This window comes from Rhipicephalus microplus, chromosome 3 (genome assembly GCF_043290135.1).
Source record: "Rhipicephalus microplus isolate Deutch F79 chromosome 3, USDA_Rmic, whole genome shotgun sequence".
Lineage (NCBI taxonomy): Eukaryota > Metazoa > Arthropoda > Arachnida > Ixodida > Ixodidae > Rhipicephalus > Rhipicephalus microplus.
Genome location: NC_134702.1, coordinates 102,865,220 through 103,153,577, shown reverse-complemented (window position 1 = coordinate 103,153,577; position 288,358 = coordinate 102,865,220). Strand labels below are relative to the sequence as shown.

General features: G+C 46.8%; 2 protein-coding genes and 2 long non-coding RNA genes across 5 annotated transcripts; 2 read left to right on the top strand and 2 right to left on the bottom strand.

Annotated features, from left to right (window-relative positions):
- Window positions 1-4,173: 4,173 nt before the first annotated feature.
- On the bottom strand, window positions 4,174-23,769 carry LOC142803272 (uncharacterized). Its single transcript, XR_012894037.1, has 3 exons — window positions 23,559-23,769; window positions 8,333-8,473; window positions 4,174-4,300 (listed from the first exon to the last, which is right to left on the bottom strand). It is a non-coding gene; the product is annotated as an uncharacterized LOC142803272 (long non-coding RNA).
- On the bottom strand, window positions 22,575-23,480 carry LOC142802640 (uncharacterized). Its single transcript, XM_075887625.1, has one exon. It carries the CDS (start codon window positions 23,478-23,480, stop codon window positions 22,575-22,577), a length of 906 nt encoding a protein of 301 aa, XP_075743740.1.
- A 55,165-nt stretch (window positions 23,770-78,934) lies between the features above and the next one.
- Window positions 78,935-118,548, top strand: LOC142803271 (uncharacterized). The gene is made up of 4 exons (XM_075888398.1): window positions 78,935-79,023; window positions 81,436-81,506; window positions 102,394-102,471; window positions 118,399-118,548. The coding sequence occupies exons 1-4, from the start codon at window positions 78,960-78,962 to the stop codon at window positions 118,501-118,503; spliced, it is 318 nt and encodes a 105-aa protein (XP_075744513.1). The 5' UTR covers window positions 78,935-78,959; the 3' UTR covers window positions 118,504-118,548.
- A 19,258-nt stretch (window positions 118,549-137,806) lies between these two features.
- LOC142803855 (uncharacterized) lies at window positions 137,807-279,048 on the top strand. Of its 2 annotated transcripts, none has more exons than XR_012894332.1 (5): window positions 137,807-137,897; window positions 147,474-147,570; window positions 168,200-168,270; window positions 246,820-246,897; window positions 278,780-279,048. It is a non-coding gene; the product is annotated as an uncharacterized LOC142803855 (long non-coding RNA). The 2 variants fall into 2 exon arrangements; XR_012894331.1 differs by having other exon boundaries at window positions 137,876-137,956.
- Window positions 279,049-288,358: the final 9,310 nt, after the last annotated feature.

The window sequence follows — 288,358 nt, the reverse complement described above, 5'->3', positions numbered from 1 at the left end:
GTGAATCCTCACATCTGTTCAGCTGTGGCCCAACCGCATGGTGTGTTCGCGCACGCTGTTTTGAGACAGCGCGCGTTGCGAAAACGCGGAGGTAGCCGATAACCTTTCGTCCCGATCCAGCTTAGCTCCGGTAGCTCTCGGAAGCGGGTGGGCTCGCGACACGTGATAGCGTGGCTGATGTCTTAGTAATCGGATGTCCGGTGGGCGATTTGGTTCGTATAGTCGCATTGACATGTTTTCGACTGCTCTCGCGTCAATCCTTGCAAATGATCTCATAAAGAGAACCGCGTGCGGTTAGCGAGTGGTTCCTCTGACAGTACACTAGAGACTGGCTGTTTATTGCCCCGTCGTCAAGAAGTTGGCGTGTTACAGAGAATTCGTTCCCATGGCCGCAAACCCCTGTACGTGTAGCTCTAAGTGTAGATAATTGTGTGACGCTGAGCTAGCCCATGTCTTTATGACTTTTTATGATTTTCTTGTATTCACATTTTGGTTGTTGTGTTATTTCGAGAGAGCGAGTAAGCCCTCACGTGAACAAAGGTGGCGTCTTTGTGGTGCGTTTTTGATTGACCAAGTGTACTGTCCTATCAGAGAGCAAACAGGCGACAATTTGCCGAGAGTTTTGTCAGGGCGGAGCACCGGGAGAATAAGAAGAGGCCTCGGAGTTTCGCCAAGCGTTCTGAACCAAGCTTAAAGTGTTCGGCACCGTCAGCTCTGTCGAATCCTGTAGGGTCGCCCTACAGAAGACGGTTCATTACCAAAGTGTTTTTTTTGTAAGTTTGATGTCTGTACTAAAGTAACTTCTGTACAGTCTGTAAATAAAAGTTTTTCTCAGCTTGCTAGAACTTCTCTAGCAATTCTGCTTCATTTTCAAGCGACCAGCGAATCAACCGCCGCTATTTACATGACGGCGCTACGTTGCTCCCCCACTTTGCTGTAACACCTCGGGTGGCACATCGCGAGCACCGGTTGGTGAGAGTCGGTTTCTAGAACATCCAAAGAACCTGAATTTTACTCACAGCTTACGCAGAGTGCTGAGATCAGTCTGTAAATACTCTTCAGTGCTTCGTTTATTGGTCCAATGTACTTGTAAAAACCGTCTCCGAGTCCCCTTTATAAAATTGCATTCTAGGACATTGAAATATAGGTGATAAGAGTCTTATTGGATCAGCAAAAATATTCGTATTATCCGAAACTTTTATCACGAGAAATTATAAAAAAGTATGACTGGGATGTAGTATAGAAAATTGGCTTACAAAGAACAAGCTGGCCTATGTTTTGTTTCATTATGCACATATCTGAGTGAGTACCAGTGAAGTTTTTAGGCGTCAGTGATTATACTTACACTCTTGAATCTACGGCCTATACACATGTCAATTATTTAACCAGGTGTGTTTTGAACTCTGACAGCTAGTAGCCGCTTCCCAACCCTATTACGCTTTTTCGCTTGACAGAAAGGCTCTGCAGTGAAACTAATCTAAGGAGAGTTTGCGCGTGATAGATGAAATCGAAAAGATTTTAGAACTGCTGTCCTTCGTTGTCAGAATTCCAGAAGCTTTTTGGCCAAGCTTCGTATGCTCAGGTCATGTCCCTTGGCGTGTACGCTAGCTATCGAAGTGAATGCGAGCGTTTCTGGCACGTTGTATTTCTCATACCCGGCAAATCGGTGAGTGCAAAGCTCCGCGCAGCTAGTGGTCAAGAACACATTAGAAGCGAAGGCAGCAGCAAGGAGAGCTCACAAGGTGGCTCCAGTGCAGGCCCGCCCACAAGACACCGCGGTGAGAAATCGAGAGAGTGAAGATAGACGGTAGCGTGAGCAGCAGTCGCAAACTAGCACCAGCATCGATTCAGAGGCAGCAACAACAGCGACGGCTCACGCAGCCCAATCAAAGCAGGTTCGTTGATAAGCAGACCGGCAATACAAAACCCGCAAACCAAGGATAGCACGTAAGTGATGGCAGGATAACCTTGAATCTGAGGGGGCACAGGAAGCAGCGGTCAAGCGGCAAAAGTGGTCGCTACTTGACGTTAGTGGCGTTAACGTACGCTTCAAGCGCAACTTCTTCGACTGCTCATTTGGTCACGGCTGTCAAGTATGCGACCACTCGTAATTTGACAACAACCTCACCACCATCGTCCACATCCGCATTGACCAGACTAATACTATCGCCATGCTGCAACGAGTTTCCTGACTTGTGCTGCCTGCAGTGGAATGTGCAAGATGACGACGCCTTCTACGTACACATCAAGCGCCGGCTAGTTAAGAAGCCATCCTACAAAAAGGACCTCACTAAAGGGATTAAAGCGTTTTCACGATATGTTTCAAGCAAGTTACTTTATCATCATTCACTTTGTTAAGATGACATAATTTTATTATGGTGTTGTTGGGAATGTCTTTCGGGAGAATCACAGCGGCACCCGCACATCGGAGAGTTGGCTGGTGCATTCGTACTCAGTAGACGTTCACGTTGATGCTTTGAGGAAAAGCTCCTTCGCACAGCCGTCTGAGTTCTGTAGACTAAAGGTGTTTTAGCCGGCAGGGTGGAGCAAACAAAATGTTTAAAGAGTGGAGCAAACAAAATGTTTAAGAATTCAAAGAAGGTAAAAAAAGCTATGTGGGTCATCTGATGGGAGGCTTCGCATCCCACCAGATGACTTATATTTTTTTCCCCTCACCATCCTCATACACGGAAGGCTGCACCAAATGACGTCATGCTCGTAACGTAGAAAAACCGCCTCACCACGGCCCGATCTTTCCTTGTTCGAAAATGACGTGCCTGTGTTCCCAGCTTTTCAGAAGAGGTGATCATGGTGGCTGGAATTCTACAAGGCGTGGCTACAATATTCTAAAACTGAGTGGTACAAGTCTGATCTGATTAAAAGTTTGTGAAGTTAGTTTACTTTTTGGACAATCGCTTTTCTCGAACTCGACGTCAACGTCAACAGCTGGCTGCAAAGCTTTAACAACACATTCTCTTCGATCCATCCCATCAGATGACCCATATGGGGCGCGAAACCATGATGAATGCGAAACCCTGACTCATATGGGAAGCCCTGATTTGATGCGAAGCAGCAGTGGTGCGCACGGCGTTGACTCGGTTGAAATGGGCGTCGACGCGTGTGCTTTGAAGCAAAACTTGGTGTAGCGTTTACTCTATACGTTAGTATACATTTGTTTGAAATGCAGACCGGGTTGGCAGGTTGGGTTTCGTGCAAGTTTCATCAATAAACAAGTGCGAAGAGTATTTACAAGCGACGTGCAGTGGAGCGCTGTGGGCGGTGGAGAGGGTGAAGCGAGAGAAAAGTGTGTTGCAAGCATGCGAATGAGGTGACAGCTTTGGGTGCGACGGCAAGCGTTGTGCGGGTGAGGAAGAGAGTGACGCGAGCACGCACCAGCGAGGGAAGTGTGTTAGGGGAGCGGGGCGTCAACGCATAGCTGTAGCGGGACATACTGGGCACCGCTCCAACACCTGCGGTGAGGGGAATGCGTTGTAGGGCGTTCGTACGGACCCACGTAGGCGCGGCATTACATGTGTGAGTCATAGAGCGGCAACGCATTTAGAACGTCAATGTTAGGCGAACGTTCACTTCGGGACACCATCCTTGAGCTCTCCTCTCACTCTCACAGAATTCTCTTCTTACTTGAATGAATATTCAAGATTTCTCTTTAGGGGCGAAGCTACCAAAGCCGCAGGTCTGCACAGGCTTGTCTCTCTTGGTATGTGACCGCCTAGTTCTATGACTCACTCAGCAGGTGGCGACAGACAGACAGACAGACAGACAGACAGACAGACAGACAGACAGACAGACAGACAGACAGACAGATGGATGGACCAATGAATGGACAGACAGACGTATGGACAGATGGACGGGTGGACAGACAGACAATTTGATGGAGGTTTCACGGTTTACCGACAAAACCCTCGCAAGCTTCACCGCAGTCATCATCATTCACTTCATAGATATGCTGTGATTTTTTTTAGTCCTTGTCCACTATTCCAGAGTGTGATGCTTGAAGACATGACTTGCATCGTTGTGGCAGGCACGTGTGAACATAGCAGAACGACAGCAGGACACGTCGATGCGTTGAAAAGAAGAGCGTGAAGTCCACGCTTATGTTAACTAACGCAAATGCACAGGAAGGTGCATCAAGCACGGTGAGATCTCAGAGCCTACGAGGCACCACTAAATCTTTATTCCGACGAGCTGGCTTGCAATGAGTGTGCCCATCCTGGGGTTCCGGCACCTAGGAGTGCTAGTCACGTCTTCGGGAGACAGCATGGGCAGCACTTTTTCGCACCTGCGTAGTGGCATAAGTTCAAATAAAATGCCGTGGGCCTAAATCGATTCGCAGCAACCATACTCTATTTATTTGCAGGCCAACAGGCCTCTGTCGGGACCAATGAAAAATCACGCATATCCATAGAGTGAATGAGAATGAGAGGGGCGAGGCGTCGGAGGGTTTTATCAGTAAGCTGTGAATTGTCCGTTCGTGCGTCTGTCTGTCTGTCTGTCTGCTTGTCTGTCTGTCTTTATTTCCGTCCGTTAGTGTGTCCCTAATGCATAGTGAGTCATAGAACTAGGCGGTCACGAAACACGATGAGCTAGAAAAGACAGAGCCACAAGTTTAAAAGCTTCGCTCCTGAAAAAATTACACCATCTCCCACTAAAAGAAACCATCAGTAGCATGTGAAGTAGCTCATGGGTACACTTAAACTTCCGTTCATTTTGGGCACCTTGCCCGAAGTTAACATGTCCTTGCAAGTGGAGCACACCATGATTTATGTAGTTTTTATAGGCAAAGCTCCTTATGGCTTGGCTTGTGCGTCCCCATTGTAGGTATCCGCCCCTCGTTAATTCTTGAAATGGCTATAGAAGGCGGTATAGGTACTATACGCTGAAGAATGGAATGAGTACGACACTAGAGGGCGTTACGTACGGATGGAGAGACGAACGCACAGCTACGGTCGCGTGATCTTTGGCGGTGTCGTACACCAGGGGGCGCTCTACAGTACAACAAAACAAATTGAGAAAGTAATAAAAGAACAAACAATAAAAGAAATGGAGAACGTAATCGCTGAGGATAATAAAACAGTTTGGATATACACGAATTTAATTAAACTGAGCTAGAGCTTGCTAAGGCACTTGACAAGTCACCCCGAAAAAGAAGACACAAACCCAAAATTTGGTGGGATGAGGAAGTTAAGAGAGCCATAGCAAAACGTCAGGAAGCCTTTAGGGAACACAGACAGGCTAAGCAGCGGGGTGAACTGAGAGATAATGTTGATAGAAAATGGAAAATCTTTCTAAGCTGTACAATGAATGCATCCCTTCTGATCAATGAAAAGATTAGAAGAAAGGGAGCCCAGTGGCTGGCAGAAGTACATAAAAAAGATAGAAAGGCAACTGCGAAATTTTGGAAACATCTAAACTCCATAAGAAATGAGACGAGCCTAGAGCAGAGGTTTATAACTACAACTCAAGGTGCTAGGCTAAAATGGGACGAAGCTATTGAATATATAAGAACAAGGGTGACAGAAAATTTCAACAAAGAAGTGCTATATGCACCACAATAGACAAGGATGAATCAAGTGGCGCAATGGCTCCATTTTTACAACGAGAGTGGAAAGGGCTGAGAAGAGGGTTCCTTGTAGTACATCAACAGGCCCAGATGGCATTCTAATTAGGCTGATAAGGACATTAGGTCCGAAGTCTAAGCAGGCTTTGAGAGAGGCAATGAGCAAAACAATAATCGATGGTGAAGTCCCCGATAGGTTGAAACTTAGCCGGATGAGCATGATATATAAAGGAAAGGGGGACAAAGCTGACATTAACATTTACCGTCCTATAACAGTGACATCAGTGAACTACAGGCTGGCGATGCAGATTATAAAGGAAAACTGCAGGCATAGATAGAGGATGAGGGGGTGTTGGGGGAACTGCAGAATGGGCTTCGGAAACACAGGAGGTTGGAAAACAATCTCTTCTCACTGACGCAGTGCATCGAAATAGCAGAAAAAGAACACAGGCGTCTGTGGCTAGCATTTTTGAATATCAAGGGAGCGTACGTTAGCGTGGTTCAAGATGAATTGTGGGGAATACTGGACACATTAGGCGTAGAAGATGGAGCCACTAATTTTTTAAAGGATATCTATGAAGGTAACAAGGTAGTTATAAAGTAGGAAAAACAGGTATCCAAGCCTGTAGAGGTAAAACAGGGGCTTAAGCAGGGGTGTCCTTTGTCACCCTTATTATTCATAATGTAACTAGAAGGATTAGAGGCCAAAATAGAGGGAAGTGGACTGGGCTTCAACCTCTCTTTCCCCAAACAAGGAAAACCATTGAACAGGCCCTAGCAGCATAGATGTACGCAGATGATGAAGTGCAATTGGCCGACAACAAGGAAGATTTGCACAGATTGATGGACATCTGCGGTAATGAGGGAGATAGGTTAGATTTCAGATTCAGTAAGGATAAAACCGCAGTCATGATTTTAGTGACAATGAAGGTAGTGAGCTTAGAATACAGGAGGTCACGCTAGAGATGACAGAAAAATACAAATATCTGGGCGCATGGATAAGCGATGGGGCCGAGTACCTAAGGGAACACGAAATATACGTGACGACAAAAGGTAACAGGAATGCAGCGGTGATGAAAAACAGGGCACTGTGGAATTACAATAGGTATGATGTGAGAGGAATATGGAAAGGGGTCATGGTTCCTGGTCTGACGTTCGGCAATGCGGTCTTGTGCATGAGATCGGAAGTTCAAGCAGAATTAGAAACTAAGCAACGTGGAGTAGGTAGGCTTGCCTTAGGAGCTCACGGGTATTCACCAAATCAGGGAGTACAAAGTGATATAAGATGGACATCATTTGATGGCAGCGAAGCTAGCAGCAAGATAAAATTTGAGAAGCGATTGAGAGAAATGGGGGAGGAGCGTTAGGCTAGGAAGGTATTCAGCTACTTGTACATGAATAATGTCGATACAAAAAGGAGGAAGCGAACCAGAAAATTGACTGGTAAATACTTAGAAAACAGCAAAGGGCCAAATCAAAAAGAATTATCGATGAAGAAGAAAGTGATGGAAGCTGATACTGATATGTGGAGAATCGGCATGATTAAGAAGTCCGCACTAGAGATCTATCAAACGAGTAGGCAGGAAATTGCCAAGGAAAGGATCTATGATAATACTCGAGGTAGTTCTTTACTGTTTGAGGCCAGGACGGGAGTATTGCGAACCAAGACATATCGGGCCAAATACGAAGGCGTAGACATGGTATGCAGTGCGTGTGGAGAGGAAGGGGAAAGCGCCGAACACTTGATAATGTTCTGTAAAGGGCTTCACCCTATAGTTCATGATGATGGCGCAGAGTTTTTCAAAGCATACGGGTTTAGGGACAGAGAAGGCAAAATATACTTTAGGCGGGTAGAATAACCTTAAAGTAGGCTATCTTATTGGCGGCTAAAGTCAAGGCACGAGCGAAAATTAAACCTTTCACTGCAAAGTACGAATTCTAAACCTCACTACTTAAAGAAAAAAATAAATCTAGTTTTTGGCTCGTTGGGTATCACGGCTTGGTGGCGCTAGCCAACGCCCGATCTATAGGGTACAGCCATATCCATCCATCCATCCCTCCAAAGTGCCGTTCTGATGCCCGATGGGGCATGGACATGGCTGCTGAGCGGTGTGCGTGCAGGGCGGCTGCGGCTCGCCCTCGAAGAAGGGACCCCGACGTGCGGGCGCGAGAAGCAGAAGCACGCCGCGAAGGTACGCGGCGGGGCCGCGAGGACCCTACAGTACGTCAACGTGAGGCCAAAGTGGCGTGACAGCTGCGGGTGGACCCACCTTCCCCCAATCTTCATCATTCAACCCGTGAATATGCTGTCATTTTTGTTGCTGTTATTCGTCCCGAGCTCTTGTTAGAGCAGGACACGCAATTGAATCATGACACCACGTGGCAGCACATGGGTTCATCACGCATCTGCAGAATCTCATTCTCCGACGCCATCACATGATCGCTGAGAGAGAGTAAGGGGAAGAGGCCGCAGCTTCTTACTCAGCCACTTAGACAGGCCCACATACGCTGGCGTGTTCGCGTCTGCGTTTCCTAGAGGAGAGAGAAGGGGAGCGCAGAAGAGAAGACAGAGGGAGCGTAAGCGTATGCGCAGTAGGGGTTGTCAAGACGCACACCAAAGTGAACTCCACTTGAGCTGCTTCTCATATAAAATTCGTATCACATTGAAATTCATACGAGCGCTGATAGTATCAATCAGGATTCACTGTACATTCACACTCGAAACTATACAGCATGAGGTACGTTGAGACGCACACATAAACCAACTGTTGCTGATACTCCATGCACGATAGTCTCGGTGCGTAGCCTTATAGTGCATCTTTGCTTGTGTTTTCAGTTTTCGGCGTTCGGTGCACCTCCGCATCAACCATATGAGTGTGCCGTTGGAGTCTGCACCTATGGAGAATGCGAATACAAGTACATCAGCAACTGCTCTACTAGCTGACAAAGAAAAAAACAAGCACCAAACAAAGATGTGCGCAAGCAGTTGCAATTAATTAGCTCAATAAAGTTACTGATGGTTTTACTATCATGAGGCTGCTTCATGAAGATATTTTGATTGAATTAAAAATGTCACTATTATGTAATACAAAAATATACGAGCACATTTATGAGAAAAAGCAAGGCAGTTGTTGCGAAATAAAACAAATTCTACTACTAAAAATGCCAACAGTATTATTATTATTATTATTATTATTATTATTATTATTATTATTAATATTAATATTAATATTGTTAATATTAATAATACTATTATTACTATTATTATAATATAAACGTGTCGAAAGCACCATGTGAATATGAGAAATGCCGTAGCACAGGGCTCAGTAAATTTTGACCCCCTGTGGTGCTTCAACGTGCACCTGAATCTAAGTACAACGGCCTCGACGATTTTGGCCTCCATCGAAAATGTAGCCACAGTGGCCAGGATTTGATCCCACCTAAAAATTTAGGGGAACATTTGCCAAACAAATAATATATCTATTTTCGAATAACTATGGGTGCGACCATAGCGGAATGTTTGATTCATATGCGCATGACGTTTAGAAAAGAACTTCGTTGCGTGTCCAGGAACCACCTTTATTTCTCTGTGGAAAAAAATATTTTCCTACATCACAAAAACCAAGGCCACAAAATCGCTAGGGCTCTAAGACCAGTGTTAGTTCTGTCTTATTTAAAAAAATTCAAAAGTCTCCGTCGCTCAAAACTTCAGTTCACAAATTCCACGGAAATAGAGCTTGGACTAAATTGCATAAAATGAGTTTTATACACGTAAGTGTCAGAATTTCACTTCAGACGCTATGAGTAGCGTACGTTTACGATGTGGTAATATTGTGTTTTTTGTGCTCATACTTTAAGAAAAAAAATGTCCAATATCACGTTATACTCAATAGTGCTCTAATTTCATAATTTTTGACCCAGGACTATCAGACGCAATTATCAAAGTTTCCCAAAGTGTTGTATAAAGATTTGTGCAACATTCGCTCGGCAAGCATGACGTCATACAGCAACAAAAATGGTTGCGCTGCCTTCACGCAGAGGCTGTTAACGCGTCATTTTCAGCAAATAACTGTGACATATTTAATCATATGAGGCAGTGGGATAGTACAAAGGTCTACCTTGTCAAGGGGGAGTGACCATCGTGCACTAGCCCCTCACGAGTTGTGCTGCAGGAGGAGAGACGCAAGCTTAGCGCGGTGAGCATTTGTGTGTTAAATGTTTTTACGCCGATTTATTTTGGTATTACCTGGTTTTACTATGCTTTAAATGTTTTTTCTTTATTAAAACATTGAAGTCTAGTAGCGTACCGTCATGTGTTTTCCTTTTTTACGTGTGTTGTGTATTTCACGCAACCTTCAGTAATCATGAATCACCATCAACTCATCCAACTTCTTTCTGCAAAATGTCTTCTTTGTTCCACAGTAATCGCACTGCAGCCGCAAGGCTTAAATAGCCAATGCGGCTATTTCCAGATAACCACAAGATGCACACCTCATTTTAATGATCGCGTGAATATAGGCAGCTAATATGTGTGGCTGTGATTTGCAAAGTGTCAAATGCTGCCAAAGACTTGTCATTATTCAGCACCACATGCGCATATTTACTTCCTATGATTTGAGGTCTATAGGCAGGAGGCAACAGGTGCTGGTTGATTCATTGATATGTGGGGTTTATCATCCCCATACCCCTATATGATTTGAGACATGCTGTAGTGGAGGGCTTCAGAAATTTTGCCTACTTACGTGCACACAAATCTGAGCCCACGAGTCTACAGAATTTTAGTCTTCATTGAAAATGTAGCCGCCGCAGCCGGGATTCAATCCCGCGACCTGCGAGTCAGCAGCCGAACACCTTAGCCACAAGACCACCCCGGCGGGGCGAGGCAACAGGTGTGCGACTTGCAGTGTGGCTCTGGTTAACCATGTTCATGCACGAGAAGTCATACAATATTTATTTAATTATCTATAATTTATTTACCGGTTTATTACATACTGCGGGCAGAAAACTGAACAAGAAGGGTAAATTGAATTAGACCAACTGAAAAACAGGGCATTTGCTGGAACAGCTAGAAATATCACTTGCAAACTGTGTTTTGTAAGATGTCACTTGACAAAAAACTTGCAGCACAAGGTGATGTCAGCTTTTTTTTTAAACAGCAGGTGCAATTTCTTTGTAGTTCTTCGCACTGCTGCCACTCACGCTTCTCCTTCATCTTGTCCAACCAAGAGGAATCTAGTGCAGAGCCACTTGTTGACTGGGCGAATGGCACTGATGACTTTCCCATTATAACTGGTGAGGGGATAGAGCCTCACCACCTTTCCTTTTTCTGTTTCTATCCGAGTGTCGGCGTCAGAAAATAAAAGGCGAGAGAAAAGATACGAAATTTCGCAAGGCAATAACTAACACACGCAGACCAAATATTAACACGAAAGAGAGTTCTGCCGGGGTCCAAACTTCGGGACGTATTTCCGTCACAGATATGATGTTGTAAAATATTTACCAACCGATTACAAAGCAAATACGAAGGAGAAAGAAAAGTTCCGCAACGGGACATCGAACAAGTGACCTCGCACATCTCAGCGCATGACGCTATCCACTAAGCCACCGAGCAACCGTTCTCCAGATTGCTAACTGCAAGCCATTCATATGCACCATGCACAGCTGACGGTCTTCAGATATGGGTCTTTCAGTGCCTTTTCGTCATCAGTAGTGAGATGGCACGACGAGCTCACGTTGTGCTCGTCGTTGTGCCGCGAACTCCACACGTCAATATGCTCGCGTGACTCCACATGACGTGGTCAAACTGTGCATAGATGTCATCTAGCGCGGTGGCTAGCTCACGCGCACTTATTTTGGGATCCGAGCGCTCTTTACCTCTTGTGCGGCACAACAAGTTTGCTTCGAAGTGGCAGTGAGTAAAGAGAGCACGCAAGCCATTTCGCACGCTGCCACGACCACGTTTGCGAAAGGGGCCACGCTGCCCACACACGAAGAATTAAATGTTGTGACCGTTGTTTGCAGTACTACGGGTGTATACTTGTGCGTTCGTTTCGTACGTTTGCCTTTCTGTTTGAGCAGCGTGCTTTAAGTGTCGAGGTGTAACACTTCATTCACGCTCGTCTTGTGGATGCCCCTTTCATGCGTGCTTTCTACTTGAGGTGTGCTCTGCAAGTTCAGAGCTGCTTGCCGTTCTTCGCGTGAGATTATAGCTTTTCACATCTCCCTCAATTACTTCGATGTCGTGGTGGAACAATTCTCAATAAATGCCCAGGTACTTCTTCGAGGACACGTTTCACTTTCGTGATACACCAATTTCCAAAAACGGGAATGAACCTTGTTTTTGGATTTAAGGTTACTCTTGGTGCTGTAAATTTCTACACACCGATAACGCAATTGAAACGCTTCTCGCGAAAAGAAAGCCGGCACACCTCGTAGTGCAGTGGCACAAGCCAAGCACAAATAAAAACCCTTATTGTTTGAAGAATTACTTCCCCATTGGCTCAAAGGATGTGTAGAGCAATGCACTGGTAAATTCCTGCAAGCAGCGCATTTTGGAAAAGTCAGGCGCACGACGCGGATGATTATTGGTCGCTTTTTTTGCAGATATAGTCTGCAGATTTATTTTGTAGATTTATTAATCAGTTCACCCACTACTATAGGCTCACGTTGTCCGTGTGTAGAGTACTAAATATCGGTTGGGTCGTGATCCAGGCTCCACCTTGCGCACCTTTTGTACCTGTACTGCGAAGCTCGACTGTGAAGAAGCTGCCCGGGTTCAGGATCAGGCGGCAGTATCCTTATTGCTCTTTGAGAGTTCGCTATTTTCGGTAACTGTATCGGTCTTTTTCAGCTGAAGCGAGTCATTGGATTTTCATGTCATTTTCATCTCCCGGCCAAGGGCACTCCCCTTGGTTAGTTTCCACTCCCGCAGGATTGGCCGATTGACTATTTGTTACACAGTGGGGTGAGCAGTGTCCGTGTGGCTCTGGTACCTACAGATGGGGGCAGTATTCCGATGAAGGACCCAAAGGCGATTCAAGTGGAGCTTCGAAAAGCCACTTAGCATTTCTAGGAGATCACTGAGGTCTACCAGTTTGGTCACGGAGGCATCCTGTTCTGTTCCGCAGGTCGAGATTGCATTCGTGAGCTCTTGCAATGTTCCGAATTCGCAGCGCACCTGGTGAACCCGTTTATTCCGGCACACCTCGCATGCTCTGAAGGATTAGTCCGCGGAGTAGACACAAGGCTGACACCTGCAGAAGTGCTCAATTTATTTTCGACGGCGGGTGTAATTTCAGTGTACAGGTGCACCCGTACGATTGACAAAAGAAAATCCCCAATAGAATCGGTGATAGTGACCTTTTTAGGAACAGTCCAACCTTCCGAATTAAGGCACGGCCACTTATCTATAAGGTAGAGTCACTTTCTCCCAAACCCTTGCAGTGTTTGAAATGTTGGCGATATGGACATAGTGTCAGAGGGTGCCGATCAGTTCTTAGATGCCGTCAGTTTGGTGAAAATTAGGACAGCCGCAAGTGCAGCTCTGAGAAAGAGCGATGCTGCTTATGTAAAGGAGCGCACCCTCCAGACTCTGCAGACTGTGCAGCAAATAAAACGGCAGCTTGCTATATTGGATATTGTAAAATGCAAGTGGTGCTCTCGGAGAGAAGCCGTAGTAGAAATGCAGGAGAGCTCCAAAGGATATGCAGGTGTTGCAGCACGTAATACCACTGTCATGGATGCATCTCTCGCAACATCCATCACAGATTCCATAGAGAAGGCTACGAAAAAGGCAATAAAACGCCTCGCAAACAACCTTCTTGAAAGATTGGCACAATTGGTTTCCAATCAACTGTCTCAAATTCTTGGTGTAGCATATGCGAATGATCGGGATCCTCAGACATAAGTGGTATCGCAGCGTAACGGAGATAGACAGTGCGACACCACGTCAATGATTGGTTTCTCCTGAGACAGGGACTTCCAAAACAACAGAAGAGGGTGATCTGACATGATTCGGAAGCATGTGCAGATATGTATACAGACTCTCAAAAGGCTCTGAAGTGAACCCAATCTCCCCAATTAAAAAGTTCTTCACATAATTTGAAATCAAAAAAAGTATCTGTCCAAAAAAGAATTCTTTGAGAACATGTCTAAGAAAGACTTTTTGCAGAAGGACCAAGAAGTTTCTGCTACGGTTCTGTCATCAAAATAGGTTCACTAACCATATTACAATGAAATTGCAGATCTATTTTTCTGGAGCCACAGACCTATCATACCTTTATTCAAAACTTTGTCCAGATATTATATCACTGCAAGAAACCTGGCTTTCAACCGGCCAGAAGTTTTACTTAGATATATTGGCTATTTCAATCGGATTGACCTTGCAGAGGTGGTGGAATTGCTGTCTTGATAGCAACTAAGTTTAGTTACAAAGCTATAAAATCTCTTATCGGTGTATGACTCCAGATTGTTAAAATTTGATACTAGACATAATATTACCCGACGGTTCTCTCTGCTTGTTTGTAAATGCATATTTCTCAGCCGGAGTGCAAGACACACGAAGTCTAGACGATACGTTTTCTGCCCGCAGAAATCAAAATCACTGGAGGCTTCAATTCACATCACGTGGCTTGGGGTTTCAAAACAGATTTAAGCGGAAAACGCTTGTGGGAATAGCCTACTGACAAGAATTTATCTTGTTTAAATTCACACTCTGGCACTATTGTACGAGGTCTCTCTAAATCTGTAATTGACTTGACATCTTCACGCTCATCTCTTTATATATGTTCGTGGCAAACTTTAGACTGTGCTATTAACAGTGACCACTTGCCTATCAGTTTTTGTACTCAACTTTCAGAGAATACTTGTCGCCGAAAAAGTTGGCTCGTTCCTCAACTATAAAAAAATGAGAAAAACACTTGAGGGCTATTTTTGATGGCCGCAAGGACATGAAAGGTGAGATAAGGGCTATTAGTCTATGTGCAGTGTTAAAACGATCAGTAAAAGACATAACTTTTAATATAAACTCGGCCACAAGAGGTTCTTTCAGTCCTTGGTGGACTGAAGAGTGCATGAGGAGCTATAGAAAACGTAAAGGCGCATGGAAACAACTGCTGGTCAAGCTGTGTCCAAAATATTGGTGTGATTATAAACTCACAGCAGCAGACTTCAAACGTACAGTAAGTACAGAAAAATATGGCTATAACATGAAACGATATGATTATCTCTCTAGGGCTAAAAACAAAAAGCGCTCTTCAGATTTTTAAGATTGCAAAAGATGTTACCACCTGCTGAAAATATTGACTCTTCCATTCTTTCCCTCCGTGAACTCTCCGATTTAGTGAAAATTATGGCGAAAAGGGCTCCAAGATAGACTTATGTCACCTATACCACTGCACACTGTGAACGCAATGGCGGGCGAGGATTTCGAGAAGGTTACTTTAGATAAGCTCGCAGTGATAATAAGGCACTTATCTCCTTCAGCACCTGGACCGGACGGGGTAACATATGCAATGATAAAAGTAATATTCGAGATTTCTCCAACTGAAGTACTTTACCTGGTGAATTTTTATTTGACAAAAGCTTGGATACCTGCGGAATGGAAGCTGCCTAAAGTGATTTCACTTCTTAAAAAGCCGGAATGAAAATTTCCTTTAGACAATGTAAAACCGATATCACTCACGTCTTATCTGGTTAAGCTAATTGAAAGAGTTTTGAATGCTCAAGTAATAAAATATATTGATAATAATGCAATCTTAAACCCCAGTAAAATTGCTTTTAGATCTGGTTGCTCAATATGGTGTGCGAATGTTGATTTAGAGAGCCAAATACAACTGGATAGGCGTCGGCACCAATACTGTACATTAGTTACTCTAGATTTGGCTAGAGCGCACGGTAAGATTGAGCATTTATTTTATTAAAACAGGTGGAATATCACTTTCCCAAATACATAACTGCGTGGGTTTCGGAGTTTTTAGGGGTAGAGAACATTACTGCTTTAAAGATGGGTACTCATCGAATCGATATAAGCAGACACGTGGCGTACCACAGGGGGCTTCCCAGTCGCCAGTTGCCCTGTCGCCAGTTTTACTTAACATCTTCTTAAGCTCCATTTTATCAACTAAGTATAGTCAGTTATTCAGAACGCGGACGATAATTCTTTTTCTGCAAGTAATACCGATCCTAAATCCCTATACCAGAGTCTACAAAATTATCCCAATATATGATCTAAAGATGGCTCAAAAGCATTCATATTACGCTGGACGTAAAGAAAGCGCGCTTCTTGCATTCTCTTTTCTGTAGTCTATCAACATCTCGTTAATATATTGTAATGAGCTAAATCTGCAGGCAAATTCCCTTAAATATTTGGGCATCCTATATAATAATACATGATATTGGAAAAGCCACATTGATGATGTGTACTTCAAAGCAACACACGCCAAGGGTGGCTACGGAAGCTCGCAAATCAAAAAGCGGGTTTAGGAACAGATGCGCTAATATTGATATATAAACTTTATTTGCGGCCTATTATGGAAATCAGATGTGTATTATTTTCTGGCAGTGCAGCTTATAAAATGAGACCTCTAATACTGATGCAAAGAGAAGCATTGCGTTTGCGTCTGGGTCTCCCAAAGTTTGTTGCAAACAACGTGTTGTATATGGAAGCTCGCGTATACCTTCTCTGCTAAATAGGCTTGAAATCCTTACTGTGCAAGTATTCCTAAAGATATACAGTTCACACCAAAGACGCTCATTCAGTTTTCCAGCGTTTTCCAGCAATAAAGAACCAACTTTATTTTTTGAAACACATTGGTCCCGAGAACACACCCCGCAAATAATATTTACACTAGTGATTCTACAGCAACTGAATGTAAAAATGAAAAATATTGGTCCAATACACAACATAAAGTCAATGCTTAGCATACAATATGATGACATATTTCCTCATAACGCGAAACCATTGGCACATATGTTGTTAGATTACCAATTAGCAGCTTATATAGCTCACCTAGAGATAAACAATATCATTGCGACTGATGCATTTGTGCCAAAACAAAAGGCTGGAGTTGGCATCTTCGCTCTTTGTTTTGACTCGTCATTTTCGATTCAACTTCCAGAATACCCCTTTATTCATTGCAGAACTATTGGTCATTGTTCTTGCCCTACGCAAATTGCCCTCAAGCGAATCGTCAGCAGTTATCATTACAGATTCGTTATCAGTATGTAATGCACTTTTTGTGGCAGCAAATGCAAAGCTAATGATTACATTTCGGCATTTAGTGCTAAAAAACGTAAAAAAAATGCATTTTCTATGGGTACCTGGCCACCGCGGATTATATTTGAACAAAATGGTGGACTCTTTAGCAGTAGTATCTCTGAGTGGGCGGCTTGTTTGCAATCAGGAATAGGTAATTTGGATAAATTTAAAGATTTCGAGCATTAAAACTTTGCTGGAATAAACAGTGGTGTGTATCTCGCCAGTTAGAGGCCACTTATACCAGATTACCCTGTACAGTTCCACAACTAAATTGAGACATTGACAAAGCTCGACTCAAGGCATCCCCGCTGTGCATTTTTTAACGAAATTGAAACAATTGAATATTTCTATTTATTCTGTCGTCGTTACTCTTACCAGAGAAAAAGATTTTTAGCAGCCCCATTACAAAAGCTAGGAATACAAGTAAATCTACCAGTAATTTCATCTCTTGGTGGCACTTCATTTGGTTACTTCCACAGGGATATATGCTCCACTGTTTTTGACTACATCAATGCAACCAAAAGATTACCGTGCTAATGAACCCTAACCCTTTCAGATGTTTAGATTATAATTCGTAGTTGTGTCTGTCAGGAACAAGAGATGCATTGGCCGCTTGCTCAACAAACATTTTTGTTTATTGGCAGTATTATCTCTAAATTAGTTTTTTAGATTGGCTTTATTTTCATTTTAGTTTCATTTAGGTATCCTGCCACCCGGTTCTTGGCCCATCCCCCTCTGTGAGTGAGCGCCATCCATCTGAGGTCATCATCATCAGCATCAGCTGCTGACCTGGCTGGACGCTGCAGCTGCGACTCAGCCTACGCTCGTGTCCCAAACAAAGTTGTGCCTTCGGCACGGACTCATCATCACCGTCTCGTCTCTCGTACCTCAACAGTGTCATGGGTACTTCGGACTTGTTGGCGTAGGCCCAGGCATTAAATTAATAAATGCGCGTAGCAGAACATTTTTCAAGCAGGCGTTTTTCCTTCCGCATCAGTAAACATTTAGACACTGGCGATTGGTGTCGCGGACTTCTATTCCTCTGTTCACTTGGTTGATAAAAATCGAAAGAATGTTGTTACATTACTTAGTGCATCAGTTGTATGCATAGTATTTTCTTGCCGGTGTTCATATCATGCTATTGTGGTAAGCACCTGAGTCTAAAATGTTTACTTGACATTTAGACACGTGTAAATACTTACGGTAAAGCGCTTTCCTAATTGGTTTTCAGGTGTGTAATCTCTACTTCAACCTTGAATAATTAGGAACCACTAGCAAAACTATACCGATCCAAGAACCGCCAGTGCAGTAGAAGCACCCACGGGGGCTACGCAGTTTCATATAAACCTAGTACTCACAGTTTTCCCAGGTCCTAATGTGTATGACCGACTACGCACCAATGCGAGAGGGGCCAGAGAAAAAGAGGAAACGCTGCTTCTTGTGTCGGTCACACGACAGTTTTGTGAAACACAAAGTTTTGTTTTTTGTTGCGATGGTCATCCCTCTGATACTGTACTGATACGATACTTGCGGCATCAGCACACAACCACCTCAATCACTACGTGCCTAAGAAGACAGATGTTAGAAATAGCACAAGTGAAACTGCAGAAACTTTGCAAATGAGTTGGGAACAGTTTTTTTGCATGCTCTAGATTGTGTGTGTGTGTGTGTGTGTGTGTGTGTGTGTGTGTAAGTAAACAGGAACGCAATTAAGTTTCCCGTATTTCATTTTTCAATCTGTTGGTTCATCAAATTTTGCTTCTATAGTCCGATCACACGTTTGATAGCGTCAATTTTTGGCTTTTTCGTTGATGAAATGGCGCACAGGTGAGCCTCCAAATGCTTTAAAGCGCAATACATTGCATAAACCAATGCTTTTTTTTTTGACCCAGGAGGCAAAATAAAGTTGGTAATCATGTAAAACTTGCCACGAACACTTTATTTTTTAACTTGAGTCGATTGTGGCAATGAATTTGCAGACTCCAATAGGCGCGCTCACTTGGACAAAATGAGTGACGTCACGGTGGTAGTGAACAGGCCTGATAACCTTCTAGGTGGCATTGGTTGAGCGTGTTTTGTGGGCATACAATATCTGTCCCTGTTTTCAACTTGGCTCTGTCGTACGGCGCTGACGTACAAAAATTTGGCACTCGCGCACAATAAGCCAAAATTTGACCAGCTGTACAAATCGTTCCCATCGAGAGAAAAACGCACGCGCATCGTAGCGCACGAAGCGGCAGTCTTTCAAGCGCGCCCAAGTCCGTGGCGCCATCTCGTTAGTGAAGAGTGAACAGTGAACAGTGAACTTTATTGACATCATGTACGTAGTACACAATGCCGGAGGCCGGCAGAAAAAGGCATCGCAAGGATAGCTTGACGAAGCTGCGGGCCCCCGTTTTGGCACCAGCGTACAACGGTGTTCTTAGTACATAAACAGACAACAACAACAACAACAACAAGAGAAGGAAAAAAAAGAAGAAAAAAAGAAAAAAAATTATGTACTGAACAGATAAATCACTTAGTACAGGGCCCGAAGGAAAAATGTGAGCCCACTACAAATAACCACGTCTTGCGTACAAACCATACACAAAAGAAAATATACACCAACGGATGTACTAAATAGCTCAGTACATATAGATTACCTTCATATTACATGCATACAGATTAACATAACTTTGTAATTTACATATAGTACACTATAGATATATAATTGCACAAATCATTCAATACACGACCGAAAAAAAAATATGAGAAAATATGAGAAAATATGAGGTGGTTACAAATCGCCATGCCTAGCGTACACCGACATATTCTCTGTAGCTGACACTCATAGGCATGCGCGAGATATTATATAGTGTCAATGTAATTATTTGCAAGAATGGAACGTATTGCATTGAAAGTGTTGCTTTCCAGCTGAAAGTTAAATTTATATAAAGCATTTAGTAGCCTCGGAAGTCTGTTTCCTAACGTATGTCGCCCATATGTTGTTCTACAAGTTTTAACAGTCCAAATTTCGCAGTTTCGCGTTTTATAAGGCTGACAATTTCTTTTAAGGTTGGCAAGTTCAGTCAAGAATACATGTTTCCCCTTTAATTCTTGTTTATAGGCTTTCGTTAATCTAAAGTTGTACATCTTCTCAAAAGGCATTACATTATACTTTTCAAACAACGGGTAGGTGTGAAGATGTGAAGGCACGTCCTCTACAGCACGTAGAAATTTTTTTTGTAGACAATACAATTTTTGTATGTTTTCTTGACTAGTGGATGCCCAAACTAGATGGCAATAGTTAATTCTTGAGGAAAATAAAGAGTTGTAAATTAATATCATTACATGTCTCGGAAGGATCAGGCGATTCCGGTAGACTAGTCCCACTATTTGAGATAACTTACTTGATATTGTGTCGATGTGTTCGTTCCAAGAAAGGTTTTCCTGGGAGACCACTCCTAGTGTTTTAATGTTGGGTACAATATCAACCGGGGTCGAATTCAGCAGTATTTGTTGCGTCAATGTTACCTTCTTATTTTTACTTCTGAATATTACAGATTTGGTTTTGCTCGTGTTTATTTTAAGATGGTTTTTCTCAGTCCAGCTATTTAGGTTTTCCAATACAAAATTTGCTTCGCCAACTAATTTGTCCGCCGAATTTCCTTGTAAAAATATGCTGGTGTCATCAGCATAAATAATAAATTCAGTGCTAGGGCTAATGCTGACCACGTCATTAATATAGATATTAAAGAGAAATGGTCCCAAGATGCTCCCCTGTGGTACACCAGAAGATTAAGGCAATGATCGGAAAAACAGTCGTCGATATGAACCCTTTGTTTCCGATGTTCCAGATAAGACGTAATTAGGTGCGCGGCATTCCCTCGAAAACCGTAGCGGTCAAGCTTTTTAATTAGAATTTGGTGATTTATGTGATCGAAAGCCTTAGAGTAATCAATAAAGAGCCAAAGAACCAATTCTCCTTGTTCTAGCGCTGCCAAAAGTGACTCTTTTTGTTTTAGCAATGCGAACTCCGTACTAAGTCCTTTGCGGAAGCCAAACTGTGAGCTGTTTAAGAGACTGTGCTTCTCTTCAAAATCTGTAAGACGATTTAAAATAACTTTTTCTAACACCTTTGACATGACCGGCAGTATAGACAGGGGACGGTAATTTGCCATATCGTTTTTGTTTCCTTTTTTGTGTAAGGCTGTTACACGGGCTACTTGCATTTTACAGGGGAAAACAGCCTGGCACAAACATAGGTTAAAAATGTCGGTAAGTATGGGTGCTAGCAAATTGGAGGTGTACTTTATGGGTTTAATTTGGAAGCCATCGATATCTTTAGCCGTACTGGTTTTTAAGTTATGAATTATATTTACTACTTCAGCCTCAATAACTGGTTTCAGGAAAATAGAGCTGCTGTTATGCGCAATATTTTCAACGTCATTCTGCACTGTAGCAGGCTGTGAAACCCCTACAAAGTATTGATTAAACGCGTCTGCCAGAGACTTCCCTGTCAGCTGTACGTCGTTCACGATCACTTTGCTCACTTTATCAGATGGGATGTTACGTTTTAAGATGGAATTTAATCTTTTCCAGATAAGATGGGCGCGCCCGTCAGCAGATTCAAATTGGTTAGAGTAATAGTCACACCTCGCTTTTTTTAAGTCCTTGTCGAGGCAGTTACGAATTTTTTTGAAGTCTCAAAATAAGTCTGGGTCTTTGTATTTAATGAATTGCCTGTAGAGCTTGTTTTTTTCTCGTATTCTTTTCATAAGCTCAAGGCTAACCCATGGTTTCCGTATGTTTTTACGTCTTTTAAAATGTACATAAGGAAAGCAAGATTCATAGATAGAGCTCAAAATGGCAAGAAATGTTTCATAAAAACTGTTTGCGTCATTACAAGACAACACATCATACCAATCCACTAACTCCATTCTCTCCCGAAACGTCAGCAAGGCATGTTCCGACATTTTTTGCACTTTTTGTATTGGCTGCCGTATCTTCCGCACGTTTTGTTTACAGCAAATGAATATCGGCAAGTGATCGCTGAGGTCACACGTCAATACAACGGCTTTGATCTTATCGATGTCTAAATTGGTAAAAAACATATCAATAAGGGATGATGACTCAGTGGTAACTCTTGTGGGTACATCTATTACGTTTATAAGACCGTAAACCTTCAACAGTACATTCAGCTTGCATGCCGTGGCATCATTTTTCAGTGTATCTATATTTAGGTCACCACCACAGATAAAAGAGAGGCGATTTCGAGTAGAAAATTCAAAACATTGTTCTAGCTTATCGAGAAAATTTGACACCGAGCCACCTGGAGGACGATAGCAGACTGTTATAACAGTGTTTTCTACTTTTATCGCCATTATTTCACAATCGTTTGTACAAGCAGACAGCTCTTGTAGTAATTCGCAAGTATATTCTTTTTTTACCAAAATGCATATGCCACCACCTCGGCTTTTGGAGCGGTTTAAGTAGAAAGTGTTATACAACGGAATGCGAAAAACGGTAGTCTCATCAGTGGACCAGGTTTCGGTTACCAATATTGCATCGAATGATTGTTTCATTTGTTCAAGGTATAATGACAGATCTGATTCCTTATTTCCTACTGATCGTATGTTCAAGTGGAAACATTTGAAGGATTTTATGAATTCCTTTCCTATGCGTTTTTCAAAGGCACGTGGTAGTACATATGATTTGGTATTTTTATGGTTCATGTTTATGGCTTGGCCGTTGCAGTGTTTAGCTTAGTTTATCTAGGTCGCTTATACATGTGACAACAACAGCCTTGTCCTTATCGTCTTTACGAACAAGAACTCGCCCGTTGTTGTGCCATGCGCGCTTGAAGTTAACATCCTTTGCCCAGCTTTTTGTTTCTTGAAGCAAAGCACGAGTTCGTTTAGTTAGGTTCTCGAGTATGTACACGTGATCATCACGGCCGCGAAGTTTATTCCTGTTTTTCCACCACTTTTCCCTATCTGCCTGCCTTGCGAAACGGCAAATTATGCCCGATATTTTTCCTTTCTTGGATGGAAGACGATGAATTGCTACCACGGCATCGTCTGGAAGGGGCCGAAGCTCAACGTCAGGCGCCAGCGCATTTACTTTGTTCAGCAAGTCCTCGTTTTCCGTAGGCATGATGCCATGGAATTCTAGATTAAGACGCCGGCTTCTCCATTCCAGATTGTCGATTTCAGCTTCCATTTCACTCACATTACTGTTCTGGGTCTCAAGCTTTTCTGTACGGCGCCTGAGTTCTTTGATATGATGCTCATTCTGCTCGACCCGGCGTAGCAAGTGATCATACTGCTCGCTCCAGAACTGCAATGAGTCCTCAATACCTTCCACTACATCTCTCAAAGGCAGAAGTTGGTCATGTTTGTCGTTAATTGCAACTAACAAAAGACTGACGTCTTGTGTTTCAAGTTCTTCGTTTGGTTTCTTAACTGGGTCGCGTAGTTTGTTTCTCCTGCTAGTGGGACACCGCCAAGCTAGACGGTATGCCTCTCCCTTCGTTTTGATTATTTTTTCCGATACTCCCGAACATACTCCCGTATGGTATTTGCAAGAACAATCACTGCACTGAATTATACACTCGGGAGCAGACAAGCACTTGTGGCATGCGTCGCATTGCCCATGAGATGACATAATAACACGTTGGCAGTAGCAGAGGTAGCGAAAACATCAACAGTTATGAAAAAAAACTTGCTCAGCAACAAAACTAACCTGTGTAAAACACAGAAGACGAGCGTGAGTCCGTGCACGATGGGTGCTGCCGCTGCTGCCAAAAAGTGAGGGGCCGCTCCTGGTGGAACCACTTATAGGCTGTATCGGCGACAGTAGCGCCTATCAGCTGACAGTGGCCGTGGTGCGGTTGTGGCAGCTCATCCGGGGCGCAAAGTAGTCGAATACACGGACATGCGCTGTGGGAATCCGGGCCGGGAACCAATTTCGGGGCTGTCTCTGGGTTATCTGCGTAAAACACAGAAGACGAGCGTGAGTCCGTGCACAATGGGTGCTGCCGCTGCTGCCAAAAAGGCAGTAGCGGCCGCACCCTGATGACGGAAGCACGATAAAGCAAACCAGCTCCGAGTACAACCAATCGCAAATGGTGTATATCATAGCTTGCCGTGCTTAGGAACGTCTCCTTTGCAACGGAGCCACTTCACAGTGCGCACGCAGGAGTGATATGGGTCGTATGTTCTACTTCTGGAGGCGAAATTTTATATACGAAGCGTCTTACAGTCGAGCTCAATCCCGTGTGCGGCATGACCACCCTTACTGCGCCTGCATACCCCCCTCTGTCCTCTCCTCCGCTCCCCCTCTCTCACCTCACAACGCCGACGCAGGCGGCGTCCGCAAGTCTACGCTCGCTCCCCCTCTCTTTCTTCTAGGCATTCTTCTCCATGGCGTATACATCCCCATTCCACATGTGCGCATCCTCCCTTTTATCCGCCATGCTCTTCCTCTCTCACTACAAAATGCCGATCCAGGCAGTGTCTGCTACCGAAATTCTTGATTAAAATAAATTTACTTCAAGCGGTTACATACTGCTCTCTCGAGCTAGTAACGGAGCCACAGTTTCCCACGCGTATCCGCACTTCAGTGTCACGAGACAGCTCTCCAGATGTTACGTTAGCCAACATAGTAAGCAAAAAATCTTGGCAGTAACCGCTTTATTGGGGAAAGTGCTATTGAAATCAAGGCAACTTCTCGTAGAGCGTTCAGCGTAGCGGATGCCTTCTGTAAACACCAGTTAGAGGACTCAGATGAGTATGGGTCTGTCGCCGACCTCATCATATATATATATATATATATATATATATATATATATATATATATATATATATGTGTGTGTGTGTGTGTGTGTGTGCGTGTGTGTGTGTGTGTGTGTGTGTGTGTGTGACGTATGAAGCGTTGGTTAGGAGAAGTAGAGAAGGAAGAAGTGCGAGAATAGAATAAACATGGCGTATGAGCCAGGCCACGTCACCCAGTCTTCGTAGCGTCACACGAGTCAACAGGATGAAGACCTCGCAACCACTTCATCGCCCGGCCATCATCATCGAAGACATCAGCGAGACGCAGTGGCCGAACACGGACCCCAGAAGAACGCGGACCATCAAGACCACCAAGCATCATGACCGCAGCATCAGACGACCTTGACATCCCTAAGTACACCGGATCAGCGGACGACGGACCCGTACATGACTGGTTCAACCTGTTCGAGCTACATGCCACCGCTGCATCATGGTCGAAACGGGAAATGATTACCAACTTCATTGACTACATCTCCGGTGAGGCATTTAAGTTTTACCTGATACACATATTCGAAAACGACGAATCATGGCAAAAGATCAGAGAAGAGAAGATTGCCTATTTTAACGACTATGACAAGGACTTTCTCATTACCGGCTATATGAATACAACCACACGCGGCCGTCACAGTTCACGCTTATTTCCCAAGGAACGTAGCTTTCCACAAGGTTTCCCTTCACGAAAGCCGGTATTTTCAAAGTCGTTGCTCCTGCACATGACACGAGACGTTGCTTACCCACCTCATGCACTTTATTTTTCGTCTCGAATACGTGGTCCACCACCCCGTTTTCCATCACGCGGGTCTTCTAGCGTTCTTGACGCTCACTGTTTGCCTTATAAGGACACCATGTTCACGATAGACGAGTTGACACACCGAGAAAATACCCAGTTGAGCCATGCTCCTTTCACACGGGTTCATGCATCACCGTCCGGTGCATACACACTCGGCAGTCGAAGAAACACCGAAGGGTCAGGCGCATCGAACGTCACACACTGCCATGCGCAAGAGCCTCTCGTAGTGAACAGCGCAGAAAAAGCTTCTGAAGAACTTTCCATCAACTCTGAAGCATCATCTTCATTGCCTGAATTGCATGACAACAGCTCACAGTCTACCAGCGGCCGACTGGAGACCCCATCAGGTTGTCATGAAAACCAGCATGATATTCGAGAAGGGCTTCCACCGCAATACGGTCCTCAGCAACGTCAGCAACGCCAGCAAAAGCAAGTCCGTGAACCGCAGACACTCCAACGGACACAGCAACAAGGACGACGACGCAAAGCAAGCCTCTTAAAACCAATTCAAGAAGCGAGGCAACTTCGCATAAGTGATCAGCGCCAGAGACGCATTTGGCACAAAATATCAAGAATGTGCCTAGGATTACAGCTCGATACCTCAGGAAACACCAAACAAGACAAAAAGTCACCAGTTCTGCCACGCAAATATTCAGTCAACATCTCATTAGTTTGCGACTACTGAGCCAACGCCACAGAAAAGTACGAAAGAGACTGAACGTTATAATTTGTACAACGCACGAACATAGACATGATTCTTTGGACTTCAGTTCTTGTACACGCAGGTTGCAAGCACTAATTCTGTCTCAGCCGCGACACAGAATACAGCGCGTACGACACAGGATTCGGTGTCTGTGACATTCGACCTTCAAATGCTCCAAGGACTTCCAACCTTGTTCGTTCCTCGCAGGTGCTCAAGTCATGTCATGGTCAGTGCAGTTTTGCAAGACGCGGTTACCTTCTCCAGAACGCCACAGCCAACCTCGCCCACCAGAACTCCCCCATTCAAGGGACTGTTGCACTCTTCTGAAGTTTTGCGAGTTTACGGAACACCACATGGACATAAAACCAATTGTGCATTTTGACATTTGTGACTTCTCAACCTTGCCTTGTTTACTTTTTCTTGTTCGTAATCCATGCCTTCTTTCGGGGGGAGGGGGAATCATGTGACATATGAAGCGTTCGTTAGAAGAAGTAGAGAAGGAAGAAGTGCGAGAATGGAATAAACATGGCGTATGAGCCAGGCCACGTCACCCAGTCATGTCACCGTAGCGTCACACACACACACACACACACACACACACACACACACACACACACACACACACACACACACACACACACACCTATATATATTAAAATAGAGGTGTTGTACGTCGAAAAAGGTTCAGACGCAGCTTGGCAAAATGTGCTTTATCAGGCAGGTCCGGCTAATGGCGAGAGGCGAGCGCGAGCTACTACAACAGCCACTGATCATCATCGTCTTCTTCGATCATCATTGTCGTCTGAAAAGACGACAATGTCATCTAAATAAGAAAGGCAAACGTTCCATTTGAGGCCTCGTAGGATCGAGTCCATCATTCGCTCGAAAGTAGCTGGCGCGTTGCAGAGGCCGAAGGGCATGATTGTAAATTCGTAAAGCCCGTCGGGCGTGATGAAAGCTGTTTTCTCGCGATCGGCCTCTGCCATAGGTACCTGCCAGTATCCAGAGCGCCGATCTAAAGAAGAGAAAAACTCGGCCCCCTGTAGGCAGTCCAAGGCATCATCAATGCGTGGCAGCGGATAGACATCCTTGCGCGTGATTCGGTTGAGACGTCGGTTGTCCACGCAAAACCTGATGGATCCGTCCTTCTCCTTCACCAACACATCTGGAGAGGCCCAGGGACTGCTTGACGGTTCGATGATGCCACGTGTCAGCATGTCGTCAACCTGTTCATTGATGGCACGGCGTTCGGTAGTTGACACACGATATGGACGCTGCCGTAATGGCGTCTCTTGACCGGTATCTATACGGTGAACAACAGATGACGCTCGACCTAAGGAAGGCTGATTGTGGTCAAACGAGGCTCGAAAACGCTGTAGGAGCTTGATCAGCCGTTCCTGCTGCCCAGGCGTGAGGTTGCAATCAATGGACTTGCGGAATACATCCATAGATTCATTAGCGTCAGTTGCGGGTGTAACGGCACAAGTCGGTAAAAATGGCTTGTCTGAATAGATCGGGTCTTCGAAAATAGAATTTAAGGTCTCGAGGCTTCCCAGACACTCGCCGCGTAGCAGGATGTACGGGCAAGCAGAAACGTTGCACGCATAAAGTACCGCCGAACCATTGGAAAAGTTGATGACGGCATACGTGAGGACGATGGTTCGGTGTTGCACACTAGCTATAGTTGGTTGGAACAGGAGTGTCGAGTTAGTGGCAGCAGGGGAAAACACAGGCACTAGGATGGTGGACAACGGCGCGATGCGGACGTCGGCTGCGGCAAACACTTTCGAGGGACTGTGGTGGTCGATATCAAGGCACGGATTCGTCAACGTAAGTTCAGCACGAGCGCAGACGACGAGGGCCTGATGGGTAGAAAGGAAATCCCATCCTAGTATGGCGTCGTAAGATGAACGTGGGAGAACAACAAAGTTGACGGCGAACCAAACATCTTGAATAAGAACGCGTGCTGTGCACTGAGCTGTCGGAGCGATGAAATGGAAGGTGGCTGTACGCAGAGCAAGATTCCGAAGAGGCGTTGTAACTTTTCTCAAATCGCCCCGCCGCGGTGGTCTAGTGGCTAAGGCACTCGGCTGCTGACCCGCAGGGCGCGGGTTCGAATCCCGGCTGCGGCGGCTGCATTTCCAATGGAGGCGGAAATGTTGTAGGCCCGTGTGCTCAGATTTGGGTGCACGTTAAAGAACCCCAGGTGGTCTAAATTTCCGGAGCCCTCCACTACGGCGTCTCTCATAATCATATAGTGGTTTTGGGACGTTAAACCCCACATATCATCATCAACTTTTCTCAAATCGCGAGATAGTTTTTCACTAATTACAGAAACAACGGCGCCTGTGTCGACAAGTGCACGTACAGCAACACCTTCTACTTGCACATCAATATCGTTGGTCGGACAAAGAGGAGGTCTTAGAAATTTCGACGACGACGCAGTTCTTGCCTCCGGAACTGCGGCTGTCAGTTTTCTTCTCGAGTGGGGCTCGTGCGCCGAAGCGTCGGGGAGACAGATCAGCGACGGGGTGGTAATGACCGGCGAGAATCGACAGGGCGTCGTGGGGACAATGAGTCGGTGATGGGAGAAGATGGTCGCTGGGGATTCTGGGCAGCCTGGTATTTTGCAGAATTCCCATGGTTTGGAGGCTGGAAGTTGCAGCGGCGACAGTAGCGTGCTATATGTCCCACGAAACCGCATGCGAAACAGATGGGTCGATTATCCAAGGTGCGCCATGGGTTAATGACAGAAGGTGCTGGGGGCGAAACGGGATGGGGTGCCGTGTATGTAGGCAGCGTCGTAGGGTAGGAGGACCCGTTGCCCCGGTATGCGCCAGAGACAGAGGCGGGGCTGGGGGTCTAGGAATGACGGCAGCGTAGGTCAGCGGCATAGGGACAGATGACGATGGAGGCAGTGCCTGCGTGACCTGTGTCTCAATGACCTGGCGTAGACGTGGGTCTAACGAGGTCACTGACGCGGATGCTTCGGTCACAAGAAAAAGATGACGCGCAACTTCTTCACGAATGAATTGTTTGATGTGGGGCAGTAAGACGGTTCCGCGCGAAGCCGGCGTACGGCGGGACGACCGAAGACCGTGGCGATGGTGGTCTTGAAGGCGGACCAGTTGGTGATTTCGCCTTCGTGGTTCTTGAACCAGAGGCTGGCCACATCAGCGAGGTAAAAGCGCACGTTTGTGAGCTGGTCGCAGGCGTTCCACTTGTTGGAAGCACTTACGATTTCGTACTCGACGAGCCAGTCCTCGACGTCTTGTTCGTCATTGCCGCGAAAAATTGGTGGGTCGCGTTGCCGAGGCACGCCAGTACAGTAGACTGTCGTTCGTAAGGGAGCTTGAGAAGGGCCAGGAGCAGTCATGGGGAACAGGGAGGGTAGCGTCCGATTACGAAGTTCCAGGTTGATGGGAACCCCAGCACCTCCACCACTTAAAATAGAGGTGTTGTACGTCGAAAAAGGTTCAGACGCGGCTTGGCAAAATGTGCTTTATCAGGCAGGTCTGGCTAATGGCGAGCGGCGTGTGCGAGCTACTACAACAGCCACAGATCATCATCGTCTTCTTCATTGCCAGCAGAGCGTCCGTTATTCAGATTCATTAATTCATCACAATATATATATATATATATATATATATATATATATATATATATATATATATATATATATATATATATATATATATATATATATATATATATATATATATATATATATATATATATAGTAGATGCGCTTTCACATAACAACTGTTTATTGTGCCGACGTTTCGACAGGAACCCTGTCTTTTTCAAGGCATAATACTATTTACACATATTCCGTGCCTTTTTATATCCTGTCGAGACAGGAGGGGAGGGGTCAAATGAGAAAGAGAGAGAAAAAAAAAAGAAGGAAGAAACAGCGAAACGGGAGGACAAACAATAAATAAAATATAGAAAATCTAGGAGAAGAAGCAAGATCGACATGGCGTAATTAGAAAGGGGCAGCATTTCAACAGAGTAGGGCAGAGGTAGATGAGGAGTGTCATCATTGTCAACAATACCTCCCCCGCACCCACACTTCCCCAAGTGGGCAGGGAGCCGCCGTTTTTGTATTTCACCTTTCCGTGTAGTCCGCTGGCGGCTCGTTCCTCTTTGAAGTGTATGACAAGTTAATGGGGAGGGCTTAAGCGCTTTAAGTGCATGCTGGTGGCATCGGGAGTAGCGAAAAAGCCGGTGAATGAGGCACTGCCATCGATATTCGTTATATGCATTGGTTCCTTGTCAGTGAAGGAACAGAATGTGCGTTAAAGGATTATCGAAGGAAAAAAAAAAGAAGAAGAACAGGGGGGGGGGGGGGAGACTGTACCACTCCGGGACAGTCACCACACAGTTGAGGCGCACTGGCAAGATATGCGCGCATGTAGGAAAAAGTTAACGAAACCACCTAGCTGTCAGCTCCTTGTCAGTGAAGGAAAAGAATGTGCGTTGAAGCTTGACGAAGAAAAAAAAAAGGGGGGGGGGGGACCGTACAACCTCTGGGACCACTTATCTGTGCGTTCCGGCTGTGCTTGATGAGGCAAATCGTTTCTTTGTTGTCAGATGCATAGGCCAAAAGCCTCGTTAGCGGGTAATATTATTGTCGTAATGAAACCGGACTGATTAGAGAGAAGCGTTTGCGTCTTTTAGTTGTCGTAACGCAGACAGAGTGCCTGGGTGTTCATTTATTCCGTATTTTATCGTGTTAAATTTGTAGATAAAATAAGATTCCCGTTGTTCCCGTTCTCTGATTGTTCGAAATTTGTTTTCTAGTAGTGTAACCCTGATGTCATCAAAGCTGTGGTCTTTTAATGTGCAGTGTTTTGAAAGTGGAAGGCCTGGCAGAGATCGTACATGTGCCCGATGGTTGTTGAATCTAATTCTAAATGGAGTGTCTGTCTGGCCCACGTATTGCTTGTTACATACCCCACATTCCAGGAGGTATATGACGTTGTCGGAGTCACAGTCTAGTGCACCTCTTATCCTGTGCTTAAAATCCGAGTGGGTGCTTTTCGCCACTGTCGTTGTCTGCATGTGTTTGCATACCCTGCATCTGCTTTTTCCGCAAGGGTGACACCCAATTTGAGATTTCACACCTATCTTTGAATTTATTAAATGATCCTTTATATTTTTCGGCCTTCTGTATACAACACAAGGAGGAGAAGTGAAAATTTTGGATAGTCGCACGCTCTGTTCCAATATGTTGAAGTGTTTTCTTAGGACCTTGTTTATGTTCGGTGGGTTGCTCGTGAAAGTTAATAGCAAGTTTTTGTTGCGGTGTTGGTCGGCGTTTCTCTGGTGGTTGAGAAGAATCTGGCGGTCCAGATTTTCAGCTTTTTTGATGGCGTCATCGATGATAGCTGGCGGGTATTCTTGATTAAGGAGTACTTCGCGCATATGTGTGCTGTTTTTGTGGAAGTCCTCGGTGCGGGAGCAAATTCGTCGAAATCTGTGTGCTTGGGAATAGGGAATGCTGGTCTTGCAATGTCGCGGGTGGCAGCTTTTGAAGTGCAGGTATTGTTGCCTGTCTGTAGGTTTTCTGTATACGTTAGTTACCAACGCACCATCGTCAACTCGAATGAGTACATCAAGAAAGTTTATTTCAGTGTTAGAGTAGGTGTGTGTAAAATAAATGCTGGGGTGTACCTGGTTGAAAGCCTGTATGAATTTGAGGAGCTCGTTTTCCGAATGTGTCCAAATTATGAATATATCATCTAGGTACCGTTTATAGAGTAATGGTTTGATAATACAAGATGAAAGAAAATTGGACTCTATGTGGTGCATGAATATGTTAGCGTAGTTTGGGGCCATTCTTGTACCCATTGCCGTACCGCTGATTTGAAGATAGTACTGGTTGTTAAATTCAAAGCTGTTCAAATCGAGTACAAGTCTTGTGAAGATTTCAATTACTTTTTTGCTTGGATAAGCGACAGGGTTGTGTGTGCCATACGATTCAACAAGTGCCCTTACACCATCGTCATGTGGGATATTTGTGTAGAGTGAGCTAACATCCAATGTTACGAGAAATGCACCGTCTGGAATTTTCACGTCTGCTATTTTCACTTCTCCTCCTTGTGTTGTATACAGAAGGCCGAAAAATATAAAGGATCATTTAATAAATTCAAAGATAGGTGTGAAATCTCAAATTGGGTGTCACCCTTGCGGAAAAAGCAGATGCAGGGTATGCAAACACATGCAGACAACGACAGTGGCGAAAAGCACCCACTCGGATTTTAAGCACAGGATAAGAGGTGCACTAGACTGTGACTCCGACAACGTCATATACCTCCTGGAATGTGGGGTATGTAACAAGCAATACGTGGGCCAGACAGACACTCCATTTAGAATTAGATTCAACAACCATCGGGCACATGTACGATCTCTGCCAGGCCTTCCACTTTCAAAACACTGCACATTAAAAGACCACAGCTTTGATGACATCAGGGTTACACTACTAGAAAACAAATTTCGAACAATCAGAGAACGGGAACAACGGGAATCTTATTTTATCTACAAATTTAACACGATAAAATACGGAATAAATGAACACCCAGGCACTCTGTCTGCGTTACGACAACTAAAAGACGCAAACGCTTCTCTCTAATCAGTCCGGTTTCATTACGACAATAATATTACCCGCTAACGAGGCTTTTGGCCTATGCATCTGACAACAAAGAAACGATTTGCCTCATCAAGCACAGCCGGAACGCACAGATAAGTGGTCCCGGAGGTCGTACGGTCCCCCCACCCCCCCTTTTTTTTTTCTTCGTCAAGCTTCAACGCGTATTCTTTTCCTTCACTGACAAGGAGCTGACAGCTAGGTGGTTTCGTTAACTTTTTCCTACATGCGCGCATATCTTGCCAGTGCGCCTCAACTGTGTGGTGACTGTCCCGGAGTGGTACAGTCTCTCCCCCCCCCCCCTGTTCTTCTTCTTTTTTTTTCCTTCGATAATCCTTTAACGCACATTCTGTTCCTTCACTGACAAGGAACCAATGCATATAACGAATATCGATGGCAGTGCCTCATTCACCGGCTTTTTCGCTACTCCCGATGCCACCAGCATGCACTTAAAGCCCTTAAGCCCTCCCCATTAACTTGTCATACACTTCAAAGAGGAACGAGCCGCCAGCGGACTACAGGGAAAGGTGAAATACAAAAACGGCGGCTCCCTGCCCACTTGGGGAAGTGTGGGTGCGGGGGAGGTATTGTTGACAATGATGACACTCCTCATCTACCTCTGCCCTACTCTGTTGAAATGCTGCCCCTTTCTAATTACGCCATGTCGATCTTGCTTCTTCTCCTAGATTTTCTATATTTTATTTATTGTTTGTCCTCCCGTTTCGCTGTTTCTTCCTTCTTTTTTTTTCTCTCTCTTTCTCATTTGACCCCTCCCCTCCTGTCTCGACAGGATATAAAAAGGCACGGAATATGTGTAAATAGTATTATGCCTTGAAAAAGACAGGGTTCCTGTCGAAACGTCGGCACAATAAACAGTTGTTATGTGAAAGCGCATCTACTTTCATATTTATAACCTTGCGGCAACCGAAGTTATTCTTCTGCATATATATATATATATATATATATTGTCACCAATCTTGTCACCAATCTTGTCTTACTCAAGGAAACCTTCCGCAGAACTGCTCGTCAAGCTAGGAAAAACAAAAGCGGCCCCAGTCCCAACTTCTTCGTCCTCTTCCACACGAAAACCACGCGAATTCATGCGGCATTAGTCCCCCCTTTTAAAAAGCATCGACTCGATGCTTCTAAATAAAAGAAGAAGAAAAAAAAACCCATAATTAGAACACGCGTTGACGCAGAGAATCACAAAGTGAGTGCCAGGGAAAACAAAGAGGGCGCACAAGCACTTGGACCATGCGCGAACACAACAGCACCAGTGGAAGAGTCAAGAAGAAAAAAAAACACCACATGAGATCACTGTCACGTTTGCGAAGTAACTCGCAAGCACAGAGACTATTGTGTGTAGTACGGCTTGAGTCGTACGACATGCACAGTTTCGGGCCGATGTTGTCGACGTGACGACACTGTGCCGTCCGGAAGTACTTCGTATGTAAGGTCACTCACACGTCGGATAACCTTGTATGGTCCGAAATAACGGCTCAGAAGCTTTTCAGACAAGCCTGGTCGTCGGACAGGAGTCCACACCCACACTCGTTCACCCGGGTGGTATGCGACGTTTCGACGGCGAAGGTTGTAACGTCGTGCATCTGCGTCTTGTTGGTGACCGATGTTCACGCGAGCCAGTTGACGAGCCTCTTCGGCGTACTGCGTGTATTGCTCGGCTTCTGGAGAAAGAGCATCGCTATTATCGTACGGCAGCATAGCGTCAAGCATCGTTTGTACGTTGCGTCCATAAACAAGGTGGAAAGGTGAAAATCGGGTTGTTTCCTGCATTGCCGTATTGTATGCGAACGTGACGTATGGGAGGATATCGTCCCAGGTTTTGTGCTGCACGTCCACGTACATTGACAGCATGTCCGCTATGGTCTTGTTGAGCCTTTCCGTCAGTCCATTACTTTGTGGGTGGTAAGCCGTTGTTTTTCGGTGACTCGTGCAGCTCAGTCTGAAAATGTCCTCTAGCATTTGTGCCGTAAATGATGTTCCTCTATCCGTAATCACACATGACGGCGCGCCGTGCCGGAGGACGATGTGCTGCACGAAGAACTTCGCCACTTCAGACGCCGTGCCGCGGGGTAATGCCTTTGTCTCAGCATACCGGGTCAAGTAATCGGTTGCCACTATAATCCATTTGTTACCAGTGGCCGACAAAGGGAAGGGTCCTAGAAGGTCCATTCCCACGAGGTCGAAAGGTGTCCGTGGTGGTGTAATAGGGTGGAGAAGGCCCGCAGGTTTCACGGGTGGCGTCTTGCGACGCTGGCACTCGCGGCAGCCTTGCACGTAGCGGTGTACACTGGTCGAAAGTCGTGGCCAATAGTACTGCTGGCGCACTCTGGCGAGAGTCCGCGAGTAGCCCAAGTGTCCCGACGTGGGCTCGTCGTGGCACGCGAGTAGGATGTCATCCCGCATGTCGGCTGGTACAACGAGGAGGAAGGCTTTGTTGCTACCTCGAGCATTTTTCTTGTAAAGAATGCCCCTCCTTAGACAAAAGGACGACAATTCGCGAGCGATGCGCCGAGGAGTGTGAGAATTTCGGCCTTCTAAGGAATCAATAATAGGGCGCAATTCCTGATCGGCTCTCTGTCTAGACATAAAGTCAGAATCACTGAGGGCTCCGAGAAAACCATCAGCATATTCCGAGTCCATATCAGGATGTCCCACGGGTGCTCGAGAAAGTGCGTCGGCATCTTCGTGCTTGCGCCCAGACCTATACACAATCATGATGTCGAACTCTTGTAAGCGTAAACTCCACCGAGCGAGACGACCAGACGGATCACGGAGATTGGCCAGCCAACACAGCGAATGGTGATCGGTCACCACCTTGAAGGAACGGCCGTAGAGGTAAGGTCGAAACTTTGCCGTTGCCCACACGACTGCGAGGCATTCCTTCTCTGAAGTGGAGTAGTTGGCCTCGGCTCGAGAGAGAGTGCGACTGGCGTAAGCTATGACATGTTCTACGCCGTTGTGCCGTTGTACAAGGACAGCGCCAAGTCCGACGTTGCTTGCATCCGTGTGAACTTCGGTATCAGCGTCCTCATCAAAATGCGCAAGAACAGGTGCCTCTTGCATTCGCTGCCGTAACTCTGTGAAAGCTGCTTCTTGCTCTGTAGTCCAGGCAAACGGTACATCATCTCGGGTGAGTCGCGTGAGCGGTTCGGCTATCGTCGAGAAGTTGGTAATGAATCGGCGATAATAAGCACACAAGCCGAGAAAACGCCGCACCGCTTTTTTGTCTGACGGCACAGGAAAGGTGGCGACTGCTGCAGTTTTTTCTGGGTCAGGCCGCACTCCATCCGCACTCACAACATGTCCCAAAAATTTCAGCTCATCGTAGCCGAAATGGCACTTCTGGGGTTTTAGCGTGAGTTCGGCCGAACGAATAGCTTCCAGAACCATTCTTAGACGCTTCAGATGTTCTTCGAAACTCTCGGCAAAGATGACCACATCATCAAGGTATACAAGGCAGCTTTGCCACTTCAAGCCAGCGAGAACGGTATCCATCATTCGCTGGAATGTTGCGGGAGCCGAACAGAGGCCGAAAGGAAGAACTCTGAATTCATAAAGCCCATCGGGAGTTACAAACGCTGTCTTCTCTCTGTCTCGCTCATCGACCTCTATCTGCCAATAGCCGCTCTTCAAATCTATCGATGAAAAATACTTCGCGTGTCGTAGCCTGTCGAGAGAATCATCAACCCGTGGGAGCGGGTAGACGTCTTTTTTTGTGACGCTATTGAGTTTCCTGTAGTCAACACAGAATCGCAGCGTTCCGTCTTTCTTCTTTACTAGAACGACTGGCGAGGACCACGGGCTGCTCGACGGTTGTATCACCCCGTCGTCAAGCATCTCCTTTACCTGCGTCTGTATAGTCTCGCGTTCTTTAGCCGAAACACGGTAAGGTTGCTGGCGGATTGGGCGAACATCATCGTCGGTAATAATTCGGTGCTTTATGAGGGGTGTTTGACCGACTCTAGATGAAGAGGCGAAGCAAGATTTAAATTCCTTCAGCAGGGTATGCAGTGCGGCCTTCTTCTCGTCCGAAAGCTTCGAACTGACGTCGATGTGGTCCAGAAACTTATCTCCATCAACCATTTCCTCGGATGCGAAGCACTCGGTGACATCCGCTACACGGTCTCCGAAGGCCACGGTGGTGCCGCGGAAAAGATGTCGGTGCTCGAAGTTAAAATTTGTGACGAGTATCTGCGACCGTCCGTCACGCACACGCAGAATGCTTCGCACTGCACACACACCTTGAAGCAGTAAAAGGGATACGTTGCTCTCGGCGACCACGTCACCGTCTTGGAGGTCTTCACAGGTGACTTCTACGAAAGCAGTCGCTCGGGGAGGCAACGTCACGCTTTCGTCGGCAACACGCAGCGCAGGTCTACGACAGCTATCAGCGCCTCGATCGGTTGCAAGTTGCGTCGAGAAAGTCACCATTCGCTCGCGGAGATTTATGATCGCGCCATTCTCTCGAAGGAAGTCCATTCCAAGGATGAGCTGACGAGAACAGTCGCGTAGTACGAGGCAGGTTACCACAAACGTTGACTCGCGTATTTCCACTCTTGCGGTACAGCGACCCAATGGAGTAATAACGTGGCCTCCAGCAGTGCGAATACGCGTCCCATTCCAAGGTGTCATCACTTTCTTAAGACTGGTTGCCAATTTTCCGCTCATAATAGAATAATCTGCACCTGTGTCCACCAATGCGCTAACCTGAAGACCGTCTATCAGCACGGGAATGTCGAGTGAGACTCGGCCACTGGGTTCAGACGCACAATCCGGCATTTCTCTCGCACTGCACTCAGACGTCAATTCAATGTCTGCAGCGTTTTGTGGAAGCGTCGATAGGAGGTCTTCCGCACTTTTAGTCCCAGCGACCTCGCCCCCGAAGGTCGCTGCCTTCAGTTTTCCCGACGAGGGCTTGGGGAACGTCCCCGTGCCATCGTACTGAGACGTGGTCCAATAGCTGCGGGTCGTCGTGGAGATGGAGACCGCGATTGACGCCGTGAGAAAGGCAGGCGTTGCTGCGCGAGGTAGTCCTCAATTTCTCTTGGCCTCTGACCAACTAGGGGACGAGGCGAATGAATAGAGAAACCGCGCAGTCCAAGTTGTCGGTATGGACATTCCCGGTAAATGTGACCGGCTTCACCGCAATGGAAGCAGAGGGGTCTTCTATCCGACGTACGCCAAATATCGGACTTCCGCGGAGGGGCACGGCGACCGTCGATGTCCAAACCAGCATGCGCAGATTGAATTGAAACTGGCGGCATCGTCTGGATTGGGACTGCAGGGCTTGAGACCGGCATGGAAGTGCGCAGAGCTTCGGCATATGTGCGGTTCCCAACATCAGTGGACGCAGGAGGTGGTTCTAGATTTGTAACCGTTGGTTGAGGGCGACGGCTGTGAAGCACCTGCTGGACCTCGTCCCGAATAATATTGGTGATGCTGCTTACCTCCGGCTGTCTCGCCCCGTGTAGTTTCGCGATTTCCTCGCGGACGACGGAGCGGACGATTTCGCGAATCCACTCAATGCTGTTGCTCCCGAAGCTGGCGGAAAATTCAGTAGGTGATGCAGAATTCACTTGCCGGTTGAGTAGGGCTGACCGCTGATGAAGTACCCTCTCCATCGTAGTGGCTTCGGTCAGGAATTCTGCTACACTCTTCGGAGGACTCCGCACTAGACCAGCAAAAAGCTGCTCCTTCACGCCTCGCATCAGATAGCGTAGCTTTTTTTCTTCTGGCATTGCCGGATCCGCTCGCCTGAAAAGCTGCGTCATGTCCTCCACGTACATGGTGACGGTCTCATTAGGCATCTGGATGCGTGAATGCAATGCACGTTCAGCACGATCGCGGCGGTCGGGGCTCCGATAGGTCTCCAAGAGGCGATGCTGGAACTCGCGCCAGGATGTCAAGACATCACTTCTGTTCATGAACCACGTTCGGGCGCCGTCTTTCAAACACGCGTAGACGTTGCGGAGTTTGGCGGCTTCGTCCCAGTAGTTGATCGCTGCGACGTGTTCGAACTCGCTCAGCCAGTCGTCCACATCCTCAAACAGCTCTCCGTGAAAGGGACTAGGCATCAGCGGGTTCTGGACAGTGCAATAAATTGGTGCCGACGACGTAGGAGTTTCCATGACGCCTTGAGGCGAAGTCATAGTCGCTCTATGGATAAGCTGTGCCGGTGTCTCTGGTGGTAGGCCTCGTTGGCGGCGGCTTGTTCTGTGAACTGGCGTGTCCACGGGCACAGGGCTTGTGTTCCGGCTCCTGGGCGGGCTCTTGTGCATGGGGTGCGTCGTCAGTTGTCGTACCCAGCACCTCCACCAATCTTGTCACCAATCTTGTCACCAATCTTGTCTTACTCAAGGAAACCTTCCGCAGAACTGCTCGTCAAGCTAGGAAAAACAAAAGCGGCCCCAGTCCCAACTTCTTCGTCCTCTTCCACACGAAAACCACGCGAATTCATGCGGCAATATATATATATATATATATATATATATATATATATATATATATATATATATATATATATATATATATATTTACGCGTGTGTACTGGTGCACCAAAACGACAATAAGGGGATTTGGCGGACACCAGGTAGTGGAGCTCTGGCTGATTAAAGATAAAGAAGGCGATCTTGCTGTTCGGCTGCTGAGAGTCGCTCTGTCAACGTTCATCTGCCCTTGGTTCGCGGTGCACCGCGACACTGGTGGAAGTGCTCGGACGGAACCCTACCTAATGCTCCATACTCCCACTGGGAGCTGTTCATTTAGCTCAGACGCATTGTCACCCATTGCAACTCCCGTGCACCGGTTCAGTCGGCGGCTGATAGGCCTCGCTCCAGAGTTCACGCCTTCTACGGAACCTCGCAAGTGCCGACTACCTCTCCAAATGGCCAACGCCAGTCCGCAACCGGCGCCCCAAGGCCCCCCGCCAACACAGTCTTCACAGGTAACCATCTTTCAACCGCTGGTTCCCTATCACTTTAGTGGCGGCGCCCATGAGGACGTGGACGACTGGCTTGAGCACTATGAGCGTGTCGCCAAGATTAATCTGTGGCCTGAACAAGAAAAGCTCTCGCGCGCCTATTTCTACCTTGACAGCGGTGCGAAAATTTGGTATAAGAACAGAGAAGCCAGTCTGTTAACTTGGGGCAACTTCCGACAACAGCTTGTCGATACGTTCACCAATATCAATCGACGCGACCGTGCGCAGCAGCTGTTGGAGCTACGGGTTCAAAAACCCAACGAAAGCGTTACTATGTTTGCTGAAGATATGACTCGTCTTTTTCGTCGAGCTGACCCGAACATGAGTGAAGATAGGAAGTTGAGCTACCTCATGCGTGGCGTTAAGGAGCAACTTTTCGTTGGACTACTGCGCCACCCTCCAAGTACCGTAGTTGACTTCATCAAGGAGGCTACGGCTATCGAGCGGGCGCTCCATCAACAATGCAGGCAGTATCATCGAATGTCTAGCAGCGCCCCAATCAATGCTGCCGCCATACTTGAGGATCAAAGCTCCCTGCGAGACCTCATTAGGGAGATAGTTCGCGAAGAACTTCAAAAGTTCCGGAATCCAGTTGCTCAAACCCCCGTTGCGTCCGTCGCTGAACTGGTACGCGACGAAATCCGCCACGCCTTTTCTACCGCTGGTCCTGGTGACGAGCACCGCCCCATGAGCTATGCCGATGCTCTGCGACGTTCACCATCTGGTACATCGCCGCCATATCACCCAGTGCCGACGGCCCCTTGGTCACCGCGGCAAGAGCAGACCCTGAGCCGACCGCCAAGCCAACCGACGTACCACCAGGCGTCCACAGCAGCACCATGGACATCGTCGCAAGAAGGGAGGCTCAGACGTCCACCGCTCCGAAGAACAGAAGCATGGCGCACAATCGATCGACGTCCACTATGCTTTAACTGCGGAGGTGCAGGTCATATTGCCCGTCATTGCTGGCACTGCAATGATTCGTTCCGCCCGCTTCGAACATGGTCTGACGATCAACGTGCGAACGAAGAATACACACCACGCCGGGAGGACGCCTCTTTCCATGGAGCCCGTTCGTCGACCGAAGTAAGCGACATGGCCGTCACTTACTTCGACGATATCACAGACGCAGAAGGCTGCTTGGCAGTAGTCGACGAGGCGCCAAAACTTGATTCGACACCAGTTCTTGACGTTAGCACTACTTTGCCTAAGAACGAGCGAAAGAGGCTTCTTGAGCTACTGGCCGAATTCAAAGACTGCTTTTCGACAACATCAAGAGTTGGCCGCACACCTCTAACCAAGCATCGGATAATTACCGAGGACATGGCGAGACCAATTCACCAAAACCCCTATCGCGTGGCGGCAAGAGAACGCGAAGTGATACAAGAGCAAGTCGACAAAATGCCAGAAGATGACGTCATTTAGCCCTCAAAAAGCCCCTGGGCGTCACCTGTAGTCCTCGTTAAAAAAAAGATGGCAGCCTGCGCTTCTGTGTAGATTACCGAAAACTCAATCAGGTGACAAAGAGAGATGTGTATCCACTTCCTCGTATAGATGACTCTCGCGACAGACTTCGACATGCTCGTTACTTTTCATCGATGGACTTGAGGAGTGGGTATTGGCAAATCAAAGTAGACCCAAGAGACCGCGAGAAGACTGCTTTTGTGACACCAGATGGCTTATATGAATTTAAAGTCTTGCCCTTTGGTTTATGTTCAGCGCCTGCTACTTTTCAAAGACTTATGGATACCGTACTTTCTGGGTTGAAGTGGAAAACCTGCTTGGTCTACCTTGATGATGTCGTAGTTTTTGCCGCAACAATTGACCAGCACATTAAAAGACTTGAGGCAGTTTTACAAGCCATACGGTCTGCGGGCTTGACGTTGAAGCCTGAAAAATGCCACTTTCGCTATGAAGAGCTGCAATTTCTTGGCCACGTTGTCAGTCACGCAGGCGTTCGTCCTGATCCTGAAAAGATCGCAGCTGTTGCACAGTTCCGGTGCCGACTGATAAGAAGGCTGTCCGACGATTCCTCGGACTATGTGCGTATTATAGGCGATTCATCGCGGACTTCGCACGCATCGCATCACCGTTGACCCGCCTCACGAGAGAAGACGTTGCTTTCCAATGGAGCAACAAAGAGGAAGCTGCTTTTAAGAACCTCCGCCAGCGACTACAGACGCCTCCAGTGCTTGCCCACTTTGATGAGAAAGCCCCAACGATGCTACACACGGATGCCAGCAATATTGGTTTGGGAGCTGTGCTTGTGCAGCTGCAAGAGGACACAGAAAGAGTAATCGCCTATGCAAGCCGAACACTAACACGCGCCGAGACTAATTACTCCACGACTGAGAAGGAATGCCTCGCCGTGGTATGGGCGGTCACAAAATTTCGCCCGTATTTATACGGCCGCCCTTTCAAAGTCATCAGTGACCACCACTCACTTTGTTGGTTGACAAATCTTAAAGATCCTACCGGGAGATTAGCGCGTTGGAGTCTCAGGCTGCAGGAGTACGACATGACTGTCGTACACAAGTCAGGAAAGCGCCACATGGACGCCGACTGTCTATCCCGCTCACCCATTGAGTCGGCAACTCTATTCGATGAGGAGAAAACAGCATTTCTCGGTGTGCTTGACTCAACCGCTATTGCAAAGCAACAACGTGGCGACCCTGAGTTACTTGCCTTAATTAATTACCTGGAGGGAAGATCTCAGAAGGCACCAACTGTTTTCGTAAAAGCGCTGTCATCATTTTGCTTACGGAGCGGAGTGCTATACAAAAGAAACTTCTCTTCGACAGGATCTGCGTATTTGCTCGTCATCCCAGCAGCCCTTCGCTCCGAAGTACTCGAAGCATGCCACAACGAGGTGACTTCAGGCCACTTAGGTTACACAAGAACGTTGGCCAGAGTACGGCAGCGCTACTTCTGGCCAAGACTGACCGTAGCCGTAAAACACCATGTTCGTACTTGCCTCGACTGCCAGCGAGGAAAGTCACCGCCGACTAAACAAGCTGGCCTTCTGCAGCCCTTGCAGGTCCCAAGAACACCATTCGACCAGATTGGCATGGATATTTTGGGCCCACTTCCTACTTCTACTGCTGGGAACCGCTGGGTTATTGTCGCGACTGATTACCTTACCCGTTATGCTGAGACAAAGGCTATCCAGAGAGGTACAGCAGCGGAGGTGGCACAATTTTTCATCGAGAACGTTGTCCTGCGGCATGTTGCACCAAGCGTCGTAATCACAGACAGAGGAACCGCATTTACGGCAGCTCTTTTGGAACAAGTCCTCATGCTGAGTGGAACAACCCATCGCAAGACCACCGCCTACCACCCGCAAACGAACGGGCTTACAGAGCGTCTGAACAAAACAATTGAAGACATGCTTTCAATGTACGTAAACATCGAACACAAAACTTGGTTCGAAATCTTGCCATATATCACGTTTGCATACAACATTGCCAAGCGAGAAATACCCAGATGACCACGTTCAGCCTAATTCACGGAAGGGAAGTACGAACCATGTTAGATGCGATGCTAGCGCACGAATGGGACGACATCGAACCGGACGCCGAGATGTTTACAGAACGAGCGGAAGAAGCAAGGCAACTAGCACGCCGGCGAATCCAGCAACAACAAGAGTACGACGCGAGCAGCTACAATTCTCGCCGCAGAACAGTCGTTTACCAGACCGGCGACAGAGTATGGGTTTGGACGCCCATACGGAAACGAGGACTCTCTGAAAAGCTCCTGAGGAGATACTTTGGGCCATATCTAGTACTGCGACGACTGAGTAATGTTACCTACGAGGTCGTCCCCAACAGTTCATATAGTACGAGTCTTCGCCAGCACCGTCCTGAACTAGTTCACGTTGTGCGCATGAAGCCTTATGAAAGGTAGTGACTGCGCAAGACACTTCTTAAAGAACAGACAAAAAAAACTGCACTACTGGTTTAGCATCGGGGCGATGCTCATTAAGAGGGGGGGGGGGGGGGCAAATGACGCGTGTGTACTGGTGGACCAAAACGACAATAAGGGGATTTGGCGGACACCAGGTAGTGGAGCTCTGGCTGATTAAAGATAAAGAAGGCGATCTTGCTGTTCAGCTGCTGAGAGTCGCTCTGTCAACGTTCATCTGCCCTTGGTTCGCGCTGCACCGCGACAATATATATATATATATATATATATATATATATATATATATATATATATATATATATATATATATATATATATATATATATATATATATATATATATATATATATATATATATATATATATATATGTTTATATATATATATAATAAGCAAAACAATCCAGAAAAGGACTCCGGCACGCGGAATCCCACCATAAACCTTTCGCTCGTGAGCGCACGGCGTTAGCTACTATCACGTAGAGGCACCTCCCTCAACATTAATTGATTGACATCTTGGGTTTAACGTCTCAATACACCTCATGTATATGAGAAACGCTGTAGTGGAAGGCTCCGGAAAAAAAATATATATACATATATACATTACATATATATATATATGTATATATATATATATATATATATATATATATATGTGTGTGTGTGTGTGTGTGTGTGTGTGGGAAAGAAGTCTATACTTAAGGCTTCGTTTTTAAGTAATTTCACACAATCCTAATGAGATCTAACAGACAATAATGCCAAGGAATGTATAGGAAAAAGATATTCGAAACCACGTAATGTAAATAAGAACAAACAAAAGTGGGTGTAGAATAACTTGCTGCGAGCAGGAATCGAACCTACGACAATCGAATAACGGGTACGACGCTTTAACCACTAAGCTATCACAGCGGCTATTAATCCCACCCCCATAGTCACTTTATTGGGTATATATGTGAATTTAAATGTAGAAGTGTCAGTCAGCGCCATCTGCAGCCATAGCGGCCAGTGTAAAACACCATTTTATGAGCCTGTGTGGCGTCACGTAGCACGTGAACTTATTACGAGTGGGCAGCTGACCAATAGTCCCTCGTATATAACCTAACGGCACTAAGTATGCCAGTACGAGACCCTCGTTAATTAATAAGGGAAAGAAGTGCATGCGTAAGGGCTTGTTTTTACGTGTTTTGACACAATGATAATGACATCTAATGAACAATATTGCCAAGAATTGTATAGGGGAAGTTATTAGAACTAATGTAATGTAAATAAGAAAAAAGAAAAGTCGGTGAAAAAATAATATTTCCTCTTAATTGCAATACATTGGTTCTAATACCTTCCCCTATACATTCCTTGGCACTATTGTCTGTTAAATCTCATTATATTGTTACGTGGAAAATAACAGTTGTCGGTCCGCAGACACAACGCAGCTCACTCACAACGTCCACTTCTTTTCTCCCAGTCCGAGGCACCTTCCTCGGGTATGCCCCACTATGCCCTCTTTCAGTCAGACTAAATCACGTAACACGACCCCCGGCGGCAAAAGCGCCGACCCGGCGAGTTTACGGGGCCACAGCAGGAGCAGTGTGGTAACGCTTGAGCCTTGATACGTGGACGATGTCCCTTGACAGCAGAGCGGAAGAGGTTGATGGACTATCAGGGACAATTTCATATGTAGTGTCGGTCACTCGTCTAAGCACGCGGTATGGGCCCGTGAAACGAGAGAGAAGTTTTTCTGACAGGCCTGCATGTCGCGTAGGGGACCAAAGAAGAACGAGGGAGCCTGTTGGAAAGTGTTCGTCGCGATGCCGCTCGTCGTAACGATGCTTCTGCGAGTCTTGGGACGCCATTAATCTGCTGCGGGCAAGCTGACGAGCATGGTCAGCTCGGGTAATAGCGTCGCGTGCATATTCAGAAGTATACTGCGCAGCGGCTGGCAGGAAGGTATCCAACGGCAATGTTGGTTCGCGTCCAAACAGAAGGTAAAATGGCGAGTACCCGGCAGTGTCATGCCGGGAGGAATTGTATGCGAACGTCACGTAGGGTAGTGCAAGGTCCCAATCACGATGGTCGGCCGCGACGTATTTCGATAGCATGTCTGTCAAGGTGCGGTTTAAACGTTCTGTAAGCCCGTTTGTCTGGGGGTGGTACGATGTCGTGAGCTTATGTTGGGTAGAGCAGGAACGCAGGATATCGTCAACCACTTTCGAAAGGAACGTACGGCCTCGGTCTGTCAGCAGTTGACGAGGGGCTCCATACACTAATATGAGATCGCGTAGTAGAAAATCAGCGACGTCTGTAGCGCAGCTTGTTGGCATGGCTCGCGTAACTGCATAACGGGTCGCGTAATCCGTAGCCACCGCGACCCACTTGTTTCCGGAGGCGGATGTTGGGAAGGGACCGAGAAGGTCCAAACCAACACGGAAGAATGGCTCCGATGGGATGTCGATGGGCTGAAGATATCCGGAAGGTAGTCTCGACGGCTTTTTGCGACGCTGGCAAATTTCACAAGCATTGACATAACGACGTACAGAACGTGAAAGGCCAGGCCAGTAGAAGCGGCGGCGTACACGGTCATATGTGCGAGAGACACCAAGGTGACCCGCGGTTGGCGCGTCATGGAGCTCGCGTAAGACTGTAGAACGCAGGTGCTTTGGTATGACCAGAAGTAGGTCGTGACCATGGGGCGATAAATTACGCCGATATAAGGTGTGGTCCTTTAAGGTAAACATGCGAACGGAAGCGTCTTGCGGTGAAGATTCGAGCTGTTGTATTAGGCGGCTGATATCCGGATCGCGACGCTGCTCGTCCCCGAGATGAAGCAGCTGGGAGGTGGAGAGGACGCAGCCCACAGAATCAGTGCTCGTAGGATCGCAGTCGGCCACAGGGTAGCGTGACAGACAATCCACATCTTTGTGCAGTTTTCCTGATTTGTACACTACGGTGTAAGAATACTCCTGGAGGCGGAGTGCCCAGCGGGCGAGACGACCTGTGGGATCTTTGAGGGAGGCGAGCCAGCAGAGAGCGTGGTGGTCGGTAAGAACTATAAATGGTCGGCCGTATAAGTAAGGGCGAAATTTCGCGACTGCCCACACCAGCGCTAGGCATTCGCGCTCTGTGATGGAATAATTACGCTCCGAGGTGGACAGCAGCCTGCTGGCATAAACTATCACGCGATGCTGCCCATGTTGTCGCTGAGCCAACACAGCGCCTATTCCGTAACCACTGGCATCGGTGCGCACTTCCGTCGGTGCCGTAGGGTCGAAGTGAGCCAGCACAGGAGAAGAAGTGAGCCAAGTGGTCAGGTCGGAAAATGCTGCTGCTTGCGAGGGACCCCAGATAAACGTCTCATCCGGTTTGAGTAAATCTGTTAGGGGCCGAGTGATTTCCGCGAAGTTCTTGATGAACCGCCGAAAATAGGAGCAGAGCCCCACAAAGCTGCGGACATCTTTGGCGGTTTTCGGCACAGGAAAGTCCTTCACAGCTCGAACTTTTTCTGGGTCAGGCTGTACACCGTAAGCGTCAACAATATGTCCAAGTATTGTAATGCGACGGCGACCAAACCGGCACTTAGATGAATTCAGCTGAAGGCCGGCGAGACGGAATACATCAAGAATTTTTGACAGTCTCTCAAGGTGCGCTTCAAAAGTGGGAGCAAACACAATCACGTCATCCAGATAACAAAGACACGTAGACCACTTGAATCCATGGAGCAGGGAGTCCATCATTCGTTCAAAGGTGGCGGGGGCATTACATAAGCCGAAAGGCATGACTTTGAATTGGTAGAGGCCATCGGGTGTCACAAAAGCCGTCTTCTCTCGGTCCATGGGGTCCACGGCAATCTGCCAATAACCAGAACGAAGATCGATGGAAGAAAAGTAGGCGGCACCATGGAGGCAATCAAGGGCGTCATCAATGCGGGGCAGAGGGTATGCGTCTTTCTTGGTGATGTTGTTAAGGTGGCGATAGTCCACACAAAATCGCCACGATCCGTCCTTCTTTTTAACTAATACCACCGGGGATGCCCAGGGACTGGAGGATGGTTCAATAATGTCCTTCGCTAGCATCTTGTTCACCTCCTTCTGAATTATGCTCCGCTCAAAAGCAGACACTCTGTAGGGACGGCGGTGAACAGGGTTGGCATCACCTGTGTGTATGCGATGCTGGACAAAAGACGTCTGCCCAAGAGGTCGGTCGCCAAAATCGAAAATATCCTGGTAGGCCTCGAGAAGATGTTGTAGGGCTTCAACTTGCGGAGGCGGAAGATCTGTGGCGATCATGTCTACAATTTGACGGCTGCCCGAATGTGTTGCGAGTGATGTGCGCTGCGGTGAAGCAAGTGTGTCTTAGGCAAGCACTTCATTTTGTGAATCGAGCAACGGACACAGGTGGGCCACAGAAATGCCTTGTGGAAGCACATGATTCATGTAGCCGAAATTGACAAGAGGTAGACAAGTTTTGTTATCTGTGATGCTGAGCACCGTATAGGGCACTGCAACATTGTGCGCAAGGAGTACGTCGGTGAGAGGCGTAGCGTAATTGTCACCGTCGGGCACAGCTGGTGAGCACAGAAAATCGACGTACGTCACAGTTTTCGAGGGCAGGCGAACAAAATCGCTGCATTGTAATCGGCATGTAGGTTGGTACGGGGCGGCACTGATTTGTGGCAGTTCAAGGCGGAGCACACCAGCGGAGCAATCAATCAGAGCAGAATTGGCGGCAAGAAAATCGAGGCCTAGTATGAGGTCGTGGGGACATGTTTCAAGCACGGTAAAAAGGACGACCACTTGATGACCGGCTACGGTAAGTTGAGCTGTGCACATACCGATGACAGGGACTTTTGCACCATCTGCAACTTGGACAACACTGGTCAAGGGGGGCGTGAGGACCTTCTTCATGCGACGACGAAAACGCGAACTCATAATACAGACGTGAGCGCCCGTATCTATCAAAGCTTCAACAGGTGTACCATCAACATATACTTCTAGGGTGTTCCGGTTCAAACGTAAGGGCAACAGAGGATTTTTGGGTAAGGTCGACAGGGCAGCTTCACCTCCAGAAGCTGCGCAGCCTAGTTTTCCGGGGACGCGCGGTGGTTGAACGATGGCGAGGGAGAGCGGCGACGCGTGGTTGAACGAGAAGGGCGGCTTTGAGGCGGTGGCGACGACGGGGCACGGTGGCCGTAGTCCTCAGGGGCAGTAAATGCTGTAGACTCGGTGCAGGTCGGATAACGGTGGTTTGGTGGACGGAATGAGTTACTGTAAGCGGAGTACGAGCCAGAAGACATAGATGGCCATTGGCTGCGGCAGTAACGAGCGATGTGTCCTGCGCGACCACAGCGGAAGCAAATTGGCTTATCATCAGCTGTTCGCCATTCAGACGGGTTCCTGGTTCGGATAGAGTACGGACGGCGACGTCTCATGTCCACAGAAGCTATCGAGGGGCCAGTATTATCCAGTGTGGATGCAGTGGACAGGATACCAAGGTTAGCAAATTCCTGGCGGACAACAGCCTGGATCAAGGCGACAGCTGGCGTTGAGTCGTCGGGCAACGTCGGTTTGTTGGCAGCCGGGTAAGCGGCCTCGAGTTCACGTCGGACGATGCGCGTCACGTCGTCGGTTGTAGATGGATGACAAGGAGTGGCTTCGCAAGACGACGTTGCCGCGGTGTTGGGTAGGCGCTGAAACTGCTGCAAAATGCGTCGACTCTTCGCCTGCTCGAGACGGCGGCACTCTTTGATCACGGCGTCCATGGTCGTTACGTTGGTGAATACAAGTAGACTGAACGCATCGTCGGCGATTCCTTTTAACACGTGCGAAATCTTGTCGGCCTCAGTCATGTTGGGATCGGCCCTTTGACACAACGCTAAGACGTCTTGAATATAAGTCAAGTAGGGCTCAGTGGACGTCTGTGTACGGACAGCCAATTGCTTTCGGGCATCAAGTTGTTGACCAAACGGGTTGCCAAAAAGGTCGCGGAGCTGTTGTTTAAACATTTCCCAGCTTGTCATTTCGTGCTCGTGGGTCTCAAACCAGGTGCGAGGGGTCTTGTCAAGATAGAAAATGACATTCGCAAGCATAACGGTTGGGTCCCAGCCATATTGCGTGCTGATGCGCTCGTACATGCTAAGCCATTTGTCCACATTCACGTTGTCCTCTCCAGTAAAGGTACCGGGATCACGGGGTTGCGTTAGGGCGACGTACCGGGTTGCTGTCGTTGCTGAGGTAGGTGGCGAAGCCGTATCCTCACCCGGAGCCATGGTAGCAGACTTAAGGAGGCGTCCACTGCGTAGCTCCGTTGTCAGAAGAGCACCCAGCACCTCCACCAAAAATGTTACGTGGAAAATAACAGTTGTCGGTCCGCAGACACAACGCAGCTCACTCACAACGTCCACTTCTTTTCTCCCAGTCCGAGGCACCTTCCTCGGGTATGCCCCACTATGCCCTCTTTCAGTCAGACTAAATCACGTAACAATATATATATATATATATATTTATATATATATATATATATATATATACATATACATATATATATATATGTACATACAGATACATATATATATATATATATATATATATATATGTGACGCTACGAAGAATGGGAGACGTGGCGTGGCTCATACGCCATGTTTATTCTACTGTGCACTTCTTCCTTCTCTACTTCTCCTAACCATCCCTGCCTTCTTACGTCACAGGATTCCCCCTCCCCCCGAAAGATGGCACCGGTTACAAGCTACAACAAATTGCAGAGAATAAACAAAATAATGGCCAAATTCACAGTTTGACGTCCCGACAGAGTTTCACAATCTCACTAAATATTCAAGGCCGAGGGAGCAGTCCGGTGATTTTTATGACGACTCTGGTGGACGAGCTTGACTGTTGCGTTCCGGACAGAGCGGGCTACACATGGATACTGACAATACTGCTTGAACTGTTCTGGGGACTAAGCAAGGTTGGAACGCATCGTTGCATCGGCGTCGTCGTCGGGGTTGTATTTTTCGTCGTGAATGGTGCAATTCCGGTGCTTCTTGCTTTCGTGCTTTTTGACCGACTGTGACGAAGTGCCTGAGTGCTTGCGGTGTGCAAGCAGTGCTTTTGCGTCTTTCTCGGCGTTTTTTGTGGTGGTGCAGTCGGTGTAATAGCAGGTGCAGGGAGTGTTTCTGGTGACTTTTCTTTGTGCGAAATTGCCTGACGTCTTGAATCGGTCTTTGGTTTAGAGATCTTATTTTCCGATGTTCTTTTATTGGTGAGTGCGCTTCCGTGGAATTTCGCGTTCGTCGATGCCCTCGTTGCAGTTTCTCTCGTTGTAGCATGGGTTTATGAACTTGGCTTTGCTTGCTTTGCTGAGGCTGCTCAAGAGATGGCTGTAGTGGCACCCGTTCCGGAATGAGGCATTCATTTCCTTCTGTGTTTGATGCGTCCTGTAGACAGCTGATGAATGGTGAACTAGTGTCTTGCTTGTCGGGCATAGTTGGCAATGCGTCATCATTGCTAGCATGCTCTTCGGAGGCTTCGGTGACGGGGTTCATTAAGGGCGCTTCCGAAAAACAACTGTGTACGAGGTTTGATGTATCATGCACTTCCGAATTTGATCGATTCATGAATTGGTGAGCTCTGCATGGGGGCACCACAGGTGTCATGGCATTACTAGGTTTAAACTGCAGATTTTGGCAAGTCTGCGGTGCCGTAGAAATGACACGAAGCTCTTCAGGGGCTTCTTTTTCACTGTTCACTGCGAGTAGTTCTTGCGCCTGGTAGCGTGCGACGTTCGATGCGTCTGAGCGTTCTGTTTTGTTTGGACTGTGGAGGGTGTGTGCACCGGACGGTGATGCATGAAACCGTACGGAAGAAGAATGGCTTGACAGGGTATTTTCTCGATGCGCCAGGTCATCTACCATGAATACGGCGTCCTTATAAGGCAAGTTGTGAGCGTTAGGAGTGCTTGAAGAACAGCGTGATGGAAAACCGGATGGTGGGCCACGTATACGAGACGAAAAATGAAGTGCATGAGGTGGGTAAGCAACGCCTCGTGTCGTGTGCTGGAGCGACGACTTTGAAAATACCGGCTTTCGTGAAGGGTAACCTGGTGGAAAGCTACGTTCCTTCAGAAATAAGCGTGGACTGTGACGGCCGCGTGTAGTTGCATGCAGATGGCCGGTAATGAGGAAGTCCTTGTTGCAGTCGTTAAAACGAGCAATCATCTCTTCTCTGATCTTTTGCCATGATTCGTCGTTTTCGAATATGTGTATCAGGTAAAACTTAAATGCCTCACCGGTGACGTAGTCGCTGAAGTTCGTAACCATCTCCCGTTCCGACCAAGATGCAGCGGTAGCGTGGAGCTCGTACAGGTAGAACCAGTCCTGCACGGGTCCATCGTCCGATGCCCCGGTGTACTTAGGAATGGGAAGGTCATCTGATGCTGCTGTCATGATGCTTGGTGGTCTTGGTGGTCCGCGTTCGGTCACTGCGTCTCGCTGAGGTCTTCGATGATGATGGCCGGGCGATGAAGTGGTTGCGAGGTCTTCATCCTGTCGACTCGTGTGACGCTACGAAGAATGGGAGACGTGGCGTGGCTCATACGCCATGTTTATTCTACTGTGCACTTCTTCCTTCTCTACTTCTCCTAACCATCCCTGCCTTCTTACGTCACACATATATATATATATATATATATATATATATATATATATATATATATATATATATATATATATATATATATATATATATATATATATATATTTGCGGACGACTGCGTAGTGTACACATCCATAAATAACCAAGAAGACCAAATTAAACTTAACGATGCCTTGCGCTCAATTAACGAATGGTGTATAAGGTGGGGACTAAAAATAAATCGTTCAAAAACAAATTCCGTTACGTTTACCAACAAAACGGTACCCCTTCATTTCACATACTTCATAGGAAATGCTGCAATCACGAGAGCTGATCGGGTTAAATATCTGGGAGTTACACTTACCAGTAACCTCAGTTGGGAAACGCACGTTGAAAATGTGTGTTCGGGTGCACTTAAGAAATTATCCTTTTTGAAAAGAAAACTGTGTAACACTCCTCCCACGTTAAAACTAAAAGCGTATAAAGCACTCGTGCGACCAAAATTGGAGTATGCCGACATTATTTGGAGCCCTTGGCAACAATATTTGATTAAGAAAATAGAAAGGGTCCAAAATTTAGCTCTGCGCTTTATATATTCCGCTTACTCCCGACACATAGTGTAACTAATTTACGTAATAGGGCAAGCCTACAAATACTAGAACAGCGCAGGATAATATTCAGATTAAAATTCGTCTACCAACTTGATTACGGGGACTTTAAATTATCACGGGAACGATACCTTCAGCAGCCTTCTAAACTTTCAGCTAGGACAAATCACAACAAAACGTTTAGGCGGCCACCCAGCCACATTAATGCCCACAAGTTCACTCTCTTTACTCGCGCAATTTTTCATTGGAACGCATTACCTGCAGAAGTAGTGGATGCTGCCTTGACGGCTTCATTCACTCAACAGATAGAAAAGATTAATTTCACCATATAAGTGATGTATGCTGAAAATAGTGTCATTTGAGTGCAATTCATCCGGCTACAAATGTTGAAAATATTCTTAGTTGAGCGCAGTCTGTTGAACAGCGAGAAAATATATTTGACCTTTCTGTACTTGATAGTTATGTATTCTTTCATTTATTCCCTGTACTCCAGTGTATTACTAGTTATTGCTTGAATGTATTGTTTGTATCCCACTCCTGCATGGGCCCGGGTAGGGCCTGCTGTACTGTAAATAAATAAATATATAATATATATATATATATATATATATATATATATATATATATGCGTGTGTGTGTGTGTGTGTGGGTAGGTGGGTGTGTGTTCGTGCTTCCCCGCGTGCCCTTCAATGAGTCTGTCTGTCCAACTCTCCGTCCATGCTTCCTTCTGTCTATCCATGCGTCCATCAGTCCATCTGTGCTACTATGCGTCCGTGGCTCTGGCCATCCGGACACACGAATGGACGCTTCACCCCACTCATCATCATTCACTCCGTTGATATGCTGTGATTTTTTTTTATTGCAAACGCAACACCACGAAAAAAATCACTAATACTATCGAGTTATATTATTCCCAAGGACATGTATAAACAATGCCAATCACTGAGCAAGTCATGAACTAGAGGTGGCTAGGTATACTATTATTACAACCACACTGAGCAGAGAACGACCCACGGCCGAAGAAGCTTTTCCGCTAAGACTATTTACACTGCACAACTGTTCACTGGCCTCCCAGTATAAAGGCACTTCATCTTGACCTAGAAGGTAGTGGCGGTGAGAGAATTACCCTGTGTGCTGTTAAAGAATAAAAAATCACAGCACGCACATTAACAATAAACAGACTGCGGGTCTTTGCGTCCAATCGGAGTCTTCTGTTCCTCATTGCCCGCCCACCAGCCGTGATTGGCATGTTCAAGTTAAAAAAAAAACACCGGTCCGTCACTGCGTGCTTTTCACCTCCCCAGGTTTCTCTCCTAATCGATTGATTGATATGTGGGATTTAAAGTCCCAAATCCACTATATGATTATGAGAGACGCCGTAGTGGTGAGCTTCCGCTAATTTTGATGACCTGGGGTTCTTTAACTTGCACCGAAATCTGTGTACACGGGCGTACAACATTTCCACCTTCATCGGAAATGCAGCCGCTGCAGCCGGGATTTCATCCCAAGACCTGCGGATCGACAGGTTTCTCTCCTAGGCAACGCCCCGGTGAGCGCCAGTGTCGACGCCACCGCCAGTGTTAGCGTTAGTGTGCGTGGCTTCGCATCTACACTTGGCTTGCTTTACCTGAGATGGTTTAATTTTTTTCTTCTAGTTTTATTTGACATCTCTTAGCGTGTAATTTGCAATGTCATATCCCCGACGGAAACATAGCTTTAGAGCCTTGGGGGACGGCAGTATAAAACACTTTCGTGTCAAAAAACACCTTTACGAATGTAATATAGCACACAAGTCTGCTCAACACGCGTAATATTGTGGAGCAGAACACTCTTAGAAAAAGTTAGTAATCAGTTAGTAAACGCGTGGGTTTACTAGTTTGCGGAGTATATTACTATCTTCGCGGCACACTTTTACTAGCTACCAAGTTGTAGAGCTAGTAACTTTAGCCGTTAATAACCAGGAAACCTTTTTTTGTGTTCCATACTAAGCAACTACTAAGCCACCTGCGTGGCCAGATCTTTCGTAGGTGCCACAGTACTTTGCGCCGTAATGGTGACATCGTAAGCAATATTTAGGCAAGCTTTAATTTTATGGCTATCTTGAAATATAGGTTTCGCGCTACGTAATAGTACACACATAATCAAATAAAAGGGGACATGATGCGCAGAAAACAACAATTATCTTATAAATTCGGTGACTGCTAACCAGTACGCGGTGTGCGATCCCAAAGCAGGGGTATACAGGGTGCCCCACGTAATTTTAGTCAGAGTTAAAAAATATGCCGGAACACGTAATTACGACGCAACCAAATGCGTGTTGCTCACCGTTGCCTGGAGTTATTCCGACTATTCTTTGTGTTCTCAAATATAGTTTAATTAGGTCTGCTTAATTAACCAACTTTCCAAGAACAAAATACATGACAAATTTTAATGGAAAAGTTGTAAGTCAGTTTAAAAATCATCCGAAAAGAGAGTTTTAAACTTTATATCTGTAAGTATTAGTGTTTTTCTGATAATTACAAATGCTCACAAAATACAAGAAAATACCATGTGGCAAACCCGCTCCCACGTCAGTGCGCACGATGATTCTAGTGCTCCCTAACGTTCCGCGTACGAACTACTCCCTTCCATCACACTGGTTCATGACAGCGATAAGCAGCCACAGCGGTGATCGTTTTTGCGGCCGGTAGCAAAACGTGTTCTTCGTAAAGCCACTACCATCATTGCGGCCCTGCCGAGACAGTACAGTGGGGCAAATGCTATGGTCGTTCGTACGTGGAACGTTAGGGAGCACTAGAATCATTGTGCGCACTGGCGCACGAGCGGGTTTGTGACATGTATTTATTTGTAATTCACGGGCATTTGTAATTAGCAGAAAAACACTAGTACTTAGAAGATATAAAGTTCGAAAATGCTTAATCAAACGTTTTGGAAACCGATCTACAACTTTCTCATTGAAATTTTGTTCATGTTTGTTTCTTCAAAAGTTAGTTATATAAACATATAATTAGGCAGTATTTGAGAACCCAAAAAATACTGTAACTTCAGGCAACGATGAGCAACATGCATTTGGTCGCGACATAATTACGCGTTCCGGCATATTTTTAAACTGGGCTATTGTTACGTGGGTCACCCTGTATACGTATAGCCTTCAAGCTGCTACTATAGTAGAAATCTGCTATTTCCACGCGCTAAAGTTTACTCGTCCATGTGTTTACATGCGTGTTTTCGTGATCCGTTCATATGAGTTCTCATACTCATAAGAGCATATAATCATGTGAGTATGGGAACTCATATGACCATATTGTTATTACATCTGTAATTTAGGTATGTACACCTGCGTAGCGGGGAATAGGGTTGTGGCAGAAGAAGAGGACGTTCGATTGGTGGCAAAGGCTCGCGTCGACGCGGGCGACCGTTGTCACATTTGCCAGCCTACCAAATTTTGGGGTAATGCGACGAGTCTTCAGTTTTTCAAACGTGCGGCAGTGATGTTGGACGTCGGAGACAGAGGTGAGGTCATCGCTGCCTATCAGAAAATTGTAAACGTCTTCCGCTTTGGCTTTCAAGAGGTGTCCGACCCTGTCTTCTTCATAAATCTGGGGGTTTATAATATTGCAAAGCTTAAGAACGTCCTCTGTATAAGCAGTGAACGTTTCTCCAGGAGTCTGAGCTCTTCCAGCCAGAGTCCGCTCCATGCTTTTCTTCTTTGAGTCGGAGTCGCCAAAACGCTTCTTCAGTTCTTGAGCAAAAAGAGCATATGTTGTCAAGGACTCTTCTTGGTTTTTATACCACATTAGAGCAGCGTCCGTGAGAAACAGCGCTACGTTATCCAGCTGATCGATGGAGTTCCAGTGCTTGTACTAGCTCACCCTTTTGTAATGCGTCAGCCATGCGTCCACATCTTTTCCTGCCATTCCCGGGAACGGGAGGGGTTTCATGTAGTGTTGCCTAGGTGTAGCCAGCGTAGACCTGCGCGAAGTCAATGCAGTTGATTCCCGACCTTCGCTATCGGCCAAGACGGCTGTTGTCGGTGGCAGTCCGGCAAGACGACGGCTCCGGCGAATTCCAAACAGCTGTGGCTCCGTGGTACGTCGACGTGCCGTACCCAGCGCTTCCACCACTCTGTTATTTCTACGAGAGGGGTTTGTTCAGAACCGACGTAACGGTCGACTGGACGGCATACAGCAGTGAACGCGCACCAGCGAGCCCTTGCCACCAACCGAACGTCCTCTTCTGCCACCAGCCTGTTGCCCGCTACACAGGTACACATACCTAAATTACATATGTGGTAACAGAATGTTACCACCTATGTTTTTAGGTATGTGTACCTGTGTAGCGGGAAACAGGCTGGTGGCAGAAGAGGACGTTCGGTTGGTGGCAAGGGCTCCGTGGTGCGCGTTCACTGCTGCATACTACCAGTCGACCATTACGTCGGCTCTGAATAAACCCCTCTCGTAGACGTAACAATATCATATGCTCCTATGAAGCCATATGAGCATATGAGATTCACATATGTAGGATCATATGTGAATCTGACTCGATCATGTGATCATGTCAATTTTCTATAAGCATGTCGCTGTGATGTGCATTTACCACAGCGAAGTTACATGACGCATTTGTAAACCATTACTTAATTTACGACGGCCATGCCAATTCCTATAATTTTGTAATAGAACTATTTTGATATAGCCACAGACGTGAGTGGGCAGAACAGCGGTGACGCCGGAACGATGCCTAATCACTGCTTGTTCTTCGTGCAGCTTCTCGAATTTCCCATGGCTTCTTCTGCGACGGCGCTGCCTCATCGTCCATGGTGCCTTTTTCTGTGACACGTGGAACCTGCCGATAGAGTGCCTCTGGACTGCCCTGTCACTCGTCTCAGTGATGGCCATGGCGTGTTCTGCGGCTTTTCGAACGGCCTGCCACGTGCTGAAATATTGATTGAGGCCATTGTTGTTCAGCCAATTACCGGTCACCTGCGGACAGCGACGTCTACATGGGAGACTATAAAGGACATCCCGTCAGCACATTCTTTCAGTGGGCAAAACATCGATGACGCCGGAACGATGCCTAATCACTGCTTGTTCTTCGTGCAGCTCCTCGAATTTTTCCATGGCTTCTTCGGCGACGGCGCTGCCTCATCGTCCATGGTGCCTTTTTTGCGACACGTGCAACCGGCCGATAGAGTGCCTCTGGACTGCCCTGCCACTGGTCTCGGTGATGGCCATGGCGTGTTCTGCGGCTTTTCGAACGGCCTGCCACGTGCTGAAATATTGATTGAGGCCATTGTTGTTCAGCCAATTACCGGTCACCTGCGGACAGCGACGTCTACATGGGAGACTATAAAGGACATCCCGTCAGCACATTTCTTCAGTGGGCAGAACAGCGGTGACGCCGGAACGATGCCTAATCACTGCTTGTTCTTCGTGCAGGTATCGTACATCGTAATGGCTATAGTTATTGATCAGATGACCGATTTTTGTTACTGCTGTTCTGCCCGAGCAGTCTTGTTGATTTCTGTTTTCGTATGTTGCATTGCTACGATGACCTTCTCTTGAATGGGGACGTTGAGCTTAACCCTGGGCCTCGGGTGGTGCCTTCAAGAAATACATCAAAGGCACAGAGGGCTAATGCCAATAATACGAGTGTCAATCACTGCTCAGTCAGTCCCACTCCAGAAACGGCTAATTTCCTCGCGCATTTGTTGGCTGGTCAAAAGCGAATTGCTAGTGACATTGCAGATATAAAGGAGTCTTTTAATTCTCGCTTTGATGCCCTTGAAGCGCGCGTATCTTCACTGGAATCTTCTACAGCTGTTGTTGACTGCAGTGCAGTGTACGACAAGCTTAACTCTGGAATTGTCTCTCTTAGGCAATCGGTCTGTTAACTCGCTTCGAAATCCGACGACTTAGAAAACCGTTCGCGCCAGAACAACATCCTTTTGCATGGTTTACCAGAAACTCACGACGAAAATACTGGCTCTTTATTGCATACTGTTTCGCAAATACTAACAGAGCATATTAAACTAACATGTCCAGATATTGAGCGCTGTCACCATGTGGGCCGACCACGGGATGAGAGACCGCGTCCTGTTATACGGTAAATTTTTGACTTCAGGGAAAAAATGCGGGTTATGAAAAACGTTAGGAAATTGAAAGGTTTTGGTTTTCATATCACTGAGGACTTATCACAAAACGTGTGCGCCTTACGTAAGAAACCGTGGGACGCTACGGGAAGTTTTCGTGATAAGGGGTGCAGAGTTTAATTACGCTACGATTGATGATGTACGCTACATGTGGGACACTGATACAGACACGCTGAAGCGCGTTACCAACAAAATTCCTAAAAACACTTATACTTCTACGGCCGGAGCAAGTTCTCGTTGACTGCAGCCATGTAACAGCAGTATAGGTTTCTTGTGTTTGAATGCAAGAAGCATTGTGAACAAGTTTATACCTTTACTCGCTCTTCACCTTATATTCACCTTATGTAATTGCGATAACAGAGACTTGGTTACAAAGCGACGTGACCGACTCCAAATTTACACCCCCAGGCTATGTGGCAATACGGAACGACCAATCTTGTGGTAAAAGGGGTAATATCGCTCTTCTTCTTCGTTTATAGAATTTCGACATAAAATTTTTTGTGCTCCCTGATACGCCTAATGTCGAAGTTACTTGGTGTAAGCTATGTTTAAAAGGGCTGTCTATGATTGCTGGGGTGTGCTATAGAGCACCTGGTTCTCCAATAAAAACTTTAGAAAAGCTTAGCTTGTTCATGCACGAACAGGACTTCGGCACCTCAGAGATTGTGTTCATGGGGGATTTCAATGCTCCGGGTATTGATTGGCGAACTCTATGTTGCACCGCCCATGATCTGGTGATTTGTAGGGAACATTTATCTCTTCCATTATCCCTTGGTCTTACTCAAATCGTGCAAACACCTACCCCAAACACATCTGTCCTTGATCTGGTCTTCTTAAGTTCTCATCTAGTTGAAACTGGTTTTCAGTACAAAGTAATCGATGGCATTTCTGACCACAAAGCTGTGTTCATTTCAATCCCCTCTCCAATGACTAAAGTGCAGCCCAATATTACTCATTTTCCTGACTTTTCTCGTGCTGATGACGCGTCAATAACGGACACCCTTGCATTTAATTTTGATTATTTTCAAGCGCTTGGTGTCCGCGAAGACGAAAACGCTGATAAACTGGTTGAAGAATTTGAGCGCGTCGTTGAACTATGCATTAATAACTTTGTCCCCCTTAAGGCAAACAAAGAAATCCCAAAGTCCCTTGGATGAATCTCACTCTACTGCAAACATCACGTTGCGTTCGTCGTTTGCGGCGCCAAAAAAAGACGCAAGATCATGACAGTATCGTTCGATTTAATAGTACCGTGCTGAAACTACGTACCGAATTGCAAAAAGCTAAAGACTTTCATTTTCAAGTTGAGCTTCCAAGATTACTTCAATCCAACCCACGCCAATTTCGGACTTCCATATCACCAACTAAAACTAATACCATATCGTTTTTGCTAGATGGTAAGTCTATTTCAGACCCACTTGAAATAGCTAACGATTTCAATGTCTACTTTCAGTCTGTATTCACGCATGACAACAGTTCTCTCTCAGTATTCAGAAGCCCTAATCCTGAGCTCGCTATTGATGATGTGTTGATTAACAAGAACGGCATCCTTATCGTGATACTTAAGTTAGACACAAAAACGTGCACTGGTCCCGACGACATTCCAAACAGCTTTCTCGTACGATACTCTCTGTGGTGTGCACGTTATTTGTCTATCGTTTTTCGAAAATCTGTATTTTCAAGCACTGTCCTCCAGTCCTGGAAACTAGCCAAAGTCTTGCCCTTGCATAAGTCTAGTAACAAACAACTCCTGTCCAACTACAGACCGATATTACTTACTTCAAATTCCGGTAAACTGCTTGAGCATGTCATTCACAATCATAAAACGGAATATCTTGAGTCAAATAACCTACTCTCGAACATTCAACATGGCTTTCGTCATGGTTTCAGCACACTAACGCAACTGGTCGAATTTGCGCATGACATATCTAGCAATCTTGACATTGGCAATCAGATTGACGCGTTATTCATAGACTTTTCCAAGGCCTTCGACACCGTTATACATAATAAGCTGCTAAGTAAAATTGATGCTATTTTAAACAACCCTCGATAAACCAACTGGGTAGCTAGCTTTCTCTAATCTCGATCTCAATATGTGTCAATCTACTCCACTTCGTCCTCAACTGTCAATGTAACTTTGGGTGTTCCACAGGGATCCGTTCTAGAACCTTTATTATTTTTAATATTTATAAATGACCTTCCGAACAATTGGAAGTCTCAGGTCCGTCTTTATGCCGACGACTGCGTCTTATATCCAGTAATTTCTTCTTCTAGGGGTCATGCCTTACTTCAGGATTCCTTCATCAGCTTTTGCACATGGTGCAGGCTTTGGCAGATGCGCATTAACTTTCAGAAAACTGTAGTGGTATCATTCACTAACAGCCGTTCTCCGTTGCTCCATGATTACACTGCCGAGAACACAATGATTCCCCGGGCACAAGAGTATAAATACGTTGGGGTTATCTTATCACACAGCTTACATTGGTCGCGGCATATTGATTACATTCCATCCAAAGCACTGAAAAAATTAGGTTACCTGCGTCGTACGTCATCTTAATCTCCGAAATGCACCAAATTACTGTTGTATAAAACGCTCATACGCCCTATACTAGAATATGCTTCATGTGTCTGGAACCCGTATAAAACATGCGACGTCAACAAAATTGAATCTGTTCAAAGGAAGGCGGTTCGTTTCATTTGCCATCGCTACGATCATAACTTTTCACCTTCATCAGCAATGACTTCCTTGAAGCTCCCTCTCCTATCCACCAGACAGGATACCGATTATTTTGAAGCTATTGCATTTATTTCTTCACTCATCTTGTCGACTATCTTCAGATGATTACATCTCATATGCTGATACTCTTTCAACTAGACGTTACCACAGCCTCAACTTAAAGCCTTTCTTTACACACACGAACATTTTCAAGAACAGTTTTTTCCTAGAGTTATTGAAATGTGGAATGACTTACCCGGTAGTATTCGGGAATTATCGTTGTCAGAATTTGTAGACGCACTGTTATAATAAATCTTTTTTTTATGTCAACCTTGTAATCAGTCTATTTTGTTCTTGTAAATGTACCACACTCCTGCAATAGTCCTGTATTGGGCTGCAGTATTTGAAAATAAATAAATAATTAAATAAATAAATAAGACATGAACAATTACTATAATAGGCGTAAACCCCTATTTGCGGGGGTTACTAACAATTTAATAACGGAATAACCACTCGAGTAGTCACTATTCACTTACTAACTTGGTATTAATTTTCAGTAACCTGCATTTCACCACCTTTCCATACTAGGAGGCTTGTGCTTTATGTCACAAATGAATGGTTAGTACTTAGTGAATATTCTGAACTTTGTTTTTAGGAGTGAAGCATGAAAACATGTAGACTGCAGAACGAGCGAGAGGTTTAAAGAACAACCCATTACAAAGCTCAGTGATATTTAGGCGTCCACGTACGTAAAAACTGCATCAAAGTTAGCAGAACCTTAGGTGCGCCTCTTGCATTGCGGACATGCAGCAGCTATTTGTCTAAGGCCCGGTATAAAGGATTTTCAAACAGTACGCACTTCACCATGTTCTTGGAGTAAGAATTCTCTAACATACCTTTAAACGGTCACTCTATCAAGTGTTTCCTTTACATGAAGCTCGGTTGAAGTGTCTATCTAAAACGAAGCTTACTGCACAAAAAGAATAAACTTCTTTTCACACGGAACATAAAAAACACAATTTTCATGTCCTATTTTACTTTACAGCTGCAAACTTGACGGCAGCCACTGAGGCACTGCTTCTCGTATTAAGTAAATGACTTCATAGCGCTTCTTATGAGATTAACAAATAGGCGCATAAAATTTACACACCAAATGCAAAATCAGAAGTCCCATTAGGTATTTGTGACGCCTTGCTGTTCTTCCTGACCATGTTATGTGGCAATGCGCCTTGTTTCAGGGTTCGACACGTACGTTTCCGGTCTGCTGTAAGACGGCTGAATAATATCCTTCGCACCTAATGAGCTCATTTTTGCAATACCCTTGATTGGGACCTTAAATTTTGATTACAATTGCCTACACCTACGTTTTTCTTTAATTGTTTTAGCGGGTAAGCGTTAGAATGTCACGTTCTACAAGTGTTTGATATAAATAACTGTCTCAATGTTCAAAACTAAAGAGATAAATAGACAAAGTTTATAGCAAAGCCCTTAAATCTGGTAGTAAGACGTATGTTAACAAACCCACTTCCCCGCCGAAGAGTTGCCACCACCAAACTATGTCCGCTGCAACCTGCACAGCTGCAGGGGCACATTATTGGCACAAAACATCCCGTGGCGGCATCCCAGCCGTCGCTGCTGACACTCGCCAAGCAGTGGCAGACTGTCGACATTGCCCGAGTGAGAGTCACGTGATAAAAGTGTCTTTTTCGAGCCACTGTCACCCGCCAGCACATGGCTTTCTCTCAAGAGACAGAAAATGGTGGCGCAGGAGAGAATCATGTCCGGTTGCTGTGATTGACGGCTGTGTTAAGAATAGGAGGGGAAGCAGAATTTGTTAGCTTCATCTTGCTCTGAACATGGTTGTAACGTATGCGTTGAAAGCGTTGAACACATATATTCTTACGAGTCGCATACCAATTGTCATTTGCCATGCTGCAACGAAAAAAGCGTTTAGTGATAATTAGCAAGAGCCGTGCCGTGCTTGCGTAGTGACAAACTTTAAAGTAGACCCACAGCACTTTGCTAAATGAACATCAACTGGTTTTATTAAAAAGCCGCATTTACTTACACATGAACTGCCGCGAAAATGTTCAATCTGTTTCAAGTACTTGAGTCACAGAGTTTGGCCGCAAGCTTCACGCTCTTGCTGTCTTTTCTTTCCAGGGAGCATGCTGATACAACGCAGAAGCAGTGGGGAGGGAGGGGTTGCTTACATAGAGGCTATAGAAAATGCGCTGTTTCGACAGCGGGCTTCAGGACCTTCAACATTTCCTTCTTTCAATCCCATGGCCTACATTCGGTATGATCACGTGTGCACGTGCTGACGCCGTGGAAATCTGCAGAGGCAGCAGTACTCATTTACAGGGATCAAATTAACCAATTGCCATAAAACTTGGCTTTATGGCGCCGTCACTAATATTCGTGGTATTATTTATTGAAAGAACAATGAACACTCTAAAATAGACAGGGCGTGCAAACACAGACACAAGAAGGAACTCAAGGCACTAGAAATGCTTAATAACAACTAAAAGCCCACAATTGCAGAAAAATCCGAAAATTCACCTGCACATGCTCATGAAATAAAAGAATGAACTCATCAATCTAGCACGCGTAGTGGTCTATGTGAAAGACAGCATTTGAGGCATTGGATTTTCTTTTTATTCAAGTTACTCAATGATTGGCTCAATTATGTTCTGCTACTAATATTGATATGCCATTTCCAATGATGCTGGCACAAAACTGAGCCTTTATCAAATTCTGGTGTGCAAATACACTCGTAACAATGTGAAAAAAGCATTAGAAGGTGAGCCTCTGGTTAGCCATCTCTGAAGTTTCATTCATCTCTGGTTAATGCAGCCGCACGGCTGACTTACGTAGAAGCGGCCACAGTTTAAAGAGTCCTTATACGCAACACTTGTACGAAAATCAGTAAATTTGCTAGTGTGTTTTACGAAACAAATATCTGTTTGATTCTTGTCCCTTTCTCACCCATTCTGTCTCTGCACAGCCACAAAAATTTTACCTAGCCTATTGGTAACCGTAAAAAAACATTAACGCCGTATCTGATTCGTACTTCCTTTTGCGTGTGAGATAGGCTGTGAATGTGGGGTATACTTGCTTCACGCTTCCTCTAATCTATTTCTGGAACCATGCTTGCACCTAGCTAAGTATCAGATCATTATGAAGAGCTCAGAGTATTACAAATATTTGTTAGAATTACAAAGCTAGTTCACACGTACTCAATTTAAAAGAGACAGGGCATGCAAGCACGAACACAGTATACATTTCCCTTTTAAAATGAACACGCACCGACTAGCTCAGTTCTCTTCAATGCGACTAAAGAGCGATTTTCGGGTGAGATCGAAAATTATCTGTATATTCAAGACCGCGTGGTACGCTGTAGGTTGTCGTCATTTGTGTTCAGGGGCCTCGGCTACAGATAAGCAGCTTTTTTCTGAAAAATTTGTTGTAGGGTTTTTTTTTGTAGACTTCAGAATCCTGCATGGTTTTCGCGATGGCACAATGATTATTTTATTCATGTTATGCCCTGTACACTTTTCACGGCCCACGATACTTTTTTGTGCATTATTGTAACTTACAGTTATTCAGCGGAACATTTCGAGAATGCATGAGATTTACTGTTTTCCGGCTTGTAATTCCTTTTAAAAGAAATGTGGCCTATTGTTTTTTTCTGCTTTCCTTCAGTGGTCTAAGCGTTTCACAAGGAAAATGACGTAGGTAGATATCTGTTAAAGTTAACTTTTCAAAGACGTTAGGCACGCTCGGTCGACAGTTCACGTAAGATTGAACAGCCAGCCAGTCGTTCCAAAAGCCTTCATAAATGAATGCAACGGGTTATCAAGTATACACAAATTAGTATGGCTTATCTCAGAAGTCGTTGCTGCGTTTGTGTGGGACTCCACAGCCTAAACCCAGCAAAGCGATATTGTAGTTGAGCCAGGTGTTCAATGCTGTAAACGTAAATGTCGATATTGCTCTGGTGAGTTCAGATGTATATGGACATGGGATATAGCTGCCTGCTTAATGAGCCAAAGCCGCTGTATGACCCAGATGGTAGAGTGAAATTTTTTACTTCCTCTTTTTTTTTCTTGTGCGATTTCTCCAACAATAGTCGAGAGACGCGTACATTTTTTTTTTGCATAGGTTCACCCCTATCACCTGCATCTGCATTCTCTTCGGGTACCATATTTAGGCTCAGGAGAGGATCCATTTGCTCATGTTATTGGCGTGCGAACTAAGTGCATTGTTTCCAGAAAATGCTTTGTTCATTGTTCGCTTTCTGAATGCACAAGTTTTCTCCTTGACAACGCACAATAGTTTCACGTTATTTTTTCACTTTTTTTGAAAGAAATACTTATATTTAGGAAATGCTACTATGCAGTCCGAATGGGGATCTTTTTGCTTTGTCGATTGGCCACAAAAACGAGGGAATACTCGCCTGGTTCATGGCACCGTTATCACACGTGTAAATTGAAAAAGCAAATATTGTGAGCGTAATAATGTTCCTCTGAATTCTAAAAAAAGGTGCTCTTTGTATTTGCCAATTGGTAATGCACTGCTTACGTACGCGAGGGCCTCTGCGAGGACGTGAATACACAGTGCGTAAGTCGCTGCTGCTTTGCAGTTCTCGCGTGAGCCATGCCAATATTAGGAATTGTCTTTAAAGTTTGTTGTACTGTGTTTTTGTGTGGTTGAAGCTAATGATGCTTCATGGTAATTATGCGTTAGTTCTCCTAGGCCAAAGAAGTAAAAAACACTTGTGATATATAGCAAATTTATGGTAAGTTACTCTATTCCTACATGCAGAAAAGTTTTCATTGCATATCCAAACGATTAGTTGAAGAACAAAGCATTGTCAACAACTTATAAAACACTTCGTTTTAGCCAACAAAGACAAACTTTGTGAAGGTGAATGCTCTAAAAAATGAGAGATTATTCAACGGGTCATGTGGCTGAAGTCAACGTCATGACTAGATTATTGGTATTGGCCAGGCCAGCAAAAGCCACAACAAGCAGTGGTTTTAAGTGCTTTTTACCCTGAGGCGTGTTTAGTCTAAACTTGGCAGTGCTGTTGTACGCTCCTTGCTGAGTGCGCATATAGACGCAAAAAATTAAAACAAAACTATTTTTGCGTTTGGTGCATGGTCCCGAATTTTATTCCTCTTAAAGGTCCAATTCTCCTGGAGACAAAAAAAAAAAAAGGTGCGCTTTGGCATTTCACGCCGTTAGCGACGTCAATGCTAGGCTACAACTGCTGCAATGCTCTTACCGTTATATACCGTGAGTTTCATGTTGTGCGAGCCTTGTGGCATATTGTATTAGTTTTTGAATCTTCGCACTTGGAACAAAAAGCTTTTTGCAACGTCTTACGCAGCCTTGACTATGACTCTGGTTGACCCCCTTACATGGGACGCACAGTCATCTGCATAGACCACTCCTGGCTCTTATAGAAGAAAGTGAACTCTTTTTTTTTGCTCAGCTACCGCTGCTGGGCATATTCGCACCAACAAAAGGCTGAGGAGGTTGAACAATGCTTAATAGGTTCAGTGCACGATACAATACTCTAGCTGAAAGCATATCAGTCTTGGAAATGACTCGGGGCATCCAACTTATCAAAACGCCTGCCGAATGCGGTCACTGCAAGAGAGTGAAATGTCCCTTCGGGTCACAAAAAATGAGCTGTAAGTCGCTGTGGTGTAAAAAGCAATTCTTTTTGTTGTTAAAATAAATTATGACAGCTTTGTTTATGGCGTTGTCATTTGCGCAACCATATAGGTGCATTCCACAATATTGATGGAAAGGATAATAGCCACACGCTTACTGTGTGCCTAGGGCTCATTTCAAGCGCAGCGTCGAAAGTTGAGAACGAGCAGCATACTTGCATAAAGAAAAATCGAAACAATCAGAAGTGATAGGCTATTTGAAATGAATGTGTTAGCGTGACAAGCACAGAGTAGCCATGATGCCATGCAGATGCGCATATATCCTGAAGTCTCTTGCGACAGTTTGCATTAAAAAATCTTGGGTTATTTCTAACACACTCTTCAAAATTGAGTAAACCACACGGATCGCTACGGCATCGATAGCCTAGACTTTTTTCATTGATTTCACAATTTGTTATTAGTAAAATTAAGCCCACTCAATTTTATATATTAGCTTTGTTCGAAATTCCTTCCAACTTTAGTTTCCTACTTGCACGTTCGCATGTAAAATCAATGATATAAGTAAGCTGCTTGAACTATGTATTTCAAAGTACGTATTCAAGGCACATTGTTGCGAGAGTTTACTAAATATGTCAAGGGTGAATTCTCATTTTGTGCGGTGTGTTAAAGTGAGACTGCATGACAGCGAAGAAGTCTTAAGATTTATACACCTAACTGCTGCAATCGGGCTGCTTCACTAAATGCTCGAACTGCTACAGACCAAATGAAGCCATATCGAAGGTCTACACGGTGATAAAAGTGTAAGTGCGTGTGCGGTGGAAGACGGTGAGAGACGACTTGACACACAGAGAAAATGTATCACCAACCCTTCGTAATAGACGCGGATCCAAACGCCAGCGCCTGCGGCACCTCTGTGTCCGTGGGGTTGCTAGATCGTCTACAGTCTACAGCACAAGATGAATACACACTTGCGTAAAATTAGGCCACGAGGCCAATCTTGAATGTTCCCCACCCAAGGAATGCAAAATGATGCACGCTGATGGGTCTGATGCTGAATGTCCTTTGTAACCGTCGGGAGCAATAAAAGAACGAGCACATCCTGGGCTACAACTTCAAAGGATGCTCATAACCAAAACGCCAGGCCTGCGCGTAAGGTGCAGGACAGTGACTGCGAAAGCTACAACACTGGTCTTTCAGAGCCTATTCTAAACACTCATTGGATAACTACAGTAGGCAAACTTGCTTGATACTTCCTACGACATTATTAATAAAAATATATTTGGTAGTAGGCCGGGATTTGCTATGCTATTTTTCATCATTTTGTGAAAAGTGTGCTGACCGCTGAACAGTTGCAAGAAATTTTGTGGCAATTGTTTGTGGAGCGGCTGACGACAATGAGGAATTATGGCTGAAGTGGGTATGCGCCACACTTAATGGGTGAACAATAACAAGCTTTTGTACTGGGTTGGAGCAACGGACGACCCACTCCTTACGCTATTTGCGTTGTGCGACGACTGGTTGTTATTTCACTGTTTTAAAACGCTTTATAAGTCATATCAATGCGATTGCTTTCTGGAGATCAAGCATGCCTAAGGCAAATTTGCAAAAAAATCTCAAGCACCGCCATGTCTTAGTGGTAGAATACTGGGCTGGCACACAGCGGACGCGGTTTTGGGACTCACGGTGTCATTAGATCTAGGAATTTTTTTCTAATTTCGTGCAATGCGGTTACCGACACCAACGGCCCCAGTGGTGGCGACGGCGGTGGACAACTACGTTGGCGCGTGACCCGAGGTATGATCTCATAACAGCTTTCATTGTAATGGGCAAGGATTCAGGAAGACAGATAGTACACTGAAAAACCTGCTGACATCTATTCCCTGCGAAGTACAGACGCCGGGCGCGAAAGTTACGCTGCACGTTCTGAACGTGCTAGAATCGCTCAAGGTGGCGATTGCATAGGACAATATGGCAAAATCAGTCCAAGAGCGAATACGTGGCTCTGCTTACGCCTAGCGTCTATAATGGACCCACTGACAGTCACACAGCGACCTGGCTATTTAGGCGCTACTAGTCGTCTAGGGCGAGATAATTTCTATTGTAGGCTCATGTAATTCAATTGAACATAAAGACATAATGTGCCTTGGGCCAGCGCCTCCTAGAATTTGCAAGGCCCCTTCATTCCCTTCGTTTCCATGTCTGACGTCAGCACACCTAGCCCGACGAACTGGTGGGCATTGTGAGGACCGGTTGGGGAATGCAGGCTCAGTGACTCCCTTCGTTAGGGCGAGCCTGTTAGAACTTGTTTAACCCTGGCAAAGCGAGGTACTACGCTGCACAAGAATTTTGAAATAGTGCTGGTGGACGTTCTTCGGAGATATGTGCAAGTTTTGGCCCTGGCTGTGTTATTTGGAGTCCAAGCAGTGAAGTTTGTTCGCGTGAAATTACCAGGAAGTTCACAGGATAGGCCGCGGCTGCGTGCCGAACTGTCGTGGAAATTATGACGGCGGACCGAAGGTCCGCTTGTTCTCCTTCCCTAAAGACGACCGCAGGATAAAATGGAAACGCGCTATTCGTCGCGAGGACGTCGACATCAACACTCTGCGTGATCCGAAGGTAAGCATTTAATATTTTTACGGATAAACCTTCACATAAAGTGAATTTTGTGTCACAGATCTGTGCTAGTGCAGTGCATTACGGAGCAGCGTCACTCTAGATTTCAATCCTTGCTAATTATAACGTTCTAGAATGTAATCAGGCAGAAAAACATATATAAAATGTTGCTAAAATACTGTAAAACATTCTTTTTGCTTTTGCATATCGCAGGTCTGCGAAATTCATTTCAAAGCAGAGTATTTGAGGACTACCACCACTTACACGGATAGCAACGGAAAGACTATAAAAGTTCCGATGAGCCTTACTCGACTAACCGAAGATGCAGTGCCGACGATGTTTCCGAACAGCCCCGCTTATCTATCCGACTATGCTCCCGGTCGCAAGGAGGCTGACGCAAAACGGAAGCACCGTGAGGCAGACCAGCTACAAAAGGGCCTTCAGATGTCGCTTGTTTCGCACGAAGAGGACGAACGCAAGAATAGAGTGGCATCTTTCGAGCAGCTCGTGTCACAACTCTCACAACTTATGTTGTCCGACTATTGGATAGTGAGCAGCACGGAAGCTGCAGTTATGTTTCTGCATATTCAGAGCAACACACTACCTCCAGAGGTGGAACGTTCTGTGGTTGTTTCCGATGAATTGCACATTTCTGCCTACTGGAAAAAGATGAAGCTGCACATTGCTGATGTTCCTATTCCTGAAAAACTAGAAGACATTCGGAGCTTGTATACTATTCTTGAAAGTGTGGAGCATTTCAATGCTCCAGACGTCTGCGAAAAAAAAAAGAAAAATTGAAAGCCTGCTTCCACATTATTTTTTCTATTCTTGATGACCTGTCTGATGGTGACCTCCTAGCAGAAGAGAAAGTAGAAGCGTTCGAGTTTCTGATAGAACAGTTGCGCCTTCTCCTTAAGGAGCGAGGAGCTGTGAGATATTCTTCAGATATTCTTATATTAGCTAGCATTTTTCATACGATCTCTCCTCACGCATACAAATTTGTTCGCAACACTGGGAAATTAATGTTACCTCATCCTTCCACAATATTAAGGCTGTGCAGTAAGTACAATGCAAGTCATGCAAACGAACAAAGCGGTGAAGGTTTTTTGCAGTACATTACAAAAAAGTGAGCCTTCTAAGCCACACGAAAGAGTCGTAACGCTCATGTTAGATGAAATCCACATCCAGCAATATTTTGAGTTTAAGGGTGGCTCATTAACAGGGACGGCATCGAATTCCTCTGAAGCGGCAAAAACAGCACACGTGTTTATGACAAATTCATTGCTTTCTGCGCACAAAGTTGTGGTACACATCCTTCCTGTTTTCAGCATTGAAGCCAGCCATTTACACGACATCCTGAAAAAAGTAATTTTGGGTCTTGAAAAAGCGGGACTTACAGTAATTGCCGTTATCACTGATAACAACGCTGTGAACCGAAAAGTAATGTCATTTTTTTCAAAAAAGAACACAATAGACATTGTTTACCCACATCCAGCAGACAATTCAAGGCCGCTATTTTTTGTTGTCTATACCGTGCGTTTATTAAAGTGCATCCGTAACAACTTGTTGAACCAGAAAAATGAAGGCTGTTCCATTTTTTATCCCGAATTTTCAAGTACGACATCACAGGTGCAAGTGAAGAAAGCAACATTTGAGACACTTCGTGAACTGTACGCTTCCGAGCAACACAATCTCTCGAAGCTTGGATACGCACTTACTTATAAGGCTTTGAACCCCTCTAACATCGAAAGACAAAACGTGAAGCTAGCACTGAAAGTGATCAGTCCATTTATTGCAGAAGCACTAAAAACTTATGGTGCAAAGCTTGGTTTGAGTTGTGCCCGAGAAACTGCTGAATTTATTGAATTAATACACAAGTGGTGGTGTGTTGTGAACACTAAGACACCATCGAAAGGCAAGCACCTAAGAAATCCTTTTCAAGCACCCGTAAGAAGTATGGAGGACATGCAGCTGCAGTTTCGTTATGCATTTGTGGCCTGGCTTGACACTTGGGAAAACTTGAAGATTGGCCCTGGCCGTGCAGGACTGTTAACCACGGAGACGCACTCGGCGCTACGTCTCACGTCGTACTCCTTGATTGAAGTCAGTCGGTATTGCCTGGAGGAGCTAGGTTTTCAATATGTCTTGCTTGCAAAGTTTCAGACAGACAGCCTCGAGGAGAGGTTTGGTCGTTACCGTCAGCTATGTGGATCCAACTACCATATTTCCGTCCAACAAATATTTGAATCAGAAGCAAAACTGAGGCTTCAGAACTCGTTGGTTTTTCCAGATATGAAAGAACTGTTCCAACCTAGCAGTATTGTGTTTGATGCAGCGAAGGTAATAGAAGAATATGGCATCAAGTTGACTGAAGAGGACGTGAAATCAAAAAAGGAAAGCTTGCCTGCAATAGTGTATATTGCAGGTCACTGCGCCCACGCCGCTCTCAGGAAAATTCCCTGTGAAGATTGTGCGGCCAACATCACGAGACAAGATAGGGATATACCAATGGTTGATGATATGCTAATCGAAGGCCTCACAAGAGGGGCCCTAAAATTTCCCCAACCAGTAGTAATAAGTGCTGTTCTGCACACACAAATTGTGCTTGAAAAGCTGACCTCGAAAGAGAACACCGCCCGGTTTCATGCAGCATGGTACCAAAGGCAGCTTCTTTTCAGTGTGGTGAAGCACCTTTTAATTGACAATGAAGATTTGGACCTTTGTTGCAAAGGACACCATCCGGATACAGTGCTTCACAACATCTTGTGAGAAGCCACCAGCACCTTACTGAAAAACTACGTCCAAATTAAAACCGACAAGTTAACGGCGGCAAAGAAGGGCGCAGCACTGAAGAGGAAACTGAAAACGCTCAATTAAGCTACCTTTACCGTCTTGAAGATTCACGTTAGAATAAATAAATGATGTCATCTCCATAAAATATATTGGATCGTAGTTTATTTCTTTTTATTAAAAAAATCGAAATGCGCCATACCATATTCTGGCACACTTCTAACGCTACGGCTTTCGGGCACAATAATCAAAGCTTCTTTTAGCATGTCTTAGTTTGACATAACTTGCCCTCAAATTTATATCTGCACGCTTGGCAGAAAAGTACATATATGTGATCAGCACTCTGCGACTTCTGGAAGGCAACCCCACATACATCTAGTGAATGGAAGTGAGTAGAGCCTGGATGGCTAGCAGACAAACTTTTTCGCGAGGCGTGGTCGACTCGGGCAAGGTGCGTGACGACACGCAGGGAGTGCGCAGGCCTTAACCTGTTCTAGGTGGCTTTGCTTGGGCCCGCTAGAGACAACCTTCAACCTGCATGCAGGTGAGGAGTGGGTGTTAATGTCGAAATCAGCAGTCTGGATTTTCTGGCGTTTGCTCTGTCACGACTCCATAAGCATTGTTCGCAGCTTCGCTAAGAGCTCTAGTGGAGCACCTGAATTATCATGTATTGTGAAATGCTACTTTTTGGTGTTTTTCAGCTCTAGTAGATTTCTTTTGGTTTGCTTTTTAAAGACATTATGCTCAAAAGATAGAAAACCAGAGGCCCCTAATTCGAACAAATCACTGTGGATTCGAAAGGTTTTTTTGACATAGAGGGTACCATAATCTTGGAAGGAGGTCAACATCACTATAATAAGTAAGAAAGGGGACGTCAAAGAGTTTGAATATCACAACCTGGTCAAGTGAAAGAGCATCAACTATAAGCCTTTCATAAAAATGATAGCTTATAAAACTAAGAGCCATTAGATTCAATCAACCGCAGACGAAGTATTATTTCACACATGCTACTCAACAATGGGTCATATTGGTACAATCAAACCGGCGATAGCAAAATTTGTGAAATCGAATCAACCTCTATAAAAAACCACCATGATTCACGAGAAAGCGTTTAATTGAGTCGACATATCAGCAGTGATGCAGGCACTGCGAAATCAGGACATCGATAAAGTTTATATGAACATACTGAAAGAAATCTACAGTGGATCCACAGTCATCACAGTTCTCCATAAAAAAAAACAACAAAATCCCAATGAAGAAGAGTGTAAGGCAGAGAGACATGATCTCTTCCGTGCTATTCACCACGTGCTTACGGGAGCTTGCCTGGCCCATAGATTGGAAAAGTTATGAATAAGGTTAATGGAGAGAATTGGTAAAGGTATTGTGTAACAGTCAGCAAAGGTATTGTGTAACAGTGCAGCGAAAGGCGCTTCGCAAGAGGTGGTGAGGCATCGTAAGTTTTAAAGTAATATGTCTACTTAGAACAGGTAGTATTTGCGGAACTGAACCATGAGAGCAAAATAACAAGATTAATAAAGATTTTTCTGTTTATTTTGCTAAATAACATTATGAAACCCATTCAGCAAGCATTCTGAAGTCGTGAGTCATAGTCTACCACTACCTCCCTAGAGGAAAGTATATAACAAAGTATATAACAGCTCCATCTGACAGACCTATGGAGCAGAAACATGGAGGCTAACCAAAGGGGGTTCAAACCTAAATTCACAATGGCAGAGCGAGCAATAGAAAGGAAAGTAATACGTGAACCGTGAAAGGAAAGTAATACGTTAAGAGGCAGGAATATAACAGAGTGGGTCAGGGAACAAACGGGGGGTAGGATTAACATGATTACAGAGTTTGAGAATTAGGGTTGAGAATGCCCAAGCTGTGCTGTGTAGGTTGCTCTAGCGTTTGGAGGATAAGAAGAGTTTGAGAATTGGCTCAAACGCAGGCTGCGGTTGCGACAAATTCATGAGGCGCCAGTCGTGGAGAAATTAAAATTATATGAGACGCAGTTCATACAGCACCATGGCTTGCGCTGCGTCTTTTTTATCTCGCTGTTGACCCCAGACGCCTTGGGGCCCACGCTAGTTCAGAATTCTTGGGCCTTGGGTCAACACGAATGCAAGAGTCCAAGATATGCTTAGATTCTGTGTATGCTCCCTGGCGGGTCACAAACTTCTTGGGTCTCGAAGCTCCTCAGGGCGGCAATTCCCAAACTCGCTCTTGAAATTAAGAATAATGAATGGACATGGGCCATGCACATAGCGCGTAGACAAGATAACCGCTGGTCATTAGAGGAAATGAAAAAAAAAAAACGATCAAGCAGACCGACACAAGAGGACAGGGCGCGCTGTCCTCTAGTGCCGGTCTGCTTGTTCATTTTTTTTCCTTTGCAGCAATGCGGTAAAACAGTTCAAGTACGAGGAACCAACTCGTCTTATATATAATACTTGTGGTCATGAATGGTACCTGAATGGATCGCAAGAGCAGATAATGCATGAGAGAATACAGACAATTAGGTAGGCAGATGAGAATAAGAAGTTTGCAGCTTTAGCGTGGTTTCAGAAAGCACAAGCCTGCATTAAATGGAAAAACATGGGAGAGGCCTTTACACTGCAGTGGGCGTAATCAGGCTGCTGCTAATAATGATGACACATATGCATTCAAGTTTTAGGCAGTTTCTTTTCTATAAAAATAACGAGGGTGGTCCCGGAACCAGGAATTCTGTTTGAATCAACCGTCAGTTGAAATTAAGAAGGTATTACTATAAAGTGTGACTCTTATGCGAAAACGCAACGTGGGTTTTCTGGCACTCAATCCTCCACTAAAATCAATTTTGGGTGCTTGAGCCTCCTGTATCTGACACTATTAATTCTGCTAATACATGCGGAGAGGCTGAGTGCTCGCAGTGATGCGCAAGGATACGTTACACTTATCATACTAATGGTGATGTTGCGATGTGCGACCAATCCAGATAGACATTCGCGCCTATTTAGTAACAATAATAAATAGCTCTAGGAGGATGTTCACTAGTACGCGTTGTGGCGTACCGGTATATGCTGGTCAATGAAACGAGACCAATATTTACAGTTGTAAATTTTGGCATGAAACATTTTCAGAGATCGCCCAGATTCTTCACTAAGGTCATAGATTTACTGCAGATATTTGCAATACTGAGTTGGAAGGAACTTACTTTCTTTTTGAGGTCTTTAAAGACGTTGTAAGCGTTTGAACTGAAACCCTTGCTGTGCGTCACGCTACTTCTAACAAGATGTGTTGGGCATTACTGCCCTTTATCCTCTGTATGTGATCGTGAGGCTGCGCTGAACCAGTCGAGCTGAACGGATGTGGTAGCTAATGTGGTAGCTAATGCTGGGATGCGTCCTACAGCGATTCAAACTCTGTACTACTGTAGGGCTATTACACGGGCTGCCTGCAAACAAAAAAAAAGAGGAGAGAAAAGTAAGTAAAGCGTGACAAACAAAGTATCACAGACATGTACTCTCATAGCGTGAATTATGAGTGGCATTATGAATACGTTTCCTAAGCGCCCTAATTATTGTGTAGTGCAGGAGCGCGCGTTTCCTGCGGCATGCCGACGGAGAATCCGTGTGACGGAAGGCACGTCGAGAGCGACACGTGGACGGGCTTCTTTCTGTCAGACTGACGAGAGACGGGTCTCTGGCGTTTATCGCAAGTGGTATTAAAGGGTAAATCTGGTGCTTCCTCGACCACATTGACATAATGCTGTTCTTAACTAGTAGTAACAGCCCTGCATTAGCTGATATAGTTGATTTTTCTGATATTCCCGTCAATAAACTTGAATAAGCAATGAACAATGTGTCAAAACCGAAATCAAAACAGGGAGCTGTCCATGCTGGATATGTGATGACGTCACAAAACCACGACTGGTCAAAGTGGAAACATAACAACGAGCTTCTTCGGTCGCGTGAAACGCAAGCCGGTGATGTTCCCAATGCGGAGCCAAGCTGTGCTATCCCATATGAACTTGCCAGTGACTAGTTCGGAGATTATTGTAGCCAGTATACTCGAGAGCGGAAACATCACCATTTTTATTTCAACGTGCCAGCGCGTGACGCAGCTGACTTGCCCCGCATTGATTTTCTCGTTGCTCAATATCAATGTAAGGTCAGATGCCAACGACGACTAACACGCTATGCTGGTGACGAAACCGAACTGTTCTCGCGTTGCCGTCGCCTCGTAGAAGAAAGCGTGCATTGTCTGCGGTGAGAGGCTGGATAGAATGACAGAGGCAGGTTGTGCCACGAACACACTGATGCCTAGTTCGCACTGAAACATCCGCTTTCTACAGCGACCGAAATTCCCCTGCCACCGAAACGCAGCGTCATTCGCACTGGACGCGCCCCGCACCGCGGAATATGCCATCTACCACGGGCCGAGCGCGGGATGGATGCGCTGTCACCCGGTTGTTGTCGCGGCTTGCAAACGCCACTACGCTATCCGGTGGTGTATACTTCGACGATTATCGTACGCAAGAAGCAAGATAAGACAGTACTGCTTACGTTGATGGCAAGTGGCTGTTTTGTAATGCACGAAGAGCCGAAAAACCACCGACGCCAGCGGCGTTTGTGGGTTTGTTTTGCTCTGCAAGAGCGCAACAAGCTCGGTCACGCCAACACCAACCTCGGTCACTTCTTTCACGAAATACGGAGGCGAAGTAGGCACAGAGTAGGTTAAACTCCCGTTGGTTTCAACCTTCAGTTACGTGCACTGCGGCATAACAAGTGAGAAGGGCTTAGCCACCATTTTTCAAACTTCCTTGATTAGCGCTCCTATTGGTCTGCGGTGACTGATTCGGCGGCAGACGCCGCAAAAGTCGGTCCGAGAGCGATCGGCGCGGAGAGGGCCCTTTCGGCGGATCTCGCCGCCGCCGAACCAGATTCGGAGCACTTTCGGCGGCCGGAATGCTCAGTGCGAACGCGGCCTGAGGCTGCGTTTACAAACGAGAATCCGCAATTGGCTACCAACTCTAAAATTCATCTTCTAAAAAAGCTCAAGAAGTTGCGGTTGTATACTTTAGCGCATATATCAGAGCACTTAAAAGAATATGTGCTGATTGTTTTATCAAATTCAGAGGAAATAAAAAATCGCTGTACAACCACGGAAATGGTGATAATGAGTGGGGCGAAGCACCCGTCCATGCGTCCGTTCGTCCACCCGTGCCTAAATTTGTCTGTCTGTCTGTCTGTCTGTCTGTCTGTCCACCTGCCTGCCTGCCTGCCTGCCTGCCTGCCTGCCTGCCTGCCTGCCTGTCTGTCTGTCTGTCTGTCTGTCTGTCTGTCTGTCTGTCTGTCTGTCTGTCTGTCTGTCTGGCGACGAGCATGAGCCACCAAGGCTCGTGGTTGTCGCCAATAATCTGACTCGTACGGCGACGGTTCAGAAGACTGAGAGAGCCACTCATTTCCCGCGCACCCAGACACAACCCGCGCAGCAGGCAATGGGTGAGTAGTGGTACAATGCGATCTAGAAAATCCCTTCTCAACGGCTGTTTGTATGTACTTCAATGAGACCGCGCCATCTATTATACTGTTAAAGAGATACTGCTCGTTACGCTTGACGCGGGACAAGGTGAAAATAGGAGGAGATTTGCTCCTAAAATGGCGTGCGTACGGTGAGCGGTACAGGTCACGTACGTTAAGGTACATATGCACTTCAATTCCACTATCCAGGTAAGCCCGATATCCCGCTAAGCCTAGGAATATATATCTCTTTAATGAAGGTGGCTGCAAATGGTGAACATTGGGTGTTCTTATACGAATAAGTGAGCAACTAGGTTTCTAGCATGAAAATTTCTCAATTCTGAAGAAAGAATCACTGTTTTCAGTTTGACAAAAATATACCAACATTTATTTTTACCAGTTGGTCAAGAGGATGAAAGCCCTTTTGTTATGAATTCAATGGGCAGAAAGACGAAATAAACTAAGGGCTTTGTACACTTATATATATAACACATGTTCCCAACAGCAAGATAAATTAAACCATGGAAATATTTGCAGAGCTTTACAGATCCATTGGAAGTTGTGTGTAATGAAGCATAGCCGTCAGCAAGTCATCTTCCTGGTTTTAGCATCTACTTGCTGCTATGCATATGGTAAGCTTCCAATTTTAGATTATAAAGCACTTATTATGACTCATCTGCCTGCAAGTTTATTACATGTTGCTTCTAGTAGAACAAGAAATACATTAATAAAGCTATACTTCTTTCTTGGAAGTTCTCCTTATAGTAAAGGTGTCTCAACTCGTCAGGCAGCAAGCTGTTACCACGGAATTTATTCCCTAAAGGGCAGGTGAGAGAAGAAAGCAGCAGCGAAAAGAAAGGGATGGGATAAGGTTGTTTGTTTGAATGTATTTTCAGTAAACCCTACCATTTTCATACCAAAAAAAGAAAGCTTGTAAAATCTCATATTTAACTCACAAATACACCGATTAAGAAAATAGAAAAGAAAAGAAAACAAATAAACAAAGAGCGTATGTGCGGTCAGAATGTTTGAGACCCCTGTTGCTGTATATAGTTCTACATTTGACACACAGAGAAAACTCACTATCTTTAGTACTTTTCTTTTCAAAGAACACTTTTTTTGGCAACTTCTGCATTTCTATAATTTAAGCAACCTAATCACGATGTCCCCAAAGTTTTTGCAAGAACAGTGTTGCTTAGAATAGTTCATCAATATTACGGCGTGCTCAGAGCACCATGGTGGCTTAGTGCACATATTCATACGAACTTACCACCCAACCGTCACAGTTATCACCTATGAATAGTGAAATCAGTTCTTTATTGCAGTTTTACGTCAATCACACTTAAGTGTTGCTGCCGAAGGGAATTCGAACGTTTATGTTTTGTAGTGTTTACTGGGACAGTCAATGAAAAGCCATGTAGCGAGGCGGTAGCGTTAAATAGGCCGGGCATAGCTTCCTAGATTTCCCTTGCCTGCCGAATGAGCACTAAACGCCCGTCATCTATGTTGGCGCTGCCGACGTAGTGGTAAAGGTCTTTGTACATAGCCTTTAAGATCGGCAATTTTGGCGTTTGCTACTAATTTCAGAGGCTATGGCTTGCATTGAAGGAGTTGCCTGCTGAATGACGGCGTCACTTACGTAGGGTTAATTATAATTACGTTTACGCCTTTTAAAAACTTTTTACGTTATTTTCGTAGCATATAAGCTCCAAAAACATAAAAATTTATTTAAAGAACTATGGTGGAACTATGGTGGTTTTGCCACTTAGGTGACCATAGATAACCCGGCAGAGAAGAGAAATCTAGGAGGTCACAACTCTGGTGTTGGTTTCGGTGAAGCTGTCCGTGAATAACTAGTCACAATGCATGTGGAAACTAACAGACCAATTGAAACAAGAATATTTGCGTGGCAGCAATTTTTTATATGGTATTGTCGCGACAGTTGTTATAATTGCTTCGGAAAAAAAGCCTATGAATGCGTCGTGCAATGAAGGCGTCTGGCTTTCGCCACTGTGCTGCAGCAGTTCGGTTTTCCGCTGCTCACCAGAAAGTCAATGGTTCGATAGCGGCCATAGCAGCGACAATTTTACAGCTGGAAAATGATCGAGGACCTGTATTTTGATTTAGCTGCATGTGAAATAACGCCAAATGGTCGAAGAAAAGTTCTGGAAAGTTCCGCAGGCCTCCACTTTGGTGTGTATTGGCACGTACATTTCACTTTGACTCTAAGTATCTTTATTGTGGACAATATAAAATTGTTAGAGGTAGACGTCCTAAAGCCACAACGCGAATATTGGGGATGCCACCATGCAGGGTTCTGGAAATTTGGGCAACTTCCTGTTCTTTAGGTGAACTGAAGTCTAAGAACTCAGTTCTGCCGCACTTGCTCTGCATCAAAATGTGGCCATCCTGGCCAAGATATTATTTAGGAGCTTTTGGTTTAGCTCATAAATTCTGTTTAGCTAATAAATTGGAAAGATTTGTTCATAAATGAAGTACTGTGCAACAGCCGTGCATATTAACAACCGGCTTCACGCAATGCGTGTTCCTTAACGAGTTATTGGCTTAAAGCTAACCACCTCTAAACAGGATTCCGGTTAACTAATTATCTATCACCCGCAAGGTAATAAACAAGGTGTACTGCTACGTAGATGTGTGTATTGCCTTACAAATGTAAAGTGGGCATTTCGTTACACGCAATATAAATAGCACACCATGTCGCTCAGTTTTATGGCATAAAAGGTAGTTCGTAATTTCGCAGCTGTATGTGCCATAGGAGAATTTGCCACGGCCAATACGAAGCGCACACACGTGCGTGCCTTCACAGTATGAAGACAATGTTCACCGACAAGAAAAGCATGGCAACCAAAAACAGAAGGCGCTGTGAGTAGAGCTCAGAAAATGAACGCGTTTCACTCTAATTGTTAAGCTCCAGCGTCCTCAGCTTCTTGGCGCTGTGATGCATAGCCATTGTGAAATGAATTTCGAGAGAAATCATTTCACAATGGCTATTTACTTTTCAGCTTTATATATTTACTTTTCAGTTTTGAAGAAGTGGAGCAGGGCAGAACCAAAAATTGTCAGTGAAAGGTCAGCACCTGGAGGAAGACCCCCGGTAAGAAAATAAGGAATGGTTTTGACTACGTGCTGCGAACAACGCTTTTGCCTACTTCAAGGCAAATAGCGTAGTTTTATTTTCAGTGCATACAAGTTCGCCCTTTTTTTTGTCTCTTTTGGCGCAGTCATTACTTTCTTAAAACACTAGCGTCCGACTAAACGTTGGTTTCTTACCAGGGTGCTTACGCTGTGCAGATATAAAAAGCAGAAATCAACAGATGCAGCCCTGTCATAGCGAGTGACCATCATTTTTATTAGGACCTCAATGGTGTTAGAAGAGCGGACGAAGTACCGTTTCTGTGAAAAACTAGTAGCTAGTAAGTAGTGTAATAGACACATTTACACTGTTAACTATATTGTTCACGCAAACACTGTTAAATTGACATCGGAGTGTGATGTGAACGCATTCCTTTGTGCGTGCAAAATCTATATATCATAATTTAGTATTACCTACACTATCAAGCCGAAAAGTACTAAACATTTTACTGGTGAAAGTGGCAGCGCTATAATTATTGGCACGGCCAAGGGCTATAGCACACAAACATGCGAAACAATGCACAGAGGAAAAGAGTGTTCAACCCTTCTCTACTACAAAGAATTTCTGGCTGCGCCTTTGCCAACGCTGTCGTTTCTATAGTTTTCTGGCAAAACGATGCCTCTTTACAATGAAGTGACTTTGTAATACGCTCCACCATCGCCGAGTCGTACTTGACAAGAGCCTTCTTAACTGACTGGTTTTTCGGCACATACAATTAAGCAGTGATTATTTGCTGTGGCCATGAATGAAGTGTTTTAATAGTTTTTTTTGGTGGCATATCTCCATACTATGAAGACAGTGATTCGTCCAATAACTTACTTTAGTCAAGGAGTGCAGCTACTTGACCAAAAATGACGCAGAAATTACCTACAGTTACCCATTCGGCAGCACAGAAGCGGCGCTCTTATCGCTTTCATCGTATCCAGATGGAGTGCTCAGTAATATATATATATATATATATATATATATATATATATATATATATATATATATATATATATATATATATATATATATATATATATATATATATATATATATTGTATATATATAAAGCTGGTTGTTATTTATCTCTTACTAATGAAAGGTGATGTCGGAGCAGACCCTTTTTGAACTCAGCTATTCCTTGACTCCTTGAGTTGTAAATTTTTGTTATTTAATTTCTTCACATGCTTTTGGCTTTGTTGGCTGCGTGATATACTAACAAAGAAGCAAAATGCCTTAGAAACATGTAAATTGATGAGAAACAAGAAAAAGTGAAGGCATATCGCATATTCTTATAGTTTAACTTTGGTATGCTGCACATATATTTATGCTTCGCGTTTTTGTAAATCAAAGACACTGTCAGTTATCGCCATCAGTTTTTTTTGTTATTCGATGTTCTTTCTTAGCGGCTATTGGAAACCGTTGTAGAACGAAATTTTCAGTACACAATTCTGAACATTGTGTTTTGAAGAACTGTTCACAGTAATTTCGGATAGCAAAAGACTTGACTTCTGAATTCTTGTAATATAGGCTTTTGAGAAAAATTCAATCCAAACTTTTTTTTACACAAATTTGGCACATCCGACCTACCAGTGGAATCAAGGTCAAATGACGCATGCGGAGGAGATGTCATTGTAGCGAAACGTTAGCTATGTAAAGATGTTATACGTCAGCCATATGTTGAACCCGTAACTCTGTTTCATGTATCGAGACCTTTCTAGTTGCGTGACAATGCAGACAGCAGGATAGCATTAGGAAGACGACAAGCGGTAAGGCACTATTTAGTGCTTGTGCTTATGAAGATGGTAGCCCTCTAGAGCCCTACGTAAACCAAATGTAGTGGGTTGTACCACTGCCGGTATTAACGCGAAGTGGCGCCTGTATCATATGAGTAGATGTGTAATGTTTGATTTATATGATATATAGGTGGGGTTTAACGTCCGAAAACCACCATATAATTTTTGAGACGCCGTAGTGGAAGGCTCGCGAAATATAGAACACCTGGGGTTCGTTAACGTTCTCCCAAATCTAAGTACATGGGCCTACCGGATCTTCGCTTCCATCGAAACTATGGCATGTAGTGTTTACAAAATTGCATAGCAGCATTGCAACCATATATGACGTTTCACTGAGTGTATGTTTCAGAAGAGTCTTGTTCCAAAAGAGTTCAAAGACCTAGAATTGCTTTGTTGTAGAATACTAGATTGCCACGCAGAATTCTAGGATTCGATTTCTGCAGGGACTGGAAAATTACTTCATTCCTTGGGTCAACAATGTCGATGTCAGTTTTTTATCAACCGTCTCGCTTTTTATTTATGTCTGTACACGCAGTTCTCGAATATATATAAACTGGCAACAACCAATGGCTGCTACCGTGGTACCGCAATTCTAGGTATCTACTGTGTTGCCACAGGTGCCGGGAGGAAAGAGTTAGATGTTTTACGCGACGAATTTTTTTCCTTATTCCTGTCATATCCAACGAGATATATTTGTCAAGCCCTCTGATTTCTCCATACTTATTTTGGTCAGCGAAAATGCGCAGCAAAGATGTGCGAGCCTTTTCTGCGCGTAACGGAGCCTGTTGACTGGCCCTTTAAGAGCGAGAATCAAGATTGAAGTGGTTTTGTGTGATGGCCGAGTACTAGCCATGTGTAAAGAGTCATAATTACGAGCTATGTATATTTTCAGAAAGCCCGTGCGTGATATGTGAAATAGTATTGTGCTAAGTTTTTCTTTTGTTTTTTTTTAATATTACAATTTTCCTCGTACCAGGCAAATTTCTGTCTTGTCAGGCATGATGATCGCAACTGGCTGTGATTTTTTTTGTTGAGAAATGACCTTAAACATATCTATGAATGTTATAGAATATATATATATATATATATATATATATATATATATATATATATATATATATATATATATATATATATATAAAGGGAGTAATAATTCAATGGGCCAGTTGGTCTTCGTGAAGGTATCGGATATATATATATATATATATATATATATATATATATATATATATATGTATATATATGATGAAACAGTGACGTACGTTTTAGCACGATAGCATGAAAAAGCTCGTTTCACTGAAAATCCGGCATCGGTATTACTGTGGGCGTTGACATGGGCGTCGTTGGTTGTGAGCAAAACATTATCTTGTACGAGAAAAAAAAACTCGAGAAAAATTTATATGAAATAAATAAAAAATATTCTCTCCCGATGCACTCTGTACAAATGCTTAACAAGAAGTAGCTCAAACGTGCGGCCGTGGTATTTAACTGTCGATTGAATCCGACGCTGCACTGAAGCCTTTCACAGTTATTGGTTGTATACTTGCACTTCTTATTGTGTTAGACGCACGTTAGGCTTGAGTTAGCCACAGTGTTTATTTCGCATGCCGCAGATTGTGTCTCGCATGATCACAGTCATGAAGGAGTGTAGTGGGCAGTAAAACGCGTCCCACAATGGGTTAGCCACACGGTTTGTTCTTGAACCTCAGGTGGTCACAGACGTCCAAGCCGAAGCTAAAGTGGCGCTGGAGAAACTCTCGCTGAATGTACTCCCGCAATCATGACGTCGACGCCGCAACGACACTTGTTTGGCGCAGGGCTGGTGCAAGCTTTGACATCGTGAGCTAACGCGGCGACATGGTTTGATAGATCCACCCGCCACCGGCGCTTGCATTACCGTTAGTCATTAAGCGCGGCTCAGAAGGCAGCCAGACCATCGGGGTAGGCAGTTGCTAGCGGCACTCGGCCTCCCGGGCCTCGTTTCGTGCCTGGACTGCATTATCGGCCTGGCGAATGCGAGCTCTCTCATGTTTCCACTGTCAGCGCTCTTCTAGAGATAGCCATGGCTTAATCATGTGGAAAGTATCAGTAGGAACTTATGCGCACGTGATCGGCACCCCGGCTTCGACGGGATGGATGACGTCGCCTTCAACGTAGCCAATGGCGTGCGTGCTTGGGTGCAACACTAAGAACGACGTAACGACGTAAATCCAATGAGGGTGCCCGGGACACAGTTGCCGGACCATTTTTCGTTGCTCCTATAGCCATATACAGCTTTCGCTGTAATTTATCAGGCCCATTGACGATCTAACCCATACCCTTTGCGTGTAAAGCAGGTTTTCTACCCCACAACCTTGTTTCTGCTTGAAAAAAGAGTGAAAATAATCTAACATGCTTGGGAATACTATAAAAATAGCGTTCATGCTTCACCAATGCACGCGTCTTGTCTACAGTTGTCACGTTACAACATGTCATACCAATTTATTACTCTGTGATACACGCGAACATAGTCACCGGGCTTCGGGACATGTTGTTGCGTAGTTCCGGCTGACGGGAACAGGGCATTGTGGGACGTACCGTAAAATGCGCCTCCGACTCAAAGTGAAGAGGTTGACGTTGTTTGTGAGTTGTGGTGTGGCTGCAGACTGTCTGCTGTTATATCTACGTACCATTTCGGTGGAAGTGCGAGTAACTTGCTTTTGACAATGGAGCTACGCAGTAGATGCCTCCTTAGGTCTTCTACTATGGCCCAGGATGAAGAATCGCCATTCCCACCTACTTCAGCAACGACAACAGCCCGGTACGTCTCCTTAACGCAACCCCGTGATTCCGGTACCTTTACTGGAGACATCGACGCATGTGTGAAGACGTGGCTTAGTATATGCGAGCGCATCAGCAAGCAATAAGGCTGGGAAGAAATTGCTATGCTCGCGAATGCCTTATTTTACCTTCCCAACTCTCCTCACATCTGGTTTGATACCCATGAGCATGAAGTCACAAGCTCGGAAACGTTTAAACAACAGCTCTGCGACATTTTGGGAAATCCATTTGGTTAACAGCTTGATGCTCGAAAACAATTGCCGCACAGACACAGACGTCCATCGAGTGTGCATTCAAGATGTGTTAGCTTTCTGTCGAAAGGCCGATGTGAACATGCCTGAGGCTGACAAGACATCACACATTTTGAAAGGCATCCCCGCAGACGCGTTTAATCTGCTTGACTTTACAAATGTAACAGCCTGTAATAAAAAATTACCGCCATATTGAGCAGGTGAAGAGTCGAAGCGTTTTGCACCAGTTCTACCACCAACCGCACCGCTGCGGTGGTCTAGTGGCTAAGGCACTCAGCTGCTGACCCGCAGGTCGCGGGTTCGAATGCCGGCTGCGGCGGCTGCATTTCCGATGAAGGCGGAAGTGTTGTAGGCCCGTGTGCTCATATGTGGGTGCACGTTAAAGAACCCCAGGTGGTCGAAATTTCCGGAGCCCTCCACTACGGCGTCTCTCATAATCATATAGTGGTTTTGAGACGTTAAACCCCACATATAAATCAGTTCTACCACCAACCCAACACCACTGCAACGTCGCCTTACGAAGCTGCCTCTTGTCAGCCGTCCAGAACTTATGATGTGACGTGCATTGTCTGACGTGAACTCGAGGCTGCCTACCCGACTGCTAACAAACCGACGTTGTCCAAGACCTCGACACCAGCTGTCTCTTTGATTCAAGCTGTTGTCCACCAGGAATTCGTTAAAGTGTGTCTCCTGTGCACCGTATGCGCCATAGATAACATTGAAATGTCAATAGCTTTTGTTGACATGACATGCCACTTTTCGTGCTCCTTTCGAACAAGGAACCCGTCTGAATGCCGTACAACTGACGACAATCTAATCTGCTTCCGCAGTGGTCGCGCGAGACACGTCCCTCGTTACTGCCGCACCCAGAGGCCATGCACGCAATCTGGACCATACCGCACTTAAAGTAACTCCGTCTTTCACCGCACGATCGTTATCCGACCCACTTTACTTCACCATTTCTTTACTTCACCATTTACCGTCTCTGAGTACTACGGCCGCCCTTTGCCGTCATCTCGGCCACCTCAAAGCCACCCTTCCCGCGCAAGTACGCGTCACCGCTCTCTCTCGCCGTCGTTTAACCGCCGCATGTCAGCGGAAAAATAGGCGGTGCAGCTTTTGAAAGTGAAGCTGCCCTGTCGGCCTTACCCAAAATCCTCTGTCGCCCTTACGTCTAAACCAGAATGAGAATACCCTTGAAGTATACGTTGATAGCACGCCTGTTGATTCTTCGTTTGATAAGGCTGGTCGCGTCCCTATTGTGAGTTTGGATTTTCGTCGTCGCATGAAGAAGTTTTTCACGCCCCCCCCCCCCCCCCCCCTTGATCAGTGTCGTGCAAGTTATGGATGGCGCAGTCCCTGTCGTCGGTGTGCGCAAATCTCAACTTACCACAGCTGTTCATCAAGTTGTCGCCCTTTTTTACTTTGAAACATGTCCCCCCAACTCATACTAGTCCTCAATTTTCTTGCCACCATTTATGTTTTGACTCATTGCTCCACTGGCGTGCTCCCGATTTGCGCTGCTCACTAGCTGTCTCGGGCAGTGACTATTACGCTACGCCTCTCTCCGACGTACTCCTTGCGCATAAGGCTGCAGCTCCCAACGTGGTGCTCAGCATCTCAACTAACAGAACTTGTCTACCTCTTCTAAATTTAGGTCCCACTGATCAAGTGCTTCCACAAGGCATTTCTGTAGCTTCTGTTTGATGCTCGCTTTACATATCTAATTCTTGCATTAGACCCCTTGTTTCAACGCAGCGCACACCACTCACGGCACATTCGAGCAGCCGTCGAATTGTAGACATGATCGCCACTGATTTTCCGCCTCCGCAAGTTGATGCCCTTCAATGCCTTCTCGAGGCCTACCAGGATATTTTCGATTTCAGCGACCAACCTTTGGGCAAGCGTCCTTTTTCCAGCATCACATACACATGGGTGATGCCAACCGCGTTCACCGCCGTGCCTACCGAGTGTCTGTTTCTGAGCGGAGTGCCATTCAGAAGGGTGTGAACGAGATGCTAGCGAATGACATTGTTGAACCACCCTCCAGTCTCTGGGTATCCCTGGTGGCTTTTGTTAAAAACAAGGACGGATCGTGGTGATTTTGTGTGAACTAGGACCACCTTACGAGCACCACAGAGAATACATCTACTCTCAGCCGTGAATTCACGACATCTTTGATTGCCTGCATAGTGCCGTCTACTTTTCTTCCATTGACCTTGGCTCTGGTTATTCGCTGATTGCCGTGGACCCCATGGAAAAAGAGAAGACGGCTTTTCTGACACCTGAGAGCCTATACCAATTCAAGGTCATGCCTTTCGACTTATGTACAGCCGCTGCCAGATTCGAACGAATGATGGACTCCCTGCTCCGTGGATATAAGTAATATATACGTGTCTCTCTTATCTGGATGACAATATTGTGTTTGTTTATACTTTTGATGCGGACCTTGAGAGACTATGTGAATATTTTAATGTATTCCGTTTGGCCGGACTTCAACTGAACTCATCCGAGTCTCGGTTTAGCCACCGCATTACAATATACTTGAGCGTAATGTTAACACTAACAGTGCAAAGCTAGATCCAAAAATGTTCGAGCTGTGAAGGACTTTGCCAAAACCCGCTCAAACTGTCCGCAGCTCTGTGGTGCTCTGCTCCTATTTTCGGCCATTCATCAAGAACTTTGCGGAAATTGATCGGCCCCTAACAGATTTACTGAAACAAGATGTGACCTTAGCTCGGGTCCCTCGCAAGCAGCAGCTTTCTCCGATCTCGCCACTTTGCTCACGTCTTCTTTTTTGGCCCACTTCAACGCTACCGCACCAATCGAAAATCGCACTGATGCCAGTGCGGAGTATGCGCAGCATTGGTGCATCGACAACGGGGGCAGAATCGCAATATATATAGCGTATGCCAGCATGCAGGCTGCTGTTCCCATCGGAGTGGATTATTCAAATACGGAGAGCAAATTGCTAGCGCAACTGTGAGCAGTTGCGAAATTTTTTTTTTACTTATGCATCCAACCTTTGCGGACTTGCCTCCTCGCAAGATCCCACAGGTCGTCTCGCTCGCTGGGGACTTCGCTTTCAAGAGTATTTTTACACCGTAGTGTATGAGTCAGGAAGACTACACGAAGAAGTGGATCACCTATCACGTCACCATATGGGCGACCGGGACTCTAGGAGCACATATTCCACTGACTGCGTCCTTTCCATGTCCCAGCTGCTTCGTCCCTGTAACGAGCAGCGTCTCGATCCGGATATCAGTCGCTTAATACAACAGCTCAAGTTTTCACCGTACAACGCTTCTGTTCATATGTTACCTTAAAGAACCACGATTTCTATCGGCGTAATTTATCGTGTGCTGGTCACGACCAACTTCCGTCATACCAAAACACCTGTGCTCCACAGTCCTTCGCAAGCTCCATGCCGCACCAACCAGGGGTCACTTTTGTGTCACGTTTATTGGTATGGTGGCATAACGACTCTGCACGCCGTTATGTGAAAGCCTCCGAAACTAAGCAGTGACGTAAGTAGCCATCGGGAATACCTGTCAAGTATCTTCAGCCCATCGACATCCTGTTCGAGCCTTTCTTGCGTGCCGGTATTGACCTTCTCGGTCCCTTCCCTAAATCCACCTCCGGAGACAAGTTTGTCTCGATTGCTAAAGAATACGCGATCTGCTTTGCAGTTATACGAGCCATGACAACAAGCTGCGCTACAGACGTCGCAGTTCTATACTACGCAATTTCATTTTAGTGCACAGAGTCTCGCAGCATCAGCTGGCACACCTATGCCGTACGTTTATCTCTGAAGTGGTTTACGCCATCCGGCGTTCCTGCTCCACCCAACATAAGCTCACGACATCGTACCGCCCCCACACAAACGGGCTTACAGAACGCTTTAACCGAACGCTGACACATGTAGATGATTACTTGTGCTCTAATATTCGTCGGCTAACTAAGAGAATTCTTCGCTGCACGGTAACTATAGCAGGGCAGCTGGGCCGCGCGCGCACGAGCCTCGAAAAGGAGCGACTCGACTCGTTGGTGACAGTTTCAAGACTGATTTATTGAAGATTACCAGAAAATCAGAAAGGAAAGAGAGAGGTAGAATATGAAGAAGGAAAGATCTTGTCCAATGAAGGCTACCATGGGAATGGTGCGGGGTAAACCCCCTTCGCTCCCGTCAGCTTTGTGTTGGCGGACCTCCTCTCGACCCATGAAATTGGGAGGTGAAGATGAACGTCTTCTACGGCATCTGTACGATGGGGAGACAAGACGATCCCTTCGGCATTCCTAACATCCTCCCCCGCAATGAGCGCAAGCTCATTCCCGGTTGTCTTTGTCCCATGCTGGCTGCTTAGTCGCTGAGCTTAAGGGGGTATAAGGCTTGCATCTGTCGTCAAAATTCCCCTTTGTTAGGCAGAAGTATTTGTGGTCAACCAGGAAATATGCAGGTGTCAATGGCATAAGCTCTTCCGCGTCCATACAGATGAAGATCGAAGGACGAAACTTAACAACAGCTTCTGCCTGCATTAAAACTTTAGAGAGACTGTCATAGTCGAGATCGCGAGCCTATGCTCTTGAAATTGTTATTTTCCTGAGCTCAGGAAGCCGCCGGCGCCATTCGTTTCACCTGTTTTTCACATAAGAAAAGATCTTTTTGTCCGATGTTGTACCGTGTACCCAGAGGCTCTGAAACATCATCTTCGCGGTGATAGGGGGCGCGAGGAAATCATACGTGTCGAAAACTCGTGCTGAGGACTGTTGTAAAAATCGCTTTGTGTTCGGCTGACTTGCCAGGAATCTAATCACGGAGGACATCTCGCAAACGCAGTCATCTGTGTCGGGCCTCCATTATACACCGACAATCGTTGTGAGGCCCAAATCCGGTAAAGGCTTCAGGGCTGTCTCAATCTCAGCAAACGATGCTATTGAAACTAGATTCTTTAATCGCTTTTCTCTCGTGTTCATGCCTCCCATCTGTAGTATAAGCAGCGCCTTCTTGCGTATCTGCTCCAATTCTCCTACACTGTCAGCACCAGTAACGATGTCAGCAACATACAGTTTGTCACTCAGGATCTTCGCGGTGCGGGGAAATTTCTATTCAGCCCTTTTCGAATTATAACGTAAGGTGGCTCCGAGGAGTAAGGGGCTGCACGTAGTGTCGGATGGTACCCTCGTTAATCGGTGTTCTTCAATTGAAGGTAGCATTTCGCCTTGCTTTGGTGAGTAAAGCATGTGTGAAGACGTTCCCCTATTGGCGGTCATCTGCGATTTGTTCTTCCTCTATGTAAGCCTGATTTCGTATAGACTGTTTTGCTGGACCATGGTGTCCGCAAATGCCCTAAAGACGTCGCCGTTTTCAGTGGTAAGTGGTGAGTTCTCGATAATGTCGAGGTGTTCCAGTTCCAAGAATGGTCTAAGATGACGAGAAACATCACACGGTTCCTGATTCACGCTAACGTGCATCGCGTTGACGCTCGTCAGGTGTGTTAAGGCAGACAATCTTGTGTCTATGCCCTAAAGCACCCATCCAAACACACTCTATGTGGCTACGAGCCTATCGTTGAAGCGTTTGACACTACCTGTGTTGATGTCCCAGTAGTAATCAGCTTCAACAAGCAGGCTGGTAGTCGTCAGGTACGGCCTCAGCAAGTTGGAGGTCGTGTTTCTGCGCGAGGTGGGCAACGCATTCGTCCAGTGGTTGCAGCAGGCATCTGTTGATCTCGGGTATGATGGGTATCTTGAGTGCTTCGACACGGACTCTGGTGTTGTCGAGCCAGTTCTTGAGCCAGCATTCCACCCGACGACAGCATCTTTCCTCATATGGTCTTTGGCTTCCGAAAAGATGGATAGTCAGCCTCTCCTCTCCTATGATGAGGAGCTTTAGACGACGGGAAACCTCCGCCAGTATGAATGTTATCTGGCTGCCGCCGTCGAGCAGCATTCGCACTAAAGCAGTCCTATTTTCTCCTTCTTCCAACGCTGGTGCCGTTTGTAGGAGCACCCGAGCCTTTCCTTGAGTACTTTCCACTTGTAGCGGTGACTGAACTGTGGCAACGACTGCTGAATACGTTCACTTGAAGGAAGCGGTGCTGCTCGCTGGTTGAGCTCACGTAGGCACATTGCGTGCCGTCCCGAGCATTTCGCACACTTGAGCCATCTCGATGTTCGGCACTCGACTGCGCGGTGATTTCCTTTCCGACCCTTGTAGCAGTGCCGCTCTTTAGACATTATCGCTCTTTTCTTGTCTATTGAAATGGGAGCGAAACAGCTTTCTACGGTGTGCGCCTATTGATAAATAAGTATGCAGTCCACCACTCCCCCAATGACCCCTAGAGCAGATGCACACGATGTTTGACTATGGTCTTTAGTGATTGGCGCTTTCTCTTTCGTAGCGGCGTTTAGCACTGGTCATACTGCGCACTGGGCTTTCTCTCTCTCCACTCTCTGCCTCTTCCTTTATTAACTTTAGGAACTGCTGAAGGACATATTCAGAAACCGCTTCTGGTGTTTTTCTTCTGTAGTACTTGAGGCAGAGCACATTCGATATGCTTTTTCTGAGAACTCTCAATAAAAGAACGCCGTATGTGCTCGAAGCCACACCCAGTGCCTCGGGACTGTGAATTCCCGTCTGAAGTTTATCACAGATTGTCCTTCGCCTCTCGGTATTTGGAAGATTGTGCGCCAGGCGGACCAATAGCAAACGTGACATGTGCTCCTCAATGATGACCTCGTCCTTGCAAAATCTTTCGACGAATGTTTTCACAGAAATTTCGTAGTTTCCTCCTCTGATGGCAAGTTCGCCGATAGCAGCTGGTCAGATAGCTGGTCAGGTACTGAAACTTGTCGATGGTATGAAACGCTAGATTTTTGATAATCTTACACTTGAACTGGTTCTAGAGTTTGGTTCATGAGCACACATCTCCATGGAACTTCGCTATTTCCTGTTTCGGAAGTTTGGCTGTCAATGACGGCAACTGGAAAGCCTGAAGTGCCACTGCGCTCCGAACAGAACCAGAATGTAGTCGGTACATTGCAGGTTCACTCAAACAAGCCACATTCAACTTTATTGATTACATCGTAGTGATCCACAATTTAAGCTTATTGAGTACGATCATACAATAAATATGCACTAAATGGTTTATGTACACACTATAGGGACTGCATATGCCTTTCACGTTGAACTGAACATTCGCCCATTTTTATATAACCAGTTGTTTATAGTTGCGTGACTATGCCAAGAGGAACTTGACTATTACTAACACTAGAAGTGCTAAGCTGAAATGAACGATTGTGCTTGCAAGGATGGACGCCCTAGATGATGCTACGGGGACCAAGTTCGGCGGATCACTCTTACTTGAAATCGACGGTAACCCTACGCAACGACTGTGTCTTTCGGTACACATATAGTGTTTATAAAATCAGATGGGCAGGACTACAACACAGTTAACACTTGACTAACATTACGCCTGCAGAGGACCCTTTTCCAAAAGATTTCTGAGACCTATCTGTGGTAGCATACTTCATTGTCGCGCGCAGAATGCTTCGGATTGATTCCTGCCAGGGTTACATATATTCTTTGTGGTCATCGAATGAGCTCTGCTATGGAAGGATTTTGTTAACGTTCTCGCATTCGCTTCAGCAGTATGTTCTCAGCGTTTCTCAGTGGTTATAGCCCGCCACTCATAACCCGTTGCCCTTACCCGCTTACCTTGACCTGTGGTATACGTGTATCTGTCAGGCCTGTCTCAGAGATAGGGTTTGAAGTTGGACGCGATGAGATATTTGGATTATTCATGTCATGACAAGACAATAGGTTGTCGAACCTTCTTAAACTCCCTTACTAACTTTTGTCTATCAGAATATATATATATATATATATATATATATATATATATATATATATATTGTGAAGTCTTGGTTTGGATTACCTTTTATTAGGCCCGAGGAACCGGCAGCCGACAGCTACGATGAATGAGCCAAGAAGATGATGTTACGCGACAACGATGGGGATGCATGAGCCACACATGATAATGATGATAATGTACCGGTGAAGAGGATGCGTATACTAAATGCCCACATCAATTCCCCCCACGTGAAAGCGGCCAGCGTGGCCGCGGCAAGTCAAGGGGACAAAGAACGTCGCATGAAGGGCTTCATACGGGAGACATGGACGACCTCTGTAGTTCGATAACGACGATCTGCTAGGGCTACAAGTGGCGTCACGCGATAATTCACTGGTGAAGTCTTATCAAGAGCTGTGTATGGCCCAATAAACCGAGGCTGAAATTTGTCGCACAAGCCAGGTGTGCGAACAGGCGTCAAAAGCAGCACTTCGTCTCCAGGTTGGAAGGATACATCACGATGCGATTCATCATAAACTAGCTTTCTGTCTTCCTGGCGGGCTTCAGTGTTTATACGAGCTCGTTGGCGGCACTGTGCGAGTCGTGAAACGTATTCCTCTGAAGAGGATGGAGACGAATTCGCTTGGCAGGTAAAGAAGGAGACGTCCAGGAAAGAAGTAGGGGAGCGTCCATAAACTAGGTAAAATGGCGAGTAGCCGGTTGTTCGCTGAATGGCCGTATTGTAGGCGAAAGTGACGAATGGTAGAACAACGTCCCAGTTTTTGTGGTCTGGTTGAATATAGGCGGCGATCATGTCAGCAAGAGTGCGGTGGAATCGCTCAGTGAGGCCGTTAGTCTGGGGATGATAACTAGAGGCAGTCTTGTGAGTTGTGCCGGAGGCCTGAAGAAGTTCGTTCACTAGTTGTGAAAGAAAGGCCCTTCCACGGTCACTGAGCAACACACGTGGAGCACCATGACGCAGTATAATGGCTCGGAGAATGAAATCGGCAATCTCAGAAGCTGAACCTGTTGTAACGAATGCCGTCTCGGCGTAGCGCGTCAAATGGTCAATGGCTGTTACTATCCACCGGTTTCCAGCAGCACTGACTGGGAGGGGGCCATAAAGATCGACGCCTACAACTTCGAATGGTGTGGCTGGGCACGGAAGAGGCTGTAGTTTACCGGCAGGAGCAGATTTTGGTAGTTTTCTACATTGGCAGGTAGTGCAGGACCCGACGTACCGAGCTACGCTAGTGGTAATGCCTGGCCAATAAAACCGACTTCGAATGCGATCGTAGGTTTTATGGTAACCAAGGTGACCAGCAGTCGGATGGTCATGAAGTGCCCTGAGGACTTCGGACCGAAGCGATCGGGGTAGAACGGGAACCCAGCACTGACCGTCAGGATGGTAAATTTTGCGGTACAGCACCGAGTTGTCCAGCTTAAATTGCGAGAGTTGGCGACGGAGCCTTGCATTAGGTGGACGGGAACTGCCACTGAGGTGGTCTATAATACGTCGACAGTATGGGTCAGCCAACTGTCGAGAAGGAAAATCGTGCGGGTCGTCCGAAGGCAGCTGGTCCATAGAGGCGAGAGAGGAAACCACCGTAGACGTGGACTCCGAGGGCGTGTTGTGCAAATTGACGGCGGAAACCCCGAGTGGAGTCGCTGGTAGTGGGCAGCGAGAAAGAGCATCGGCGTCACTATGCTTCCTGCCACACTTGTACACGATCTCAAAATCTTATTCTTGGAGGCGTAGAATCCAGCGTCCGAGGCGTCCCGACAAGTTCTTGAGTGTCGAAACCCAACATAAAGCATGGTGGTCGCTCACAGTGGTGAAATGGCGGCCATGCAGGTATGGACGAAATTTCTGTACTGACCAAACGATGGCGAGGCACTCCTGCTCAGTGATCGTGTAGTTCCTCTCGGCTGCGGAGAGGACGCGGCTGGCGTATGCAACGACTCGCTCTCGCGAAGAGTTGTCGCGTTGCAGGAGCACGGCTCCTAAACCGCGGCCGCTAGCGTCTGTGTGCAGGAAGGTCGGTGCATCATCGTGAAAATGAGCAAGTACAGGGTCGGTCGTGAGGGCACTCTTCAACCTGTCGAAAGCTGATTCACATTCCTGAGACCTCTGAAAGGACATACCGGAAGCAAGTAGCTTATGAAGTGGTGCGGCTATGGAGGCAAAGTTTTGTATGAATCGCCGAAAGTAAGAGGCGAGACCAAGAAAACTTCGTAAATCTTTTAGTTTGTCAGGGCGAGGGAAGCGGAGCACTGCAGCAGTTTTATCAGGGTCTGGGCGAATTCCGTCCTTGCTCACAATATGACCGAGTACCTTGATAGATCTGCTGGCGAAATGGCACTTTTTGGTGTTAATTTGAAGACCAGCGCCCGCAAGACAAGTCAAAACCTCGTCCAAGCGTTGCAGATGTTGAGAAAACGTCGATGAAAAGACAACAATGTCATCGAGGTAACATAGGCAAGTCTTCCATTTCAGGCCACGCAGCACGGTGTCAATCATGCACTCAAAAGTTGCGGTGGCATTGCATAGACCGAACGGCATAACATTGAATTCGTATAGGCCGTCCGGGGTTGCAAACGCAGTTTTTTCTTTATCATCTTCGTGCATGGGGATTTGCCAATAGCCTGAACGCAAGTCGAGGCTCGAAAAGTATTCAGCACCCTGTAAGGAATCTAGGGCGTCGTCGATGCGTGGCATGGGGTATACGTCCTTTCTAGTGATCTTATTGAGTGCTCGGTAATCGACACAAAATCGTACGGAACCGTCTTTTTTACGTACCAGAACGATGGGCGACGACCAAGGACTGGTTGAGGGTCGGATTATCTCCCGTTGGAGCATATCGTCTACGTTTTCTTCAATGATTTTTCGTTCAGCTAGAGAGACGCGGTACGGACGGCGGTGCACAATGGATGTTCCGTCGGTCTGAATACGATGTGCTGTAGCAGATGTCTGGCCCAGGGTGGATGAATGAACGTCAAAGGAGTTTGCATGCTTTTCCAACAAATCAAGCAGCTGCTGCTTCTGTGAGTCATTCAAGTCTTTGTTGATGGCTGCTGTAAAGGCCGAGGAAGCAGTATGATCTGCAGGATGGCCTTTAGAGGAGACAGGGGTAAGGGGCACAACGCAAACAGGCTGCAGATCGGCAACGCAGGCGACAGTAGTGCCCCGTGGTAGTAAAATTTTATCTTGTGTGGTGTTGGTAGCAGCGAGGACAGTTGATCCATTGTTGAAGAGAGCCACACCTGATGCCAGAACCATGCCTTTATTAAGGCAATACGGTGACGGAGTGACCAAAATGTCACCAGAGTCGACGTCGTTGGACAAAACTGTCACTAATTGATGTTCGTTTGGTGGTAACTCGATGTCTACTGCAGCGATGAGTCGAAGTGGCCCGTAGGTTTCGTCGTTGAGCAAGTGGTCCGTGTCAGTAAGATGGACGACACGTTGTGCACAGCAAATAGCCGCAGAAGCAGAGGAAAGAAAGTCCCAGCCTAAAATGAGTTCATGGGAGCACGGGGATAGCACAGCAAATTCTATATGATGAAGAATTTCGTCGATTAGTACACGGGCAGTACAAAGAGCGGAAGGGCGAATCATTGTTCCCTGGGCTGTAACCAGTGTCGGTCCATCATAAGGCGTCGTGACTTTTCGAAGACGGGCACACAAATCAGCACGAATAACAGAAAACGCAGCCCCAGTGTGCACCAAAGCATCAACGTCCACTCCCTCAACTGTGACCGCAATCATATTGTAGGGGCGCGCTGGAGGAATTGGAGTCTTGTGTTGGAATGCAGTTTGTCCTCCAAAAACTGCATCGCTTAGTTTTCCGGACGCCGATCAGAAGTAAGGGAAGCGGGCTGAAGAGGGGAAGAAGAGCGATGGTAAGGCGACGGTGAACGGCGTCGGGTTGACCGGCGACTACTGCGCAGTTCACCCGATGCTGGCGGAGATGGAGATCGACGCAGCGGTGACGAATAACGGCGACCCTGGTACGAGGCTCCTGCGGTATAGTCCCGTTCGCGTATGTCGTACCCTCGGCGCTCGTCTTGCTGGCGCTTGCGGCAAAAGCGTGCAATGTGACCACGATAGCCGCAATATTAGCACGTAGGCCGAGTCGATCGATGATGAGGGTAGTAGCTTGCGCTAACTGCACCAGGAGAGAGAGAAGTCAGAGGGACAGGTGACGGCTCACGCGGTGGTGATGAAAAGCTCGTGGGAAAGCTTGTGGGAGGTGCGGCAGCAACCGACGCGTACGTTCGTTGCGGGGACGTCGAGCTGACGGTGCCTGGTGGTGCGGCGGCGGTGTGCGGGAACGATGGTAGAGTACGAGAGACAATGGGCTGCAGGTTGGCCATGTGGGTCATAGACGGGAGCTCTTCCCTGATGACATCCCGCAATGACGTTGAAGAGGACTGAACGGGACACACTGAAGGTAGTGTGAATCCCATTGATTCCAATTCTTCACGTATAATCGCCCTTATCGTGTCCCGCAGGTTTGGGTCAGTCATAATACGGGCCGCGTCACTGTCTGATTGCAGGCGCATAGACTCAAGTTCTTCGAGGCGCTGACAGGTTGTCGCAACGTCAGCAACGGTAGCCGGATTCTGGATCGCTAGGGCATTGAATGCGACGGGTGCAATCCCCTTAAGAAGCTGGCGCACCTTGTCTGATTCTGTCATTGGTGTGTCAACCCGGCGGCAAAGTGAAAGAACATCCTCGATGTAGGATGTGTACGACTCCCCGATGTGTTGTTTCCGAGTCACGAGAGCTTTCTTTGCGAGAGCCGAACGAACAGCCGGTGTGCCAAAGACATGATGAAGCTGATCTTTGAAGGCTGACCAGTCGGGGATGTCGATGAAGTGGTTGAGGAACCACGTCTTCGCGACACCCGTGAGGTAGAATGACACGTGAGCGAGTTTGTAGGCGTTATCCCACCGGTTAGCAGCGCCGACACGTTCGAAATCGTCCAGCCATTCTTCCACATCTTCCCCGCGCATACCAGCGAAGGGATGGGGCTCACGCTGGAGGCTGTTGATGACGTGAGAAGGCGCGGCACGCGGTGGCGGAGTGGGAACGGCTGCAGCACCGGCCTCATCTTGGTGCGACATATTTCCGGACACCTGGCCCAAGCGGCGACCTGAACGTAGCTCCAGGGGGTAGAGTGGTCGTGACGATGACGAGGGATCTAACAGCACTCTCCACCACGTATGAAGTCTTGGTTTGGATTACCTTTTATTAGGCCCGAGGAACCGGCAGCCGACAGCTACGATGAATGAGCCAAGATGATGATGCTACGCGACAACGATGGGGATGCATGAGCCACACATGATAATGGTGATAATGTACCGGTGAAGAGGATGCGTATACTAAATTCCCACAATATATATATATATATATATATATATATATATATATATATATATATATATATATATATATATATATATATATATATATATATATATATATATATATATATATAGTTCAGTAGATCCTCCGTCAGTGGTCACAACGTGGTTTATTTCGACGTTTCGGCCTAGAGTCTGGCCTTCATCAGGATTAAAGATACAGTTTGTTGGTGCTCAACTTTATACAATCTCAAATCAGCGGGATCGCTATGGGCACCAAAATGGCACCTAATTATGCAACATATTTATGGGAAAGCTACAATCTGAATTTCTCGCACAAAGTTCCTTGAAACCAATGTTATCCAGAAGATACATAGACGACATCTTTCTTATTTGGACCCACCGCGAGGACGAACTTTTCAGCTTTATCGACACTTACAATGCTGTACATCCCAACATACACTTCACACACACATACTCGCAAGTTACCATAAATTTTCTTGATGTTACCATAACGATAGAAGAAGAGAACCTCTCTACAACCCTATATCGCAAACCAACGGATCCACAACAATACCTCCATTACCAAAGTGATCACTCACGCCATTGTAAAAACAGTATTCCATACAGCCAGGCTCACCGGTTTAAGCGAATCTGCTCTAGAGACGCTGACTTTGACACGAGCTCACAGAGGCTAAAACTTATGCTCGAGAAACAAAAATACCCCCCACATGTAAATAATGACGCTGTTCAAAAAGCGAGAAAACTAAAGCGTGAAGACTTACTCATGAAACGACCACCACGAGAAGACCCACAACGAACAAACCTCTGCTTGACTTAAGGCACAAACTTCGCCAATGTAAACAAAATCCTTAAACGACATTACAACATTCTGGAACAAAGTGAACGTCTGAAACGCGCATTCCCATCCGCCCAAGGCGTCGTTTACCGACGACCACGTAACCTCAAAGACACACTTATCCACTCTCAAATTAATACATCACCCCCCAATAATTCATGCCGACCTTGTTTAAAGCCACGATTTCTTGTATGTAAGGCGATGCGAGAAACACACAAAGCAACCAGCACACAATCCAAGTTTTTGATTAACATACGAGGAAACCTAACATGCGATTCCTCTAATGTGGTATACCTACTCGAATGCAACGTGTGTGGTATGCAGTACATCGGACAAACAGAAACACCATTTAGGATTCGCTTCAACAATCACAGAGCCCATGCGAAATCAGCCCCAAGTCTACCTCTATCAAAACATCTCAATCTTCCCGACCATGCATTCGACAAACTATCAGTAACACTCTTAGAGACGGGATTTATATCAAATTGAGAACGTGAACAACGAGAGTCATACCTTATCCACCGATTTAACACCCTCGATAGAGGAATAAATGAGAACCCTGGTACACTTGCAGCAATTAAAGCATTAGAAAACAATAACGGCAACAATGAAAATAGTAACTGAGTTCACGGCACTGCAGTTGCGAAGGGCACTGGACAACCCAAAACAATTCCAAGTGTAACTACTCTTCCTTAGTGCAGCTGTCGTCTGTTTTCTGTTTTATTTTACTACCCAATCAATTGTGCCATGCATGACATGCCCAACAGCAACCCTGTGCACAGGCGGGAGGCCCCCACTACACGCGTAATCTAGAAGCGGGCAAGGAATTCGCATTGAACCCGCTTGCACAGCCTACCGCAACCCTCTTTTTACGACGAAATATTGACAGGGCACGGAGTAGTGAAAGGCTTAGGACTTCCTAAAATGCCCGCTTACCAGCCTCTGCCACAATACGTGGCACCCCTCCTTCTACGACAAATTGTTTATGGGACCCCGAGTAGTTAAAGGCTTAGAACTTCCTAAAAAGCTCTTTTTTGCCCCACACCGAACCGCCAGTGCCAGGAGGGGTCGTCTGATCGGGAGGAATGCATTGGTGAACGGAAACATACACAGACCGCTGACATCAGAAAGGTGAACCGTTGTGAACTTGTACGCGGTGTAAACACCGGTCTCCTGGTTTTCCGAAAAAGCGGCGACTTGGCGCGGCACATTTTTCTTGATTTACCGAGCGAGTTTTACCTCAACTCATCGTGCTCACATGTTTCGACGGGATTTGAATGGCGCAGGCTGCCTTTCCCAGACGTATCTCCCCTGAAAGAAGCCGAGTGTCGGGCCGGGGGACGCCTGTGCCCATTTGTAATACCGGTGGGTATCCGGCGGCACGTGGATTTGAGCCCACGACCTACCGCAGCCGAAGCGGACACTCTACCACTAGGCTAAGGCTGCGGTGTCAGAAAGGTGAAGGGGAGAGGGGGGAGAGAGATGAGGGGCGAAGTGGAGGAAGAGTGGAAGGGGGGCACCCGAGGGGCGTCCACCGTATATTATTTTTATCTTCTTCTCTTTTTCTTCTCTTTCTTTCCTTTTTCTTTTTTTCTTTTTTCCTTTTTTTCTTTAATATCTTTTTTTCCTCTTTCCTTGCCCTCCGATTTGAGATTGTATAAAGCTCAGCACCAACAAACTGTATCTTTAATCCTGATGAAGGCCAGACTCTAGGCCGAAACGTCGAAATAAACCACGTTGTGACCGCTCACGGAGGCTCTACTGGACTATATGCAACGCTACGGCCAGTCAACCACCATGCCTCCCTATATATATAGTTAGAAACGCTGAAAATGTGTGCTGTATGCAAGCAAATGCTTCGAAACAATAGAAAGAAATGTTTCGAAGCATACTCAGGTTACATCTTTCTATTTGTAGAGCACGAGAACTTCACCGCCTGCTAAAGGCTGTAAAGATGCACTTGGAGGATTTCATAAAGAAGGAGAAAACTGCTTGGTAAGTCATCAATTAATTTCTATGCCTTCCATTTCTAGCGACAAATTTTTAGTCCTGAAGTATATATGCCACAAATGGTGAATTTTTGAATGCAACCAAAGTAAGATGTCAACACACAACACTGCTTTGGAAGTGCGTCTAACTGAGGAGAAACTTTTCATGGGGTAGTTCTTCAAGCTCCCAAAATATTGCCTTACAATGATCATTTAGCAACCGGATTATATTGAAGCGTACAAGATAGTATGTCTACTGAGCGATAAGGGGCAAGAGTGCTGCTTATAAAGAGATAGAAACGAAACAGACAATATCGCAAAATCACTAGACACCATTGCAAGATATCAAATAAATAATTACAAAGGAGGTAATCGTGTTTAAATAATATTACCTAATGTTTCAAATGTAAAGTAATCATCTAGAAGTGTAAATAGCTCAAGCTTTATGGTTCCCGACGTACTCATAGGTGTCTCGTTAAAGTTTGAAAATGAACGCCCTTTTTGCAGATGTATTAGTAAACCTAAGCCGCATGAAAAAAGAGCACGCAAGAAGTAAGAGCACAAAGCACTACTGGTGAATTAGATGCTGTATTGTGCTTTGTGGTTCCTTACTATAGAAAAGTTGGGCCAAGTTGGCAATACTAACGTAGTTCGAAACTCTAAACAAATGAACTTATGATATTGATGTATGGCATACCCGACTAAAATTATTTGAAGGACATTTGCGTTTCTCCTTTGAGTACAACGTTATAGGTGAATCAGGTTCCGTTTGAGTCGTATTTCCGACAGAGAGCTTTTGTGTTAGAGCCGCAGGAACAGCGCACGATAACTGCTGCAGAACGAATGAATTAAAGAGCGTTCATTCCACTTGGTTCACGCCGAGGGCGCAGCGGTGGACAGGGATGGGGCACTATAGCAGAGGGCAAGCATAGCTGCCTTCATTTTAATAACGGATATCATAGAGGCAACAAATCGGGGGCCGCTTGAATGGCTTGACCCTTGTGGCTGTCGTGGAGCTGGTCACCAATCGGTGGCGCGGCCAGGTTCCAGAACAAGACGAGTGCTCGCCAGAACTCCATGGTGTGATCTGGTAGCGAAGGCTCCGGGCAGGCCCGAATCCGGAGAGAACAAGGCCAGGATTTCCATTTCGCGTACTGCTATCGTATAGGATACGCAAAGCAAGTGCGCAACCGAAACACCTTTATTTTGACGGCTCCACTATATTGAAATAATAGACGAGCAGAACTCCCAGTTATCATGGTGCAACGTTTTATGGCAAACGCCATAGAAGCCGAATTATATAAAAAAATGTACCGTCAGCGCGATCTATAACATCGGCATCAGCACCACTAATGCAGAAATAATCATTCGCACATGACCTAACCATATGATGTCGACATAGAGTCACAGATAGTTCAAGTTTGTGACGCGATTGCATACTATGACATGACGTCATGGCATAACGTGAAGGCACATGATGAAATAATGAAATGACAGCTTAGTTAGATTTGTTTCTGCGTGCTTTTTTGTGGCTCGGAGCAATGCTTATGCCACCGCACAGTGCTCCTAAAGTCAGCGCATGTAGTAGCGTCGCAGTGGCGCTTTGGTGGCCCCGTTGGTGACCCGCATAGCGCCACGAACGGCGATGCGGTAACACAAAATATCCAAAATACCATATCTTTTAAAAAGCCAGCGTGCCCCCCACATTGTGAACATGAAGAATGCAAGACGCCACCCCACAGATATGTACACAACTAAACACAAAAATTACTTTACAAGATTTCCATCGTGAGGCACTACATAATGTTTCTCGGCCCCATAACCGCAAAGATCACGCAAAGTCTAGGCGATGAGCGAGAAAAGGAAAGGGCTAGAAGATAGGGTGGTGAGTAGCTGGATAAGGAGCATGTTGTTGGCAATGTAAAAATAGAGAGGGTGCTGAGAAAGGCACACCTCCTCCAACTTTCCCGCTGGCTGTGTTCTCCTTGTCGACCGTGTCTTTTTTTTTTCTTTCATTGCGAATCATTCTGAGTTTATGACTTACGAACGGGCCTGAAATGCTGCTTTCCTTAATCTGGACAATGTCACTACGTAACGAACGCCTGTTTGCGTAGCATTGGCCGTTTCAAAAATCGTAGCATGACTACTGCAAACCTGTGAAGGGCACACTTCACTTTCATACAACACAGTAGCGAAGTGCTCACTACACGGGCTGTACACTTAGAATAGAGTCCAGCTGGCATAAGTTATCGTGCCATTTCAGCTTTAGGCTGGCGTGGGCTATTCGCATTGTTGAGACTACCCGAATAGCCGAATGTCAACGTGCCGACGACACAATCCTCCCGCTTATTAAAACCCTGAAAGAAATAAATGTAGAAATGTTATTACGCTATCGCAGAAATGTTGTCTACAAGAAAAACTTCAATTCAAATCGGGAAAAGTTCTTGCTTGTCTTGCCCTTAACTATGCGGCAACAAATATTACAAGCCTGCAATGATGAGCCCACATCAGGGCATTTGGGCGTGAGTAGATCATTCGCTAGAATCAGTCTGCATTATTATAAACTTAAGCTATTAGCTTCAGTACAGCAATATGTTAAGAAATGAAACGAGTGCCAGAGAAGAAAAACACCAAGCAGTAAACCAACAGGCCTTTTACAACCTATAGATCTGCCGAAAGCGTCATTCCAACAGGTTGGTATTGACATCATTAAACCTTTCGTGACCTCTTCACTCAGTAAGAAATGGGTAGTTCTCGTGACTGATTATCTTACCAGATACGCTGAAACAGACTGCTTGCATCGTGCGATGGCGACTGAAGTTGCTTAGTTTTTTTTTTAGCGTAATTAGTTCTCCGAAATGGCGCTCAAGCTACTGCCATCACTGATTGCAGAATTGCCTTCGCGGGGGAACTTATGTATTGTCTGCTGAACGTGACTCGTCTTCTTTGTAGCAACACCACTACGTATAATTCTAAAAGCAGTTGTCTGACCGAGCAGATGAACAGAACTATACGAGATATATCTATGTACGTTTATGTTGAGCATAATAAGCCAGACGGAAATTGGACCTATGTCACTTTCACCTGCAACACAGTGCCATGCCAAGCTTACCACGTTTCAGCTAGTTTATATTCATGCAGTTATCACAACAATTAACGCCATGTTACTGATCGACGAAAATGTCTGCCATTCCCCTCAATCTGGACGACTTTCTCCACACAGCCGACGAAGCTTGCCAGTTAGCAGGGCACTGAATATATCACCAACAGCAAACCAACGCAGACCACTACAACCACGAACTACGTGAAACGCAGTACGGCCTTGGAAAGAAAGTATAGACATGGACCTCAGTAAGACCCCGCAGCTTCTCTGAAAAGCAATTTCGGATATTTTGACCCCCATCAAGTAGTCCAGTGACTCAGTGGCTTGGTTTATGAAGTCGCACCATCAGGACACGCGTATTGTCTAAGACGGAGCCCGACGGAGCACGTGCACATTGGCTGCATGAAACCGTGTTATGACAGACGGGAAGAATAGCCACACCAACTGCCAAATCTGCTTCTACTTAACCGTTTGAGCCCGTTCACAAAAGCACGTGACCTCTTCGTACACGGCCGCGCTATCTGCCTTGAAAGGGGGAATATTGTGACAGAAAACTGCGATTACTCAACGCAAGGTGGGTAAACAGAGGACACCTACCACTTCAGAGAACGGAAACTGTACCTTTGGACTTCTGTATCAAAATAACACGTAAATAAGTAGCATTGGCGTACTGAGCTGCAATACCGCGAAGTGAGGTGGCGCTGCTAGTGCTATCATCATCTATAAACAGATGCATTTTTTTAAGCTGCATCTGGGTGGTTCACGGCTGGTTTGCGCTGCTCGCTCTTTGTGGTGTCTTGTTTTTAAAGACGATAGCATAGTCCCTCCACACTATAAGATGATATCAAGCACTGATGCACGCGAGGATGCTGGCCCTGGAAACTGCTACATAAATCAACTTTAGCGCTGGGCAACTAACCACGATTGAAGTTAACCCGACGTGACGGATGTATCAAAGCTGTGCATATGTAACGTTTATAAAATTGGGTAGGAAGCGCTGCAACCACTTTTGACGTTTCATGATGATTAGCGTCTATTTGAAAAGTAGTTACGAGAGCTGGCGTACATCTGTTGTAAAATGCTTCATGGCAACACAGAATGATAATGTTCGATTCCAGCTTGGACCCTGCCATTTATTCGTTGCGATTTATTGGGTTAAGGCTATTGATGTCGGGTATTTCTTAATGCTCGCAAGTTAAAATTGCCCATTTCTGTTCTCGTCGTTTCTGGGTAGATACTAAGTATCAATAAAATGTGACCAATACCCGCATACCAGCGGCACATACCCACCAGTGGGCAAGTGCCACTGTCTGGCGGTGAAGTGTTTGCGACGGGACCATCTTACCCTTCCATGCTAAATTGCGGTCGAAATTTCCGTGGTCAAAATTTCCGGAGCCCCCCACTACGGCGTCTCTCGTAATCTTATGCTGGTTTTGGGACGTTAAACCACACATATCAATCAAAAGTGTGACTACGAGAGAACCCAAACGTAAGCGGATAGATAGATAGATAGATAGATAGATAGATAGATAGATAGATAGATATGCTAAAAGTCGTCAAAGTTAACTAAGATTTGCTTCGCATTTAAAAAGGCAAGTGTTTCCAACAACTCTTTCCTGAGACGACACGGTGGTGGCATCTGCCCGTCTCTTGGCGTTCTACAAAATATCGCCTACACCCTATCACCTCCGAGACAGGCGCGCGCGCCTTTCCGCCAGATAGCGCTCATGTCTCACGTGCCTCGACGCGCTCTTTCGTCTTCGCTGCACAGATCGAGGCACTTTAACGCACTGCTTCTAGAATACAATTCACCAGTTTTCTGGCGCAGAAAATCAAATTAACGTTTTTTTTTCACTCTCTAGAAACGCAAGACTGTCGTCTTTCGACGGCACTTGCAGTTAAACATGTAGATATAGGGCTAGTTTTTTTCTCGTTTCTAAATCGCGGTTCGCGTATCTAATTATCACCAGGTGACCCAACTGGCATTGACTGGGAAAAACAACGTCCGACAAGTAAGGTTTGCATCGTTTATTGCGAGTGTCCAAGCCAGTACAACCGATGTGTACAGTCAGGTCCGAACAAAACAAGTCACTCGTACATATTAAAAGCTTTTAACCCACGTGTAAAGACTCTTGAAAGTTAACAAGCATATGCATATTACTGAACATCGATGTCGCTGAATGAACGTCGCTCTCATTGTGTTGCGGCGTTCGAGTTTGATAGCGTGGCTTTAGGACAAGGACCATTAGATGAGACGCTTGCCAAGTAGTCTTGATGTAGAAGTGAAGTGAAGGCATGACGTAGAATCGGAGTGATTGATTGATATGTGGGGTTTAACGGCCCAAACAACCATACAAATATGATAGAGTCCATAGTGGAAGGCTCCAGAAATGTTCACCTTTTGGGGTTCTTTAACGTGCACCCAGATCTGAGCACACGGGCCTACCATATTTGACGTAAAAAGGGAAATTAAATTTGCAATTGTCAACATATTGCCCATGCAGTGAGAGCAATGTAGTTTTGCTAAATTTGTTTGGTAAGCAATCATGGATGCGTGCAGTTCTGAATCTTCCTCTCTCTGCAATGCAAACGTTTTACAATTTTACATCAAACGTTTTACATCAAACGCTTTGAAATTGCGGAATATCGCGTCATGTTGACAGGGTAGGCACGAGGTTTTAATTCTCAGCCGTGAGCTCATATTATAGGTAATATGTACTTAGGTGATGGGCACAAAAAAATCTTTCCGGCTTTTTACGTTTACCGTTTGAGTCAAGTTAAACAGTTACTACATCTAGAATTCCTCGTCGCAAGTAATTACCGGTATGCTTAGTATGCAGCGAACAGTTATGAGGCTCGTGCTTACAAACTTGAAAGGCCCAATTCCAAAAAAATTAAGCTTTAGGCATGCATTGTAAATTTAATTTATTGTACATATTTGTTGGTGCTCATACAGGACACTAAGCAACTGCTCAGCTCTGAGCACTCGCTGAGGCAGCTACATTTCCGATGGAGGCGGAAATGTTGCAGGCCCGTGCGCGCAGATTTGGGTGCACGTTAAAAACCCCATGTGGTGGAAATTTCCGGAGCCCTCCACTACGGCGCCTCTCATAATAATATGGTGGTTTTGGGACGTTAAACCCTACATAGCAATCAATCAATCTAAGCACAATCACTTTGTTGCGTTGACATGTCGACAGCATTGGAGCACTCTTTTGCAAGCAAGCACCCCTGAAGCCCCTTGGTGACACATGATGTGAATCTGTCGAAATTTTGGAATAATGAAGGTCGCACTTATTACACACCTATTATTGTGTTCACTTTTTCAGTATACTTGTGATTGAAAGCTATAGTTGTTTCCTTCTTTCTACTTCTAGATGTTTCTACTTGAAATGCGTACTATCTTGCAGCGTGGTTGTAGATAAGTCATGATCATGTACGTTTCAACTACTTCTGCGATTTCCTAAATTTTTTCATGACAGTAGTGCACAGAATTCTACTTCGTAGTGGTAGACACTGTAGCTATGACAAGTTATCTTAAACAGAAGCAGATGTGCTCAAACAAATCTTGGCTGTTTCTCCGCTATACGAAAAAAAACAGTACCATATCCAATGAACACAATTTCGCCCATCACGACAGCATTTACGTGTTTGAGGAAGCCGTGCTGCAAGTGCTCATAACCTTTATGATTTAATATTTAAAGGCCAACTTGGGCAATTTTCGACCATGTCAGAACAGTGGTACTTTTATGTTTCTTAGACGCTCTTCTCACGCGCCCAATAACTGATCAATGCTCAAAGATATTGCAAATAATTATTAATTACCGAAAACCCGCAATACCGAAACGAAAACCCAACCAAGGGAGCTTTTACGTGTGACGTAAAGGTTTGCCTTACGCTGCCGAAACCTGCCTGATTACACATAATGCCCGCCAGATGGCACTACCTGTCCGCGCCGTCCGTGGCAATTGGCTAAAATGCTTACGCTGTTATGGCGAATATATGGCGAACTGTGTGTGGCTCACAACGTAACACCAATTGGCACCAATCACACGCCCACCCACACGGAAAAGGAAATGGCCCGCTCAACCAAGAAATATCTGCCAAACCCACAAAATGCATAGCAGACAAGCAGACGCTGCAGTGGCACATCAGTTCATCACTTCCGCCAGAAAAGACTCAACGTCACGCACACAATGTTGCCATTCATTCTTGCAAGCAAGGTGAGCGTTTCGAGGCAAGCTCTGAAATTAATTTGAAAAAAAAAAATCTGCGAAACTCTGAAGGCTTCATTTTGGCATGAATGGCGCAAACGAGCAAGTGAACGTGCCCAGTGAATTTCATTGAGATCCACATACCTCGAAAAATCGTTTGAGTTGTTCTTTAAGGAGCCATTTCAACATATTTGCGAGGCTAATACAATTGAGTGCAACCTTGTGAGCTCTGGAACATCTTTTTGTCATCTTTTATAAGCTAAACACAGTTAAGACAAATCAGTTCTGAGTATAGATTGTAAACTGTCATACAAGGCACAACTTGATGTTCGAAAGCCTGTCATTGCCCCTCACTGTGGGGGTGTTCATTTTGTAATGCATTTATTATTTTCTAACAATTGACATGCCAAACAGAATATGAATATGAGTGAAGGAGTTGTGGGCAAATTTACATTGATTGTGGCTTCGAGGGGTTAAAACAAATGGCATGTAAGCTCGCAGGAGACAAGACTGCTTTTCGAAACATTTGCTCGAACACCTCGTAATAACAAATTTATCATATTTCAAGTTCCCATCTTCTAGGGGCACTTTCGTTCACCTGCACCAATGTGAACTTGTTTACGGCACTGCACGAATACTTAGGAACTTGTGCAGCACGAGCTGAGCCGTGGAAATCACAAGCGAATGAAAAGGTGCTCACAAGGTGGAAGTTTTAATTCTGTTCGCTTAATTTATTGAGGTGCGAATGTCTTGGCAAAACACGCCGAGATCGTAGAGGACGGTACGGCACCTACGTCAAATGCTATGTTATCTGTTAAGCTGTGCGTGCGGCTGCACGAAACCGGCCTCTGTCAGTGAAAGAGGTAAAGGAAAATTGTGAACTACTTTTAGTGCTCTACTTCTCCTGCAGTTTTCGAAACGAATGGCATGGCTCAGAGGCTGCTATTGCTGCGCCACTGAAACGAATGGCGAAGTAGAGCACCTCGTAGAATGAATCTTGTGGTGCAAACGAATCGAACAAACCTTTAAGCACACGATCACCTTTGCATTTCAACCCATCAGAATATGGCCAATACGGTTGGTATCACACCTGTGTTGCTTAGATCAGCAGTGCCACATAATCTAACTAATGTATACAAAGGCAGTGTTCCAGTTCCAACGTTATTGAAGTGTGGATTCCATACCACGGTAGATAGCCAATGCTTGTTACCAATCTAAAGCACCCTTCACGATATGCATGGTAAAACCATCACAAATACAGCATTGCATGTGTGATGTTTAAGCTAACCTGTTGTAGTGGACTTTCAGCTGTTTCAATGTGCTTGCAGAGCGGACAATTGGCCTTAGTCATCCTGTCGTTGTATAGCAGTCTGAAAACTTATCAACAGGTAATGATAAGCATAATCAATGCATAGTGAATAAAAAAGACATTGTTACCATCGGTTCCACTATCATCAACACAAGAAAAAGGCTCTAGATTGGCGATTGAGCACCTTCATCTGGGTCCGCCTGCGTTCCTTTCGAGCTACCACCCGCTTGCTCAGTTCGTTCAATAAACCCCCGGTACATTTGGTGGATCGTGCTGGGTAACTACATCACCTACACCCTGGAACTTTGATCCCGCACCCTGTCGTCGACAATGCAAGTTGACGATGCCCGACAGACAGCACCTCTCGCGGCCACTACTTGCCCCAGCCCGGCTCACCAGTGAGACCCCCCGAACATTTCGGGCGCTGTAGACCAGGACATCGAGGACTGGCTGTCGCCCTACGAAAAATTCACTGGAACAAACAGGTGGGATGACGTTGCTAAGTTGAGCATCGTCAACTTTTACTTGGCTAATGTGACGAAGCTCTGGTACTCATACCACTAATCCGAGTTTGAAAACTGGGCCGCTTTCAAGCAGGCAATATCCTCGGTTTTCGGTTGCCCTGCCGTGCGGAAGTTGCGCGCCGAACAACGCCTGCGTACACGGGCACAAGACCCAGGCAAAACGTTTGCCGCCTATATCGAAGACATACTCGATCTCTGCAGGCGCGTCGATGCTGCAATGAGCGAAAGTGTCAAGATCCAGCACATTATGAAAGGTTTCGATGACGAAATATTTCAAATGCTCCTTGCGAAGTCTCCTGGCACGGTGTCTGAAGTGGTAACTCTGTGTCAGAGCTATGACGAATTGCGACGGCAACGAGCTCTCACACGTCGTCCATTTCAGCCTAACTGACCACTAGCTGCACTGGACATCGTGCCTGACCACTCCCACCTTCTAGCACAAACAAAAGACTGTGCGTGAGGAGGTCGCACGTCATCTTTCCCTCCTGCCATTTTGTCAGCACCAAGAGCTTCCGCAGCAGCAGCAAGAGCGACCACCGACCCCGTTAGCTCCCATGCTCCAATATGTATTTCAGGACCAGACTGCCGAGGCTATGCCTGTGCTCTTTCAGCAGCAATTGTCGACTCGCCTCTTACTTATGCTGACGCAGTAAAGAGGCAGCAGTCACACCAGTCCTTGCCTTTCAATGAACTGCAGCACGTCACCGCACCTACTCAATCTTCTATCGCATGGGCTCTTCCCCTCGCTACAACAGCCTCGACTCAGCCGTATGCCATGTGGGCGGCACCCCTCGCTGCAAATGCCTGGCGAACGCGTTATAACCGGCCGATCTGTTTTGCATGCGGCGGCCCTGGCCCTATCTTCCGATACTACCGTCGTCGCCGGCCCGGCTACACAGACGCCCGATCACAGAGCAACTACATGGACCGACCCCCTGTTTGTTGTGAAAGATGGGATCATCAGTAAATAACGTCTTCCCGTGACTATCCGGCAACTGCGTCTCGTCGCTCACCTTCACCCGATCGTCGCTCCTTGTCACCCATGCGTCCACAACCAGCCCCTCGAAATAGGGGAACCTAGACGTCGCAGTTCAGGAAGCGAGAAGTGCGCCATCGAAACGTTCGTCCTCGCACTTTGTCGTCAAATATCGTCGAAGTTTTTGTTAATAGCGCCCATGCATACGCTCTTGTAGATACCGGTGCCACTGTGTCTGTTATAGACGCCAATCTTTGCCGCAAGTCCGAAAGGTGACCACACCACTTGATATGAGGTCCTTACGTGCAGCAAATGGAGAACCTGTTTGACCTATAGCCGCCTGCAGTGCCCGACTCACAATGGCAAAGGACCACTACATTGTTGAATTTATCGTGCTTTCCTCCTAGTCTCATCACATCATACTTGGCTGGGATTTCTTATCGCGTAATCACGCCGTTATAGATTGTGCCCGTTCCGAACTCGAACAGCTTCAGTTGTTCGACCAGCCCTACGACCACACGAATCGAGCCGCGCACAAGCTAGTTGTCAAAGAGGACAATGACATTCCACTGAGAACAGCTGTTTTGATTCCTGTCGTCTCCGACGGCATGCATGATGAAGTAGCATTTTTTGAGCCATCAAGCCTCTTTCTAAGTCGGAAACCACTTCTGCTTCCTTATTCAGCCCTCTCAATTGGTAATGAAGCCAGTGCTCTCTGACTTACCAACCCCTTTCCGCATACCATCAAACTCTTTAAAGGCGAATCTTTTGGATGCGTACAGCCCATTGATAGCCGAAAGCTTTTTACCGTGCCGCAAGGATCATCCCAAAGTGACCTTGCCGCCGTCACTGCTCTTAACTATTCTGATCTACAGGCTTCCAAAGTGTTTGATTCGGCGATCGCAGATGGACTGTCACCTTCTGAACGATCTGAACTCCTCCAACTGCTGTACCAGTACCGCGAATCTTTCGATGTTGTTCAACCTTTACTTTGTCGCACTTCTATCACTCTACATTACATCAATACCGGCCCCATGCGCCACTAAGGCAACGACCATACCGTGTTGCTGCGGCAGAAGGCCAAGTTAGTTCCGAAAAGGTGGGCGATATGCTGCAACGCGCCGTCATTCAACCTTCACAAAGTCCATGGCCTCACCTGTAGTGCTCGCTAAAAAAAGGATGGTTCCGTTTGCTTCTGCGTGGATTACCGGCGTCTAAATAAGATTACTTGAAAAGACGTGTATCCTTTACCCAGGATTGACGATGCCCTTGATACTTCACAAAGTGCCGAGTTTTTTCATAATTAGATTTGGGCTCAGGATACTGGCAGGTCCCCCTTGCAGATGCTGATCAACCGAAAACAATCTTCGTGACACCTGACGGTCCATATGAGTTTAATGGCATGCCCTTCAGCCTCTGCACCATGCCTGCCACCTTTGAGCGCATGATGGACTTGTTTCTTCGGGGTTTGAAGTGGAAAATATGTCTCTGCTATCTCGACACAAATGTCGTCTTTGCGCAAGACTTTGAAACACATCTCGAGCACCTAAAACACGTCCTCACGTACCTGAAGAATGCTTTGCTCCAACTCAATCTCAAGAAGTGACACTTCACTGCTCGGCAACTTACGATTGTCGGGCACGTCGTATCAAAGGATGGTATACTTCCAGACCCGGCTAAATTACGTGCTGTCACTGACTTCCCCAAACCAATGACTGTGAAGCAGTTACGGAGCTTCGTGGGTTTATGCTCCTACTTTCGCCGGTTTGTGCGAAACTTTCCCACTATCATTGCGCCTTTGACCGAACTTCTAGGCAGCACCACTGATATTTCGTCATGGTCTTCTGAGCGTGACCAAGCCTTCTGTACCCTTCGTCGTCTCCTCACTTCACCACCAATACTGCGTCACTACGATCCTATGGCGGCAACTGAGGTCCACACCGACGCCAGTGATGTCGGCCTCGGTGCGGTTCTCGCGCAACGCAAGCCTAGATTCGCCGAGTATTTCGTCGCCTACGCCAGCAGAACTCTCACCAAGGCTGAATCGAACTACAGCGTCCCCGAAAAGGAATGCCTAACGATCGTTCGGGCGCTTGTAAAGTTCCGCCCATACCTTTATGGCCGTACTCTACATATTGTTACGGAACACAACGCATTATGCTGGTTGTCTTCACTCAAGAATTCATCGGGTCGTCTTGCCCGTTGGGCTCTTCAGCTGCAAGAATATGACATCCGCGTTGTGTATTGTTCTGGCCAAAAGCATAACGATGCTGATGCACTGTTGCGATCTCCACTATCCCCGGACATTGCATCTGTTTCCTCCACAACACGTTGTCAGCTCTTGACGAGGACACCATCACTTCTGCGCAGCGCAATAACCCATGGATCACTTCGCCTCTTGACGCTTTATCCGAAGCATTGACACTTCTAACGACTCTATCTCTGCACCGCCAGGTTCCGCACTTCAGTATTCGGTATGGCCTTTTGTACTGGCGCAACTATTTAGCAGATGGTAGGAAATGGCTACTAGTCATTCCCCGAACGCTGCATTCTACTATCTGCACGTCGTTTCATTCTGACCCGCACTCTGCTACGAAAAAGGTATTGCTGGCGTGGAATGTTTACCTTTGTATGCCATTTCATTCACGGCTGCCACGAAAGTCAGTGGCGAAAAAACCTGCCACATCCTCCAACAGGTTCATTGCAGCCGCTTCCATGCCCAGACCACCCATTCAACCATGTCGAATGACCGCATCAAATTGTCCTCTACGGACCACTGCTATTGACAACGGCAGGCAACTGATGGGCTATCGTAACTGTGGATCATCTTACATGGTACGCTGAAACTGCTGCTCTACCCACAGCTGCACCACAAGACGTTGCAACTTTCATATTCAATCGTTTTGTCCTTCGTCATGGTGCTCCTCGCGAACTCCTCAGCGACCGAGGGCATGTTTTCCGCTCCGATGTAATCCAAGCACTTCTTCAACAGTGCCATATTGTACACCGGAAGAGTACAGCCTACCACCCACAGACGAACGGCTTGACTGAGCGGTTTACTCGTACTCTGGGGGACATGCTCGCTACGCATGTCGCTTCTAATCAAACAAACTGGGACTTTGTTCTCCCATTTGTGACATACGCGTATAACACCGCTACGCAAGTGACTACCGGCTTTTCCACATTTTTTCTCCTGTACGGTCGCCAACCATCACACACCATCGACACTTTACTGCCATACTCGCCAAATTCCTCCGAGTGCATGCCTGTCTTGGAAGCCGCTCTATATGCAGAAGAGTGCCGCAAGCTAGCCAAGCGGCTTAGTACAGCCGTCCAACAGCGCCAGAAGGAGACCCATGACGACGACCATCGTTCTGCACCAACGTTCGTTCCTGGAGCACTTGTATGGCTGCATGTACCGCCCTGCGCCGCTGGTGTATCACCCAAGCTACTCTCTAATTATCCTGATCCCTACCGCGTTGTCAAGTGTACCTCACCTGTGAACTACGCCACTGAACCCCTCACGCCACCAAGTGACTGTCGTCAGCGTGGACGTGATATTGTTCACGTAATCTATCTCAAGCCCTATTTCGACCCGCTTGTCCCAACATGTTAGATTGCCAGAACGGTCCAAGTTTTTTGCTGGGGATAAAAATAGTGAAAAAGAAAGACGTTGATACCATCGGCTCGACTATCATCAACACAAGAAAAAGGCACGAGATCGGTGATCGAGCACTGCTATCTGGGTCCGCCTGCGTTCCTTTCGAGCTACCACCCACTTGCTCAATTCCTTCAATAAACTCACTTTAAAATACATTAAATTTTCAGAAGTTGGCAAATAAACTCCGCTAACTAGCAAACAGCAGCATATTATACGTATATGTAATGACCTGATAACAGATGTTTTACTCGGGGCTGTTTCTTCACAAGGCATGTGATGTACCAGGAACCTTGTTCATTTTAAACAGCTGCTTCCTTGTGAGGTAAGCCAAGAGGCTGTGGCAGAAAAAAAAGTATTTCTGATTTATGAGGCGCTTTCTTTGTCACACTATAGCGAAACCACACCTATATTATGTGATGCTTCTCAAGTGCACTTGCGGTAAGCTATTACCTCGTAGGTTTTTAGCACTAATATATGCGCCAGCTACGAAGACACATGCGAGGCGACAGTGATGTATTCGCCTTCTTTCACCTCAACGACCTGGTTTATGTTACCTGGCGATAAAGTTTAGAAATTCACTTTTAAGTAAGCGACTCGCTCCGACGTGAAGCCACATCGCAAGTGACGCACGTTTTTTCGGTGACAGTTTATGACACGTTAAAAAATTGAAAATCAAATTGCGCTGCTGCCATGTGACGCCTACGCAGTCATTAGCAAAACAACTACATATTTTGAAATAAACCTACTACCCAGTAAGCAACCATCTTTAAAAAACTGAAGTGGTTTGAACGAGTCAAAATAAACAGAACAATAGAGAGCGTGTCGAAATATTTACAGCAAACCGAAACAGCGCTAGGCCCATACAAATGCACCTGGAGCCGTTACATGCCATCGCTACTGTTGGCCACTGTATATTTTGAAATGATGATAATGATGTCGATAGGCTGCTGATGACTACGAGTCAGCTGGAGCAACAAGTATAATCAAAAGAATAATCACGGAGCACATGTTTAAGCAAAGCTACTTGGTATAAAAGCGAATTGTCTTTTTTGTATGTAGTGGTGTGCAAAGGTGTAGTTTTCTGTCATTTTAAAGTTTACATTTGTCAACGACGAGGGCGCCGCTACATGAAAGTGCAATAGCGTGAATGGCGGCGCCCATGTGACGCATAACGCAGAGATTAGTAGATCCACTGTGGGTGTTCAAAGCCGGAACGCGCCGCGGTTGATTTTTCGCCATCTAGAGGTCATCACTTGAACTTGAGAGTTTCTGGAGCCTAGGGTGAAGTGTTAAAGGCGCCATTGGCATGGATAACGATGGCGGAAAAAAACCAACAGGCCTTACATGTACACAAGCTTCGACCGAGCGCATGCGGGAAGAGAAAAACGGCATTCGAATGAGTAGACCGCTAGGACTACTGACTTCCTGTTCTTTTCAGACCTGCTGTGTTTTTTTAGCTTTGCACACGAGTTCTCTCCTAAATAAGCTGTCAATAGAAAGCTATTGTATTCAGAATATAACAATGTATAACAGGTAACCAGAGAACCGTTTTATTGAATAGCAGCACCCGATCCACTGGGGAAAGTACATGCCATTCCAGAAGTTTTTGAACTTCTTATGGTACTTCGCAGTGAACAAAAGATTCTATCCACTCCCTCTGCACAAAAAAAGCAGAAAACATGAATTTGCTCACATCACCACACCTTCTTCTTATCAGTGCTAGGATGCTCAAACAGGCTTCTATACAACTGTAAACACTGAAATATCTAAGTCAAGGTGGGTGAAGAGTTGTGGCGGACGTCGTCGATATACCACTGGCAAAACTGACAGTGTAAAAAGCAGCCGGAGAACAGCCTGATCGATTGTGACACTGAAAACTAACCCATTTACGTGACATGGTATCAGCAAATGGCCACGGATTGCGGCTGATTTGCCTGTAGCCGCTATCTCCCTCGAACAAATCCAGTCACTTGCTCATCTTTTTATTGAATTTTGTTGCTGCTGTAACCATACTGCATTTCGAAAATAGCGTTGCCTTAGACTTGATTATTTCAGTGCCTTCTGCATTTGACTATGTCACAGGCAAAGTAATCAGTAGCAGTTGGTTCAAGCAATGACGTGCAAATATTGTATTGTGTCTTTTCCAGATGGTGGCTTTTGGTGACACAAGTAAACCGTATCGTTGTCTAGTTGGAGTATGCAGGAACGGAGAATGTGTGTACAAGTATATGTCTGAGTGCTCTACGAGCTGAACTCAAAACATTAAAAATATATTGAGCCTTTTCATTAGCAATACAGCTAAGTGTACTCATTCGCAAGAAATGAGACTGGAACGTATTGTGGTACAAATAATTCAATACTTGTAATCTTGTGATCAGTTACGTTGTCTTGTATATCATTCCCGGCCATAATTATTCTTTATTCATGTTTTAACCAAACTTTTAAAACATGTCTTGTCCCGTAAGATATCTGACCACTCTGTAAGATTTACCAATTTGTCAGAAGGAGATCTTTACAGAGCCGATATCTTCATGTTTTATTTGGGCTTATCTTACATGCTTTGCAGACGCCAGTAACAGCGAATCGCCAACCTTCAAAAAACGACATCGACACTAGCACTAGAGCACTCCCCCAAATGAAAGCTTATGCGCAAGGCATTCCTACGCAATAGTGCCACCCTTCCTTGTATCATGCATTGATAGTGTTACATATAGCGATTCTCGTCTCAACGAGCAAACGTGAAATAGTCATTGATTACTAAATAAGAAAAAAATCTTTGAGCAAAGTAAGGGACGTAAGACACTCTATCGGAAAAGGCACAATATGCCTCCCAGCCTTGTCTCCTACATGCATATCACTGTAGTTCACGGCAGCTTGAGTAAACGTTGGTTATTGTTGCGCAAAAGTAAAAGTTCTAAAGAATGTGACGCAAACGTAATCAATTACATTTCATTAACGTTTGAGTTATTTTTCTATAACTGTATTTGCCCAATGTAATTAATTACACTTTAGATAAAAATTTTAGTTGGGACCAGCTGCCTATTTTCTGTAATGTCTACAAGTCTTCAGCTAATGAGCTGATGGGTTCCTGCAGTGCCGCGGTGTTGTTTAGCATATATTGGTGGCCGACATCTTCATCAATGAACTTTAACCCAGTGTCTCTTACTGCAAAATAAAGCGATACTCAGTAAACGCGAAAAAATACCGTTGTCACCAGCAAAAGTCTTGGATGCTTCCTTGAAAACTCGCTTATTTATTTGGGCTGCACTTTTTCATATATGTTATTTTATTGTGGTTTGCGGCAAAATGCGGACGAAGGAAGAAAGTTGAGTGACCTAAATTGCTTTTTGGGGTCCGCAAATAAAAAAGAGCAATTTCGTGCAACCGGGTGAGCATCTGTTGGTGAAAAAAAACTTATTCGATTTTCATTTTGTTGTAGCCGGCCTCCGCGGCTGGGCCGCGCCCCGAAATGCACGAACAGAGTGGCCAGGGCAAAAAGCGAGCGTTTATTGTCTAGCTTGGATTTTTATAAGAACGAAAGGTAAGGGAAAGGGAAGAGGGAGATAAGATAGAAGGCGCGCGCCGCGTAGACTGGCAGCGCTTGTTTAGCGGTGGCGAACAGTTCGTGGCATTCCTTCTTCCTTAGAATTCATAACGCTCCACTGGCTTCTTGATACGTGTGGAACGTCTTAGCTCTGGGGGCGGGTGGCCCGGAAGACCGGGGCCAGTAGCCGTTGGAGCTTCGCAGTCTTGTATTGGAGGGTCCAGGCTTATCTGGGGACTAGTGAGAGCCTCTGGACTCGACGGTTCTTCGATGCTTCTCCGCCTGAGCTGGTCCATGTGCCGGTGAACAAGCCCGTTATCCGTGTCGACAGACACGATGCGTGCACCAGAGGTTGACCGGACCTTCTCAGGTGTCCACTTGTCACCACGGCCGTAAATGCGAAGGTACACAGGATCTCCCGGTGCGAAGTTGCACTCGGTGCTGTCAGCAGAGTGGACATCCCCTGTTGCTAGGCTCCTGGGAGGAAAACATGTCTAATCGGGTGCGGAGCTGGTAACCCAACAACATTTCTGATGTTGAGCGCCCAGACGGAAGCGGCGTGTTTCTATAGCGGCACAGTGTTCTAGCCAGCGCCCTTGACAAGTCTGCGTCCCCACACTTCTTTAGTCCGTCTTTGATGGTTCGCACCGCACGTTCGGCGAGTCCATTACTCTGTGGATGGTAGGGGGGTGCCCGCACGTGGACTACCCCGTTCTGTTGCAAGAACTCCTTGAACTCCCATCCGGTGAATGGCGTGCCATTATAAGACACTACTGTGTGTGGAAGATCGAATCTACTGAACAGCGTTCGCAGGGCATCGACCGTGTTGCGCGAGGTCGCGTGAGCCAGGGGAATGGCCTCAATTCATTTACTGTGAGAGTCCACGACGACAAGAAGCATCTTGTTTTGGATCGGACCCGCAAAGTCGACATAAAATCGCGACCATCTTTCCTGCGTCTCTGGCCAGCGAATGGGTGCTTGCGTGGGTGGCATGGGCAACGCCTGTACGCAGTGCTGACACACAGCGGCTAAGCGCTCAATATTGTGGTCCAAGCCAGGCCACCAAAATTTTGACCGTGCAACTGCCTTCATTGCAGAAACTCCTTGATGAGCTCCATGTAATAACTTCAGTGGCTTCTTTCTGGCTTCCGCCGGAACCACAACACGATGACCCCAGTGAAGCAAGTTATGCTGCACGGACAGCTCGTTCCGCCTTTTGTGATACTCCCGCATCTCTGTGCCTTCCTCCGCAGTGCGTTGTGGCCAGCCTTGGATGACGTATCTGCACACACTTGACAGTACGCCGTCTGACTGAGTGAGGGCTTGAAGCTCTTTCATGGGCACCGCCGGCTTGTCCCACTGGTCCACGACGAGGACGTATTCAGCCGCATCCTCGTCGTCCTGCAGTTCCTGTTCAAGAGATTGGGGTAACCGGCTTAATGCATCTGCGTTGGGCATAAATTTTCCCGACTTGTACTGCAGTTTATACTTGTATGCACCAAGTAGTAGCGCCCATCTTTGTATTCTGGCTGCCGCCATGACGGGGGTCTGACGGACGTGCCTTAACAGGCCCAGCAACCGCTGGTGATCCGTAACCAGAGTGAACTCTCGCCCCAACATGTAGTCCCTAAACCTAGTAACACCAAATATCAAGCCTAACGCCTCGCGCTCGATCTGAGAGTATCTTCTTTCGGCAGTTGTCAGCGTTCTCGTTCGAAAGCCTACGGGTCACTTCTCGCCTTCCGTGTGATGAAAAAGTGCAGCACCAACTCCGTATGGGGACGCATCACACTCCAAGAAGAGCTCACGGTTCGGGTCAAAATGAGTGAGTATGGGTGCCGCGCACAGCATTTTTCACCTGGACAAAGGCTTTCTTACCTTTGGTGCTGCACGTCCACTTAGCGCCCTTTTTCAGCAGTTTGTACAATGGTGCTAGAATGGTAGACAAGTCAGGCACAAACTTGTTATAAAAGGTTACCATGCCCAGAAATGAGCGTGGCTCGCAGACGTTCTGTGAAGAGGGGGCTAGCCTGATAGCATCCACGTTCTTTTCCATGGGATGCAGTCTGTTCGCGTCAATGCGGTGACCTAGATATGTAACAGAGGGCTCGCTAACGCGGCACTTATCAGCACGAAGCTTAATGCCATGTTCACGGAAGTGCTCGAGCACAGCCATCAGATTGCGGTTTTGGCTGTCACCCCCTTCCGCTATCAACACGTCATCTAGGTACGCTTGCACCCCAGGCAAGCCCTGTAGAATTGATTTAATCCGCCTTTGAAATATCGCCGGTGCCGAAGCAATCCCAAACGGGAGGCGGTTGAAGCAAAAAAGGCCCTTGTGGGTGTTTATCACGGCCAATTTGCGAGACTCTTCGTCTAGCGGAATCTGGTTGTAGGCGTTGCGCAAATCCAAAATGCTGAACCGCTCCCCCCCCACCTAATTGCGCAAAAATATCCTCGATAAGAGGCACCGGGTATTGTTCCAGCTCGCATACTAAGTTCAAAGTAACCTTGAAGTCACCGCCAATGCGAACTACGCCGTCTTTCTTTAAGACTGGAACAATGGGCATAGCCCACTCCGAGTGCGTCACTGGTGATATAATGCCAGCTGCCACGAGTCGATGTAATGCCTCTGAAACTTTATCGAACAGAGCGTAGGGTACCTTTCTTGCCTTGAAGAACTTTGGCGTCACTCCAGGCTTGATGTGAAGGCGCACCGGTGAGCCTTTCATGAGTCCTACTCCCTCCGTGCACAGGTCGGAGTAGCGGTCCAACACAGCAGGCGCGGGCGGAGACTCCGGGCTCGCCCCGAGTGGTGGCGCAGCTACGTGGAGTACTGTTGCGCCCTGCTCTTGTAGTTTCTGCAGCAAATCACGACCGCACAGGAGAGGACTTTCGCAGTCCAAGACGATTAGGTTGCAATCAACCTCCGCCGATTTGTGGCATACACGCATTGACAGTACTCCGAGTACGGGTAGCTTCCCCAAATAGCACGCCAGCTTTATCTTCGGCTCCTGCAACTTCGGCCATTGATGACGGTGGGCTTTGTAGGTTGCTCTAGGAATGACGCGTACGGCCGAGCCGGTATCAACGTCCATCTTCAGCTTTACGCCGTTCCACGTGAACGTTTCCTGAACCGGTGGCACCAACGAATTCTTCGATGTTACGGACCAAAGTTGCGACGCGCTGCTATCACTGTCGGTGGCTTGGGCTGTTACATTCAACGCGTTGTCGATCTTTTCGCACATGCGTGCCAAGTGCCCTTGTTTTCCACATTTGTAACAGTGCCTCCCACGCATTGAACAGGTCGCGCGCTTATGATTACGCTTTCCGTAGCACTCGCATGGCTTTCCGTCTTCGTTTTTCTTCTGGCCTCGCGGCACCCAGCGTTGCTCCTTCATTGTCGACACTGTTACCGAGGGCGTTTCTCGATTTATGTTCTCCGCATCTAACCCTGCCTTTTCTGCCGCCAATGCAAGTTTCTCTACTTCTTGTAATGTCAACTCAGGTTTCGCGAGCAGCTGCTTTTGCAAATTTCTTGAACGCACCCCGCACACGACACGGTGCCTTAACATCCTATCCAGCATAGACGAGAAGTTGCAGTTATGCGCTGGGCGCCGTATTTCCACAATGAATGCGTGTACAGACTCTCCTTCCTGCTGGTTTCGGTAGAAAAACTTGAAGCTTTCTGAAATTTCGTTTGGTCGTGGGTCATAATACTCACTTAGAACTTTCACTACCGCATCGTAGCCGAGTGCGTTTGGCTTCTGCGGTACCACTCTACCGCATAGCACATCAATCGTTTGCGACCCAAGTGCGGCTACCAACAGGGCTCTTTTCCTGGCATCGTCAGTGACTTCGTTTGCTTCAAAATAAGCCTCAACCTTCACGAGGTACGCTTGCCACTTATCTGTGTCGTCGTTGAATTCCGGGAGGTGGTGGCTCATGGCTGTCAATGTGGTGGCCGCTTGCCCACCTTTAGGAAGCAGCTGGGTCTCGTTCTTTGTTGAAATACTCGTCGCCACTCTAGTAACCGGCCTCCGCGGCTGGGCCGTGCCCCGAAATGCACGAACAGAGTGGCCAGGGCAAAAAGCGAGCGTTTATTGTCCGGCTTGGGTTTTTATAAGAAAGAAAGGTAAGGGAAGGGGAAGAGGGAGATAAGATAGAAGGCGCGTGCAGCGTAGACTGGCAGCGCTTGTTTAGCGGTGGCAAACAGTTCGTGGCACATATTGCCTATGATGCCAAATCCGACACCAGCTGCTTAGGTGCTTTCACTTAGCGGTGTATTCACAGAAAAACAATTTGAGAACCATTTGTGTATGCCAAACTGCATACCTGTGTTCATTCTCCACAACCCTCTCTCTCTGCAAAATACATGTCTGCCATCTTTTATTCTAATGAAGGAAGTTTTATGGTCCCAGAAGTTAGTGGAGATAACTCGAACGTACTGCACGAAAGCTTAGTTCTCAAGCAGAAGGTCAATACAAGTGTTTTTTGAAGTGTTGATATCAGCGCATGAGTTACGATGGAAAGGAATGGCATGATCTCAAGCATGAGTAGTAGGAAGGCCTTCTTTGATTTTATTTTACGCAAGTCACCAACAACTAACATTGCTGTGGGTCAGTGTGTGGCTAATGCGAAGTGAGGGAAGTTCATGACACGCGTGATGAGCGCGGTAGGCGGAAATACACAGCAACTGCCAGCAAAGTATTGTCCAACTTTGCGGTACACAATTCAAGTTAGCCTGAAGTATCGATTACTCTGATGAATACTGCAGACGTACCTCTAAGCAAGTAGATAGCCGCTACCGCCACTCTGTTGTTGTCTCTCTGAGTGCCACAATAGTACTCGCAGTCTACGACTTCGAGGGATCCACTGTTTGGGATCCATCCAGATGTCAGCAAGGCAAACTATAGAGGCATACTGATGATTAGGATTGCAGCATATGTCTTTCTTAGGCGTGAGCGGTAGAGGGCCGAACATAGCGCATGGTGACCACTAAAGAGTGTGGTTACTAAATCTCAGCACATCAACTTGTAAACGTTGTTTGCAGCCTCGTAAACTCTTAATCATCACTTCCTAGTGACGATTTCGTGTGAACAATAATGAAACCGACGACACTCATCAGCTAGCGTTTTGTCGGGATCGCTGTCTACACTGACGACATAAAGCCTGTCGACGTCTGATGCGCGACTCAGTGTCATCTATATTAGTCTTCTTTTTGCTTGCGCAATTAAAGGGGCACGTTTCGATGGAGTTCGTAAGTTCGACGAAAATGTTTAATTTTCAAATAAATCGTTAGGCAATGTTGAGACCGCACTTTTTATCAAAGTGAATTATCCGGCCAAAATAGGCAGTGGAACTTTGGTTGAGAAAACAAGCAATTTAGTAGCACGCTGTTATTAAAAAAACAATGAGAAAATTGAGTTTCAGAAGCTGCCCACTGGCAGCTTTTTGTTGGAACACTGCCACTAGAATGACACCATTATAGCGAGGACGAATCAGAGCTCAAGGTAGCCGCAAAGCTGCATTTCTGCAATTAAAAATTATAAACAGCTACTTTATGACATCATTTTTCTTAGTTTTTAGCAACATTTCCTCTGAACTTCATTTTTGCAGTTTTCATTTTCTGATCAATATCTCAGTAATCCCTGCGCCATTTACCAACAAATAAAGCTATAGGCACTAGATTTCCTGTTGTCGGATCCAGAGACATAGGTAGTAGCCATAAAATTGTCGATATTTGTCTCCAGGCGCCGCAGATTTTTTTATTCGGCTTTTTTTACAAACTTTTTTAAGAAGACAAAGTGTAGAGGCTATTTGAAATTTTTTTGACCTTATCTCAGTAACTAAAATCAAAGCATGGCATTGCGGCACAGAATCAACTCATGTGAATATATTTATGTGAAACTACGGATATTTATGCGAAACTACTCATGTGAAACTACGGTATAATAATTTTGAGTTAACAATCATTGTCTTTCAAGTGTCGTTGCTGGCAGAACAATTATATGAAAAGTTATTTCATTTATGATATCAGCGCAACAAATGACACCTGCTTGCCAAAAGTCCTCCCTTTCTCCATGAATAATAAAACTAGTTTCATTGAGCTACATACTTCGTTTTCTTTTGGCACTCGCGCATGCAATACTTGTTAATGAGATGTCCAATTGCTGTGGCACGTATACGTGTGCGTGGTTACATCACTGACGCTTCACACTTGCACCTGCCTTGAGAGTGTAGTGATGCTTGCCAAATTCATGTGGCACGGACTTGTTCGTACGTTTATACCATCGACGACAAAGGCAACGCTGGCGTTGTTGAACGCAGTGACGAACGCCAAAGAACGGTGTTCGAAAACTTTAATGGAAAGAGAGGTCATTTCCGCACCTACTGCGGGGCAAGGGACCTCTAACTTTTGCAAACTATTGAGACTTAAATTTGTTGGGTCATAAAAGAGTCCGTGTTTTGAGCAACGTTGTACAGGTGCAAGGCATACATCTTTGGATATTATTTCATGGTCTTGATTGCTTCTTATGTATTCTATTTGCCTAAGCCACAACAAAACCCAAGAAATCATTAAATTTTCAGTTTTTATGAATTTTTCTTGCAAGTCGCGATAAAAGTGTAGAATTTGTAAGAAAAATCAAGCCCAATCAAATACAACAGTTCCAAAAAATCATCTTGTAGTTTTGCACAAAAATAGGAAATTCAGTGGAATTGATGGTTGAGCACTGGAAATGAGGCAAAAGGTAGAGCGTAGACAATACCAGCGCTGTGAAGGAAAATGCTTGAACTGTGACAAAATAATCACAGCATATCAATGGCGTGAATGATGATGAGTGGAGCGAAGCGTCTATTCATCCATCTATTCGTCCTTGTGTCCGTCTGTGCATGCGTCCATGCATCCGATCTCGTTCGAAAATGCAGATAGTGGGCGGGTAACACCTACGAGACGCGAGCCAAGGAAGCCAAGCGCAAGCGTCTTCAATGCGCCCACCGCTTTGCTTCGTCCATTAAAGCGCCTCATGGGGCTTTATCGTCCATGCCCCACCAACGACCCGCCACGTACGGCGACTATCCAGGAGACTGAGAGAGGCACTCGTTCTCCGCATAACCAAGCACCACTCGTGCAGCAGCCAATCGGAGAATAGTGGTACAGCGCCATGTAGAATATCCTCACTCATCTGCAGTTTGTATGTGCTTCCATGAGAAAGCGCCATATATCATACTGTTCGATAGATACTGTCTTCTCTCGTCTCTTCTTCTCTCGGTACGACAAGGTTCTAAGGCGACGCACGACAAGGTTCTAAGAGGAGCTTCGCTTCTAAAACAGACTTCATGCGGAAAAGTATATGTGCGTAAACAATGCTCGTGCGACTGAATTCCTGTTTATTGTGTCATGGGGACAATCAACGGGCAGATTTGAACAGGGCGCGAACTTTTAGACTGTGATAGCATTAGCAAAAGCAAAAGTTGTCGATGCTCATCTTCTCTGCGTTTGTTTTACCACAGAATAAGGAATGAAAGTGTGCGTTGTTAATTCTGCCAAAAAGACTCTGGTTCTTGTACTATCTGACAAACTTCACTAATCCTGGATACAAAGACTAACTTCTGATGAGTTGTACCTGGCAAGTTATTTCAATTTGATTCAATTCAATTTATTTTCCAGTTTATACATGCTGGATGGTTGCGTTGGGTTAAAAGCTACATAAGTAGCTTGACTTATGCAACAAAAAATTTGCGCAAGCAACACATATTTTCCCCAAAAAATGCAAAGAAAGCCGCTGGTAAGTATATGGTAACAACGGTCCTGCTGAAAGGTCCTGGAATTATAGTGTTAAAAACTGGCCACTTTATGAACGATTCGTTTCTCGACAGGAAGGGTACCAAAATACTGAAAAAATGCCAACATCAACCTAACTGATAAGAAAGTAGACGAGAAGGATAGAAAAATTTTAGGCCTATCAGCTTACTGTTTGTATACTACAAGCTATTTACAAAAATAAAAATTGACCCCGTATGTGCATCTAATCTGCAAATGTCGTTGAAAGACGATAGTCTTGCGTGTGGAGAGAGTGAGAAAAACATTTATTTGATGTTCTGCTCAAGAAAAGCGGAGAATGGTATTCTGGAGGCGCTGTGTTAGAGTGTCTCGAGCCCACGGCGGAGGCGAACGAGTGCATCAAATCACTTCACACGTGAGACATGAGCGCCACATGGCATTTTTCTTGAAAAACAAAGCACGTGGCTCCGAGACTGGTGTGCGCTCCCGTCTCTGAGGCGATAAGGTGTAGAACGCCAGGCGACGGGTAGGTGCCACCACCGTCTCGTCTTAGCAAAGTGTTGCAAACACTGGGCGTTTCATGCAAGTGTTGCAAGGTCAACGCAGCGTGATAAGCGCTACGGTCTTTAAAATTACTTATGTATGCTTTTCCTAGTAAAAGGCGCACATGCACAATATATACGAGTTGTTATGGTGCCCCAGACATGCGCAATAATGGCTTTTTAATTGACGATTGCACAAGCATGAACGCTGAACCTTGAGCAACATTGGTAGGCGCTGCGGATGGGGTCAGCTGTTTCAAGCACCCGGTACCATTAAGAGTGGGCAAACAGACAAATGTACAGACAGACAGACAGACAGACCAAAATTTTTGCATCGAAGGCCCCCAAGACAGACTATCGTCTTTAATCGCTAATAACATAGGGTGACTTAAAACTTTAATCAACCGAAGGACCAAGCAGCATTTCGTACAGGCTACTCCACAGTATATGATACTATTACGGTAGAGAAGAAACGCCGCGTCGGCGAGGCTGAGGTAAGATTTATTTCAAACCAGCAGAAGCGGCGTGACCGGTTGAGCAGCAACTGAGTGGAGACATCACCTTGAATTAGTATAGGCCGACGGAAATGGCAAACGCAGTCTTCTCTTGGTATTTATAGTCGCCGAAATATGCCAATTGCGAGAACGTAGGTCTAATAAAGAAAAGTATCGCGCACCGTGGAGACAATTGAGGACGTCATTCATGCGAAGCAAAGGGTAAACGTCTTTTTACGTGATCCGATTAAGATGGCGGTAATCAACCGAGAAGTGCTACGTGTCAAATTAAATTACGCTCTGTGGCATACACTCGGTATGCCCAGCGGTGAAGGGGAAGAGCGTGACCAGTGTTAATGCGGTGCTTTACGAGCGAAGGGTGGTGAGTGGACTGCTGTCGATATCTAATATGTCACGGTAGCACACCAGAAGGCGGCATAGGCCGTATGATTGCTCAAAGTTTGGTTAAGGGGTGATCATGGGTCATAAGGCGGCATCGAGGGATGTGGCATTCTGCTGGCGACATAGAAGATCAGATCATGCATCTGCCGCAAAAGTGGTGACATAGTCGTCTATTAAAGGTTGCAGCGTAGTCACAGAGATTTCTTCTGGTAGTACTCGCTTCGTAAATCTGGAATTGAAAATAAGGAGACTTGTCCGGCTACAGGCCATGGTTACATCGGAGTGTGGCACAGTGATGTGTGCCAGAAGAAAATAAGGAATAGGCGTAACGACATAATCCCCGTTGAGAACGGGGAGGTTGGTACCAATTCAATTATGTGAGGGCTTTAGGTGGTATCCGACTGAAGTCTGTAGTATAGAGTCTGTTTGGGTCTTCGAAGTAAAAATCTGGAAGAAGAAGCAGTTCTAAAGAAAGATTGCCCGCGAAACAGTCGATGGGGGTAGAATGCGTCGATAGGAAGTCCATCTCGAAGATGAGGTCGTGAGTGAAAATTTTCAGCCCTTTAAATAAGACAGGACTAGGCGGCTGGCAAGGCTAATACGAGTGGTACAGATTTTAATGAAAGCCACAGTTGCACCATCGGCGGCACGAACGGGTTGAGTTGCTGCAGGTATGTGTACTTTTTTGAGGCGGCGACAGAGACGAGCACTCATTATCGACAACTGAGCTCTAGTGTCAACTAAAGCCATCAAAGAAAGACCGTGTGCATGCCCTTCACTCAAAATCTTAACAGTACGGAGCATCAGTGGAGCATTTAGGTATGTCGCACTTGATACAGTACTACCTCCAAGAGCGGCATGATCTAGGTTTTCGTCCGAGAGGATGCATATCTAGTCGGTGTTGGAAAGCGGCGTGTTTTAGGTTGCGTAGAACGGTGGCGTTGCGGTGACGGTGAGTGAGTGGTAGAGCAGCTGTCAGGTGCCTCGGAAACAGGATACTAATGGCTGGACGAATTACAATAGGAGCCCGCATGTGGGGGAGAAGAAGAGGAAAATAGGCTGTACTTTTTGGGTGGAGCGTCCGACTGCTGCCGCAGTAGCGGGAGACATGGCCAACGCCGTGACAGCGGACGCAGACTGGCTTCTCGTCTGCAGTTCTCCATTAAGTATGATTGCGGGACCTGGGAAGAAAATATGGGTCATGGTGCGGTGCATTCATTGGCGTCTGTCTGGAGTCGGATCGGGAGACGGATCAGGTGACAGGCAAACAAAAGCTCGAAAATTCTCGCCGCGTGACTGCTTGAGTAACTGAGACCACAGGAGGTGTTTGGATGATGAACCTGATTAAGTACAAGTGGAAAAAACGGCGCCGGGCTTGGCGCGTCAAGCTCGCGCCGAATAATGAATGTCATGATCTGGTGCAAAAGTGGTCTGGTATCCAGATATGTCTAGGTTTACGTGACAGCCGTATTTGGGAGCAACAAAAATTGAGAAAGAACGTGGCGGATTTCGGCCGTTTGGAAGCGGTGGCATTTCTTAATTATAGAGATCAACGGTCGGCACATTGATGTAAACAAGCAAGTCGAAAGCCTCGTCCGTGATGCCCTTGAGTATGAGGCCCAACTTGTCACCGTCGGTCATTCCTTCGTCCGTTTTCCGGCACAACGTGGTCACGTACTGTATGTACGGGACATACGACTCGGTTAATGATAGCAAACGGGTGGCGAGTCTTTGCCACGCGGCACGTTGGCGACCGGACGAGTCCGCGTAGTCGATCCTTAAAGATGTCGTAGCTGGTGAGCTCACTCTCTTGAACGTTGAATCATACACGCGGGGTGCCGTTCAAGTAAAACATGATGTTAGCAAGCCTTATGGTAGGGTCCTATATGTGAGTCTGGCTAACACAAACATACAGGCTGTTTCATACTTAGGGTAAATCTTGGAGCACCGGACATCGCACTGCGGCTATAGCGCTGCATTCGCGCGCTGGCAGCAGCTCATGCGTGCGCAGACGCTTCAAGGGTGTGGAGTTGAAAAACGTTGTCTGCTAAGGCAGCGCGCGCGCCGCATTGCTGGCCAGCGCACGAATATCATTGCTAACGTGGTAGTTGGGTCGATACTCTGCACTAATCATTTACAGAAAAATCTTCACCCCTAGATAGAACACGAATAAACACAGAACGACAAATTGGTGCTTCCTTTTTCTTTTCGTGTCGCGTATGAATGCGCACTTTTTTCTGATGTTCCGTACCAACTTACCCAGCTTTGAACGCTCGGCTGCACTAAACATTGTACAACGCCAACCTATAAGTTTCTTGATAGTGGGGCACTAGCAACTGTATTTGAGTGCATTGTTTGCTCTATCAAAACGCCAAGATGCTGTGTGCGTTTATTTTTTTTTATTTACCGAATACTGCAGTCAAAAGACCAAGCAGGGGGGCATAATAAAAAGTGATTCAAAATGTAACCTAAATAAAAGAAAGTTCAAGCAATAAAAACACGTTCAGGCAGTAGAAGACAGGATAACGTTTGAACAAAGTTAAATGGCAGCAAGAAATCGCAAATTGCATTCGGAGAATGCAAATCAAATACAACGTGAGACAGTCCGAGATCTTGAGTTGCACGGTTAAAAACGGAAAGATAGATGGATATCGAAGTCACAATTTTCATTATCACAGAATGCTTCAAAAGATAACGCGTTCCAATCATTGATAGTCCGAGGAAAGAATGAGTTCATGAAAAGATTAGTACGTGTGAAGTAAGGTTCAAGAGTGTAGCTGTGAGTATGTCGAGTTTGTCTTGAGATTCGATTTCTCTTATAAGTTTCTGGACAAATGTTAAATATATAGAAATAAAGTGAGTGTAGAAATTTCAGCCGGGCAACAGCTCTTCGGTATTGTAAAGTAGAGATATCATTATTGGCCATGATCGTTGTTGGCGAGTCATTTCTGTGGTAGGCATTAAAGATAAAGCGAAATGCTTTTCGCTGCACCATCTCAAACTTCTTAACATCTTTCTTTATATGTGGGTCCCAAACGACACTAGCATAATCTAACTTTGGTCTTATGAAAGCATTGTAGGCCAACATTTTGATTTCTGAGGGCGCTGCTTTTAATTTGCGTCTCAAAAAACCGAGCTTTCTAGAGACAGATGAGCATGGTTTATTAATGTGGTTTGACCATGTTAGGTGGCTTGTAATTGTGACGCCCAAATATTTATGTTCGTTAACCTCAGTCAAAGGACAGTTGTTGAGAGAATACGTATATTTTAAACGGTGTTTCTTATTTGTTATATGCATGACAACTGATTTATCGCTATTTAATTTCATTGACCAATCTTCACACCACTTAGAAATAGCACAAAGGTTGGATTGCAGGCATTTCTGGTCATTCGGAGCAGTAATCGTTTTATAAATTATGCAGTCTTCTGCAAAAAGCTTTATGTGGACTTGCGATGTGTCTATTGATTTAACAATGTCATGTATATACACTAGAAAGAGAATAGGTTCCAAAACACTACCTTGAGGAACTCCTGATGATACTGGTAGAATACCAGACATGCAGTCATTCACTATAAGATACTGCTTGCGATTGTGAAGGTAAGAACGGATCCAGTCAATGAGGTTCACAGGTAGACCTAGGATATATAATTTAGAAATGAGTTTGCTATGCCCCGCCGCGGTGGTCTAGTGGCTAAGGTACTCGGCCGCTGACCCGCAGGACGCGGGTTCGAATTCCGGCTGCAGCGGCTGCATTTCCGATGGAGGCGGAAATGTTGTAGGCCCGTGTGCTCAGATTTGGGTGCACTTTAAAGAACCCCAGGTGGTCTAAATTTCCGGAGCCCTCCACTACGGCGTCTCTCATAATCATATAGTGGTTTTAGGACGTTAAACCCACATATCAATCAGTTTGCTATGCGTGACAAGATCAAAGGCTTTACTAAAATCTAAAAAATAGCATCAATTTGATTCTCCGTATCCAGCGACGACGTAAACTCATGAATTGTTGTAACTAGCTGCGTTTTGGTTGATAATTTTTTTCTAAATCCGTGCTGTAATGGCGACAGCAGGCGGTTTTCTTCAAGAAATGTTGTGATGTAATGTGCGACTATGTGTTCTAATAGCTTACATGACGTACACGTTAAAGAAATAGGCCTGTAGTTTGCAATGTTTAAACTATCCCCTTTCTTAAACACTGGTACTACTCGTGCCATGCGCCAGTCATCAGGAATGAAGGAATTTTCGAAGGAGAGGCGAAAAAAGCTTGTTAAAATGCCCGCAACGGGTTCGGAATATTTACGCAAAAATGTGTTTGGAATATTATCTGGACCAGCTGAAGATTTATTTTTGAGGTCAAGCAGCAAAGGAGATATGTCCTCATAAGTTATGAACTCGGAAGATATTACTGGAAGAAGGTTGTCATGTGGTGATTCATGTTGGGTAGCAGAAAATACGGAGCAGAAGTATCTGTTAAACTGATCAGCGACAACCAACGCATCATTTACAATAGAACCATCAACAGTTATTTGACTGGGCGTAGCATCCGTTCGTTCTAAATATCACCAGAATTTTGCAGGGCTTTTTGTCGAAAATTCAGGTAATGAATGTGTGATATACATAGTTTTTGCGTCGGAGAGTTTTGAAGCAAGGCTGACTTTTAAATTAGATATCTCACTAACTGGCTTTTATGTTTTTTTGGCTCGTTTTAGCCTATGGTGTAAATGAACGATTTCTTTTGTCATTCTTGGGTTATTTTTGTTAGTGCGAACATATTTGGAGGGGACAAATTTTTCAATTCAATATTGAATAGTTCTTTCAGAACATTCCAGAGAGTTGTGACGCAGCCCGGCATGTTATCAAAAAAATTCCCACAAAGAGTCAAGTATTGCATGGTCATCGGCTTTGGCGAAACCTTTTATTAACTTTTTTCCTTGTTTTTTGTGCAACTTCGCATCACCAAGCGGATAGGAAAGGTACACCACCTTGTGATCCGACACACCATCAACCACATTCACAGAGTATGTAGAAATATCATTACTAATAAAAATTAAATTTATTACCAAACGGGCCCTTCTAGCTATTCTGGTGTACTCTCTAACAGTTTGTTTTAGATCACACATAACGATAATATCCACAAGAGAGTTCATGTCCACATCGAAAAAGGAAATGGGGACACGCCAATCAATGCACGGAATATTAAAATCACCGGCGAGTATCACCCTGTTGTTCGAAAACTGAGCCGTATGATCGCACAGTTTGGAAATGTATTCAGGGGAAGCCGATGGAGGCCTATACACAGCACACACGATAAAGACATGGCCCGAGCAGTTTACTCTGAGGAACAAACTTTCATGACCATAGATTTGGTTTATAACAACACCTGTCAACGGATGCCGTAAAACAATGGCTACGCCACCGCCCCTACTTGGCCGATCACAACAAAAAATGCTATAGTTTGGCGGTATTAAAACGTAATAACAAACGTTGTCATTTAACCAGGTTTCCGTGATTACTGTTATGTGTGGACCATGTTCAAGAAGCAACAGTTCAAGTTCGCCAATTTCATTTACAAGGCTCCAAGCATTAAACTTTTGTATCTTTATATATTTTGCCTCTGCACGCGTTTCTTCACTGTGTGGGATCACCGCGTAACGCTACGACGAGGAAGACACGACGATTAGGAAGCGATGTCCGTTGATTTTATTAGACCTAAAATAAATATAAGAACTTAACAGTAACAGTTGTGCTGACGCGCTAGCTTAAAACAGTGAAACAAATTGGACCAAATTCAGAAATGTTTTAAGTATGCACAAAGCCGGAGCGTGTCTCTTTTTGACGTCATTTCATTACCACAAGACTCGCTAACCTGCTCGTGACACACCCGTAACGCATCCCACTTAGTACGTTGTTATGTCACCAGCTGCATTGATGACGAACTCTCAACGGCGCCGCGCACGACCTGAAGTTGTCCATGTCGTGCAGCTCACCCAAGCCATATCATGCGCGTAAGCGAAAATAAGGAACGCATCTTTCAATTTACTACTGTATTCAAGTGCTTCTGCTTATTATTTATTTTGCTTTCATGATTTGTTAAAGCATCGGGACGAGGCCAGTTTCAGAGGAGGGCACTGCCGCATTCCTTCCTCAAGCTTTGTTATCACTCTGTTAGACTGTAAGTAATTCTCACGACAAACCAAGCCCGCAGTGTGCCAGAAAATTCGGAACTGTAGTACATCATCTTGTAAAGATTACGCCCACAACGCAAACATCACTCATTATTTTGGCACCTCCGTGGCCGCTAGCGATAGCGCTAATATATTCGACGGTGCATGTATAAGTGTGGACGTGTGTCAACATTTGTCAGTTGATCGAAGGCCAACGCTCTTTTCCCCACTATCGGTGCCCGTATATATGACTGTAATCTGACCTTCCATTCACCGGCCACAAAGTAGGTCTAAGAAACAATTTAATCTTGGACCTACAGTCTGCTCTCTTTTTTGCCATTATGACCCCTTGACTGTTTATATCGTAAAATCTACTTCCACAATGTGCATTCTGTTTTCCGGAAAACTATCAAAGCGGCCCTGCAACGCTTGTTTAAATGATCATCAAATAACTTCAACTAAACGCTCACTGACTAACAAATCGACGGCACAAAAATTTTCAAAATCCGTCGAGTATCAGCTGAGTCAGAGATCGGCCGCACGCGTAAGACTCTTCCTATATCTTTTTTTTACGCGGAAGCGCGTTTTCAGCAACCGAGGAGCCGATTAGGAAGGGACTGCTTACAAGGTGGCTAGAAGCTGCACTTTTTGACACTGCGCTTCAAGATCTGCAGCATTTTCTTCGAATTACGTGGCGTACAATCAGTAATATGAGCTGAGAACTGGGTTAAAACACATGTAATCATGTAAAATCAATATCCGCTCAAGTAAAGAGTCAAAATTCTCGTGCTCACTCGTTGCCTTTAAGAAATGCTGAAGACACTTCGCGGAACTAGAAACCTCCGGGTTGGCACACCGCACAGAAGCGCAAAACATGTGTTGCCCATTCAAGCCATCGTCGACGAATGCATGATTAACTTGTTCGGCGTAGCTCACGGCGGCTTCCGTTCTCTGCCCGCCACAACTTGCTGCAGTTATCTTTCCCATAGTCGACTAAACAATGGATTTAAATTACTGGTCACGACCCAACTTCTTATATTGCTGAGCGAGGGGCAGAGGGTGTGGAGTCAAGCGATACGAACGCGAGTCAATCACTTTCCGCGCTTCGTTTGATTTAAAATTCACGAAGTCAGGAATAAGAAAGGACACATAAACAAAACAAAGTTCATTACAGGGGTATCATTTTTTTCAATTGTAAAAACTTGTGAAAGCTAATAAATGCGAACATCTACATCAAAGATCACTACGTTCAACCAGATCAATGCCCAGCAACCGCTACGAGCGTCCTTGTTCCTTCAAATCGTAACTCGCGACGAGTTTCCGAGGCCTGCCTTGGCTTCAGATAAGTAGCGTTTTCTGATCATGCTAAAACGTGTTCACTATCATTTTAATAGCTTTCACAATATTGCTGGGGTTATTTCATTGGCACGACAAAATATTTTGCTCCTGTCATGCCTTGTTAACTTTTCACAGCTCACTGTTTAGATTTCTCTTTTATGCTTCATGCTCACTTAAAGTTGATCTGTGCCACACTTAAAGTATGCATGAAATGTACTTTGTTTGGCTCGATCCCTTCAGAAGAAATGTTACCCATTGTTTTTTTTCCTTCCTTGGCCACATAATTTGATGTGTGGTGATATAATTTATTGTGCGTCGTTATTTGTGAAAGTTTGATTGATATGTGGTGTTTAACGTCCCAAAACCACTATATGATTATGAGAGACGCCGTAGTGGAGGGCTCCGAAAATTTCGACCACCTGGGGTTCTTTAACGTGCACCCAAATCTGAGCACATGGGCCTACAACATTTCCGCCTCCATCGGAAATGCAGCCGCCGCAGCCGGGATATATTTGTGAAAGTAAACTTTTTAAAGAGTTTAGACACACTTCGTCAATGTTTCGTCCTATATAAACGATAAAACTGGTCCGGTGTATCTATAGCATATGTAACTGAATACAGCACCTTACCAGATATATTTTGAGTGGTTTCTCGCACAAGTCGTTGCTGCGTTTGTAGGGAACCCTACAGCTTAAACTTTGCACATTAATCGCGTATGTGTAACCAGATGCGTAGTGCTGTACAAAATGACGTCGATATTACCCGGGTCAATATTGATGAATATTCCAAGTCCATATAAAGCAATGTATAATAAGCATAACTCAGGTTAACCCAGATGGGTTAGGGTCATTTTTTTTCACTTTCCCTCTCTTGCGTTTGTACAAATGTTATAAACAGTAGCATAAATGTGCTGACATTCTTTTGCAACGGCTGATCTTTATCACTCGTTTCTTGATTTATTTGGACCACGGTATTTAAACTCACGAAATAATTCTTTGTGACGTGTTATCAGTGTAGCTAGCTGAATGCATACCTTGGGGTGAACACATTGTTTATTATTGGCCATCGCACTGAACAGCTTTACTCCTAGGTCATGCAGAATATTGTTAAGCTTAATTTAAAATTTTCACATAAATTTTCATTTTTAACAATTGAGAACAATGAGCTGCATATGGGAACCTTTTTCTCTTATGCACCTCGAACAAAGAAAAAGGGAACAATAACGTGTCTCATTGCACAGTTATTGCGTGTGCTAAAACCGCGAACCAAGCATATTGAGTGCATTAAGCGTCCTCTTTTCTAAAAAAAGTGTGTTCTTTCTCTTTGGTAATTGATAAAGCACTGCAGTGCTTAAGTGTGCAATGGTCTCGAAAAAGTGGTGAGTTCATAGAGTAAATGTTACTGCTCCTTCACAACGCTTGCATTAGCTGTAACATTGTAAGTAATTTAAGAATTGTAAACTTAAGAAAATAGTGCTTCTAGGTGTTTTTTTATAGTATTGAGATATCATGTTAGTGATTTATTGAGTTACTCTTCACACGTATGAGCTTCAAAGCACTTTTTGTATGTAGCATTTTTCTGGGAAGGTGTTATACAAAAGCAGGAAATGTTTTCATGCCAAATCAAAGTGAATACTTTAAGAACAGCAAATTGCAAAGAATTCGTGAATACGTACTATTCGTGAACCAACGCCAAAATTTTAGGATGGTGGGTAACTTTGAAAACGAAAGAAAATTGAACAGATATGGATGCAGCGAACGTTAACTATATGATTTAAATTTGTCAGGGCAGGAAGTTCCATGGCGAGTGTGGTTTGCCCGGCAACAATATTTTCGTCTGCCCTCTACAGCGCATGAGGGTGTGTACTGCTAAATACTCAAGTGAACGACACAAGGATTTCAAAATTTTGTTAATGGTAAAACAAGTCAACAGTAGTAATCAAACGTAACGAACCAGCAATGACGGCAGGTCGTGCACTGGTTTGTGACTGATTTAAGCAGGTTCGAACCACCACGAGCCGCTTACAGAGGCTTACCCGAAGTTTTTTCTTACGGCGGTCTTGTGCAGCGTACCTTGCACCGCCTCACGATTATTTATATTGTTTCCCTTAAAAAAAATTTAATTGCAAGTGAGCAATATTAAAACATGCCTTGGTAGTTTTTAGCGCACAATGCTGTGGCCCAGAAGGGACCACATAACTGTTAGATACGTCCTATCAGAGATGTTAGAGATGTTCTGTCAACTCAATCAAAATGCCTGGCCATTGTAGTCACTCCTACGTGGCGAAACGTCACTTGCGATTACAAAAACAGCCATTGTACGTCGCTCTAATATTAAATTGAAGGAGTTGAAGGGGCTTTACCTTTGGTGTGCGCACTTACGCAGCGGTAATAGTGCATTCTACAATTGTAGAAAGAGCGAATAAAAGCACACTTTTTTTTTCAATTTATGTCGCAGAGCACCTTTCAAGCCTGACCCTTTCAGTAGAGAATGAGCAACGAAATCGTGCGAAAATAAGAAAAGTTTGAGAGAATGAATGTGCTCACGTGAATACTAGCGAGTTGGTATGGCACTATGTAGGTCCTAAAGCACATCATTGTTGGCTCCTGTAAAAATTTCCTATAGAACAATTCTCGGGTATTTTAACAAATAGTTCTAAGTCGAACAATCTAAACTGAGGTTCGTAAAATAACTCATGTGAATAAGCAGTATGCTTTATGTATGTGAAAGTGCTTCAACATTTTCGTAGTGAAAAACAAATGATTACCACGTGAAGTTTGCTTTTCTGATTCATGAGAGCCACTTATTACAAAGAGAGTGTGGTGAGAAGTACATACCGCATTTGTTAACTAGAGCTTTTCTGCTTTACTAAACCTTTCTGTATTTGTAAATTGCTGGGACAGTGCATGTCCAACACTTCTGTGTGCAATATAAAACCCATTAGGTTTCGTTATGAATCACATCAGAATAATATCGCAAAACGATGTTGTTCCTGATGTGTAGACAGAACAACAGTTTAGTCGAACTCAATTTTAAACCACACCCAACTTTCGGTGCGTGAGCCAATTGTATGTAATACTGATAATGCACGCGGAGCAGGTGAAGGTTCGCAGGGAGTACTCGTCAGAATTATAGGTATCTAACAGTGCTAACCAATTTAAATAAGCACTCACGCTTATTTCATGGAGCAAATAATACCTTCAAAATGGCAATCATTACTACTAAACTTCGAGGCGTACTTGCGTGTTCCAGCGAATGAAAGGACACCAGCTAGAAATAAAGAAGGCTAGCCGTTTATGGCTTTACTGCGTCCATCCATGTATATTGCCACGTTCCATTTCACAAGTTTTTGTTATCGTTCCGAAACACCACACGATTCTCGGCGCAAACCGCGCCTGCAGGTTTCGAGAAGGTTCCGGACTGTAGTAGATCATTTCGATAAGATCACGCCCACTGTGCTTCTCCATTCTCGCTGTTGTAGACTGAAGAACAAGTCATACTGTACTTTCGCCTACTAAATGAGAATGACTATGCACAACTTTGACATGCTTCGATTACTCATAGCATTTTGAAGAATGACAGCGTTGTATGTCTCATGGTATAAAAGAGATTTTCTTGAGCCAAGCATTCACCATAATGCACAGCTCAGTTTATGTATCAATTTGAGCAAATCGAACATTGCAATTGCTTATTGACGATCAGCTTTTAGATAAAAGCAGACTCCATTTTACATGGCACCCTAAGTGGTAATCTTAAGATGAGCAGCACTACCGATATAGGCGTTGTTTCATGCATTTGTGTTATCATCACTGATATATTGAGTGGTGTCCCTTGTTGTTTCCGAACAAAAATGGCATTTTCGGCGCTCCTCTCGAAGTTCAGCCCAATGAAGGATGCACCAGAACATACAGAACAAAGTAATATAGCAGATCAACACATCATTATATAAAAACGTAGTTAGAAACGGCCACCATTTTGGCCAAAATTTAAGCATGGACTTTGTTTGCTATGCATCGACCGTAAGAGAAAAGTTGAAACCACAGCTTTATCTTTTTAAGTTATATTCTGGATATTATTAGTTATTACGGTGTTAAGTCCCAAAATTGCCGTTTGGCTATTAGAGGCGTCGTAGTGGAGGGCTTCGGATATTTAGACCATCTGCGGGTTCCTTGGCACGCTTTCAAAACGCGCTGTAATATCACGGGCGTCCACAATTTTACGTCCACCAGAATGTCACCGCAGCGACCGGGACAGCGGAGTAGATCCGTAACCACTGGTCTAGCACGGCTCTTCTTATTCGAGAGCTTGCTCGCCAATCTTCGTATGCTCGCACTTTGTTCGTCGGCAGCGGCATATAAACTAGTTTTCATTGCTACCGCCTAAGGAGTAATTGTACTCTTTGCAGCTGCGATCTCGCTGCGATGAGCCACGCCAGCGGCGCCGTGTGCTCTAGTTTTGTAGAAAGAGAACCAGGTGGACTCCCTTTCTCTTAGCTGAAGTTTACTCATGGCGTATTCGGTTTGGAGTTTGCAAGTACACTAGAGCGCTCTGAAAACTTGATTGATTGATGGATTGATTGATTTATTTATATGTGGGGTTTAACGTGCAAAATCCACCATATGATTATGAGAGACGCCGTAGTGAAGGGCTCCGGAAATTTCAACCACCTGGGGTTCATAGTGCTCTGAAAAGTGGCCACGCGTTCTAGTGGTGAGATTCAAGCACTCGGTACACCTTCGCTTTGTTCTTTCAAAGCGTCAAACTGTGACTCGGAGCGCTCCCTACTGCTCCGACTTCGAAGTCAGAGCGTTGCGCGATCTGGCCAGGATGATGGATCATGTGACACAAGCTGGCAACCACGTTATCACGTAATTGCCTGCAGGTTACTGCGGTGACAGCAGGAGAACACATTTTGGAAGTGGACATCGCAGGAACCCTAAAACTTAGTGCACTTGATGTGTGTTTCGCGTGGCATTCTTAAGCGTGTGTGTGGTGAACTCACATATACGGAGCCATAAATGCACCACGTAAAAGAAAATTGGCGGACCCCACGTGCAGTGGAAACCAATGATATGCGAAGCATGGATGAGGATGGTTGATATGTCAATTTGAAATCATCCCAATGCTACGAGGTGTACATAAATTATGCCCTACATGACTTCCATGTCATCATTAAAGTGTTTGCGCCTGGCATGTGTGTTTTTTGTCGTCCATTCACGTCACGTAATACCAAATTTGTTATATGTGCGGCTAGCCAAATGGCCGCGATCGTACTATGAGCGTAGCATACAGTCGTGTTTTACCTAACAATATCATGCTTTTCATGTTTGGACGTGCCATTTACCTTCACCTCCTATTCACATCACGTAATAGCAAGTTTTATACATGTGAAGCCAGCGAAGCGGCCGCGAGCATGCTATGAGCGTGCTTCAGCGAGCTCACTGCCACGAGCGCACTATAACGTTAGCATGTCGTCATATTTGCAGCTTAAGGCGCGAAAACGACACGGACGAAGAGAGACAGTACACACACACGGAGCGCCACTTCCAACAAAGATTTATTTCGAAAGAGCACAGAACATATATAGACACCGCGCGCGCCGTCACCGTGCCTTAATGCGCAGCCGCATTTAAGTAGCGTAACTCCTTTGGCGATAAAGAAATGGAGGCTACGCTGACGCACAGATCACCTAATTCGATTATTCTCTTGGCCTCAATGATTAGTCTTACTGATTTATCAGGGCTTCGGGCGACTACCGCGCAGGCGCTAAAGTTAGGAACGCAATGACAATCCCGGCAGTGAATTGCGAGGTGGCCCTCTCTGCCATTTCTGACGTTGTTATTATGCTGTCTTAGCCTATCATTCAGGCATTGCTCGGTATGGCCTACGTACCATCTACCACACGAACAGGGGAACTCGTAGACCACACCCTTCTGACAAATTACATACTTGTTCTGGTGGTTCACATTGCAGGCCGGAGCTTTCCTGAGAAAGGGGTTAGTCAACTTGCAGAGCCTGGAAAGTTTTAACGGCGCAGAGAAGACCACCTTTACATCAACCTGTTCGGCAATCTTTTTCAGATTATGGGATACGCGGTGTATATAAGGAATCACAGCAAGCTTAACATTATCCTGGGGTGACCCTTCGCTTGTGTGGCAGTTCCGCGACTTCTTCAAAATCTTCTCCGCCACTGACACCAAAGTGTGCTGTGGATAGCCCGCCTGCTCAAGACGGTCAACCTGCTTGAGGAAACTGTCTGCTGCTCTGTGTGGGCAGGATTTCTTGAAAGCATTCAGCAGGCACATGTTGGCGATGCTACGTTTGACAAGCTTAGAATGGGACGAGCTAAAGGGTAGTAATGGTTTGTTAGCACGAGGCTCATACTGCCAACATGTATGATCAGTTGTTACAAACAATCTAAGATCTAAAAACCTTATAGTCGAATCGACCGAAAGTTCGTGTGTCACTATTAAGGGCGATAAAACAAGCCTAAAAATTGTTAAGGTGTTAGTAACGACTTGGTCGGTGTCCATGAACTTTTTGTCTATGAGAACTAAAAAATCATCTACAAATCTAAAAACCCTGATGACACCGCTACCTTCGAGAAGGCTAGAAATGGTCCTGCCTGCGCGAGCTAAAAACAGGTCACTTAAAAATGGCGCTAAACAGGAACCTATACAAACGCCACTCTTTTGCAGGTATAGGTTACCGTCCCACTCTACAAAAGTCGACCTCAAATACAATTCTAGCATTGCCATGAATTTTCCCTCTGGTATACCTGCGTCATTTTGAAATGACAGGGGGCCGTATTGGTCAATGCTGTCCTGAACACACTGAAGCAACGCATTTTTCGGTATAGAATAATACAAGTCTTTCAGATCAATGGAAAAGGCGTCGAGGGCTACCCCTACTTGCCCGGCAAGAAAGTTTACTACTTCGCTGGAATCTTTCACCCGATAGGGATCGTCAACCTTAAGAAGCCGGAACTTATCGAGCAGGAAGACGGCAAGGCATTTCTGCCAAGTGTTACGTTCTGACACGATTACTCTGAGGGGGCAACCCTCCTTATGAGTCTTTGCACTGAAGAAGACCTCGAGAGTGCCTGATTTGCTGTTTGCGACGTCCCTAACCAACTTTGAAAGGTTCATACTCTCACATAGTTTTTTAGCTTCACTTTTTAGTTTGTTGATCTGGACGTTCTCGCGGCATTGAAATACAGAACTCAACGCTTCAAGCGCTTTCACCTTGTAAAGGTCCCGTGGGAAGACGGCGAATCCACCTTCCTTGTCCGAAGGGAGAACGCAGTATGAGTTCGTTTTCAGGTAGGACGCCAAACGACGAACAATAGGACGCCTTGGTTCCCGTTGGTCACGTAGAAGTACATCTACACCACTAGAAACACATCTATCCATTTCACTCGCGGGAGCTAGGCCAGACACCTTGTGCACCAAGGAGAGCAGCTCCGGACCGGAGGTCCGCGGCTGCACGGCGAACTTTGGCCCTAAGGCGAGACCCTTGCAGATATCCTCTGGTAACGTGACGTTTCCTTCGGTGTAGATTCTGTTCACTTGTACCGTTTTCACTTTTGGACGATGATGTGCTCGCAGTTGTGACAAAGTGCACTGCCAGAGGGATTCGGTTGTCTGATTGGCCAGATGACTGAAATGCCGAAACGCCCGCTGTGCTTGCTCCGCTCCCAATGAGCTGTGTAGTTGGCCTTCAAGGTGTATTCGGTAAAGGCGTGCCTGCCTTGACCATTCCGACTTGAGGATGCTGCAGATGCGCTTCCCATGACCCATTGAAGGGCTGAAGCCTCCGAACAGTAGCCTCACGTCCTCAGGCAAAATCCGGTGACGATTGCAGAAAGACAGCATGCGAGCTTTGCATGTGGCGACGGCGATCAACGCGACTGTGGTGCTTGGATTGGAAACACATAAAAGAGAGCCCGATGTACTAGAAATATACGATGTAAGAATAGCAGACTGGGCTTGTTGGTTTAACATATTTGCAGCTTAAGGCGCGAAAACGACACGGACGAAGAGAGACAGTACACACACACGGAGCGCCACTTCCAACAAAGATTTATTTCGAAAGAGCACAGAACATATATAGACACCGCGCGCGCCGTCACCGTGCCTTAATGCGCAGCCGCATTTAAGTAGCGTAACTCCTTTGGCGATAAAGAAATGGAGGCTACGCTGACGCACAGATCACCTAATTCGATTATTCTCTTGGCCTCAATGATTAGTCTTACTGATTTATCAGGGCTTCGGGCGACTACCGCGCAGGCGCTAAAGTTAGGAACGCAATGACAATCCCGGCAGTGAATTGCGAGGTGGCCCTCTCTGCCATTTCTGACGTTGTTATTATGCTGTCTTAGCCTATCATTCAGGCATTGCTCGGTATGGCCTACGTACCATCTACCACACGAACAGGGGAACTCGTAGACCACACCCTTCTGACAAATTACATACTTGTTCTGGTGGTTCACATTGCAGGCCGGAGCTTTCCTGAGAAAGGGGTTAGTCAACTTGCAGAGCCTGGAAAGTTTTAACGGCGCAGAGAAGACCACCTTTACATCAACCTGTTCGGCAATCTTTTTCAGATTATGGGATACGCGGTGTATATTCCTTATATACACCGCGTATCCCATAATCTGAAAAAGATTGCCGAACAGGTTGATGTAAAGGTGGTCTTCTCTGCGCCGTTAAAACTTTCCAGGCTCTGCAAGTTGACTAACCCCTTTCTCAGGAAAGCTCCGGCCTGCAATGTGAACCACCAGAACAAGTATGTAATTTGTCAGAAGGGTGTGGTCTACGAGTTCCCCTGTTCGTGTGGTAGATGGTACGTAGGCCATACCGAGCAATGCCTGAATGATAGGCTAAGACAGCATAATAACAACGTCAGAAATGGCAGAGAGGGCCACCTCGCAATTCACTGCCGGGATTGTCATTGCGTTCCTAACTTTAGCGCCTGCGCGGTAGTCGCCCGAAGCCCTGATAAATCAGTAAGACTAATCATTGAGGCCAAGAGAATAATCGAATTAGGTGATCTGTGCGTCAGCGTAGCCTCCATTTCTTTATCGCCAAAGGAGTTACGCTACTTAAATGCGGCTGCGCATTAAGGCACGGTGACGGCGCGCACGGTGTCTATATATGTTCTGTGCTCTTTCGAAATAAATCTTTGTTGGAAGTGGCGCTCCGTGTGTGTGTACTGTCTCTCTTCGTCCGTGTCGTTTTCGCGCCTTAAGCTGCAAATATGTTAAACCAACAAGCCCAGTCTGCTATTCTTACATGTCGTCATGTTTTACAGAACACGCATGTCATTATTATCATGTTTGGACGTGTAATTAATTTTCGATGTCCATGCACGTAACATAACACCTAGTTTGGTGTTATGTCACGAGCGCATCATGAGCGTGGTATGCAGTTATGTCCTTACACGGTGCGCATATGATGATTATCAAGTTTACACCACTCATATACCTTCGCCATTCATTCAGGTCACGTAATACAAAATTTGGTATTTGTGTAGCTAGCGAAACGTCCGCGACCGCACTCTGAGCATGACATGTAGTCATAACTTGCATGACATGCATGTCATGATTTCCGCGTTAGGGCCTGCCTCTCATGTTCGCCATGCAGTCATATCATACCGTAACAATTTTGCAAATATGTCCTGTGTATGAAACCACCACAAGAGCAGCAAGAACATCACGCGTAAATTATGACATTCATGACATACAAGTAATGATTTTAATGTTTTGACCAGTCACCTATGCTCCTTGTACCGTCACGTTATGTCATACCAATGTTGGCATAGATCCCATTATTGAAAAAGCCAAGGGAGCTAAATGTCGTAGTCAGCTGGATAGACAGATAGACATCTATATATATATATATATATATATATACGGTGAAAGACGCCGAAGTTCGCTAAGAAACGCTTCGCATTTAAAATAAGGCATCTAGTGACGATGGAGGTGACGTCAATGCTGTTGTGGCTGCAGCGGCCAAACGAATACATCATTAGTGAACGCTCTTCGTCCCCGCTACGCACCATAATCCTTACCACATGAACACCCCAGAAACCAAAGCAGCAGTGCGGCGGGCTCGCAATGGCGCTGCATTTCCGGCTTGCCGGCCCAGCAGGCCGAAGCCAAGAGGGCTCGCCACCAAGGAAACCCGCCACGTCTTTATATGATGGTAGAGGAGTGTGTATGGAAGATTCGGGGGTTACCCGATAATTTGAGAGCAAGCTTCTCTAACACAACTCACTTTGTAATAATGGGGGCTGTGTTTTTTACCTTAATACCAATTCATTGTGGCAGACTCAGATAGATCTCTTCAATACTTTTTTTCAGATGTTTTAGAATATTTTGTGATATTGGACCATTTACCCTACAAACACAAACAATTGTAAACAATCATTCATTCAGTACTAATCTACATTATTTATCAACATTTACAAACCTTCACGTACTGGACATAGCGATAAACATTTCAGAATAAGGCCTTCTACTGGCAGCAACAGTGAGCACTAGTTGGTGTGTACCTGTTAAATTCTTCAGAGACTGTAATGTCCTCCTTTTATCCTATGCTGAGTGAATGGTATCACACGTCATTGCACTGCCTAGCGCATAATTTGTTATAAAACCTTCGATGTCTGAGTGTGGGATTAAAGCTACAGCACAGCAACAACATACCACCAGTACAATGAAGATGGCTGGAAATGTAGCTTATTGTATATACATATACAGATGCGTGAGCAGTTACGGGTAATAGGGCAAACCTCAGTTCAAATTTGATAGGAATTCCCGCAGTTCATTTCTACCGTTGGTTTGTAAATATGAAAACCTTTTAGGCCTGAACTTTATGGTCAGAGTATTGAAACAAACACGTGCCGTAGCACATGTCGTCTACCGTGAAATACATTCAGCTACGTATATTCACAGTGCTCATCGGACACATAACAGAAGTGGTGTGTGATGAAGTATACTCATCTACAAGTTTTCCTCTTGGCTTCAGCATCGATTTGTTGTTTTGGACATGGTAAGCTACCGATTTTAACATATTTACACATATGACTAATTTCTTTGCAAGTTCATAACATGTTCATTCATTCAGAAGAAATACACCCATGCATAAATCCTGCTGCTTAGCTCGTTTGAAATTGCTGTTGGCCAAGTATCCACATTTTTGTCTTATCATCAACAACAAAAAAACACCCAGACTTCATGCAGTCAGCTTTTTAACAAGTAAGTTTTCATTTCCCGCAACTTGATCAGTTCCTAAATACAAGCAACAGCATTGCGATGCCACTAAACTGTTTACTAAAACAATTCTCCTCAAAATGGTGTTTTTGATATTATGCAACACTAAGAACTGTCATGTATGCGTAGTTGAAACATCCATAGGAATAAGGCCCGGAGGGTGTCATGATTATCATTTGTGACTTAAGGTATCGTTTTCAATTAGTAGTTTTAAATCCTCCTCGTGAAGTTGTTGTTGCCAAAAAGGGGTACTTGAACCTGTGTCACACTGAATTCTACAGTGATAAAGTCAACTTAGTGAAGGTGCAGGAGAAGACTTATTAGCGGGAATGCGCTAAAGATCCGGGCCGTCGAAATTCTGGTGTTGGTGTCAGTGTCGGTCTACGTTGTGCATGAGTAACAAGTTACAATGATTGCAAAAAAAGCGTTAGAAGATCCAGACTGATGTAGAAGTAGGCACTTTGCATGGCAATCAACCATAGTGAAATGCCAGATGTTGTAATCGTTATGAAAATAATCGTAATGGTAGCTTCATGCCAATGACCTTTCTCGCTGTCACCACTGTAATACAGCAATTTACATGCTCGGTGGCTGACCAGAAAGTGGTGGATTTGATCCCAGCCACGGTGCTCCCATTTCGATGGAGGCGAAATTCTAGAGCCCACGCATTTAAATTTAGGTTCACGTTAAGTAACACCTACTAGTAGATAATTGTGGACATTTCTACAACTATATTTCTCATGATCATATCATAGTTATGAAACGCAGGTGTATGTTTTCCCCTAGGATTCATTATATGGGGCAATAAAAATTCTTGAAATGATACGTTGCGAAACCACAATATAATGATGAAGAGGCATGTCATTAAGGGCTCCGTAATTTTCTACCATTTCTTGATCTTAGCCATGCACCTGAATCAGCGTGAAAATGACTCTCACAATTCGCTTCCATTAAAATGTGCTCGCCATGCACGACGGTCGTTGGTGACTGCTTTGCCCGAAGTTAGCTACTTTTTTACACTGTTTGGCGACTCCAATTGCTGGTTAGTTTCATGGCTATATTCTGGCAACTTCAAAACTTTCATGTTGGGCATATTCAGTACAAAATATTTCAATTACCTGTAGGTTAAATTCATTGTTTTAAATAAATTTTTTGTCGCAACTTGGCCATGCGCACACACGTTTTTAATCTGCAGGTATTGTATGCATATAAAAAGAGCTTGTGGATAAATTGCCAATGGTTGGCGCCAGCTACTCTTCTCTTGCAGAACAATTGTCGCAAAGTAGCGCAATAAGCACAAAACTATGCAAAGGCACATCGTACAACTCTCGGGCTCTCAGTGCAATTTCCTAAATAAAAATGTCATCAAAGAACGAAATATAAAAAATACTAGTATTCGTGCAAAGGATATCTTCTCACAATGCATAAATGTGTACTACAACGTTGCAGAGGCCGTTGATATTTCTTGGATATTGTCTGAATTGCCTTCTCAATGCTGCACTATAACTGCAACAATGAGGTTTTTGAAAAAGCAATTCTTTGCTAAAATCAAAACAAGAGAGTATTATTGCCAGGCATACCAGTTCACAATAAGCGGAAGAACATTTTCATCAGATTCAGTTTTTCTTTTCATCGTATTCCTGATGCATCCCAAAACTGATCTACTGCATGCACAGTGGTGTACATCGAATTTTCTTTTGGCTACGTGCCCAATATTTTTGCTATTGATGAGGCTCTTTTATCCCAACAATTGAGTTTTCGCAGAAGTTCTTTTGAGAAACATGATAACTTTTCATGGTTAAGAAAAAGAAGATTTATGTGTTCACGTTTTTTGTGTTTTTTTTTTCACGAAAAGGTAGCACTGCCAGACAGATACAAAGCTTTAATAAAATTTTCACAGGCACCACCTCAAAGTGGTAGAGCAGTGGGCTGCTCCCACGTTGGGACGGGTAGGCCGAGTCTCATCGCTGCGTCGTGGGCCCTCTAGACAGTTCTTAGCTGACGCGAAAGTTCTGAGCTCCTGAGCGTAGAGCTCCATTCCTCTTCTGTCGAGCGCGAGAAACTCTATAATGAGGGGCACTGCCTGAGCATGTGGTCTAACGTAGATGTGGCACCACAATCAGGGCATGTTGGATTCATGCCTTCAATGAGTTGGATGGGGGAATGAAGACTAGGGTAGGCTTTGATTGAAGCTTGCGAAGGTTAGATGGCGGTGCCCTAGACAGCTTCATATGATAAAATTAAGGAGAAATACCCTTCTGTCTTACTGGTATTGTTTAGTCACCTCGTGGAATGTTAGTATAACGTCCCTTAAATCCACTAGGTTAGAATACGAAGACCCCCTCAGGGTGCCCAGCACGGTAATTTCAAGTGCTCGGGCGTGAGCGATCTTGTTTATGATGGCCACGGAGGCCAAATGTGATCCGAGGAGAGCCGGGAACCAAATGAAGGTGTGATGAGAAATATGCCTTAAGATGCTAGCAACATAAGCCGATACAGAACCGGAAGCGAAGGCTCTGACCGCTGCTTGTGATTCTGTGTAGATGTGATGCCAGGAGTCGTCATGAAGAGCGAGGACTATGGCAACCTGTTCTGCTGTTCTGCTTTAGCAGGAGCGGCGTTCCAAAAAGACGCGGAGTGGATAACGTACCCTGCGTGGTCAAGGGAGACGATCGCGAAGTTGGCTGCTCGACCGTATGGCACCACACCTACGAAGTATGCAGACTCCGGGTTTAAACGAGTGTCGTCGAGCAGGGCTTCACCCCTGGCCTCCCACATCCTCGCGTTGTACTGCGGGTGTACGTTGCGGAAAAACGGCGAGACCGTAATGTTGACCTTTTGCTTCTTAGTGAGACTTTGATTATGCTCTTACGGTATCACACGCAAAATACCTTAGGATAGTGAAAATGTTCCTGCCCGTGTTCGCGGAGGAGAGTGTGGCCATCTGATTCGTATACTGTGCATTGATGATCTCTTCCATTGTGTTGTGTATAGCCAACTGCAGGAATCATACCGTGGTAATACTTGAAGGGACTCCTAGCACTCGTATGATGCTCTTGCGAACCAGGATATTAGGCTTAGTTTCTTGATAACTTTGTCCTTACCCTCTCCCCAGTGCAAGGTAGCCTATCGGGCTCAGCCATTGTTAGTTTCCCTGCCTTTTTTACATCCTTATTCTCTCGCTCTCTTGTCAGCAGTGCATGGGAGGAACATAAGTAAGGTGACTCATCAAAAAAGTGCGGCACAGTCTTAGTACTCTTAGTACGTCCACCCTAGGAATAACATGACCAGAACTGGTGCGAAACATTATACTGACATCGAAAAAGGGGACCCAGCCCCTTGGCTTTACACCCCTTCTTTATGATCGGTATAGCGAAAGTTTCGATTTAGTTGGAAATAGTCGGAGTCTGGAACCACTACAGAAAGCTTCGGTGCATTCTACAAGTTGTTAGAGTGCTCTTTCCACTCTGCCCTCATTTTAAACCTGTGCACCAGACGGTGATGTCGTTGGCGTAAAGCGTACAACTTATGCTTTTTAATTGCAAGAGCTTCTTGTAAAGCGCACAGAGAGCAATAATGAACAAAAGTGGTGAGACCACTGTACCCTACGGTGCACTTTTGGAACCAAGAGCAAAATAGTTTATTTGAGATCTTCTTCCTTATTATTGGCGTTTCTGCTTTTAAGTAAAGAGCTGACGAATGCGTGGAATCCATGCCCCAGCCAATAACAGAGATGGGGTTGAAAATACGGTGATTCGGAAGATTTTCAAAAAGGTTTTTCAGGTCTGCTTCTAAAATTGCCCGAACATATCTCATTTGAACGTTGATAATCTAGCGTTTTATCAACTTCATGGCAACCTGGGTCGCTAAAGTCGGTTGGAAGTGAATCATATTGTAGAAAAAAATACCGTGGTTTTCATTATCTTGAAATATGCGGCCCTTCATGATGGTTAGGCCATGCGAAGCCGAAGCTTATGAATGACTGCTTATACAGGTCAACTAACCCTTATCAGAAGATTAAATTCTACGCATGGATCAATGCTACGTATAATAATAGTTGCGTGCATCATTTTCAAATCAGTTAGGTTATTTTGAAAAACTGACAGCACAGCGTATAAATGTGATTGCGTTAACGAGCTTGCTTCGCGGAAATTCTGGCATCGGTGTCGGCGTCAGCGTGGTTGGCTGTGAGTGAAAAATCATCATTTTTTGCGTGACGGAAAAATCGAGAATGATGCCAATAAAATGAGTGATGAAAAATTCTCTGTCCGAGTGGGGATTGCATCCAGGTCTTTTTGGTCCGAGTTGGGATCGAAATCGAGTCGTTTGCGTAGACAGCTGATGTTCTACCACATAGCCACGCGTCTGCTTGTGAGTATCGTGAAAATAACTTCCTCTGGTTGAATTTACATGGAAAGTAGTTTTAGTGCTTTATAAACACATGCATCCTGCATGCTTTATTCACAATAAAACATAAAATATTGCTGCAGTTATGCGTGTTACAAGCGCTCATAGTGTGCAATTGTCCGACCATGTTATCATAATGACTTTGTGGTTTGAAGTTGGTCACCAACTACAAAGGGCACATACGCTACTGCGCCAAATTTTAATGGGCGAAGCGCCTTACAGCGGCACCCGTTAGTCTCTCGTCGTAGCCGTAGTGCGTAACCAGTCTGATGTTTTGACCTGCAAGGTGCTGCCGGAGGAAGATTTCTCGTGTGCGTTGTTGAACATCAAAAAATTCGCAGCGTGCGCGTTAACTGAAATCAAAATTTTCCTGTCTTTCATTCCCCATTTGCATCCATTGACATGTACATTGAGAACTATCTGACAAGAAAGGCTTGCTATGTTATACTCGCTGAGCGTAACCTCCTTGGTTTTGAAAGGTTTAGCCAGCGTTGGGCCGCAGTGTCATGAATACTGTGAACTAGTACATAGCATGAACTTAAAATGGTTAAAGGTGGGAAGTAGACACGAAGCGCAAACCGTAAGAGAGTGTGCGTGGGCCACCTCTCGTTTAGTCCTTAGAATGTCCACTGGATGGTGGTGCTTCTATATGCGGAATACATGATGAAAAGATGCGAGATGGTGGTACTTGGAGCGTTGACTAGATGGACAAATGAACACACAGACAGATGGATGGACGGACGCACGAATGGCTGCACAGATGAATGGACGCATAGACGGACGCAGGTGCGGATGCATGGATGAACGCAGGGACGGATGCATGGATGGACGTGCGGACGCACGAACAGACGCACACATGGCCGGGCGGATGGACACACGTACGGTCACACAGACGGACGAATGTATGGACCAAATCAAGAACGAATGAACGGACGGATGCTTCGCCCCACTCTCGAACATTCACCCCGTGAATATGCTGCCATTTTTAAGGATCACGTTATGGGTGAATAGCAAGCTTGAAAAGGTTTCATAAACGAAGTGTTTGAAGTACACACATCAAGAAAGGGACATTCCTAGCGCTCTTAGAGGCTAAGCTTCGAGGTACTCCTAGTTTTTTAGTATATATTGCTCCTCACTCGTTGGTAGGCGTCGTTAATAATTTATTACTCTCTTGATGCGCTACATGTGCGATGCAGTAAGCTGTGTCATTTTCTATAATTTCACAGTGGCTTGGAACCCATTGCAGCATAGTGCTGTGGTCGAAAGGCTTTAAACAAATTAATGAGGATTGTGAGTCACTGGCTGTCGACATATGACTGTTACGCAGCGAGGCTTCCGAAAACACAACGTGTGGAGAACCTGGAATGATCGGCGAAGGTACATGCATGTTGGAAAGACGTGTGACCAGCTCTTGCCTCGCAAAAAAGTTTTCTTGCAAGAACTATCTGTTTTAGATAAACTATATGGAATGACCCTTGGTCCAACATATTAATGCATTTATTTACATCATATATGAGCCTTAAAGAATAGGCAAGAGAGAAAGGTATTACTCGTATTTTATTGTGTCACTTATACAAGAGTGTATTATTTGTTGATCTCTATTAAAGACTGCATTTATAAAACCAGATATCTTTATTTGGATCCTAATTTAGCATGAAATTGACATCAGGTGGCTATTTTGTCTACTTTCGCTTTGCGTTCTGGCTTTTTAAGATGTCCGTTCATTGCCGACCCTGGCGCGCCACGGCTGGGATTCCATCCAAGGACATTCGCCTCGGCTGTTTAACACCATAATCGATAGACCACAGCGGGGCGCATCTTTCTGGACTGGTCCAGTGAACAAATCTAATACTGCACAAAAAAACCGTTGAATCAATCTAGGCTTTACGCACTCTGTGTGGTGCTGCGAGTTAGTGGCTTAAAGCTTCCCATCAAATAAATAGCGCTGACGCATAGTTGATTATTGTGAGCAGCAGTAATAACGAACCGCGCAGCTGGGTAGCTTTGCGTATTGCCGTACGGACACATACTAGGCACTTCGCTACTCTAAAGTTTTAACTACACCTTTTCACATTGTTCTTTAGCGCAAAAACTTTCGGCGTCTCTGCCGTAGCGTCATAGGAGAGTTTACAAAGGTCAATACAAAGCACACACACGCGTCTTCCCTCTCAATATTGTTGAGCTGTCTACCAAGAAGCGAAGCATGACAAGCTGTGATGGTTAACGGACGTTCGTCACTATGTTTGTTGATAGCGGACGAGAAAGAATTAACATGAACATTTTATTTCATGGCATGGGTGGAACGGCGGACGACGCACGGATACGCTACCTTGTGCAGCGCCGTTGAGTCGGACGTCGCGGCCAACCAGGCAGTCAGGGTCGCAACTCCGGAGGTCCAGGATCAGGCCACGGCTCACGAGGACCACACCCGGCAGGCCTCGCCCACGAACCTGCTCCCGGACACTGCACCCAGGCAGGAGCCGTTCGGCAGGTCTCGGCCTTAGACCTTGAACAGACACACCGGAGCTCAACCTGGCCGACACGTACGGGTCTCACGTCCGGCTCAGGAACGCTGCCAGGAACTCGTCCTCTCGAGCGGCGCACCGCTTCCTCTGCCTTCGTGGCCTCAACCCTCGAGCTTTCTTTTCCGCCCGTTCATTCTTCTGGGCCAGGGCACCGCCAGGTACCCTCGGGTGCACCCTGCAGCTCATGAGCTCGTGGCCCACGTCCGAGTCTGGCACGTCGCTCGGTACGGCTCGGCACCGCTCGGCGATCCTCGATTCAGCCAGAACTCCCCTGGCACCTGGATCCTCGGCCACCCTGAACCTCGCCCGGCTCCGTGGTCCTCCGTACACACGCCCGCATCTCACCCGGCAGAACGTCTTGCTCGTCCCTTGCCGATGTGCGACGCTCTGGTGGCACCGGCGCTTGATGGCATGGGTGCGGCTACGGAGCAGTTAACCCGCATCGGAGACGCGATGCTCCATGCGGGGAATGGCCAGCCCGTCCAGCGAACAGCTTGCGTTGAGACGCGATGCTCGGCGCAACCGTGACCATTAGCCAGGCCACGTTCATCGCTGTGCCGAACGGCTGACCGCGGAGACGCCTCGCCGAGATCCGCGATGCCCTCGGCAAGGAAGAGAACAGCAGGCGAGGCCGCGCCCCGAGATGCAGTACTCGTGCCGGCATTGCCGCCCCAGCTGGTGGTTGGACGACAGCAGCGTGGACGGCCGCGTTCCCTGGCCGGAACCTGGATCACCTGCGTCCGACGCTTCGGCCCGCTGTATTCCGTCTGCCGCTGCTTCGGCTCGTCCCCAGCCACAAAGCCCACTGCCACGTGATGATCGCCCGTGGCCCAATCGTGGCACGCCACCTCTATGGGCCACCACAGGTCATCAGCTGATTCGCTGACACTCACGCGCACATTACACGCGCCTTTCCCAGCACTTCCGTCGTTGTCGTTTTCTTCACTCATCACACAAGCCTATGAGAATGCCATGTATATAGGGCACGAAACGTGCTGGCATTTCACTTCTGATTGTGATGCAAAAGCACAGTTCAACCCTTTACGAGGCACGATAATTCTACTGATGGTTTGCGTACTGCTATTTCCCAAATAAATAGTATATAAGAGAACCACTAAAAATTGTATTGCTCGTAAAAGAATATTATCAAAAAAAGACAGGACAACACCTGACCCACTGATCCCTTGGCGCCACTGGCTAACGTGGGACACACGATGTCCCTCTGCCAATTTTGGTGGTTGTCCTTTCTGTCAAGGACCTTCATCCCTCCTTATGGAAAGGAAAAAAACATATAACGCCAAGAGGCACTTGGCAGGCAGCGCATACAAGTATTGTGCGTTTTTTCTGTGACGTCACCTAGCACCACCGGCACCTTTTGCGTGTAGTGGTGGTGAATGGGTGATGCCCTTGCTCATTGAATCGAACATTTTTTGGCACCTCTGTAATATTTGAATCGTTCTTGCTTCCTCTTTTGTGATAGATTAGGCTGCGCCGGCCCTTGCGGAAGCTTGTCTTACTGATGAGTTGTCTTCCCAGCATGACCCTAAAGAACAGATATGCGATACTGTTTCTGTAGCTGTGCTGAATGAAAGTATTTACAATCGCCGAGTCAAGGATGAAATCCTCGAGCGCTGTCTAGTGAATATTGGAAAGAGTCTAGTGGAACGGGCATTTGTCTAGTGGATATGCATTTCTTAGTTTGCTCGAAGCGATCCACCCATCCCATCCAGCTGTTGTAGTCGTGCACGGCTGAAGTGCACTTGACGGGTTTCTTATGCCTTTTCGGTGTAGTTCTGTCAACTTGAACGTCTTCACTGGAGTCGTGATAGTTTGACATTATGGGAACATGCTTCGTGTAGCAACACTGGCAAGCGGTAACATTTTTTTTTCTCCTCCAGACAAATTCATCATGGTCAAGATTGTTTACTTTCAGTTCTGTTGGCAGGTCCTTTTGATTTGTGCGGAATTTACCACACGCTAAAATGTCTTTGTCACGAAGATGCTGTAGCAAGGTGGTTGAACTGAAGAAGTTGTCAAAAACAGTTGACTTCCTCAGGTTGCAATTCCTTCTGACAAGGACAAGAGAACGTGTTTTCGAAGTGGTATATTGTTCGGTCTCTCCTTCTGCTTGCCTTGATAAATTTCAAACTTGCATAGGTATTCTGTAGACGAGACCGCAATGCATCACACCTTGCAACCGCGGTTTATTTTTGATTTCATTGGCATATACTGCTTCATCGAGGACCTTCCTTTGAAGCAAATTATACTTTCGTTTCCTGCAAGACAAGATAAAGGCGTGCAGTCGCTACGAAAGTTCTCGTTCATCGTGTTTATTAGCGGGCTAACTTTAAAGCAGAGGTCATAATCTTTTGACTCTTTTTGGAATTTGCGCGTTGTCATTCAAACTCAAATTGTTTGTTATTTGCTAGAATCTCTTGTGCAGCATGACCACAGTGATCTATTTCACAAAGAATAAGCTATCGGAGCTCCAATACAGATGCACCTGGAACATAGGACTGGCACTCATGAGTACCGACATGCCAAAATAGGCCTTCAGCTCCTCAGCAGTGAGTGGTATCCAGCTCCATGTTGCTTTTTGGGAGGCATAAAGATTCCTGTTATCAACTATGTGGTTCACCTCTTCATCGGTGAAGAAAATCTCTAAAGCATTTAATACAGTGCTATCCGACGATAGCCTCACCGAAAAAAATTGGTTCAGTGTCTGTCAGCGTCACAACATCCGATGGTGTCCTCTCCCGCTGACTTTCAATGTGAATTTCAGAAGCATCTGCAGCAGGTGATGAGCTTGCTGTTCAGCTGCAATGCCTTTTCTTCTCTCTGCCAATACACGCTCTTGACTTTTTTTTTGCATTTCACAGAGGGAACCGCCAACTCAACTTCATCATTTTTACTGCCCTTTTCACTTTGAAGATCACAAGCCAGCTCTTCAAAGTATTCTTCGTCACTGTCATCTTCGCTGGCTCTTTCAAGGTCCGGAAGACTGAAATAAAGATCAAGGGCCTCTTCTGGAGTAACATTCTTCTTCGTTTCTGCAAAAACGAGCGGCAACACTTCATGCAAGCCACATGTTTACACGTGAATGATAATCGTGCAACATGACCTGTCGCTTTAAATCAGTGTTTGAGTGATATACATAAATGCAGGAACACACAATATGAGTCAAAATAGGACAACTGAAGTGAAACGTCTTTGTCTGTCTCGTTCTCTTCTTGTCCCTCGTTATTGGCGGTTTTTTATGCGAATCATGTCGTACCAACTCACCCAAGCAACCACGTTAGGTCCTTGAAAATTTGGGGATATGAAAATCAAATCTCAAAGGGGCTTCCTAGGCCTAGCCTCCAACCACTACGTTTGGCTTTTTTACAAGTACAAGAAAAAATTAGTTCACTTTCACGTAAAACCTGTCTGTAATTGATCATAATGCATTACACGAGTGCAAGGGGAATTTTTCGCACTTACCAGACATCACATTTCCGGCGAAGAAGGAACCAAACTCACGCACTCCAGGAGCAATGGCACCGAAAAATACATGCCAACAAAACAGAGAAAATAAAACATTTATTTGCGACCGACGAAAGAATGTCGGTAAGTTGGATCTTTAGTCCAGGATTCCGTTGGCACGGGCCGCTATCCTCGCTCGTCTGACAGGTGCCTCTTGGGTAATCCGATCCGAGCTGGACAGAGCTGCCTCCCACCCTACAGTGTTGTTCTGTGCTCTGGGTTGTAGTGGTGGATTGTGTGGGCATTCCCATAACATGTGGTACAAGAGGGGCTGTATTAGTGACGCAGAATCTGGAATGTGGTGCGTATGTGTCGGGATCTATCTTGGACAGTATGTATGGATTGAGGTAAGGCAAGAACTGCAGGCAACGCCATGGTACCTGAGATTCTTTACTGAGCTTTGGCCCCGGGGGCAGAAGTTTCTGTATTTCGAGTCTTTGATGTTCTAGAATGTCTTTCCATGTTAGAAGCGGGCCCATACACATAGGTGAGGGTGGGTGCCATATGCCAGGGTCGGAGGTCAAGAAGATTAAGTCTCGGGCAGAGCATGGGCGAGATCTAAGTCCGCAGTGGCCGGGTATAGATATCAGCTGTTTCCATTCGCCATCCGAGCGTGAAGATGATAGTTTCGTAAGAAGTCGATGCGCAATGGGGCCAATGTAGCCTTCACAAAAAATTCCGTAGGATGCTTTTGATCTATTACAACGAAGGTGGACCTTGGGCTTCGTAGGGTGAGGGCGATTCTTGCTTCTTCCATACATGTTGAGTCTGTGTCCTGGGCTGATATACAATCAACCTATTTTCCATAATGAATGACGCTTGCTGTATAATTGCTCTTCACTGGTCCAGCTGCATCGACAAAGAAGATGCCCTCAGTATCTCAGTAGTTGTCGTGAACTTTTGCCCGTGCCCGACGTCGATGTTCGTGAAACTGAGGATGCTTGTTACGTGGTAGTGGTTGCGTGGTAGTGTTGCGTGGTAGTGTTGCGTGGTAGTAGATCAACTCCTGCCTCCATTCATGTGGGATGCGTTGTTTTCCCCTTCTCTCAATGGGGGCTTCGATGACAAGTCTGATAGTCTTTTCCGTCCCGTTTTAGTGATGCTGAGGCGCATGACTTGACAGGCCAACAGAAAAATCAACACTAGAGTTACTGCACATGCTACCTTTATGTTACAGAGTTGGAACACTGTTGTCTGTGTGCTGCTCATCCGGCTTTTGACAATTCCAGCAACGCTATTGGTCGCGCGCATTGACGTGGTCATATCAAATGCACTGTGGAGAAGTCAACGCTACACAGCTTGACGACGCTGATGCTTCGCAGTCTTATGAGTGTGCGGGCGCCTTTTGCCCAGACACCGAGTGCGTCCGTCACGGACACTGGGTGCGTCCTTCACAGACGCTGGACGCGTCTCATAGCAGTGCTGCCCCCTCCTGCTTCAGCGTCTCGGCGCTCTTAAAGAAAATATTGGCAGCGTATCCACGAAGTGAATGATGGAGAGTGGGGCGAAGCATTCGTCCGTCCATTCATTATTGCTTCCGTCCATCCATGCGTCCATCTGTGTGACCGTCCATGCTACCATCCGCCCCTCCGTGCGCGCGTCTGTTCGTGCGTCCGTCCCTGCATTCGTCCATGCATCCACCCCTGCGCCCGTTCATGCGTCCATCCATGCATCTGTCTGTGTGTCCGTTCGTCCATCTATTCAACACTCCAAGTACCACCATCTCGCATCTTTTATCATATATTCCCCATATAAAAGCACCGCCATCTAGCGGACATTCCAAGGACTAAACGAGAGGTGGCACACGCACACTTTCTTGTGGCTTGCGCTTCGAGTCTACTTCTCACCTTTAACCACCTCGAGTTCATGGTATATACTAGTTCACTGTATTCATTGCACTGCGGCCCAACGCCCGCTAAACTTTTCTAAAACCAAGGAGGTTACGCCCAGCGAGTATAACGTAGCAACCCTTTCTTGTCAGATAGTGCTCAATGTACATGCCAATGGCTGCTAAAGGGGATCACAGCGTGCGCGTTAACTAAAAGCCGAATGCTCCTGTCTTTTATTCCGTATTAGAAGCCATCGGCATGTACAATCAGCGCTATTTTTTATTGTTCAACAACGCACAGAATAAATCTCTCACCGCCACCACCTTGGTGGTCAAAATGTTATACTTGTTAAATACTACAACGGCTACGAGGAAATAATGGGTGCAGCTATAAAGAGCTTCGCCCCTAAATCGCAACTTTCACAGGCGGTGGCGTCGCCATGCGGCATCCGTCGTAACTGTCGTTTTGGGGATGCCCACGCAGCCAGCCCATGCCATCGTTCAGTCAGCCTGACTTTGGCGGCTCGCTGGGGCTTTATATTTTGTCGCTGGCCATTTCTACTCCTAATATTGTGAAGTCAGAGAGTTACTGCGAGTCGTAGTAGCAATGACTTAGTCTTTATTGTTTACTTGCGGAGCTAGAAGAATCACAAAATATCTTGGATGCCACAATCAAACGCAAGGTTTACTGCTTTGCACGAGCACGGCTCCTTGGTCTTCCCCGGCCGTGGCACGAGCAGCGTTCACAAAGCTGTACACTGCAGCAGACGATGTGCCCGGCGTTCGAAACTTCTTTTCCTTCAATATACGCCACACACGCGTTTGTCAGCACGCAGTGTGAGATATAATCAATGTTAGAGTCAATAGCCTTCTCAGCAAAGCCTTGACAACATGGTAGCTGCAGCCGAAAATACTGCACTGGTCGAAGTGACGGGCACACCGGTAGCGGCTACCGGTGCGCTGGCTGCACGATCCCCCAACCGACAGCCATGTTGGGCTTGCACCAGCGCCCTCTCTAGGTAGTGAAAGCTGCGAGTAACATCGGAGGCTTCCTTGTCCACGTTCAGAGGCGTGATCGGAGGAACCGAGATTTGCACGTACCTTCATAAAACAAAAAAAGAAAGCGAAAAAATTTATAAAGCAACGCTACTACTCTGAAGCGCGAGTGCTGCTCCTACACGAGTGGTGAGTGGCTTTCTCGCAAGACTTTTGAACCTAAGATGGCGTACCTTCACGCAACTCTGCCACATAAAGGTAACACATGGAGTATCTCTAACGAACACAAGCTACTAGTGCCACCTATCAATTAAAATTCAAACTAAATCTATTAGTTGTTCTGATCTTCTGCGTGATAGCACAACATGTTTCTGTGGTTGAGAGTTACTGTATATGCTACCTTTAGGAGTAGCATATACACCAGAACAGAGCGAGCTCAGTGCCTGCTGCCGCATTAAAAAACGCGTGGCGCCATCTGTTGCAAGCACGGCGCAGCAACACCCTCAACTTCCACGCGAGCAGACGCCCACCAAATCAAACGCGAAACTTTACATCCCATGTGCGGCTATAATCATGTTTCGCGCTGTTCCTACGCTAAAATTTTATGCTTATTTTGTGTGAAATGTCGACGTTTCTTGGCAGTCCGGAATGTTTGCAGCACTTGCATTGCAGACTGCGAAAACAACTTCATCTGGTACGTATATCTGGCAGAAACAGAAACGAACAGCGTTAACTGTTGCGTGCCTTTGCTGTGACAAGGCAGAATTTGGGGTGTAAGCCGGCGTCAACGTAGCGCTAGAATCTGGCTTCAATTTACGCTCATGCACCGCATGAGTATCAACCGCCAATCCTGCAGGGCACTCGGAACACACACGAAGCCCAAAAGTGCTAGCCAGAACAATATTTTAAAATGCTATGGTAACACTGGCCGAATGCACATGTAGATTCGCCTAGTGACAGTCAAGGCATGTCGATTTGCGATGGAGTGAAAGCCATGCTTCCCGCACCGTTCACATCTCTTTTCATTGCGATAGTACCCCGTTACAGTTGTACTAAACATGCGCCGCGCGTGCATCCACGCGTGAGACGTAATACGTATATCCTATAATTGGCATGCAGCCGGCGAAAGAGTACGGCAATAGTTTTGTGCCGCATACTACAGACATACTGCACGCAAATTGCTGCTGTAAAGTGGAACAGCTGGAGTCGCACTTGCATAAACGCAAAAAGTATACTTACTCGCACACTTCCAGGGGCTCGCAGTTTTTACTACTGATTGCGATTATATCCTATACGGCGGCTGAGCTCAGTGTTTTTCCTTGTGGACGAAAATCTGTGATATCGCAAAACACCACACTGGCACGATTCCTGCGACGCGCTGTGAACTTCACAGACAGTGCTCAGCAATCTCTTTCTCTTGCGCTGGTTGGTGTCACATCAGATGACAGCGCAGTGGTACCCAGATGCCATTTTATAAGCTGGCGTAGCGTGAACAGGTGCTTTTTCGCATTTCAAACTCCCAGAGCCACTGGATAATAGCGAGGCGTGCCTTGGCAATTCTAAAATTATGGCGTCTCTGGGAGCGAGGGTATACAGCCAAAGGCACCTGGGTGCGACATTGGCGTGCTGTCGTCTATAGACAAAGAGAGATATAGACTTTATTATTTTCCGGCAGATTGCTGGGATGGGCTCCCACCTAGGGGCCAATGGAGAGACCGTGTCTCCCGGCAGCTTCCTTGGCCTGCTGGATCGCCCAAAGTTGTTTGTCCAGGCCCGAACTGAGCAGCGCCAACGCGCCCGAAAGTCTTCATTGGAGGCCGCGACCCCAGAATGTCTGACTAATGCTGGACATTCACATAGTATATGGTCAAGAGTGGCTCTGGTGGTACAGTACTGGCATATATTTGAACTGTAGACGTCGGGATATATGTGGTGCATGATTACAGGGTTCGTGTATGTGCGTGTTTGTAGTTGAGGCTACTGAACAGACTGGGCCCAATTTAGCTTGGGGTGAGGTGGAGGGTACTCCCGCCTTTACAGTCGGTAGTTTTGAATTATGTCATTAAATTTAGTGAGCCGATCATCACATTCCCACACCGGCGCAGAAAGGTCCATTTGGGTGGCCGCTTCGTGTGACGTGACTCGGAACGTAAGACCTCGAGCCACGTTGTGCGCCACTTCATTCGGACTGGCCTCCGCGTTACCTAGTGGTGTGTGGGCAGGGAACCACAAGATGTGTACGTATTTATGCGCCTCGTTAATTTTGCCTGTACTAAGAATCCGCAATGCCTCGGGGGAAATTCTGCCGCTGGCGTAGTTTCGAGCGGCTGTCTGCGACTCACTGATTACGCATGAGGTGTTATTGTGGGCTATGGCCATCGCGATAGCCACTTCCTCTGCCGTTTGTACGTTCCGTGTGATGATTGACGCAGTGCTTTTGCATTGTTGTGTGTGGTCTACGACAGCAGCCACGAAGTGGTGACGTTCCTCGTGGCGTGCTGCGTCGACAAAGACGGCCTCGTGGTTGCGCCCAAACATCTTTGACATGGCTCTGGCTCTACTGACACGTCTGCCCTTGTTGTGTTCAGGGTGCATGTTTCTTGGTATGGGTGGTACTGTTAGCTTGGCAAGGATAGTGCGTGGTATGTCGTGTTTGTCTCCGTGTTGAGTGTGGTAAGAAATACCGAGATTACTCAGAATCTGGCAGCCTGGCTTAGTCTTGGCTAATCGCTCGAATTGGGAGATTTGTTGCGCCCCAATAAGTTCCTCAAAGGTATTGTAAAACCAAGTTGAAGGAGTAGTTCGGTGCTGGTGTTTTTAGGCAAACCTAGCGCTTGTTTGTAAGTTTTCCTAATTAGGCTGTTGAGTTCTGACTTTTCCGCGGTGAACCCTCGGTGGTACGCCGCCGTATAGCTGATGTGACTTAGAACGAATTATTGGATCAAACGGATGATGCTAGCCTTTTTCATGCCTTTGTGTTTATTGGTAATGCGCCTAATGAGGCGCATCGTGTTAGACACTCTGGCTTCAATGTTGGGAACTGTCTATACGTTGGTACCCTTACTTTCTATGATCAAACCTAGCACTCGGATTTTGTCCACGGTGGGTATGGCGGGACCATCGCTTGTTGTGAGTTTTATATCAGCGTGTGCTTGCGCTTGGGGATGTTGTTTGGGTGGTTGACCTCTAAGTGTAGGGCGATATAGCAGTAGCTCAGATTTCTCCGCCGAGCAGGATAGTGCAGTTCCTTGTAAATACTGTTCGAATGTGTCAATCCCCCCTGTAATCTATGTTCAATGGAACCGTCACTGCCGTCGCACACCCAGAGGGTGATGTCGTCGGCGTAAATGGTGTGAAGAAGTCCTTGGATGGTTTGAAGTTTTGAAGGAAGACCAATGAGGGCGAGGTTAAACAACAAGGGATATATCACGGAACCCTGCGGGATGCCCGCACTTCCTGTGGTTATTTCGAACGACCTGAGTGCTCCCACAGTGATCGTGGCCATTCTGCCCGTAAGAAATGCCCTTATATAGTTGTACGTGCGAAGACCCAAGTTTAGGATATTGACCTGATTTATAATGGTGCTATGCGTGACAGCGTCAAAAGCCTTCTCGAGATCAAGACCAAGTATGCCCTTAGTGGAGCGTCCGGTACTGTCTATGATGTGATGCTTAAGCTGAAACATGGCATCCTGCGTTGAAAGATGCCTGCGGAAGCCAATCATGGTGTGTGGGAAAAAATCATTGCCTTCGAGGTAATTTGTCAGTCTATCCAGGAAAGCGTGTTCCATCAATTTGCCTATGCAAGATGCTAAGGAGATGGGCCTAAGATTGTCAGTATTCAGTGGTTTGCCGGGTTTTGGTATCAGAATCACCTTGGCCGTTTTCCAATGCGGGGGCAAGATTCCGGTGTTCCAGCAGTTATTAATATAACCTGTGATATGCGTGATCGACTCATCGTCCAAATCGCGTATCATCTTATTCGTGATGTTGTCCGCACCTGGTACAGATTTGGTGTTAAGCTTTTGTAGGGCGGCACGGATATCCACTTCGGTGAATTCTTCGTCTAGAGTGGTGTTGACCTGGCCCATATAATCTGGATGCTGCTGAGTAGGAGCCTGAGAGATATATTTGAGCTCTACTTCCCTTAGAAACTCCTTATCGGTGTCCTTGTAAGCATGTATTAGTTTCTTGATGGTTTGTCGTTGGGCGGTTTTGCTGTCTTCTTGATCGAGCAGAAACCGTAGAAAATGCTATGTTTTACTAAGTCTATAGACAAATTCCATCGGACTTTCGTCACGAAAATGCGGTGGCGCTGTCTTAGTAGACAAAAGACTCTCGGCCTACCATGGTTTCTGCTATGTTTTCAATGGTGCATGGGGTGTTCTCAGTCAAGCAACAAGAAAAAAAAACTGCCAAGCATTTCCTCGAGGGTGAACATGGTTAAGTGCGAATGCAAGGGGTGATGCAATGAGGGGGAGCAAAGTTAAAATTTGTTGGCATTCGCCAGTGAGTTAACGTAAGCTTCCCCGTGTGATCACATTGCGATTCTCAGGAACCATTAGACCCTCTCGGGAAATCTTTTTAAGTTTACTCGTATATGTGAGAGTAAATTTGCACATTATTGATGTTTATGTCCGTGGCTCGCTTCGCCCGCTTGCGCTCTGCATCACGGGCCCTTCGCCGCGCTGCCTTGTCTTCAACCAGTGCGACATCTTCAACGACGCGTGCAATGCTCGCATTCGATTGCGTTGTACTTGTTGTTGGATGTATCGCAGTCAAGATTGATGCCTGCGATGGATCCATACTTATGACAAGTTGCCGATCTCGAGTAAGTCGTAGCTGTGCGGGGCGCTCGCAGCTACGGAGTGGAGGCCGGAGAGTGCGCAATCACATGGTGTGTGACGTAGCTGTGCCGTTGCTACAGATGGTCCTCTCCACTCCTCGCGCTGTTCCTAGGGGAGAAGAAGAGGCACACCACGGACGGCGTATTGAGGGTCACTTATAAAGTGCATTCACACGTAAAACATTATATGCCGACGAACTGCGTCGTGGTTGGATGTGGGTCACGTCTCACAACTTAGTTTTGTTTGTTGGTGCACATTGCAGCCCTCGGCGCTTATTGCTTTGACAACGCTTATGGCGTCTCACAACATCGTTTTGTTGGCGTACATCGCAGTCCTCAGTGCTTATGGCGGAAGTTACGTGTGGACGTCGCTATAAAGTTACCTATAATGTCGACATCGGCCTACCTGTGTTTACAAACATGGAATGGGTCTATTCAGTATCTCTACTGAGGGTCTAGTTATGTCCCTCTCATCACTTGAGGTGGTTTTATTAGCGGTTGTGGGTGGGACATGTTTGTTGTTAAGGGTATGAGCTCGATAGTAGGTACGGTGAGTTTTCTTTAGGGTAGCTGGCACCCCACCGTCATCCGCACAGCCGATGCTCGCCAGTGAGGGGATGCGTAAGAAAGATAGAACGAAGGTTCATTTACATGAGAGGTAAAAGATGTAACTTTCCAGAGATTCAGCTATGTACAGAGATTCAGCTTTATGTACAACAGAGATTTAGCCGAGAATCAGCTATGTACAAATATTCAGCCCATGATTCCGCTATTATTAACAAAATGTCTTCGGTTTTTATAGCCCATCGTCTCCTTACAGGAGGTCCGAAGAAGGCGGGGACCACTGTTGCCAAAAATCAGGTGACGAAGTCTCAGTGGTCCACCCGTCAGAAAGGGTGCCGATATTGCACCACTCGGCTGGGCGATAAGGTCCAATGATAGCACGAGTGCACCACGCAATGACGCACCCAGCCTACGCCTTGAAGGTACCAGAGGGCGAGGAGGTAGAGTGCGGGGAGGGAAAGTTGGGCTCCTGTGGACAGATAGATGACCACTGACACTAATGTCAGCTGCGGTACATGGCTGCTTTCAGCTACAGGCTTCCAGAACTCTCTCGAACATGGCTGTTTAAACGCTCGATCACTGAGAACAACTTCTTCGACGTCTTTCCACGCTTCCGGACTGACGGTGCATTTGTGACGATTTCGCGTCGGCGACGACAGCCGTGTCGGGAGGTTGATTCCATGAGAACTTCCACAGTGGCTCTGTCCCCCGCTGTTCGAACCTGTTCAATAAAAGGGTTGTCTCGCAAAGCTCTTGTTGCGACCCGACCAGTAACTGGAACATCTACAGGACAGCATCTTGCAGACTGGGCGCCGATGGGGTTGAAAACACCCTAGCTGACCAGATTACGCACAATGGCATCTTTCCAGATGAACTGCTGGCCAAACGTAACAATGTCTCTATGAACGACAAATGTTAAAGTAGTACTGGCACAAAATTTTGTGGGCGAGATAACCTATAGAATTTGCTCACGTGAAAAAACACACATTTGCAAAATATAAACAGCAAATGACAGTTGGAAGATATTTTAATGAATTTTGAAGTTTGCGTGCGTAATAGGGTCTCGCGGTAGTAACACTTGCAAGGTGACCCTACGATGACCCCCTATTTCACTCACATCACCACGCTGCAGTCAGTGCAAGTTATCAGGACGTCATAGCCACCATTCATTCGCCGCATTTGCTCCAGCAGAATACTTTTCAGTGGCGCTCACGAAATCATGGCTGCAGCACAGGCATTGCGAGATTAGTGTTTGGTGACAGTACTTGCCCGTTTCTTGTTTTAAAGGACTTCTTTATGCGGACTGTGTGGAGTGTGTCGCAGTTATGTGTGGTGACTTGGCTGAGCGTCACACACGCTGGGTGGTGAAAGTTGCACCTGGCAGCAGGTCACTTTTTGGAGCTCTCTCGAACTGAAACCGAAAGCGGTCTGCACTCAAGAGCCTCTAATTATTTATCAGCCGCCTGCTGCAGTGAACAATGTGCCGTAAAAAGGTGAGGCCAAATATTTTCTGTCAGTACTTTAATTTTTAGCTGTTGTGATGCACAGAGAGAGAAGGAGCTCAAGGATGAAAATATAGGCACGGAGCTTAACTATGGCTGGTCCCGGTAAGCTAAGGCACACTGGAGAAGGGGGTAAATTGAATAAGATATATTCTGAAACAGCTTTTCAGATACCTCTATAGAATAGGAAATGTCTTGATAGAGACATGCACTTTTCAGTTTTCCAGGTTTGGAGAAAGGCCGAATTGAAAGATGTAAGTGAAAGGTCTGCACCTGCTCCCGCACCACCGGTAAGACTTTAAAGGGACCTTACATATCACATACAATGCTTTTAGAGAGTACTCAAGGCAATAGGTTTGTTTTATATTTGGTCCATATTAGTTTGTATTTGTATAATTTGCTTTTGCAGTAGTTATTTTTTTTCCAAAAGGTAGGGTGCGACTACATCCTATTTTGTAGCTAAAGTATCAGCACTGCACCGATATGAAAAGCAGAAATAGACAATTGCAGTGCTGGGATAGCAAGTGATAGCAAGTTTTCCTCAGCAGTTGTCACATCATAGCTAAAAACAGAAACACCCTTTCTGAATACATCGTGAATTAAACTGGTTCATCAGAGTAATATTGGGACGCCTGCTGTTTTCTTCGTTAGTAGCACCAGTATTGTTAAAATGAACATAAAGCACAGATCTCAGGTCCATTATTTGTGCTAGTTGAATGTCTATTTAACAATGGTGCAGGGACACTTGAATTAATTCGTTGATTCGGAACCTACGTAGGTTCAACGACAGGATTTCTCGGTCCTTTATTATTTGAAATTGTATCGCAGAATCTTTAGAAAGCTACACGCGTCAGTGTACTTGCTATTAACAGTCAGCTGCGCTACTTGCAGCACGTAGCTGAGTGCATGAATGGATGTATGAAAAACATTATTGGAGAGTGCCGATAGCTTCCCGAAATTAACGATAGGGGAATCTTGCGCTGCGATCATTCAGTGACCATGAGAATGATGGGTAAAGTACACAGATTTTCCCAGTATTCGTACTGGCGGGCGGCGAATCGTATTTGCGGCTTCGTTTATAGCTGGTTACGGTTTCGTTTCGAACAAAAAAAAACGAACTTTTTAAAACTTTGAGGCTCTATTCAAATTGGTAAGCCTAAAAGATAAAGGTGGTGAGGCGCAACCGCTGGACATTTGCGAATATTTTTTTCGTGAGAAAAGAGCTCCAAGCCACACGAACACACACGGAGCCAGAAGCAGGCCAGAAGTACGAAGATAAGACAAATACGTGTACTACCCATCATTCCCGTGCTCACTGAAGCGCCGTGCGTTGCAGCCACGACCTTCTCCTATAAACCTATGACCTGCTCACCAGCTCCACCCCTATGGAAGCGTGTGGACCCAAAAATTGGCGCGTAGGGACCAGAGATACCGCTAGGTGCCGCCATGACTAACCCTCATAGCAAACGACGCACTGCCGTCGTTGTGCACTCGTGTGTGCGCGTTTCTGCAATTTTTTTGTCTTGTTTAAAACGCGCCGATTGAGCAATCTACAAATTTAACGACTCGAAGCTACATACTAGCTGTGAGAAGCACCGTGATGGTGGGCTCTGGGACGTTCATTACAGGAACTCAATCTGCGTGAGAGCTTTTGTGTTCCCGTCTGAGCCGAGGCGCGCGCGAGCAATATGTTACACACAAGCCGTTTGTTTTGCACGGTGCGCCTCACCGAACACTGTCTAAAAGGTGCAGAAATAGTTTGTGCGTGGGAAAGACTGCGATCTTGTAACAAGTTGAAACCTGAAACCGGAGTTTCGGCGACGCAAATAAAGACGCATACGGTACTAACAACGCATGCGATTGCCCGTGTAAGTTTCCATGCTCGGCATACCGCCATTCAATTATACTGTTCACAGATAACAATAGAAGGGAGTAGCTATGTTAGCATCTGGCGAACGCCGAACGATTGATGGAAGTGCGCGATAAAACCGGCGAATTACGTCAATGTTGTTACAGCAATTTCTGGCACCTACAGCAGTTCGTTGCAGTTAATCCCACTGTTCAAGTGCCACTCTCATTTCCTGCGAGTATCACCGGCGATGTCAGTAACCTTTTAATCACCGAAACAGCAAATAAAGTGCATTACGAGACAACAGCCTTCTTCGCGCTTCATTTCTGTAAAGGAAATAATGCTTTGTAGAAACGCTAGTATCGGTCTAAACCACGCGGTCTAATTGGCTAAGCCACTATGAATTGTCCCTGTTCTATTCCACGAGCTTTTAGCCTCGACCGACACCAATAACGCACTATTCTTGATGCAAACCTGTCGAGAAATTTTCTTCGACCACTCCTGTCGAATCTCAGTGACGGGAAACTCATGAAATGATATCACGGTTGACCGCCGGCCACTCGACTTGCAGAAGGGAACGCAGCAGTACACCCTTCTGTGAATGGTGTTGTACGTGTCGTATTCTAACGCTCCCAAGTGCTGAACCAATATCCTTACAAGCGGTAACCTTCAAATGGCATAAAAACGAGTCAACGCACGCACCACCACGCACGAAAGCGCTTTGGCGGCTGCAGCAATGAGGGTTAGTTGTGGCGCCATGGTATGCTGCGGCACTTTAGAGAACTAAAGAAAGCAAAGAATCGAAATTAAAACTATCGACATGGGGAGTGGTGGCACGAACAGTCGTAAATTTATAGTAGGAGGTAGTGGTTGCAGTTCCCATAGACAATAGCTCCAGAGTTCCCTCTGGCGTGTATTACGAAACTCTGCGGATGAGTGTACAAGCGCGCTTTCATATTTTGGTGAAACTGACTCAGTGACTGCATTAAATGCAAAGACTCGTTGAGTGTAGTTTCGATTTGTAGTTTTTTTACAAACAAAAAGAGAATGTCTCCGCTCGGTCGGTTTTACCACTCCAACACTGGCAGCACAGTGCCTCACATTCTAGAAGCCATAAACGTAGAAAAACTTGTCTTTCTATTTATCTTTTTTCCCGAAATGCTTCGTAAAATTTATTTCAAGTTCTTTATTTTGAGATTGTAAAAACAATAAGCGTACGCGCAACCATGGAGGAAACTCGATCTCTTCGTTAAATTGGAAAACTTGTGAAGTCGGGTCTGATAAAATCGAGTTTCAACTGCAGCACCTGAAGGTATTGGCGGCGCAGGCATACCATGACATCGCCATACAGAATCTCGCTGTGACGTTCAAAACGACATCTCCTGGTACGGACTGCAAGAAGCGTTCGAAATCTCGAGTGATTGAGGCTCTTCAGCCATGGCTTTTTTGCTTTGCAAGTGTTCAGTGTGTTTGTATTAGACGCAAAATTACCTAGAATATTTGTCAACAAAAGTTTTAGTGAGCCAACGTGCGGTCATTGTCGTGTAGTGCCCTTTTGACTTAGCGCATACGCGAGCTTGAATGAATCTACCTTTAGTGACATGTAGCTCTAAGCATTATCACATCTCACATAAAGGTAAGTTTACAGAATCAACTGCGAGCACCTGTTAGTCGTGTTTGTGCGGCATATTTGTGGCCTAGAGGTACACTCAATCTGCGTATACTGCGGCATGCGATTGACGGCTACGACTCGCCCTAGTTTAGAGCGCGTATTAAAATGGTTGAATGTAAATGACGCCATGACGTTGGCGTCGTTCGCGTCACCGTTCATGAAACTACACGTAAGGACTTTCATCGCAATAAGAGTACTGATTACAAATGTGGCAGGGGAGTAGCCAGATATCTTTGCGGGGGAGGGGAGGAGCAGGGAGAGTCAGTAATTTTTTGTATGCCCGTGCGTCTGTTTATACGTTACGTGTGCAAGCGTATATACGCTAGCGAAATCAAAAATATCGGGATTGAGGAAGAATCCCCTTTTGACTAGACCGATCAACTGTAATATAGGTGGTTGCCACTTTCTCGAGAATTTGGCAGACGATGATTCATAACATTCATTTTAACAACTGGAATTTAAATCAAGTATATACGTGTCTCCCGAATGAACGCATCGGCGACATGTGCTGCTCCGCGCCTGGTGTATCGGCTGATGTGATATCATGCGAGCACATTGCAATCCCTGTGCGCATCAATTGTACGACTATGTTATTTAGATCTACCATATTTCATGTTCAGTGACTCTAACAGACTCTGGCATTAGTCAATGCGTGCACCAGAAGCCCAGCAGGTCGTGGCTGATAAAAGAAGGAGAACAAATGTTTAAGGCCGACGCCGTTCAAACATACAATTAAGAAGGCCAGGCCTGCGTGAGAGGCGCAGCACAGTCACAGCGGAAGCTAGAAGAGCGGTCTTTCGGAGTCTTTTCTGAACCCTCATTGGGTAACTGCTGCAAGCACACTTGCTGGGGACCCACTACGGCATTAACGAATTTTTGTTTTTTTTCTTATTTCATGATTGTGCGAAAGTGGTTACGGACACTGGCGGCGGCGGACAACTACGGCGCCGAAAGTGACCCGAGTTTTGATCTCAAAACAGCTTTTGCTGTAAAAAGCAAAGCGTCAGGACAAATTTAGTCCCCCCCACCCCGGGCTGCAAACATCTGAAATACCTTTCCCAGCCTGGCAGCAATAAACGTCATAAATTGCATCTGTAAAGTACCGGAAAGCCCTACGTCGTGCTCAACCAACATTTCAGCTCAAAAACCTTCAAGAAAATCTTCACGACAGCATTTGCTACATACGTGTTGATATATTTGCTGGGTTCCTTCTCCCTTGCTTTCCCCTTCTAAGAATCTGGCTGCTTTTTTCGTTTTCAGGTGTATATGCATGGATACTCACACAAGACTAGTTCGAAAACGTTCAGCACTAGTAATGCGAATGTGTTCGGCAGAAACCCTCAAAGTGGTGGAAGGGTTATGATAGGAAATGAAAACAACGACCCGATTTGCATGGAGCCACAAGGAATTCCGTACAGATTTCTGAAAAAGAAGAGCCTCTCAGTTGCCGAAAAATTCTTCCTTGTCCGGGGTTCGAAGCCGGGACCAACGTCGAACCGGGGCGGCTGCTCTGCCAATTGAGCTAACCAGGAATTTGGCAATTCACAACGCGAGGGCGAATTTATCGACAACTCGAAGCGCATGGACACAAGTAATGCAAATGAGTTCTGTGGACACCCACAAGCTGGTTGTCTGGTTGCAGGCAGCTGGTTCTCTTCGTTCCCTTTCACGTTCAGCGCTGCGGCACAGAAAAATAAACCATACTGAAGCAAATAAAAAGCCGTTCTAACGCGGAAATGAGATGCAGATGCAGCGAGCAGAGTTCGTGGGGCTTTCAGTGGGGAAGGTGGGTCACTTGCTGCAGTTGAAGATGTCATAGTGCTAGCAGCATCGGGGTCTCTAGTGGTGGCCTTCGAGGCGAATACTGCACCAACAAAAATTCAAATAACCTTTCACGAGGGTCAGTTTCAGTGGCATCTTTATCGGCGTAGGCAAAGGCAATAACACTTAAACAAAGGCACAGGTGCACCAACACACACCTACCCACTTACCCCCTCCCTTGAAACACACCTACTCCCTCCCTTGAAAAGACTTCTGCGGCAATCCAACTATGGATGTCATTGGGATAGCTTCCGGGCGAAAGAATGACTTTTCAAAATAATTTAGTGCTCTTTTCCAGATTCCGAAGGTAGTATTTTGATGAAAGCTTTCTTCACTAACTCGCTTCTCGCGGCATATATTTAAGAGAGTGGACATATGTCGGGGCTAAGAACCAAATATTTATATCTCGTTTATATCTCGTGCCATATTTTTAAACCAGCCGATTGAAGGTTCTTCACTCTACCCAGCTTATGCAATGCTGACACTTTCCTAGAAATTACACTAAGATTCCATTATAGTGGTGTCCGGGCCCATTTGATAAAAAGGTGGCCTTGGAATTGATGGTATTGTATTGAGGGGGAGCGTTAATTGAATAAATGGAGGTTTTCAATAACGCATAGGTTGCAAAGAGAAAGTCACAGCTTTGCCGCAAAGGCAAAGCAATAAACGCGATAGCAACGATTGGGAAGGTCACGCGCAGAATGGAAAGCAGATATAAACGTGCCCTGCTTTGCTCATACACAAATGACGCACGAAACGCACTCACAGGTAAAGATGAACGCAAATAAGCGTATCATTTGTGACTTCGCTGTGTCTGAGAAACGCGCATTTTTCGCAAACGGAGGCGGCAATGATTGCAGTGACATTTGTGCACCGGGTAACTACAACACAATTGTTCTAGGTGTAAAGAGGTTTATTGGGCGAACCAAGGAAGGAAAATAGAGGAAAAATAAAGGCAAGGAGGTTAACCAGCTTATAGGCAGCCGGTTGGCTACCCTGCGCATGGGAGAGGGATGGGGGAGAAGAAAGAGAGCGGGGAGGGAAGATAGAAACAGCACATTCGGCAGCACACGCGCGCACACTCAGTCATAGTCCAGTCTTGTCTTTCGCGGTGTGTGACATTGCTGTTACAGTCGGTTGTTCAAGTCGGTGTCGCGTAGGAATTTCAACAGAGCTTTCGTCACCTTCTGTTGTAATGTCTTCTCTCGGGCACTTGACAGAATAGTGTCCCCAGACAATTGGCTGTTCTCGATGCGCGCAAAAGCAGACGCCAGTGACTGTCTCTGGATTTCATACAATGGACAGTCACACAGGATGTGGTGTAGCGTCTCTTCGCAATGACAGGCATCGCAGAGAGCGTTGTCGGCCATTCCTATGACAAAGGAGTAAGATTTTGTAAATGCCACTCTTAGCCATAAGCGATGAAGAAGGGTGGCTTCTCTTCGGTCGAGTCCAGTGGGCATGCGGAGAGCCATCAAAGAGGACAGGTGGTGTTGACGATTCGTATCGATGCTTGGTGGGCACCATAGTGAAAACGTGATATCACGCGCAAGTCGTCGAAGATTACTGGCAGCATCAATCCTCGAAAGTGGTATGGCTTCTTGGGCGAACCAAACGGGCAGGTGGGAGATTGGAGATAGCGACAGGACGAGGAAGATGGAGGAGCTCGAGTGCCGATCTCGTGGTGCCTTACTCTGCGATGATGCTTGCTGTTCCCTTTTGTTGTCATCATTCCTTCATTAAAATTGCCCCCGTCGAGAAAGATCAAGCCATTCTGGTGATCTAACTAGTGGGAACGAGCGGGTCGAAGTACGGCTTGAAGCGGTCCACGTGAACAGTATCGTGTCCACGCCGACGACGGTAACCGGGTGGCGTAAGCGGTTCAATGGCGTAATTGACGGGCGATGTGCGCTCTACCACGCGGTATGGGCCATGGTAATTTGAAAGTAGGTTAGTAGACAAACCAGGTGCACAGGGTGGTACATACAGCCATACAAGGGTTCCAGGGGCCAACTTGACGGCAGGAGGGTGGTCTTCATCGCGGGCCTTTTTCTGGCGGTGCTGGTCAGCCGTAGTAAACTGCTTCGCTAGTTGGCGGCATTCTTCGGCGTGACGGGCGGCTTCAGACACTGTCGTGCACTCAGATACATCTGGTGCGTATGGCAGCAAAGTGTCAATTATGTGCGATGGTTGACGTCCGTATAGAAGGTAGAATGGAGAAAAGCCAGTGGTGACTTGGGTAGCGGTGTTGTACGCGTAGGTCGCAAACGGAAAAACCAGGTCCCAGTTCGTTTGGTCAGATGCCACATGCGTCGCGAGCATGTCACCCAGGGTCCGATTAAACCGCTCAGTCAGGCCATTCGTCTGAGGGTGGTAAGCAGTACTCATCCGGTGTACAATATGGCACTGACGGAGAAGTGCTTGGATTACGTCGGATAAAAATACACGGCCCCGGTCACTGAGGAGCTCGCGAGGAGGGCCGTGGCGCAACACAAACCGATGGAGGATGAAAGATGCGACGTCCTGAGCGGTCGCCGTAGGAAGAGCAGTGGTTTCGGCGTACCGTGTCAGGTGATCTACAGCAACGATAGCCCACCGGTTACCTGCTGTGGTCAATGGCAGTGGTCCATAAAGGTCGATTCCGACGCGATCAAATGGGCGGTCAGGGCACGCAAGCGGCTGTAGTGGAGCTGCTCCTGCATTCGGTGGCTGTTTTCGTCGCTGACACTCGTGGCAGCCGCGAATACACTGTTGAACAAAAGTAAACAACCCACGCCAGTAGTACCGCTTCCTTAAACGCTCGTAGGTCTTGAAGACACCGGCGTGAGCGCATTGCGGGTCTTAGTGAAATGATGCACAGATTGTAGAGCGCAGCTTTCGGGGAATAACGAGCAGCCACTTTCTGCCGTCTGGTGAGTAATTGCACCGGTACAAGAGGCCGCCTCAATTGGTGAATCCTGGCGTCGCATTGCTCGAGTGATGGGAAGTGTCGGTACCCCAGATAAGACGTCTAGAAGCGAAGTTATCCATGGATCGTCGCGCTGGGCAGAGGTCATTGTGTCGATGTCAAGAGCGGACAGCGCGTGTTCCATAGAAGATATAGAGGCAGCCTCAGTCGACAGTGGCGATCGCGAGAGCGCATCAGCATCGGCTTGTTGGCGGCCGGAACGGTACACGACGCGGATGTCATACTCTTGAAGTCGCAGAGCCCAACGAGCAAGGCGACCTGATGGATCCTTCAGCGACGACAACCAACTTAAGGCATGATCGTCTGTAACTACAGCAAAGGTGCGGCCATATAAGTATGGGCGAAATTTCACAATTGCCCAAAGTATGGCTAAGCACTCTTTTTCGGTAACACTACAGTTTACCTCAGCCTTGTTGAGCGTTCTGCTGGCGTAGGCGACGACATACTCAGGGGATCCAGGCTTGCGTTGAGCGAGAACTGCACCGAGACCGACACCGCTGGCGTCTGTATGGATTTCAGTTGCAGCCGTGGGATCATAGTGGCGCAATATAGGCGGTGATGTCAGGAGACGGCGAAGAGTGGTAAATGCGTGATCACATTCGGAAGACCATGATCAGATGTCGTCGGCACTGCTTAAAAGTTGGGTCAAAGGGGCAATTATGGAGGCAAAGTTGCGCACAAACCGACAAAAGTAGGAGCACAATCCTACGAAGCTGCGTAACTGTTTTACAGTCGTTGGTTTGGGTAATTCAGCAACAGCTCGTAGTTTAGCCTGGTCGGGAAGAACACCATGCTTTGATACGACGTGATTGAGAATGGTGAGTGTCCGAGCAGCGTAGTGGCATTTCTTGAGATTCAGTTGGAGCTGCGCATTCTTCAGACACCTGAGGACATGTTTCAGGCGTACAAGGTGTTTTGCGAAATCAGGTGCAAAGACGACGATATCGTCGAGGTAGCAGAGGCACATGTTTCATTTCAAACCCCGCAGAACCGAGTCCATCATGCGCTCGAATGTGGCCAGCGCATTGCAGAGGCCGAAGGGCATGACATTGAACTCGTATAGCCCGTGCGGTGTCACGAATGCTGTTTTTGGACGATCACCATCTGCTAAGGGCACCTGCCAATACCCCGAAAGCAAATCTAAGGACGAAAAAAAACTCGGCACCTTGTAAGCAATCAAGGGCGTCATCAATCCTGGGCAAAGGGTATACGTCTTTGCGAGTGATCTTATTTAAGCGCCTGTTCTCAACACAGAAGCGAATTTTACCATCCTTCTTCTTAACAAGAATGACAGGTTTGATGGTTAAGGACGTTCGTCACTAAGTTTGTTGATAGTGGACGAGAAAGGATTAACATGAACTTTTTATTCCATGGCATGGGTGGAACAGCTGACGGCGCACGGATACGCTACCGTGTGCAGCACCGTTGAGTCGGACGTCGCAGCCAACCCAGCAGTCAGGGTCGTAATACCGGAGGTCCAGAATCAGGCCACTGCTCACGAGGACCACACCCGGTAGGCCTCGCCCACGAACCTGCTCCCGGCCACTGCACCGAGGCAGGAGCCGTTCGGCATGTCTCGACCTAGGACCTTGAACAGACACACCGGAGCTCGACCTGGCCGACACGTACGGGTCTCACGTCCGGTTCAGGAACGCTGCCAGGAACTCGTACTCTCGAGCGGCGCACCGCTTCCTCTGCCTTCGTTGCCTCAACCCTCGAGCTCTCTTTTCCGCACGTTCCTTCTTCTTGGCCAGGGCACCGCCAGGTACCATCGGGTGCACACTGCAGCTCATGAGCTCGTGGCCCACTTCCGAGTCTAGCGCGTCGCTCGGTAGGCTCGGCACCGCTCGGCGATCCTCGATTCAGTCAGAAATCCCCTGGTACCTGGATCCTCGGCCACCCTGAACCTCGCCCGGCTCCGTGCTCTTCTGTGCGCACTCCCGCGTCTCGCCCGGCAGAACATCTCGCTCGTCCCTTGCCGAAGTGCGACGCTCTGGTGACACCGGCGCTTGATGGCATGGGTGCGACTACTGAGCAGTCAACCCGCATCGGAGACGCGATGCTCCATGCGGGGAATGGCCAGCCCATCCAGCGAAGAGCGTGCGCCGAGACGCGATGCTCGACGCAACCGTGACCATTAGCCAGGCCACGTTCATCGCTGTATTGAACGGCTGACCGCGGAGACGCCTCGCCGAGATCCGCGATGCCCTCGGCAAGGAAGAAAACAGCAGGCCAGGCCGCGCCCCGACATGCAGTACTCGTGCCGGCAACGTTACCTACCTGGTGGTTGGATGGCAGCAGCGTGAACGGCCGCCTTCCCTAGCCGGAACCTGGATCGCCTGCGTCCGACGCTTCGGCCCGCTGTCTCCCGTCTGCCGCTGCTCCGGCTCGTCCCCAGCCACAAAGGCCACTGCCACGTGATGGTCGCCCGTGGCCCAATCGTGGCACGCCACCTCTATAGGCCACCACAGGTCATCAGCTGATTCACTTACACTCACGCGCACATTACACGCGCCTTGCCCCGCACTTCCGTCGTTGTCATTTTCTTCACTCGTCACAATAACCCCCCGCACAAGAAAGTTGTTTCAGTCAAACAACTTTTCTCACAATACACAGTGATGAGGAAGAACAGACCCGTGGACTCACGGCTCTCGAGAAGTGGTGGCGGAGATGCCTGGACCAGCGCGGCCTCAGGTCTCGTTTCCGAGCTTTCTGGTCCCTCATTTCTTTTTCCTCCGCGCTCACCCATGCCAGCAAAGCATCTCCACTCAGCCCCATCTCCTTCCCTAGCTCAACTAGCTTTCTCTTGTCGTCCATTCTCGTCCGCCACACAAACAACGTGACGCTCTCAGATGTAACGCGAGAGCTTAATCCTTTCTCGCGGACGCCAGAAATTGTGATGGTTAAGGACGTTCGTCACTAAGTTTGTTCATAGTGGACGAGAAAGGATTAACATGAACTTTTTATTTCATGGCATGGGCGGAACGGCTGACGGCGCACGGATACGCTACCGTGTGCAGCACCGTTGAGTCGGACGTCGCGGCCAACTCAGCAGTCAGGGTCGTAATACCGGAGGTCCAGAATCAGGCCACTGCTCACGATGACCACACCCGGTAGGCCTCGCCCATGAACCTGCTCCCAGCCACTGCACCCAGGCAGGAGCCGTTCGGCAGGTCTCGACCTTGGACCTTGAACCGACACACCGGAGCTCCACCTGGCCGACACGTACGGGTCTCACGTCCGGCTCAGGAACGCTGCCAGGAACTCGTCCTCTCGAGCGGCGCACTGCTTCCTCTGCCTTCGTGGCCTCAACCCTCGAGCTCTCTTTTCCGCACGTTCCTTCTTCTTGGCCAGGGCACCGCCAGGTACCCTCGGGTGCACACTGCAGCTCATGAGCTCGTGGCCCACGTCCGAGTCTAGCGCGTCGCTCGGTAGTCTCGGCACCGCTCGGCGATTCTCGATTCAGTCAGAACTCCCCTGGCACCTGGATCCTCGGCCACCCTGAACCTCGCCCGGCTCCGTGCTCCTCTGTGCGCACTCCCGCGTTTCGCCCGGCAGAACATCTCGCTCGTCCCTTGCCGAAGTGCGACGCTCTGGTGACACTGGCGCTTGATGGCATGGGTGCGACTACTGAGCAGTCAACCCGCATCGGAGACGCGATGCTCCATGCGGGGAATGGCCAGCCCGTCCAGCGAAGAGCGTGCGCCGAGACGCGATGCTCGACGCAACCATGACCATTAGCCAGGCCACGTTCATCGCTGTATTGAACGGCTGACCGCGGAGACGCCTCGCCGAGATCCGCGATGCCCTCGGCAAGGAAGAGAACAGCAGGCCAGGCCGCGCCCCGAGATGCAGTACTCGTGCCGGCAACGCCACCCAGCTGGTGGTTGGACGGCAGCAGCGTGGACGGCCGCGTTCCCTGGCCGGAACCTGGATCGCCTGCGTCCGACGCTTCGGCCCGCTGTCTCCCGTCTGCCGCTGCTCCGGCTCGTTCCCAGCCACAAAGCCCACTGCCACGTGATGGTCGGCCGTGGCCCAATCGTGGCACGCCACCTCTATGGGCTACCACAGGTCATCAGCTGATTCGCTGACACTCACGCGCACATTACACGCGCCTTGCCCCGCACTTCCGTCGTTGTCGTTTTCTACACTCATCACAACAGGTGATGCCCATGGACTTTGGGAAGTTCGGATAACGTCGCGCTTGAGCATATCGTCAACGTGTTCGGTGATAACCTGACGTTCCGGGGCGGAAACATGGTATGGTCGCTGTCGTACTGGCGCGTTGGAACCTGTGTCGATGCAGTGGAAAAAACTGGAAGTTCGGCCAAGGGTAGGTTGAGCAACGTCAAAGGATTCACGAAACTGGTAGAGCAGGTGAAGGAGCTCGGAGCGTTCAGATGGCGATAGTCCGTCAGCAATCGATGAATCGAAAAGCTCGCAAGGTGGTATATTGGAAGGGTTGAGGGCACTGATGGCGTCGTAGTCACCGGAACAATCTGGCGGCATGGTAAAAATTTGTTCTTTATCAATGGCATGCACATGTCCAAGAGATTCACCTTGAAACAGTTCGACCGAATACGGGAGGGGATTGATGAGGCAAAGAGCACTGTTTCCTTCAGAAATAGAGAGGGTTGAATAAGGCAGAAGAAGTGATCTTCGACTAAGGAAGAGGCTTGATGGCTCAAAGAATGCAGCTTCGTTCCTAATGCCGTCACAGATTACGGGGAGCAACACAGCTGCTGTCGGAGGAATTTCAATGCCTTCTTTGGCGACGAGTTTGTGTACGGCGGGCTGAATGCGGCTGGTTGGTTGGTCGTAAAATGCGAAAAGTTCAAGCTCCGATCTTGCACAATCAATAACGGCATGGTTACGTGACAAAAAATTCCATCCAAGTATGATTTCGTGTGAGCATGACGAAAGTACAATAAACTCAACAGTGTAGTGGTCCTTCGCGATCATCAGTCGGACAGTACAGGCGGCTACAGGCTGAACCGGGTCCCCATTCGCTGTTTGCAAGGACATCATATTAGGAGCCGTCGTCACTTTTCGGAGCTTGCGGCAAAGTTTAGCGTCTATCACGGAAACGGCAGCACCAGTATCCACTAGAGCATATGCTCGAGTACCTTCTACAAAAACTTCGACAATATTCGACGGCAATGTCCGAGGACTTGAGCATTTCGACAGCGCAGTTCTTGCCTCCTGAACTGCGGCGGTTAGTTTCCCTCGTGTTCAGGAGCTGGCCGACGACGCATGGGTGACAGGGAGCGACTACGGGGTGAAGGTGAGCGACCAGACCTATTACGCGGACATTCCCGTGAAGACGAGCTTGACTGAGGGTCAGAATATTCCAGACGAGATGGAGAAAGGTTCATGAAGCTGTTCTGTGTCCGGGCGTCTGTGTATCCCGGCACGCGACGACGGCAGTAACGGGCGATATGGCCAGGGCCGCCGCACGCAAAACAGATGGGCCGGTTATCGCGCGTTCTCCAAGTATTGGCGATGAGGGGACCAGTCCATGCGGCAGACGGGTGAGTCGAGGCTGTGGTGGCATTGGGAAAAACCCAGGCGGTGGATGGCTGAGTCGGGGCTGAGGTATACGGCCGTCCCTGGAACGGCGGGGGGTGGTGTAGCTGCTGCCGCTTTAGTGCATCAGCGTAAGTAAGAGGCGCGGTGACGGGGGGCTGCTGCAAGGGCACCGGCATAGCCTCGGAAATCTGCTCCTGGACCACATGTCGGAGCATGGGAGCCTGTGGTGTTGGGTGTCGCAGTGGCTGTTGGTGCGAGAGCTCCTGGCGTTGAGCAAAAGGCAGCAGAGAAAGCTGCCGAGCCACTTCCTCTTGCACGAAGTCTTTCATTTGTGCGAGAAGGTTTGTCTGGTCAGTCATAGCGTCCAGCGCGGTCACTGTTTGGATTGTTTGGAATGAGCGTCGTGTCTGAGCTCGTTGCCTCCGCAATTCATCATAGCTTTGGCACAAAGTCACTACTTCTGCAACAGTGCTAGGAGACTTCGCGAGAAGCATCTGGAAAACGTCATCATCGACGCCCTTCATAATGTGCTGTATCTTCGCACTCTCCCTCATGGAAGCATCGACGCGCCGGCAGAGATCGATCACATCTTCTATATATGATGTGAAAGTTTCACCTGGCTCCCTGCCCGTGTGCGCAGACGTTGTTCGGCGCGTAGCTTCCGTAAGGCAGGACGACCAAAAACGGCACAGATTGCCTCCTTGAAGGCGGACCAATTCGCCAACTCGGTTTCGTGGTTCGTATACCACAGCTTGGCCACGTCGGTGAGATAAAAATTGACAGTGCCTAACCTAGCAGCGTCATCTCACCTCTTGGGTCCACTGACTTTCTCGTATGACGACCGCCAGTCCTCGACGTCCTGGTCTTCGGTGCCGGCAAAGATCGGGGGGTCTCGCTGATGAACCGGACCGGGGCAAGTAGCAGCCGCGAAAGGTATTGTTTGTTAGGCAGCGTCAACTTGCGTGGTCGATGGCAGGGTGCGGGATCGGAGTTCCAGGTTGTAGGCGATGTGGTTACCCAGCACGATCCACCAAATGTAAAGAGGTTTATTGGGCGAACCAAACGGGCAGGTGGGAGATTGGAGATAGCGACAGGACGAGGAAGATGGAGGAGCTCGAGCGCCGATCTCGTGGTGCCTTACTCTGCGATGATGCTTGCTGTTCCCTTTTGTTGTCATCATTCCTTCATTATATAGGTAAAGCCCGAGGCCGGCCAAAACATAAAATTCACCCTACCGCGAGATAAGACCGTGCGAGGAAGAGTCGCCCCCTCCTCTAAGCGGTGAAAAGTACTCGTGGAAGATGAAAGCGCGCGTCGCAGTGCGATGTGACGATGCGCGCTCATTGAGCCATCTTGCTGTTGCTGCTGGAAACACGGTAATTCTCCCCGAGATGCCCGTCAGCAGCGGTAAGTGGTAGACATGAATAGCTTGCCATTTGAACGTTGAAACACGTAGTCCTCGGTGGCTCAGTAGTTAAAAACTTGCACTCACGATGCAGAGGACCCAAGCTTGATTAGCGATCACGATGCCTTAAAAGAGTCAAAATAATTGAGAATCGATGGAGACTGATCACAGTGTTATAGTGCCCCTATAGTGGGCTGACATTCGTTTAATATTGTGATAGTAATTCTTTGTAAACTCTCAGCAGCTGTTTTCTGCCGTCGTCGGTGTCGACAATGGTGACCACCGTCATTCACCGTTGCGATAGCAATTATACGAACACTGTTGGCGAGGTTTTGTCGCCAGCGTGAGCGTATTTCACCATATATATTCATACGGTGAGACCAGACACGAATTTTGAGGTGACAAGCTGCATCTCGCCACGGCTCCGCAATTTTCGCCTGAAATACCCGAGTCACTGGACTCACAACTCTCTGCTTCTTTTTCAAGAATTCGACCAGTGTTCCGGTGCCACATGAACATCAAATTGAGTATGCCGAAGCAGTGCAATCTTATTTTGGATGCTGATTTCCATTTCTGCGACGCGGGAGCCTTGCTAATCCTAGCCGCCGGAGCCTCCCCGGCGGCATGGGGAAACGCGGCCTTGCGTTCCGGAGTGATGGAGGACGAAACAACCATGGAACAATCACAAGACCATGGTGAAGATCATCAACCGATCCCGTGTATGTTGTGAGACGCCACGTGAGCCCACAGACCATCATTCTTAGACTGGGCACAAAACTCCACCTTGCAAAGTTTGCGACCTACCAAGTCACCAACGCCATCGGCGTCGCTGCAGGACTCGCAGCATCTGAGGTGCGCGACGTCACCATAAAAGTAAGAAAAATACAGAACCTTGTCGCGGCGTTGAGTGGACGAGAACTGGTGATGCAGAAACTCTCTGGCTTGCGTTCACTGACGTTCAACGTGGAACGCCATGATGTGACTGCCTATGTGGCAACCGAAGCACAACACGCACGCTGCGTTGTTCATGGCCTTCCAAAGGATATTCCTGACGACCAGCTTCTAAGCATCATTACCATTGAAGACCGGCAGATTCCGGCAGCACGTCGCATAGGCAATTCCGAGACGATACTTGTGACAGTGAAGGGTGCCATGTCTCCCGAGGAAGTCAAGATGGGCCTGTGGCTTACGAAAACTCAACCTTTTCGGCCTCACGTGGTACTGGACGCATGCCCCATGCAGTCCCTCGCGGTGCGAGAGACTGGATGGGGCACGCGTCCCACGGTGTCTCAAGAAACAGCAGGCTGACAACCTCGCCCGCATCGCCGTGGAAAAGAGACGACTCAAGACCACACCTACGGACTCTGCTGAGCTTCAGAAGAGCCAGGCAAGCCAGAGTCGACAAACCAAACCAGCCAAGAAGTACGACCAGAACTAACTTTACTGCTGCTCCAGAACCAGTTTTCAGCTTTGCAAGATTCCACAGCGGACCCACAACCTGAACCTTGACCCAGGTCGGGCAGTCTGCCAGGCTACACAACGAAACGACCGACACCACCACCACCACCACTACGCAAACTGAAAGCACCTAGCTATCTAAAGGCCCTCCTATCCCAGAAGCCGCCTACGCCTTCCTAAGGACCACCACGCAAGCAGCCAAGGCAGTCTCCGTCGGACAAGGTGAGTCCGTCTTTCACTCCGCTGGGTCACAGTACCGCGAAACAACATAACACCTCTACACATTCATCTACCCCTACTTCATCTTCTGCTGCTCCACAGGTATCAGCACCACCACATTATTTTCTCGCGTATAAGACCGAGAATGATATGTGGTTAGAAACAATAGAAAGACAACTTAATCTTCGGCAGAAGCAGCAAGATGAGATACAGGCACAACAAGTAGAGATCCTGAAGCAACTAGCAGCCCTTGCGCAGTCGCTTGAATTACTCAGAAATGCAGCGACAACGCGCAGGCAAAGTACGGCACGGGACAATGCACACCCGTATAAATTCACCAATCATAATAATGAAGACGTTGAGTGATCCGCAGCCCGTTTCGTCACAGCCCACTACGGGGATTATCGTGTGGCAGTGGAACTGTCGAGGTATTCACCGGAAACGTAGCTCCCTCCTACATCTCATTACGCAATCTCCACGCAAACCAGATGTCATAGTTCTCCAGGAACCATTAGCAGTAATCTCCTTACCAGGCTATACAACCTATAGCGCTCCTAGCATCCCACAAAAACGTAGGTATGGAACTGCACAAGTTACGTACCGAATCATTACCTTAACGCTGGTATGGGATCAACACACGGTTGTGCATGAACCTGTCGACTACCTGAATATTGAGAAAGAAGAAAGCATTTTCTTGAAATGTAGATTTTTCCGACAGTACGACATAAGCATCATCAATACATATCGCCTGCCTAATTAAAAAATGTGCCGTAGCCCATGGCACAACCTTTTCAAGCTACATGAAAAATCGGATTTGCTATGGGCAGATGACTTCAAAAGCTGTCATACCTACAGGGGTTACCATGCATCTTCAGAGACCGGAAGGTGCCTTCTACATTTGGCCCACACACACCACCTTTCTCTTCTGAATGATGTCAACAAGCCCACTAGATTCGGTAATTCTGTGCAACGTGACAAATATCCCGGTTTGGAATGGGGCAGGACAAAGAAGACACCGAACTGGCGCAATTTAGGTGAAACATTCGGCAGTGATCACTGCATCCTCGAAATTACGATTCCCTTACCTAATCAAAAAAGAGGTCCCAGGCGGGGGTACTACTCAATACAGCTGAAGTCTACAAATCGGGACGCCTTTAGCAAGGTCACTACAGAAGTAAAAACGTCGACACTTGACGATTGGAACCGTTCTCTCCTTACAGCACATAGACAAACCACTAAAACAGTTCAGCGCAATGATGACAACCCACAGATTGATCGACGCCTTCTGACCCTCTGGGACAAAAAGAATGGGCTGATTAAAAGATGGAAACGGAACAAACCAAACAAACGTTTTAAGTCCCGCATAGAAGAGATCACGCGAGAAGTGCAAGAGTATGCGGACAAGGTAGCCACCGACAATTGGTTGGATATTTGTGAGCACGCAGGCAACAGCTTGCACACGAGCAGAGCATGGTCTGTTTTGCGCACCTTGCTTGGGCAACCGAAACGAAAGAACCACCTAGAGGTAATACAGCTCAAGAATGGGATTGGCTCCAAAACTTTGGCAGAAGAAACCGCCGACCACTTCTTTCCAACAGCTACGACAATCCCCTGCGCTCATCCTCTTCTAGTGTTAGCCGACGACGCCTCTTCAGATCTCGACCGACCTTTCTCAATGAGAGAGCTGCGAATGGCTATCGACGCCTGTAGAAGGCAGACAGCACCAGGCCCGGATGGCATAAGCAATAAGATTTTAAGAAATTTGCCCGAAACACAACTGAAGTTTCTTCTCGGTACCGTGAACGAAACTTGGGAAACAGGCAATATACCCGCAGAGTGGAAAATGGCCACTGTAGTTCCTATCCCCAAGCCCAATAAGGCACCAAACGAAATTGAGAATTTTCGCCCGATTTCACTGACATCGTGTCCAGGGAAACTCATTAAACGCATGGCACTAACGCGACTACTCTGGCAGCAGGACAGAGCCTGTCCGGTTGACTCACGCTTCATTGGTTTTCGAAAACACATGTCTATGCAGGATGCGATGGTTGTTTTGCAGGATGTGTACACCATGCACAGCACCTCTCAACTGCGTGCTGTAGTTGGCCTTGATATTAAGGGGACGTTTGACCACGTAACCTACGCAGCGGTTCCTGGGGGACTTAGGGCGATCCGACCGAGACAGAAACTATACAACTATGTTAAAAAAATTTTTGCCGACCGTACAGTCCCCGTGCAGGTAAACGAAGTAAAAGCGCGCACGCGGAACCTTCAGCGAGGCGTTCCGCAAGGATCAATTCTGTCACCGACACTGTTTTCCCTCGCTCTCAATGGTCTGACGCGGGAACACAGATCTATAGAAGACCTTCAGTTTACAATATACGTGGATGACATCACCCTTTGGGCCGGACGGGGTTCCCCATCAGAAATACAACACACGCTACAATCAGCCATTGACTCGACTTCACGATACCTTAAAGAAAGAGGGCTCACTCTTTCCAGTGCCAAATCTGAGTTTATCGTCGTAACAAATGGGAAGCTTTCAAACGCTCAGGAAGACCGGCAACTCGTTACATTTTCCATACAGAATGACCCTATTCTCAGGAAGCTCTGCATCAAAGTGCTAGGCTTCTGGTTGCAAGTTGACGGCAAGTCAAAGGACTGGCTCCGACATACAACAGTTGCAGCAAGTACACCGTCTTTTGAAACACACAACGCGAAAGTTGAGAGGCATCAAAGAACAACAACTCAGGCACATGACCCTAGCTTTAGCCATTCCCCGCGTCATGTATCAATATGCATATATTGACATCATCAAGACCCACAAAATGAAGCTCAAGACCCTGCTTGGTCGGGTGTCACGCACGATACTGGGTACCCCTCATTATGCAAAGTCTGATAGGGTTCAAGGAACTGCGATCCTACCAAACCTCGAAGGGTTGGCCCAAATTCACTGCGAAGCACAATTCATGCGCGTCCAACATTTCGCACAAGGATTCAGCCCTCTTCGTTAATTAGGCTACGACATATCTGCACCTGTCGCATTTGAAGCAACCTGGCCCCCTTGGGCGATGCTCGACCAGATCACCATCGAATCAATTCCGCGGCAGATGGATCGAGATAACCAAGCAGGACGACGTAAATCAAGAGTACAACATCCCCAAGAAACCACTGGAGAGTAGATCTTGTACACGGATGCATCTCCGTCTCATACCGTCAAGAGCTTTCGAACGGGAATAGCTTCCGATGGACTACCACTGTCATGGGGCTTCCATTACAACATTAATACGCAATGCATTGCAGAAATCACGGCCATATTAGAAGCAGTTACCATGCCCAATCCAAATGCCCATAATTTACTGCTACGCACAGATAGCCAAGCTGCCTGTCGAGCCCCTGCGACAGGTGACATTCCAGACGCGCATTACCACAAACTTACGAAGCACTTAGCTTACCACCCTTCGTTACGTGTTCGTATACAGTGGATACCTGGTCACTCGGGGATCAGAGGGAATGAAGAGGCACATGCCATGTCCTGCGTAAATCTCCCAGGCCCTCCTCTGTGGTGGCCGCATTCACTGAAACGCACCGAATTAGTTGCTATGGTACGTTTAGAGAGGCGCGAACCGTTAGATGAGATTCACAACAATCGCAGGGTTTATCCCGATCCTCCTCATTTCATGACGAGACGTGAGGCATCCCTGATAAGGCGTGCCCAAACTCACTCTTTAATGACACCACACATTCAACACTACATACAAGGAAAAGACGGGTCTCCTTCTTGCATGGTATGTGGTGGCTTCCCTGATGATGCTCACGTTCTGTGGGACTCTCCGGTTGGTCACACAGCCTCGGGCGAGAGCCTCAAGCACATACCTATAAACCTAACACCTGCGACGCTGGAAGAGTGGCTGGCGGACTCCTCCCCGGACATCATGAAGACACTGCTCCAGCATTTACAACTTCTAGGCCCGTCTGATGGATAGTTTTTTTAGTAAACCCGGACTGGGGTTCTTTTATTTTTAAATAAATTTGTTCTCTCTCTCTGTTGTTACGGTGAGAGTTGTTTATTGTACAGCCGGGATGATCGATGGTCGCAGAAGAAGGTCTGACATAGAACGCAATCACTTTTTTTTTACTGTGAAAGCTGTAATAATATCACAACTCGCGTTACGCACAGTTGTCCGCCGCCGCCGCCACCTCCGCTGTTGTCACCGCCACCGCCACCGGTGTCCATAACGACATCGCACGAAATTGAAAAAAAGACCTAGCACCAATGACACAGTGGGGCTACAACCAAGGTCCGCTGAGTGTCAGCCAAGTTTTCTACTACTAAGTTACGCCAGTGCTTGTAACATAATAATGTCGAACTTGCCTAAGCAGGCTTGACCTAGCACCAATGACAAAGTAGGACTCGAACCCCTGTCCAATGAGTGCCAACCCAGTATTCTACCACTTAGCTACACCGGTGGTTGTGTCTTATTGGCAAACTTACCTTAGGCAGGTTTGTTGTCGGGAAAACAATCCCGTTAATACGACTTATAAAGTGCTTTAAAACAGCGAAAGAACAACCAGTCTTCGCACAATGCGAATAGCGTGACGAGTGGGCCGTCCAATGTTCCAACTTATCACAAAACTTGTTCTTGTTCCCCGAATATCTGGTGATGATGATAATCATGATGATCATGTTGATGATGATGATGATTTTTTAATCATTGGCACCTACCCGCTCTGGCACCTACCCGTTGCATTGGCACCTACCCGTTGCAATGGCACCTACCTGTTGCATGATCCGCCTTGAGTTGGGCGGATCATGCAACGTGAGTTTATGATTAATATTCAGTAAGAGCTAAAGTAGAAGATTTAAGAAGATTTTTTTAAAAAAACGTTAATTATAAATAATTGTGACTTTTAGTCGTACTATTTTGTGTTATCTCCCAAAAACTGAAGATCGTTTGACTAGGAAGGCTAAATAAAGAATTGTTAGTAGTTGATACACCTACCAAATCAATTCGAGTCGCATATTAACTTTTCGACAGCTTTGAAAATATTCCTGTCCAAGTGCCCTAGTGCAAAGGCCCCAAATGATAGACGAACGGCCGACGTAACCGGTAGACCACTTTGCCGCAATATAATTTTGATACGTTTTCTGTGTAAGGAAAAACGTCGGCAGCTCAACGAGAAGCATTCGATAGTTTTGAGTTTGTTGCAATATGAGCATTAAGGGGAGACCGCCAAACCCGCTCTGTGCATGTAAATATTTAGATTTTAAATTCTACAACACAATCTTGTTACTGCAACTTCAGCTTGTCTTGCTGCACTCCATTTTTTGCTCCAAGATAACTTTAGGTGCAAAAAGTCAAGTGATGAATCGAGACTTTGAGTAAACACAGACAATGCATACTTCCTGAACCTTGCCGCAGTAACAAACACCGTAACAGGAAGGAGAGAGAGAACTGAACCTGTCAGAGAAGCTTTTGCCAGAAAGTCCGCCACTTCAATGAGTCTGGAAGTGGCGGACTTTCTTTGTGTCCCGGCACCCAAATTAATCGCAGGTTTCCCGAATGATGAGGAACAAGTAATCGCCACAGTCTTATAATCTCAGAATTTGTTGAAGCAGATAGTGTCGAACACAACGGCAATGAATCTGCAACTATAGCCACAGAAGTAATGGTTAAAAAAATTTACGTAGGGCTAATGTAACAACTAAGAACTCGGCTAAAAACATTTGGGTGTAATCAGGAAGCCTTACAGAAAATGACCACTCTCGTTGTGTAGAAAAAAAAATTCCACCCCGGCCTTTTCTTCACACTGCGAAGCATCAGTTGCTATCACAACCGTAGAACTAATTTGATTTAGGTGCTCTTGAAAAATGCGATTCAGAAGATTACTAGGTAGTAATTTCGCATTTATATGAAATATGTCGTCATGAGATCTGGCTACTTCACTGAACCTGCCACTTATAGGCACTATATATTTACGCCTTATTTGCAATGGGTCCAACAGCTTCTGGGTAACGATTACCTGAGGGGTATGAAAGAGAGGCCGTGTTATAATAAAAAACAGAGGTGGATCACTGGGAGAGAGGAAACTTTATTAGAACTTGGCCGGCAGCTTGGTCTTGGTGGCCTCAGATGGCGGCGCTGAGTCCCTGAACTCGGGCGGCATCTTCGGCCTGCCGGACAGCCCAGAGCTGGTCGTTGAGCTCCGAGCTTCTGAGCGCCGCCTCCCAGCGGCGGCGTCGCCGACGGAGAAGGTCCCCCGCGGCACCCGCAGACGGGACGGCGGCGGGAACGAGTGAGCTCGAGGCTTCCTGTTGCCTGGTATTGGCAGCCGCCATAGGCGCATCGCGAACGGCGGCCGTTTCTCGACCATTGTTATCGGCGCATTCCCAGAGCATGTGGCGCAGCGTTGCTCTGTGCCCGCATGCTTTACATAAATCGGTAATGCGTAAGTGCGGGTAGCAGTGGCGTAAGACGACCGGGCTGGGGTAAGAGTGGGTTTGTAGTAAGCGATAGCTTACGGCATCGTGTCTGTTTAATTTGTCATGAGGTGGCGGGAACTTTCGCCTTTCCAGTCTGTAGTGTTGCGTAATATCTCGGAACGTGGTGAGACGATCACCCCACGACCATTGTGGTCTGTGTTGTCGCTGCGTGTCTGTCAAGGTGTCTCGATCCGGCAGATCAGAAGCCCCGTTCTCGGGAGCGGAGGCGGCGGCCACGGAATGTGCCGCGGCTTGGCGAGTGAGACCTCGAGCTGCGGCGTGGGCCGCCTCGTTGCCCGGAAGCGGGACATCGGTGTGTGCCGGGGTCCAAAGGAGGAAGACTGTTAAATTTTGTTGTGGCGATCGCGACGCTGAGTCACCATCACCGCACCTCTTAAGGATGCGGGCCGCTTCCCGCGAGACGCGGCCGCGCGCGAAGCCGCGGATTGCTGCCTGCGAGTCGCTGATTACGATCGTAGCGTTCGGCACCGTGGCGATTGCTAGGGCTATCGCGGCTTCTTCGGCCGCCTCCGTATGTCCCGTGGTCACCGTGGCGCTCGCGAGGCATTTGCCCGCACGGTCAACGACCGCAGCGGCGTGTGCGTGTCTCCCGTCACCATATCTCGCGGCATCTACGTACACAACTTCGTCGCTAGTGCCGTACTTCTTTTGAAGGTCACTAGCTCGCTGGTTACGGCGCCCGACGTGGTGCGTCGGGTGCATATTCTTAGAAAGCGGCGGAACAATTAGGCGGTTGCGAACCGAGGCAGGAACATCCGCTTTTTCTCCCTGCTGAGTGTGGTACCGGATGCCAAGTGACTCGAGAATGTGTCGACCCGTCTTAGACCCCGACAAGCGTTCGTTTTGCGAAACGCCATGGGCCTCAATTAACTCGTCGAGTGAGTTGTGCAGTCCAAGTTCTAGTAACTTTTCAGTGCTCGCATTCAGTGGAACTCCAATTGCTCTCTTGAAAGCCTTTCGTATTATACATTCGATCTTGTTTTTTTCTGAGCCTAGCAATTTGAGGTAGGGGGCAACGTATGTTATACGGCTTATTGCGTACGCCTGCACTACACGGATCGCGCAGTGTTCGCGCATACCAGTACGTCTGTTCGTGATACGACGTAGGAGTCGGATCGTGTCGTCTACCGAACGACGTAGTTTTCGCACCGTCTCACCATTATGGCCGTTTGCCTGCAGGTGTAACCCCAGAATTCTAATTTTGTCTACGTGTGGAATGGGAGTGCCACCTGCCAATAGAACGCTTATTTTGTAACACTCCCTTTCCTCGTCGCGCGGGGTTTTGCGACCTCTACTTGTAGGTTTGTAGATTAGAAGTTCCGACTTGGTTGCCGAGCATTCGAGGCCCGTTCCTCGCAAGTACTCCTGAACTTCGTCTACACCTGCCTGGAGCGTACGCTCGATGTGACCATCACAACCTCCGCCGGGAACCCAGAGGGTGATGTCATCCACGTAGATACTGCGATACAATCCTTGTATGCCTAATAATTTCTCGGGTAGCCCCAATAGAACTAAATTAAAGAGTAATGGATCACTGATAAATATATACTCTTCTCGTCTTATCAGTGAGTCATAGACACTTAGGAATGTTTGAATTGTTGATAATATAAATCTAACAGGCAAAGAAGGAATTTGTGATTCCTCATATAGAACAGAATTTGCTACAAATTTGGGCAACCCCAGGCACCAGCGAAGTGTTTGATGCTCAATTAGAACTAACGAACGTATTTTCCATGCTAGTATGCCAGAAAATAAGGCACACCCAAACTTCTGTAGAGGGCGTATGCACATCCGATAAATCATTATTAAGGTGTCTGGCCACATGCCCCATCGAGTGTTACTAATTCTTCTGAGTAGGCCTAATGCACGTGACACTTAGGTCACTGTATCTTCAATATGCATCTTTCAGTGGAGCTTTCTGTCATATATTATTCCGAGGTACTTGAGTGTTTGCACTTGGGGAATATCTGCTTGGTGGAATGAGAGAGATGTATTTATTTTGTCTTGCGGGAAGAACGCTAGAACTGCATATTTCTGTACGTTAGGAGTTAAACAAATGCACGTCTAGCCAAGCTTTCAACGTAGATAAGTATCTTTGTAAAAGGGTATATAGTGATTGTATGTCATCCGCAGATGCAAAGAATGCTATGTTATCCGCGTAAATATACGTGTTCACTCTTTGATGACGAAGAATAAAGCTAACCAAGATATTAAAAAGTAGCGGAGAGGAAACCACTCCTGAGGGAACACCTCGTGTCTGTCTGAATTTCTCTGTTGATATCCCACTCTGTACACCACAAAACTTCCTGTTCAGCTACAACTCAGTCGTCCTCGCAATAAAAGGTCAGGCAAGCCAATCTCCTTCATCCTTTTTTGTAAAATTGGGTGTTCTACACTATCGTATACTTTAGAGATATCTAGTGTAACCAGTGCTGCAAACTGTTTCTATCGCTGCGCTAGCTGGATTTTGCTCTCCAAATCAGCGTGAGCACACCAGATAGACATTTCTGTTCTAAAACCAACTTGACAGGGACTTACCAATTTATTACCAGTAAAAAGTTTAGTTGTCTGAGCATGGAATAGTGTCTCAATCAATTTTAAAAAACTAGATGTTGACTAAATTGGTCGAATGTTATCTAGAGTAAGTCCTTTGTTCTTATCTTTAAGCAGGGGTATTACTTTAGGTACCTTCCACACAGAAGGAATCCAAGAATGTTTTACAGAAGAATTTACGGTATCCAATAACACACTCGGAGCAACATCCAAGATGATTTTGAGCATGTTCGTACTGATACCATCAGGGCCTGGTGCTGCCACTGCTAAACGTGCCACAACTGACGAGAGGACCGACAATGATACATCTTCAGTATTTTCGAGAGTATCTTGCCTCACAACAGGTGAAGGAATGCAGATAGAAAATCTAGCCTCCAAACCGCTGGGGAGTGCACCTAGTGAATTTTCTATTTCTTCGGTAGTATTCACTGTTGATTCTGAATTTAAGGGGTGTGGAATTAATTTGATAGATCTGAGATACGGGAAAATGCGCTTTTATTGCTTGATGTCGAAAGGAACTAAAAATGGCGAACGTTATGTTCATATTTTGCTGTCGCGAAATTACGTTTGAAACTCGCTGCAATAAACTTGTATATGTTACAGTTACTAGGAGACTAATTATGCATGAGTTGCTTCCACGCTGCTTTTCGGCATTTGTAGGCCCTCTAGCAGTCGTCATTCCACCAAATATTAGCTGTAGGATCTTTCCTTTCTTGTATCCTAAACTCCGACGTCTTACGAGCACAGTCAAGAATATTGCAAGCATTACCTGTGCTGCTTGGACTTTCAGCCAAAGATGTCAAAATCGCCCGCAAATTCTATATAAACCTATTGTGGTCAAAAACGAACAAGCAAGACGCTGTTAACTATACTGTAACACGTGGATCTCAAATATCATGGGATTGTGGTCGCTAATCGAACCATTGTCAACAGTCTCATAAGACCACACTGAAAGTCCTGGACCCGAAAACGTTAGATCTAGAACCGAAGGGCACTGGCCCCGTAAAATGTTAATGATCCAGTGTTGTGACAGGTGAAATTATTCAATGCCACCCAGTCCCATAGACGTTTTCCATTCTGCTCTGTTCTAAATTCCCACAATATATGATGAGAGTTGATATGTCCAGCTGGCACAACCTTTTTTCCACAGTTGAGAAGAACTGAATCTACTGACTTAGTGTTTAGCACACCTAAAGGTAAATGTGCATTAACCAGAGAAAATTTTAGACTTCCTGGAAGAGTTAGTTTTAATGCTAATATTTCGCTTTCTATAGACATTAGCTGAAAGGATAGCTTTGCTTTATGGCAGAATTTATTAGACAGAATAGTTAGTAAACCACCTCCTCTGGATGGACGATCTAACCGAAATGGTCGGTAATTACGCATACTGAAAAATTTATATGGAAATAACAAAGTTTCTTGTAATATGATAACATCTGTATGAATATGAGAAATTAGAACGTTGAGATCAGTAGAAGCAAAAAATAAGGATCGACAGTCTCACTGCCGCACTCTCATATATTTTCCGGTGACAAAACCACCGTAGAGGCTACAGCCTCCTCCAAAATGTTAGCTGTACTCTTGACCTGAGGTAGAAATCTCTTTGATTTATTATTAGTACAGGTATCAGAAACGTTTAGCGTAGGCCCCCTTCGTTTCTATGCACGCGGGTCAAGATCCACGCTTGCACATTCCTCTAAACCGGCATGGTACCTTTCTGAGTCTGAAGAGCTACCACTCTTTGCAGACGAGCTGGAACTAGGACCCTCCTTCGAGGGCATCGTCTCAACATCATGTACTTGTGAGGGAACATTTCCTTGACTGTGACCCACGAGCGGAACATTACCCTTTTTTGGCCATAGCCCCACTTGTGACGCTAATAACTCACTAAGGCGTTCGGACACAGTCTCTACGACACGTTCCATCAGTTTCGCCATAGAGTTTGCGACCGAATTGGTGATCACTTGCGAAATATTCACCTCACTCATCGCCCGGTGACGTGCAGTTACTTTAGTATAACCATGTTCTCTTTCTTTTATCTCTGAAATAGCCTCCCTGTGGAGCATCGCCTTTTGTCCATAATCTCTAAGACTTGTATCTCTTGGTTTCTAGCTGGGCATGTAGGGTTATCAGCCTTGTGTGTACCTCCACACAGGGAGCACTTGAGGACTTCAGCAGAGCAGTCGTCCGGGGAGTGACCCCTCACCACAAGAACAACAACGCAAAGCAGATTCGCAAACTCTCATACTATAGCCATAGCACCAGCAGTTGCGACATTGTAATGGATGTGAAGCAAGCGGGTCTATTTTGAAATTCAAAGGCCACACTATAATTTCCGAAGTCTTGAAATACCGGCAAATGTGGCTATCACCGACTCAGAGGGGACCCGTTGTTTATCGACTGTTCTGTTGCACCGGTATATAGCTATCGCACCAGCAGCGGAAACCTTCTCGAGTGTCGCTTCTGGGCTTAAGCTACTATCTACGCCGCAAACAATCCCATTGGTGCATGCAAGGTGTGACGGGATGAAAGAATTCACTCTAATCGATCAAAATGTCGAGCATTTCAGAAAATTAGGCATACAAGCTTGGTCAGGCGATCTACAAAGTATCCCACCTATCCAAACTGCCGAACATCAGTAACGTGAATGTAGTGGCGTGTGGCCACTGGAGCTCAGCTTGCACCACTTTCGGGTTGGTAAGCCGAATGTATCCTCCATGCAGGGACACTAGAGCTACAGGAATACTGTTTACACCGCTGCGAAAAAACGCTTTAAGTGGCCATTGATATGGTGGAAGAGAGGCCGACTAAGGCGGAGACCGCCCTTGGCCACCTCCTGGAGAATTCGTCGACATCAGCTCAGCTAGCAAAAACAAGCTGTAATTGATCTAACAGCCTCTATTAATGATATCCGCTCGAACTTTAGACGAAATTCCCGAGTGCTCACTCACGCAAGCTCTTGTTCTTCATCTTCTCTTGTAGCTCAACCGATGAACTGATAGGCAAGTGTTTATGAACTTTGCTTATGAACTTTGCAAGTGTTTAGCGGATACCACGCTTCTCAGGGTAATGGCGGAAAATAGCATAGCGATTTCCAGCCTACTACCCAAATAAATTCTTTTATAAAATACCTAGCGGGTATCAAGCAATTTTACTTGCAGTAACTACCCAATGAGCGTTTAGAAAATGCTCCGAAAGGCCACTCTTCTAGCTTTCGCTGTGACTGTGCTGCAACTAGCTTCCGCGCAGGCCTGGCGTTGTTTCTCTTTTCCACTTCTACGAACGTCCCGTATCATTTCCCCCGTGGCAGACGGTGCCTACTGGGCGAGTTAGTTGGTGTCGCGCGTGGCATCGTTCAACTGGGCGACATGTATGACGTCAATTTTCCTGGAGGGAAAGTCAGAAAATGTGAGGCGTCATATTTCGTACGAAACTTCGCTATGGCGTCACAAAACAACGAAGGAACCTGTATAGCGGGCCAGAAACTTTCGATACAAGCCACGCTTGCGGTGTGGAGTCCACAGCCACACCACATCTCCTTCGCTGTACGATACATGTCGATGTCGCTTATCACAGGGAGCCTTTGAACGGTCTTGGGCTTCGAAAGTCTGGAGGCGCGGGATGTACCGTGCCTCCTCTGCGCGACAGAGTGTGTCTGCAAAGGATCTGTACCAATGATGTTATCTTTGGTCTAGACTTTTTGTCCACCCATTCGGCCCTCATTGACTGTTCAGCTGGCACGACGCAGCTTCGCCTGCCCCGTACGACCGATTTGCCCAGTTTACCCGAAGTTCACCTCTGCTCTGCTGAACATGTGAGTTTGTCACCGCAACAGTTACGTGCATTGTCGTAACAGCGCCGTCACCTGTACCCGACGGAGACTACGTGCTCACGCCCATTACATCCGTTCTTCTGACTCACACTGTTAACTTTTCTGCACAATAATGTTCCGTTACGGGAAAACCATGCTTGCATACCTTTGCTGAACTTTGCTCTGTGTCCACAAGTGCTTCCGTGTGGAATAGTTCTCTCCAAGCTGACACCCTCTGAGGGTTGCGTCATCTCAGCTTTGTATCCCAATGATGTGTGTCGCCCCAACAGCACGCAAGTCTGTTCTTCGACAGAGAGTCCACCTTCGAATGTGGAAAAAATGATCGTGGAGGACCTTTTGCCGCATCAAGCTGACGCGCTTCGTAACGTCCTTGAATTGTATTTGGGCGTATTTGACTTCTTTGACCGTCCGCTAGGTCAAACAAGCATTGTCAAGCACCGCATTATCACCGGCGATGCATCTCCGGTAGAGCATTGCACGGGCAGGGTAAGGGCTTGTTGGATCGGGCCCAGGCTGCGCTCGGCCCTTGGACTGGAAGCTTCGGGCCCGGGTCGGACCTGCGTCAGGCCCGTATCATGCTCAGGTCGCATATGTATTGGTATAACGACGTGAGCACGCTGTTTTACTTTGGTTTGTGGGTTTTAACATAGCGATGTGGCACTATTTGAAACGCTGCATATGAGGGGTTTGGATAAATTAGAACAGTTCAAGTCTATTAGCCTACACAGTGATTGCACAGTACAAGGCATCTAGCATTTTGCTCCATCGGCATGCTACACGTAATTTTAAGAAACTCATATGACTTTACACCATCGAGTGAAAGACGCTGTAGAGTTCTGTGTAAGGAAATGTTTACCTGGTGGCACTGCTGCAAGAGCAACAACACATTGCGCGGCGTAGTGTATATATTATGTACGCGTGTCTCAGGAAACATTCCGAGGATGCAGCTACATTCTAACGCCCATCGCTCCTGTTTCCAGCTGCGTGACGGCGTGGACTGGTAGAGGTGACTAGTGAGTCATTAGTATATCAGGAGCTATTTTTCGTGCACTTGAAGTGCATGATGTGAAGTGACTCATCTCAGACGTGCCTAACGATGCCAATGTGGCCGATTTGTTGTGCTAGCGAGGCAGCTTTATATATGTAGTATTTGGGGATTAGCAAACGTATAACTTCCATTCCCATTGTATGCAGCAAGTGTTTGGGTTACTCTTACGGCCTCCTTCGTCCTTGCCATATTTTGTCAGTTATTCATAGGTGTACTGATTTGCTGAGGGGCAAGCTCATGGTGCTAAAGAAAGTAAAAACTCTCCCATGGTGAAAGGGAGTAACTCCCGTATTCACAAACGCTCCTTCACGTAAGGGCTTCCCTCGACTTGACGAAGTCAAGGCGGTGCGTGCTCCTCCACTCAAGGAGCCGCTGCGTTTCATGAACGCTCCTCCACAATTATTTATTTATTTACAAAATACTGCAGGCCATGTGGCCCATGCAGGAGGGGCAGGGTACAACATAATTATATCTACAAAGCACAATTGAATATCATAAACAAGTTAGGGAACAATAAAAATAACTCTAAATAAAATATAATCAGGAAATAGTGAAGAAGTAATTCTGTATCGATTCAGTCGAGTCCAGATTATCAATAGGTATTAGGTTCCATTCTTCTATGATGCAGGGAAAAGAATATTTAAAGAGTTTAGATCTGGCAACATAAGGGGAGAGTATGAGGGGATGAGAATGACGAGTTTTCCTAGTCTCAGAAAGGGTTATGTAAGGACTGGGATCTATAAAAACTTTACGATTTAACAAAGAATGAAGAAACTTCAGTCGGGATATCTTGCGCCTCATTTGAAGTTTGTGAAAACCGTTAGAACGTATAAGATGCATTACAGAGTCCTCACGGCTGTATTTAGAAAAAAAAATAATCACATGGCTTTTCTATGTATTCTCTCAAGACAATTATTATTGGTTTTGGTGAAAGGATCCCAAATAATGGAGGCGTATTCTAGTTTGTGTCTGATAAACGTTGTATAGCCTAAGTTTTCACGTCATGGGATGCATGTTAAAGCTTGTGTCGAAGTAGACATAATTTTCCGAAAGCAGAAGAGGCGGTGTTAGAAATATGGGTGCTCGAGTTGAGGTTGTTAGTAATGGTAACTCCAAGATATTTGCACTTCTTAACTTCCATCAATTGGTCTTGGCCAATGGAGTATGAAAACATCAGGGGTACTGTTTATTTAGTTATACGCAGAAGCACAGACTTAGAAGAATTTAGCTTCGTGCCCCATTTATTGCTCCACTTAAAGATACTGTTTAAAGCTGCACTAAGCAAGAATTGGTCTATAACACTATTGATTTCATTAAAAATAACGCAGTCGTCTGCGAAAACACAAATATTTACTGGGGCTTGTATGACATCTGTTATGCCGTTGCAATAAATAAGGAATAATAGTGGGCCAAGTACACTTCCCTAAAGGACCCTTGAGGTTACCGGGAAAGAGTCAGATTGCTGTCCTTGAATGATAACACACTGTTTCCGATGCATTAAATAGGCAGATAACCATAATAGGATGAAGCCAGGAAAACCAAGGAACTGTAATTTGCACATTAATTTTTCATGAGGAGCTACATCAAAAGCCTTTTGAAAATCTAGAAAGATAACGTCCATTTGTCCACCTCTGTCAAGAACAGAAGTGAAAGAATGTATGACTGTACTTAATTGGGGGATTGTCGAAAGACCCTTCCTAAAGCCATGTTGAAGAGGAGTTAGAATGTCATGCTCATTTAAGAAGTTATTATTGTACACCGAAACTATTTGCTCAATAATTTTGCAAGAAGATGATAAAATGGAAATCGGACGGTAATTTAAGACTGAAGATGGGTCGCCCTTTTCTAAACTTGGTACATTGCGTGCAAGTGTGCAGACGGGTGGAAGTATCGCGGATTCTAGCGAGACCTGAAAGATTGTGACGAGAAATTTGCTTAGTGGCTTAGTGGTTCAGCGTAACGCCGGAGGAAGGAGTTGGGAATGCCATCAGGACCGACGGAAGATTTCGTCTTCAATTGTAGAAGCATGTTAAGTACACCTTGTTGAGAAATATTGATATTCGAAAAGGTGGACCGTGAAATTTGAAAAGAAGGGTGAGTAGGCGGGGAGAAGACACTGTGAAATTGGGCATTGGGAAGGCTAGCAATGCTCTTGGGGTCAGGTATTGCAGTACCGTCGTGGATAATGCTCGTTATTGATTTCTCTTGTTCCATATTAAAGTTCGAAAACTTCTGTGGATCTTCCCTTATAAAGTTAGGTAAAGTGTTGCTGAAATAAAACTTCTTTGTCTCTGTAATAGATTCTGACAGAGCTGTACGCACAGTGGTTAAATTAACTACAGCAGCTCCTTTTTCCCGTAATCGTTTGGCTTTACGTTTTAACTGAATGGTACGCCTCTTCATCCAGGGTGTGTGTTTAGTTGGTTTTACACGTTTGTTTGGTATAAATTGATCGACGCAGAATAAGCACAAGGTTTTAAACTTTGTCCAAAGCTTAAGGACATTAATTGCGCGAAATTCACAAAAGCAAGATTCAAGATATTTTATTACACTGATATCATCAGCCCGTGAAAAATCTTTCACAAACACAGGTGCATGTGTGTCAGGCGTATGTTTAACATTCCACGAAAAATATACAGACACAACACCATAGTCAGATAGGCCAGGCTCAACAGATACATGGTGATTAGAAAAGGGACGATCATAAAAGACGAGACCAAGGAGCGAGTCGATACCGGTTCCATGTCTAGTAGGCTCGCGAACTACTTGTACAAGATTGTGTACAAGCATCAAATCAAAAAGAACGTTTGCGTCACGTACAGAACTGGCACCCGATTTCGTACGATCCCAGTCAATGCCTGGTAGGGTAAAATCACCAACCACCAGAAGTTTACTTTTATTGAATTGTGAAATGTGGCCACTAATTTTTAATAAGTAATCAGGGGCTGAGTCAGGTGGCCTGTAAACGGCACATGAAACAAAGACATGACCATAAATGTTTAGTTTAACGCAGAGGCTTTAAGTGTCCTTCGATTGGATCAACGAAATTACCTGAACAGACGACTTAGCAACAAAAGCCACACCACCACCCCTAAAGGTTCTATCTCTTTGAATTATTTTGTAGCCAGCTAAGATTAAGTCCTTGTCACTAACTTCATCGTGTAGCCAAGTTTCCCTTATAACAATAACATGTGGGGAGTGCAACAAAAGAACCGATTCTAATTGATTAGTTTTATTCAGTATACTGCGTGCGTTAATGTTCAGTAAACTGACAAGCCTTTCTTTTTTGTCAAGTAGAATGCACTTTGACACGAAAACCAGAAGTTATATCACGTTGGTTTGTTTCATTTCAGATGAATACATCATTATCAATCCATAGCTTATCGTGCTGAAGTGAAAATTTCTTTCCGAGCGACTTGTCATGCTTCGCACTTTCACATAATAGCTTACGTTTTTTCAAAGTGACTTGGGAATAGTCATTCTGAACAAAAATGTTTGATCCCTTCAGCTTGATTGATTGATTGATTTGTGGGGTTTAACGTCCCAAAACCACCATATGATTATGAGAGACGCCGTAGTGGAGGGCTCCGGAAATTTTGACCACCTGGGGTTCTTTAACGTGCACCCAAATCTGAGTACACGGGCCTACAACATTTCCGCCTCCATCGGAAATGCAGCCGCCGCAGCCGGGAATCGAACCCGCGACCTGCGGGTCAGCAGCCGAGTACCTTAGCCACTAGACCACCGCGGCGGGGCTGATCCCTTCAGCTTTGAAACATTCTTAAAAATCGCTACTTTCTCGTTATAATCCTGTAGAAACATTATTGCTGGTCTTTTAGATCCAGTCCTTCCAAGTCTGTGAATACGGCCAATAGAGATGCACTTAACACCTAGCCTATTTTCGAGTGTTTCAGTTATAACTTTATGCTTCAGATCAGTTTCTGTCTCGTTTGGCTCTTCAAGGATACCATGAATATTTACGTTCGAGCGCCTCCTTCTGTCTTCGATATCGATGAGTTTGCTAGCATGATTTTTCACAGACTCCTGAAACGTTTTTACCGAGTTTTAAAGACAACCTAAGCCAGCCATATTACATTTCAGATCCGAGACCTGCACCTGAAGCTGCTTGAACAACTCTCTAGTCTCAGCTATCATACTTTCCGTTTTTGTTTTCAAGTAGGCTAACTCATTTTGCAGCAGATTCTGGTTATCAAGAAATTCGCGCAATAATTCAGCGTTAGTGGGTCCCGGATTTTCTTCGACATCTCCACTAAGTCACAGTTTTAGCGCACAAAAACACTCATAGCAAAATTCACAACACTGTCGTGGGCACGGCAGAACTAGCAAGAAACTACAGTCGTTAGTAAACGTAGAAGAGCTATAACAAACCTGCAAAAAGCAGAAGAACGGCTTGGTCAGTGACCAGCTTCGGCCAGGCCCACTGTGGCCACTGAAGATAAACTGATGAACTGATTCTTTTATGCGGGTGACGCTAGATGACGTCACGTATCCAGGGGGCGTTGTAGCTTCATTGAGATGGGTGGCGATTTCCGTTGGATTACCATTGTTTCATGTCGGCGCCTCAAAATGGTCTTTCAACTTTTAAAGGCATGCCAGTATTTCACCATGGGGTTGCCGAAGAACTGACGGCCCAGTGACGCAGAGAAGCAGGCACTGCAAAAAGCAGAAAAAGCACTTCCTTTCCCAAGGGAGGCCTTGAAAATGCTTCCTTCACTTGAATGTACTGCATGGGCCGACAAAAAAGCCTGATAACGAGAGGAGTCGTAATTGTGGTTAATGAATGCCTATATCTGCATAATATAGAAACATTTTTCTTAATTATTCTATAATGTAAATTGACAGTACAGCAACATACATGCATTCAGAGTGGTAGCGCGGTTTCCGTAAATCTTGAGCCGGTATAGGTAGCATAGTTGCTGCATTCTCTGGACATGATGCGCCCGCGTGCACTATATACCGTACGTTTGTTACAAATTCTAAGAATACCTGTTACTTCGCTCGTCACTGTTCAACATTATTTTGTGTAATGCTTCGCATAACCTCGATTCTTATGTACGCGTGACCTGCCGATTTTGTTTTTACATTTTACCTTTTATTTCCCACCATATTTGCCACTTTTCCATTTTGTCACGCATCTCATTTTCCTCTATTGTCCATGCCACGAGCTCGTAGTGTGCAACCACTACTGTGGGCCACAGGCAGTCCAACTTCACCACCTGATCGCACCGAGGCCTTCGGCCACCCTCTGTCCAGCTTCTGGTACAGGCGGGGGATCGCACACCGATGCGTGCAGCGGGGAGGGGAGTGCCAAAGATAGCGCAGGCTGGTTAACTTCGGTGCATTTACAGGCAGCTAATTGGAAAACTCTTAATCTGGTCTTGCTTTAAGACATAACACTTTCAAAGATCGAGGGCGGCACGGTCGCTCACTTTAACAGATATATGTCAAGGCGGCGGCAGTAATTCGGGGGAAAAAGGTGGGGTGAAAAGCCTCCTTGTTTTTAGAGCGACTTTATGATGTACGTTGGGGACAGATACTTATTGAGGAGTCGACGCGACAGCGTTACGTAACGCTACCAAGCTTGGTGTTTTCTTGTTATAAGCAGCTAAACCGCGTTTTAAATGTGGAGTATTTTTTATGTCGCGCTTCGCCAACGGTGGTGGCTCACGTCTCGCGTCTCGTGCCGGCTCAGGAAGACATTGAGTTTCTTAATATACACTAGAGTAAACTATCCAATATAGCAATAAACTACAGCCAGGATAGTGATTGTCCTAAAACGGTTTGTGTCTATGGAAGCAGCAACGCACGGCGTTTCAGCGAGCATGTGAATGATGGGTAGTACACACATTTGTCTGATCTTCATACTTCTGGCCTGCTTTTGGCTCCGTATGTGCTCGTGTGGCTAGGAGCTGTTTTCTCACGAAACAAAAATGAGTAAATGTTCAGCAGTTGCGCTTCCCCACCTTACTCTTTTAGACTTACCTTTCCAAATCGGGTCCCAAAGTTTAAAAGGGTTGAATCTTTCTTTCAAAACAAACCGAACAACAGCAATAAACGAAGCCGCAAGTACGATTTGCCGCCCGCAAGTACGAAGACTAGGCATATATGTGTACTATCCAAGGAGGAATAAAAAATAATGCTGGAGTGGAAATCGTAGCCTATAAGTGACGCCGTGCCTCTGGCAAGATGGCATCTGCGGCGGCCATCTAACTAGGGACATGATAAAGTGTCACCGCTCAACGATTAAGACAGTGAAGTTTATTGCAAACTTGTAACAACATTTCAGATGAGTACAACTGTCTGGTAAAACAAAGTCACTTTAGTGGCGTGTACGTACAACAGATCATAGACAGGACATAACACATAGCACTTCAATATTGTCAAGATCATGAATCATTCAAGAAAATAAAGGCAAAAAAAACGACGAGAAGCAATTTTTTTTCATAAAAACGGCAGTAAAGGAAGTTCAATACTTCCACTCTGATCTCCGAAAACACGTGTATGCCACCTTCTGATGAAGGCTCCTTCACCCTTCCAATCTGATCAGTAAGGTACCAAATCGTGATCACTCGAATCTTCTGTAACGCTGGGTATGCAGATAATTAGGGTCGTCGCCGTGCTTCGACCATACAGTGGCAACCCCACTTGACAAACATTGTGACATACAGCACGAGTTGTTCAAATAAGCCCCTTCTGCACGGTCGGCCCGAAAGAATTGAGACTCCGAATTCAGGACGCACGGCGTGCTACATGCCCTTGGCCGCTACGCATTCAAACATGGTGTGGCGGATCGTTTCTATTTTCCCGAAGTTAGGGCAGTGGTCATTGGAGACGACGCCCCGCTTCGACAGTCTCTGACGAGTGGGCAACGCATCCCACCACCGCAGCCAATCAAATTCTCTATTTCCGTTATGTGGTTGTTCCGCCATTTCTTCCACTTGCTGGCCCTCCATCTCTATTATTACTGGTCAGTAATCGAGTGACTGATTAACGTTTCGGTAATGCGTGTGGTTGCAAGCTTTGCAAAGTATTGGCTGTTCTGCTTGAGGCCTCCGGTACCTTTCCGACGTGATTGCGGCTCCAAGAGTTTCGACCCAATATAGCAATAAACTACAGCCAGGATAGTGATTGTCCTAAAACGGTTTGTGAACTGTTTTGCTGGATGTGCCTTGGTGAATGTAGCAACATCTGGCAGACTAAGTCCTCCACAAAGTTTTGGGAGCTTCACGAACTTTTGTTCAACTTTCGGCGTCTTCCCGTCCCACAAGAAGGTTCCAACCAAGGACGCAGGTTGGTTGGTTGGTTGGTTGGTTGGTTGGTTGCGAAACTTTATTGAGGTCCTGCAAGGCGCTCGTCAGCGCGCAGCGGGCGACTCCCACGTCGGGACCGTTAGGCCAAGCCTATCGGCCGCTCCGCGGGCCTGCTGGACGGCCCAAAGTTGGTCGGCCAGGAGGGAGCTGCGTAGGGCCGCCTCCCACCTGACCGATGTAGTGTTGGGGTTAGTGTACATTGCCTTGCACTCCCAGAGCATGTGCGCCAGCGTGGATACATCCCCACATGCGGGGCAAGCGTCATTGGGAGACACGTCAGGATAAATAGCGTGAAGGGATCTCAGGTTAGGGTACGTGTCGGTCTGCAGTAGTCTGAGCGTAAGGGCCTGTGGCCTATTAATATTTGGATGAGGGAGTGGATATAGTCTCCGCGTGAGGTAAAAATATTTTGTTATTTGTGTGGCAGGCGCGTCCCTGTTTTCCGCAACCCCGTTGGCCCCGAATCGTTGCCCGGAACCCGCGCGGTCGGTTAGTGCGCGTGCGGCCTCGTGGGCAGACTCGTTGAGGTTGGGGGAGCGCCTTGGACCTGTCCAACATGTGCAGGAAACCAAATCAGTACGTGGTGCTTGATGCCGTCGCGGCCACCACTTTGGAGCACGCGCAGGGCTTTTTTGGAAATTACACCGCGCTCGAAAGCGCGAATAGCTGACCTAGAGTCACTATAGATGACCTCCCTTTCACCTTCCAGGATGGCCAGGGCGATGGCCACTTGCTCGGCAATCGTCGGATCGTCAGTGTGAACCGATGCTCAGTTGGTGATTTGTTGTTTGGAGTCGACGACGACTGCGGAGAAGGCGCGGCTCCCACGGTACGCTGCCGCGTCGACAAAGCTTGCGCCGTGCTCCTCACTGTAAATCTGCTTGAGAAGAGTGGCAGCTCTAGCCCGTCGCCTACCACGATTGTGCTCGGGATGGACATTCCTCGGTATCGGTGCCACGGTGATGAGGTCACGAATCTCACGGGGCACCTGTCTCATCTTCTCGTCCACTTCAGCCGGAGAGTGACCGAGCTCTCGGAGTATATGTCTGCCAGTCTGGGAGCTCGAAAGGCGCGCGAGCTGGGCCCGCTCCTACGCTTCGGCAATCTCCTCCAACGTATTGTGTAATCCGAGCTGGAGCAGGCGCTCGGTGCTCGTCCTGATCGGGATACCGAGGGCCCGCTTGGTAATCTTTCTGAGCAAGACGTTGATCTTGTCACGCTCGGCACACTGCCAATTGTGCATGGCTGCGACATATGAAAAGTGGCAGAGCACAAAGGCATTGACCAGGCGGATTAGGTTGTCTTCCTTGAGGCCTTGGTAGCGGTTGGCCACCCGCCGAACCAGCCGAACCGCGTTATCCGTCTTGGCGGCGAGCTTGAGTATAGTCTTGCCGTTGGAACCATTGGACTCGATGGTCATGCCGAGGACCCGAATGGAGTCGACTCTGGGTATTGCGCTGCCATCTCCGGTGTAGAGCTTGATATCACTCTTCGAGATCGGCTGCCAGTTTTTGGGCTTGGGCCCTCACCTAGTGGGTTGGTAAAGGAGGAGCTCGGACTTGCTTGGGGAACACCTCAGGCCTGTGGGACGAAGGTAATCTTCCGTGGTGTCTATAGCCTCTTGCAGGGAGCGCTCGACTTGCCCGTCCCTGCCACCTGTGCACCAAATGGTAATATCGTCCGCGTAAATTGTGTGGTTAATGCCTTCGCTACATGAGAGCCTCTTGGACAACCCGACCATGACAAGATTGAACAGGGTGGGCGATATCACTGACCCTTGTGGCGTGCCGCGCGATCCCAGCTCTATCTCCTCGGAGACAAGGTCTCCCACACTGAGGGTGGCTCTCCTACGGGTCAAGAACGATTTGATATATTTGTAGAATCTGACTCCAAGGCCGAGCTCAGCAATCGACCGCAACACGAAAGAGTGAGTAACATTGTCGAAGGCTTTCTCTAAGTCGAGGCCGAGAATGGCCCGTATGTCTCGAGTGTTGCAGTCGATGACTTGGTGCTTGAGCAGCTTCATAGCGTCTTGCGTCGAAAGCTTGGCCCGAAAACCAATCATAGTGTGCGGGTAGAGCCCATTGTCTTCCAGGTACCGAGTCAATCTATTGAGGACCACATGCTCGGCTACCTTTCCCACGCAGGATGTGAGCGAAATGGGGTGCATGTTGTCCAAGTTGGGTGACCTCCCTGGCTTAGGAATGAGCACGGTGCGTGTGACCTTCCACGGGTCGGGGACTTCGCCGCTCTTCCATGCCTCGTTGATGACCTCGGTGAGGTAGTCGATTGACCGGTCGTCCAGGTTGCGCAGGGTCTTATTAGTTATGCCGTCGGGGCCCGCGGCAGACCTTCCATTGAGCCCGTAAAGCGCCTGCCGAACCTCTTCGTGGCATATCTCGGCGTCCAGTTCAGTGTTGGCCGGTCCTGAGTACTCAGGGTACGTTGTTGCGGGGTTCGAGTCGACAGGGAGGTACTTTTGCACCAGCTGCTTCAAAACCTCCTCTTCTGAAGAGGACTGCTTGGCTTCGTGCATGGCTCGCGCTAGTAGGTTCCGCTGGTTAGTTTTGGTGTTAGTCTCGCTGAGCAGGTGCTTGAGCAGGTTCCATGTCTTGCCATTACGCATCTGGCTATCTACCGAGTTGCACACCTCGTCCCACTGCTGCTTGGAGAGGACGCGAGAGTGCTCCTCGATGGTCTTGTTTAAGTCGGAGATTTTCTTGCGCAACCTGCGATTGAGGTGCTGGCCTTTCCAGCGGGCGAGAAGTGACTGCTTGGCCTCGAGCAGGTGGGCAAGGTGGCTATCCATTTTTTCAACCGGAAGGTCAGTACTAATATTCTTCGTGGTACTTATGACGTCCTCTCTGAGCTGGCTGATCCACTCCTGTAGGCTTGGCCTGGTTGCAGGTAGGGGTCGGTCGTTGCGGTCTTTGCGAAACTGGTCCCAGTTTGTCCAAGAAAACTCCCGTGCGCTCTTTCGAACCACTAAGAACTGCGTCACCAGGACGTAATGGTCGCTACCTAAGTCAATGTTTGAGTTGGCCCACTGTACATTGGGGAGATTCTTGACGAAGGTCAAGTCGGAGAGGAGTCTCTGCAGGATGAGGTGCCCAACCGAGTTGGAAAGGCCTTGTCGATGATTAGAGTCAGGTCCATGTCCGTCGCGTTCTGCCACAGTTCCGCGCCCTTGCTGGTATTGTATGGGTAGCCCCAAGTGTGGTGCGGAGCATTAAAATCGCCCGCCACAGCCAGGGGGTTGGGACCTGCGAAGTTGACGGCCTTCTTTATGAGGGCCCTGAAGCGCTGCCGTCGGTCCTTATGGCTACTGTACACGTTGAGAAAAAAGATGCTGCTTCGGTCCGAGCTGCGCCGCAGAATCTCGGTCATGACATATTCGGCGCTGCTGGTGGCCATTTTGAGGTCGTGAGAGATGTGTGTGAGCTTGTTACTGACCAAGGTGCAGACGCCCCGGCCATCAGAATAACGCGAGACGGGCTTGTAACCAGTCAGTGTGACGTTTGGAGTTATTGTTTCCTGAAGCAGATTGACGAGGGGTTTTTCGCTAGAGCATCGAATGTACTGCTGCAAGGACGCCTTTTTACTGGGGAAGCCCCTGCAGTTCCATTGCAAAATAAGAAACGACTCACTTGGCTTGGCCATCTTGGTGCTTTTGTGGGCTGGTGCTGCCCTCAGATTGGCTAAAGATAGCGTGGACGATGGGGCCCGTAGCGCCGGGCTGGGGTTGTACGACGGCGGTTGAGGTCAGAGCTGGTTTCACTGCGCTTTCGAGAAACGACTCTACCCTGGATACTCGGTCGTTTTGCGCGGCCAGGGTGATCTGCAGTTGGGCGAAATTCTCCCCGAGCTTATTGATGCTTTCACTGAGCGCGGATAGCGTGTCTCGAAGCTCAGACCTGACTCGAATCGCTACACCTTCCTGTTCGTAGGCGACGGCCCTCTTCTTGGGAGCACTTTGACCCTCGCTGCTGCTGTCGCCGGCTTTAGTGCTGTGCACCTCCATGGGCAGGAGCATTGTATCGGCGACGCATGCGGCGGCGGGTTGCGGTGGTGGGTTTCTCGCGTTCTTAATCTCAGAAATTTCGGACATAAGCTTGCTTATGGTTTCCTTCATCGCTGCGTTCTCGCGTTTCAGCTGGGAAATCTCGCGCGCGCTCTCCGCATGCTCTGGGAGTGACCCCGACAGTACCTCAGCTGGCCCTCCTCGGACCGTGTCGGCCCAGGTTATAGAGCCCGACTTCTTGCTTCTCGCTGACACCCCGATAGGCTGCTGTTGACGCCCGGTAGACCTGGATCGAGACCTGGAGCGGCTCCCAGACTTGTAGCACCGGGCTCTTCCTCGGGACCGGGAGCGGCTCCTGGACCAGGAACGGCCCCTGGGATGGGACCGAGAACGTCGCCTGGAACGGTCCCCGGAACCATGTGACTGCTGGAAGTCCTGCCCATCCGTGGGGGGGGGATGGTGGTGCCGTGGCTTGGCCTTGATCGGTGGCGCGAGACTTTTCCCAGCGCCTTCATCGCACGACATACGGGATCTGGAATTTTGCCTACAGTCCTTGTCAGCCGTGAGGTGTTCCCCACCACACAGCCTGCACTTGGGGGTACACTTGTGTTGTGCGTCAGGATTTGAAGCCCCACAGCCCCGACATACGATGTCGCCTGGGCTGGGACACACATCAGCACGGTGACCGAGCCGACCACAAGCGTAGCAAATGTCTATTTTCTTGCGATAAAGCGGACATTGCACAAGGGTGGGGCCGTAGCGTACAAAGTTTAGGACTCTATGACCGTCGAAGGCGACAATTACCGTACCGGTGCTGCCTATGCGCTTGGCTGCCAGGGCGAGCGGATTTCTTTCATTTACGATCTTGTTGTCAATATCATTCGGGCCGTCTACGAGGGGAATATTTCGGATCACGCCCTTGCACTTGGAATGAGGGGCGGCCTCGTAAGCACTGACCTCGTATGTTCGGCCCATGACGACGATCTGCCGAACTTTGACGTAGTGGTTGGCATTTTCCCTTCTAGGTGTGCTGACAACCATAATATTCTGCTGCACGTTGGGGCATAGCGTGTCGCCCCGCAAATCTTCGGCGCAGATGCTTGTGGCTGCGAGGATTGCATCAGCCACCACGGCGCAGCCGGTCTTGACAATATTGAGGCCTCCGCGGGGCCGAATCACGATCTTCGTATTCTCCCTGGGGAGCTGGGGCATCCGGCCAGTGCGGATGATTGTAGCCTTGATGTTATTGCCACTGTTGCGGCCTCGTGGGGCCTCGGCCGTTGTGAACTTCGTCTCGTTGAGAGTAGCACCATTAAGATTAGCGCCTGCCGAGCGCGCGCCAGCTCTTCTGGCGCCTGCAGACTGCCAACCTCGGTCTTCTGTCACCTCTTCGGGGGTTATGTCCTCCCCCACCACCTGATATTCCATTCTTTTCTGAAAATAAGCCCTGCGAAGAGCGAAAAGGGCACCCGGGAACGGCGACGCGGCTGGCGTCGCGCCGGCGTGCGCTTACCTCGTTAGGCTTAGCCCAGGCGGTGGCCGGCTCCGGAGAAAAACGTTCCAAAACGGGAAAATAGTCCACTCACGCAGCAGGTTTTGGCATCAAAATAGTCCTGGCACTTTCACTGATGCGACACAAACAAATCTGAACGCTCACTTGAAAAAGTCACTTGAAGATCATTGTAGGAAGCAGGAGCCACTCGAAGGTCATATGAACAACACAGACGCCGCGCCGCGTCTCCAAGGACGCAGGTGGCTAGCATAAATTAAAACGAATGTGGCCAGCACAAATTAAAAAAAGTTGCCCGCAGCTTCCTTTGGGGGAACACTGAGGAGGATGCGGAGCGTAACTCACGCTAGCCGAGGGAACTCGACCGGCAATCAACGACTGCTTGCACGTAGCACACACGACGTAGTCGGCATAGTCGGTGCCCTTTCCAAACGTATCGCAAAGAACCGACAACGCTTTGGAGTTGTTCTGAATGTTGCCGATCCGAGTTAAGTTGTTATCGAACCAAAGACGATCACACACCTTGCAGGTGTGGCCGAAGCTTCGGTCGAGGAAGTCGCGCTTGAAGCGAGCGTTGGGCGTGGCATACTGCTTGGCGCGCCACGCCGCTACCTCGGCGCGCTTGCGCTCGCGGGCAGCATCGGGATCGGCCTCTCGTCACCGACGCTTGCACTCGGCTTCCCGTTTTCGAAAGTCTGGGTCCTCTTGTCAACGCTTACGTTTCAAAGCGGCCGAATTCGGTGCTGCTGCTCGACGCTGACGTCTCTCAGCGGCTTCACGTTCTCTAAGTTGAGCATCTTCCGCTCGACGCCGACGTTTACGTTCGGCGTCGCGAGCTCTTCTCCGCGCTGCCTTGTCTTCGGACGACGACTTGGTTGCGGTTCCGCCAACACTTTGGCCGGCGCTGGTCGAAGGGACGTCGATCATTGCGATCTCGGACGTCGACGCGCCGTACAAACCAACCGACGAGCGGCAACTGAGCGAGCGAGCACCGACCTTGAGTATATATACAGTGCGACGGCGCATGCACTGTCAGCTGTCGAATGTTCGAGAAGGGGGAGAAGCACAACGGCGCATGCGCGCGCGTCAGCTGCCGATGTTCTCGAAGAGCGACGGCGCATGCGCGCGCGTCAGCTGCCGGCACGCGGTGTGTAGAGGAGGAAGAGTGCACAGATGGTGGAGGAGTGAAGCGCGCGCGGTGTGTAGAGGAGGAAGGGATGCACAGATGGTGGAAGAAGGAGGAGGAAGCTTGCGGACGGCGCCGCACTACAAGCCTCGAGTATTAGGTGCTCCGCATCTAAAAAACATTGAGTCCTCACCCGCATCAGGTGATGCATCTCGGTTGGACGAATCCATTCGGGGCTTTTTCGACGTTCCGGAGGTGACGACGTCATTTCCACTGCTTCAGCTACCAAGCTTGGAGCGACGCTCAGAGTGTGTGGCTCTAGACAACTTGTCGGGAGAACACGTATTTTAAGAATACAAAGACATCGATCGTGCTGCTTGCAAAAATCTGTTACTCCTTAATTTTCCGAATGGTGACCGGCTCCTACAATGTCTGGATGTCTTTCCGGACGCTTCTTCGAGGGCCTTTACAGCGTGTGTGCTGGGAGTTTTAGGTTTTCTTAAGGACGTCGTCTTTACTTCTTTCATGGGCGCTGTCTTAACGCTGCCTTCCAGGCCCGCAGGCGGTGGTTCATCGAGTTCATCACTTGCACTCGTTGTTTCGGCAGCTTGAATATTGGTGAGCAATATTTTATCCGGTTGGTCAGCGCCCCGAGATCTTGCGACGCTCCCCCCAGCGGTGATGCGTTCAAGGATTGTTAATTTTCTGTGTCCTTGACTTCATCTGATGAAGACGTAGCATACGCACTTGGCGTCTCTGCAGTGTTGCTGGGATTCTCTGGCGACATTGTGGGAGATGACAACGCTGTGGTGTCCCCAGTCAGCAGAGAAACGTCGTTGTCGCTCGTTGTGCATGGCGACACGGCATCAAAGCCACTGGTGTCTTCTGACTTGGCATCATGAAATTCTATGTCGGTTGCGCTGTCGTCATCTAAATAATCTGGAATCTTCTGTAGCCGTGGCTTCGTTTTGCTTTGCAGAACTTCCGAACTTCCGTGTGCCTGGAGGTTCCCACTTGGGTCGTTCTCTTCGAAGCAGACTCTCCAAATTCTGGGAATTCTTTTAGCGTCTGTGAGGTGCTCTGCGCTGCGTCTGCGTATGACTTGGGACGGAAGCAATCTTTCGTCACGTGGTCCCCACTACAGCGCTTGCACTTGGACACACAATCCTCAGATGCATGACCAAAGGGGCCACATCGCTGAGAAAAGGGTGTTGTGCAAGTAGCCGCAACTTGACCTTCTATGCTGCAGCATGCGCACACTCTGCGCACACCTCGATACTGCAGATCAAGCGGTGACCTTGAATCGATAGGAAGTTAGGGGCGGGCTTGGCTTCTCGATTCGGACGATGTGGGTACCAGTGTACGTTGATTGATGCCTTTGCTGGATAACAAATCTGATACCCTTCACTTTTCCGTATGGCCGAAAAATTGAAATAACTGCGTGATCTGACACGTAGGGCGGGAGGCGGAACACACTTACTGGCACACTTGGCACCCCGACTGCTCCAACTTGTACCTTGTGACCTTGTAACTTGAAACATTGGTTTACCATCAGCTTGGTAGCTTGGGAAGCGGACCAAGCCGCGACTAGGAACTTCGAAGCTCCGAGGTGTTGCAGGAACAGCACCCCTTCACTCCCCATGACGCTTGCGAGGTCATCATTAATCTCGTCGATGGACGCCGTCCCCTCTGGGACGGTGAAGTTGAAGCAGTGCTCCTTGAGGGGGAGCGCTGCAGGCCTTGATGCCATTCTCGCTGGTCCCGGCAGTGGCCGATGACGATGGGATCTGGCCTGAAGTTAGCTGGTTGGCAAAGACGCGAGTGGACACCCGGCAGCGACGCCGCCGCAACGCCGATCGCGTTGAAGACTGGAGAGAGAGACAGAGAAGTTGACTGCAAACTCATAACAACATTTCAGGTGAGTACACCTGCCTGGTGTAACAAAATCACTTCAGTGGCGTGTAAAACAAGAGAACGTAGACTGGATGTAACACACAGCACTTCAATATTCTCGAATATTATGAATCTCTAAAAAACTATGAGAAAAAAACGCAAAAAGCAAGAAGTTGGAACAATTTCATATAAAACGTGTGACAAAAAGCAATTTTTCCTCTTTTTTCCAAGTTAAAACGGCAGTAAAGGAAATTCAATATTCCAATTTCGAACTTCAAAAAAACGTGTATGCCACCTTCTGATAAAGGCTTCTTCACCCTGAGTTTCAATCTGTTCGGTAAGGTACCGAACCATGATCATTCTAATCTTCTGTAACGCTGGGTGTGAAGCTCGTTGGGGTCGTCGCCGTGTTTCGGCCATGCAGCGGCGACGCCACAAGACGAACATTGTGACGTACAGTACGAGTTGTTCAAACAAGCCCCTCCTGCACTCTTGTCCCGAAGCAATTGGCACTCCGAATAGACGACGCACGACGTGCCACATGCCTTTGGCGGCTACGCATTCAAACATCGTGTGGCGCATTGTTCCTCTTTTCCCGCAGTTGGGGCAGTGGTCATTAGGAACGACGCCCCGCTTTGACAGTCTCTGACGAGTGAGCAACGCGTCCCATCGCCGCAGCCAATCAAGTTCTCTATTTCCGGTACGTGGTTGTTCCGCCATTTCTTCCACTTGCTGGGACTCCATTTCTGTTTTTGCTCGTCAGTAATCGAGCGACTGATTAACATTTGGCTAATCCGTGCGGGTGCGAGCTTTGCAAAGTATTCTTCGGCGGCGGCGCCGTCAACCGAACGCTTGAGGCCCTCTGCTGCTTTATAAAAGGCATATGGTTGTTCTGCTTCAGGTCCCCGGTAACTTTCCGACGTGAATGTGGCTCCAAGAGTTGCGGTCCAATATAGTAATAAGCTACGGCCAGGATAGTCATTGTCTGGAAACAATTTGTGAACTGTTTTATCTGCAAGTACCTTTTTGAATGTCGCAACATCTGGCAGACTGAGTCCTCCACAATGTTTTTTGATCTTCAGGAACTTTTGCTCAACTTTCGGTGTCTTCCCGTCCCATAGGCAGGCTCCAACCAATGACGCAAGGCGGCTTGCAAAAAGTTTGGGTATGAGTGCAATGGGCCCATTATAAAAAGCATATGTACATGCTTTGCTTTTTACCACCGTCACTTCTGCGTTAAGTGACAATTTGAAGTCAGTGGCATACGTTAAGACCTGCGTGGCTCTATGTACGGCGTCCGGCCTAATTTTTTGGCCACCTCCCCGTTTTGAAAGGATACCACGAGAACTTTTACGGCATCCACGTATTGAATACCACCAGGCAAAGAACAGTGGAAGCTACCGAAACAAAGGGCTTTGCTTTTCGCCGCATTCAGGAAAGCATCCGATTAACTGGCATACTCCTCGAACAGCTGCGAGAATGCGCGGTAACTGGCTTGGTTTCGCACGAACACAGAGATGTCATCCGCATAAGCGGTGATGCTAACTGACCCCAAACCTGTCATTGGAAAGCCTTGAATATTAAGGCACTTTGCCACTTTCCTAAAAAGACGATCTATTGAAAGAACAAAGAGCACTGGTGCGATTGGACATCCCTGGTGAAAACCTCTTGTTACTGGAAAGCTTGTTGTCTCCACACTGTTGATGAGCAGTCGGCTGGTCATGTTGGTGTATAGAAGCTTTATACAGTTGACGTACTGGTCAGGCAAACCAAACATTCTAAGTACGCAGTATAGGTAGTCACGTTTGACCCTGTCGAAGGCCTTAGCTTAAACTAACGACAAGAAAGCACCGGTAACGTTTTTGCGTTGGCATAGTAGAACAAATTTATTATCAGAGCAGGTGTTTGAAAAGTTGACCTACCCGGCACTGCACACGTTTGCGTGAATGACACTACATCAGGCAGAAAAGGCTTTAGCCGCAAGCCAAGGATCGTAGCTACAAGATTGTAGTCCGTGTTAAGCAGGGTAATTGGTCTCCACGACCGTGGATCGTTAGGATCCATGCCCTCCTTTGGCAGCAAGACTTCACAGCCCTCACTGAAACACCTCGGCTTTTGCCTATCAACAATGAACGCGTTAATAATGTCAGTAAGTGCGTCGCCTAGGACGTCGAAAAAAGTTATATAAAACCCCATCAGTATTCTGGTTCAACCTGAAGCCGTGGTAGAGTTCATTTCCCTTAGGGCTCGCCGAACTTCATATTTTTTCGCCTCAGCGCAGAACATATCAGAGGCCCCAGGAGAGAGCGCGGGAAGGCCTTCACGAAAGTCTGCGATTCTTTGATCTTGGGTGCTGTCTTTTGATCGATGGCCTACAGAGTAGAGCCTTTCAAAATGCGCCCTAAAGACCTCCTCGATTTATTTGATATCTGTGATGATGCACCCACACTCTGTCCGTGCTGCACCGATAATTCTGGGCTGGTGTATCCTTACCCCTACTCGATGTGCGTATGCCAAGTTACCTAGTTCTTCCATAGGCAGGTGCAGTTCCTCTGCGCGTCTAAAAGCCCCGGACCTTGCCCTGAACAAGAGGTCGTATTTAGTCTTTTTGGCCGCAATGTACTTTTGCATTGCGCCGTTTAGATTACCTGCGCGCTCAACAATTTAAATACGCCTCAATGTTTCAGTCATTTGTGATGTTAGACTTGAATAGCGCATTTTTCCTGCCTCCTGCGCAATCGGACGCCATCTGACCTTCAAGAGATCCCATGCTGTCGGCGTAATTGGCGGTGTGTCTGCCAAAGACCCATAGATACTCATGCGCATTTCAGACACCAAAACTTCATCATTCAAGATTGATGAATCCATTCGTCACAATTTGGAGCAATGTTTTTCCAGCTGGGCCTTCAAGATCAACTGCACTTGAATGTCGTCACTCAGCTTGCGTTGCCCAGGTGCTAAATAAAGGTCATCGCATGTCTAAATTTGCAACGAGCTTGTTAGGGATATACACTCTGTCAATCCTGCTCTGAGACGTACCCTGAACGCGATGGCTCCGAAGGTATTCCCGTGAAGCGTTGATCATGCATCGACCAGCTTCAACTTTCTACACGTTTTCTGCAACTTTTTCGAATGAAATATGCTTCGTCTCTAACTAGGGCCTCTGTCATCTCGAATTGAATAAAAACATGATTAAAATCACCTAACAACACGCATGGTGCTAAATGTCGCAGGAATGACCTGGCCCCTCTAGAAAAGTCATTCACAAGAGACCTATTCACGGGCGCGTAATGGTTGGTGAATTGGATTTTCTGGTCGTTTTTTCACATGTCCACCGCAATAACACGGCCTTCTGCATCGAAGAGGCAATGCGCACCGCACCTGATCCTCGGATTAAGAAACACGACACCAGTGCCACGTGACTTCGTCGGCGTTAAGGAGAAGAACGCTTCAACCGAAAATATAGTACGGAAGGTCATGACGTCGTGCCACGTTCGAAAGTTGGCCTCTTGCAGAAAAAGCAAGTCGACCCCGAGCGAGCACGCAAGGTTCATTATCTCCTGTTGTATTACAAGATCCTTGAAACCACGAACATTGAAAGTCAAGAAAGATAGCCTATTCATTTAAAATAAATTTAGAGGAAAAGTAACAACCATTTTTTTTCCTAACAGCGATGAGTCGGGGGACAACGCGGCCTCTCCTGTGTCGAGCTGCAGCAGATGAAGTCAACGTGATGATACTCGAAGGGCTGGCACTGAGATTTACTCACGCGCACAGATAGAACAGACCCACTAAGCAACGCCAATATTAACAGCAATTGTACACGCAGCATGTAACGTAACTCACATTATGCAATTACTATAACAGGGCAAAGCTGCCACAAAATAGAACTCACAAAGTGGCACATGAAGGTTCCATCGTGAATGACAGTAACATATGAAATACTAAACAGTTTGCATGCATCAGAGACAACAAATGCATAGTGGTTGTACGGCTGAGAAGCAAAGCTAACGGTACAGGCAACAGGAAACGGAAAGAATGGATGTCACCACGCAAATAAAAAAAACTTTGAGTCCTCACCCGCATCAGGTGATGGGTCTCGGTTTGGCGAATCCATGCGGGGCGTCTTGAATGTTCCGATGGTGGTGATGTCACTTCCACTGCTTGATCTACCAGTCTTGAAGTGACGCTTAGAGTTTGTGGCTCTAGGCTACTTGGCGGGAGCAGACGTATTTTTAGAAGACAAAGATATCATTCGCGCTGCTTGCGAAAATCTCTATTCCCTAATTTTAGTGATGGTGACCGGCTATTACAATGTCTGGATGTCTTGTCAGACGCTTCTTCTTGGGCTTGTACAGCGTGTGTGCGAGACGTTTTATGTTTCCTTGAAGACGTGGTCTTTACTTTTTTCGTGGGCGTTGTCTTCACGCTACCTTCCAGGCCCACTGGTGGTCGTTCATGGAGCTCGTCACTTGCACTTGTTGTTTCGGAAGGTCGGAGCAATTTTCCCGGTTGGCCAGCGCCCTTAGATGCTTGGGACGCTTCCTCGAGCGGTGATGCCTTCGAGGATTGTTTGTTTTCTGTAGCCTTGAGTTCCTCTGATGAAGACGTATGCGACGCACGTGGCCTCTCCACAGCGTTGCTGGGCTCCTCTGGCGACGATATGGGTGGTGGTGGTGGTAAAATATTTATTAACCATTAAATGGTTACAGAGAGGTGATTGGGTTGGGGCCATTGGCCTCCTACCCTCGCAGCACTAGCTGGACTCCCTATTCTGGAGCTCCATTGGCAAGCAACGCCGCCCGTCCAAGTTGAACCAGGGCTTATGGGTCTTCAGGCCTCGACAGCTGAGCAGGGCCGCCTCCCAGTCCTCTCTCGTGGGCTTGGGGTTGGGGGGAATAGATGGATTAGATTGGCACCCCAGTAAATGTGGAAGGTATCAGCCACCTCACCACAGAACTGGAACGTGCACATCAAAGGATGAATTGAAATGTTTTAGCACCATTGGGACAGTACAGTATTTGTAAACAGTATTAAAAGGAGGCGCTCGTCAGCGCGATGCAGTCCCTTACAAGGGTCTCGATAGCGCTGGTGCTTCTCCTTGAAGTAATTGGTAATATCTTTGAATGAAAGGGCCGAGTTGTCTGATTGGGAGTAGGCTTCCAAGGACAGCGAGATAGCCTGGGAAAAGAGTGCGCGGGCGGCCTGACCGGCCTGTTCGTTACCCCTGAGTCCTTGGTGACCGGGTGCCCAAACCAGCTTTCGCGGAGTTGGATTAACGTATCGGCAGCTAGGTTCCAGTATGCGCTGAGCAAGCGGAGAAGCCCACCTTAACTGATAGTTCCGACAGGCCCCTCGTGAGTCGGTGATGATATATTTAGAAGAGGGATAAGTGAGAGCCAGAGCAATTGCGATCTCCTCCGCGTGTGTTGCGCTCTAGGCTTTGAAAGTGAGCCCGTTTATGGTGTTTGTGTTGTGTATGACTGCGGCCGTATACCACCCTCCATGGTGCGGGCCGGCAACGTCCACGTAGCACACGTGTTCCTCTTGACCAAAGTGTCGCTGCAACGCTTCCGCGCGCGCCTGGCGGCGACCACTGTGGTTTTCTTTGGACATGTTGCGGGGAAGGGGTCGGACCCGGAGGGCGCGTCTCCAAGGTTCTGGCACTCTCACCCTTTCCTCATTATAGTAATCGTGTTTGATGTGTATTCGATCCAAGAGGCCGCGACCGGAATGGGTCTGTGCAAGGCGCGTGTATTGGTTAACGAGGTGGGCTTCTCGAAGTTCCTGGTAGGTATTCTCCACGCCTAAGGCCAGAAGTCTCTGGTTGGACGCAGTGATAAGGAGGTCGAGAGGCCGCTTGATAACTATACGGTGGATGACCTCGAGTTGATCATCCTCGTGTGTGCGCAGCTGCAAGTAGGGAGTCGAGTAGAGTATTCTACACCTTACGAAAGCATGGGCAAGCCCCATTGCACCCCTGCTTCGCAATCCGCCCCGCTTGTTGGAGACCCGGCGGACCATACGGACCACACGGTCTCCCACCGTGTGAAGTTTGGCTATTGTGGTGTCGGCCTTGCGTCGGTGGTGTATGAAGAGGCCAAGGACGCGGATCTCCTTCCTTGGCCTCACGGATTGGTCCCGAGGGAAGACTGATAAGGAGCTGAGTTGAATCTTGAGGGGAGGGACGTACGTGCACAAATTCTGACTTAGCCGGCGCACACTGGAGTCCACAGTAGGTTGCGTAGTCGTCGTTTACAGTCGCTGCTGCTTGCAGGCACGACTCCATGTGACCCAGGTTACCTTGCGTGGCCCAGATTATGATATTATCCGCATAAAGAGCGTGATGTATATCTGGTAGAAAAGCCAACTTGGGTGGAAGATGAGCCATGGCTATACTAAATAGGAGCGGAGAGAGGACCGTGCCTTGGAGAGTTTCCCTAGAGCCGATGACGTAAGGCCCATGTTTCTCATCTTGTATGCGTATGTAGGCTTGACGGTCTGTAAAAAATTGTCTAACATAATTGAATGTTTTATAACCGCAGTTGGTCTGACTGAGGTGGTCAAGGATTACCCTATGCTTTACGTTGTCGAATGCCCCTTTCAGATCCAAGGCCAGGATTACCTTGTCATCGTTGGGGCATTCAAAAGGATCTAATATGCCATAATAGAGCTGTTGAAGTATATGCTGGGACAACTTCTGAGGGCGGAAACCAAACATGGTGTCCACAAAAGTGTGCTCTGTTTCTAGAAACTGACGGTGTGAGAGATGACAACGCTGCGGTGTCCCCAGTCAGCGCAGAAATGTCGTTGTCACTCGTTGTGCATGGCGACGCGGCATCAACGCCACTGGCGTCTTCTCTCTTAGCATCATGAAATTTTGTGTCGGTTGCGCTGTCTTCATCCCAATAATCTGAAATTTTCTGTTTACGTGGCTTCTTTTTGTGTTGCAAAACTTCCGTGAGCCTCGAGGTTCCAATTTGGCTCGTTCTCTTCAAAGCAGACTCTTCAATTTCTGGGAATTCTTTCAGTGACTGTGAGGTGATCTGCCCTGCGTCTGCGTATGACTTGGGACGGAAGCAATCTCTCGTCGCGTGGTCCCCATTACAGCGCTTACACTTGAACAGACAATCCTTAGATGTATGGCCGAAGGTACCACATCGTTTACAGAAGGGTGTTGTGCAAGTAGCTGCAACGTGACCTTGTCTGCTGCAGCGCGCGCACACTCTGCGCATACCATGATACTCGAGCATCACGCGGTGACCTGGAATCGATAGCAAGTTAGGGGTGGGCTTAGCCATCTCGCTTCGCACGATGTGGGTACCAATGTACGTTGATTGATGCTTTTGCGAGGTAACAAATGTGATACCCTTCACTTTTCTGTATGACTGAAGAGCTGAAATAACTGTGTAATCTGACACGTACGGTGGGAGGTGGAACACACTGACTTGTACTTGGCGCCCCGACTGCTTCAACTTTTACATTTTGACCTTGTAACTTGAAACCTTGCTTCACCATCAACTTGGTTACTTATGCAGCCGACCGAGCCGCAACTAGGAACTTCGAAGCTCCGAGGTGTTGCAGGAACAGCAGTCCTTCACACCACATGACGTCTTCGAGGCCATAGATTATCTTGTCGACGGACGCCGTCCCCTCCGGTGAAGTTGAAGCAGTGCTCCTTAAGGGGGAGCGCCACAGGCCTTGACGCCTTCCTCGCTGGCCCCGGCAAGGGCCGACGATGGGATCAGGCCTCAAAACAGCTGGCTGGCAAAATCGCGAGTGGACACCCGGCAGCAACGCCGGTGGAACGCAGACAGCGTTGAAGACTGGAACGCCGAAAGGAGCACAACACAAAACGGCAGAGCGTTTTCCTCGCACGGCTTACGAGTTTAACGTGGAAACATTTTCGGGTCACATTGTGCTCCAAGTGCGTCTTTGTGTTACTATTTTTGCTTAGTGAGCCTCTGATTGGAGGCAAACTACTTGGGAAATTCAATCACCCTTATTCGTTTTTGTGTGTTATCTTGTCGGAAACAGGCAGCCGGCATAGGTGCCGACCAGTGCGGACGCGCAAAGATCGGCTCCTGCTTTCAAGAATGCTTTCCTGTGGTATTCACGAATTTGTCGCCGAGTTTTTAGTCCCATTGTGTGCCTAAGTTCTCAAGAAATCAGCAGGTACCACCTTTGTGCTGGTGAGTGGACTTTTAAACCGTTTTTTGGGACATTTTTACACGGCAACGCCACCGGGGGATTTAAGCCTAACCAAGCAGGCGATTGTCACCGATGCGCCGGCCCGGCGCCAACGCGACTCAACGCTCTGCGCGTTCCAGGATCTGCAACTGAGAATGGAATACCAAGTAGATGGAGAGGACATCTTTCCAGAGGATTGCACGGAAGACATGGGTTGGAAGGAAGCCGAAACGAGACGCTCAAGGAATAAGCAAGCCGCGGTTAGCGTTCCTGCTGCCAAGGGTTCAACCGAGGCCGGCGTTGCGCGAGACGCTCGAGCCAGTCGTGGTAGGTATGACACCAAGCATACAATCGTGCGAGCTGGACGCATGCCGCCACTACCTAAGGACTTCAGCAAAAATGTGCTACGACCACGTGGAGGATTAAATATCTCGAGAATTGGCACTGGAGCCGTGCCACACGCGATAGTACTGGCGGCCGGCGTCAAAGAGGAAGAGGCCATGCAGGACATCATCTGCTCCAACTTGCAGCAGAACATTATGGTGGCAAGCACTCCGGACCAAGACAGAGATTCAAGATACCTCAAGGTCAAGCAAATTGACATTGGAGGCAAAGTTTTCGAGGTTAGCGCGTACGCCGCGGCACCCCACGATACTTGTGAAGGAGTGTTCACGGGATCCCCGTAAGCGATACTCAGGACATTTCGACCCGAAAGATTGTGAACGCGAACAACCCGCTCGCGCTGCATGCCAAGAGAATCAAGAACACCGGGACAATCATCATAGCGTTCGAAGGACACAAGGTGCCAGATTCGTGAGATATGGTCCTTCACTTTTGCAGTGCTCCTTTTACCGCAAGAACACCGATATTTGTTACGTCTGTGGAAAGCTGGGACATCGGTCTGACGTCTGTCCGAACCCAGCTGAAACAATCTGCAGAGGCTGCGAGATCAAGAACCCAGATAGCCTGCACCAGTGCAATCCAAGATGCAGGCTGTGCGACGGTCACCATCCCACGGCAGACAAGGAGTGCAAGAACAGGTTCTTAGTGCCATACGTCGTCAGACGCAGACGTTGGGAAAGATCGCGAGCAGCCACAGAAGCCCGCGACACATCAATCACATCGAGTCCAGACATCTACGACAAGCAGCTTATTCCAGCCTTCGGGACCCAGAGCATCCAGACTACACAAGAACAGGAAAGGCGGCCCCACTCCAGGGTGAGGTCGCGTTCCAGCAGAGGTTCTAGACCCAAGGCCCGCTCCCAATCACGGGGGCGCTCGAGTTCTCAAGTTCATCATCAGGGTAGGGATCAGCCTGGGCGGCACCCGAATGGCCAGCTGCCTCGCGTTCAGTTCGAGATCACGGCTTCACACCCGGGGGGACGCTTGCAGTTACTTCGAAAGGCAGCTGGGCTGAGCGAGTGCGCAACGGCGGGGCAGAGGTGATGACAGGTAAGCTGCCAGAGCTTGATAGAATTGCACAGATAGAGCAAGAAAACGCGTGATTTACAAAATCGAATGAGAGTCTATCAGCTGAGTTAAAGGAAATAAAAATTCTTCTCACTAAGCTAACCAGCGCGCAATCTTCACAGCCAATGCCTCAGCCAGTTGATGTCCCTGTGGCTGAAAACGTGGGGGACTCGAGAACCACGAAAAAGAGGGAAGTCATGGCAGAACACGTGGAAGCCAACCAAACGACCATGTCAGATATGAAAGAGGTGTTTGACACGCTCAGCAAAGTAGTAGCCAATCTTAGCGGGCAGATGGGTAGGCTACAATCAAGCGTGGCGGCACTGGAAGAGCATATGACTTTGCGCATTACAAAGGCCAAAGCATGTCTGCACAACACAGCCAGGCCTCCTCATGCACCAAGCTCACCCCTTCGGCCACCAATACTAGTGGTACCAAACCTGTCGACAGGTGCAGCATCAGGCTCTGGCCGCCCATGTAATAACCATGATGACAGCGCTACGTGAAGCATTTCGTATTTGGCAATGGAACTGTAGAGGTTACCTTAAAAAGAAGGCAACCCTGCAGCAGTATATCAGGAGCAGCCAAGAAAAGCCTCATATTATAATATTACAAGAGACCCTTTCACCGCAAGCAACGTTGCCTGGATTCCGGCCTGTAATAGGGGATACTGAAGGGAGGGGAGTCTGCACCTTCGTATGCAACAAACTAACGCACGTAACCCACGACCACAAGATAGAAGCAGGCCGGTTGGAACACGTCTTGGTAGAGATCGTGCCGGGTACCAGCAACCGTCAGAGCATTTTAATTCTTAATATATACAGCAGTCCAAAGGAACAAAAGCAAGGGTTCAAAACGGTTCTAAAGAAAGCTGTTAATATCGCCGGGGAATGTCCACTCGTCATAGCAGGTGATTTCAACGCCCCTCATCATACATGGGGTTACAAGTACAACACTGGGAAAGGAAATCGATTTTGGCAAAGAGCCAGTGAACTTGATCTCACCCTGATCACAGACCCCAGCCTACCAACAAGGCTTGGTACATCTTGCTGCAGGGATTTCACCCCGGACCTTACATTTGTAAGGAACATCAAGAAGGCCCAGTGGAAGAACCTTGCTGTAGACCTAGGGAGTGACCACTGCATTCTTGCCACTACCTTCTCCGTGGAGCGTAAAAAGCAGAGAGAATTCCACTTCACAGACTGGGATATGTTCAGGAAGATAAAGATGGAAAGGGAACAAGATGGCCACAGACCAGGCTTGGAGCAGTGGGTCAAACAGATTAAAGATGACATCAAATCCGTCTCCTCCACCATTACCACAGATTTTCCGGTTGAAAGAATGGATAGCCGGCTCGCTCATCTTCTTGAGGCAAAGCAAGCACTACTGAACCGTTCGAAGGGTCAGCGCCTGAACCGAAGACTGAGGAAGAAGATAGCTGAGGTAAACAGATCAGTCGAGGAACATTGTCGCGCACTATCGAGGCAGCAATTGGACGAAATCTGCAACTCCGTCGATGGTCAGATGCGCAGTGGCAAGACATGAAATATGTTAAAGCATCTCCTCAACGAAAACACCACCAAAACAAATCAAAAGCATGTTATCGCTCGAATTTTGCATAAAGAGATAGGGCGCACTACAGAACAGCAAGTTGTGCAGCAGCTCGTGCATAAGTACCTCCCAATCAAAAGAGGATTGGCACCACCAAGTAGACAGTACCAGGGCACGCCAAATCCAGGTCTTGAGGGCGACTTTAACATCGAGGAGATCAGAAGAGCCTTGCATGATCTCAACAGCAGGTCGGCCACTGGCCCGGACGGTATATCGAACAAGGCCCTGCGACACCTTGATGACGATTCAATTGAAACCCTGAGGAATATGATCAATTCAGCATGGAAAGAAGGCAGGGCGCCAGAGCAGTGGAAGCTGGCCAACACGATCCTTATTCCTAAGCCAGGAAAGCCCCCTAACTTGGACAACTTGAGCCCAATATCCTTGACATCATGTATCGGCAAGGTCGCAGAACATGCCATACTGCACAGGATAAACAAGTACTTGGAAGATAACGACATATGTACACACAATATGGTTGGATTCAGGGCAGGGCTATCCACACAAGATGCATTGAAGCTTATCAAACACCAGGTCATTGACAATGAAACCAGAGACGTGAGAGCCATTCTGTGCCTAGATCTAGAAAAAGCGTTTGACAACATCCACCACTCATTCATACTCGAAGCAATTTCCAAGCTTGGTCTAGGGAAAGCCTTCTATGACTACGTATGGTCCTTTCTTACAGATCGGAAAGCCGTGATGAAGATTGCAGATATCGAGACCGCAGCAATCGAACTAGAAGCAAGGGGCATGCCGCAAGGGGCAGTGATTTCACAAATGCTGTTCAACATTGCCATGATTGGACTGTCAAAGAAATTATCGAGCATTGAAGGATTGAAGCACAGCATCTACGCATGTGACATTACCATCTGGTGCACAGGTGGAAGCGAGGGGCAGATTGAGAGCGCTCTGCAAGAGGCGATTGACACCGAAGAAGACTACCTTCGCCTTTCCGGGCTCAAGTGCTCCTCGAGTAAGTCAGAACTTTTGCTTTATCGGACTGCACGCCGGGAACTGAAGCCCAAGGGATGGAAGCCGTTAAACCAGATAGACATCCATCTCCGTTCAAGTCAAGGGGATGCCATCCAGAGGGTCGACTTCATCAAAGTCCTGGGAATGCTGATAGAGTATACCGGCGCCAACAGCTAATATATAGCCAAGTTAACTCGGAAAACAGACAGTGCGGTGCACCTCATACGCAGAGTGGCCAACAAAAGCAATGGGATCAAGGAAGACAACCTCATCAGGTTGATGCATGTGTTTGTTCTAAGTCACTTCACATACGAGGCAGCAATGCACAACTTGTCAAGAGCAGAGTCCGAGACACTGAATGTGCTCCTCAGGAAAGTTATCAAGAAGGTCCTGGGCCTACCCATACATACCAGCACCGAGCGTCTGCTTGAGCTTGGCATACACAACACGCTCGAAGAAATAGCAGAAACCCAAGAGAGAGCACAGTTTGCAAGGTTATCTACTACAAGGTCGGGGAGAATGATCCTGCAGGAGCTGGGCCAACACCCAATAGCAATCAGACGCAATTACAATGATATCCCTGACAACATCAGGGAGACTATCACTGTATCTCCTATACAGAGAAGCGTGCATCCAGAACACAACGTCGGAAGAAGAGTAGCGAGGGCCAGGACTATACTTCGTCAAGTCTCAAACGTGGAACGAGGGGTCGTATTTGTTGATGCGGCTTCCTACGCCAATGGGAAAGCGTTTGTGGCCGTGGTAGTCGATGGGGCTGGCCAAGTCGTCAACTCAGCGACGGTCAGGACGAAAGACCGAATCATTGCGGAACAAGTGGCCATCACCTTAGCACTCAAGATGGATAACATTGAAGTCGTCTACAGTGATTCCATCGCAGCACTACGGGCGTTCGCCAAGGGGACGGTCTGTGAACAAACGCTGAAAATACTGCAAGGCAAGAACATAACACATCATCTTCTGAGTTGGTTCCCAGCTCACCTTGGACAAATCAACGATTCCCCTCCCAATCTCAACGAAGCAGCACACGAGGTGGCGCGAGAACTCTCCAACCGCGCCTCCCCGGGGATGCGTTCTACCGGTGAAGGGGATAACCGGGAAATTTTTACAACATATAATGAGCTCACTAAACATTTCTACCTGTCTAGAAGGATTTTCCCTTCACCTCACAAAAATCTAACCCGGCCCCAAGCACTTACATTAAGGCTTTTGCAAACGCGGATGTACCCTACTTTGAAAATGTTACACATCATGTACCCTGACCTATACCCAAGTAATCTTTGTCCACATTGTGGGGAAATAGCTTCATTAGAACATATGCTATGGCAGTGCACAAAATTCGCTCATTTATCGCACATCACCTCTGCCAGATGGGAGGCGGCAATCCGCAGCTCGTCCTTGGCAGATCAGCTCTGGGCTGTCCACCAAGCCCGCGAGGCGGCTGAGGAGCTTGGCATCTCAGTCCCCACGTGGGAGCTGCCCGCAACACAGTGATCTGTGTTTTGGAGGACCAAATAAAAGTTTATCCAATCCAATCCAATTGTCGGGAACAACTGTCTTTTAATATACAACTAACGTAGAATTAACACTAACACATGAAAGCCATTTTATCTCTAAGTGGGCACTATCAGAAAAGAGCATGTTTCCGCCATCTTGGCAGTGGCAAATCATCGCTACACTTCTGCTGGCAAGGCATTGCGGCAGCTTCTACTCCAGCATTTTTAGGGGCGAAGCTCCTTAAGGCGTGGCTTGTGCGTCCCTCATAGTATGTAACCACCAGTGGCACATACCCGAAATAGGTATAACATTTGACCTCCAAGGTGGTGCCGGTGAGATATTTCTTCTGTGCGTTGTTTAACAATAAAAAATAGTGCTCAATGTACATGCCAATGGCTGCTCATGGGAAATGAGAGACAGCAGCATTCGGCTTTTAGTCAACGCGCACGCTGCGATCCCACTTAGCACCCCTTGGCATGTACATTGAGAACTATCGGACAAGAAATGGTTGCTACATTATACTCGCTGGGTGTAACCTCCTTAGTTTTAGAAAGGTTTAGCGAGCGTTGAGCCACAGGGCCATAAATACAATGAACTAGTATATACCATCAGTGAATTCGAGGTGGTTAAAGGGGGGAAGCAGATATGAAGCGCAAGCCCTAAGAAATTAAAAGCTGAATCCTCCTGTCTCTCATTTCACATTAGCAGCCACTGGCATGTACATTGAGCACTATCTGACAGGAAAAGTTTGCTACGTTATACTCGCTGGGCGTAACCTCCTTGATTTTAGAAAGGTTTAGCGAGCATTGGGCCGCAGTGCCATGAATAGAGTGAACTAGTATATACTATGAACTCAAGGTGGTTGAAGGTGGGAAGTAGACCCGAAGCGCAAGACGTAAGAAAGTGTGCGTGTGCCACCTCTCGTTTAGTCCTTGGAATGTCCATGGAATGGCGGTGCTTGTATATGGGGAATATATGATAAAAAGATGCGAGATGGTGGGACTTGGAGTGGTTGAATAGATGGACGAACGGACACACAGACAGATGCATGGATGGACGCATGAACGGACGCAGGGGCGGATGCATGAACGAACGCAGGGACGGGCGCACGAACAGACGCATGGACGGTCACATAGACGGACGCATGGACGGACGAATGCTTCGCCCGACTGTCCATCATTCACTGCCTAGATATGCTGCCATTTTTTTTTCCTCCTTGGTACTAACCATCATCCCCATGGTCACTGAACGATCGCAGCAACAGTCCCCTCTAGTTTTTATATACGAAGCATTTCTTTCGGTGACTTTCGGCGATATTAGGTGACTTTGAGCGTATCTATCTATCTATCTATCTATCTATCTATCTATCTATCTATCTATCTATCTATCTATCTATCTATCTATCTATCTATCTATCTATCTATCTATCTATCTATCTATCCATCTATCTAACCACCTATGACTTTATGTCTCCTGGCCGTTTTAATAGTGCTTTCGATACCGAACTTGGTATGACAGAACATAACTGTATGCAGAACGTATTTTACTTGTCATAACACGAAAAGCATGACATGTATGTCATGAATGTCATGATTTACATTTCATGGTCCTGCAGCTCTTGCGGTGGTTTTGTCCACATGGCATGCTGCAAAACTGGTATGGTATTGCATGATTGCAAGGCGAATACAAGCGATAGACTCTAAAGATGAAAATAATGACATGCGTGTGATGTGACTACATGACTACGTTCCATGCTCATGATGCACTCGCGGTCACTCCGCTAACATCTCTTATAACAAATTTGGTATTGAAGTACGTGAATGGATGACGAAGGTATGTGACTGGTGCAAACATGATAATCATGAGATGCGTGTCATGTAACAACATGACTACATGCGTGCTCATGATACGCTGGCGGCCATTCCGCTAGCTTCACTTATACCAAATTTAGTATTACAGTACGTGAATGAATGACGAAGGTATGAGACTGGTTCAAACATGATAAACATGAGATGCGTGTCATGTTTCAACATGCTACGGTTATGATGCACTCGCGGCCATTAGGCTAGCTTGGCATGTACCAAGCTCGTTATTACATGACGCGAACGGACGACATAGGTAATTGACACATCCAAACATGATAATCACGACACGCGTGTCATGTAACAACGTGACTACATGCCACACTGATAATGCGCTCAAGGCCGCTTCGCTAGCTTCACATTTGCCAAATTTGGCATTACTTGACGCCAATGGATGACGAAGGTGTGTGACTCGTGCATCTTGAGATGCGTGTCATGTGGGAACATAAATAAATGCCACAGTCAAGCCGCCAATACATTTCGACGTGACGCTGTGCGTGTGTACGCCGGCGTTGCCACGCCAGGCGCCGGTCCTGCCATATACTGGCAGACGCGCGCCGCGCTGCGTTGCTTTGACGCATGCGCGTTTCAGCTCGCCTGGCGTTATCCGTCACGAGAAGAGGGAGACGCAGTTTTGTCTGGGTAACGCAATGGTGCCAAATGCAGCATGTCGCATTTCGCGCTGGTTGCCGTCGGGCTGCACCGACAGACACTGGTCACGCCTGGCGTCAGACTTTAGAGTGCTCACGTTTTGCTAACGTTGCGTTGCTGTGCCCAGCGTGCGCGTGCGTCAACGTCACGTTGGAGTATAATGGTTTCTTCATGATGCACTCAAGGCCGTTTCGCTAGCTCCACATATACCAACTTCGGTGTTACGTGATGCCAATGGATGGCGAAGGTATACCACCAGTGCAAACATCATAATCATGACACTCGTGTCATGCAAGATAGTGACTACATGCGACGCTCATAGCACGCTCGCAGCCACTTCGCTAGCTTCATTTGTACCAGACTTGTTATCACGAACGTTAATAGATAACGAGAGTAAATGAAACGTCAAAACCTGATAATCGTGACATGGAAGTCATGTACGACATAATTTACCTCTGTCTCTTAACGTTGTGCTAATTTTAAAGTGACATATCAACAATTCTTATTTGTGCTTTGCATATTATAGATTCTCACTGTAGGCTGGATCTGCCAATTTTTTTGAGAAACATTATACAGGAAGACATCCGCGAAACTGTCACTTTCTCTCCCTCTCTCGCCTGCAAGCGTCTGCTAGCTTTAAAAAAAACGACTGCTTGCGCTTTGGATCGCGCGTTCGAAATTCAGTCAAGAGCGCCTTACCCCCGTATTCACAAACGCTCTTAGACTCGACCATTCACTCGAAACGATCCTTGAGTGGTGTTTTTTTTTATTCACAAACCGCCTTCACTTGAAACGCATTCTTCACTTGAGAAAATCTCGAGTGTTTCCTCGAGATTGCCAAGGAAGCGAGTGAGCTGCCTTGAATCATCCCTCGAGTGAAGTTTCTGCGCCAACATCGCGTCAATGATGGAGCCCATCTCGTTTTGACGGCATTTCTTGATCAATCAAGCTGCCACCGCCACGTTCTTGGAACGGCGGTGCGCGTTTGGCGGTGCGCGTTTACCATGGATCTGTCGTTCTACGGAGCTACTATGGGCACCGGAACAGGCCGGCGTAGTGTCAAGAGGAGCGCTCAACAGTGCCGTGATGTGCCGTGTTCTATGCATGAGCCTCTGAATTCTCTTCCTTCGGGTGTGCGTATACTCGTCGTGCGAGTGCTCCACGACTTATTGCGGATGCCAGTGCTTTCAATTGTTTTGATGAAGCTCGCACACCACATCGGTTCCAACGGGGCGCAAAAACTTGACAAAGAAGTGGAGAAGAAACGTAATAGCAAACATTCGATGCACTGCATTCCCCGTAGTCCTGAGGGGCTTCCTCTCCAGTGAATCTTTGCTACCCTAACCGAAATATACGGCGAAGCATGCTTTTGTTAGATGATCATCTGTGTCTAAGAGAAGGTGAGTTCTCCTGTTTTCTCTTTTGTTCATTTTTCTTCCTGCTTAGGTCTAATCACGATACGAGACAGTTTAGAAAGAACAAAACACAACGCGATTGGGCCCAATGAGAGTGCTGTTGTTGCTACTATGCTTGAAACATAGCTTCAATATACAGTGTCAATGCAGCTCACGATAACAATGAACAACTACAACCAATTTCGGGGAATCAAGCAGACGTTCGTGCTCTGTTAAATTTGCATGTACGCAAGAATGCATTGAGTTTCGTACAAAAACGCAGACATATAAAATATAAATACAGCAGATACCTTATAGGGTTTTTATGGTTGAACCCCCCTCCCCCGAAGAGATATTGCAAAGTACGCCATTGATTCGTGCAATCAGATAGTCGAATTACATAACCATATGCCTGCTAAGCTGCCCAAGTGCCTGCGCAAAGTTGCCCATGCAAGTGCCTGAGCCAAGTGCCTGAGCCAAACTAAACCAAGTCTGTTCTTTAACGGAACAAATAGTAATGAATGTGTGTACCACGACAAGTAAAGAAAAATGCTGCTTTGGTGTTCTAGATATTGAGTTTTTTCCATATTATTTCTTGCCTCTTTCGGGCAGAGGTCAGGCCGTCGACAATAGAGCACAGAAGAAAGGTCTCCTAAAACTTGCCGTATTCGCAACGCATTGCAGAGTTTGCACGGCTGTATACAAAAGGACAAAATCTGCAGTAAATGCATGCAGCAGCACTGTATAAGACACACTGTGGTGTCTACAACATCTATCTTACGTAGGATGTTCGGTGATATTGAACTTTATTTCAACAGTGTGTCAGCCGCATATCCTTGATTGATGCACACTTTAGAGTTGCACTCTTGTGTTTGCCACATGGCTCTTCATCAGCCAAATGTAAGAAAGATTCATTTCGTCATTCGCAATTTCTACTTTGTCCATTCCTAAGTAAATATTTATCATCATGTTCGTCTTTTCAGGATAAGACAGAATCACAAAAACCACTTCTCCGATTCTGAAGGAAAGCACTTCTACAGAAATAAGCTTGTTTGATATACACCAGCATCACTCTTCTTCCACGAAACTGAGATGGCGTGGCTCCAACGTGCATACATGCTAATGTTGCAACAATAGCGGATATTTCATTTACAGGGGTTTGACCAAATGTATCCGCGATGTCTGCAATGCTTTTGAGCATTTTTTACCACTTTTTGACTCGTCTTTGTTAAATCAGCAGAGTAATATACTCTGCTACTTTGCGACACTTTCTCCAAGGTTCAGAGAACCCACACGACCGTTTTTAAGACAGAACAATGCCACAAGTCAGAAGTGGCTCCAGTTTTATGATTTCCAAGAAAATAAAACATCTCCACTAAATAAATACTGCCGAAGCTTCAGATTGAAGCACAGAGACCACGATCACTTTTAAGAGGTATTCCTGGCAATAATATTCTACAAATAAAAGCAAAATCATTGGCGCGAAGGTCACTCGTGAATTTGCGAATGTGCTTCTGAGCTTGAAGAAGGAGACAGGACAGATATTATAAGACGCAGCCGCTGTGTGAACTTGGAGACAGAAGCTACAGAGATCTAAAAGTTACGTCTATTCGAATCAGTCATATTGGCAAATCCACAAATGCCGGGCGAAAAGAAGATGGAAAAAAATTGACAGCACAACCACGGAGTGAATGATGGAGAGTGGGGCGAAGCATTCGTCCGTCCATTCGGTGTTGCTTCCGTCCGTCCCTGCGTCCGTCTGTGTGACCGTCCATGCGTCCATCTACACGTCCGTGCGTGCGTCTGTTCATGCGTTCGTCCCAGCGTTCGTCTATGCATCCGCCCCTGCGTCCGTTCATACGTCCATCCATGCATCTGTCTGTGTGTACGTTCGTCCATTTAGTCAACACTCCAAGAACCACCATCTCGCATCTTTTCATCATATATTCTCCATATAGAAGCACCGCCATCCAGCGGACATTCCACGGACTATACGAGAGGTGGCACATGCACAATCTCTTACGGCTTGCACTTCGGGTTTACTTCTAATCTTTAACCACCTTGAGTTCATGGTATATACTAGTTCACTGTATTCATAGAACTGCGGCCCAACGCTTGCTAAAGCTTTCTAAAACCAAGCAGGTTACGCCCAGCAAGTATAACGTATCAACCTTTTCCTGTCAGATTGCGTTCAATGTACATGCCAATGGCTGCTAATGGGAAATGAGAGACAGGAGAATGCGGCGTTTACTTTCTTATGGCTTGCGCTTCGTATATTCTCCCCCCCCCCTTTAATCACCTCTAGTTCATTCATGGTATATGCTAGTTCCTTGTATTCATGGCACTGCAGCTCAACGCTCGCTAAACCTTTCTAAAACTAAGGAGGTTACACCCAGCGAGTATAACGTAGCAACCCCTTCTTGTCAGTTAGGGCTCAATGTACATGCTAATGGCTGCTATTAAGGATCGCAGCGTGTGCTTTAACTAAAAGCCGAATGCTCCTGTCTCTAAATCCTCATTAGCAGTCATTGGCATGTGCATTGAGCACTATTTTTATTGTTCAACAACGCACAGAAGAAATCTCTCACCGGCACCACTGTGGAGGTCAAAATGTTATACTTGTTACATCCTACAACAGCTACGAGGGACGAACGGGTGCTGCTATAAAGAGCTTCGACCGTAAAAATAAACTGCTTACTGAGGCATCCTCGGAAGTTGGAAATTTTAAAATATAAACAAACACACGCATAAACACGCAGTGTTAACCGACTATGTATGCTGGTAATTGAAGAAGACAACAACTTTAACATGCTGTTTCCGCCATTATTTGAAGAAAGCCACACGATCGTTATTTTTTAACTTGCGTAACAGTCTAATCCACACAGTCACGAGTATACCATGCCTACTTTTTAACGCTACTTAGTATAACCTTGAATACCAGTTGCGAGCATTGTCTTCCAAATTTTCCATTACATGCATTGTCTTCCAAATTTTCCATTACATGACTACGAAAGTGCCACGTCGAACTTCACAGCAAAATCAGAAAAATAAACATAGCACAGCCCCCTGAAATGAGAAACTGTGCACGTACTCCCACAGCGAAAGCGAATTCACGTACCAGTAATCTTTGTACAAAATGCGGTGGTGAATTCTAAAATGACATCAATGGACTGTGATATAAAGTGAAAATTACTTCTGCGCGTTACACGTTTGGTGGCTGCACTAGATATCAGAAGGCTTTCAGCAAAGCGAAAGTAAACAAATTGTCACGCAGTTTATTTACGTACAGACCTACTGGAAGGCCGAGGAACGCCTGACGAGCGAAGAACGCCAACAGGTCGAAAATACAAAACAAACACAAGCTCGTGTCGCGCGTGTGAATCAATGCTGTGGCTTGCCGTTTCTTGCTACTTCGTCGTCGTTCACGTAGTTCCCTACATTGGCCCCCGGTGTATAGCGTAGCCAACCTGGCGACTTAAGGCGTAGTCACTATAGCGGGGTCGTAATACGGCTTCAGGCGACTCACATGCACGATTTCTCGGCTATGATGGCGTAAGTCTTGAGACTGTGTCTCAAGACTTACGGCTCAATCTCATAATTGACTGGTGACGTACGGGCGAGTATGCGGTAGGGCCCGTGGTATCGTGCCAGTAACTTCGACGAAAGGCCAGGAGTGCTCGGTGGAATCCAGAGCCAAACGAGAGCACCAGTCGTGAAAGTAGAGAGATGTCGGTCGGTGTCATGCTGTAGCTTCTGGTGGCCTTGGTCCTCGGTTGTCAGTGAACGGGCCAATCGTCTGCAGTTTTATGCGTACCTGGCAACATCAGAAATTGCAGTGAGCTCAGAGTAGTCGGGCGTGTATGGGAGGATAGTGTCCAGCGTGCACGATGGTTCACGTCCGCACGACAGAAAGAAAGGGGAGAACCCTGTTGTAGCGTGCGTAGCGGTGTTATACGCATACGTTACGAATGGAAGGACAGTGTCCCAATCGGTCTGGTCTGAAGCTGTGTACAACGTCCACATTTCACCGAGAGTGCGAATAAATCGTTCTGTGAGGTCATTCGTCTGCGGGCGATATGCTGTCGTCATGCGATGAACCATGTTGGACTGAGCGAGCAACGCTTGAATGGCGTCAGACAAGAAAACATGCCCCCGGTCGCTCAGAAGTTCGCGGGGAGCACCATGGCGAAGAACAAAGTTGCGCAAGATGAAAAACGCAACTTCTCTCGTGGTTGCTGCGGGTAGTGCTGCCGTCTCCGCGTAACGCGTGCGGTGGTACGCCAACAATTATCCACCTCTTTCCAGAAGACGACGTGGGAAGTGGTCCGTATAAGCCGATACCGACGCGGTCAAACGGACGCGCTGGACAAGGCAGAGGCGGAAGTGTACCGGCAGGGCGTTGAGGTGAGACTTTACGTCGCTGTCATGCAGTACAGGCACGTACGTACTTGCGGACAAATGTGTACATGCCGCGCCAGATGTACCGCTGACGTAGACGGTTGTACGTTTTGAGAGCGCCGGCGTGAGCGTTTTGCGGGTCGTTGTGGAAAGCAGTACAGATTTCCGAGCGCATGTGGTTGGGTATCACTAACAGCTACCTCCGACCTTCAGACGTGTAATTCCGCCGATAGAGGAGGTCGTCTCGAATAGCGAAATGTGTGGCTTGACGGCGGATAGTTCTTGAGACCAAATTAGCTAACGGATCAGGCAGAAAGGCAAGGAGTTACGAAATCCACACAACTTTGCGTTGTTCCGATGCAGTCTGTGCAGTCGATTGGTGTTATGACAGCTGAAGAAGGTGACGAGGAGGTTGGGTCCGCCAGTAGCGGCGAGCGGGATAGCGCCTACGCGTTGGAGTGCTTGCGGCCGGATCGATATACAACACGAATGTCGTATTCCTGTAGGCGAAGCGCCCAACGACCAAGGCGCCCCGACGGGTCTTTGAGCGATGATATCCAGCATAGAGCGCGGTGGTTCGTGACGACTTCGAAAGGGCGGCCATAAAGGTATGGGCGGAGCTTCGTCAAAGCCAAGACAATTGCGAGGCACTCTTTCTCCGTGACGGAATAATTACACTCGGCTTTCTTGAGGGTTCGACTCGCGTAAGCGACCACGTATTCTTGGTATCCTGGTTTTCGTTGAGCCAATACAGCACAAAGACCGACACCACTGGCGTCGGTGTGGACCTCCGTAGGCGCATTGGGGTCAAAGTGACGTAGTATTGGAGGTGATAATAATAACCGCCGAAGCGCGGTGAAGGATTCGTCGCACTTTTTTCAGCAAGCAGATATGCCTTTGGAAGTTGTCAACAGGTTGGTAAGAGGCGCGATTATGGAACAGAAGTTGCGCACAAATCGACGAAAGTATGAGCACAGGCCGATAAAACTTCGAAGCGTCTTGATAGAATTGGGCTTCGGATAGTCGGCCACGGCGCGGAGTTTCGCCGGATCCGGGAGAACACTCTCTTTGCAGACGACGTGACCCGGTATAGTGAGCTGACGTGTGGCAAAATGGCACTTCTTGATGTTAAGTTGAAGGCCAGCAGAGGTGAGACACGTAAGAATAGCACGAAGACGAACAAGGTGAGTCGAAAAATCGCGAGAAAAAACGACGATGTCGTCTAGATAGCAGAGGCACGTGTTACACTTGTAGCCGCGAAGGATGGTGTCTTTCATTCGTTCAAAGGTAGCTGGGGCGTTGCAGAGTCCAAACGGCATGACGTTAAACTCATACAGCCCATCAGGTGTTACAAATGCAGTCTTCGATCGGTCAGGATCAGCCATTGGCACTTGCCAAGATCTAAAGAAGAGAAATATTCTGCTCCTTGCAAGCAATCGAGAGCATCGTCGATGCGTGGCAACGGGTACACATCCTTCCCAGTTATCTTATTGAGCCGGCAATAGTCGACACAGAATCGAATAGACCCATACTTTTTGCGCACAAGCACAGCAGGGGACGACCAAAGGCTCTGCGATGGCTGGATGACACCACGTTTGAGCATATCGTCGACTTGTTCGTTGAGAATACGGCGCTCTTCCGCTGAAACTCGATATGGTCGTTGGCGTAAAAGAGCATGAGTACCGGTGTCAATGTGGTGCGTGATGTTCGCTGGGCGACCCAAAGATGGTTTCGCGCAATCGAAGTCAGAACGGAACTCTCGAAGAAGGAACAAGAGTTCCCTTCTTTGTGTCGGCGATAGCTCAGCGGCAACAGAGGGCTGGAATGAGTCTGGCATGGGCTGTGTGGCCACAGGTGGCGTCATAGCTTTGAGCTGGAGGTGAGGTGGGTGTTCGGTGAACTCCAGAGGGCTCAAGACGTCAATGTCTTGTATGTTACCCAAACATTCTCCGCGAAGTAAGGTAACTGGCGACGATAGCGAGTTCGCGACGAGCATGGTGGTAGCACCGGATTCCACGGTGAGTACGGCAAAGGGCAGGTGTAGGCTACGGCGGCGGGTAAATACGGCAGACGGAGTGAACAAAACAGTTCCGACAGGAGCGGCAGTACAGGGCAGGGCTACAAGGGTGGATGTTCTCAGTGCTATTTCCGTGTATGCAACAACGACAAGTTTGTAAGCTTCACAAAAAGAATCCACCAAACAAGAGGTTGGCAGCGGTGTAAGGGCAACTTCTGCACGTGAGCAATCTATGATGACCCGATGACACGAAAGAAAGTCCCATCCAAAAATGACTTCGTGGGAGCATGATGCCAGCACAAAAACTTCAATTGCATAAAGTTCACCTTGGATAATGACACGTGCAGTGCACACAGCTCTAGGTTCTATGCACTGCAAGTTGGCCATGCGGAGCATCAGGTGCGAAAGAGGCAATGTCACCTTTTTCAACTTGCGGCATAAGGTCCCATAGATTATGGAAACGGCGGCCCCTGTGTCAATAAGCACTTGTGCGGTGGTCCCCTCAACATTGACGTCAATAACGTTTTGCGGCAAGAAAGATGGAGGCCTTAAGCAGTTCGAATTGTATGCAGCTGTTGCCTCCGGAGCTGCAGCGATCAGTTTCGCTCTTCCGTAGCAGGTCTGTGACGCATAAGTGACAGGTAGCGTTGTCTGAGCGATGGTGACCGATGGTTTGAGTAGGGTCGAGGACCGTCAGTGGTGTACCTTGGTGACGTCCTAGACGACGACGCCATTGCCCTGCCCATGATGTCATCTGGAGGGGGATCTCGGTGACAGTGGCGGGCGACGTGTCCAGCGATACCACAGGCGAAACAGATGGGCCTATTATCCGGCGTCCTCCAAGCGTCTGAGCGACGGTAAAATGGAGCTGAAGATCTCGCGTAGGGATACGGTGCGGCAATTGAGATTGTAGCACGACATAGGGTGGCATGGCAGGTTTCGCATATGGCATACGCTGTTTCGTAGGCCGAGCAGCGACGGCGGCGTACGTGAGAGGCGTAGTGACTGGTGGTTGCTGATGCATCGGCGGAAGGGCCTCAGCGACTTGGGTCCGATTGACGTGTTGGAGGTCCGGTGCCAAAGCTTGCGCGGGCTCATGTGTCAGTGGCAGCAGTGACAGCTGGCGCGCTACCTCTTCGAGGACGAAGTCCTTGATTGTCGAACGCAGCGGCTGCTGATCGGTAGGATGTGCAGCTAGGTGCAAGCTTGCGAGCGTGTCTGGCGTCGTGAGGGCTTGACGAGCAATTGCGCGCTGCCTACACAATTCATCGAAGCTTTGACAGAGGGAAACGAGTACAGCAATTGTGAAGGGATTTCTCGCGAGCAACATCTGAAAGGCGCCGTCGTCAATGCCTTTCAAAATGTGCCTGATTTTTTCTTCCTCAGGCATGGTTGAGTTGATGCGGTTGCAAAGATGCAACGTATCTTCAATGTAGCCCGTGTAGGTCTCGCATGGTTGCTGCGCACGGTGACGTAAACGGTGCTCGGCTTGAATCTTGAGTGCCGCAAGTCGTCGGAAGACGTCCGTAATAGCAGTCTTGAATGCAGTCCACGTAGTAATGTCAGCTGCGTGGTTATTCAACCACAGTTGCGCGGTGTCCGCAAGGTAGAACGTGACATAGCCCAGCTTATTTGGGTCGTCCCATTTTAGGGGCGAAGCTCCTTATAGCGGCAACCGTTCATCCCCCGTAGTATGTAATAAGTATAACATTTTGGCCTCCAAGGTGGTGCCGGTGAGAGACTTCTTCTGTGCGTTGTTGAACAATAAAAATAGTGCTCAATGTACATATCAATGGCTGCTAATGGGGAATGAGAGACAGGAGCATTCGGCTTTTAGTTAACGCGCAGGCTGCGATCACCATTAGCAGCCATTGGCACGTACATTGAGCACTATCTGACAAGAAAGGGTTGCTACGTTATACTCGCTGGGTGTAACCTCCTTAGCTTTAGAAAGGTTTAGCAAGCGTTGAGCCGCAGTGCCATGAATACAATGAGCTTGTATATACCACGAATGAACTCGAGGTGGTTAAAAATGGGAAGTAGATATGAAGCGCAAGCCGTAAGAAAGTAAAAGCCGAATTCTCCGCCTCTCATTTCCTATTAGCAGCCATTAGCATGTACATTGAGCACTATCTATCTGAAAACGTTTGCTACGTCATACTCGCTGGGCGTAACCTCCTTGGTTTTCGAAAGGTTTAGCGAGCGTTCGGCCGAAGTGCCATGAATACAGTGAACTAGTACATACCATGAACTGAATGGACTGAATGGCGTCGAGTCCTCTACTCAATCAATAGTCACCATGGTACCACAAGGCTCAGTTATTTGACCCACTCTTTTTTCCCTGTACATTAACAATTTTCCCTCCATCCTACTATATTCAGAAGCTTTAATGCACGCAGACGATACGGCACTAATCTTTGTTGGTGACAGCTTAAGAGACATCGAAGATAAAATTAACGAAGAGTTACAGAGAGTACAAGTATGATTTAAACGAAACCACCTTAATATCAACACAGAGAAAACTAAATACATGGTCTTTCATTCTAGGAAAAAAGAACTTGAATTTGCAGGTTTTAACTTGGTTTTAGATACGGCACTGCTACAGTCAGTAGCCTCGTTTAAGTACTTAGGCGTCATGTTTGACTCGGACATGAACAGGAAATCGCATATAGGAAAGACATGCTCCAAGCTAGCATATGGGTGTCACACGCTACTAAATGTCCGTGAATGTTTTGGCGCATTGATTTTGTGCATCCTATATTTTGCATTCGTGCACAGTGACTTGAGCTACTGTATAGCATTGTGGGGCAGTACATATAAAACTCATTTGAAATGTATTAGCCGCCTGCAAAAGAGGGCAGTCCGGATCATTACATACTCAAACAGGACGGATACTGCAAAACCACTGTTTCAAATGATGCGTGTACTTCCACTAGACTCTGTTCACGTGTCTAGTGTTGCTGATATAGTGCATGGAATAATAAAACGTAATGACCCATTCCCATTAAGCACCTTTACGTTACCCGCGCGCTGTACAAGAGCTGCAGCGAATCACTGTTTTAATAAACTGGTAGCCAGAAATACCTACGGTCGAAGGCTCATAGAATTTCACGGCGCTCTCATATGGAATGCGATACCGACTGATGTGAAAGAGGCTAGAAATTTTTCATTGGCCATGAAGCATGCACTTCTTGCGAACTTTCTAAATAATACGTCTACATAGTCATTTAATATTATTATTAATATTGATATTATTATTATTATGCTATTATTATTCTGTGATATAAGTAGCTATGTTCTGCGCTATGTTTCTTTGTATAGTTCAATCATGTGTTTTTGTTTTTGTTTCTATTTTAAACATTGTATCCAGTTTGATGTCCTTTGTCGCTGTGTAAGCGCTTGCGCAATTATGTAGGTATGTCACACAATTGGTCCCTCTGTTAGCCAGTTAGGCTACGGAACCAAACAAGTGTTTGCGAAGTTTTTTGTTACATGGATGTGAAAGTTACAATAAAAAAAACTCGAGGTGGTTAAATAGGACGTGGACCCGAAGCGCAAGCCGTAAGAAAGTGTGCGTGTGCCACCTCTCATTTAGTCCTTGGAATGTCCGCTCGATGGCGGTGCTTCTATATGAGGAATATATGATGAAAAGATGCGAGATGGTGGTACTTGGATTGTTGAATAGATGGACGAACGGACACATAGACAGATGCATGGATGGACGCATGAACGGAAGCAGGGGCGGCTGCATGGATGAACGCAGGGACGGACGCACAAACAGACGCACGCACGGACGAGCTGATGGACTCATGGACAGTTTACACTGACGGACGCGTGGACGGACGAAAGCAAGAACGAATGGACGGCGAATTCTTCGCCCCACTCTCCATCATTCACTCCGTGGATATGCTGCCATTTTTGTTACTTGCGCCGACTTTGTCGTACCTCGCCAACCAATCTTTGACGTCCGACTGAGTGGAGCCAGTGAAGATAGGAGGGTCTCGTTGAGGATACACGGTGCCGCAAGTGACATGGATGGTCGAAGGTCCCACCTGGAGAGGCGTCTCGGTGGCCATGTTCGTGTCACGTAGAGGGGGAAGCTTACGGGAGCGAAGTTCCAGGTTTGTACGGGAGTCCACACACCTACACCAGATTTCACGCAGTTTATTTACGTACAGACCTACTGGAAGGCCAAGGAACGCCAGAAGAGCGAGGAACGCCAGAAGAGCGAGGAACGCCAACAGGCCGAAAATACAAAACAAACGCAAGCTCGGGTCGCGCGTGTGCACCAACGCTGTGCTTGCTTGCTTGCTTGTTTCTTTCTTTTGTGGCTCTCACCCACTAAGGGGGATTGGCCAAGAAGCCGGTGGTTAATGCAAGTAAATACCTATAGATTTTCTAGAATAGGGGAATATGATTACTGTGTTTTGACTGTGAAATTAATTTGGTGCAATGTCAGAAAAAAAAGAAAAAAAGGGGGGGGGGAGAAATAATAGAATTTGTTGAATATCTGTGGTGGAATCGTTATATGAAATTCTCCTGAAAGTTGAATTATTGCAGTGTATCAGCTAAATAATAAGTGGTAGTGTGACTAGTAAAATTCGAGAGCTGATCGCTGACTCAGCAAGGTAATCTTCTTGTGTTATATATGAATTCGCAGAGAGCCCCGTCGATGTTCCTGTCGCTGTGTCCCAATGAAATGGCCCCAAAAGACAAAATATTGGGAGTATTAAGTGATATTCCTAATTTTCTGAATAAAATTTCGAAGCAGTTTTTTCTTTGATTTTTGAATCGGTGACATGTGCCTTGCCGTTTCTTGCTACTGCATCGTCGTTCGCATAGTTCCCTACAAAATCAACAAACCATGTGTTGTGCTTCCTGTCATCACTCACGTAGTTCATTAATCACCTCGGCGAAAGTAGGGTCTCAAACAACACACACGCAGACACTACCGTAAATATAAACAGCAATAATAGATGCCTATGAGACGAAATAAAAAAAAAACACGTAGAAACTTTCAGCTGCAGACGAAACACCATCAGCTGTACGTTCAGCTGCCTGGATACGACTGTTGCCAGAATTGAAGCGGGGGTTTCACTAACTCTGCCGGCTCAAGGCTCATTACAAACCACGCTACCACACTAAATGTATGTATTTTGCTGTGATGTCAATTTATAAAGAAGAATAACTAAGAAGAGCGTTCATTACTTACACAAGGATAGGCATTTCTTAACCAAAATTACGAATACTCTTGTTATCAGGCGCTTTTCTCGGCCCATGCAGTTCAGTCAAGCGGATGGAGCATTTCAAAGGCCTCCCTTGGCGAAGGAAGTGTGGAGGAGCGTTCATAAAACGCAGCGGCTCCTTTAGTGGAGGAGCATGCTCCACCTTGACTTCGTCAAGTCGAAGGGAGCTCTTGAGTGAAGGAGCGTTTGTGAACACGGGCTATAGCTTTCGTTTGACGTTGAAGGCAATGCTTGTCCTTCATTCAATAAATAGGAATAATAGAGATGAAATCAGAAGAACAAAAGGACGTGGGCCGAGCACGTAGCACGTTGCCAGGATAACCACTAGTCATCAAGGGTAACTGACTAGATTGCCAGATAAGGCAAACGCACGCAGGTGAGACAGAAAGTAAGAATTTCGCAGGTAGCAGAAAGCACAAGACTGGCTTGATCGGCGGATTATGAGAGAGGCTTTTGGCGAGCAGTGGGAGTAGTCAGGCTGATGATGATGATGGTGGTGATGATGATGAGGATGATGATGATGACGATGCACAATTAGGCATTCCCAAACCTTACCCAACTGCGCAACGTTCACGCAATACACCCTCCCCCTCCCATTCGGCGATGCCTTAACTTTAGTATCCCCCCAAGAAAATACAGGCCGGATTTTTTCCATTCCATTGTGCAGTACACGAAATTTGCAGGAAACTTGGTACAATAACTGAATAGCCAGAGCTCATATGAACTTTATATGGTGTCAGAGTTCAAATGAATGGCATCTTTTTCACATTATGAGGGTATTATACTTTGCAGTATTTGAAATGCAAAGACAACGTGGCGTGGTTAGCACTGCATAGACAAGAAAGCCAGCTATGACTCCAGTTTTTTTTGATATTGCTCTAAAATTTTGTTTCTCAAAAGTGTTTCAGGTGTAACTCACCGAAAATATACACAGAAATAGTTAAAGCTGTGGTCCTGGAGAAAATTCATAAAACACTTTATATAGGTTATCTTGTGTGCTTCAGGTATCTATGCAATCCCCGAAGTTAGACAGTGCTTCATTTAGGTTGAAGGCATATTTGGCTTAAACGGGCCGGACCGGGCCGAGCCCAAACTTTTCGAGCCCGGGCAGGGTACGGGCTGTATTTAAAAACCCCGGGCTGGGCTCGGGCGGGCTAGTGCACAGATCTTTCGGGCTGGGCCGGGCTAAGGCCAGTAAAGTCGGCTCGTGCAGTGCTGTAATCATCGGTACATCGACGGCCGTACAGCGTTTTTCCTGTGGAGCCTCAGATCATTCAAAATGAAGTCGGCGGCACACTCGCCCAGACATTTTTCAGCCATCTTCTAGTCCATGGGTTTTCCCTGTTGTTCTTGTAAAGAAAAAGGACAACCAACAGTTTGCGATTCTGTGTCGACTATTGACATATGAACCAGATTACTGAAAAATACATCTATCCGCTACCGCGCTTTGACCACGCCCTGGATTGCCTTCATGACGGTAAGTGTTTTCCCTTCATCGGACCTTCGATCAGGGTACTAGCAAATTGCTGTCGACTACATGAACCACGAGAAGACTGCTTTTGTGACCCGTGATGGTTTTTACCAGTTCAAGGTCTTGCCATTCGGATTATGCAATGCTCCAGCCACCTTCAAGCGAATGATGGACTCTCTGAGAAGTAGTGAAAATTGGGCGAGTTGGTAACGATTCTTTTTAGGGGCGAAGCTCCTTAGAGCGGCGCCCGTTCGTCCCTCGTTTTCGTAGTAGTAGTCGTAGTGTATAACCAGTCTTACGTTTTGACCTGCAAACTGGTGCCGGTGGGAAATTTCTCCTGTGTGTTGTTGAACAATAAACGATTCGCAGCATGCGCGTTAACTAAAAGCCGAATTCTTCTGTCTCTCATTCCCCATTAGCAGACATTGGCATGTACATTGAGCATTATCTCACAAGAAAGGGTTGCTACGTTATACTCGCTGGGCGTGACCTCCTTGGTTTTAGAAAGGTTTAGCGAGCATTGGGCCGCAGTGCTACGAATACGGTGAACTAGTATATACCATGAACTCGAGGTGGTTAAAGGTGGGAAGTAGACCCAGAGCGCAAGCCGTAAGCAAGCGTGCTTGTGCCACGTCTCATATTGTCCTTGTAATGTCCGCTAGATGGCGGTGCTTCTATATGGGGAATATATGATGAAAAGATGCGAGATGGTGGTACTTGGAGTGTTGAATAGATGAACGAATGGACACACAGACAGATGCATGGACGAACACACGGATGGCTGCACGGACGGCTGGACGCATGGACGGACGCAGGGGTGGATGCATGGACGAACGCAGGGATGGACGCACGAACAGACGCTTGCACGGACGGGCGGATGGACACATGAACGGTCACACAGACGGATGCATGGACGTACGGAAGCAAGAACGAATCGACGGACGGATGATTCGCCCCACTCTCTATTATTCACTCGGTGGATATGCTGTCATTTTTTAAAATGTAAACATCGCAAAAAATGAGGACAGGGAAGTAGGAAGAGAAAGGACCAGCACTGACTTTCAACTGAAAAAAAGAATGTAGAGACATCATATATACAGTTATTCGCACATGCTCTTGCATGGCCAGAAAACTAAACAAACTAAATAAACTAAAACAACTGCTGTAAAGACGAGGCATCTTGTCCTAACATAAGTCAATCAAAATACATAAGTCAACCCAAAATACGCTGTATTTTGCATTTTACTCTGGTGAAAAGCAAGATACATTCTTAGACATATTAAGGTTACGTGTTTGCAGGGATCGTCACCGTCGAATCCTCGTCCAAGCTGTACAGATGAACAGGGAGCAAAGCGTAAAGATGGGGAATGGTGCTTGGTAAGTACGCGCATCAAATAAATAAATAAATAAATAAGTAAATAAATATATATATATATATATATTCATTTATATATATATATATATATACATATATATATTTATATATATTGTAAAGTAAAATTTTGAATAGTGCACAACGAGTGGATTTTGATAGAGATATGTTGAAGATTTTAAGATTTAACACTATTTTATAAGTGGTCTATTTAATGAGTTGTGCCTTTTCGATAAGTGGCTGATAAGCCTGATCGAAAAATTCAGCAGATCCCAGGTGCCTTTGGAATCGAGGTTATGCGATGCATGCGGAGGGAAGGTGACCATGTTTAATATTTTTATTGAGTAACAGGTCTTAAAATGACGTTAAGTATGTTACACACACAGACATATGTTGAGTAATTGTAGATGTTTATGTAATTAGTTGTATGCACTTGCGCAACGTTGCCAACAAGATGATGAACATAAGCTACACAAGAAGCGATAAGCTGAAATCACGCAATGGTGCTCGCATGAATGGTAGCCCTGGACACTGCTGCGCTAATCAACTTGAGCGCAGGGCACCTAACTACAACTGATAATAACCCGACGTGACGGTTCTATAATAGGAGTACATATGTATTATTTATACAATTGAATAGCCAGCATTGCAACCACAAACGACGTTTCGGGAGCATAAAGTTTTATTTGAGAAGTAGTTCCGAGGGCTAGCGCGGCTCTGTCGTAGAATGCTTGATTGCCAGTCAGAAAGCTTGGGTTCCGTTCCTCCCTAAGCTCTGACGTTATATTTTTTCAATCATTGGATCGACGCTGTCAATGTCTGGTTTTTCTCGACACCCTTGGGTTAAAATTGACCGTGTCTGTTCTCATCGTTCCTGGGTAGATCCTGTTGGGTATTGCGCGTCTCGGCTTTTGGTTGCGTCTACGCAGAGCTTATACACGAAGCAGAGTGGGCGACGGTGAGTTGAGGGAAGATTTATGTTGGAATGACGAAGACCCACACTGGCACTGTGGGGCAGACGCGCTTGTTAGACGAGAGAAGCGGAGAAAGCAACAGAGCAAACTTCTAGAAAAAAAAAACAGAATTCATTCTTCAATCAAAGAAATATCATTCGTTCAACCCTTGGTGGAACACAGATTGTTCACGATATTATAATAGAAGGAAAGCAGCCTGGACAAGCTCACTACATAACAACTGTCCGAAAAACTGGAGCGACTGTAAATTCTAACGAGCCCCATTCGAACACACAGTAGGTAAAGCAAAACAGCACACGAAACTAAACGGTACGATTATCTATCTGAAGCCATAAATAAGAGCACGCTTTTCGAATTCCTTCCTTGTAGAAAAATCCCCCTTATTCCGAACATATATTCATCACTTTTTACCGATGAAAAAACCAAACAAATGCTAAACGGTATAGAGAATGGTGTAGCAAACAGATTCTCATTTTTCCTATCACTTTACACTAAATGTAAAACACACAGTGGTGATTTCAGTGAGGTATAAATGCCTGAGCCGGCCACGATATGCAATAACTTCCAAATTATACTCTAGGCGGGGATGAAATAACTGAACAATGTTAAAAAATCATTCTCAATGAGGATCGTGATATTTTATTAACTATAATTAATCATTGTATAAAATGCTTATGGATTTCTCATAGTTGGACAACTGCTAAAGTAATTCCAGTTCTTAAAAACATCTGCGCACGATACACCCTGGACCATTGTGCTAGCTTCTAATTTGGTTAAGTTAGTAGAAACGTTTAATTATGCTCGTCTCAATAAATTTGTAGAAAACAAAAGGATTCTGAGCCTCCCCCAAATTTGTTCTCGACCTGGACGCTCTATTTGGCATACCTATGTGGACTTGTATAGCCGAATTAAACTAGCGCGCCGTCGCAGACAAGTAGCAGCTCTGGTAACATTGAATATCTCAAAAGACCAGATGGTGCAGAACATAACATATTATTGTATCCATTAAAATATTATGGCATTCTAAATATATGATAAGGTTGTTTGGGGAGCTTTTAAGCTGAAGAGTGATTTATTGCTCACTAAAAGGCCACTCCTACTATATACATTAACAGACACGAGGAGTTCTGCAGGGGGCAGTCACTTCGCCTCTTCTCTTTAATATATTACTAAGCACCATTCCCAGCCATGATAGAGTATACAAGTATGTATATGCAGACGACATGTCCTTTTTCGCTTCAGATACGCATATTTATTTTACACTCGCTTACAATCGTATATGTGTGCCATTGAAGATTGGTTACAGGGCTATTTATTATTGTTTTACATTAAAAAAGCCCAATTATTCTTTTCCCTTTGGATAAGACAGTTCTTGTCAGATTAACTTGCAACCTGCAGATTAAACCACAAGAGGACTCAGTACAATATACGGTAGTCATTTAAAATTGCAAGTTTCCATGGAATTCACACATTGAATACATAGCCAAGAAAGGAGCATGGGTGCTAGGAGTCTTACGAAGGCTATGCAGCAGTCAATCGGGGATGCGGATAGTTTCATCAGATATAATATACATAATGTACGTATTCGTGGTTTTATAATTGGGATGTGTTTTATATTCGGGTGCACCAGCTTATTATTTCGTTCTCTGGTGCACCTGGAAAGGGAGGCCCTCAGGCTATGCCTTGGATTACCGCAATTCATTGCCAATAATTTTCATTACTTAGAGGCATGTTTGCCCTCTCTTGTGCACATTTAAAATACTAACGGTACAAACATTTCTGAACCTTTATGAGTGCCCTATAAAACCTAAAATATTGTTATGTACCAGCCAGCGTTATTTTTTTATCTCATTGGCCTCGGTTTCAGACTCCACAAGTTGGATACCCACAATCAATTGTCGGTCAATCAGATAAGGCACAATCTGGAAATTATGCTGACGATATAAATCCAAATCATGCAAAAAAAATATTGACACATTTATAAATGGCTATCTCCAACAGCATTTAGAAGAGGTAAATATAATAAATATTTTAGCTACAGATGACTCGAAATCTTAAGAGAAATCTGGCATTAGTATTTTCTCTGAGACCTTCAACTGGTCCTTCTCACTAAGATTATCAAGTTTCTTGTCAATATTTTCGGCAGATTTTATGGCGGTGAGTATGGTATTAAAAAAGCTCAGGCCGCCAGCGTAAAGTGTGGCCATACTTACTGATTCTTTATCTTCATGCTCGGCGCTCACCTCCAATAGCGACTTGTATTTATGATGCACGTTTCATTTTCTGGTCCCAACTCAAATAACTTCATTTTGATTTATCTCGGTACCGGGACACAAAAAAAGAAAAATGGATAAAATGGCGTAGCTCAGGCGAAAGCCGTTCTCATTGGTCCGGTACTTTCAATACTTTCCACATCAGCAGTTATAATACGTGACAGATTTCGAAGACAAGCCATAAATGAAGACTCTGGTAAAACATTATTCACTCACCTAAAGGAACATCCAGGCATTTTCTTCCCTTGGCGTAGGAAGTTCTGGTGACACGCAACAAAGTTATATTTACGAATTTACACAGTACAGTTCCAAAACCTAATTACTACAGCCATACAACTGGCCTGACTCCTTCACCTTTTTGCTCAATTTGCAGCCATAAAGCTGGCCCGGCTCCTTCACCTTTTTGCTCATTTTGTAACTAGCATGAAACAATTCGGCATTATTATTTATTGTGTAGTCACTTCAAGACACTGAGGAAAAACATTCTTAAAGCGACTTTTATTTGAATCAGATTGGACTTCATTATTTCTTATGTTCTCTCTTGGGGAGCCTCCTCATTAGGTCAATGTCACCGGCATATCTGTTAGGCTGTAGAAAGATTCTTAATCAAATCAAGGTGGTTTTGATTGCAAATCCCTCAGTTATTAAAAGTTGATTTTTTCTAGTCATTTTAAAGTTTATTAGATTTAACACTAATATGTGATCCACTATCTAAGTAACTGTTTCTTAGCCAATCTGCAAAAGTCACCGTAAGCCATGCTTTTAGGCCATCATCGTCATCATCATCAACAGACGGCCCAGGAACAGGTGTTGTCTCTCTGTTTCTCGTCATCGCAATGACGTAGTCCGACAAGTGAACGTATCCATGAAGCCACCTGTACGTGTCCTCACGGATTGTCGGCAGCGGAAACTTATCCATCAAGAAACGCCGTTCACGCTTCCTTGGCGATGGCGTCCCGACCGCCACTTCAACTGCTTATCAGACCACCAGCGGATGGCGTTCATGCCTCCCCAGGGATTCTAGGCCATCACCTAAGGCCACCACGTCACCATTGCGCGGCAGGGATCTGCATGAGCTCCTCTACTTTTGAAAAGCCGCTCACGCTTACGTTGGCCTACATTCCCGTTGCAGGACTTTGAAAATATACTAGCCGCCAAGGAACGCCGTACAGGCTTCCCTGCTCGTGAATCTCAGAGGCGTGAGTTTTACCTTTACTACTTACTCGGAGACCATCATCCCCAACTATTCGAGCTTCACACCCGACTAACCCGTGGAGCTATGGCGTGCCATCGCGTGACTCCCAGCCACGATCAACGACAGCGTGGAGCTATGCGCTACTTCCTAATAATGTGCCGGAATTGAACGCCAGAACGCGGAATTGAATGCAGTAATCACAACACTTTGAGGCCATCTCAGCCGAGAAACGCTGAAACCTCTGCTGCACCCTCGTGCAGCTCCTATGCCCGCTGAGCTCTTTCGCGTTGGCGATTTTTGCTTTCCTACATGCTTGCCCATCATCGTCATCCATCTATGAACTGTCGGAATTCGACGAATCGCAGAGCGGTAACCGACAGCTTCGTGGCAACCATCATTGCAGTAGCGGTGCGTGAGGCCTGGACTGAGCCTCAGAAATGAACTGTAGCCATACACCGCCTTCGGGGAGGTGCAAATGTGGGGCACCAGTAATAAGGCATAAGGCGTCAGTCCTGGGTGGAGTCAAGCAATAAGCTTATAGCTGCCTTTGGACCATTTTTACCCCCTCACTGTTACCACCTAGGCTACCCTGACCTCAAATGAGGATGAATCAATAGAGGCGTTCCCACTCGACTCAGCAGTTGTGCCTTGAAGTTTACCATTCCAGCAATCAGACGGTTTGTCGATACCGGAAGCAAGTTCATCGCAGACAGATGCCACTACTCAAGACAGACCTCGTCAAGGGCATTGCTCCAATGAAATAGCCGCAGATAATCCTCTCGACTGTGCTACATTCTATTTAACGAACGCGCCCACTTTCGAACACCAAGCCCACATAGAGCACCAGTTGGGAGGTGAATCAGAGCCCTCCCACCCCGTGACAGAAATCTTTTCTGCCTCAACAAATTTCCCTAGTAACATCACTGGAAGAGGTCAAACCATTCCGCTTACAGCTCAGCTGAATGAGTCAGCGCCAGAATAACCATTACCAGGGCAAGTACAGACACGGGCATCTCCCATCTTGTATGCGCGGACAGTGATTGTGCTGGTCCCTGGGCTCACTGACCAAGATGATTAGCAGAAAGTTAGCGCCCCAGATATAAGCAGAAGCCTCTGCAACGAATGCTTCACTGAATGTCTCGCCACAGGTACCAAGAGCAACCTTGAACTATGTTTTCCGACACACATCGCAGAAGTTTCGTGGCCACTCTCAACGTCTGCCAAGAAACCCAGCGTGCCTTATGGGATGTCCTTTCGGCAACCCTCGTCCAGTGTTCTACTTCTCTTGTTCATTCCGCAGCCCATCCGAGGCCTCCTGTGTATATGTAGCAGCAGCCCACAAAGAGTCCCTGCATGGCTGAGACCGACCACAGTGATTCAGCCAGTCTTGACCGCCTGATACACTTGTGGCAGCCTCCGGCACCCAATTTCAGCGTAGCAGAGGCCAACCTCCATAATCCAGCTAGTAATTACCTCCAGATATACTTCTGGCAGATACCCAGACCAAATCACAACATGGGCGACTGCTGCGGCCGCAAAAGGGCAGCCAATGTCAGCCGCCTCTGTCTTCAGCACTTTTGCTAGACGTGTTGTGGCTTGCAATTAGATGACCTCCCAGGCACATTTAATTTCCTCCACCAGAGGCTATAGAGCAAGCCATCTATCTATCTATCTATCTATCTATCTATCTATCTATCTATCTATCTATCTATCTATCTATCTATATATTTATCCATCTATCTATCTATCTATTTATCTATCTATCTGTCTGTCTGTCTGTCTGTCTGTCTGTCTAAACACTTACGTTTTGTGCAAGAGAGAGAGAGAGAAATAACGTTTATTGCACCTGTCTAGAACGACGGGGGAGGAGGCTTCGGTCTCTGCCCCCAATCATCCCCCTAGCCATCAGCCGGAATCCCTTGGGACTCGGCGGCGGTCAGGGCGAGACCCATGACTTGACGCTGTTCTTCGGCCTCACGGCTGTGTAGTAGGGCCTCCCAGGATTCTACGTTTCTACTTGGATCATTGTAAGATGGGCAGATCCATACCCTGTGCACTAAACCCGCAGTGCTGTTGCAGTGCGCACATCTGGAGTTGAACACTTCCGGGTGCCTTTCACTGAACAGGTGAGGGTTTGGAAACACCCCGCTTTGCAATTTTCGCCTCATAATTTTCTCCTTTTTGCTCAGCTGTTTAGCTGCCTCTGGATAAATCTTATGGTGGAGTTTATAGTGTGCGGTGATTTCATGAAACGTTCGTATTTCGTCTCTTGTGGAGAGGGGCTGCTCGCGCGAAGGCGGCGGGTCAGCGTCGATCGACCGGAAAGTGAGCCTTCGGGTGATCGCGTGTGCCTTCTCATTGCCCTTCAGACCTTGATGGGCCGGGGACCATACTAGTGAGATTAGCTCTGCGGGTACTGGTCCTTGTTTTAGAATTTTGGCGGCTGTAGCAGAGATCCTGCCCATATCGTAGTTTTTAATGGCTGACTTAGAGTCACTAACAATCACTCGTGTGCCTTTTTGAGCTATTGCCAAAGCAATCGCAAGCCCTTCTGCCTCTTTGGTAGTTGTGTTCTTTGAAGTGCAGCACGAGACCAGATTCCCGCTCTCGTGAACCACTACCGCTGTGTGTGCTCCCTTTCTTTCGTATTCCGCAGCGTCCGTGTAAAGCACGCCAGATCGACCTTCAAGTTTCGCCTGCAGGGAAACAGCTCTAGCTTTGCGTCTGCTTTCATAAACCGGATGAATGTTTTTCGGCAGCGGTATAATTTTCAGTCTTGCCCTAGTTGATTTAGGTATGCTAGCGGTCTGCCTGGAACACTCCGTGGGCTCGAACTCCAAGCGCTTCATGATTTTCCTCCCGGTTCTACTTCTCAGAAGTCTTTGGTGCTGTGACATCATGGCAGCTTCTATTAGTTCATCTAATGTGTTGGAGACACCAAGCCCAAGAAGTTAAACCGTAGATGCGTTCAGGGAAGCCCTAGCGCAGTCTTGATGGCTTTCCTTATAATGGCTTCAATTTTATCTTTTTCTGCTCTACTTAATTTAAGATAAGGGGCAACGTATAGTACAGGGCTTATCACGAAAGCTTGAACTAATCCTAAAAGATTGGCTTCCTTCATCCTCGCATTCTTGTTAGAAATGCGCTTAAACAGGTGGCACATCTGGTTCGCACTAGCTTCGTGTCTCCGGATAGTTTCAGTGTTTTTTCCATTTGCTTGTATGCGCATCCCTAGAATTCTAATACTGTCTACGGTTGAAATAGCATTACCATTCACTCGCAAAGCGATGTCACAACCCCTTCCGAGGGGATTATTTGTTTTCCTTATTTGCAATGGTAAAAAAAGAGCCTCTCATTTTTCTGCCGAGCATTTTAACCATAGTGGTTCGAGATATTGTTCGATGGTATCTATAGCCACCTGAAGTGCGCTTTCAATACGTCCGTCACTATTCCTGTTTATCCACACCGTCACATCGTCTGCGAATATCGTGTGATGCGGATTTTCGATTCCTTCCAACTTCTGAGGCAGTACAATCATCGCTATATTAAAGAGAGTCGGAGAGAGTACAGACCCTTGTGGCATTCCTTTATTCCCCAATTTAATGTTTTTGAGCGACTGCCCTCCCATGCTGAGAGTGGCTGTACGATTTGAGAGAAAGCCCCTCAAGTAGTTGTATGTCTTGACGCCTACGTTTAGCGCACTAAGGTTCTTAAGTAAGGCTTCATGTGTGACATTGTCAAATGCCTTGGAGACGTCCAGACCCACGATTACTTTGGTGTCAACAGTCTTTTTGTCTATTATCTCCTCCTTTAGCTGTAGCATAATATCGCAGGTCGATAGGTGGGATCTGAAGCCTATTATAGTATCAGGGTACAGGTTTTCATCTTCCATGAACCTAGTCAGTCTTGTTTGGATGGCGTGCTTCATCAATTTTCCTACGCAAGATGTGATGGAAATGGGTCTGAGATGATCAAGACTGAGCTTTTTTCCTGGCTTAGGAATGAAGACTACATTGGCCGTTTTCCAAGCTTGTGGTATTTCTCCCTTGTCCCAGCATTCTTGCATATAACCTGCAAGTTGACCAATGGAGCCGTCGTCAAGATTTCTGAGCATTCTGTTGTTGATTTTGTCCGGACCGGCAGCCGTTTTTAAGTCGGTTAATTTCAGCCCTGGCTTCTCCAACCGTGATGGGGCTGCCTAGGTCTTGGTTTTCTGAATCAGCGTAGTCAGGGAGCTTTTGAGATTCTGCGCAGCAGAGGTATCGATCTCTAACCTCCGTTAATAATTCCGTCGTCTGACCTTCATATTTATACACAAGCTTTTGAAGTTGCTGTCGGGCCTCCGACTTGGTTTTTTCTGGGTCTAATAGATGCCCTAGTAGCTGCCACGTTTTAGCACTGCCAATCTCTCTATCCATCTGATCACAGATACTACCCCACTTTTGCTTGGTAATTCCAATGCATAATCTTCGATCTCTCTATTCAGTGCAGCAACTTCCTTTCGGAAATTCCTGTCTACTCTTTTCTGACTGATTTTTTGCTCTAGGTTTTTCTTTTTTTTCCACATGCTTACAAGATGTCTAACAACTTCCTCATCGCCAGCGTCAATCTCTTCGGTAGCGTGCTGAACAGACTTGATCACCCCTTTACTCAAATCGTTAATATCATTTATGGGGTCCTGTTCCGACCTGATATTTCTAAATGTCACCCAATCTGTAGTTTTAACTTTTTTCTTATTGATCACCAGTGGGCCAATGGCAACAATAATCTCTAAAATTTTATGATCACTACCTAGGTCTTCGCCGGTATTGCACCACGTGGCGGTGGTGGCATTGCTGACAAGGGTAAGATCTGGCGTCGTGTCTTGACATACGCTATTTTCTTTCCTCGTTGGCTGCATTGGGTCTGTTATAAGTATGAGCGCATGTTGCTGAATTTCATTCCACAAATTTCTGCCTTTAGCCTGGATGAATTTATAACCCCACGCCGTATGATGCGCATTAAAGTCGCCCAAAATCAATAGCAGACCGTTTGCTCAAATAACCTTTGTTTTCGTGAAAAGATCACCAAAGTTGATTTTGCGCTGCCTGGGGGAACTATACACATTCAGGATAAAAATACTCTTGTCTTTGCGCTTGCGAGGCACGAGTTCGACTAAAACATGATCGATCTGCGAGTTCCCCGTCTCGTGCTGCAATGTCGTAATGTTTCTCTTTACGAAGGTCGTAACTTGGGTATCATTACCCGACCCGGCAAAAGATTTGTAACCTGCTAATTTGGCACTTTTCCCACACTCCTGGATAGCAATAACCTCCGGTCGATCGGCGTTGGTAAGAAAAGATTGTAAAACCGCACGTTTGCGCGAGAAACCCCTACATTTCCACTGCCAAATCGTATTACTGTAAGGGTGCAGAGCCATCATGGTTTAGCTTGAGCGCTTGGCATAGCCATTCTATCTGTCGGTCTCTGCTAGCAAATTCGGCCTTAATTTGCTCAATAGCGTTGCCTACTTGTTTCATCTGTTCTAGTACAGCTTGGATCATACCTTGTAATGACTTTGTTTCCACCTCAAGTGCTTCAAATCTCGCTCCGTGATTTTCTTCAAGTTCGGTTTCTTTAGCCCTCTTCTTTTTTTAAGGCGGTTCGTTTGCTTCCTGGGGTGTTTCCAGCGCCTTCCCTGGTTTACTGGTTATATGAGCCTTAATCTCATCAAGCTGTTTGCGTAATTCCACCTTTTGCTCCTGTAATATCCTGTTTTGCTCTTTAAGAGCATTAAACACCTGTGTATTAGCATCCTGGGAGACCTTAGTTACCCAACCCACTTGTGGTCCTGTGGCTTTCGACTTCTCCTGGGCACAATCACCACCATCATGGGATGCTTTGTGAGAAACTCCTGGCTTCTCCAGCGGTGGCAATAGGGGGAAGGATTCCGAGCGCCCTCTCGATCTACTTCAATGCTTGGATTTGCACCTCGAACGATCTTGAACCCCGTCTGTCCTGCTGTGACGCTGGTTGCCCTCTTCGGCCTTGCGTCGTTCTTCTTGCTCCAACGCTTCTTCAAGCTTCATTTCCCACGGTCGCTTCTTCACTATATCTTCATCATCATCATCACCATCAGCCTGACTACGTCCACTGCAGGACAAAGGCCTCTCCCATGTTCCGCCAGTTAACCTGGTCCTGTGCTTGCTGCTGCCAATTTATACCCGCAAACTTCTTAATCTATATAATCCTACTCTGTAATGTTCTTCACTATATAAGGTGTCCGAAAAAGTTCTTTGCACCTTTTGTCTCTGGTCACGTGCTCCTTGCCACACAGACGGCACCTCGGCGTACATTCATGGTCTTTGGGTGGGGAGGCCAGCCCACAACTTCTGCATTTTTCGTGCCGGCTGTCACATACGTCGGATCGATGTCGCAGCTCACTACACTTGTAACACACTTCATATCTCTTCTTGTAGAGAAAGCATTTCATCGGCAGCCCAAAGCAGATCATCCATCTCGGCACGTAGTCGTCAACAAAGGTGATCATTACCGAAGTGGAGTTGCCCATCCTTCGCACACCAAGAATAGGAGGAATCTCTTCGTGTGAGAAAGCCAGTTCCAATTCTCTCTCAGAGAGTTTGATATCAAGTCCACGTACCACTCCTTTGCCACAGCTTTCAGTCGCAGCCATGTATGTCTTCTCCTCGTACTCCTTTCTGTCGAGCTTTATGACTTTCAGGTCCAACATTTTCTAGGCATCATCCTCCCTGGGCGTGCTGTATATCATTGTTCCTTGCTTGTCGTGGACAACTATCCTGTCCTCCTGCCCCGCCGTGGTGGTCTAGTGGCTAAGGTACTTGGCTGCTGACCCCCAGGTCGCGGGTTCAAATCCCAACTGAGGCGGCTGCATTTCCGATGGAGGCGGAAATGTTGTAGGCCCGTGTGCTCAGATTGGGGGCACGTTAAAGAACACCAGGTGGTCGAAATTTCCGGAGCCCTCCACTACGGCGTCTCTCATAATCATATAGTGGTTTTGTCACGTTAAACCCCGCGTATCAATCATCCTGTCCTCCTCCCGACCTTTCTGCCATGGAATGCCTGCTGCCATCCTTACTGCTCCACCAATCACAGGTGCCGAGTGTCTGGTGAACGTTAGTCCTTCTTTTGGGCCTGATAATATCCTTGTGATCCGCGTTCGGAAGACGCGGTAGATGCCACGCTACTGACCGCTCCGCGAGCTCTTTTTCCCGCCGCTTTAAATGAAAGTCTTCCGCTTACACCATGCTTGTCGCCATTGAAGCCGGCTGACATCGTCCTGCCTTCTTTTCCACATCCACTGCTGGTAAACGCCGCCCTGGTGGCGCCATCGCGTTCCCGTTGTTGACTCTCCTGGAGCTCCGCCACACGTTTCGACACTTTCGTTACCCAGTCCGAGCTTTCAAATTCTTCTTTATTGGCATCTCTACCATTAACAGTCACTTCCATCGTCATAGTGCCTCCGCAAACGCTCTACCAGCCGACGCCTGGAGCCTCGAACGCCGATCCGACCACCTCGGCGCTAGGCCTAACGGTGGAGTTGGCGAGACGCACAACGTAGCCGAACACCGAAGGCGCAATTAAATCCTTTAAAATCTACTTACAGTTTTCAGAATGGTAGCTACAGGATCCTGAGCACGTCCGCGACCACACACAGCACTTTATCAGCTGGCTGTTGTCCTTTCCGCGTGAAAAAGGGGTCATTTCACGGAGCCGACACGGAGCCGTGTCTCACACCATTGCGAGCCTCGCGCATTCTCTTTTGTGCAACGTTTGTTGCCGCATTATTCCCGAGACTGATCAACCATGTCCGCACTGAAAAAGTTTCCTGAAAAGATTCAACAGAATTGGTGCCGCCCACCGGAAACACTTCGGGCAGGTATCTCAAACAAGTTGCAGCGTGGTCAGGACAGACCGCCTCGGTGCAGCCGCCACCGCCCACTGGAGATATCATTGGCAAGTCCTTACAAACTCTGACATGAAACAAACCGACCCCAGAAACAGAGCCACTTCCAGCCACCAGACAGTACACAGGCAAATACTCAGGCAGGCTCGCAGTGTAACTGACTCCGGCCATAGCGATGCAGCGAGCATCGTCCACCAGAAACATTGTAAACTGCTACAGCTAGCCTCACCCCCCTCCCTCCGAACCTTGTAGTCTGGCCCATCGACAATGCTTGTGGTCATGGCCGAGTTTCAATGTAATGACGAGAAACACAGACGCAGCAACTGTTTCTGGGTTGCTCTGCTGTCTTCTAGTTATTTTCCTCCGCTTCTGTCGCCTGGCATGCGCGTTTGTGCCAGGGCTCCAATGTCAGTCTTCGACCCATATTAACAGTGGCGTTATTCGGCACTCGAGCCAAAACATAAAGAGCTCTGACATGAGGTGCAACGATGAGCCCGACTTTCTTCGGCAGGTCTCTCTGTGCAGATAGTTTTTTTTAATAGCCTTTAGGGAGCCCTTGCATCAGCTAGTTGTTCGAAGCCTCCCATCAGAAGCCGCCGCTGGTCGCTGGCTGAAAATGGGAGCGTAAATGAGGGGGCTTGGCGCGCGTTACCTTAGGGTTTGCCGTCGGTTACGAGAGGCGCACCGCAAGAGATGCTGTGGATTGCATCAGACTTTTTTTTATTGTAACCTTCACATCCGTGTAACAAAAAGCTTCATAAACACTTGTTTGGTCCCAAAGCCTAACTGGCTAGTAGAGGGACCAATTGTGTGACATACCTACATACTTGCGCAAGCGGTTACACAGCGACAAAGGACATCAAACTGGACACAATGTTTAAAAATAGAAAAAAACATGATTGAATTATACAAAGAAACATAGCGCAGAACATAGCTACTTATAGTACAGAATAATATTAGCATTAGAATAATACTAATCATAACAATATTAATAATACTAAATGACTATATAGTCGTATCACTTAGAAAGTTCGCACGAAGTGCATGCTTCATGGCCAATAAAGAATTTCTAGCCTCTTTCACATCAGTCGGTATCGCATTCCATATGAGAGCGCCGTGAAATTTTATGAGCCTTCGACCGTAGGCATTTCTGGCTACCGGTAAATTAAAACATTATTTCGCTGCAGCTCTTGTACAGCGCGCGGGTAACGTAAAGGTGTTTAATGGGAATGGGTCATGACGTTGTATTATTCCATGCCCTATATCAGCAACACTAGACACGTGAACAGAGTCCAGTGGAAGTAAACGCATCATTTGAAACAGTTGTTTTGCAGTATCCGTCCTGTTTGAGTATGTGATAATCTGGACTGCCCTCTTTTGCAGGCGGCTAATACATTTCAAATTAAATTTATATGTACTGCCCCACGATGCTATACAATAGCTCAAGTGACTGTGCACGCATGCAAAATATAGGATGCGTAAAATCCATGCGCCAAAGCATTCACGAGCTTTTAGTAGCGTGTGACATCCATATGCTAGCTTGGAGCATGTCTTTTTTATATGCGATTGCCCGTTCATGTCCGAGTCAAACATGACCCGTAAGTACTTAAACGAGACTACTGGCTGCAGCAGTGCCGTATCTAAAACCAAGTTGAAACCTGCAAAGTCGAGTTCTTTTTTCCTAGAGTGAAAGACCATGTGTTTAGTTTTCTCTGTGTTGATATTTAGGCGGTTTCGTTTAAACCATACTTGTACTCTCTGTAACTCTTCGTTGATTTTACCTTCGATGTATCTTAAGCTGTCACCAACAAAGATTAGTGCCGTATCGTCTGCGTACATTAAATCTTCTGAATATAGTAGGATGGAGAGAAAATCGTTAACGTACAGGGACAAAAGAGTGGGTCCAATAACTGAGCCTTGTGGTACCCCAGAGACTATTGATTAAGTAGAGGACTCGACACCACTCATGACTACTCGTTGCTGGTGGTCGGATAGGTATGATTTAAGAAGCTGGTGAATTCGGCCTTGAAAACCGTATTCATGAAGCTTACTTAACAAGATGTTGTGGTTGACGGAATCGAAAGCTTTTCTTATGTCTAAGAAAACTACGAAGGCCATCATATTGTTGTTCAAGGCTTTGTTAACTTGTTGGATTAATACCAAAACTGCAGTAGATGTAGATCTATGTGCTCGAAAACTATGCTAATTTGAGCAAATTATATTATGTTTGGATGCAAATGATGTTATCTGCACTGATAGAATTTTTCAAACATTGTTTTTATTACACTTAACACAGATATTGGTCTGCGATTTGAGGCACTTGATCGGTCTCCATCTTTGTATACAGGGACAACTTTGCCCAACTTAAGCTCATTTGGGTATATACTAAAGTCCTGCCAGTGTTGAAACATGTGCAGCAAATGTTCTGCCAGAATGTTTATGTTATTTTTTATTATTTTAACTGTTATAGCATCAAGCCCAGCCGCTTTATTGGCGTCTAGTTTTTTTGCTATTGACATGATATGGTACATTTCTATCTCAAATATGGCAAAACTATCAGAAACTGGTCTAATGGGACGCGTGTGATCTGTAATGTCAGAAAACTAAGCAGCCAAAGCACGCCCGACATCTGCCAAATACTTGTTAAAGCGATCCACCGTGTCTTGAGTTATATCGTCAGGCAGTACACTTTTATCTGAGTCAAGGCCAACTGCGGATTTTGCTATTTCCCAAATTCGCTTGGTGTTGCCTCCAGCCTCTTCGATAAGCTTAGCATAGTATTCTTTTTTTCATTTATGATGCTGCCTTGGTTGCTTTCCCGTTGCATCAGACAGCTTGCTGGTTGCATCAGCCAGTCTATCGATGCTGACGCTATTGCATCAGACGATATCAACTTGAACTGTTCGCTGAAGCAATCTAGTTTGGGTTCACTCTTAGGCGAAACAATGCTAAGTGTGAATCCCCTGTGAAAAATACCCGTGTGCCAGTGTCACATACTAGTATGGGAGTGGCTCACATCCACCGACGGGTATGTGTCACTGTTTGGCGGGAAATGCCTCACGACGTCCACATCGGTATTGTAATATTACTCATGTTTTTACCAGCGCGTCCCTCTTACCATCTTACTATCTAACCCATACCATCTTACCCTCTCATACTAATTTTGTTCCACGCCAAGTTAAGGGGGTGATCCCGAAAGCACCCAAACGTAAGTGGTTGGATGTATAGATAGATAGATAGATAGATAGATAGATAGATAGATAGATAGATAGATAGATAGATAGATAGATAGATAGATAGATAGATAGATAGATAGATAGATAGATAGATAGATAGATAGATAGATAGATACGCTCAAAGTCACCGAAGTGAGCTAAGAAATTCTTCGCAATTATTTCTGTTACGTTTCTCACAACAAACTAGCTTCAATAAGCTCGTTGAGTAGACTAGCCAAGCAGCAGCTCAGGCAGATCTTCTTTGTCTTCTTCCACTGCAGTGTTGACTGTTGGGGCGAGCGTATTCTGAGGTGCAAGGTGGTATATGAAAAATTGCACTGAGCACAATCACTATGCCAGCGTTGTTACCCATCTCAACTTAGAGAAGAGCATTTTAAAATATGCATCGGGGTCACCAATGGCGATTGAAGCATAAACAATGTGAATAGTCGGAAGACTCTTCCCACGGTGGTAGGGGCACCACTAAAGGAAAAAAAAATGAGCTAGCGGTGCCTTAGCTCGGCTAAACCAGAATATACGTTGCGTAAGTTTTGGGTGGACCGACAGACATACAGACGCACGCACGCACGCACGCACGCATGGACTAGCGAGCGAGCTCACACGAGTCAAGCGCGGGCTCGCTAGTGACACGTGACCCCAGGAGCCTCCAGGCCCCCGCGTGCCCGCTGAGCACCGTGTGAAGCCACTGCTCCTCGGGCATGCGCAGCACGGCTATCGATAAGCCACGCGGTACTGCTCAGCGCTGCAATAATCACAAGGTGTAAGGGGGGACATGCTGCCAACGTAGTTCTGCACAATGCATACTAACAGCATAGAACCACGGTTACGTGAAATATAGAGCCACGCTTACTGCAGAGTGACACATTTTATTTATGCTAATACCTAGCCAAGCGATTTCCAAAAATACTGCTCTATTGTTAAATTCAAGGCTCTGACCTACTAATTTTACCATAAAGTTTAAGTAACAGCGCATAAACGAAAATGTGCTCTGACAATATTGCACGAAGGCACTTCTAGCAGAGAATTTATGCATTATAATCGTGGAAAACTGAAAATCAACAATAAGTGTAGGCTATTAGAGGTCACAGCAACAGCTCTGTTGCTGAATTCACTCGCTATCAAAAATATTTCGGAACATGCTTCATTATAGCCAATGCAGCTCACACCACGTGTACTTGACAAATAGATTCAAACACTTCTCCTCAACGCCCACATTGTCATGAATTACGCAGAGCAGAACTTCACCCCATCATTTACACTTCCCCAACATTCTTACTAGGAAGAACGCCCATTGAATACCTGCCACATGACGTCATGAGCAGCTGGGGCATCAACGCCGCCTTTATTTTATTCCAAATCACCCCTGGAGCACGGGAGCGCCAAAGAACACGCGATCGTAGTCACGCAATCTTCTCTCTGTCTCTCCTTCTGTACGTTTGACGCGAATCCTTCTTTTTTACAAGTAACGCCCTCTAGTGTCGTACCATTTGCATTTTTCGGCGTATAGTACAAGTACCGCCCTTTATTGCCGGTTCAAGAATTAACAAGGGGTGATTACCCACAACAGGCACACACGCCACGCCATAAGGAGCTTCGCCCCTAGAAAAAACAGACAGAAAAAATAGGGGAAACGGTTGAACGAGTCCGAGGATGGGGCACCACTCGAAAACAGCTATACAGCGTCAGGAGATGGCGGACGGCAGGCCATTCAACAAGAGTTAAGCTGGCGTCTGAGATCGCGGGTGACAAAACTGTTCAGTATGGAATAGAACAAGCGAGTCTAGTGTCAGAAACCTGCGGCGGCAGTATTATCCAGCCCTCTGGACGATAGAAGAACACCACCTTCTCCCTCCACGTGTCACTCTTTACTAAAACGCGGACGTGGCAGTATTGACCTGAAATGAAACGCTCCTTCTTTTTTATGTTGGTACAAAGCCCTACATTTTTGATGTACTTGCTAAAAATAGACATGACTTCTTTTTCAATTTTTTACCGTAGTGGTAACTTTAATTGGGCGTATCTTTTTTCTTTGTCGACTTTCTACCCTCCACAACTGGTAAAGCGGCCTATGTCATGCCGCTTTCATGCAAATTAGACCTCCCCCCAAAAAGATGCCGACCCCTGCGCTAGGCTTTGGCGTACGGCAAAGCAAGTGCGCGAGCAAAACACTTTTAGCTCGCTGTTCCGACTCATCGAATGACGCTATTTCAACGTGTTTCAAGCTGAAAGTCCTAGATTACTAATCAAGCATGAAAGTTTAAATTCAGTAAGCGCCGATGGTGCAAGCATTGGTGATTCAAAAAAGTCACAATTGTGTGACCATCTCTCCATAGGACATCCCTGCCGAGTCTCAGATAGCAATATTTATGGCTTAATTATGACGCCATCACGATGTTACTACTACCTCACACAATATGATGCCACGCGATGAAATTATCAAATGGTGTCACTGCATGCATGAATGGGATAGCGCAAAACCAGGCGAAGTGCAGAAAAATTGAATAGGTTAGAATCGTGAAGGTAGTGAACAAATATATTAGGCACAACAAGCTGTCACAGGAGTAGAGGAAAAAGCAGGTGGACTAGTATATCGACTCAGAAAAAAATGACGAAGGTGATTTCAGCCTTTGAGCCATCTTGGATGAATGAACGCATCAGTCACCCTGCAAGTTTCTTCTGCTCCATTTTGAGTGAGAATCGAAATGCCTTGAAGGAGCTTCCTAAATTCTGCCTTTATTTAAACAAACCAACCAAAAGTTCAGAAATGTGGCACCACAATCACCTCACTTGGAATACAGGTCATGTAACCAGCTCTTTTTTTCTTTTTACTGTGAGCTATGTGTTAATGTATCATCGGCTCTTGTCTGAATCGACATGGGCTCAGATTGGCAAGCTCAGCTGTCCAGTCAATGCAAACAAGATTGTAAGTAAAACGCATAGCTCTACCACGCCATTCGAGAATCGATATTGAAAACATCACGGAGTACTCGTCCGTAATTTCTTGTGAAAGAAACATGCTCAGTGCCACCCGACACTATAGTGCGAACATTTTCTGCTGATAAGCGAAGTGTGCAACACGGTAAGAAAAGTGAAAAGTGCGTTGCCATCGTGACATCCGTTGGAGGACTAATGTACGATGAATGCATCATATGAACGTCCCCTTTATAACTACGCAACGATCGGCGTTCCAGGAGGGTCAAAGGCAAGTTAATTTATTGCGAAGCATTTATTAGCGTGCTGTAAGCACTTTTGGCGTCGTTCTGTGTAACTATATATCTATCAATCAAGCCGCTCACGCCTGGGTGGTCCCATCATCCCCCCTTAGCTTCGCGTGAACCAAAATCAGTGTGTGACAGCAAGATAATTTCATGACATATATATAGTGACACTGACATAAATAACGCCACAGTCTCGTCCCGTACGTCATCAAACACTTTGAGAGCAGATAGTGGCACACCCACGACGGGTATGTGCCATTCATATAAGGGCATGTGCCACAAGGGATTGAAACTGCCGATCCAGGAACGACGAGAACACACAATGGCAATTTTAACGCGTCACCGTTAAGAAAAAAACCTGACATCAGCAGCGTTGACCCAATGAATGCGAAGAAATAATGTCAGAATTCCAGCTGGAATCAAACCCCAGCATTCTGCGTAGCAAGTATTTTACCACAGAGCCAAGCTGCCAGAGTCCGAGAGATTTTGCAAATGAACCCAATGTTCGTGAAATTACAGTTGTAGTTGCAACACCGGTTATCTGGTTTTATGCACCTTCATATGTACTCTTTTGATACAGCCATCTCATCAGGTTACCGTCGATTGTAGTGGGCCGCCATGTGCTGAAGTTGCTTTAAGTTGCAGTGTCTGGGGCTACCATCCTCGCGAGCACTAGCGCTTTACATCAGCTTATTGCTCCTGGTGTTCCTAATGCTCTGGTTCCTGTTGGCAACGTTCTGAAAGAGAAAAAGTGGTTATATAAACATCCTTGACTGTTCATGCCTGTGCGTTCAATATATGTACATATATTTAGCGTGGCGTCATAAATAGTGACTGAATAAAAAACTTATAACCCAGTCACCTTCCTTCCGCATATTTCGCATACCGTCAATTTCTAAGGTACGTGAGATCTGTCGAATGTTTCCTTACTATCGCCTCTATATGTAACCCCGTGCCTTGTATGCATCAATTACAAATTTATTCTTAGCAAAAACTTACATAAATGACGCCATGTATAGCGGCGCCCTCTTCCCAACTAACGTAGGCACTCTCTCGGCTATGGTGGTCCTGCTCAGACTGGCGGCGTTAAAAAGACACGCCAGATTGCGAACATGACAATAAGACTTCACCTTTTTCTGCTTCTCAATTAGAGATACGCTAATTTAAAGTTTTCATGAACACTTATTATTTGCTGCAGCGGTGTGTGGCAAGCGACAAATCCGAAATAAAATCGAAGCGGGCTATCATAGGTGCTGCCATGCTACACCAGCTCCCCTATTTCACGACAATGGATGCAGCAGTTAGCGGCCGTGCGTAGCTGCCAAATCTCATTGTTGCCTGCTGCGCACACACAGCTTAGACTTGATATTCTTCAGCTTGCCACGCTTCACTTATTCTTAGAAATGTCAATGATGCGGGGACTGGCGCAACTGAGTAATTGGCGAGGTCAAAGTGAGCTTAGTATGCCTGCTGCTAATTCGCGAAGTGCTCACTTCGCAGTAATTGAGCATTTTGTTATTTAGCGAAGTATTCCCTGTGCGGTTTTAAGCCAATACGTGTGCCGATGAATTCACACACTTTGCTGTGATGTTGTCAATCATATTCTTTATGAAATTTACGTACACCTCTTGTATTGATTGAGCAGCTGTCAACGAGCTCACATTGCGTGGCACCTTTCGCACTTTGTGCTGTTACCACGCAAAGTCACATGCGCTAGCACGATCAGCGTCAGGGGCTGGCGTCACTCTTGCATAAACAAGAGAGTTCTAAGCAGAATGATTGAGTTAGATTCCAGCTAAATATTTTATGATTTCAATTTTTATTCGTTGTTACATCAGAATTTTTCACTTAATACAATGCTAACTTTTTGCTAAGATTCAGTGACGCCGACAGCAGCGTAGGCACCGGAAACATTTCGAATGCGAGCAATTTAAGAAGATGGGGTAAAGTAAAAGCCTAAAGGGTTTTTCAGCACGGCTCATGTGCGTTGAGGAAACAGTCCTCCTTCTCACCTAGCCCAACGGTGAGAAAAACTACGTTACATTAGCGGGCCCGCATGCAACCTTAAAAATATTCACAAAGTGGGATCATTGCCACCCAGCCTAAATCAGCAAAGATTAACAAAAGCGCCTCAAAACACCGACTTCATTGAGATTAACGACAAAAGTGTGTGGTGATCAGGATGCAGCCAGTGCCATAGCTAGATAAGAAGCGGCGAGATGACAGTCTATGTACCAGCACCGGGCGGGTTGTGCAAAGGCATGGGCATCTCAGAGCTCTTGATATCGAAAAAGAAGTCTATCCACTTCCTTAAGACCAGGAAAAAGGTACAATGCAGGAATTTAATAACAACATTACACATCTTTTTACCAAATCATGTGGCTTCAAACAGGCTTAAATTCAACTGTAAGGGCCACGAAGTTCGGGCTGCGCGAAATCTGGTTATAATGCACGTCATCTGATAGTTCTCGCACAAGCAACAGCGGAAAAGCAGCGTCAGGGCAGCCCTATATGCCATGACACTTTTGGCCAGCTTCTTGAAGTGACAAGGGCCCGGTGAAAGGCCATGGCCTGCGCCGAGCATTGCCTGTTGACGTGGCCTTCCTCAAACAACTGCTGTCACGTTTTTATTTTATTTTTTTTATTCATACTGTCAGGACAAAAGCCAAAACAAGAGTTGAGCCTACATTACTCTCTTGTACAAACGTAGTACATGCTAAAACAATTTTGATACGGAGCACTGAAAAAGTGCACAACATATCAGAATAAAAAACAAACATAAAATTATATTACAAAACGTCCCGTACAGCTCGCTGATATATGTAAAGTAACAGGTTAGGACACATGTATACGTCACCAAAAAAAAGGAAAAAATGACAATATTTGAAGTGATATCGTAGATTGAACATGCTCAAGCAATAGATAACAAACAAGGCAATTGAAGGGCAAACAAACGCTAAAGCAATACAAATAGGTCAAGAATATTCTGACAAAGGCTTTTCAAAACTTTGTAGATCGGAACATTTCACTATGTTTTGAGGCAACCGATTTCAGTTATCAATGCTTCGAACTAAAACAAGAATGAATAAATCTGGTCTGTGGTTGATTGTTGTAATATGTTTTGTTCTGGATGAGGTTGTTTTTTCTAGTACGATGTTTTCACCTCGATTAACCCTGAAATCTCTGTTCAGTGTGTAAAAAAAGAATATCACTTTATTAAGTGGCACTTTTGGTTTCACCGTCTATACTCCAGTTTTTTCTCTAAGCTTGCTGATAGACTGAGTTCTTGAATATGAGTTTGAAATAAACCGTAAAACGTTTGTATAAGCTCTCATTTTAGTGTACTTTGTTAGTGTAAGGTTCTTATATATGACTTGTGAAAGGCGGTACTGGAAGAACAGTTATTTTATATGCCATTGCTTTAGCCTCTAGAGTAGCATTGTGCAGTTTTTGTCGTAACGACCAAAGTTTGCTCATGGCTCTATTACATACATCATCAACATGTACTGACCAGTTCATGTCATGTGCAAAGCGAATACATAGGTATTTAACATATTTTGCTTCAGTCAGCTGTGTACCTTGAATGCTGTGAAGAAACGATAGCGGGTCTTTTTTACGTGTAATGCGCATGAAAATGGTTTTGGATGCATTCAGTCTCATTTGTAATTTATTGCACGAAATAGTATTTCTATAAGTGGTTATTGAGTACCATTTGGTCATAACAAAAGCAAAATTTTGCGTGCACAATTGGAATGTTACGGGGTTGGTGACTTCTGTACAAAATGCATTTGCAGAGAAAAAACCACAGGGAAGAGTCACAATGGCTGATTGGCACACTCTCGCGCCTGTCAGCTGCTTGCGTCCTTCCCTTTTCTCTACTTCATCTCCGTAACAGGAACCCCGGGCGTTGGAACACCGTATGGACGCGAGTCCGGAGAAGTGTGACAGAAGTAACGTTTCATAGGCGAAACATGGACAATGTCAACAAGTGACGAGCTTGGTGACGTATTTGAGTGCAATGGCGCTATCTTTTAGTTGACGTCACTGACTTGACGTAAGACTAGTTAGGGTCCTGCATATCGGAACAAAATTTTTCCTGTGAGACTTGCATGGCGACACGGTGACCAGAGGAGCACGCCGTCACCTGGGGCAAACGTTATGTTACAATGCCGGTGGCCGTAGCGGGCATTTCACATATCCTGTGACCTAGTGAGACGAGACTGTGCAATTAGACGAGCCATGTTAGCCTTATTAATAGAATTTCGAGCGTACTCGGAAGCAGATAGCTTGAGAGGCAAGGTGGTTTCAAATTACTATATGGGGTCACGACCATACAAAAGATTAAAAGGTGCGAGTCCCGGGTGTCACGTCGAGAGGAATTGTAAGCGACAGTCGCATAGGCCATTGTGATGTCCCAGTCACCATGATCTTCAAAGACGTGAATCGAAAGCATCTCTGTGAGCGTGTGGTTGAGACGTTCAGTTAGGCCATTAGTTTGTGGGTTGTAGGGGGTAGATAGCTCATGCGCTGTAGCACATAATCTGAGGAGGTCGTCGACAACTTTGGGCAAAAAAGGGTGGCAGCAGTCCGTAAGCAGCTGTCTGGGTGTACCCGGGGGCAAGATGACGTCATGAAGAATAAAATCCGCGACGTCAGTGGCGCAAGTGGTTGGCATGGCCTTCGTTATCGTGTAACGGATCACATATTCTGTGGCGACGGCGAATAATTTATTTCCTAGTGTTGTCGTCGGAAAAAAGCTAGGAAGGTCGAGTCTCACGTGATGATATGGTTCAGATGGGACTTCCATTGGGTGAAGAAATACAGCTGACAGCAAAGAAGGTCTTTTCCGGTGCTGGCAGAGGTCGAAAGTGGCGACATATCGACGCACGCTGCGGTACAGTCCTGGCCAGAAGAACCAACGTAGCACGTGGTCGTATGTGCGGGAAACACTGAGGTGTCCCGCTGTTGGTGCGTCGTGAAGTTTTTCAAGTATGGCATGCCATAGATGACGAGGAATGACAAGGAGAAGCTCAGGGCCTTCAGTGCTGACGTTGCAGCGGTAGAGCATACCGTCATGCAGCACGAACATATAGGATTCAGCGTCATGACAGTCGCACTGGACGGCGTCGATAATAGTGCGCACTGACTCATCCCGTCGTTGTTCAATGCGCATATCGCCGATGTCAGTAAACGCTATTACGCTGCTCTCCAGGTCACTCGCAACGGGATCAGGAAGGTTCACCGAATGACGAGAAAGACAGTCTGCGTCCTTGTGCAAACGGCCAGACTTGTAGCTGACGCTAATGAAAAATTCCTAGAGTCTCGGAGCCCAGCGACCCTGCCGTCCAGTCGGGTCCTTCAGAGCAGTCAGCCAGCAGAGGGCGAGGTGGTCCGTAACGACGGAGAACATGCGACCATATAAATATGGCCGGAACTTAGCGAGGGCCTCAACTCAAGCTAAACACTTTCTCTCGGTGATGGAATAATTCCTCTCAGAGGGAGAAATCAGGTGACTGGCGTAAGCTATTACGCACTGTCTGCCCTGCGGCCACTGAGCGAGAACTGCGTCAATACCGTGGCCACTGGTGTCGGTGCGCAATTCTGTGGCAGCAGAAGGTATAAAATGGGCAAGTATGGGGCGCGTAATTAAGTAGCCGATGAGAGTGATAAACGCTTGAGCCTGCTCAGGGCCCCATGAGATTGTGGTATCTTTTCAGCAAATCTGTGAGTTGCCTGGCAACGTCGACAAAGTTTTTTACAAAACGACAAAAGTACGGACATAAGCCGATGAAGCTCCGCACGTCGCATGTAGAACGGGGCACGGGAAAGCTACGAACAACGCTGATCTTTCTAGGATCTGGTTGGACGCCATAGGGATTTACAAGACGGCCCATAACGGCAATCTGACGGCAGACAAATTGACATTTCTTGGAACTGAGTTGTAGCCCAGCGGTTCTGATGACTGCCAGAATTGAAGTGAGACAGGTCAGGTGGCTATCGAAAGTAGATGAAAAGACTATCACATCGTCTAGGCAACAGAGACAAGTAGACCACTAATAACCACGAAAGATAGAGTCTATCATTTGTTCGAATGTGGCAGGGCCGTTACATAGTCCGAAAGGCACGACTTTAAACTGGTATAAGCCATCCGGTGTAATGCAGACCTTTTTCTCGCGTATCATCTCATCGACAAAAATCTGCCACTAGCGAACGGAAGATAAGTAGACGAGAAGCATGTAGGGTCATGCGGGCAGTACAACGCGTCATCGATTCGTGGTAGCGGCTGTACGTTGTTAAGAAGGCGCGACGCCAACACGGTCCTTAAGGCACCACTGCTCTGAACTCCGCCGCCAAGGTCACAAGCCGTTTGGTAGCGTGTGTTACTCAGCTCGCGACTGCTTCTGCGCAGAGCTCATAGACGAGCGGACCAGACGACGGTGAGATAAGGCAAGGTTTATGTACAGCATAAAAATAGAGGAGTTACAAATTCGGCACTGGGACCGACAACATAGGGACTCGAAGAGCCGAGATGACTTCTCACGCACGCTTCCGTTAGCTTCTCTCTGCCGCACAGGTCAACTGCTCGCGACGTGCCCCTTGGCTATTTTTATAGGCACCAGGTGGATTTTTGCGTGACCAACGTCCAACCAGAAGCGCCGCTGGCCGTGATGTCCGAATCCTCGAATGGGGGCCCGCCACTGCGCATGGTTACACTCGAGGACAATGGTGTTCCCACGCATTGCGTAAGACTCGCCTGGATGGAAGGCGCCAATTGCTTCATCGGGCTCGTGGGCTGAGGAAGCTCGCTGTGCGTTGCTTGAAAGATTGGTGCCGCCACTTGATGACGTCGTTGAGTTGATCGCGTCAGGCGGGCTCGATCGCTGGCCTTGACGCAGATTGTTTTTGCAGAGGCATTGATGTTCGGTGTGGACTCCTAGGCGTAACAGCACCCCCGCCACCAGACACTGCGCCGGAAAGACGAGCTGCTTCCACGTGGCGTGGATGTCGGGCGCGCTCGTTCACCAGGTACCTCCAGGTTTCGCATCCAGGGCCATGGGGAGAATGTAGCTCAAGGCTCAGTTCCATGAACACATCTCATTCTTGAGGACGGATCCCTGCTCCGCTGGCTTCTCGCCACAAATTTTCGGCCAGTTTGCTTGTCTCTTGTGACGATTTTCGGTCTCAGCACTTGTCGATGGTTCAGCAACTTGTCCAGAATGATTCAACAACAGACAACACACGACAAAAGCAAGTGCTCTTGGTTACCCGACAGAACACCAGACAAAGCACAATACAATATATGCCTAGCTACGTGTCTATCGGAATTTCGTTCCCTCTACATCAACAGGCACATGTGGGACACAATACTCTTAAAATGAGAACTCAAATTTTACACGCACAACAAGGTAATGAAAAAGAATGCAACATAAAGTTGGCCCCTTGAGATCACTCTGGACGAGAGCGCTCAGCTAAGGCCAAGATAAGGACAAAATTTTTCCCCGAGTCACCAGTGAGAGACCGAGAGGTGTACAAGGTACTAAGACGCACGGCTCAATGCGTCTGCATTAGCGTTCAGTTTCCTCTTTTTGTAGCGAACGTCAAAGTTGTGCTGTTGGAGTATCATGCTACACCTCAGTAACCGGCCACTTTTAGGCGACGATACCTATGCGTACCAAGACCTGTTAATACTTGCGACGTTGCACATCTGTGTAGCTCCGGTACAGGAGCCCAGCCTTCAGAAAAATTGAAATTCCTTTTCTTTTTTCCATGTTTACGCTTTTCATGAGCGCTTCATTCCAGTGGTCCTCACACTGCTCTCGAATTAGCGTTTCTTGATCAACCCTCGACAGCTCACTCCAACCTTCCGCTACAGGCGAGGGCGTTATACCCCTCTCGCTCTGACTCAATGGCGCCATGTCGTCTCTTCCACCTACAGAGACCGTACCAGGCGCTTCAGCGACGAGCCGCTCGAGTGACTGCTCAAATGACTCACACGGAGAATTTCCTGTCTGAGGTTGCGTCGACTCGCTGCCAAGATCACGCAGATCAGCAGTCTTTGCTGGTGGTGTTTGACCACACTGAACACGATCAAGTTCCTGCGAAAGCTTCCGCGCTTGCGATCGCCTGAAGGCCATGTACGCTGAGTTGGAGAAGAACGATTTACACTGCTCTTTGAGAAGCTGCTCTGAGTCATTAGGAAATAGATAAAGAAAACGATTGGAAAGCACGGCAGACACAGCCGCTTCGGTGCGAAGCTTACTGAACGGGCCTTCGATGAAAACCGTGGCGATTGGTAAGCAAGCACTCTTCTCGGCGACTTGCCTAATCCACGCGCATTCTTCTGTAAAGTCATCCGGAGACACCCACGAAGGATGGACAACGTCCATTGTTGCCGCTGAGTCTCGAAGTGCTCGACACCTTTTCCCACTCACACTAATTTCTTGGAGATACAGCTCTAACGATCGCCTGTTCTTATCCGATTCTCGGATTGTTGCGAAAACAAACTTTTGCTTACAATTTCTCGCGATGTACCCTTCCTTTTTGCAGTTATAGCAGATTAGCGGCTTCTTTGATTCAAACGCCCATGTGGTATCAGTGCGTTAATTAAGAACCTCACTCGACTTCTCCACTACCTTTTGCCCTTCCCCGACAGTGTCCTTCGTAAGAGACGGATCCTTTCTGAAATTACGGTGTGGAGCGGGTTCACGTTGATCAGGTTTTTTTGAAGCCCTCTTTCCTTTCATTCTTTTCAACGCACACAGCCCTGCTATGCAACTTTCGGCGAGTATAATACTCTTCAGCTAACTCTGCTGCCTTGTTTAGCTGTGCTTGACCAAGTTTTTACTGCAGCCAAAACTTGACACCCTGTTCGATGCAGGGGTAGAATTGCTCCAACGCGATGCATTCTAAAACTTTATCGCAATCGTCAGAAACACCTTCCTCCTTGAGCCATTACACTAAATCAGCTTTAAGACTAAATGCGAAGTCAACGTCTAACTCATTCCCCTTTTTAACATACCGTAACCTTTGCCTGAAAGCCTCGGGTTACAACCTATAACATCTCAAGAGCACTTTCTTCACCTCGTCATAGCTCTCAAACGCTTCCCTCGACAAGCACGTTATCATGTCGGACACTTCACAGGGAAGAAGAGCTAACAGGTTCTGCGCCCAAAGAGACCGCTCCAAAGCATTTCGCTCACAGACGTGTTCACACTTGACGAGATACTTCGTCATGTCTTCACCCACTATGAAAGGTGGCAGTTGTCACGAATGCTATAACCGCTGGCCTAAACTGTCGCAGAAGCTACGCTAGGCACCTGCGAACACTGCATGTAGGATTGCCAATTCAATTCGTTTCTACTCGAGGCACTCCTGTCTCTCGGCCTCTTCACGCTGGCGACGTTCGCGCCTTCCAGCTTCGCGTTCGCGAACTTCTACTTCTCGCCTTTCAGTCTCCTCGCGGCGTGCTTTGATATTCGCCCAGGCCTCATCGACTTCGTCAGCCGACACTCCTTTATTCGTCATGATCTCAAGGATCGCTTGCTTTCGTTTCGCACGGCCCAAAGTCATGCCGAGTTCCTCACAAATTTCGATGAGTTCCCTCACTTTAAGGTTCTCCATCGTGCACACTAGCCTTTTACCGTTTGCCCCTGTTAAGTATCTACTTGCCGTACCCATTATAAGTATACTAGCAAGACACGCAAGCAACTTTTAACACTGCCGTGTTTACATCCCCCGCGTTAAATTTGGCTTCAAAGCGCTTCGACTTGGCTTTAAACGATCAAAGCTCACTCTAATGCTTCACACAGCCCTTCTCTAAACTACCATAAACGTGAACTGAGGGGAAATCATCAGGCGCTCACCGCATCGATGTCGCTGACGTTGGCTGATCCCACAGCTGCCATCCACTGTTACGAGGCGCGTTATGACGTCTTTGTGTTGATCGCCTCAAGTGCTCTCGATTGCTGGCCTTGACACAGATTGCCTTTGCAGAGGCATTGATGTTTGGTGTGGACTCGAAGGCGTAACAACGCCTTTTTGCGTGATCTTGTTGAGGTGGTTATAGTCAGTGGAGAAGCGCCCGGTACCGCCTTTTTTCTTCTCAAGGATGACAGGGGAGGCCTAAAGACTACTTGATGGTTCTATGACACCTTTGTTGAACATTTTGTCAAGTTCCACTTGTATAACTCTGCTCTCAGTGTGGCAGACACGATAGGGGCGTCAGTGAGTAGGACTGGCGTCACCAGTGTTTATACGATGCCAGTGTTTAACGGTGATTGTTTGTCCTAGAGGTCTGTCATTGAAATAAAAAAATGTTGGTATATGACGCGAAAGGCGGTGGATTTCGTTGGCTTGCGCATGATTGAGGTCGGGTGCAGTCACCTTCGAGAAACAATTTGGCAGAGAACAGGTGCTACAGGAGACTGAAGTAAATCAATCTCGATGGTGAGAGCCGCTATTTCAAATTCGTCAGCAGTAGATACGCTGCCTAAAAACATGCCATGAGGACGCACTTGAGGGCAAAAATTGAAATTGAGATGTGGGAGCGAGGTACAGTTGCCAGTGACAGTCACAAGCGTATGGGGAATGGCCATGTTGTCGCTCAAAAGAACGTCGGCGAGAGGAAGGAGAACACATTTACCATCGGGACCTGTGGCTGTGTGGCCAAAACGACGTAAGGGGCTGCCTGAGGTGACAGTCGCGCATCCTGAAGAGAGCACAGGTGAGGCGGGGCAGTTGAGAGTTCAGCGAATATCTGAGGCAGCTCCGGCTTAAGGACGACGGTAGCACAATCGATAAGAGCAGAATGATTCGACAAGAAGTCTAGGACTAGGATAACGTCACAAGTGCAGTGCACATCATGGCTGAATGACAGAAGTAGTGTGGTCTTTTATACTTAAGTGGGCAGTGCACAGATTGAGAACCATCCGCGTGCCGCCATCGGCCACACAGAGCATTTGTGCAGCCACTGGTGTCAGAACTTTTTTTAAACGTGTGCGCAAGCTTGAACTCATGGCCGAAATGCTTGCGCCGGTGTCTTAAAGTGCTTTTACAGGTACGCCGTCTACTTTAACGTATAATACACTTCGTCTGGGGGGAACAAAATGAAGATTTGCAGCGGAAGTTCTTCAACGCAGCGCCTCCTCCGGGCGCTGCGTTTCTCAGTTTTCCGAGACGATGCGGCCGGAAGCCACGGGAGACGAGATGTGCCGTGGCTGCAGCGAACGGTATGATGGGTGACGTATTTGTGGCGAACGAGACTGGGGCCCACGTGGTGAAGGCGAGCGGCTGTACCAAGTGTTCCGAGAATGGTCAAAAGCATTGGACTCTTGTGAAGGTGAAAAGGTTCGGGCGGTATCGTCAGAATGGGTCATATAGGTCGTTGCACGAGATGCCGTGGACCATGTGTTGCAGCAGTAACGAGCAATATGTCCAACGCAGTGGCAGTTGAAAAATATATATTTAGTGGTCATCTGCAGTTCACCACTCAGCCGGGATGCAAGTACGTAGAGAATACCGTCGATCGGAGAAGGGCATTGCGGAAGGGCGTTCGCTGACTCTGGGAGCGGTGACATGGCACACGGAATGAACTACGATCTTTTCAAGCTCCTGGCGCTCGATAGCTTGAACAATAGAAACAGTAACAGGAGTGGTATCGGCACTGCGCGAATAGAATGCCGAGGGCGCCGTCGTTTCCAGTTCGCGACGAACAATGCGTGTCAGGTCTCCCGGCAGGGATGGACGTTGTGGTGCGGACTGATCCGCGCAAGTCAATGTTGCTACGGTGTTTGAAAGTCGGGTAAATGTTTGCAAAATGTGGCGACTTTTCACTTGTTCAAACTGACAAAACTCTTCGAAGATCGCGTCCACGGTGGAACAGCCCTTACTCATCATGATATTGAACGCGCCGTCAGCAATCCCTTTCAGGCCATGCCCGACCTTGTCCCGTTCTGTCACGTCGCTTTCGGCAGAGGGCCGGCACGTCTTGAATGTATTCGAGGTATGATTCTGTGGGCGATTAGGCACGGCAGGCAAATTTCTTTTCGGCGGTGATCTTACGACTGGCAGTTTTGCCAAACACCTCTCGTATCTTTCCTTTGCTTTGGTCCCAGCTTATGAGCTCTTTTTCATTGTTTTCCTACCACACCTTGGCCATGCCTCTCAACTAAAACAGCAGATTAGCCAACTGACTTGTGGGATCTCGTCTGCTCGGCACACTCACTCGTTCGAACATGGCCAACCAAGCGTCAACGTTGACGCCATCAGTCCCGCAGAATGTACCGGTATCCTTAAGTGGCGTTAAAACGTAGGTTTGTGACTCCGTGTTCGTCGCAGACGCTGCCGTTGACGCGGAGGGCTCAGCATTGGCCATAGCTGGAAAATCGATGCAACGTCCGCTGCGGAGCTCCATTACCTGATGGTTACCCAGCACTTCTCCTCAATATGTTACAGGGCTGGTGACTTCTGTACAGAATGCATTTACAGATGAAAACCACAGGCAAGAGTCACAATGGCTGATTGGCACACTCGCGCTCCTGTCAGCTGCTTGTGTCCTTCCTGTTCCTTTACTTCATCTCCGTAACAGTATTATTAGCATATTGTTTTGTAGCTGCTCGCTGTGAAAAACCTTCACTCATATCACTGATGTCGATAAAAAAAGTAAAGGGATTTTCACAAACCCTTGCGGCACACCTGATCAGACCGATTTATTGGCACTTTGTACAATATGTATTTAAACAAATTTTTCTCTGACAAATACGCCTCTATCAATTTCAGTATCTGACTGTCACCAATAACACAAAACAATTTCATTAGCAACTTTATCAGGGGAGTAGTCAAACTGCGCTCCAAGGTTTTAGAAGTACTTGTCAAGGAAATCGGTCGATAGTTTGCGACGTTGCTTATCTTTTCAATCAAGTATTGTTGTTGTGCCTATTCTGCACTTTATAACTGGCGCCTTTGTAGAGATCTTAAAGCTTTAACCATTAAATTGTTTTGATGGCAACGGAGTGATTTCCGGTTTGTCTCAGAACTTATGCAGAAATGATGTATTGTTTTTGTTTCAGATTGCAAGCTATGGTACACTATCAAATGTATCGATTGGCTGCATAGTTGGAAAATGCCGCAACGGAATGTGTGTACCGTATTATATTTCCTCCTGCTCTACAAGCTAAAATAACAAAAAAATATTTAATCATGTCTAATGGCGATTTAAAAAATACTAGTCATTCGCAGAAAAACAGAGTTATTTGTAACGCGTTACAAAAATGACTTATTATAATTTATTGACATTTTATTAGTTTTCGTAATAAAATCAGATGGTTTCTAGAAAGTACGATGTTGCGCGTTATTCCGTAACCTTTTTATTCTCTATTGACAAGTAATCAACTATTTTTTAATGAAATGCGACACATGTTTACGGTAGTTGTCTCCTCGAAATATGTGTGACCACATCCTTGGACTCCTTGTTCCGTCTGTCTGAACTGGTGATCCCTGCTAAACATAATTGCACCTTTTTCTTGGCATTAATGCTGCAGTGCTTTACCCGAACACCAGAAACAGAGAACTGCTATACCTCATAGAGGATAATAACACTATCATCTGAGCACTACCGAAGTACACGGGCTAATGTAAAAAATATTCTACATCTTCAAGCCATCCTTACCTGCGGGACATGCATTGCAAGAGTATTGAGTGCAGTAGCTGATCTTGTAGCGAGAAAACGTAGAAGAATCAGTGACCACAATAATAATAAACAACGTTTGTTGAAAGGTAGCAACCTGTAATACTATATCGGCAAAACTGCTGTGAGCCTCCCAGCCTTCACACAAGTCTTCAGCCTCCCCTTCATTGTGCAAACCATAGTAGTTCAATGTAGTTTAAGTAAACTTATGTTACTGTATAATTGTAACGTATAAGAAAAAGTAATGTACAACAGCCTCAGAAGAAAGCAGCGCTTCGAGATAGATAGTAGTGCACTTCAGTATGTAAAAGGCAAGTCTACTTAGGGCAGGTAAAAACCGTGGAGCTGAACCAGGAGATTGAAGTAACTAGAAGAATAAGAATGGGGTGAAGCACAATTGGCAAGCACTCTCAAATTATGACAGGTAGATCACCGCTATCAAGAGGAAGGTATATAACAGCCGTATCTTGCCGGTACTTAGCTACGGAGCAGAAACCTGGAGACTTGCAAGGAGGGTTCAGCTTAAATTGAGGACGACACAGCGAGCAATGGAAAGAAAATTGGCAGTTGTAACCTTATGAGACAAGAAGAGAGCAGAGTGGATTAGAGAACAAATGGGGATTAAGGATATCATTGTTGAAATCAAGAAGTGGAAATGGACATGGGCTGAGCATGTAGTGCGTAAACAGCATTACCGCTGGTCATTAAGTGTAACTAAATGGATTCACAGAGAAGGCCAGCGGGTTAGCGAAAAACAGAAGGTTAGGTGGGCAGATGAGATTAAGAAGTTTGCGGGTATAAATTGGCAGCTGCAAGCACAGGACCGGGTTAACTTGCGGAACTTGGGAGAGGCCTTTGTCCTGCAGTGGACGTATTCAGGCTGATGAAGATGATGATGATAATGATAATGATGATGATGATGACGTTGATAGTAGAACACATTTTTCAGGAACGTAGCACAAAAATAACCAGCTACATTTTGTAATTGCTCAGTTGCTTCTACGGCGCTGTGTGACCACAGTAAGCAATTATGTTTCGAAGGATGCAGCAGTTGTATTTGGTTAGTTCCTATTGCGATAACAATTATATGGACACTCTCAGCTAGACTTAGCCGCCGGCGTCAGCGTCGTCTTCACTCATCGTATATGTATATGCATCTATATAAATGAATTTGAAAGAAAGAAAGAAAAACACAAAAAACTCCAGCACGCGGAATCAAATGTGTGACCTCTACGTCGTGAAAGCGAGGCCTTTACCACTGAGCCAACCCGGAGCATGTTCTTCACTGTTGAAACGGCAAGCTATTTATATCTACCACTTACGGCTGCTGACGGGCATCTCGGGCGGGGGGGGGGACTGTATTTTCAGCATTACCACCAAGAAGGCGCAATTAGCGTGCGTCGCAACATCGGGCGGGCGCGCTCTAATCTCCAACGCATACGCTCCTTCGCGCGCCCTTATCTCGCGGTGGAGATAAGGGGAGGATCGTACGTCTTGGCTGGCCTCGGGCTTTACCTCGAACAATTCCGCTGTAGTTACCGGGTGCACAAAAGACATAGCAATCACTGTAGTCTCCGTTCGCGAAAAGTGCGTGCATTTCAGACCCAGTGAAGTAACTACTGAGACGTTTATTTGCGTATATACATACCTGTGAGTACGTTTCGTGCGTCAGTTGGGCGTGACAAACGCGAGACATATTTAGATCTGCTTTCAATTCGGTGCGCGACTTTTATGTTCGTTGCTATCGCGTTTATTGCTTCGCCTTAGCAGCGAAGTTGTGGATTTTTTCTGTAACGTACAAAGTGAGAGAAAAAGATGCAAGCAGAGGCAGAGAGGTTAACAAGACGCACGTCCAGTTTGCTATTCTCACTGTGGGAAGGAATAAGTAGAGAACAGTGACAAAACAAAAAAGAAAAAGATACGCATAATCACGCGCTCACTTTAGGGACCACATTCATGTAATGTGTATAAGTCTGCATCTAATAAACTGATATGTACCTGCTTGCCAGAGTTTTGTTTTTTACACATGTACTTGTAAAGGTAGTATTCCTGGCTAGATATCATACAGCACCTGAAAATGTAAACTAAACGACTACTTAGCAATTGCCAAAACATGCCGTGGCGAACACATCAACTTAGGGAGCAACTAATTTTTAATTTCCTCGAGCTACAGTTCCGGTAGAAATAATTAGTTATCACGCGATATTGTAAGAAAGTCAATCTCAATGAAATTAAATTTGTATGTCTTGTTTTTGATGTGCAACGCTAATAAAAAGAGCACCTGGAAGGGGTAGGTTTTCTACAGAAGCATACTCTACGAAGTGGCCGGAAGAGACGCGACGTTCTCCACTGTCATCGCTCACAAAAACGCTAAGGCCGAGTTTGTGAAGTGTCCGACATGGCGAAGACATGGCACTTGAGGCAGTTCATCAACAAACAAAGGTTTTGTAAACCAAGATGAGCACATCACGACAGTCACAGGATTGTAAGCAGTCACGGTAAGTCCGCAAGACCTATCAGTAGATCTTCCTGCTGCGTCATGGCTGCCGCACAAACGGTTAACCACAGAATGCACGAACGAACAGTCACCCGCTAAGGCAGAACGTCACTCTCTTTTTACGCCTGCAAGCATCTCTTTTGTGCCGTCCAAGCATCCGACAGCCGAGACCTCAAAGTGTACAGAGGCTTTCACTTGTGCCCAACTTGTTTCAACTTAGTTTCATAACAGTCCCCCTCAAAGCGCTCGTCTATGCTCGATCCCGTAGCGAGAGACTTGACATCCTTCCATGCCGACGAGGCGGACAGTACGAGGTTCTCACCTCAGCAGCCCTCTATTCTGCGCCGCCGGCAGAGAGGCTCTCCTTGGGGGCTCCAATGGCAATATATTCTAGAATGTAGAGTTGAGTCCTAGCCAAGCTAACTTCGGCTTTCTCTCCTGTACAAGACATACACGTTCTTTTGCGCCCCTCCAAGACATAGTCTATATTCGCTTGCCTTCCCTGGACCTAAGTGCCACACCAGGGCATCCTTGTTGATGTCATATGGTGCTGGTGTTCACACGCCTACTGGCACACGCTGGCTCTTACGTAAGTGTTGAGCATACGTCCAAACGAATGCTACCCTTTAAACGAATGTGTAGTCGACGTGCCTGGAATTCTCACGATTCGCACACTGTTGCATTTACAAAACAAATTGATTCCCTTAGGAGTATACTAGGCTGAAAGCCTATGTCTATTCAAACCCTATCCCCGGAGTCAATGATGATGAGTGGGGCGAAGCATCTGTCTGTCTGTCTGTCTGTCTGTCTGTCTGTCTGTCTGTCTGTCTGTCTGTCAGTACGCTCCTATCACACTAAAGCACGCAACGAATGGACGGATGCTTCGCCCCACTCATCATCATTTACTCCGTGAGTTTACTGTGAATTTCTTTTTGTAACAGCACCATTCATACACTTTAATGGTCAACAATATGAAAACCACTAAAGCCATCTAGTGATATTATTTACAAGAATATATACACCCAACGCCATCTATTGAGCAATTCATAATCTTGAGGTGGCTACATACTTACTACATATTGTCACGTGCTTGATCAAGAAAGACAATGACAGTCGTGCATGTGCCATGAAGGACTATGAAATGGATGAAAAAGAATAACTCACTTGCGTGTTCTATAAAAAAGACCGACCTGCTCCTGCTGTCTCAATTTCTCCGGCAAGCCCTCTGTTTTGACTTCGGGACACTGGTGGATGTGCTGCAGCCTACAACCCGATGCAGGACAGTCTTGATCGCACCCGTTCACCTAGTCCAGAGACTAAGCCCCTCGTCGTGACTCCGGTGTACCGATTCAGTCGCCGCCTACTAGGCCTAAGTACAGAGTCTGCACCTGTTTCACCTCTTTCCATCATGGCAGCTCCTACGACATATGTGGTTATCCTGCCATTGAAGACCACTCTTCCCTCGCAGGTGGCTCTTGAACAAAGTTTTCCGTGGGGAAGAGTACGAGGATGTCAAGGATTGGCTGGAACAGTTTGAACGGGTCACTGTATCCAACCACTGGAGCGAGCAGGACAAACTTGGCCGTGCATAATTCGCACTGGAAGATAGCGCACGCACGTGGTACGAGAACCGCGAGGCTACATTCCAATGTTGGGAAGATTTCTGTCGAGAGCTCCTCACTACAATTTTGAACATGGACCAACGGCATCGCGCACAGCAACTGATTGAGGCCCGCGTGCAAAAACCCAATGAAACAGCCGTCATGTACGGAAAGGGTATGATCCATCTGTTTCGACGAGCTGACCCTGACAGGCCCGAGGCGAAGAAGGTGCATCATCTAATGCAGGGTGTTAAAGAACCAGTGTTTGCGCGCCTCGTACGAATTCCGCCTACAACAGTAGATGAATTCAGAAGAGAGGCGACTGTCATCGAGCACGCACTGCAACAACGACGCCGACACTTTGACCACCTTCCGAACCACACGGCAGTAAATGCCGCTGCTCAAAACACTGCCGTATGCGAAAGTTCCCTGTGACAAACGATTAGGGATATACTGCGTGAGGAACTTCGGGCCCTAAGCTTTCCCCCTACCCAACCGCCTGTCGAATCTGTTGCCGAAATCGTCCACCAGGAGTTGAGGCAAGCCATTGCACCACCCGCACCAAGTCCTGAGCCACATCCAGTGAGCTACGCAGATGTGGTCCGTCGTCCTCCACCGTCATTTGTGGCGACACGCTTCCAACCGCGACCCGCGGCCGTACCTTAGTGGCAACGGGATTCTATGAGACGACCACCATTTCGCCGAACTGATTCATGGCACATAGCCGACCGTCATCCTATTTGCTTCCACTGCGGAGAACGCGGTCACATTGTCCGCTATTGCCATCATGGCAACTCCGGGTTCGGGAACTTTTATCGTCCCGCTTCTTCCTACTCTGAAGACCATCGTGCCCGCCTTGTTGATCAACTGTCGCCTTGCCAAGTAACTTCACTGCGTCCTTGAAAATCTCCATCACCTGCGCATCACCGTGTCTTCCCTCAGAGCTACGTGAACTTTACCAGAGGCCGTTCGCCTAGCCCGCGCCGGAGAAAATAACTGCTGCAACCTCGGGGGCAAGGTTGCTAATCGTCAAGACACTGAAAAGTTCCCGCTATCATCGCAAGAAGGTATGACGACAATGACGACGAATACTAATGCCGATGAAGTTGTAGGTGCCGATCTTATAGCGTTCTCATTGACGGACATCGCGTTACAGCGCTGGTCGACACTAGCGCCGACTTCTCAATCATGCAACAAGAGCTCGCCTACCGCCTTAGAAAGGTCAAGACACCGTGGACATGGCCGCACATAAGCAGTGCTGGTGGTCAGCTGATGACTCCCACGGGTAAATGCACCACTCATCTTTGCATCGGGGATTCTAGCTTCGTGGCCACTTTCTTCCTGTTGCCAGATTGCTGTAAAAAGCTAGTTTTGGACATGGAGTTTCTTCAAGATCATGGCGCTGTTATAAACAATCCTCAACGTATTGTGACGTTTTGCGCACATCCGTAAGCCGACAACAGCAGCGTCGAACCACGCGGCCATTTGTGAATAGCCGACGATGTGACGCCCTCACCGAAATCTTGCTGCCTTGTGTCGGTGTCCAGTGGGTGGGCTTGCTCTAAAGAGGTGATAGCGGAGCACATAGTCACCCTTTCGTTCACGCAAGGCATTTCCATCGCGAGGGGTGTCCTGGCGCTTACTGGTGAAATCGCAGAAGTGCTCCTCACAAACTTGAGCAACGAGCGCCGTCAAATCCGGAAGGGTACCAAAATTGCCTATTACGACGATGTAGACAAAGTCGGGATTGTTTCGCTTTGCAACCAGATGACGCGACTGACCCCACCTCGACAACTTCGTCAGTGGACATCTGCTCCACTCTACCGCCCTCTGATAAGAAGCGCCTGCTTGAACTTCCTCAATTCGAAGACAGCTTTTCGCGTACGTCAAAGGTTCAACAAACACCATTGACCAAGCAGCGCATCATTACTGAAGACAACACGCAACCAATACGGCAGAACCCCTACTTTGTGGCTTCGAAAGAACGCGGAGAGATTCAGAAGCAAGTACAAAAGATGCTCGTGGATGACGTCATACAACCTTCAAAAAGTCCTTAGGCGTCCCCCGTGGTTTTGGTCAAGAAAAAAGATGGCAGCTTGCGCTTCTGTATCGATTATCGCAAGTCGAACCAAGCCACTATGAAACACGTCTATCCACTGTCCCGCATAGACGATTCACTCGATCGGCTGTGTCGTGCGCGCTATTTCTCTTCAATGGACCTCCGAACCGGCTACTGGCAGATTGAAGTCGCCGAGAAAGGTCGTGAAAAAACGGCCTTTGTGACGCCCGATGGCCTTTACGAATTCAAGGTGCTTCTTTTTAGGTTGTGCTCGGCGCCAGCCACTTTTCAGCGTCTCATTATTACCATACTATCAGGCCTGAAGTGGCAAACATGCTTGGTCTATCTGGACGATGTTATTGTATTCTCAGCAAAATTCGAGGAACATCTCAGCTGTTTATTCACCGTCCTCAAAGCCATACGTTCGGCCGGCCTTACTTTTAAACCAGAAAAATGTCATTTTGGTTTCAACGAACTTAGCTTCTTAGGGCGCGTCATCAGTCACGAGGGTGTTTGACCTGACCTGGTCAAAATAGACGCTGTAGCGCAATATCATGCACCACGTGACAAAATTGCCTCGAGACGCTTCTTAGGATTGTGCGCCCATTGCCGGCGATTTATGGAGGACTTTTCGTCTATTGAGGCGCCATTGACACGACTTACACGGGAGGACGTCCCCTTCTTTTGGGGTGAACAAGAGCAAATGGCATTGAATGAGCTACGACAAAGCCTGCAAACTCCTCCTGTCCTTGTGCACTTCGACCAGGAAGCCCCTACAGCACTACACATTGACGCCAGCAATGCAGGTCTGGGTACCATTCTGGTGCAGTGGCAAGACGGCTGTGAAAGAGTAATGGCCTACGCCAGTAAAACCCTCTCTCGCGCGGAGGAGAACTGCTTGACTACCGAGGAGTGTCTCGCCGTGGTGTGGGCGGTCACCAAATTTTGTCCATATTTGTACGGCCGCTCCTTCAATGTTGTTAGCGACCATCACTCTTTGTGCTGGTTCACCAACGTTAAAGATCCATCTGGCCGTTTGGTGCGCTGGAGCCTAAGGCTTCAAGAGTTCGACATGACCATCATCTATAAAAATGGGAAGAGGCACACCGACGCCGACTGTCTCTCACGGTTGCCAGTGAAGACTGTCGCTCGTGATGACGAAAACATCAATGCGGCTTTCTTGGGAGTTGTCGACACGGCCACTATTGCACAAGAGCAGCGCAGTAACCGCGAGCTGTTACCACTCATTGAATATATAGAAGGACGACGTAAAGACGTGCCGCGGTTGTTTGCCAGAGGACTGCCATCTTTTTGCTTGCGAAGCGATGTTCTCTATAAGAAAAACTTCTCACCAACCGGCAACTCACACTTGCTCGTCGTGCCTCACTCTCTTCGAAAAGAAATTATGGAAGCGTGCCATGATCAAGCAACTTCTTGTCATCTAGGCTATACGCGAACATTAGGTTGACTACTATGCAAGTACTACTGGTCAAAGTCACCTGCTGATGTTAACCATCACGTGCGAACTCGCACCGACTTCCAAAGACGCAAAGCGCCGCCCAGCAAGCCAGCCGGTCTTTTACATTCAGTCGAAGCACCAGCAAAGCTGTTTACCCAAATGGGAATAGATTTTTTGGATCGATTTCCAACTTCCACAGTATAGAACAGATGAATTATCGTGGCCATCGATTACCTCTCCCGTTATGTGGAGACTAAAGCTATGCAGCGTGGCACAGCAGCAGAGGCCGCTCAATTCTTCATCGAAAACATCACTCTTCGGGCATGGCGCTCCGACTACAGTGATTACAGACAGAGGACCTGCCTTCACTGCAGAGCTTTTGAAGTCGGTTCTCAGACTCAGCGGTACAGCTCACCGAATAACAACAGCATATCATCCGCAGATAAACAGACTGACGGAGTGCCTCAATATAACCCCCAAAGACATGATCAGCATGTACGTTGACACGAAACATAAAAACTGGGATCAGATGTGCATGACCTTTGCCTATAACACCGCTCGACAAGAAACCACTGGAATGACACCGTTCAGTCTAATTTATTCTCGCGACAACGTTGGATGCCCTGTTGCCGCATGAGTGTGACGACATCCATGTACACGCCGAAGAACTCACTCAGCGCACCGAGGAAGGCAGACAGCTCGCGCGTGTGCGCATCTGTGATCAACAGCATCAATATTGCCACGTTCCATTTCCCAAGTTTTTGTTATCGTCCCAAAACGCCACAACACAAGCGCAAACCGCGCCTGCAGTTTTCGAGAAGGTTCCGGAGTGTAGTAGATCATTTCGATAAGATCACGCCCACTGTGTGAACGGTACAGATTGTTCTGGAACCTACGACACCGCCAGCGATAACGATAGAAGATTCCACGGCAAGAGTATAAATGCCGACGCGCTTCGCCGCTTCTCAGTTGTTGATCGAAGGCCGACGCTCCGTTCGCCGCTATCAGTCCGAGACTGCTATCTGTGCGAGACTGCTGCTGTAATTGGACTTTCCTTTTACCGGGCACAGGTTCGCCCAAATAAACAGTTAAAACCGAACACGAAGTCTCCTGTCTTCGGCCACGTCACGACCCCGTGACATCTGGTGGAGGTGCTGCTTCGTTCATGTACCGGACGCCCCCGTCAAGCCGTGAACCCAGCCCACGTCGCGGAGAAGACACCGACGCCAACCAGGAGCAGCAAACAAGCCGCCGACAGCAAGGGCTACCGCCGGAGTACGGGCTTCTACTAGACAAGGTGCGGAAGACCAAGGCCATGACCACGACTGCAGCGACAATGACAACCG

What these genes read in the sequence shown, in the direction of transcription:
- LOC142802640 (XM_075887625.1), bottom strand. Translation starts at nt 23,480, where the DNA reads ATGTCATCTCATGGGCAATGCGACGCATGCCACAAGTGCTTGTCTGCT.
- LOC142803271 (XM_075888398.1), top strand. Translation starts at nt 78,960, where the DNA reads ATGAAGCATAGCCGTCAGCAAGTCATCTTCCTGGTTTTAGCATCTACT. An exon ending in TACTTGCTGCTATGCATATG is followed by an intron (nt 79,024 to 81,435) that starts GTAAGCTTCCAA and finishes TTTACTTTTCAG; the next exon opens with TTTTGAAGAAGTGGAGCAGG. An exon ending in AAGAAGGAGAAAACTGCTTG is followed by an intron (nt 102,472 to 118,398) that starts GTAAGTCATCAA and finishes TGTCTTTTCCAG; the next exon opens with ATGGTGGCTTTTGGTGACAC.